The sequence below is a fragment of the Prorops nasuta genome, unplaced genomic scaffold (genome assembly GCF_024137725.1).
Source record: "Prorops nasuta isolate Cenicafe-Biocafe unplaced genomic scaffold, Cenicafe_Pnas_1.2 PNAS00003, whole genome shotgun sequence".
Taxonomy (NCBI): domain Eukaryota; kingdom Metazoa; phylum Arthropoda; class Insecta; order Hymenoptera; family Bethylidae; genus Prorops; species Prorops nasuta.
In genome coordinates this window covers 793,666-1,022,286 of record NW_027116800.1, presented here as the reverse complement: position 1 = coordinate 1,022,286, position 228,621 = coordinate 793,666, and the positions used below count along the sequence as shown (strand labels likewise).

General features: G+C 33.9%; 12 protein-coding genes and 1 long non-coding RNA gene across 30 annotated transcripts; 8 read left to right on the top strand and 5 right to left on the bottom strand.

Annotated features, from left to right (window-relative positions):
* Positions 1–2,982: 2,982 nt before the first annotated feature.
* Positions 2,983–7,511, top strand: LOC136785894 (FHF complex subunit HOOK interacting protein 2A-like). 4 transcript variants are annotated; one of them, XM_066747239.1, is made up of 6 exons: positions 2,983–3,568; positions 4,213–5,226; positions 5,402–5,852; positions 6,115–6,484; positions 6,600–7,100; positions 7,180–7,511. In XM_066747239.1, exons 1-6 carry the CDS (start codon positions 3,521–3,523, stop codon positions 7,277–7,279), a joined length of 2,484 nt encoding a protein of 827 aa, XP_066603336.1. In that variant the 5' UTR covers positions 2,983–3,520; the 3' UTR covers positions 7,280–7,511. The 4 variants fall into 4 exon arrangements, with proteins under 4 accessions (XP_066603336.1, XP_066603337.1, XP_066603339.1 ...); XM_066747240.1 differs by having other exon boundaries at positions 2,986–3,252; XM_066747242.1 differs by lacking the exon at positions 2,983–3,568 and adding an exon at positions 3,628–3,757.
* A 688-nt stretch (positions 7,512–8,199) lies between these two features.
* On the top strand, positions 8,200–9,985 carry LOC136785774 (DALR anticodon-binding domain-containing protein 3). Its single transcript, XM_066747029.1, has 5 exons — positions 8,200–8,489; positions 8,576–9,206; positions 9,277–9,410; positions 9,490–9,657; positions 9,734–9,985. Exons 1-5 carry the CDS (start codon positions 8,202–8,204, stop codon positions 9,851–9,853), a joined length of 1,341 nt encoding a protein of 446 aa, XP_066603126.1. The 5' UTR covers positions 8,200–8,201; the 3' UTR covers positions 9,854–9,985.
* A 567-nt stretch (positions 9,986–10,552) lies between these two features.
* LOC136772107 (max dimerization protein 1-like) lies at positions 10,553–94,464 on the top strand. 7 transcript variants are annotated; one of them, XM_066724809.1, is made up of 9 exons: positions 10,553–10,915; positions 12,346–12,683; positions 13,940–14,930; positions 25,322–25,415; positions 25,594–25,623; positions 76,870–76,984; positions 79,197–79,542; positions 86,911–87,047; positions 87,274–94,464. In XM_066724809.1, exons 3-8 carry the CDS (start codon positions 14,876–14,878, stop codon positions 87,045–87,047), a joined length of 777 nt encoding a protein of 258 aa, XP_066580906.1. In that variant the 5' UTR covers positions 10,553–10,915; positions 12,346–12,683; positions 13,940–14,875; the 3' UTR covers positions 87,274–94,464. The 7 variants fall into 7 exon arrangements, with proteins under 7 accessions (XP_066580906.1, XP_066580911.1, XP_066580910.1 ...); XM_066724814.1 differs by lacking the exon at positions 12,346–12,683 and having other exon boundaries at positions 10,553–10,979; positions 13,940–14,315; positions 14,410–14,930; XM_066724813.1 differs by lacking the exon at positions 12,346–12,683 and having other exon boundaries at positions 10,553–10,802.
* Positions 94,465–94,963: 499 nt separating this feature from the next.
* Positions 94,964–102,585, top strand: Nmnat (nicotinamide mononucleotide adenylyltransferase). Of its 2 annotated transcripts, XM_066724807.1 has the most exons (7): positions 94,964–95,143; positions 95,397–95,803; positions 95,873–95,974; positions 96,048–96,214; positions 96,753–97,065; positions 97,273–99,717; positions 102,428–102,585. In XM_066724807.1, exons 1-7 carry the CDS (start codon positions 95,068–95,070, stop codon positions 102,455–102,457), a joined length of 3,540 nt encoding a protein of 1,179 aa, XP_066580904.1. In that variant the 5' UTR covers positions 94,964–95,067; the 3' UTR covers positions 102,458–102,585. The 2 variants fall into 2 exon arrangements, with proteins under 2 accessions (XP_066580904.1, XP_066580903.1); XM_066724806.1 differs by lacking the exon at positions 102,428–102,585 and having other exon boundaries at positions 97,273–102,390.
* Positions 102,586–105,309: 2,724 nt separating this feature from the next.
* On the bottom strand, positions 105,310–121,938 carry LOC136785685 (ABC transporter G family member 20-like). The gene is made up of 15 exons (XM_066746891.1): positions 121,474–121,938; positions 112,058–112,184; positions 109,613–109,857; positions 108,835–109,012; positions 108,600–108,693; positions 108,039–108,248; positions 107,788–107,921; positions 107,437–107,668; positions 107,162–107,339; positions 106,964–107,079; positions 106,828–106,898; positions 106,653–106,741; positions 105,913–106,089; positions 105,754–105,840; positions 105,310–105,524 (listed from the first exon to the last, which is right to left on the bottom strand). Exons 2-15 carry the CDS (start codon positions 112,165–112,167, stop codon positions 105,310–105,312), a joined length of 2,136 nt encoding a protein of 711 aa, XP_066602988.1. The 5' UTR covers positions 112,168–112,184; positions 121,474–121,938.
* Positions 114,944–116,310, top strand: RpS2 (ribosomal protein S2). The gene is made up of 3 exons (XM_066746079.1): positions 114,944–115,021; positions 115,347–115,689; positions 115,782–116,310. Exons 2-3 carry the CDS (start codon positions 115,348–115,350, stop codon positions 116,274–116,276), a joined length of 837 nt encoding a protein of 278 aa, XP_066602176.1. The 5' UTR covers positions 114,944–115,021; position 115,347; the 3' UTR covers positions 116,277–116,310.
* A 12,013-nt stretch (positions 121,939–133,951) lies between the features above and the next one.
* Positions 133,952–147,937, top strand: osy (oskyddad). The gene is made up of 11 exons (XM_066747686.1): positions 133,952–134,651; positions 141,606–141,822; positions 143,995–144,265; positions 144,387–144,809; positions 145,027–145,116; positions 145,189–145,687; positions 145,935–146,050; positions 146,116–146,186; positions 146,261–146,349; positions 146,441–146,617; positions 146,924–147,937. Exons 2-11 carry the CDS (start codon positions 141,608–141,610, stop codon positions 147,223–147,225), a joined length of 2,253 nt encoding a protein of 750 aa, XP_066603783.1. The 5' UTR covers positions 133,952–134,651; positions 141,606–141,607; the 3' UTR covers positions 147,226–147,937.
* A 201-nt stretch (positions 147,938–148,138) lies between these two features.
* On the bottom strand, positions 148,139–174,062 carry LOC136786156 (uncharacterized). Of its 5 annotated transcripts, XM_066747692.1 has the most exons (7): positions 161,904–161,919; positions 161,778–161,838; positions 161,291–161,457; positions 160,172–160,398; positions 159,574–159,648; positions 156,689–156,929; positions 148,139–154,008 (listed from the first exon to the last, which is right to left on the bottom strand). In XM_066747692.1, the coding sequence occupies exons 3-7, from the start codon at positions 161,448–161,450 to the stop codon at positions 153,893–153,895; spliced, it is 819 nt and encodes a 272-aa protein (XP_066603789.1). In that variant the 5' UTR covers positions 161,451–161,457; positions 161,778–161,838; positions 161,904–161,919; the 3' UTR covers positions 148,139–153,892. The 5 variants fall into 5 exon arrangements, with proteins under 5 accessions (XP_066603789.1, XP_066603788.1, XP_066603786.1 ...); XM_066747691.1 differs by lacking the exons at positions 161,778–161,838; positions 161,904–161,919 and adding an exon at positions 173,927–174,062; XM_066747689.1 differs by lacking the exons at positions 161,778–161,838; positions 161,904–161,919 and adding an exon at positions 168,202–168,443.
* A 2,952-nt stretch (positions 174,063–177,014) lies between these two features.
* Positions 177,015–199,013, bottom strand: LOC136786152 (PWWP domain-containing protein 2B-like). The gene is made up of 6 exons (XM_066747685.1): positions 198,624–199,013; positions 179,362–180,023; positions 178,487–179,177; positions 177,813–178,371; positions 177,426–177,560; positions 177,015–177,161 (listed from the first exon to the last, which is right to left on the bottom strand). The coding sequence occupies exons 1-6, from the start codon at positions 198,776–198,778 to the stop codon at positions 177,015–177,017; spliced, it is 2,349 nt and encodes a 782-aa protein (XP_066603782.1). The 5' UTR covers positions 198,779–199,013.
* A 2,434-nt stretch (positions 199,014–201,447) lies between these two features.
* Positions 201,448–208,447, top strand: Sfxn2 (sideroflexin 2). 4 transcript variants are annotated; one of them, XM_066724864.1, is made up of 11 exons: positions 201,461–201,570; positions 201,645–202,291; positions 202,690–202,736; positions 202,859–203,042; positions 204,680–204,850; positions 205,270–205,468; positions 207,110–207,235; positions 207,303–207,369; positions 207,448–207,547; positions 207,611–207,658; positions 207,743–208,447. In XM_066724864.1, the coding sequence occupies exons 4-11, from the start codon at positions 202,888–202,890 to the stop codon at positions 207,855–207,857; spliced, it is 981 nt and encodes a 326-aa protein (XP_066580961.1). In that variant the 5' UTR covers positions 201,461–201,570; positions 201,645–202,291; positions 202,690–202,736; positions 202,859–202,887; the 3' UTR covers positions 207,858–208,447. The 4 variants fall into 4 exon arrangements, with proteins under 4 accessions (XP_066580962.1, XP_066580963.1, XP_066580961.1 ...); XM_066724866.1 differs by lacking the exon at positions 201,645–202,291 and having other exon boundaries at positions 201,457–201,601; XM_066724867.1 differs by lacking the exon at positions 202,690–202,736.
* A 745-nt stretch (positions 208,448–209,192) lies between these two features.
* On the bottom strand, positions 209,193–209,888 carry LOC136772133 (uncharacterized). Its single transcript, XR_010822416.1, has 3 exons — positions 209,648–209,888; positions 209,472–209,578; positions 209,193–209,399 (listed from the first exon to the last, which is right to left on the bottom strand). It is a non-coding gene; the product is annotated as an uncharacterized lncRNA (long non-coding RNA).
* Ing3 (Inhibitor of growth family, member 3) lies at positions 209,472–212,258 on the top strand. The gene is made up of 6 exons (XM_066724863.1): positions 209,472–209,666; positions 210,110–210,181; positions 210,282–210,638; positions 210,716–211,133; positions 211,246–211,441; positions 211,519–212,258. Exons 1-6 carry the CDS (start codon positions 209,639–209,641, stop codon positions 211,633–211,635), a joined length of 1,188 nt encoding a protein of 395 aa, XP_066580960.1. The 5' UTR covers positions 209,472–209,638; the 3' UTR covers positions 211,636–212,258.
* Positions 212,259–212,280: 22 nt separating this feature from the next.
* On the bottom strand, positions 212,281–214,338 carry Tfb4 (transcription factor B4). The gene is made up of 6 exons (XM_066724868.1): positions 213,786–214,338; positions 213,207–213,703; positions 213,013–213,135; positions 212,682–212,817; positions 212,571–212,607; positions 212,281–212,497 (listed from the first exon to the last, which is right to left on the bottom strand). Exons 1-6 carry the CDS (start codon positions 213,790–213,792, stop codon positions 212,437–212,439), a joined length of 861 nt encoding a protein of 286 aa, XP_066580965.1. The 5' UTR covers positions 213,793–214,338; the 3' UTR covers positions 212,281–212,436.
* Between the last annotated feature and the right edge of the window lie 14,283 nt (positions 214,339–228,621).

Here is a 228,621-nt window from a genome sequence, read left to right as displayed (position 1 = left end):
TTAATTAAAATAGTCAGATTATTGTGAAACTTGTTAAATGTCGACAGAAAATATGGTAGCAGGTTATTTAGAGAACCAAGATGTTGGAGAAAAAGAAAAAAATTAAGTAGGCATTCGAGTATAAATCAATCGTCGATCGATTAGCTTTGGCGGGAGAAATAACAATGATTAGTGATAAATTCTTAGGGATTGTTTCACGTCGATGTGCTAATAGCAAAATCACGGCTTTCGAGGGGAAGTCCTTGCAATTAGCAAAGGCCGAAATTGAAGAAGAATGAACTGTGCCATGGACAAGGTGAATAAGTGTGTAAAAAGACAAAGTTCAAATTCCTTTGGAAGTTTCGCTTCGCAAAGCGTGGTTCGATTTGCCACCAACTTTCTCTTTCATTTCCAGCGAGGCTCTACCAGAGGTGGAGCGAGTGACTGAGTGAAATAAGTTTAGATTACTAAAAACAGATTTTCTACTCACTTCGTGACTATTTAACGTTCCCTTATCGCGCGTACCTGATAAGAATGATACAGCAGCGATAAGTAGTTGAATTACGAATCGCAATTATAACATACTTCCTTCGTAAAAGTTTGTAAGCGATTTCATTCGGCTTTTTAGCGATAGTTTTCATTACCTCGTCACATTTGGCTATCGCGCTATGCTGAGACGTTTAAGGAACCTCAAATCGGTGAGTCCTTTTTTACCGTTATTGAAACGAAACGATGTATGAAAATATAGAATTGCAAACTAAAAGTAATCAGTGTTTGATATCAAGATCCATCAGTGAACGATTAGATAGAAGAGATGTGAATTATGAAGCATTCGTGCGGTGAAGAAATGTGAAAATTGTGTTTGTTCCTTGTGAAGAAATCAATGGCATTAGTGAAAAAGAGACTAAATCGTGATAGATTTTAATAAAGTATTTGATTGAACTTTGTAAATTGTCAAGGCCGATGAATGTACAAAATCTGATTTATCAATTATGATGATTGAGTAACACACACAAATATATACCGGTCGTTTTACTGCGTCGAAGAGTAACGATCTATTATTGTGCGAGTCACGAAATTGTTGAACGTTGAAAAATTTTATTCTACGTATTGTATTTATATTTGCTTTGTCCATTAAAATTATTGTTTTGCCATATTGTGTTTAACAATAAGATTCCCAATACAAAACACATACCCTTAAAGAGGCAAAGACAAAAATAGAAAAGCTATTGCACGTACTTACACAGCTGTTGCTATGAAAATATTATCATTGACAAATAGCATTCACTATTTAAAGAAGAAATAAGCAACTAGAATCTTTACACGTCGTTCTCGATGCCACGACTTTTTTACAATTACCGTATAATAAATGTTGTTAACATGTACATGTTGAAATTGAGATAAAAAATAAATTATCTAAAAGCTGCAGCTTTTGCTTTTATTTCTGTTGCTTTTTGAAATTCTAATCAATTTGGTCTCATTTGAAAAGATAGAAAAATGAAAATATTTATTACATTCAAATGTAATTTTTGCTTATACTGTCCAAATTCCGCAATACTCAATTTTATAATCTTATATAATTGTAAATATTTAAAACTGTATTTTGGAAACCTTTAAAATATTGCAATAATTCATTTGAGAGATTTATTGATAATATTTTCAATATCTTTAAGGTATGAAAGTTAATTCACAAACTCTAGAATCACTTTTCCAATTCCAATAGCCAATTTTTTATAAGATTTACATAATTTCCTATAAATTTAATTGTAATGGCAGGTTTGTCAATTTGATTACCAATTATTTTTTGCAATTCCTGTTCAACGTAATACTTTAACTTTGTTTTAAAGGCCCCATATCTCCTTCTATTTTATAAACCTTTGTAAATATTTTATATCCTCTAAAATCTGTATATAAATAAACTGGAATAATATGATTTCTATTACATTTAATGAAATATTAGTAATCGGTTGAAAAAGCAACAAACTAAAAAACTGAATAATCATATAATCATATTACAATAACTGAACAATAAATACTAAAAATTGTAGTACCTGTAGGTTGTATCTATCTTGCTGACAAATTTAACTTATATACTTATGTCCGAGGTATAGTTTTTGGTCCCAATGTTCGTCCAACATATTTTAATTCACTTGGAATATTTTAGATTCCACATTCAGGATATTCAAGCATGAATATTCTGGTAAAGTTTTGAATTCAGCACTTCTCTTCAAGACCTGGAAAAAGTAGGCATGATTAAACCAATTGAAACAGCAATTGTACCTTATTGGAGAGTATTTGATTAACATTAAATAAACATATTTGTAATGGTCGGACAAAGACAAGAAATTTTTGAGTTCTTTTCGATACTAGGTTTTAATTCATAAGATGGTAGGAAGAAAAAAGAGAGTAAGAAAAGTATGTGCAAATAAAAGAGATTTGAAAAGTAGAAGGGAAATTCAAAAATAAAAGGTATTAAAAAACTAGAGAACAAAAAATAAGGAAGTAAAAATTAAGAGTTTTCAAGTAAAGTGTTTGTAGGCGACACATGTAGCAAGCCTTTTAACATTACTTCCTGAAAGAAAGTGAAAAATATATAAACAGATATAAGTAGATAGAGATAAATAGTACAGGAAAAAAGAGACAAAAACAGAGAGTGAGAGAGAGTGAGAGAGAGAGAGAGAGAAGGGAAAATAGAGGAAGATTAAAAGAGAATGTAAAGCAGAAGGGATTATTCAATTGATTTAAAGGTAGGAAGAATGAAAGTAATAATCTAAAAGATTACTGCTTGAAAGGTTTTCGCCGGAGCTACATATGCCAGTTTTACCATTTTGAATTGAACGAGGGAATTCTCCCCTCCCTATTAACACTACTCACTACGGTCACTACTACTTTGAAGTTTGGCTTGGAGGAGCCGAGAGGAGGGAGCCGTGTGGCGTGTGCTGTTTAGTGTCGCCCTCTAGAACCTTGATACTCGGCATTCATCGTTCACTCATGTCCAAACTCCAAACCAAAGTCATTTATTTATTAGCTGGCTCGAAGCGCTCGAGGCTGGTCGAATTGGTGCTCTGTCAGTGTTACTGTTACGTTGTGGAAATCAGAAAACAAGTTGTTTTTAAATAAAGTATGAAGGATTATGCATCAACACGCAAGCGCGAAAGGAGGATCGATTGTCGATTCTGAGCAAAAAGGAAATTCATTGTGAAGAATTGTGCAAAAGAGGGAGATAAAATGATAAACGGCATACAAGTCGCTCTTAAAAATGCCATTGACGTGGTGAGTGAGAAGCTCGATTATGCGTACTGCCTTAGCTAGGCTACCGAGTGTCGATGCTCATTGTCTCACCTCCATAACATAAAACAGTTTATGTTCTTCCGGCTCACCTAGCCGTTATCAAGGCCAAACCTTCACACGCGTCATGGATTATTACGTCGCCGCAATTCTCAACATCTCTTTATATTTTTCTCATCGCACGTGATAGCCACTGATCTTTTTTCGTCGACTTTTTATTATTTACTCTTTCACTTTTTTTCATTATAACGCCATGCGCAGAATCAATAAAGGCTTTTTTCTGAAACGTCTCCGTGTTGTCGTAAGCACCTTTTCTTGCTTTCGTTTGACGATGTTTTTCCGCCTGTAGCGCTCCCAGTTAAATAATCACTTATTAGACTACGGAAGAGAGCACTAATAATTAACCTCGTACTTCCTTATCTGTAACACTTTTTTAATATTATTGTTTACCACACCTACAGTACTACCAGTAGTTGCAATAAACTTTCAAGTAATTTTATAACTAACATTCATACCCTTAAACTGCAAGTGCATATCCATAAAGGGAAAACGGTCAAATCATAATAATATGCGAGCTTGCATAGTTTCCGTCAATCATGTTCACGATAACGTTCATAACTAATTAGCCCAGGCAGTCGTTGAATTTTGATAAGGAGTATTGTTTATCAGCAAATGTCTTGCTGATAATAGTAGTGTATATTTTTATTACGTTTGGCAGTGGTTCTGCTAAATGCGCAAGGAAATGCTAAAAATAATTAGTAAAGTAAATAACAATAGCGAAACTGTATTTCCTTTATGAAAATTGCTGCATCAAAAAAGTAGATAATTAATAAAGTCGCTTTTTCGTGTTAAACTTTGAAAAAGTAGGAAAAAATAATTAATACTAACGTAAAAAATGTTAGGATTATGCAAGATTCATTAAAGGATTGATATTAATTTTCGCAGATAGCACCGCCGGCTACACCGCTGCAGGACTTCACATATCATTGGAAGCAGTTGATGAACTTTTATGCCAATCACTTAACGGATTGTAAAGTTCCAATTTATACAACGGGTATACCAAGGCATTTGGATAAATTGTTGGAGATTTTATTACAAGAGGAGAAAGATGAAGCAGAGCCAGGTCCCTGTTTAGAATATTTGCTTCAACACAAACTGCTCGACCTCCTTACGACCTTGGCGAGTGCTGAAACTCCTCCAGGAATGCGAACAATTTGCCTGTCTTTCCTGAGAAAATTCCTCGGCAGATCGAAGCATCCTCTGCTTCATCATGTGTCCGTATACTATCCAGTTCAAAAACTAATTTGCCTGTGTAACGGAAATCAGGCGTCGCCTCACGAAACCGAAGAGGTGCAATTTCTGTTAACCATTTGTTATTTGGTATGCAAGTACCCCTATGTAATCAGTATCATCAACGAGAGCCCGACGAATCATGGTACAACTAGTCAAGCAAAAGTTGATAAAAGCACAGAAGTACCTCAAGTGGAAAGGGTAACTTATGATACGACCAGACAGAGGACTAAGTCAAATCCTCTGTTCGAACCTTTGGACGCACAAGCGGTGACCTTGATTAGTCCTTTAAGTAATCTTAGGCCAAAAAGTGCAAAACTGGAGCATAGGCTCCCAAATAAGGTTGATGATAAATCGTCGAATAGCCCATCGACTTCTTCTCAATCATCTAGTCCGTCTACGAATAAACCGTCCGACCAAACGACGGGGGAGTCGCAACACAAAATAGATATGGAGGAAATGAAACTTTCGGAAAATCCTACTTCTATGCAAGAAATGGACACGCATTTGAGAAATTTAAAGGAGCTACATTTGAACGAGAACACTCCTGTAATTAGTAGAAAGAGTAGCGTTAGTGAAAATCCAGAGCAAAGTCTTTTAAGGTCGTCCCCAGAGCCAGAATCAAAATGCTTGCTGTTAGACGCATTAATTAGTTATTTTAATAGTGCTGTAAGTTTATTTTACTTTGAATGATACCAAGAAAGAATTAAGGTGATTCCTTGTAGAAAGAATTTAGTTTGTTCTGTTGATTTGATAAATGTTGTCTCATTAGGATCTTCAAATTAATTTTAATAGTGGTTTTATGTATTATTTTAGTTAAGCTAAAATAAGGTTTTTTTTTAAGGATAATACAATAAGAGTCCGAGCTTGCGAAGGAGTAATGGCACTAACATCCACAGAGGATCCGTCGTTTGCACAAACGATTGCTAATAGTAAGATGGCCACGATTATTTCTGAACGACTGGAATATTTATTTAATGTTATTCCCGCTCATGTGGACCCTATCGAGATCGACGGAATTGATGTAACGTGGGGTTTGGACTCGCCTCTCTGGACAAATGAAAGCAAATTCCCCGGTTGCAGACAAGTAGCCGCATTTTTTATGTGGTTCGATTTTTGCAATCAGCTGATAAGAGAAGCTCACCTGGACATTGCGGAAGCGATATCTAAAAGCATACGAGTCAACTTTCTGGAGAAAATCGTTACACCAGCTTTGTCGGATCACCACGTTGTATTGATTACTGCACTGACAACTAAATGCTTAAAAGAAATTACATCCACCACGTTGTGTAACGGTATATATAATATCCGATGTAATAGACATAACAGATTTGCATCTGCTGATAATTAATTTATCGTAATTTTTCTTTTTTGTAATCTTTTCATATATCTAAAATTAAAAATCAAGTGAAATAACGAATCTTACAACAATTGCAAATCTTTTTCTGCACAGGTGAAGAAAACTGTGAGATAATCTGTTAAGGAAACGTTTTAAAGAATACATCATACGTGGATATTTTCGTTAAAGATTTATTAATCGACTATATTATGTTGCAGAGGTCAGCTACTGGCTTGTAGGCCAGCACAGGGATCCGGATTTGCCTAATGTATGGAGCTCTCCAGTTTTGCATAAGTTAATAGAAAATTGTTATACCGACTCCGATGATCTGACAGTGGAAACATTAAAGCTGTTCGAAGAAATGATTGAAAAAAGAAACGAGCATATATTATATTGCCTAGTCTTAATGTATTTGTCTAGTCGTGGATATTATGACAATACTGCTGCAGATAGCGCTATTGCTTCATGGAGTGACGAAGAAGATGAAAGGGAAAAAGAAAGGGAAAAGAAAAATTATTTCGATTTGTCTTACGAGCAAAGTCATAGTAGAACACTCGCGCCTAGCAATATTCACAGGATTGTAAACTGGTAATTTTATTATTTCTATATTATTATCTAACTTAACTGAATAAGATACAGTATTTGATAGATCATCATATCACAGTCATATGAACAGGAAGAAAAAATAATTCTTTCTTTCTAGTTTCCTGTCTCTTGTGCCACGGAGTTTACAAACTGATTTAGATATAAATAATTACGAAAGCTACATGGCCGATTGGGAGAGACAATATACAGTTGTTTTAGCAGACTGTTCATTGATGGCGTGGCCCCTCGAGGCGGTATCAGTTGATGACTCTGCCAGTTCCGACTCTAGACCAGAAGCAGATCATTGTGCTACTCGATTTTATATAGGACCCTTCCTGACTATGTTACTGGATAAATTAAGCAATATTCCTAAACAAAAATATGACATTAATCTTCAATTAACAGTTGTACTATCGAGGCTGGCGCTTTTGCCACATCCATACTTACACGAATATATGCTTAACCCTCTACTACCTCTCGCACCTGGTACAAAAAGTTTATTTATCTGTTTACAAAGGGTTGTTAAACAACTGGTGAATGAAGTATCAAAAATTGAGGGATATAAACCGCTTTTAAAAGAGACCAGAGAACGATTACTAGATGACACTCCCAATACTGAGTAAGCTGATTTTTTGTTTTCAAAATAATTACATTATATTTGTTTATTTATTGGATTAATATTGATTTTTTATTTCTAGAGAAAAACAGAACATTTTACTAGAAAGTGTCATTATTACAGAAGAGTTCTGCAAAGGACTAGCAGCAATAGCTTATGTTAAATATCATCATTCTATGTGATAGTCATTAGATAAATATCAATTTACGTAATTTATAGATATATTAACATTATTTACTTATCTGTATATAAAGACAAGTAAACAAACCATTTTAATTAATGGGTTTGGATGGATTTTTGATGGCTTTATAAGAAAATACCATTGTGAAATGTCAAATAAACGTATTCCATAAAAGTTTACAGCAAGTTTCTTGTAAAGTATATTATAACCGATTAAAGAAAATTTTAACCAAATGCTTCCAATTCTTTCTTTGAACATTTATTTAAGAACAATATAACTTACCACTGATATTTAAAGTAATAATTTAAAACTCAGTGATATACACATTAATGCGCATTAAATCAAATGTTTTCCCCGCATGGAACTAACAAGAATTTATATTTTGATCTAACATGTTGGTTGAATTTAGGAAAGATGCTATTTTCACTATCAACGCTACTGCGCGTAGAAAATTGCCTCGTATTAATGCGCACTCCATGAACGCGTCTCTTATATTTAAAAAACGACATGGTTTGAAAAAAATAAAGGAAAGATAATTACAATAATAATATAAGAAGTATAAATAAAATTAATTATTTTTCTTATTTTGAATATTAATAAGTCTTAATATTATAAAAAGGGAAAATACATTCTTTTCTCCCTTTACAATCATGAATCGCAATGTTTTTTTGTCAATTTGAAAACCTAATAAAATCAATGGAATTGATCGTCACTGCCTCTCATATATTCTTTTAGATTATAAAATCATGTTACAATTTTGCTCAAATATCGTATTTTCTAGTATTTTTAAACCTATTTTTGAAGATAGTTTTGGTAGTTTTCTGTGATCTGTGTACCGACCAATCACGAATCGCAATGTTACCGATTGAAGGTAAACATTGACTTCTTGCTATTTTGTGTAAACAAAAGAAATATTATTTTCAATGGAAAATCATAATTTTTGTACCATAAACACACTTATCAGTGACATAGTTTTATTTTTAACGGGAACTAAAAATAATTGTTCATCTATAATTAAGGTAAACGAAGAGAAATTATATTTCAAAGGGGAGCTGTATTTTCTATCTAATATTAAAGCTTGGAAAAGTTTCTTTAAAAACACTGCTTGCTGTAACAAAAATTGCGGAAATATCCTACAGCATTTTTGGAATAGGAAAAATAAGGGAGATGCAACAGTATCTAATTTAACCGATCAGCAAATTATAGAAGAGGTAAAATTAAAATGAATAATAGGAGAAATATTAATTGTCAGTTAAACCTAACCTAAACTTATTTGTCAAATAATTATTTATTATAGGCTCTAAAACTATTACTTTCTACAAGCAAAGAATGGACAATCAGTTTAGAAAGTTATGCATTGCAAAAAGAAAAGATATGCTTGTTCTTAAACAGAAATTATATTATTCCTATCACTATCAAAAAGGTAGTAGGACAGCCTATTTTTGGAAATGTAATATCACATAAAGGATCTTATAACTTGAAAGTGCAGTTGGATGAACATTCTGAACTTACTAATGCCAGATTAAATCTTGTGCAAAAAGTAACATCCAAAATATTAGCAACGCAAGGTTATCAGGTATTAGATAATGATGATGGTACTTACAAAATTATTTTCACTACCAAGTCTCAAGGAGCAACTGAAAATCATTGTAAAAAATGTGTTTGCGGAGTGGTGAAAAATTCAGATTCTAATTTAAAAGATACAAGCGTCACATGGAAAGCCTATGTAAAAACTAAAACTAATCAGTTGTTAGAACTAAACGATTTTAAAATTAATATTTTTAATAACAAATTGGATGGTATTAACTCATTTATATTTAATATTGCAAAAGCTGTTGCTACATTTGAATTATTGACTGTAAAACCTTGCAAACCGATAATTTGTGGGGTGAATTCTGATTCGGATAAAGCCACTACAAATACAAAAGGTAATTTCATTTATTTTAATAAGATATTTAATACCGATAACTTGTTTAATAATGATAAGTTGCCTTTTAGGTGCAACTTTTATATTATACAATTTAGCAAGGATAACAGCAATTTTAGAAAAATATCGTGAGAAAGAGGCAAATGATGAAGTATCTGCTTTACCAGATATAAATGAAATTGATTTTGCTCAACTTGACGAAGAGGTAAAATGAATTATTATGAATAATTTAACTTTATTTTCAATAACTGTATTTTATAATAGAAGTCTTTAATATATTGCAGGATGAGTGGAATTTAATATTTAATTATGTAATGCGATATCACGATATTATAGAAGATTGTATTGTACATGAACCAAACTTTGAAACTAATCCACAGATCATTTGTCTTTTCTTATTACGGATGTGTCAAAAATTTAGTATTTATTATCGCCATACGAGAATTTTAACGGTAGAGTACTTAACGTTATTAAAAGTGTTTAAAAATATTTGTAGATGCTAAATTTTATTCTAATGTTTATGCACAGGAAGGTGGTGTTCATTTGCTTCCAAAAATGTTTGCAAGAATTTACATGCTGCAAGCATTACAAATTATTCTGAGAAATGGCCTTGCAATTTTAGGAATTGATCCCGTTTCTCGAATGTGAAACACTAACGATTATTAATTAAACTAATGTATCGTATATACAGTTAAAACAATAAACGATCTTGCAGTCAATTAAACTCAAAAAAATATAAATATCAAGCATATGTGTTGATACGGTTTTGTGCATCTCGTATTTGGCAAGAAATGCTACGTATTTTTTATTTGAGAGATGTATTCCTTTGTTAAAAAAGTTAGGATACCTGTAATGTTGTTTGTTTACTTTAGTGATTGCAACTAAGGTATACCTATCCCTGACAAGGTAAGTTGAGAGTGAGGAGGTCAGAAATGGAGGGGTTTTTACTAGTTTCTGCCTTCAAACATGAATTCATAGTTTAACGCATAGAAAGATTGAATTAACGAAAGTAGTCAGAAGCTAGAAAAGGGTAAAAATAAAGTGTATCAGGAAATAGATATCTTGTCTAAAAGATGGTCTGTTTATTAAAACGTCGGGAGATTTGCAGGAATTGTATTGAATAGAAGGGAGAAAAGCAAAGCGGAGGAGAACCGAAGCGGCAGCACCGCCAGCTGTTTGTTTTGTTTTCGGGCATGAGATTCACGTGACACCGGTGATGCTGGTGGCGGCCGCGCGGTCGCGTCCTATCGAGAGTTCTGATTGGTCAAAGCGGTGCACTCGCGCAACGATCCGCCAATAGGACTGGGTGTATCAGGCGACGCCTGCTGCTTCTACGGTGCAGAGACATTTGACATCGATAAATGCGTGAGAGTGCTCGCCAAGTACGGAGCTATTAGGCTGTCGTTTCCTCGTCGTCGGCTCATCGTCGTCGTCGGTGTTGTCGTCAACGTCGTCGTCGTCGTCGTTGCCGTCGTCGTCATTGCTCGGTCGGTTAGTAACAACCGAAACATCTTAAATTCTCATTGGAAAAAAGCCTTGTTGACCGTGAAAACCGCTGAGAGCTGCTGATTGCAGTGGTTGTGTGCTGTTTATGCTGGTGCTGATGGTGGTAGTAGTCTGTTATAGTAGTAGCTTTAGTAGTAGTAGTTGTAGTAGTATCAGTGGTAGTGATGGTGGCAGTGTAGTCGTGTCAGGCAGTTTCGATCCACGGTAAACTCTCCGTCTCTGAATCGTCAAAACATCGCACTCTTGCGTTGCCGCTGCACTAATACAAGTACAGAAATCTCGTCGACATATTTAGCAAAGACGTGTGAGCAAACGCGTATTAATCTGGAAAAGATGTTTAACCTTTAAAAAACGCTACTGTTGATAATCCTCGTTTTAATGCTAGCTTGCCTCAAGCCGTGTATCCCCTCCTCCCTTCATTGCTATCTTTCTCTCTCTCTCTCTCTCTCTCTCTCTCTCGTGATTTTACACGTGCCTAGAGTAGATAGGTGAATAGAAAAATCCGGAGACCAAGCGAATGTATTCTGGATGACGTATCAACGAACGTTCGCTATTTTAATTGTGCAAAACGAAAAAAGAAAAGAAGAGATAGAGAGAAGTGGGGTGAGGGGGTGATGACTAATACGTAGAAGTGTATCTTTGTGCACGAGGCTTACATGCGTTACACCCTCATACATATACACACACGGACTTATTCGCACGGATCGCGCTTGTGCTACAGCGTACATACGTGACTGCAAATGTGGCACACGTTCGCACACATACATGCGTAAGAGAGCGTTTGTGCACTCTCACATTCGCAATGCTTAACGTCCCCTCTACCGTCGCCTACACAGCGAACCACGCATCATACATACAACAGCTCGGACACGTTTATCCCCCCTCCCCTTCTCTTTCTCTGTCTACTATACATATAACTTTATCTTTGGTACTGTTGCTCGTGAAAATTGCGCATCTCCGTTTTTGGCTTTAAAATGAAGTTGATGCAACGGTGAGATTTAATGATATTTATATATTGTAGACGTGTTAAAGGAGAAAGAAAGAAAGTGAGAGAGATGATAGGGAGAGGTCTCTTCTCTCTCTCCTTAATCAGGACTTGGGGCGCACTGTTTTTTTCGCAGGTTTACCTGTGTGCGTGGGTGTATTCGGACGGTTTGCGCCGTAAATACTGAGTGGTGGGGGCTGAGAAGGGAGGGAATCGCGGAGTCCGGGCTGACTGGCTGGCGGACGGGCGGGCGGGTGAGCAAGCAGGGCAGGCGTGAGCGGAACGAAACGAAAGAAGCAGCACAGCACACTCGTCACGAAGACAAAGCAAGCCCAGTGCAACTGCATGCACGACCGCGATCACGCGCCAATTGAACACTTTTCTACTATCTTTTCTTACTTTTTTCCTTTTATTCCTCTCTACTGATTATTATTTTTTCTTTTGTATATCTATTATTATTATTATCCTTACAATCGTTCGTACGTGGAAAAAAGCGGGAAAAAGAGTATATTTATTCCGGTAAAGTAGCTCGATGACTTCGTTTCGCGTTCTCGTGCTTTTTTCAAGTGTTAAAAAAGTGCATATAAGCTTACCGGATGTCTTAATAATCCACGCTCTTGGTCAGTTTACAATCACCATTTTTTCTTAGATTTCAGTATTTTTGTTACACACAAGTGCCCCGTGTACTGGCACTACCTAATGTTATAATTTCAATCTACCTCGACCTTCTCGCGTTAGTGGAAATTTCGGGAAGCAGTGATAATCTGTTTTTGCTTTTCAATGAGAAAAGCATGTGATAGATCGTACACAAGGATATCGAGGTAGCATTGATAGTGTAGTTACGGTTACGAAGCTGTTTGGAAATGAGCGAACAAGTATTATCGACTGTATAAAGAAAAGCCAGTGAGTAAGAAGAAGGCTGTGTGGCAAAGCGAGGTGAAGCAAAGCAAGACGAGGCAAGGCGAGTCAAGTCAAGTCAAAGCGGAGGTTCGTTACATCGCACTTTACGTCGGTAATTCGCACGTATCCCTCCGTTCCCGCTTGGTAACATGATTTTATCGTGCGCTCTCTGTGCGTTATGTAAAGAATTGCGCTATCTTCTTTCAGTCTGGCGAAAAAATAGCTTTTTGCGAATCGGAACGTGCCTGTTTTGTACCAGGAGAAAGAGACTATGCGCGCGCGTGTGTTTGTCATGTGTGTGTGTGTGCTTACGTGTACGCGTCTTGGAAAGAGAGAGGGAAGCGGGGGGGGGGAGGAGAGGGGAGAGGGGAGAACTCGAACGCACGCCTGTGTGTTGACAGCACTGACCATACGCACACTCCTTGGTTATAAATAGCAAGCAAAATATATATCTATGCGATTGCGATTATATTCTGACAGCTTAGCGCTTTAGCTAGTTGACTCGCGCGAGCAGCGGCGCCGACGCCGGTGGCCATTTGCTAAATTTCTCTTGCGTTCAAGGTCGTCCCTGCCACTGGACTCTGAATTGCTGCGAATTGGTAACAACACTCGGCATTCTATACTTACACAAACGCACACAATCACGCACGCGTTCCCGTACGCACGCTCACGTGCCTCTTCCCAACCTATGCTGCACTCCATGTACGCCGAGCATTCCCCTTCTCAAATATTTAACCGCTCAAATGCATCAATTGCCCGTGTTACGTGTTGAAAAAATTGCAAGAAAAGTCACGTACGCTACTGGCAATTTTGCAGATGGCATTTGCAAACTTGTGCAATTCTTTCAGAGTTCCTCAAAGCTTTGTTTGAGACAGAAGGTTTAACCGTTGAAAACAGTTAGCTGACGAAGTTACGTGCATTTCTTCGAAATCAATGCTTCGGGCTCGTTTATGAGTTTACTTCTGTTACGCGACACAGCCGTCAACACCAAAAAGTCAACAGATTAAGCTTGGACAATTGTATAGGAAGGTTTGACGACGCGAGCAGCCCTGTTTAGGTACACTATGTATTATAGCATATAGATATAGGTATAGGTATAAGAGGCACAGGAAGGAAGGAAATTGGGCTGGCAGAAGGCAGTACACGAGCAGGGTAGCCAGTGAAACGAAAAACAGTTGGTCGCGCGGGCGAGGCTTTCGTTTACTCACGCACACACGTGCAAGTCACGAGTGGGAAGCGGATTCGTTTATATCTAGTCCCCAAACGGTTTCCCAACCTCCTTCTCACTTTATTCCAGCGACATTTGATTTTCGTTATCACCCTGTATTTTTTTCTTTTTCCAGTGAATGTAGCGGGCTTCGCGAAAACCTAGGGAGACGAGAAGCGAACGCTGGAAGAAGGATACAAGCTGGGTTCATGGACTAGGAGAGGGAGGGAAAGAGCGAAGGGAACGTTGGAAAAAACGACGGACGTCGTGAAACACTGGCTTACAAAAGAGAAAGAGGTGGGAAAAGAAGTGGGATAGGGAACGAGGCGAGAAAAAGAAATATAAAAGAAGAAAGGGTCAAGGAACTCGGCGAGTGAGAGAGAGAGAGGGAGAAAGGAGCGCCAGCTGGAACAAAGAAGAAAGGGTGATACGGATCTGTTGCAACTGACGACGAGCGACGGAAAAACGTGCGAGGGAAAAACACTGTTGCTCTAACCTAATCCAATCTCTAAGTAAGCCGAGTTAACTCTTTTTGGCGGTCAACCTGTGCGGCGCATGCGCAGAGTGTGTTATATTCCCAGTGATAAATGTGTTGATTTTCAATAGGAGAATACAAGTGGTGGTGCGCCTATGCCGGTGAGAAGAAAAAGGGGAGTGTCCAGTGGCGAGGAAGCGGGCGTAAAAGTGTGAAAAAGGTGCTCTCCGGGGAGAAGTGACCGATAGTAACGCCACGCCACGGCACGCCACGCCACGCGACGCAACAACAACAACGCGACAGAGAATCGTCTAACTCGAGAGAGAGAGGCGTTTTTGAGCAGTGGAAAAGAAGTAGAGAGAGAGAGAGGGAGAGGGAGAAGAGAGCAGTAGAGTTGAAGTCTCCGAACGTATATACGGTGGTATATTCGTGTCCGTGTGCGTGTTTACGAAGATTTGTCACAGTGTGTGCTGCACAAGTGTCATCGGTCTGTCGCGCGAGTGTATCGGTCGATCGTTCGGTCGCTCGCTCGGTCGGTGGGTGAGTGGGGGGAGACCTCTGTGAAACGAAAACAGCGTTTCGTCAAATCGGAGAAATATGAGCATTGCTGCCCTACTACAGGCCGCCGAGTATATTGAACGAAGAGAACGAGGTGAGCGCTCTTCTAAATTGGTGCTTTTCCAGTTAGCCTAAAAATTGACACATTTATACATGTTTGGCGTGATACATATTGCAACTTTTCTGCCACGTCGTGTTAATTTTAAACCTAACTCAACTTTTACGCTTGTAATCATTTACCCTGCTTGTATATTTTTTTTCCACTTTCTGCTTCCCGTATACTTTGTTTCTCCTACTCGTAGTCTGGCATACTATTCTTACTATACTACATTTTCCTAACTTTTCTGAGATTTTCCATCATTCTTACTTTTGTTTCTTCAAAAACTGCAATAACAGATTATTTTTCTGTGAAACTGATGAAGGAAAGTTATAGGAACAGAACAAATTATTATAAACTGAGTCATTTTTTAACATAACAGTGAAAATAACTTCTGCATTTTTTAATGTACAATAAAATGTGTTTAATAAAAATTCAGTTGGTATATAAGACAGTTTTGTTTATTTCATCTAAAATTGTTATTTGTAAAGTACATTTTGAAAATTTCTCGAATACAAGAATAAAATTTGTTTTCTCCAGTTCCAAATACAATTTTAGTGAATAATAGAAAGTATTTGGTAATATATTTTTTTTCTTCTAAATAAAAACTCCAGCTCCTTATATTGGAAAAATTTATTATTCAGAGTTCAGAGTCGGTTTGAGAGCCGAAAAATTGTCCAATTGCCTCTTCATTGTATATAATCCAGCATAAACCACTTTTGGCACCATCAGAACGTAATGATGATGGTGAAATTGATCCCTTTTAGAGAAAAAATTAAATTAACCTTTATTTGACCTTGAATAAGCGTGTCATGAACAAATAGCCGTAGAACGTTAGATTGAAGCTATTAAAAAGTGAATACTTTATAAAACATACTGAATTATATCATATCTACTAAAAAATTTCTTTTAACCAATTATTAAATGACCGTTCAAGGCAAAATGAATGAAACCACATTGTGTCTCCTTTGAAATCGAACGATTTTTGTGTCACATGTTTTGTCGCATATTCACAAATGAAGCAGATATATATTTAATTGTAAGTTATGTAAGAAATTAACGAAAAATAAACGGAGGTTTTAACGAACCAAAAGCATACTTCCCGATGAAAGGTTAGAGATACGCTGGTGGTGTAAGTCACTTTTTCATAAACATGACTATTAGATGCATATCAATTCTATAGATAAGTCAATCTTCACGCAACTACAAACAGGTAGTAGTAGTGGAAGTTATAGTGTTATTTAATAAATTAACTTTGTATGTATCCAGGTAAGATAATATTAAATATATCGATTGATAATATAGATAGTTAACTAATTCTTTCAAAAAATTAAATCAACATCCAAGATGATTTGAGAATATTTAAAATTTTAAGTCAATTATAACTTTGAATATATATACCAAATAATATAAAAAATCTAGAAAATCTATTAAGGTAAATTCTTTCCATTGAAAGATATTCATCGCATTAATTTATTTACCAAATAACTTTATAGTGATTATCACATATAATGATTTTAATTATTAATTGTTAGTCGCAGTTGCGAAATATTATTATAAAATAGCACGAGGTGCTTGTGAAACGTGAGAAAAGTCTGTTATTGTCTCAAAAAGAAACGTCAATATTACTCTTATCTCTGCGTCATACAGAATCATGGAGAGGTTCAATGATTTCAACGTTATGCTTTATGTACTGTGTATATTTAGCTTCACATTGATATAGCAGCTGCATATTCTCGAACAAGCTAAAAATTAAATTAAGAGAGCTCTTGAGAGAGATATCTCTAAGATAGTTTAGCTTGAAGGATACTTACACATATAGTAGGTACCTTTGTTTTTGTAATTCAATAAAAAATATTACAGATGAAAAGAAAATCTAAGATGTGTGAATTTACTACAGAAATTCCATCAGAAAACCCAATAAAGCTTTATCGAGCAAAAATTTAAACAATTCCTTCCCCATCAAACATTGTGCCTCATTTTCAAACGACGATATAATTTTATTATTTGAAAAATTAATATAATCACGCTATATTTCCTTTTTATAATATTTTAAAGAAGAAAAAAGATGAAAAAGTTTTCCAACAAGAGCGTAGATGACGATTTTGTTGAACGGCCTTCATTGGTTTAGGCCTCTGACGCAATTCCACAGCCCTCCCCCAGCTCTCTCGTTTTTTCTTTTAGACGCGTTGTGTTGCGTCGAACACCTTCCTGGCGCGATTGCATTGCACGCGTTCAAGTAAACAACTCGCAAAAATACAGATCAGGAGATTATAACCTTGCCAGAAAAGTTTTGCTCTGCACGTAAAATGTTTCTTGCTCTAAATCAGCCGATGACGAACGATCTTAACCGAAAAATTAATTTATACCAGTGCAAAGAAGCAAAAGCAATATTGTGTCTCGACAGTTTTTCCAAAGTTGTTTATTTATCGATAAAATCTTGAACGGAGCTTTGCGTCGTTTGAGAAAACAATAGTACCATTTGTATCGCTGCTACACTGTAATTAATTACATTCCAAATGTCTTACGTTATAAATTTATTGCAGAATTGAACAAACTTTGTCGAGGTAATAAAACGCTTTGAAATAAAAGTTGCTTGAAAATTCACCATTGGCTCCCCCTAGTGAGGCATTTGCAAGCATAAGCTATTTATTCGAATGCTCGCGAGTGATTTCATTAATTATTGCTCGAGTTTGAGAAGCTTTGATGTAGAAGCTTTCAGTGACACGACAAGAAAGTTGACGAAATACTCTCAATATTTGGTTAGTATGAAAAAAGTGGGAATTCGATATTTCAAACTTTTGAATTTTCTTTTGCGAGGAGGTTTCACTGGGTGGGGGGGGCATATCTGTAAAGGTCGGATCAGATACTCATGCTCATTTGTAATTGTCGCAGAGTCGATATGCTCCTTCATTCTTATTTTCTTTCCTTATTTATATTCTAGTTATTAATAAACTTTTCTTTTCATTTACCAACTTACGTTGCTTTTCATTTTATTTCATCAAAAGCTTGCAAATTATTAATTGACTCTAAACCAAGTGTATTATTGTGAAAAGATTCATTAGTAACAGTGAAGGATTCAAATGAATCAGTGCGTGCTTAAAATGGTGTACATAAAATAGAAATTACTGAAACTGAAGCGAAAATGGGGTGGGGTGGGGTGGGGGGGGGGGTGGTGTTTTTTTTTTGTTTGAACAAAAACTCCCTTTGTGTATTACAGAGGGTGGATACAAGAGTTTTGGAAACAGTCCAGTATCTCGGAAACTAAACACTTTAGAAATTTGGAAAAGTAGGTTTGAAATTTTAAAAACTCTGTACGTTATTCTATAATTGAATAATTAATAATGGAATATTCCAGAGCAAAACAATTAAAACTTGGTTGAAATTCAATATAATATTACTACCTGCAATTTTTTAGCTCTGATATTCTCGTAAACAAATCTTTTGACAATTTCATTTGAATTTATGGCTATAATGGTTTTATTCGCAGACTGAGCAATAAAATGTATTTTTTTTTTTTATTGTTTCAACTATTTTTTAGACATGATCGTTTCCTGACTTTTATCTCCACTCTATACTAGATCGTATAAAACTTGACATAATATAGAGTGAAAATAATTTGAGAGTTGTTGACATTATTATCACGTGATCAGTAAGGATTATCATCATAGTTTTTAAGTCATAGTAATCCAAAAGAGAAAAAGTATCAAGTTTGTCGTAGTTTTAAGACGTTAGGTGTAAGGTAAACGTTGGGTAAGTTTTTTCTCCTCTATTTGGTAGGACTTCTGATAAAAAAGGACCTGCGGCAATGCGATGCAACGATCTCATTTTATAACTCTGCTTATAATTCTACACGTCTACCTTTTCCGTCGTCCTTTTTAATAGATTGTCTTCTCTATTCTATTTATCTTACCATCGCTCGTCTTTTGCCTCACCCTATCCTTTTACATCCTTTTAAATCTCCACCCACCTCTCTCTCTTATTTTTCTTTTTCCCTCTCCCTCCAAACATTTGCATATTCTGTTTTTCATCACTAATCATTTATTCGAATTACGTTAAATTAAGCCAAGCATTTTCCCAGTTTCGCCTTAAAACATTCTCTCTGGCTCGACGATGTATTCAAAATTTCATCCAATTAAAATTGCCAGCCTTATATCCACTCGAAAATAATTAAATACTTTATTATACAACATATTATCATATACATATAAAACACCTTGATATTCATCATCACGTAAACATTAATTCAGAAATTAAATATTCTAAAAAATGGTCACAAATCGATAAATGAAGTGGGGCAATGCTCCTTGATTTTTATTTGTTTACAACGTACTATGTTTTACATATATAGGAAGGAAAAGGTTGTAATGCTTGTTGTTACATCGATCACAGTGGCATCTCGAAATAAGAATCGTGTATCGCAAGAGACGAAAACGTATTGTGCCATGTTTAAGAAGAACAACGTGGATAAAACGTGAATAAAAGCTGGATAAAACGTAGATGAAATGCAGGTGCCCATATGGAACGTTCAAAAAGTTATCTCTGCCTCAATTTATGAGCTTTTATATCCATCAGCTGTGCTACAGCAGCTAAGTGGTCCTAAATGTCTCGTTTAATTTGTTGAGTGTTTCCCCTTATCATTCGGATAACAATAAAGTAATACACTCGTATATTATACCGTTAAAGAAACTGTATTTTTTGTTGTGCAGCCGAAAATGAAAAATCGCACGAACGAATTCCATAGTAATTGCGTAACATTCGAACGATAAGACTCCAATGCTGCTAATATTATCGCGTCCATCGGATCTCATTTCGAGGCGCAAAAAAAAAAAAAGAAGAAAAAAAAAACAAAACTTTGGTTCCCTCCTTATTGCGCGGGCTCAGTCGCGCGTTTCCAGAACACAGTAGCGTTTATTTCATTCGGTAGGAACGATGCATCTCGCGTTACTACTACAATAGCGAATAAATGCTGTTTTAATTGGTACACTTGGATCACCTCGAAACCGTATTATTTGATCACGTGCGTTTTTAATATCCTTTAGCTGTTTATGTCGCCTAAGAATTTAAGTCTTTAATACTTTTTATCATTGCCATTTTACAATTCATTATCTACATTGCATATAAGACTTTTAAGACCAATAAAAACTGCAGTATTAAACAATTTCAAAGAGCTTTTATTAGAAACTATAAACACGTTATGTGCTTGTATTGGAAATGAGAAACGAAACCCACCTCTCGGCTGTTCATAAATAATTTTTGAATAATTTAGCATGTAATAATAAGAAAGTATTAATTTAAATTTGAAGCTAGAGTATTTAGGAAATTAGAATCGCTTTATAAACTTTGAATCAAAATGGCCCAGTTTTACTGTAAGGGTTAAACTTTCGACAACTTATTGAACAGAACTTTCCTAATACAGTATAAGCGAAACGTATTTTACAAGGGTTACCCTTAATACTTGACGTTTTCTCTGCAGAATACATTCTATTGTTGAAATTCTCCGAGCATATTGTAGGGAGTACGAAATTATAATATTCTATATATATGTATATCAACTATAAGAAGATTTACGTGTAAACGAAGTGTACGGTGGTGTGTGCTAATATAGAATTATTTTTCTAATTCGTTAAAACTAGTGTAAATGGATTGTATATTGATAGTTTAGCAAGTTTGCAAGTAGTAATTATAGATTATTATCTGGAAACTGTAATATAATAATATATATCGTTTATTATTAATTGCAATTATTATTAACACAGCTGATTCTTTAATAACAGCGAGGCAAAAATCACAATTAAAACCAATTATATCGATAAACCGATGTTATCGTTTGTTTCGTACTTATCTTTTACCGAGTCTTTTACAGTCAGTGATAAAAAGTATTATTGTATAAAACCTGTTGTTTTTTGTTTTATTTCATCTTTATTGACAAAAGTGTGTGTATTGTACGAAATAGGAAGAATAATCGCTTGGCTTGACCTTGTTCTTCGAAATCCAGTAATCATATTTTGGTGCTTTTCTTAGTGATAATGAAATCTAGCTGTGGGGCATATCGAGCAAATTGCTCTGATATCGCTTCAACCTTAATTAGGTCGTCCAGGGAATATCTTCTGTAGATTCACCTTTTCTCCCCAAGCGCAGAAAACGACCTCGAAAAACTCAATTTCCCCCCAGACACGTTCCTATATACACAAAATCATTATTGGCCACGTAAGATTCCTCGACAATTTTTGTTCCTGCTTTTGCTATTTCTGTACTGCTGCTAATCAAATCAGTTTCTGCAAAAATTACATTTTTCGCTACAACTTTTTAATAGGAATAACGAGACCCTGTCTCTATTTCTTCATTTCCTCGAGAAAATCTTTCTCTTCCGGCCAGTTCCAGTTCTCCAATATATGGTGCTTAAATATTTATGCTCCCAATTTTGTTCATCTACGTGTTTCACTCTAATGCTAATCAATTTTTTCTTATTAGCGATACGTTAATCCTCCCATTATATATATTAGGGTGGTCGTTAAAAAAAAAATTTTTTTGACGGATCCCCAAAAACCACTAGTATTTGATGAGAAACTACGGTGGTTGAAACCTGTGGCCTGACAAATGATGGAAACACGTGCCTCAATGCGATCAAATATAATTTTCGAAGAATTTTATAGTTTTTCGCTGATAACTCATTAAATATTCGATTCTATGAAAAGAAGCATATAACCTTTTCTCTGCAGAATTAAATTCTACATAATAAAGGTTCTATACATTTTTCTTCTAGAATGCATACTAATCGAGATATTCCTGAAAAATCGATCCTCTTTTTCGTTTATATACACATTACATTGACATATATGCTCATATGAGTAGTTATTCTTATTTCGCTGTAGTTACACATTTTATTTCTCTTAATTTAATAAAATATGTTAATTGTACGGTAAACTAAAAATAATTATTCATATAAACAATAAATACAATGTGTATAAACGAAAAAGAGGATCGATTTTTCAGGAATATCTCGATTAGTACGCATTCTAGAAGAAAAATGTATAGAATCTTTATTATGTAGAATTTAATTCTTTAGAGAAACGGTTATATGCATCTTTTCATAGAATCGAATATTTAATGAGTTATCAGCGAAAAACTATAAAATTCTTCGAAAATTATATTTGATCGCATTGAGGCACGTGTTTCCATTATTTGTCAGGCCACAGGTTTCAACCACCGTAGTTTCTCATCAAATACTAGTGGTTTTTGGGGATCCGTCAAAAAAATTTTTTTTAACGACCACCTTAATATATATATATATATATATACACACGCACCCAAGCCAAAGAGGAGTGATGAAACGAAGCCTCCGGCGATATGAAATTCTCCTACTCTTCCTTCTTTCCTATCTGTTTTTTACTCTTCTTTATCATTTAAGAAAGTGACTACTGTATACCTAAGACCGAGCTCAGAATCTACATTTTTTATTTGCTTAGTGTGGTAAGATTAAATTATTTCTTTTGCATTATTCTTTTTATATTTGCATATTAATGTGTTCAGTGGTGAGAGGACAGATGAATATTAAAAGAAGGATTCATTGAATTCAACAATTTTCAATTCTTAATAACTTTTTAATTAAGAATTATACAGAAAATAATTGTACAGGATTTTTAGTGCTAATAAGCTCAAAACAAATTGAATTAAATGTTTGCTTTGTCACCAGTTAACTGAACACGTTTCATAGAGTTCATTATATACTTTGAACGTCCAACACAGTAACTTACAGAAACGTTTATATCTGTAACTATATTAAAAGTACGAATGTTTTGCTGAAGATTTTTTTCAATGTAAATAGAAAAGTTTCGAGATGGACCTATGCAAAAACTTGATACCTGTTATAATTACGGAGATAAACGTTTTCTTGCGACTATTTGGGCTTTGGTGTTTTAATAATCAAACTATTATGTATTTTAACCGCTCTCTCAAACAATATCCTTTACTAATAGACATTTTAATAAAAGCGATACAATATTCAATTTTTCTTTAAAAACTCCCAATAATTCGAATTGATAATTAAAATTAATTTAATTATAAAAGTCTATGAAACAACCACTTTAAACAATATTAGAGAGTTTTTTAAACGTGTTTAAGGAACTTTTAGAAGAATCTGTGGACGTACTTACAAAAAAAAAAAAAAAAAAAAAAAAACTGAGCAAATGCCTCTATTTTTAGTAATCTGTTCTCCCATGACTCGCCCACTTTGCAGAAAAGTAAACTTTCTTGTTGTATTCCCCTCTTCATATCTTTCGCTTTTCTCTCTCGTTTTTCTCCTTCCACTTTTCTTTCCTATCGATCGATCTTACCATGTGAACTCGAAGAAACCTCGATGCACATGACACCATTTTCTTGTAAAAAATGCTTCATATGCAGAAATCTTGTAAACATTTACATTTCATACATTTATTCCTCTATGTACATCATCCATCTCTCCACTGTACGAACAACTTTTATATTTTTAATGTCACTTTCCCATTTAAGTAGCTTGCAATTTTTATCTAATTTTCAGTTGCTTAATATTGAAACTTAAAATTACCTGTTTACAGACATTTTCATGTATACGCGGTATATACTGTTTAATATAAGTATATGTATATATATATATATGAAGTAGCGCAAGGTTATTCGTAACTTGATGCCCGCAGGGTTAAGACTTTCATATCACGTGGAGGAATAACGCGTGAAATAATTATATTTTCAAGAAATTATTATGTTTACCTCTTTTAATCCATTAAAAGGGATACAGTAGGATGCTGGGCATTTTCTTCTTTCTAGAATTTTCCAAGAAAACTATTTTAGCGTCGTTTGTGTGTTTCTCTTCCGAAAAAACTTTTTATAGATTTAGAAATGTCCAGTTTTACAATATAAAGGCGAGTATTGACTAGAGAATTTTTGTGCTCACGCGCACAGTATATCTCGTAGAGAAATCCTTTGATGTGTACCGGCATCGAGCGGATCGTTTTCAAAGCGTGCGTGCAAGTTTGTTCTACTCGGAATATCCAAAGTTTTTAACCATAATTATATGTTATTTGCAAATCTATCATAAGCATCGTTTTAAGCTTTCAATAATCTGTTTTAAGTATACTGAGCGCAGAAATCAATTACTGGCTTGTTTTTCTACAAAGATGGGACTGATATCACGAAGAAACCTTGATTTTTAGTCCAATATATATCACGTTTTCGTTATTTGTGCATATTTTTCATGTTTGCATGGAAAACGTCACTTGAACATAAAATATTGCTTTTTTTTTACTATTCCCTGCCAAATGCGAAAGTTCAAAAGCCTCTGCTTTTTCCTGTATATTTTTTCACCTCTTCATGTCCGTTCGTATTTCATTCCCTGATTCTTTATAAACAGTTTTTCCGCGATTTTTTTTTAGTAACATTTGTCTGGCATACTTTTGGGAGAATTTTGTACGATCGTGGAATATGCTCTTGAAAAGGGACTTTTTTCTTTTCTCGACTGTTGCTTTTTTCCTAGGAAAATAAACACAGAAGCTTTAATTGTTATCGAATAATTAACACTGACAGGGTGAAATTAAGTTAAAGCTCGAAGCGCCACTGGTGCTACCGTCTAATGCTATCTGACGTCACTGAGTTGGAAAGTGCTAAAAAAATAATTACTCAAGTCGAAAATTGAAAGAGAGAAATTTTTTCTTAGTCCAACTTGAGGATTATTTCGAATCAAGGACGCGTGCGTTTTTTGCAGCACTCTCTATAAAGAGCTGGGGTTTAAATAAATCATCAGATAGGATTTATTATTCATTTTTATAAATCTGGGTTTGTCCAAGAATAATATCACTTGGTTAATGGTTTCCTTGAAATGACTTTAGGAGCGAATTTGTGAAAAGTTTTCGAAAGGATATTAAGTAAGTTTTTACGAGGATATGAAAAGAAAGAATTTTAGTCTGAATAGACGTAAAAGTATGTGATACCAGTGTTCTGTTGATCTCTTCCGTTCTAGCTGTGTCGTATCTTACAATCTTATCATAAATATTTAATATCTTCACTGAACGTAGCACGCTTTATCAAATTGATTATACATTCAAGAAAAGCTTGCGCGTCGCATAACACATCCTTTTATGGAAATGTGCGAAAAATTTTTCATTCCCTCTTTCCTCCCCCTCGTGCCAAAACAGAACTGGATAACTGCAGCATGCCTTATTTCCTTATATCTCACTTTTCTCATCTCCTATAAACACGATTTAAATCATACTCTATTTCCTTCCATTCTTTGAAAAAAAAAAAAGAAAAAAAAAACACTAGTTGGAGTTAATATACTCTCTTTTTCATTTTTAACGGTTAAGGCTTTTTCTTGTTTAACACTTTGCTAATGTACTTACGTATTTACCACACAGAAGCTGAACATGGATACGCTTCGACTATGCCCATACCCGATGATTTGCGGACAACTTCGAAAAGGCCAAAGACAAAAAAATCCCAGAGCAGCAGGTGAGAAAACATATTAAACATTTTTGTAATATCAGTATAAAAAGTTGCATTTACTATTACATTTTGTATATAGTGTTTATTCTATTGCATCTTTTTAAATCATTTTTAATATTTACAAAATACTACTTATTATTGAATTATATTTAATAGATCATGTTTTTTTTTTTTTTTTTTTCAGGACCACTCACAACGAGCTAGAGAAGAATAGGTGAATACAAACCTTATTTATTTTAGATGAATTTTGAATGAAAATGTAGATTACGCGTGAATTCGTCTTGAGCTTTAGGTTCCCTGTATAATGACTCGAGAGGATGGTGGTATTTTCAATATATGATATGTAGGTGTTGGTTTGATTGAAATAATGTGTGTGCGATCCCTGTGAATGTACACAAGAATATAGTCGCTAATCTAGTTATAATCTCAAATGGAAATATTTAATCTCAACGATCAAATGAAATAGTAAATTAATATAATGCTTTGAAAAGTTCATTAGATAAGCTACAAGAATATGTCGAATAAAAAATATATTGCTCCATTTAAAAATACTCATGGTGACCTTCGCATATGTGATATGTGCATACATAAGGTTAAAGGTTTAGGTCTGGTAGAGAAATTGGTTTTAGCCCTGTAGCTTTTTTTAGATAGACTGCTTTCAAAATCCATAAATTTTTTTACGCGGGTAGGTAGAAAAATTAAAATGAAACATCCTGTATATAAAATAATGAAGATTCTATTTATTTTGTTGAAGAAAGTTGATAGGAGCGAAATCATGTAAAAAGTGCAACTGGTCAATGGTCTACTCAGAAAAGTACAGCACTTTGATTATTAAACTTATCACTTGGAACAAAATTAATATGAAATTTTCGTACATCTCTTTATTTCAATAAATAATACATAGAATCAATTTCGAATTTAAATTGTTTCATTAATTAAATGTAGTACATTAGAGAAAAATTGGTCCCTTAAGTAAGATGTAAACGATTTCTTTGTTGAAGAAAAATATGGACGTTTATATATTATATTTTTTGTATGATTAGTACAATGTATAGAAGCATCTGTGTTTGGTTGTCGTACGGTTTTGACGGGCTTCTGGTGTTTCATGCGAGCATTTCTAAAAAACATAGGGCCTATGAAAGAATAAAAGAGGCCCATATGAGCGGGCAGTATCGATTTTTTTCGCACTCGTGCGACTCGACAGAAAATGTAGGGAGATTATTAACGCCCTAAATAAAGTTGGTCCTTATACCTTAGAAAAAGCCGTTCAGAATATTTTTAAATTTATTTTGAATTGGTTAAAAGTATTTCGTGAAATATTAAAAGAAACTTCATTTTCAACAAACGACGTTAAATTTGAGGTTTGCATTATTACTTTTTTACTGAAAATGATATATTTTCTTGGGAAAAATGTGGAAAATTTGGAAAAATATTTAACATCTAGGGAAGAATAGTTTTTGCATTTAACAGAGTATAGTGTACCGTGGCAAACACGCAGAAATATGCTATAAAATAAAAATTCAGCAACGACATTGCTCCCTTCTTTGCTATATTCTCCTCCCCCTATCTTTTACATTCACCCTGTCCGAATGAGCAAGAGTGGTGAGATCCTCCCGTATTACGTAACACAAATGAAACCATCAGATTCACGTCACACAACAGTTTGGCTTCATTTTTTCTTTCTCGACTGTAAATTACAACAAAAAAATAATTTCCATTCAAACATCGTTGAATGCGATTTTTGACAAAACAAATAAACGTCGAAATAAGATCGATTGGTTGGTAAACAGTTTAAGATGAAAAGACGAGAAAAGAAAAATCCTCAATTTTCTTATTAGGATCACTCTGCCACAAACTTTGGAGTATTTCTATCAAAGATAAGCTTATTAAATTATAATTATCAGTGGATATAGGAGAATTCCTAAAATAATTGTTTCCCTCTAAAACTTGTTATTCTTCCTGCAATTTATTCGATGCATCATAATGTTATTGATGCAAATAAACATGAAAAAAGTCTAAAGTTTCCTCCCTCGACGTATATCAAGCTATACGTAGAATTAACCGGAGGCTATGAAGTTGCTAACTAATTTTTATTTGCGAGCCGAAAGGTAAATTATCCGATAAGGAAAATATTGGTTTTTTAATGAGTTTGTCTCGTTAAAGTTTAAGCTTAAATATATATATATATATATATATATATATATATATCGAAGCGAGGTAATGCGGCTAATGGCGAGAAAACTAGTAAATCTGTTTTTGTATAATTTTGAACGAGTTTATTAGGGGGAGAAATGACGGGAATATTGTTTCCCGTCAGGCTAGCCAGGTTGCTTGCTCGCTTTCGAGGAATGTATTTCTTGTATAAGGATATCACACGCGATATTATGATTATTCTTGACGAGTGGATATTGCACCTGTGAGCGCAACAGCATACAGTACAATCACGACACTTGGCTTATGTTTATTTATGACGAACGGGGTTGCAAAGTGGTAATTTATGTCGGCAGAATTTCGCGTTGTTCGATCGCTATTATGGAATATCGTAGAAATTGGAGGCGAGCTGCACATTCGTTATTGGCTGCGCTAATCGCAATGTCACTCTTGCCCCGATGTTCACATGGCATTACGACTCCACTGCGCGCTCCGATACTCCATTTTTTCAGCCCAATAATTTATCCCTCTCTATATACAATTCGATCGATCGCTTTTCTTTTCTCTTCTCCACTTGCACCGGGTCTTAATTCGCGAAGGACGTTTAGTTGCATCGATCAAAGGCTCTTCTCATCGCGCCTTCTTCCACCAACGTCGCGCCATTATTTCGCATCGTACACGTTACATGAAACTTTCATTTTTACTCGGCTTTGGTACATGCACTACCGTCTGTCGCCAGTATTATCATTATTGCCATTGTTATTAGCATTTATGGCGTTGCCATCGGTTTAATCGGTTATAAAGTGGAAATGATCGTGAATGACATTTTTTATAGCTGCTTAAGGGATCGTTTTCTCTCGACGAATGATTTAGAGTGCTGCTATGTGTCGAGGACAATGGAAAAGTGGACCGTGCAAGAGAGGCATGTGTGACAATTGTACACAGATGCTGATGCAGATGCGTGTGGCTCGAAAGACATCTGGCCCCAAACGGCCCTAATATTTTCTTACCTCCTCGACTGTAAAATTCATGGCTACCTAAATTTATTGAAAATTCTCTAAACTATATAACGCACGCACGCACGCACGCACGCACGCACGCACACTACACGAAGAAGGTTGTTGCTTGCATCGGGTCGAGTGGACGGATGTTTTACCAAAAGCTCTCTTTCGACCGTACACAGTGTTTGTTTAGCTCGCGGAGTAGAAAAATCCTAGAGTCGGAGACTAAGTGCGGCTTAACAAACTAACTCTTTGTTCATAGAATAAAAGACTTGTTATGTTACAGTGTAGGGCTCGATATATGCAATTTGATATGTAGTATATACCGACCAACGCTGGGGACCAAGCTTATCTTTGATAGTGCATTATTGAAACACGGTGCTTTCTGTCACGAACCATGTGCTGCTTATTTTTACTTGTAGCGATTGCTCTCTCCGTGCGACTAATTCCAGACATTTATGTGTGTGCAGTCAAGACGGGACAAAAAGTCACTCGGTTTTGGTTTAGACTAACTCTAACAAGTATATACGCACACGTTATCCAAGTACGTATAAATCTATTCTTTTTCTAAATTACGAGCAATAAGCTTAAAACTCCTGCTTTAACATTAAACTGCAATTACTAAAACAGTGCAAAACACACATTCAAGCTCTTTAATATTTATGACAAAATTGTGATATAAATAGTAAACTGGTTAGAATCAACGTGTGATTAATATTCATAAAATTGCTTTTATTTTTCGATTCAATACACTACTATGGTAGATTGGAGATTGAATCGTTGCGGGTGACAATTTTTAGTTGTACGACGTGTCAAGAGAAAAGTAAAAATAGCTACTTTTTTTTTTATATTTAGCAATACTAGCAACTGTTATAGGTTACGCATAGTTTAAAGCTACCCAGTGCTGATTCATAGCACGTCGGCCTGAGAGTTTACGTTTTTCTCCCTTATCTGTAAATATTTTATTCGTTCATCTATCTGAAATTATTCAGTTACTATTGTGTCAAGGTTTCGATCGAAAGAATCGCTGAACTCGGTATAGGTGTACCCTTGAACATATTTTCTTCGCATAGAGACTGTTTTGTAAATAAGGAATTGTACGTCTCGGGATTACTCGTGTTTACGAAATTTTACTACGAAATGTCTTTGAGAGAGCTATGATAATATTGATGATTGTCACACACACACACACACGGTTAAGTTTAATTTTTAACAATTATATTTCCATAGAAACATATACGTATAAGAATGCAGTACCTGCGCAGCGAGCAAACGCAGAGTCGAAACTTGAATGATTAGTGATTTTTATAGTACCATTACCATGATGTATTCTATACGTTCAAGGTCTTATGAGCTTGGGGAAAATGTAGAATAAATGCAGACTGATACAATATTCACGAATTCGCTCGTGTTTATTAGGTTGAAACGTAAGTTTATCGGACACCTTGTAAGCTGGAAAAATAGCTTTTTTTTTCAAAGCGATCCAAAAATGTGCCAGCAAAACGATGAGCATAAAATTTACACATTTATATCACGTTTACGCAAGAAATGCTTCAAGACATTCTTTGTACGGCTATTTTGTACTACTTTCTCATTCCAAAAACAGGCATTATGTACTTAAATAATATATACATATCCAGCATCCAGGCTTCATAAGTTATTCGCGTGTTCACGCTGCAAGTATTTATGATGTAATTATTTAGTCGTTAGTTGACGCAACTGACCTGTCGTTTAAATTTGATCACAAAGCTCTTTTCGCACCTATATTGTTGGTGCTCAACAATACAATTAGTTATTGCAACTGTATTTGTCTTTCCCCAAGAATATTAGTAAAATTTTAACACAGCGAAGAGTCGAATGTTAATGATCGATGGATTCATATATAAATGGCTGTTAAAATTTAGCGCGCAACCATTTAATTTGGCAGAGATGAATTTAAGACCGAACTACAATTTAACACTACAGTGAACGATTGTTGGCGTAATAGGAACTGCCTATCGTGTAACGCACGGGATAACTCATTAATGATAAAGCCTTATTTGTAAACAAATATATTCAATACACTCGCGCTGCTTTAATGAAGCAGTAGATTGTCATATTAGCGTCCTGACATTAGATATCCTTATCGACTACTGCCCAGTTTTTTCGCGCGAGTGCGTCTGTGTCTATCGCCAATTGATATTTAGTCATCACGGATCAAACGGGGATTAGCTTTATCGGACTGACAATTTCCTCTGTCATGCTGCATCGATCTTTAACGAAATCACATTGCTACACGTATACCGCAGCTTATAACGAGGACAGAAACTTGCCACTCGTCTGTGTTTTCACAACAGACCGCAGTGCCATTGAAATTGCTTCATCATTTCTTCATGGATAGCTTCGATGATCCGGAGTCGAAAATATTTCTATAATTTATCTCTCATAACGTTGGCACATATGATTTAATTATACATTTATCCAAGCACAAACGAAAGAAATTTTATCGGAGTAGTGTTCTTTCGGAGGAAATTCTTGTTCGATTTGTGAAATGCATCGTTATCAATTGGCCATGTTTGCAATATAGACAGCAGTACCGCTGAAATTGCTGCATCGTTTCTTCATGGATACCTTCGATGATCCGGGGCCGAAAACATTTTTCTACAAATCATTTTATAAAGTTGAGATATATGTTAATTATAAATTTATCCAAGTGCAGGCCTGAAGCATGAAAAACGAAACAAGTTCTATCGGAGTACTGTCCTTTCGGAGAAAATTCTTGCCCCATTTGAAATGCATTGAATTTTTAAGCGGCTTCCTTTGTACTGCTTCTCCGAGATAGCCAGCTTCCGGCTGGCCACAACCACAGGAATCCCATAATTTTGAATGGAGGCTTGATACGCTACCTGTTTGCCCACAGGATATCACAATAATTGACAAGCCCAACCACTTTTAGACGATAAATCATCGTTTCAAACATTTTCTTTCAGCCCCATCTCCTCTCTTCTATCTCTTGACTTAAAAGTCATTGGACATTAAAATAATACCAAGTCTTGCACATTTGTTTATTTAATTTTCCTTATAAGTAATCGACGACCATTGGGCTTGAAGATATTCGGAAAGTTCCTCGATACTCGATTGTAGTTTTTTACAAATTCTGCCGGATTTCAATTCTCTATGCGATAAAGATGGATAATTGAAGCGCGAATAAGGCAGATTTTGAATAATTCAAGCGAAATACGGAAAGGCTAGAGGGAATTACTCTGATATAAATGGAATGACAAAAATGCTGCAGTAACTCTTATGGCGATAAAAGAATAGGTGAACAATTGAATTTTAAAATGCTGGATCACAAAGGGAAAGATGAGGAGGAGGAGGGGAGACAGCGGGATTCGGAGTGCAGAGAACTTTCCCCATTTCGGTACGTTTTGCAGCCGTCAACCGAGCTAACCTGCGCCACGAATTAATCTATAAAGCAATATGCATATACAGAGAACAGTGAAAAATTCACGCTTTTTCTTCAAAGGCAACAACACTCTCCACTAGAGTGTCCTTCCTCATGTTTTCGTCGTCGAAGGCTTCAACGTTGTTTATTATTGTAGTTGAAGAAAGAGAGTACCGAGTATTGCTCTTGTGCGTGCACACACTGCACAGCTATGGCTAATTGCCTCTGTCCAAATATCGATCATTAATCAGAATTTTTAAGATTCTTTCAAGGTACTCCAAAATTTTCTCAATGTGTTTCTCTTCCCCCTTTCTGCGCTTATCCACATTGTTTTACAGCTCTTTCATGTAAATTTTCTGATACTGCTGCAAACGAATAATAGCTTTTGAGTTTATCGACTGAGACCTTTGCTCTCCAACAGTACACTGTGCATCTACTTTTCTCTCGATACGATCCACTTCCCAAACAACCACCAATCGAGTGTTTAATTAGTTCTGCGCCAGATTCTCTTTGCTCTTCTGTCATTTGTATCATTGTGCAGCTGCACATTCGGATTTCATAATAAGATTAATTTAAAAACGGACAAAAATATTTAATAATTACTTGAATTATTCTACATTACATATATGGATGCTTTAATATACTGTTTACTACGAATTATTTGTTTGGATAATAGACACTTTATTACTTTCCTAAGTAAGCTCTATATATTTATATGAGTAATGAGAAATGAGTTGTACAAATTTATTCAAGAAATTTAGAGGGTGTGTGTGCGTGTGAGAGGGAGATGATCTTATAATAGGAGAAAGAGCATCGAAGAAGCAGGATGAATACAAGAATGACGAATGTAGAGGAGAAAAGAAGGGAAGATGGGTGCGGGCAAGAGACGATAGAGGGTACTTGCTCTGTCGAATCGTCCTTGACCCTGCGCGGGAACCTCCGTCCTATCTCTCGTATTTTTCGGAATAAGGATACATTCAACATTGCTCTTCGTATTACTCTTCCACATCGTAACTCTTCTTCCATCTTATTATTTCCCTATAAACAGATTTCTGAGCTCTTCTTTTTCCTCTCCTAAACATTTTCTTCATATTTCAACTTTTACTACATTATCCTGAGAATATATATACCAACAAATTTAACGTAATAACGCAACAATATGAATAATCAAATAAGTACTTTTCTATAAATATTATTTGCATAATTAACATGTATCTTTTTACATTGAATAATATAAAATTGCATCTATCGCAGAAATTGTTCAAGGTTTAATATAGCCTATTTATTTTTACCAACTAATATATTTGTTAACATATATGAGAATAATGAATTTCAAATGTTAGTTTTAAGATTTCTTGCACGTTTTTCGTGCAGCTGGGGTGGGCAAATGGAAAGTTTTATTAGAAAGAAAGAAGAAAAAAAAAAGAAAAAATCTCGGCGTTTGTGCCACGACAGAAATCTCGAGTAATTACCTTGTAATGTTACACAAAACAGGAGGTTTTGAAGAAATTAAAAGGTGTTTGTGTGGCGGGTGGTTCGCTGGCACATTTTGCAGTACTGGAAGCATTCCAGGAACCCTGTAGGATTCAGCAACCTGTAGATGCAAATGACCGAGAGAGAGAGAGAACACTAACACACTCCTAACAATAGTCGGCGAATGCGTTTTTACGTGGCATTTATAGCTCGTTCGATTCACTTGCGTAATTAGTTCGATGAAGAGTCGGCCAGGATGTTTTTAAGATCCGCCTTTTTTTATTTTTCTTACGCTCCTTTCTTTCGTACAATGTCGCTTAACGTACTATTTCATTACTTTTTCCCACAAGTAGCCATTTCTCATCGCACTCACCCGTCGAATTCTACATTTTATTCTATTCTCTCGTTATTATTCGTACAATTTTCAATACGGACGTGTATATAAGCACGCGATAAAAGAGAATGTACCCGTTTTCCTTCGCACTCAAATAAAAACGAAACAAGGACATAACAATGCTGATTTGCTGTTTTGCTTCGTAAACCGTAATGAAAAAAACATATATATATATTACGATTCGTAATACCACGTTTCTGCACTGCTCACAATTACACAAAAATGTTATTAACATTTACACATTTTGTCGCCATTTTATTTATCCATTAATCGATACGCTGCAACACTTTGCGAAGCCAGCCTTTTTAACGGTTTCTCCGCAGCCTCGTTTCAAATCGATTTATTACATTTTTTAATCCAACTGTGTTTTATTTCTAGTCATTGACTCGATGAAACGATTAATACCCCAGGGTTTTTAAACGCGACAATACCGAATATTTTAAATAGTGCGGGAGATGATAGGTTTGTCAGTTATTATCTTCATCGATCGTTGATTAGGACGCTTACCGAGCGTCCATATGAACAATGCTATTGTTGCTACATTGAAATATCTCGGGAATGAATATTCGAGCACGGCGCGAGGATTTTTAAAAAGGTTTTGCTCAGTGGATTAATAAGGCAGATTTGGCGTTACATTTATCAAGTTGAGAAACAAAGCATATCTTGAAGCAATCCGTAGGACCCTTCTGCAGCTGAGCGTTGCCACTTTGAAGCTCGCTCACCTTGAGCACTCTAAGGCTGGGTCCCAGTGGTTCTCAATCATCCTGGGTCAACGAGTAACTTCAGTGCACTGCACTGCTACCCACACGCAAAACACTCCACATCCCCCCCCCCCACCCTCTTCTCTCTTCTTCCCATTCCTTCTGCAATAGCTCCAGCTTATATTCTCCGCGTACAACTCTCGCCTTTACTTTGAATCACAACTCTGTTACGATTAATTATCCACGGCCTCTATTATTCCATTAAACATTTTTTTATCACATTTCACAACCATTCATCTTCCTCATGATTTCCATAAATCACCGAGCTTGGAAAAACCTGTTCCTCCAAACGATTTAGATCTCTCGACACATTGTGCAGCCTAATGTAGTTTGAATTAATCGTAATAGTTACATCGATACGGTAGTGTCGTGATATTTACGATATTATATATATATATATATATATATATATATATATATATATATATATACGCATACAATTTACGTGAAATATAACTCTAGCAATCCTTGATTGTAATTTAATCCAGTTGATCCATTCAAAATAATGCTAAAGGAAAATCATAGAAGCGTGGAAAAAATATTTTCTCTAAGTAAATTGGAAGCTTCGCAGGACGAGACAAAGGATGACAAAATTAATAAGGCAGCAGGTATTAATATCAGGTGTAATTCATAGTTTAATAAATTGGACGAGGAACAAAAGTGATAATAATGAAGAGGAGGCAGATAAGAGAGAGAGAGAGAGAGGGGGGTGGGGGGGGGGGGGGGGGGAGGGTCGAAAGAGGCAGGCAAGGAGCTCACAGACCAGCTATCGGTTTTCGGTTGGTCTGAAAACGATACCAAGTAGTAGCTAGCGCAGAAACAGAGAGAGCCCACTCCTCGCTCTTTCCTCTTTTCTCGCGATTCCTTCTCATTCCTCCTCTTTCGTATACCTTCTCCCTTCCTCCTTATTTTTCTCCGCCCTCCCGGCTTACCCATTAGCTTTCTTTAGTTTTCTTTTTGCGCGTGCCGAACTTTTAAAGCTGCCACCAGAAGCTCTCTGTGGATACTCGTCGAGTGATTTTCATCCTGTTTGAGCCGAGAATTTTTCAACGACATGAATAACAAATAACTTCTCCTTCTTACTCCAAACTTTGCGCGCCACTTCCTTTTACTCTTCTTTAAATGATCAAAGTTTGCCAAGATAAATAAAATTATTGCTTTATCGTATGAAATACATATATATATATATATATATATATATTTAGATTAATGTAAAGAAATGTTACAATTGTAAAAATTAAAGCATTTTCTTTTTATAAGAAAAAGCAATTAATCAGATGAAAACTTTTGTTGGACAATTTACAAGTGCTTGGATAAAGTGGTGTTATGTCAAGCGAGAATTAAGAAGGGTTCGCGCGTGGGAGGAAAGGAATTTTGTTTGAAAACACAAATTTTTCGCGTTTTAGAAAGCGCAGTTGGGCGTCTCGTCGATTTTAGTGGCGACGGTAATGGTATCGGCATCGGCATCGGCATCGGCACGTGGCACGTGGCACTTTGCCATTTGTGCTACATTGCACCGAATTTAATTTTAAATACCTGAGAGAGCGGCGGGTGTTGAAACGGGACGCGGCGGGTGCGCGCCCAACGGTCTACTGCAGCTTACTACCGCTCGAAACTCTATCGAATTTTGAATTTCGTCTGCTTTACTTTCTTTTTCTTCCCCCCTCTATACTTCCACCCATCCATCTCTCCGCTTCACCACGAGCGACCCCTCTCCACCCCCTGTCGAATACTTGCTCGTTATTCGATATCTTCCCCGGAATTTCATATCGCATTTGATTTAACATTTTAACGCACGGCACGTGTATCGCAGCGGACCGGTAGCCTTGGCAATAGAGTCGTAATGGCAATTAGAAAAAAAAAATACTAATCATCGGAATAGCGCGCGGTTCGTCGATAAAACTCGTCGTTGCTTTCGTCCCCCCCCCCCGCAGTAGTGTTTAAAGAGCAGCGTGCGCTTGTCCAGGATGTGGCGGCGTGGCGCGGCAATGGTGACTATCTGCTCGATTGATTTAAAAAGAAGTACATACGTGCATGGACGGGGTAAGAGTGCGATGACGAAGGGGTGCATCATCGGCTATATGCGCGGGGATCGCCGCGGACAAGCACACGCATGTAAATTAGAAAACGTCGACAGGCAAGTAGAATGGAAATGAAGCAGCGATACACGCGCCTCTATTGTTGCTGACTGGGTTAGCCGTAATTTTCGCCGAGCCCAAGTTATATCGACAGTTAGGACGCTGATTGGGAAACCGGTGCGGCGTACGGTCGCGCGCGCGCGCGCGCGCGCTCTGGGATGCAAGGGACAAGTTCCGCCTGGAGTGGGGGACCTGTGGCTGTTGAACGGGGCCAGGGGTATACGTGAAATAGGAAGATAACAACGTCACGTTAATTATGCGTTAACAGACTTCGATTAGAGACCGCATCCCCCCTCCCCTCCCACTAACCAACACACTTCAATCCGTTCCCTTCGAGTTTCCACCTGTATGTACCTTCCACGCCAGCGCCTTACCCCCCACTCTTACGACTGCATCTTTCGCGCGTTTTTCCAGACTTTCCCGTTTCCTCGTTGCTCGACGCTTCGCTTCTTCTCTCTTTCTCAACAATTCACTCTTAGCCGCGTAAAATTACTCCTCGATATATTCTTTTTCTCTCAATGTCACATGGAACGTTTTGCCATGCAATGATCAATGATATTCCCCGTATTATGCACCTTTTCGTTCGTCGGTAGATTTATTTACTTTTCCATTGCGCGCTCTTCGTATGTAATTTCTGCTCGTTTAATAATATTTCAACGCTTTTGTTAGTTTTGTTAATTTTTTTGGTATTCGATTGGAGTACGAACGAGAGACGTGGATTATCAAGCGGCGGGAGCAATGATGCGTCGATGAATATTTTATTTCGTGTTATATTTTCATGTTCGATAGAAAATATTTGCGTATAGTCTGAGTAATATAGTAGTACGGTTCGAAACGTTATTTATTACGTGCTTGAACGATATAGCTGCTGATGGCCATAAATACATAAAAATAATAAAACTCGTGGGATAAACATTTGCAAGATTACTATCGTTATGGATTGAAATGGGATTATTGTGGGTGTTTGGAGTTTTTTCGTGAAAATGGTAAATATCGAGGAGGAGGAGTCGGCTGGTCGAAGGAAAGGGAAAAGCGAGCGGGACACGTCGATTTGTAAGAAAAACGTTGGTGGTTTTGAAAGAACGTCAAGAGCGGATTATCGTTGGGTGATTAATGCTCCAAAGACCATGTCCCTTTTCCTGCATTTCTTCTCACTCCTCCTCAAAAGTCTCACTTGGGTTTTTAGGCGAATGAATACTTGGCTTTGAGAGTAAGGCAAGGCACCCCCGATTAATTTTAATTGTCGGCAAATCTCTGACTAACAGATGGGGAGAAATGGAGAGGCTGCGAGCGAAGAGAGGGGGGGAGAGAGAGAGAGAGAGAGAGAGAGAGAGAGAGAATTGATAAATGAAGGAAAGAACCTCGAGAATAAGAATAAGGATTGATGAATCTTCCAAAGAGGGATTAATATCCCATTCGAATTTCAACGACACCACCCCCACTTCCTGCTCCAGTAACGATAGTTTATCACCCTATTTTCTTCTCCCAGCTCGCATCTTTCTATTATATCGCACGCCTTTTTTATATCCAATAGCCAATAACACGTTGAATAAATTCTCTTACGAAAATGTACTTTATTACAAGTTTATTTATTTTGCTGATATAACAACAGATTGTCGATCATTTTTATTTTACATGAAATTCTTAACACATTGCGATCGGGAAACGAGATGTCTCGCTTTTAAAAACATTACGTACGTCGTTCGTGCACTTTGCTGGTAATTTTTAAGCATTTATTTTAGTTCTATTTTTTACCATAATGGATATGGATGATAATATTGAAAGTGAAATGTAAAAATCGCCCGATGGCAATGTGTTAAGACGAGAATTTGAAGGTACATATTCGGAACGTTTCACTCGCAACTATATGCTTTTCCTCCGCGCAGCAATATGAATTTTAAAAGTATAGAAATTTCTCGGAATTTATGTTAGTTCTGCACTGATACTGTCTTTAACAAGCAACCTCTGTATATCGTTTTTAACAATTCGTGAAAAGTGCAAAAATTAAACAACAGTCTTTAATAGTTTTCTATATAATTAGTAGGAATATGGATGAAAATATTAATTGTCCTAAAATATTAAAAAAAAAAGCAGTGGCACAGTTTTTCTCACGTATCTTCTCTCTCGTTATCCTATTAGTACGCGAAGCGCATATAAATCATGCATCGCGTTGAATGTTTGTTAAAGAGAGTTAAAGAGGTGTCAATTTGTTGGGAAAGAATCCGTAATTTTGTGCCGATTAATGCAGAGTCCGATTGAAAGGACACAATAATTTCAGGTTCCGTTGGTGGCGCGTATTCAAGGTTGTAGGTCGCGCCAAGCGAACGTTTGTGCCGCTTCCGGTGGAACTTCCGGCCCAATTCCGGACTACCTCGATCCCGCTCGCTTCCATTTCCATCCGGAAACTCCAAGCGATGAAGGGAAATCGAACGTTCTCTAGACTCGCGTTCAGTTCGTTATCCTCCCCTCTGCAACCGCCTAATTCCCCCACTGCTCTACCCATTCGTCCTTTACAATTTATTTCGCTAAAAATAATCAACCAAGCGAGAACGAAATGTACCATAAACTCTAACGAGATTTCCCAATTGATCGTAAGCAGTGAATCACTTTTTCATCAACTTGTAGAAATTATATGACCTCTGAAATGGACTAATTTTCAGCTATTGCTCGGTCCACTCGTCCTTCTTCGCAATTTCTTTCGCTAAAATAATCAAGCAAACGTCGAGGAAACATACCATAAAGTTTAAAAAAATTTGCCGAATTGATAGCAAGCAATATGACTGAGTTTTTCATAAACTCGCGTAGAAACTGAAACTCGAATCAAGCGTTAATCTTGAACAAGAAACCATATTATATAATTTCATTCTTATTAATAGATACGCTTCATAGAAATGCTTTCTATTATCTAACAGTCATTCATTGTCATTCTGACAAAGCGTACGTGCTGGAAATGAGAAACTGCCGATGATGTCATTTCGAGAAATTCGCCTGACTCGAGATAGGAAAAAGGATATTTCACGTGTAATTCTATTTCTTTAGAATTTTTATCACTGCGGTTATGTTACAAATCCCACGCTTTAATTGTTCGAGCTATTAACAGGTCAGAGATTAGGAATCGTACAGTATCGTATTATTATTAGTAAAACTTTAAATTTTTCTTCAACTCTATATTGGCCTATATATATATATAAAATCCTATTATACTTGGAATTATATTAAACAATTTTTAAGTATACATAACTATTTACACAACAAGTTCTCTCGAGCGACGACTAAGAATATAATTGGTATAAACAATAGAATGGAGTTTTTTTATGGATCCCACTATAGAGTTAAAACTATAATTAATAACACCAACGGTTTACAAAATATAAAATTTACTGATAAGTTTAGTTGCTTGAAGAGTATATAGAAAACTCAAGATAAGGCGTGTTTTCAGTTTTTTCTTAAAGCGTAAGCTTCTTTTTAGATAAGCGTTCCGTCCGGGTGGACGAAAAAACGTGTAGGTTTTTAAACGAAGCAGCTGGGGGGAGATGAAAAAAGATTCTTTTGTTTAAGCTTGAAATTTGTCGTTGCATCAAGACGCGTATTATTATAAAAACGCACGAGAGAAAGAGCTTAACTCTGTTATCGCAATGTTGTCGTTAATTCCAGCTTGTGCTTATCATTCCCAAGTTGGAGTGTAATCTATATTCAAAACATTTGGCGCATTCGATACAGAAATACTGACTCCGTCTATATCGCTATACAAATACAATGTAACGGTCATCCGCCCGATGCATTTTAATGCAATGAAATGCGTAATAAACTTGGTCTTAAACGCGTGTTAATCCATACCTATATACATATATATATATATATATATTTATCTCTTATAAAGAGGATAAAAAAAATGCGCCTTACCCTCTTCACCAATATTCATCACTTACTTAACGATTTTACGACTATAGCTTACTTAATTAACGGAGATGGTTCATTTACATGGGGAATTTGGAGCGAAAGAAAGGAAGCAATCGTTGCAGACCGGTATTTTTTGCAATATCAAAGTAGCAAAAAGCAGCTGGGTCGTTTGGCATTTTAGAAACGGAACGGTGCAAGGCGAAAATGTTGAAAAGGTTGAAAAAGTGCAGCTTATCTCGGGGATGCTTTGGTGAGAAAACTTGGTGTTGCGTCTACTGGAATTAGATATCGGAAGGAGGAAAGAGAGGCTGCAGTGGAGAGAGTCGCGCAAGGCTAAGGGGATTCGACCCAACTTCTTCTCACTTTTATTTTTTTCTCCTGGCATATTATTTCATCCCCACCCACCCCTCTTTTTTCCCCCTTTTCTTCCTGCTTGGTCGCCGGTGTTCCAGCTAAGGGGTGTGTTGATAAGCGTGCACGAGCGATAGATGCAAGGATAAAATCAGATGGTTTGGAAATGGAGAAGCAATAACGTCGAAGAATGAAATCTTATCTGCCGGTGAATCGATCGGTCTTAACGAGTAGAATAGGTCACGTATCACGACGCGAGAATTCAGCTGACACGACGATTGTTGGAATTGCTTGCCTGCCTGCCCGTCCCTCCGTCCGTCCGTCCGTTTCTTTGCCTTATACCTCCATCCTCGCCTTACTTTGCCTCTTCTTTCTTATTCCCTATTACTTATTTGCTAGTTTTCTTGCTGGCTTACTCGTGGCCTCTTAGGCTATACCTATACCGTCGAAATCTTATCAACCACGTTATATGCTCTTCGGGGCCCTTCATTTTAACCATTCGGTTCTTCGCTTGTCTCGCTCATTAACCTTTCAAATACCATACATTTTCTAATCAGATGTAATATCTTTCTTTTTTCTTTTTTTTTATCTAACGTCAACAATTTTAGATTGCGAAATACCGAGTGCTCGTGTGTGTACTATACCATTCGTCAAATCTCTATTTTATCTGTTGATGTTTTCCAAGGTATTGTTTATATATACTTAGCTCATCTAATTGATTTTTATTGTATTTTTTTTTTCTAGATAATGCTGAAAACTTTTATTTTAGGAATTTGTGGATATTAGGGTATTTCTTTATTAATTATAATTTATACGGATTTGAGAACTAGAGTTAACCTATTGAAATACGCTAAAGGAAAGAATCAAAGTTGTTGCAAGAATTCTCTTGTGCATTATATTGTAATGGGTAGAAGCGCTTGAAGAATAACTGAATTTTCTACGACCGATATTTGAAAGATACTTTTCCCATTGAAAACTTTGACTGGCGAAGAAACTTTTCTTTTGGATATTTCCCATCGCTAGTCCGATTCGACGAACGAACGACGACTAAATTATTAGCGAGGAGGGGCGATTTTCAGTGTTAACAGCTTAACGGTTGGAGGGAGCAAGAGGTGGTTGATCGAAAGAAATGAGGAAACTTGAATCTCTGCATGGTGGTTTGTTTTCGTGAAAGCACAAAGTACGCTGGTTTTGTATATTTGCCGGGATTCCGGGATTCCTGCTTCTACTGCTGTCTGCTTTCTGGCAACATATGCGACTATCACACGTGCATTGGCCGTTTGCCATTTTATTCTTATCCTCGCTCATATACGATTATGGGTTTAAGTTTTTTCCTGATCGAGGGAGAGAGAGAGAGAGAGAGAGAGAGAGAGAGAGAGAGAGGCATATGCGATATATCATCCACTGTAAACAATTCTTTAAAACATTCCACGTGATATGCAACAAATTAATATTCTCCTTTAAATTTTCCCATAGTTTTTCCAAGAGCAATTACCCTGATTAATAATTATTGCATTAGTTGGATTAATTTAAATTCTATTATATTTATCTGTTCTTCGACGTCTCGATGGAAAATAAGTCTTCGAAAAGGTTCAACGAAATCGAACAGTTTGAGTGTCAGGGTTAATCTATACGAAACCGCGAAATCTGCTCGGTTAGCAGGTTTGCAGAGGTTTTCGTGTCAGCGGTGCACGCGAAAATCGCACGTACATTGGCTACTTGCCACCCCGGTACTTGTATTTTCGCTTTCCGGCCCTTTTTACCTCTCGCTCCTTCAAAGTCTATCGTCTCTGAACATTCGCTCTGCAGCTACTTGGATATATATATATATATATAATTAGATGTATATCAGATTGACCAGTGAATCGCGTTTGCGAATTAAATCGCACGTGACTCGGCTCGGAATAGAGCGACGTCAACAAAATTTGCCACCGCGAACAATTTGCAGAATTAACTCGCTCTTAATTTTTACGATATAAAACGTTTTTCTGCTATAAACTCTCATTTATGAAAGTATACATGGTTCAGCGAGGACAGATGACCCGGAAAAATCTCGCTGCTTATCTTTCTTGAAATATCCCTTTAATTTAAACTGCAGCGTCATTGCCGCGCCATTTGCCATATCAGATGTCCAAACGAATGAATAATTCTTTCATTCTCCCTTATTATTTTCACCACCACCACCTCTCCCTACTCCATATCTCTCCTTTTGTTTTTTTTTTTACACTTTTCCTTTTATGCGCCACATTCAGTAGTTCGTAAGGCAGACATTTTTCATTAATCCATTTCGGACCGAGCACACGCTTTCTGTCTCGGCACATTCACTTTTTTTATTTTTTAATATAATTGGCACGAAAGAATAAATTTTACAATTATTATTTCCAAGAGGTATAGAATGTTCCTCTTTCGAATACTGTCTCATAAATTAAGTGAAATATGAGATAAAACTTATAGCTCGTTTTTGTTTATCAAAATTACTGGATTTTTTGTGATTTTTAATGAAAACCCTATATTTTATTCTCTTCTATATGTTTTGAAATTACTTTTTATTCATAGTAAAAAGTAGTGTAGATTTTGGTTTAGAAGAATCGTTGGAATTCAAAAAACTTTAAATAAACAATTTAATTGTTAAAAAGATGCTGCAAGGTCAATACTTTTCAGTCTTGATATTAAAATCTTAGTATATTAAATGTTTGGTTAAAATCTGATTGCACAAGTCTTCTATTGATTATATATATATATAAAATGTACATTACAGTCAAGAATTCAAAAATATCTGAGAAGAAATACACTCATTATTATCCAGTGTAGGTTACTCGGTGAAATGTTGCATTTTCATACATGTAAATATTACATCTAATTAGTGGCTATAAAGATAGTACTGTGACTAGTTGACAATTTCATAGAAAAAACAAAGTTGATATTGATTAATAAGCAAAAGTGTATATCAATAAACTATAAAATGATTTGAGTCTGTTATTGACCCCTGGTGTAGTAAAGTCTCCCTGACAACCCCTACGTTTAAAATAAACAAAAACCTGGAGATAGAATCGCGCAGCTATTTTATCTGAAATAGATTAAATTAAACTTTCATCTATCGATCATCGTTTAAAAATGGCCATTTTAAATGGTCTCTGTTTTTTCAGAAAAATCAGTGTAATAATAATCAATTCCTTAACATTGTTCTTTTAGTGCAAAATTCTTTCTATTCGCGAAACCCTTCATTTTCCAATGAGACGCGAGGTTTGATTGAAGTTTACTTGTGTCGCGGATGTAATCTCTGAATTGATTTGTCAGTACTCTCGAAGGAAACAGAAGCTTTTCACGTTGGATTTAAAAAAAATATCCATTACATCTTTCTCTTACAGCCTGTCTTTTTTACTTTCATTTACTCTTCTCCTCTCCTCTCTCCGCACTTGGCTTTTTTCTCCTCTTCCACGATTCCCTCCAACTTGTTTATCTTGACGCGCGCTAGCCAATGTCGATTTCACGCCATTTCCCTCCACTTGATGTTAGTCTTTTCGTATTCCCATCTCATCATGCGAACAACCGCCAACTGCGCCTCCAGCCGCCATTTTCTTCCCTCTTATTTCTTTATTTTTCCTTTATCTACTTGTATTTTTTAAGCTCCCAGCCTTCTAATTCTTCATGCCCCCTAACCCCTCATGTTTCTCTCTCACTCTTTATGCGTTCCATCTCTCTCTCCATACCATTCATCGGTGTTTCTTGCATTCCTACGAGTCCAGCTCTATATTATACCCAAAAATGTAGCTTGACGTAGAATTACTTTCGAAAGATGTTATATACTGCACCTTTGCAACGAATTTTTTTTATTTTCAAATCCATTAGTATCTTATCGAGTGTAGTCTTATCGAAATGATTAAAACGGTTAACCAGATCCATTATCGATATTGTTTATGACGCAATCCCCTAATATTCGTCGAATTTCAACTTTTTAACGGTCGTTCTTAATTGTTCTGGGATTGATATGTAAATGATTCTGAAATCAAATCTAAAACGAGACAAAAATTTGAAGCTTTTTGTTTCTTTGGAAAATTGTAATTAGGAACATTTCTTAGCAAAAATTCATACCGAACGTGACTGATTTTAGGCATTCTTGTAGATTGCACTCTTTCGATTAAAATGCGTCTTCTAATAGACTATATAACAATAGTTGAAATCACCTTTCATTTGTTTGCCATCGGCAAGTCTGAGTTAACGATAGATAATTTGGCGAAACCGTAGAATCTCCGCCGATCCACGATAGAGGAAGCCCCACGATATTAGCATTAATGTGTGTGTGCATTCTACAGCGCGTGTCAATGGATACGAGACCCCCATCCTAAATTAGTGTGCGCATTTTCACACATTTCCTATCGCTTTGTACCTGCCTGTTACGGTTAGCGTGTGTCTGGTAAAAGCAATAAATTCAATATTCCATACGTGTTGAGTGTAATAAAAAAAAAAAAAAAAAAAAAAAAAAGAATCCAAGCAAAAAACGAGGAGAAAATAAATCAAACACAAACAATTAAAGAATAAGTTTCAGTCTTTATTGTAGCATCGAGCAATTCGCCCGAGTCTCGTCTATCAATTGAATGCCCAGAATAGATAAAGAGCTTAAATAAGACGCCATTGATATTTTCGTAAACAAAACTATATTCATTGTGTGTTTACCGATGCGAGTGTGGCTCGGTTTTATATCGATACAATAACGTAATTATATATGAAAAGGAGTATCGGAGTTATGCCGTTATTTTGCTTTAAAGCGAAAGGGGAGGGGGTGTGTGTGTGTGTGTGTGTGTGGAATTGGGATCGGGGATCGAGGTGGGAGATGGGGGAAAAGAGTGTAAATTCTTAGCACAGAGCTAGTCAATAATTCGTAGGAAATTTAATGCCTCTGCGTAAAAGCGAAGAAATGTATAAGAGAACGTTGGTTTCCTTTCCAATAAAAACGAACATCAATTTCTTTTTCACGATCCTTCCACCTCCGGCCATCTCTTTCTCCACGTATATGCACACGTCACTTTATCTCACTTGGTCCATCCGCGCGCGCGCGAGGTTATGCTTTCTCTCCTGGATTAACGTAAATTCTCCTCTCTTGGGTGAGAAGATCTCGTCCTTCAGGAACGTTGACCCCCTCCCTCCCTATTATCTCTCGCTTTACATTACGCACCCTGCAAAAACAACTTACATCAAGCAGTTCCTCTCGCACAATGAAAATCTTCAGTTTATATTTTTAAGTCGGTGCATGCATGCACACAGAGGAATCTCTCAATGCTGTTGTTCGCTCGTGCATATGATTCGCCTACTGAATTTTTGAAATGGTTATTTTCCTTCTCCTCTCTGTCCACATAGCTATCTTTCTTCAGGTACTCGACAGCTCTCACGCAGCTCTCTTCAAGTTTAATTATTCTCTCGTACAGAAAGAAGGAAAATATTCGATTTGGATAAAATTGGATCCGGGTAATGGCCGAGCCATATTATTTGCCATCCCAATGTAATGGTAATTGCCTGTCCATTACCGGCTCCTGTTTTTCATCGGTACACAGTATTTCGATAAGCTCTCATTAATTCCAGTTTATTTTATAAAGCATGACACGGATAAATGAAATATTGATATTTCAGCAAGTTTAGCGTTCCGTTATTCCCATTATTGTATTACTGGACTGATAATATTGTCGAGGTGAGCAGCGGGCGCGCGCGTCGGGTGATTTACGCGATACGGCTTGGACCAAAATGGCTGCAAGTTTTTATGAAATTTTTTCATTGGCACTTGTTTCAAATCGAGTTTCCACACGAGACATATATGTACTTTTGCAGCGAAGGTAGCGTGCATTTTTCATTGCAATATACGCCGCCCCGCTGCGTATTCCCTGCAAAGTGCCTTGCGCTTTACTTTTTTACGCCTTTACGTAATTCACTATGAGTTGTCTCTCTCTCTCTCTCTCTCTCTCTCCTCTATCGCCGTGTCCCGTCCCTCGCGTTGGAGCCCCTTCGTTACCCTCCTCTCGCGCGTCTTCTCCTCCTTCTCCCAGAGTCCAGAAGCGCGTCTGCGTCTCCGTTTGCGTCTAGCCTTATACCTTTTCCTCCACGAGAACTCTTGGCGAAAAAACTCATTCTCTCCTTTAGCAGTTTCAACAAGCGTATATGTGCGCGCGCATTTCTCACGTTTTCCTCTCTCCTAATCCGCCGTTGCATTCGCTTATCAACTAGTTTTTTCTTCCGTATATCATTCCACTAAATAAGCTTGATGGAGGAAAATCGCGAGTACGGTGCGAGCAGATTGCGAGAAGAGAGAGGTAGGAAAGAGTCAGCGTTATTACGTACTGAAAAACATGTTGTGTTTTGCTTTAGTTCCGTCGGCAGCCAAATATTTACCAATGCTTCGTGGAAAATAAACAGCACGGCGGTTCCTGGATTTTTGTCATGATAGAAATTGTTAGTGGAGTCGGAAGGTAGCACCTGCGGACGCGCGAGCGATCATTCCGTTTTTCGATGCTTGATTTGTTTTCGTTCGCACAGCTCGACGACTCGCGCGCGCGCAACAACTTGGCAGAATTCAGTTGAGGGCTCCGTGTGTATATATATATAGGTAGAGTGGCGACAAGCGGTTCGTCGCACCTGTATTCGTCGACTCGCAACAACAACGGCCATTGCAATTTTGCCATGATAAAATCACGTATTTATTGGCAGACTCTCCATGACTTATTCAGCGCGAGGCTGCTAAGAAAAAAGTTGAGCCTCGTTCGCTCCGACTCGCCACACCAAAGCACACCACCACCACGCCATGCCACGACCGCGACGTGCCCTGTTATTTTCCGCCTTACTCAACGCTCACTGCAAACAATCGCCACTTGTTCTTTCCCAGCCGAGATTCACCTTAAAGCCAATTTCTTATCCAATGGGTTCGAGCGAATATATCCAATTTAAACGTATAAAAATTCTTTCGACCACTCCTCCACTATATATATATATATATATATATATTATCGTTCGAGCCAAACAATTTCGTTTTATTCGTATACAACGCTAGAAAATCAAAAGCCGAATAATCCTACGCAATTTGATGAATTTTCAAGGGACGGAATAACGAGAAATATTCCATTGCGTTAATATTAATTATTTCAGCATCAATGTTTCGCTTGTATATATCTATAGAGGGATTAGGGGGGGGGGGGGGGCTTTTAACGAAACAATCTAAAGTTTCTTGAAATAGTTTTGTTGTTTGCAAAGTATCCAAAGCAAATTGAATCTGCATACGAGATAGTTCCCTTTCATCGGGTGGGCTTTCCACTGCAATTTTCGTCGACGATTATTGAACGTGGAATTTCGTCTTTAGCATCTTTCGCGTGTCTGTATATATTCTCATCAACCGGAAGCTTGTTTGTGTGGCAATCACCTTATTTGAGAGAGCAGATATTCTACATCTCTCTCTCTCTCTCTCTCTCTCTCTCTCTCTCTCTTCCACAGAAACACAAACAAACACACGTATATAAAGAAAGAAATAAAAATCTCGCATCATTTTCCCGCTTTTCCTTGGTCGTTCCCCAGATATAACTGCCATATTTTCGAGGTTACCATAACCTAATTAAATCTGGTATGTATCTCGTAAATTGCATTTTCCAACGAAACAAGCGGAACGCAATTAATTTTCCGTAGAGAATAGAGTTGGCTGATCGCTGCTGCTGGTCGCGGAGCAGCGGAGGATCATAATATTTAGCGATCCGCTTGTTTTTATCAGTGGACGAGCTGTGCTTGCTGGCTTCGGGTCAAGATCTGGATATGGCAGAAAATATAATATATAGAGATCTTTCTTCGGGAGCATTGGCCATTTTTCTTGGAAGAGGTTAGCTGTATTTTTCTCGCTGCTCTTTCGTCGCTGAGCGATTTATCAGCGTGATAGCCACGCATCCTTTGCAGAGGACCCGCCGCCATTAGGAATTCATGTATTCCCTGCGATCCTCGTCGGAGATACGCGAGCAATACGTCCAGCTAGTAGGAGAAAAATATCAACCACCTCTCCACCATCGACGCTGCTCCTTCTATTCGAGAGAGCGCGCGCGCGCGCGAGAGCTGCTCTGAGGCAGGTCAGGGGGATCACGTCACTTCCGGGATTCCCTTCTCTCAGGTAGCCCCCCCCCCCCTCCCTTCCTACTATTTCTTACCCACCGATCTCCTCGCGTCTCTCTCTCTCTCTCTCTCTCTCTCTCTCTTATCGCGAATAGAACTCTCAGCAAAGCGGCGCGCTGCTGCTACACATCCCTTCCCCTTATCTTCCTCCTCTCACGTTTTTTACCTCCCAATTTTCCTCTCTCCGATCGCCAAACTCCCTTTTTACCATCACACCCCAGCTCAGTTTCGCGCTATCGGCTCAACATTGTCTCGTGCTCCTCTCTCGTCGCACTATATTCCCCCCCCCCCCCCCCCCTCCCCAGCTTGTTTACCACAGCTTTCTCCTTCTTCTTCTTCCTCTCCTATAGGTCGTTAAGTGGGACAGTGGTATTTCGATCGTTCGGAAACTCGATGGATCGATGGAGTTTTGCAGCGTTCAAGGTCCTCTCTTATTTTTATCGATGCTCAGCTCCTCGGCGAATCTCGTGTTAATTGTTCTTTTTCCTTGTGGGGGAAGATCTCGCGGAATAATGACGGATCCGTCACGCTTCCGAGGCCGGGATAATGGTGGATTTTTCAATCTTCGCGCGCGAGGATAATTTTCGTATATAGTTGGAAAAATAGAAGCAATCTGCGCGCGAGTAATCGAGAGCTGACGACACGGAGATAAATTTATTTTGCCGCGATATAATTGAAGCGCTACGCGAGTCTCCGCTCTGTCGAAACGAGTAAGTAAAGATATCGTAATAGCCGTTGATATATCTGACCCCGCTCGAGTGAAAATATTTCTTGGAAAATTGGGTCTGCGTGGTGTACGCCCCGCGCTCTTCTTCTTCTTCTTCTCGGGCTTCCACTCGTCGATAAATATAAACGAATCAATGTTGCAATAATGCTCTTTCTATGTGCCTTGTATTTTTTATGTTGCAAAGTAATTGCTCTCCGTAGGATTTTTCGTCGGTCCTGTTTTATCTCCTGCTCGGAGAGAAGTATTTGTATATATATATGTGCTCTCTCTCTCTCTCTCTCTCTCTCTCTCTCTCTCTCTCTCTGGAGATAGACGATGGCCGTGTCTGTGACGAAGGGCAAAAGTGCAGGCGATAGTCACGATCGCGAGTTGCACGAATGGAGTGCAGAGGTGCTTTGATCGTCACGAATTTAGCTGGAGGATAGAAACAATGGAGAGAGAGGTGGGGAGGGAGGACAGACTTCTCGCGACGGAAACGAGACACGAGAGCAGAAGCAACCAGCAATATATATATATATATATATATACATATATCTGGATTTTGAAATTCCACCCCGTGGAATCGAGTCGAGTTTACGTCTCGTGACGCTAACATTTTTTACTCGACTTTTTAACTATGGCAGGAGGATAGTATAAGACAGTACGCTACATAAGAGAATTGATTACCCAAGGAGGATCCTTTTGGACTCTCGGTGAGCCACTCTCGCTTCTGGCAAACGGAGAAATACCATCAGCAGAGGCTGGTGATAAGAAAGGGAGCGAGGATGCTCGTCGTGCGATCGTTTTTCTCATTTTTTCCTCCTCCAACTACCTATCCATCTCTCTTTCTCTCTTACCTCCCCCTCTCCCACCGCCCCTCTCGCTTTGTACCGTTCAACTCCATTTTCGTTTTACACGCAAGATTAATTTTACGACCGCAAATCTTCGCGGAACTCGTTGGAATCGCGTGCCACCCGATGAAAGGACAGGCTCTACGCGTGAAAAAAGCAGCAAAGGAAGAGAGCGAGAAACGCGCCCTTTTTCATTGGCCCCACATTTAAGCTCATCGATTTTTCCATTTCACTCTCGGTAAAAACCACCGGCAGCTTCTCGGCCTGCCTGCCTGCCACTCGCATAAGCAATCCTCCCGACGACACAACAACAACGCGTGCGCGCGAGCTTTTCTCCCCACCCCCTCTACCTCGATTATCCAATTTTTCATCCCGATAATCGCCGCTTCTTTATCGAAAATAATAATACCGATGCGGCTATATCGCTTATCTCGAGAGATATGCTTATTGAAAATAAATGGTAACTTAACGAGAGGCCAGAGACGTTGGCGAAATGTTAGCGAAGATGTCGCTCGATGCTATAATTTGATGAGCTTGATAAAAGGCTCATCGAGGAGAGTCTCGAAAGGAGAAATAGTGTGTGGTGGCTGGATGCAATATTGGGTATAGTGAAAGGAAGTTGGAGGGTTAGCTTGGAGGATTGAAGTAACGACAACGAGTAGTTTGGCCATTAAGGCTTCAGGTAGCTCGTCGCAGGAAACGCTAATTAAGGTTATTGCATCGTTTGCCAAGTGGAGCGTACAGGTGTCGCTCGTTTAAGTATAGAAACTCGTCCGAATGTATTCACGAAAGCGGCTCTTCGAATGTTCTAATTTTCCTTTCGTCTAGGAACACGTTCTTCTTCCACTTGCGAAAGCTCTCTCTCTCTCTCCCTCTCTCTCCCTGCCATCTCATCCAATAAATGTGCACGCTCAGCAAATCAACGCTGAATCTCGTTTCAATTCTCTCTCTCTCTCTCTCTGTATTCCGCACATGCGAACGCACGCGTATAAACAAACACACACAATCAAATTCATTCTTTTTATCCTAACACTTTTCGTGCCAACGCCATTCCCAACTAATCATATTGATTCCGGAACAATACTCTCTTATTGCGCACGAGAAATAAAATTAACCCGTCATGCGGTCTTCTTGGGTGTTCTTACGTCACGTTTCTTCCTCTCCTTCACATTCAACCGCTTTTTGTGTAGCTTACTTGTAATTAAATTAATGATAAAAATTAAGGAACACACATTGCTTTGTCACATAAAGAAAACGCGCGTATTCGGTGTCTTTGCAACGACCTAACACACGTTCTTGGTAAAATTCAATTTTAAAAAATGGCTAAAAGCGATCATGAAGGATCTGTTAAATCTGCTTTCCGTGAAAAAGCTTAAGCTACATTTAACAGAAAAATACCGAGTCTTGAACTAAATTTTTTAATAAATATACGCGTTTGCTGAATTTCCAGTTGAAATTTTGTTAATTTCAATCTTCGCGCGAGCCCATATAGTCCTGCTGTGTACCATGCAACGCAACACGAATCAACAGGGAGAAACTCTTCTAACGATGGCTGGTACACATATAGTAATGTTGTGTGTAAAATTGCAATAATATTGGAAAAAATCTGACAAAGAAGAGAAGAATGATGCGCGGGGGTTACATATATGCAACTCCCGTAATAAAAATGCAAATTCATATATAGAAGAAATTGATTGGTTTGGCAGCAAGAGGAGGTAGTGGAGAAAGGACACGTGATATCGGGGTCTGCATAACGGTCGGGCGTGCTCTAGCAAATAACTGTACCGCTTTAAGAGGTTAGTTGCGCTTACCTGTGGTGTCACGTGTGCTTCTATACGTACACGGATATTCCCTTTTCACCTCCGCACACGCGGTTCGACGTCACGCTAATTCACGTAGCAACAAGAATCGCGCGCTCTCGACTCTATTGGCTCCTCCTTGTTTTCTTCATTTCTCTTCGAGGAAGAAGAACAAACCCTATTACTCCACTGATATTCAAGCTCGACGAGCCTTGGGACGGTGGAAGAGAAACGTATAAAGAGCCACCTCGCAATATAGCAAGGCCAGGTCGTTGTGGAATACCAGCACGGGCCACCAAACAATCCGGCCTTTTAGCCCAGGACACGCACCATTCTTATACCCTTTTTTCTTGCCAACAGAACGGGAAACTCCCTTTTCTCCCTGAATAAAACAACTTTACCGAGTAATTCGGTGTGTCCCCGAGAAAGGTCAATAAACTTTGTATATTCGCCACGCAAACGTTAGTCTTCTCTTTTCTTTCATCCCCCCTCCCGTGTCCTGATTAAACGTGTCAGGATTTTCGTCCCGATATCAGCGATATAAGTCGATGCTTTTGGTCGATAAGCTCGAAGGGGTGATCGTGCTTATCGTGGGGAAGGTATTGCTTTCCGAAATTTGTCGGGTTTTCAAGCTTCGTTTAGTTTGATGAAGGTAAGGAGGAGGAGGAGGGGGGAGGGGAGGGGGGAGGAGAAAAAAGGATGGAGGTAATACGGGTGCAGACGTGCGATAGCTACTCGCGAGATATGAGCTGCGCGAGACCCTTCCAAAAATAACTATAGGAGGTTGGACCGCGCTCGGAGCTACACTGACGCTTAATAAAATTCAATGGAGTAACGGCGTCCCGAGAAATATTGCTTCTGAAAGGAAGCTCGTTCGGTGAGCCACGCTGAACATTCTTATCCCACTGTGTCCTATCGGGAATCGAAGCCTCGATCGCGACAAAAGGGATTCAGAAACATCTTCCCGAGCAATTTAACAAGGAGTAACAACAGAGAGTTACGTAGAAACGATTCTTGAAAAAAAAAAAAAAAAAAAAGAAAAGACTGCGTGATTTCTCTCCTCGATTTAAATCCCCGTGCAAAAGACTCGGATTGCGCAAATTTCATCATTGTCTTCCTCTTCTTCGCGTGTTAATTCTCATTTTCCACCACCTTGCGCGCCATATATTGCTCAACGTCGGAAATACCGCGGGACTTTATGGGCAAGGCCACTCCGATTCTCAACGCCTCATTTATATATATATATATATATATATATATACAGATGTCGATTCGAAACGATGGTAAAGAGTATACGCGGTCAACGATCAATTTAACGAGAATAATAACAAAGGCTCGGTCCGCGCTGCTGTTTACCGGTGAATTATTTGACCGACTTTGAGCACTGTTGTTGCCAGTTGCTGCGCGGTGTTCGTTAAAGCGAGAAGGATGTTTGATGGACGATGCTACACTCACGGCCGCCGGGTAGGCAATGCTAAGCGCAGAGATGCTATTTATCGTTAAATTGACACCCACTCGAACTCGAATTGTCCTGCTTGGATCTCGAGAGGGCTTGGGGGATTAATCATCTGTGGTGACCTTGGATTCGTTAAAACGCACTTGAAATTTCGCAAGGGGTCGTAAGGCTCTATGGGGGGGGGGGGGGGGGGGACTTGAAATCGCTTAAATTCGTTCTGGCTGATGCTCGGTGGAATGCAGCTATATACTAGCGGAGAGCAAAGAGAGCGCGGAGCACACGAACGACTCGAGCTGGAGAGAAGGTGAGGAGGTGGTGACTCGGTAAAAGAAGAAGAACGGAGAAGAAGAGGAGGAATAAAGCAGGATGCGCCAAACGTAGTCTAGACGAAATTGAATTTAAATATGAATGCAAGCGAGAGGCGCCTCGAACGTGGATGGATATTAAGTGCATGGGCCCCATGTGTCTACCTACGACACACTGTACTTACTGAAACATTGCCAAACAGAAATCATGTCAATATTCATCATCCGCTGCCGTATGAAATATCAAACGAGATATATGAATTATGAGTTAACTCAAAAACATGCTAATTAATGTTACGCGTATATTGCCCTCTTTGATTTTTTTTTTCTCTTTCTAATTCAACGTACGTTTGTTGTTGAAATATTGCCAGTTGGAAATAATATCGCGACTCTGCAAAAAATATTTGCTATCTTTTGCAGAGCTTTGGACTCTTTGTTGATTTATCGAGGAATATTTTCTTAGTATTTTTCGTGTAAGATAATATAGTTTCGTGGTAATTGGAGAGTGTTAGTCTCTGTGCGGTGGAAGGGAAAGAAAAGGAAATTTTTGTTAAGAGGAGAAAAATCTGTGCTCCTCCGCCGATTCTTTTACAGCATCGCACGACAGTCGGGATAGATGTACAACAAGACCAATTTCACATTGGAGCTTTCTGGAGCGAGCTAAAGCGTATCTTGTTCAGTGTGTTGGCTTTGTTTTTCATCATGCAGACCCGCCCGTACACACGGACTGCACTCTTGCACTCCACCACCGCCAACTGCAGCGCGCGTACAGGAAACGGCTGCACGATTATTCAGATAACATTTCTGCACGTGTATGTGTGTGTGTGTTCACTTTTCTCTTCCCCCGCTTCCCCTTTCCTCTCTGCCAGCCAAATTACCCAGTCACACAGCGCTTTCACAACTTTCCAGTCTAAAAAATCCAACCACCTTTGGGCCCAGCCACTTCGTCTTCTTTTTCAACATTTATATATATATATATATATATATATATATAGCTGGATGTATATTATTGCGTTAACACAGCCCTCTTACATTTATATTTACCAATGATTTACAGATAACACTTTAGTATTTAAACAAAAAAGTAATAGAATAGTATAGAAAATATATTGAGCCTAGAAAAATAGGCTGAAGACTTGTTTGATCGAACCTTACAAGGTTCTTTGTGAAATAAAGTGTTGGTTTTTGAGTATTATTAATTTTTATATGGCTTATAATATATTTTTTTTATTGGAAATATAGACAAAGTCGCGTTCAAAGTTTGTTCGCGGGGTTAAAAAGAATGCAAAAAGGGAATTGATAGGTTTAACAACTGATCGGATAAGTGCGATTTTAAGTAACCCCAAGTGCGGATGGAAATCTTTTCCGCGTACTCGTCGTAACATTAACATTCAATAGGGTACGCGATGTTGTAATGAAAAGCAAGCCTCGAATTCTTTCCTAGACTAATAAAATAATACAGTATTCATTATGTAATAGCGACGAATGCAATACTGCGCGTATATATATATATATATATATATATATATTGAGTTAATATTTTCGTCGATCCGACTCTTCACCATTGCTCCTTTATTCACTATTTAATCAAATTCCATGTTCTACATACGTAAAAATTTCTGCAGGGTTCAACGTACCTCGCGTTTAACCAAAGTTTAAATTAATATTCTCGTTGCACAATCTCAATTACATTTTAATTGTATGCTCTAAATTTATAATTTAATGTAGTAAAAACTGAGAGAACTCGTTTTATCAAAATGTTGATAATCTCAACAAATTGTTAATAAAATATAGAGAAATGTAATATACACGTTTAATAGGTTTACAGTAAAAACTTGACAAGTGGATATTAAAGAGATCTCTGCGCGTTTATTTTGAGTTATCTATTTTTCGAGTTACACGAATTGGCAAATTAAAAAGCAATCGGAGAGCACGATTGAGTTAAAATTACCGAGTTTTTTGCTTAACGAGTTTCGAGCTGTTGAGTTTTCACTGTATTTAAAAATGCAAGGAATATTAAGATGCTTTATTACTTTCTTAGCGAATTTTAAAAGATTCTTAGGGACTTTTAATTAATGATGTTAAATTGATCGTTTAATTCATGTGCATTGGTGAGAAAGGGGTGATGATGGGAAAGAGAGAAGGGGAAGAGGCTGGGTGGCGCAACGTTGTGCAGAAACGCCTGGTCGGGACGCTGCTAATCGATTTTCCACTAACGCTATACGTGCACCTTTGCAATGATTTATAAATTTCACAGCTTCCATCTTAGATATTCTTATTACTTTGAAGCCAGTTCACATAAAACCTTCCAGAATTTCACACGACCTGTACGTTAACCTTATATGTATAATATAATAATTTTATGATAAAATAACAATTTTACCGAGCAAGTACATTTATCTTTTTCTCTTGCAATGTACGGTTGGAAAATTTTCAAATATTTTATTAATTGGAGTAAAAACATTAATCGTTAGGTTTCTATATATTATTCCTAATATATATATAATTTTTTCATCACTTCCTACATCGAACATTTTTTTTCTTTATTCTCAGGGACTAAATAATTTCTGCGTCTAGATTTAAAGAGAATTCAATCTTTTTTATTCAGAAAATTGTGTATTAATTAGGCAGGAAATATTTTTTTGTGTAAATTTAGTAAATTTCAATTAGAGTTGTGGTACCACGAAACTGTCGTACGAGGTGTACCTAATTATAATCGTGTACCTCTTATTAAAGAGGGTTAGTCCTGAGGCCAGTACAACTTGGGTAGAAAGTTTCTTTGTTATTTTTAGGTTTAAGTGCTATTTGAGAGAGTAGTTTGAACAATTGTTCAAATACGAAGCTAATGACTGTTGCGATAGAAAATTAAGTAGTAATTTAATTGTTTCGACTTAAAATGATCATTTTGCGATTGCAACGAGAATTAAAGGATCGAAGGAGTCGTCGCTCTGGCGACGAGTTACCGATCGAGTTTTGTTTATCATTGTTGGAATAATATTGGAATTACTAGGGATTATTATTGAGAAGAACCGATTAGTCGGTGACACCGTTACTTTGCGAGCTCCGACAGCCGCGGCCTATTTTCTAGTAAAAGTTACAACGGGGAGCGTCGTCTCGCTCCTGGTCGGTACAATTGCTATTTTTCTACTTTCCGTCCAAACACTCACGTGCCTCCTCTCCTGATAACGCCCCGTTGTGTGATTATCGTGTAGTGTCATACCGGATCCAACGAAACGAATAACTAATGTTCTTTTCTCCAGACTCGGTAATACCATGTAATAAAAAATTGACATAAATTATACGTGTAGCAAGTTTTTCAGTTATGCATCCAAATACGAGTAGGTACTTTCTATCATCTTTACTTAAATGTGGGTAAAATTCTATTATACATTTTAAAATATAAGGCTCAATTCAATAATAGATTTATATATTCTTTAAAAATGCAGTCATTCCGTTACAATTCAACCGATTGGCTATTTGGTTGATTTATTTTTACAATTAGGTTACAAACTAAGGTAGATCAATTCGATCGATGTATTGGTCAGAAGATTTTGCTTTTTTTTCAGACAATTGTATTGCTTGAAAATTGTTTTATGGTAATTCTTGCTCATTTCTCGACGGTTTTAGAAATAGCAGATTTAATTAGAGTGAAAAAAGTCTACTCTGTTATATATGTTTTGTTCCCTCGCCGACTATCGACTGTCACTCCATAATTAGTAGGGCTATAGAGTTCTCGCTTAACGAGTTCTTAGGCCGCCACATTAGCATTGAATCCGATGTTTGTTAGTGGGACACAATGTCTACTTTGATGCAATACTTCTTACGAACGCCATTTGTGATTACTTAATGGAAAAGGATTAAAGCCCTGCTTCATATGCTTTTGCTGATTCACTAATTACCTTAAAGAAGCCTGTGACAGCTGTTGCGAATCAGAAATTAACCACTTGAATTTTCGATTAATGAAGCGAGCAATGAGTTTATTAGACTTTCATCTTATAAAAATTCAAACTACCGAAACTAATTTTGTATTTTCCTATCTTCGTGCGTTATCTCGATTGAAATACGTGAAAAATCCCGTAGAATTGACAGAAAGTATCGATAATTTTAATCGATACTTTCCGTATCTTCGATCGAAAGATGATATTATTCGTCTATAAACTGCATATACGTTCGGCTGATTACTCCGTTAAAAAACTTGAAGAGGCAAGATTAAAAAGTTCTCCTCACCAACTGACTATATATCTCTCGATTATTTGAAATTGACACTCCAAGTCCTTGAAACGATCAGCAGCAATAGTAAATGGAATATTAATGCAATTGGCTAAAGTTTGCGATATTGAGCAAACCTATATATATATATATATATAAATGCGTATACAAAAATAAAGGAGTGGGGGTAGGTAGGTTTAATCGGGCGTTTGACGTGCGTGTGCCTGCAGTGTGTAAGTAGAAGAGTTTAATTGAGCAAGGCAATAGAGAGAAAAGTAGGAGGGGGGGAGGGCGGAAATGGCTTAGCGCGATTATGTTGCAAGATCGTCGCTCCTTTTTTCTCCTGTCTGCTTTGAAACGGTGATGGGTGGAACGGTGATGTTTCGGCTTTAACCTTTAGTTCGCCAAGCGCGAATCTCACAGCTCGATTCACTTTCACCTGCGTGCAAGTTCGATGCACTCGGCATGCCACGCCATGCTACTCCATGCCACGTCACTCCACGCCACGCCGAATCACGTTTATTCGACTTGCAACGGTACGACGTACACGCTACAACCTCGAATCGCATCACTGCAACGCATAAAACCTTGCGTGGACTCACCCACAATGTTTGCTCCTTTGCTACAATGTGCAAATATCAGCTGCGCCTCGATTTATACATATAAAAATCTCTCCTAAAAAGACATGAAAGATTCCTTCGAAAATCTATAATAACGCTATTAAAACTACATTGTTGTAATTATCATAATTAATGAGCAATCCACATGTGTGTGTCGATTGTTATTTATTATTAATGACGTAAATTTTATCGTAGCTTCGTTGCTGGTGCGAGTAGAGTCTTTTTTTCTTTTTTATTGAGAATCGATTATATATCGCTTCTGTGTTCCCCGCATCGCTCTACACAATGTTGCTATATTTGTGTGCTTGGCTAGTCGCATTACAAAATAATCTAGTTAAAGCTATAGTGATTTTTTACCCAGCTGGAAGCGAATATGCATGACTGTTCCTTCAATTATCTTACCTACTTCCTTTGTTTACTGTTCCTGTCAATTAAATATTAACTGCAACAATACTAATGCGCCATTTAAATTGTTTTACTCCACTTAAAATAATTGCACGGAGTGCTTATGGTTTAAAGTGCTTTTCGATAAACTCGAAGATAAAAAATGAATCTTATTAAAGAATTTCTGGTATTCTTGGGTGTGCAAGAAATTTGTAGAATTATTATTGAGCAAAGCTGATATGACGAAGCAGCCAATCAGCGTTGAAATTGGCGCTTGTCGCAATCGCGAAAGGACATACATTGTTAATGTTGGCAAGTGTTGGTGAACTGTCGAAGGCCGCCATTGCTGCAACAAAGTTGCCATGGCGGAAAAGGCGGAACATCGGCTCTTCGATTCGAGGTATACTATATACGTGCAGCGGTGGTAAGAGTTGCGAGGACGAAAGGTGAAAAAGAAAGCAAGCAACGAAACCAAAGAAAAGCCAATCGATCTTTGGCGCGGAAACGCGAGCGAATAGGATAGGATTGTCTATTGCTCGAAGAGAAGAGCAAGTTTTTATTATGCAAGCCACGAGGAGAGGTTCCCTAATGGGTGAAGCCTCGTTTTATAGTCGCTCCAATCCAGCGTTCCCTCCAAGCCCGATTTGCTGCTGCACTCTCTGAACGTTACTGCACAGTCCCATCAGAGTTGCAACGACAGATGGCGCAGCGAATATTCCGCCAGCTGCCTCCGAGCATCGATTTTCTCCTAGATTATTTTTTCTCAAAACTCCTCTTACTCCACAATCATTCCGGTCAATCCAATTTTTCTCCCAACACCCACTTCCCCTCCCTCGAAAATCTTTATTAACACTCGACCATCGCCCACGCTGCATTTCCCTCCAAAGCCCAATCATCCTTCCAACCAACCTGCACGATGCATCGTCCTTTCGCGGACCATTTTTTTCTATGGCTGCCCCGCTATTCTGCTCACTTTCCAATTATGTATCGATTCTCTCCTCCACAAACGAAAAATCTCCAACATGATTAATGTAGCAAATTCATTCCTTTCTTACGTTTTTCTCCCAGTTTTACTGATTGCTACTTTAATCCTAACGAGATAAGACGTTCCGTTTTGTTGTTCTTTTGTGGTTATATCGGAGTCTTGGGAAATGTTGCTTTTTGGATTAGAGAAGAGATCGATGGAAGCGGAGAATGCACTTGGGCAAACAAGATGGAAGCAAGAGGAAGGATTCAAGTATGGAGCAGCATCGGGGGGGGGGGGGGGTTCGAGTGGTATAAGTGGAAGGTAGAAGGTGGAGGTTGGTAGGGTAGAGCGAGGGAAGAGAGAGAGAGAGAGAGAGAGAGGGGGGGGGGGGAGAGGGGTATAGTCACAGGAATAAGAAAGAGTAGAAAAAGCAGTCATCGCGCATTATTGGCCAGAGTTTTCGCATTGTGTGCCTGCGGGTGTCTCGCTTAATCACAATTAAGCCGAGCATACCGATCGATTGTCCTTGCTTTCCACGCTGCATTGTTGATTTTGTGCGCTGGATCTGTTGCTGCAACTATGCGTATACTCCCCTGCACATGTGTGCGTGCGTGCGTGCGTGCGACTCTATATATGCTTACTCATATATATTCCAAACATGCAGGCAGGCTGTAGGGTCCCCTAGGTTAGCGCACTCGATAAGGATCCCGAAGACAATAATTATAATCGCTATCTTTTCTTTCTCCTTTTAATCGCCTCTCACATTAATTATTTACGTTATCTATTTATCCAGCTATACTTGTTGGTCCACCCCACCATTGACAAACCAACGCTCCTTGCCAATTTAACTCGACTAGTACCGACGATCTCTTGCTATCTTCATCGATTAGAGAAACTCTCATTCCGATTCAATAACACACTTAATTAGGTTATCGTTTTCGATAAGGACATCTGTAAATGAGGAATGAGATGTAAGAATAATAACGATGGCTATCGACTACTTTTTTTTCTTTTCACCAAGTTTCTTAGTAGTCAGGATTATTGTTGAAAAGGGCTTAGGCTTTGCAGGTGTGCACAAGGAGAGATCGCAGTATCGCGATTTGCTGCAAATGTTGCTAACTAATAAAACGATGGATTGGATGTGGTGGTTGATAAAGCGGCTGCTTACTGGTCGGTCGATAACACACGCAACAGCGTTATCGGCTGCCTGGCCAGCCGACAACAGTTAAAAGTAGACGTGACTCCTTTTACAATATATATATATAGTATATTCGCGATCGATACGCACCCACCTCATGCATACTATTTTCTGTTATTTCTACACAAAAATACCTCTACTTTCCCTTCCAATTATCCTTGTAATATATCAAATCCAATTTACCTACCAATTGTCCATTTGAGGAATAACAATTTTCACACACGTTACGTATATATATATATATATATATATATATATATATATATATGTATTGCTGAGTAAATTTTGCTTTTGGATACCATTGTCCGAGTATTTTGTGTAATTTTTACAAACGACTTTTAATCTTAAAGATTCGGAGAGATTCGTTTGAATCGTTTCGCGTAGAAATAAAGAGAAATATTTCGTAGCGTCAGAGTTTAAACAAATAAAATGTTAACGGAGCGTATGATGCGAGACTTTGCGGTTAAAGGGACGGGGGAAAGAAATGCTTTGGAGCAAAAGCGTCCTTGGTAAGTGAAACGGACCTCGCTTCTCGCATTTCTGGTTGCCAAACGAATTTGGGGGTCCTTGTTTCGGGGTCCCGGAGTTTAATGAGGGCGCGTGCAATCTGGCGGTTTAATTAAGCGAAGCGCGCCGCGTTACACCCGCTTGTTCTATACTTCCACCCCCCCCCCCCCTCTCCCACTCCTTCACCGTTTTCCCTCTTTTCTCTCCCACTGTCCCCTGTCTTCCTTTGCACAAAAGTATTACGTTCGAATTAACCTTACACGATCAACTCTCGTTATATAGCTTGACCAATCTACTTTCGAATGCCAAACGTGCCAACAAAATCCAGTGCACTATTAGTCAAGCGTTATCTATTTTATTAGAATTTTTTGTTTAGGTGCACACAAGGACAACCATTTTCAGGGAAAAATATTTGCACTATGGAGGTTTGCTAAAGATATTTGTTTTTTGATAGAGACTAGAGAGAAAAGGGGGGGGGGGGTGAGAAAGGGGATGGGACGCGTTTGGATAATTGCTAGAGGGAAAATAAAAGGACGAAGGGGTGGAGGGGAGAAGACGATTGGTCCTGAAACAAATGCGCGAATGAGTTTTATCTCACGAAAAGGACGCGTGTCGGACTCTAGAGCATAGTGGTATCGGACTGAAAAATGACAGGAAAATATCAAGCGAGAATTTATTAGTCTACGCCAAGTCACGTCACGTTTTTAGCACGACACATTATGCCTACATCATAGTGTACCATATTATACCACATCGTGCCACGCATTTGCGTCGCGTGATAAAATCCATCCCACAAAAAACAAGCTTCGCCTATAAAAAAAAAGCGGCAAGTACATAAATCGTCTAGCATAAATAATATAGTAAAATAAAATGTTCCAATTAAAAATTAGTGAAATCCTAATGTTAGGAGAGTATATACTTTTATGATGGCAAAAGATAAAATTTCGAAAAAGAAATGTAACGAAACAAATTTACTTGCCGGGCCCATAATGTTCATATACCTAAGTCGCTATCTTTCAATGCAAGCTTATAGCTTCTTGTAATTTTAAAGTGTGGCTATTTAATGCCATTGTAAACAACAGGGCTCCGGCAAGTAACTTTTTTGCGTTACTATTCTTTTTTTCGAAATTTTATCTTTTGCCATCGCAAAAATATATACTTATCTAACATTTGGATTTTATTCATTTTTAATTGGAACATTTTATTTTGCTATTTTATTTAGGGTAGACGATGTATGTACTTGTCGCCTTTTTTTATAGGCTAAGTTTGTTTTTTGTGTGTATCTCATAATGTTGTTTAACCCTTAGCTGCCATTTTGGCGTAAATTTGACAGCTCAGCCGTCATCAAGTTTAAATTAAACACTTTTAAGCCGAAGAAATAGGGATCTTTTAAGTTTAAAACTTATGATGAATACGCAGTAAAATATCAAATTATTTATTGCTAACAATGTATCATTTTGAAGTTAAAAATAATTTTTTCTAGCGTTGACCACTAAGCGATTTTTCTTCTTACTAATATGCATTTCACGAATATTCCATTCTATTTTTGCCTCTTAATATTAAAATATAGAAGAGTTATGATTTTTTTACGTGAAAATGTTCAGTTTTTACTTTATTCCACTTTAACAATTCTTTTTAAACACTGCATAAACTTTTTGTGTGTATATGCCAACACTGTCCATTAAAAGAACCCATCACTATAATCAGACAATTTTGTTCAAGTTAATAAAGTCAATAACAGCTTAGCAATACCATTTTTATAGGATAGAGTCGGAAATGTGCCCTAGTGTGGCAGCAAAGGGTTCATTTCCGCGTTATGTAAATAACATGCAGTTAAATGTGAAAAAGTAATCCTTCCAAATACGCGAACGATTATTTTTAAAAATGCTGTAATTCACATTAATGCGAGGTCATGAAGCGCAGCTACGAAAACTGCAAAAAAATAAAAATCAGAATCGTGTTCATTCGAAGCAAAATCATTTTGATCGCTTGGTCTATGCGTATATCGAACATCTGTTTAGCCCAAAATATTTCTCTCTAAATTTTCCATACAGGCAACGACACATTTTTATCCGATAACATAATACTATGCAGAAAGCATCACAAAATATGAAGTTTTATCGAATTTTACAAAATGGCATAATATCAAATGGAGAATGGACGATCCATTTGTCGTACTTCATGATTTCTTTTGGCGATGCTCTAGGAAGGTTCGATCTCGCCCTGTTCATTGTTATTGGTTTATTAGCCAGGGCTCGGTGCTAGTCCAGGTAAGCTACTTGGTTGGCGAATTAAGTGCCTAAATAATCTTTAAGAATTTTTCACAAAGGAACGTATAGTAAATTACAACATAGATGAGGCTTAGTTCATTGCATGCAATGTATTTTTTTTTTTTTTTTCATCAGTTTATCTCTATACAGTCTTTCATACTTAATCTCACACTAAATATTCTTTCCTTTGACAAGCAAAAAAAAAAAGTTGAGTGTAATGTTAAAATAGTTTATAACGTTATAGAAAATATTTCGTGTCACTTGAACTACAATTGACAAGTTTAAATGTTGCATTGTGCAACATAATTGTATATATTAGAAACGTGTTAAGGTGCGGGTACACTGCGCGTGCGTGCGTGGAGCGTGCGAAGGAAGGAAACCGCGGCGGCACGAATCCATTCCATACGCCACGCGTGTATTTCACGCGTCGTGTACGACGGATCGGCATATACATATATGGCGTCCCCCTCGACGCACGCATTTAGGAGCCACGCTAGAGGACCCTCCACCACCAATAACTCACCAGGATGGAGTAACGCAAGTAAGCATACATTTTTGATTAAAAAAACTGTAAATTTTATTATTCAACATTGTTTTGATCGAAAATGTATTGCAGCTCGAGCTTTCGGCTTGAGTTACCGATGGTGAGGAGTACCCTACAATGCTGCTCCTCGATGCTTCGATGGACGCCATATATGTCACTCTTGTATAACCTCACCCCTTTAGACCATAGACACACACACACACACAATCAGTAATGTGTCAGAGCTAATTAAGCTCATATTTCAGATTCGTTCGGTTTATCGCTCAAGTTCAACATCAGATTTGAGTCAGAATTCAATCTGTGCATGACATTTACATTTAATTTCTATTGTCGTTCTTGCTTCGTTGAACGAAAGGAAACTAATTGTTAAAAGCACATATTCGTAAAAAATGTTTATATGCATGGAATTTTAAACACATGTATATATTTAAGGTACGGATATAAGCGACGAGTAAAATATACTCGGGGCACGAGCATTTTTGCGCTATATACAGATTTGAGGCGAGACGTTGGAGCGAGCGATACGTGGCTAAAAGTATGTCTGTAAATAATATTTAGTCATCCGATCATGCAAATTGGTGAAAAGTACAGATTTTAGCGTCGGTATCAAAATACGGATTTTGAAGATCGTGCAATGAGAATTAAATCATATCTGGCATTTTCGTATGTTTCATCAATTTTCCTTGTGAGATTAAAAAGAAAGAGACTAAGTATTGTTTAAAATATCGCGATTGTCAGTTTTATGACAGCAGAATCGTGTATAGTGATGTTGTATAGAGCAGAGTACTCTGACTTTTGTAGATTCTTTTGCAGAGAAATTTATCATTCAGGTGGTTTAGTTAAAGCAGGAGATCTGTCTATTTCTAATCTAAACAGTATAAGAATGGTGAAATTTGGGCTCATTGAACTTTTAAACAAAATTCGTGCCGTGCGCTCTGCACTCACACACGCTATATGCGAACCCGTTTACCCGCACTTATAAATTCCAAATTTATTAATCATTGTAAAACTTTTTTCGCGTTTATAGTGAGGGAAAGGGGGAGAATAAGGATGCTCAAGTACAGAAACATCAGTTTTTATTGATTTACATAGTCATAAACTGTGTGCAAATATTATTTATAATGTACACTCCGGGAAATTGATTCGGTTACCTTTTGGCTAACTTCACTCCTTAGATTCTCTACTAAACCTCCTATATACCTCGCTATAGCTCGAAGCCGACGATTCAAAATGATTCAAATTCCCACGTTGTATGTCGTTTATATTTGCGGAAATCTAATAATTTTGTAGAAAATGGAATAACAGTATAGATTTTTTTTTTAGATTTCAAGTCCACACACATATTTGTATTTAGATCTTGTATATATAATTTTTCTAGAGACTTTAAAGTTATTTCTGCCTGCATCCTGAGTTTAACCACTTCCAAAAAGCTTCTTTTATCATAAGATGCTTGCATAATCTGATAAATTTCCACGCATTTTTTCGCGTTAGCCGCTTTCGGGTTTAAAATGATTAAATCATTCATCAACTCATTGAGTATAGTCATATCCTTTTGCTATAATATAATGAAAAGAAAGAAAAGTAAATTAATTTTTTCAAGAATCGAAACATACCACTTGTACAAGATATGCGTCTGCCAAGGCTGCAAAGTAACGTGTACGTAAAAATTGATTTATCTCAACATTTATAAGAGATATCAACTTTTCGCTTACGAACCTTCAAAGTACAAATAGCAAGGAGATTAAAAAATATTTGAAGCAAAATATTGATATCTCTTATAGTCTTAGAAATAAATGCCTCTTGATGTTCACGCTCCAATGCATCTTAGCAGAAACTATATACACACACTATACTTATGTAACACGATTAAAACTTACAATGCTCCCAAAATTTTCGTCATCTTCCATTATTTTGTAATTCTCAATTGTTGCCCCTTTCAATGGACAGTTTTTTTCTTTCAAGTATTCACCTCCGTATATAAAATCCAAATAAACGTTTTCGGCCTTTGAGTCGCTATCGGAGCATTCTTTCCACTTGAGAAAAATGTGATGAGAGCCTTCTTCGTAGTAAGTGGCACATTCACAGCGGAATCCTAATCTTCTTCCAGTACTTTCCAACATTATACTGAATTCTAATTTTTCTATAAGGAATGTACCTACCAGACGTAACTTAGCTTCGGCATCTTCTAATTCTAGCATTGTAACACGCAATGCTTCTGCGATTTTTCTACAGTCAATGTAATTCCATTGGCTATCCTCTATGACGTTCTCACGCCAATAGTCTAATTTTTCCTGAGACACGGAAAATATTGGATGCTCGGGACACGTTTTATGTAAATTTATCATCGCTCTCTCTGCTAAGTCGTCGAATGCTTTTGTAGTTATTCTTTCGAATGCGTTATAATGTGCGTCTGACCATTCGAGCGCCAGGATACCAAATTTGGATAGGGTTTGCTTTTCTGCAGGTAGATCTAAGAGTTTCATCCATTTATTTGTCACATACGTTTCCCTCATGTGTTTAAAAATTTCAATATCTTCTGTCGTTCTGTTGACAAAAACATTACGTCTCCAATCATTTCTGAAATAAATTGGTTTTTTAGTCAGTCCACTAACTATCCCAGCCTAATTACCATAAACATGATGTGCTTCAGTATTTTATAGAAAAAACTTTTAAGCCATATAGGTTATTTCACGATAATATGCAAAGTTTGAAACAGCATGCATTGTCATAGAACATAATAGGTGAGAAAAAAACGTAATTTTTTAACATTTGGAATTATCAGATCGATGCATATTTTGCAAAATGCTCAGAATTTAGTTGCTGATCAAGTATGTATTAAATACAGCAAAGAAATATTCATTTTACAGTATACAGGGTTCTCAACGATTTTTCGCCAAGTAAAATATCTCCATACCAATGATATTAAAATAAAAAATGTTTCGAACTAAACTGGTAAGGTTTATACATATATATATAGTATTCTATTAATTGACGTTATCAATTTTTCCATGTTAGGTATGCTGCATACTACATAAATGTAACTTTAATTTTCGAAATGCAACCGTAGATTAATTTGATGCATATCTTATAATTTATCTCCAGTGATTTCTAAAACCATCTTTTATATTTTTATTCTCATCAGTAATTTTCGAGATATTTTACCACTCTAAGACTTTTTGAGATCCTTTTTGCATATGGTTCATTTATTGCTTTTTACTGTGATATATGTTAATCTTATAGTTTCTTCATAAATTTGCTCAACGAGTATATTTAACTGATATATTTAGAGCTAATTTAATGAAAAATCTCTCTTACCTTATAAAAGTATTTCCAAATTTTCTAAAGATAAACTCGGAGATTAAAGGCGACACACCGTTGTCAGTGTCAATTAAATTAGTTAATTCGTTGTAATAGTCGGAGCTAAAACCAATTTCAGGCACTATAATCGAAGACTTATATCTGTTTTTTGCACCATAAGAAACTAAATGTTTAAATTTCTTGATAGACGTTAAGCCGTCCTCCCACAACTTTTTCCACCAAACAATTGTACAATTGTTGTGCACGTAATACTGACGCTTATATATATTCCTTGCAGCATAAGAAGAAATTAAATATTCTAATTTCACGATAGACATTAAGCTGTCCTCGTACAACTTTTTCCAACAAACAATCGTATCTTCGCTATTAACGTAATTCTCGTAAGCTTCTCGCATCCAGGGCCATCTTTTAAAAAAAGTATTCAGATTATTCATATTGAGAAATATAGTCGAAGAAATTAAAAATGTTATTAAAACATTCTGCACCAGGTGTTTGTGAGTTTTAAACTAACAATTTTAGCATTTATTAAAAATTTACTTATTTAGTTCTATCTCGCGAACGAGTAACTATACTTATAAAATATTTTAAAACTTACCTCTGAAAGTACTTTCGTTTCCAAACATTTTGCCAGTTAATTAAGCAGTACAATTTCTTGCAAGTCATTGACAAACTTAATACATCAACAATCGAAATATCTTTATATTCTAATATTAAACCAATCACTTCACTGGGCAAGTCTGTTAAAGACACGTTCGTTGACATTTTTAACCATTCGCTTAAATCTTTATCCTTATTCCGTGGACTTGGAAGACACAACTCTGTTTGCGAGGGCGAAGAATAAAGTACAGACAGACCTCCAGCTAGCGTCGACGCAGCAGTGAAACCATTTTGGGGGTGCATGGTTTCAATAAATGGAATTTAAGCTTAGTCGAGTCCTGGCTAAAATCAATTGTCTTAGTTTATTGGCCTTCGATACAATGCTTGTAGCTCGGTCTTCGTCTTAAGCATTTCCAAAGTTAAAATTTGATCTCTGTTTGGTTTATTGAGAGCAACCTGGGTCTGAACGGACCCCAGCCCCCACCCTCCAACCCTCCGGCTCATATATAACTGTATATATATAGGTTTGCACGTGAAAGTGGAAGGGCATGCAGTTTAGGCCCGGACCAGCTTCGCTGACCACACGCGCCGCCGCGCGCCGCAGCAGCACGTTCGTTTTGCGCGTCCCCTCCCGAATCCCGATCCCCGTGCAAAAATACTTGCATCTCGCTCGCGTGAATCCACGCGCCGTATACCCGCTCCTTATTATAATACCGCAGCAGTGTGTTGGGGTTGTAACAATTTATCTCGCAAGCACTTGTGCTCGGTCCTTCCTTCGAGAAGTTAAAATTATGTGTGTAAGAACTTTTAACGAATCATAATAATTAACAATCAATCGGATGCAGTTTGTCTACGAGCTATCCGCGAGCCTCCTTTATATATAGCCTCCTCGCCGCGCCTTTTTTCTCCACTAGCTGCTTCGATTTGCACGGTGTCGCGTGCGTGAGTCTCGGTATATTCTTTTGCGCAGGGCTCGCAATAGTTATAACCATCGTCCTAAATATACTTCGCGTGGATTTCATGCGCGCCACCATTGAAAATATCCCTTGCAAAAATATTGGCCAATATTAGGGGTTTTAAGCCGCTCTGAAGATGTTTTGGAGAAACGTGTGCCATTGCAAACTGTTATACCTTTTAAATATATGTATATATAGCTTATACAAATGTTTAGGGACTTCCCCAGATATAGGTTTTAGGTGGACACGCTGCTTCGCAATGTGGATTTGTGGTTTATGATACCTTCGGAGCAGAACAATGAGCGAGCTGTTCGGCGCTCCGCCTAATAGGCTCTCATTTCGAACATATTTACAATATGATTATAAAACTTTAGGAAAACGTTCTTTCAATAGTACACTATCGAATTATGCAAAAACATCGATTTTTTGAAAGTGAGAAAATCTAGTCTAGCCCCTCGAAGATTACATGAAAAATTCAAAGTTTTCTTTTTTAATCATTTTCAAAAGACTGTCAATATATAATTAGTTGCGAGAAACAGATATAAAAATAATTCATTGATATTTCAAATTTCCAATTACCACATTACCAGTTGAACATTATTTTTGGTCAACAGTTTTTGTGTGTAGTCGTAAAATAACGTTTTGCGAAAAAATTGTGAATGAACTTACTAAAAACGTTTTTTTTACGTTACTACTGACCGAGACACTATTCTTTATGCGGACATAAGACTGTAACCATGTACAGAAAGAGCGTGTTTATATATTTTTCAAAACAGAAAATAAGGGATATTTGTGCCAAATGCTTCCGACGACCTTGGTAGATAAGGCGTAGTACCAGGCTAACCGCCAGGGACCTTTCCATCTTTATGTGGTGGAAGGTCAAAGCCTGTAAAGAGGAGTGCAGGGTTCTTGGCAGTAAGTTTATACCTACTCTCTTAGCATTATTAAGCGACTCGATAAAATTTCTTGCGCTTAAAAACGTTATTACAAATAATTTCAATAATAGCCTCTTCTCTTAAACATCTATAATAACGAGTCGTAGATAAATTATTAATCGATAATTATACAAATGGCTACTTTGTAACATTTGTCTCTATTATTTTGAACAATGACTTATTCGTGAAAAATTCCCATAATAGAAGCTATTTATAGTTACAATAGGAAATTTAAAAGACATTTTCGCAAAGACAAATTCTGTAGGATTGCTACCGTAAACAAAACGATGTGCGAACTCTATTAATTATTTTAAGACATGACAAATTAACACGATAGGTGTGACAAATATATCAATGATGTTACCAAGTAAGATACCACCAGTCACGCTAAACTTTTTCATTTTGAACGCGATGCTAAACCTACTACATTTTTTGCAACATGAGATATGTTTTAGCATATTTATTTATATTTGGGAATATAAAAAGTCATAAAAATGGGAAGACATGACTATATATTTGCTAATTTACAAGACAAATCACGAAATAAGAAATTCAGATATTTTGTATTATAAATAAAAGAAGATTAATCCACACCGCTATTTATCAATAATGCTCTTGACAAATCTTACAAATGCGCGGCTGGTCTACGGTTGATTAATGCTTATTATATGAATGAAAAGGACTAGCTCTCGTGGGCGATTTGAAAGTCAGCATATTGCAGCAATGCATGGTGTGAAAATTGATTAATGCTAATTTTTGTTATTAGCTACAGCGGCCGGAGGGAATTAATGAACTAGTGTCGTTTCGGTTGGTTTATTGCTACTCGAGCTGGTCTATGCACGACGTGGTGGCTTTCCGTATCCGGAGTGGCCTGCATTTCTCGAAAATCTAGGACTCTTGTCCGCTTGCTTGCCCAGTCCATCTCGTTGCCCCTCCTTGCCTAATTACTTTTCGAACGCTGTTAACTGCCAACATTTTCACAGTCCTTCACCTTCAAATCAAATTTCTTCCTTTTCAGAAACAAACGAATCTCCAAGCTCCTCAAATTATCGTCTCATTTGCCTGTCATTTTATACAGATGAGTAAATTGGAGAAAAGGGCAGAATATAAAATTTCCCCGTTTTATTTAGCGATTAAATTGCGCACACCAAAAACTAAGTAGAACAAATAAATTGGACTTGAGTAAATCCTGAATGGAATCTTTATTTTTCCATCATGTTGTATTTTTTGCACGAGAGAGAGAGAGAGAGAGAATATATAAATGCAAAAAGGTAGTGGAGTTACAATAAGTGAGGAGGGGGGGGGGGGGGGGGGGGGTTAGAGACCATCAGGATTACGGATAAACTGTAGTAGTATTAATATAAGCCAACTAATTCGACAAACAGTCGAGCAGTCAGTCAGCCAAGCGGTCGGGGCAGCGAGTGCATTGGCCGACCATGAGTTAGTTCGGTTTAACAGTCGGCTGTAAACAACCTCGTAATATTCTCCCTAACCATACCCCCACCCCTGAACATTTCCATCACCCCATCTTTACAATCACTTTTGTCGCGTCATCAGAAATTTTACTGATCGTTTTTCGCGTCCCAAACCTCCAATTATTTCCCCTTTATCTCCATAAACTCGTAAATCTTTCATTAAAACTAATTTGTACACCCGGCAAATCGTTAAATCCTCTTCTCCAACTATATATATATATATATATATATATATATACGTTAGCTTCTACAGCCAAGATACTTAATTTTAGAGTTTTCACATAACTCGCTAATCCTTTAATGTATTATACTAATGTACGAATGATATAACCAAAGCTTCTTTTACAAAGTTTGATTTAGCAAAAAGAGTATGATTGAAATATATTTGATGAAGAAGTATGTGATTCACATAGGAATAAATGGTTGATTATAGATGATTGTGTAGAAATGTCTAGAATCGCAGAGGGATAAATTAAGAAGGGAGCACTGGTTATTATCATCGATCTTACGTGGACAAAGAGGATACTTTGCTGCAATTGCAGTTTCATGCATTCAGTTGCAAACTGTCCAAGCGTTAAAGGTATAGTAAGCAAAGGCGAAAGCTTTCGGTGAAAGCTTTTAACGAGAGAAAGGGAGAGGGTGAAAGGAATGAATTCCTTATGCCCAAGGTGGAAGTTTCTGAGAGCACTGTAGGAAGGAAACATACTGTCCTCTCTGCTTGTAAAACACGTGCGCGCGCAGCCACGTACACATAAACAGCGCCGAGATTCAAAAGCGCCACTTTGAGACGCGCGCAAAGAGGCTTCTACGTTTCTATGACCACATCATTACGACTTAAATAGAACAGCGCGTCTATCCAATTCCCTCTAATTCTCTATTTTATACCCCTCTCGTCTCTTATACCCCCTCCCTCGCTCCCCGCGACTCCCCCTCTCAAATAAGACCAGACCCACCTACTAGCACCTCGCACTCGCTACTCTACACACTGTCATTAATTAAATTCATTAACCGATGTCCTGCATTTGCAACGCGTGCGAATAAGTCCTTCCAGGAGATATTCATTAACTAAAATCACATACATTACCAAGTTACGCATGCGTACAAAGCACCCTTAAATTTATGTAACATCGTACACACAACATAAATTAACCTCATAAAGGGCAATTGAGGTGAACTGATTTGTAAAATTGACCATCCAGATCGTACATTTTTCTCATTATATTAATTTTACCCGAGGACTAATGGTCAATGTTCAACGACTGAAACTCTGCACCGCGATGTGTGTGTGAATAATTTCAGGAACAATACGACATATTTTTCGTTATTCAATCATTGTTAAATTTTCCAAGAATTTTATTCTTTTTATTTTTAATGCTTCGATATTTTTGCTGTATTGTTCTCCATAATTTACGAGATACACGTTAATATTCGTTGATTTGGCACATTCGTTAACGCTTTCATTGAATTTCATCATTAAGCGAATAAACTGGACTCGTAGTTCATTTGACAAATGTTACAAAGCCGGATGAATTTGTTGTACATTGCTTTCCGCTGTGTCACTTACTATCGTATCGACATTTTTGTGGTTTAATCATCCTTGCGTGAAACTGCTCTTAAGCAAAATACACCCTATATAGCTTTTCACTATCAACCTCTAGCCATTATAATCGTTAATTGTGCTTTTAAGATCGTAGCAGGCTCATAAGTATAGGGATGGCTGGGATCAGGGGGGAAGTAGTGGAAAAATATAGCTTATAACTCTCGTCAATAGTCCCATGACGAAGTAAAATTATACACGTTCGGAGAGGCAACTAATTCATATTCTTATTCTCATCGTCCTTAAATCCTTAAACCTATTTTTCATGTACAACGGACAGAAAATGGACACAGCTTACGAAAACCCATTGAAAATTGCGAAGCAGTTGCAGTAAATTGAGAAAAATTAACGTTTAAAAATCAATTGGTCGGATAAAATCACTATCGTGTCAAACAAATCATGAAATTAATCAGAGCGTTGGATATCAGACGTTAATGAAAATTTGTTCAAAGCATTAATTCCACTTGAGCAAATATTTAATCAACGGATAGTGCAAATAACGAAATGCTGATAAAATGCGATCAATTAGTTGGGCGAATAGAGGCAAATTAGCAAAGCATTAACGAAATGATTGGCAAAATTTGTCGAGGTATTAAATTGGATAAACAGTAATTTAATGAAGTAATTAGCGATTGAAACGATTCGATAAGGAAGATACATACATATACCTATCGTCCGTTAATTTGATCCGATGAAAAATGCGGTTGTGACTTCACGTCTCTCTCTCTCTTTTAGGTTCTCCTCCCCTCTCCCCCCTCCCTCCCTACTAATCTGTACACTGACTGGGTCCTCTTGGCTAAGTGAGATACTGTGAGCGAGACCGACAAATTATTTACTAATTTCCTGGCGACATCGACACGCGTTGAGATTCCCGCTTTGAAGATTCCGTCGAGGCCGACTCCTGGGATGGTTAGAGAGAGAGAGAGAGAGGGGGGGGGGGAGGGGGGTAAAAGCATGGGAGCTCTCGTGGGGAATTTCGCGTCAAGTATTTATTCATCAGATCCTGGTACGCCGAACAGGCGAAACAGGAATTTCATAATGCCTGTGTCACATGGTGCTATTGATTGATCCAGCTTCCTCTCTGGCTCTATTATTTTTCCACTTTCAACCCCCTCCCCCTCTTCGCGTACCCCTTCTTTCCCTTTACATATTCAGTCCGGTGCAACAGTCGCACCGTAAGAATCCAGAAAAATATTCAAGCGAAAAAATATAATTTTTATCTCTTTATCCCAGCTCTCTAGACACGGTACCGTTAAATCACTCGTTCCACGCAAAAAATTACTTTGTCAAGTTAAAACCTTTATTCGAGCAATGGCGCAAATTTTGAAGAAACACATTGCTTAATGACGCATGAACTTCCAAGTCTATTATACCAAGCGCTAAACTGTTTCCAGAGAGACTAAGTATTTTTTTCTAGAAACAATTTTGCGAGAAAGAGGAAGAATTCTGGCGAAAAAGAATGGAAGGGGAATGAGAAGAAGTAGAGGAAAAAAGTAGAGAGAAGGGATTTAAAGTTGTGGTAATTTTCAGTAAAATGGAAAACCTAAAGGGTTTTGCGGGTCTTTGAGCAATCGTGCACAAAGCACCAGGAGATTTACACATCGCGCATGACTGTGTACGCATGCACGTACCAAGATAGTACTACGTGATTACATTAATACATATACAGAGACGTATGCTTTGTACGTCGTAAGTTGTGTGCTAATAGTCGACGAATGCGTTTACCCAAGGAGAAAGCGTCCATTCCGACCTCTGACTCGTAAAACACTTTAATTTAAATTAATCTTCCGCAACAATACTTAGCCTCACCTATAACTATAGCGAATCTCAAATTTGCTTTGTCTTCGGAGCTTACACTTTGACCCTCTTTGATCGCTTTTTTAAAATTCCGAATCGGCCCACTATTCGCTCCTTAATTCGGTGCAACGTTGTTCTTGAAAATTCCGCGAAGCAGACGGTGGATGTGCCTTTTTGTCTCGACTGTACCAAAAAGGAAAACCAGAGCAACATTGTTACGTATTTACTTAAATCAACTCCGAGACGGTGTTGTCGCGCTAAGGTGACGGCTCTCGTTTCAAGACATGTTTTTCGTTTTTGTTTTAGACTCCCATACAAACCGGTCCAGTTAAAATGCATAGCGAGTCTTAAAAGGAAACTTAAATTCGTATTGTGCAGCAAGAAAGCAAGCTTATACACCAATTGTTCTACAGTCCTACACTTGCTACCCTATAGCTTCTTATTATTCTCTTGATAAAACTGGCGGACATTCATTATAATTACGGAACAAAATTACCAAGTGCAAACTTATAAACCATATTATATTATCCATTATTAACACGTTTCCCTCTCCTAATTACGCCGAGCAAACCTATGCTGTAATTTTGTTTTTATTATACGAAAGACACACACACGTGGTACAAAGAGGATAAATTCTATACGTTTAAATTATAGTCTATTAATTGAAAGAATTTTTTGAAAAATAAAGCACTTGGCTGGGTTGAGAATAATTCTTTTTTTAGAAAATTTGTGAACCTTTAAGAGTCTCAAAGGTATGTGAGAGGGAGGAGGAGCTTCGTCAGGGAGGGGGTGAATAGAGACAAATAGTGGACAGCGAACATTTGGCATGACGATCAATGGCGAGTGGCCAATGAGACGATATTAAGCAAACTTATTGTTCGTCATAAAACAGGAAAAGACGCTCGGAGACGCTTCTCATCCGCTGGCCATGCAGCAATAAACTCCTTCGTGTGAAACTTATAATTAAACGGTCTTAATGGCCTCTTCACCAAAATCTTACTCCATTCTGTTGGATGAATTGCCTTCTCGGTGTTTTCTCCGCAGAAAATTTGTCGATTCAATCACTATTCTCTCGACTCGCGAAGGAAACTTTTATTTAAAAACTTTACATCTTCAACAAAAATCTGCTACTCGCTGAATTTACAAGTTTTACAGTAGTATACTTGACGGGATTCGGAAAATAAGTCGTAACGTTGCTGAATTTTTCGATTATTAATGCATGGCAATGTTTCTTTGTGTGTTGCAGGAGAGCCCATCTCAGGCATTGTTTGGAGAAGCTGAAAATTCTAGTACCATTGGGACCGGAAACATCGAGACACACCACGCTGGGCCTCCTGACCAAGGCCAAGCGTTTCATCAAGGTGCTTACCTAATTATTAAGATTTTTTACCTTATAATTACAATTTAGTCAAATCTTTTTGATTATAATATTATATAATTCAGCTCTGTATTTTAAAACAAGATTCGGGAAAAATGTAAGAAAATTCTGTGTTTCTGTGAAAATTATTGTTCAAGATTTTTAAAGATTCACAATCATTCTATAAAGCACACGATCGATTGTGCTTCGTACGAGATGCGTTAATTATTTTAACAAATAATTTTAAGACGGAAAAATAATTGTTATTTCAGAGGTATTCCTTAGGAAGTAGTATTGGGAAGAAAAGGAAAGTGAATCAAGTACACACGTACGAGTAAAGAGAGATTCTTGCGCGTGTCGAAAAGGAGGAAAAGTTATTCAGATTACGGTTAGAAAATAATTCATGTTTCCGACGTACGTCGTTAAATCCGCAAGGGTGCGCGATAAAGTCTGCAAAAATCCGTTGATGTATAGCGTTGAGTGAGCGGGTGGTGGGGGTAGTTTGAATATTTCATGCGGTTTGCACAAAGAAGACAAGGAGGATGATGAGGAATGGGTAAGGCAGAAGAGAATGAGAGAGTAGAGTACGAAGAGGGGTTGCTGGAAAAGCTTCGTAGCGGAGGATTTCAGTGAGAAAAGCGGGTCGTCGTAATTAGCGAGGAAGATGACGGAAAAGATGTCCGTCAACGAAGCTGAAAAGAATCGTGGTTGGTCGAGCAGTTTCCATCCGTTGCTAAGAGTAAAAAAGCGCGTTGCTAAACTTGAAAATGCTACAAGTGCAGGATAGAAACTACGAGTCCGGAACGGTTGGAATCGTTGATAACTGTTAGAGCCCTTGGTTATATGGTCTCCATAATTATTTATTACATTTTTCCCAAGTTCCAAATAGATCAATCTCCCCTCTGTAATTGTTGGTATAGAAAACTTAAGAGATGAAAGTATAGAGGAGAAAAAGGAAGAAAACGAAAGTAGAATTTAAATCTTGCAAAATGAAGCAAGGAGGAAGTCGCACTGATATATTACAACTGTTGCGAGAAATTCATTGGAATTTGCCGAGTGAAAATATTTGTCCCATGGTTTTCTCGAGTTTTCAGCGTGAAATCGATGCATGAATGATGCATTCGCGCAAAGATCATTTACTTAGTTGTGACGTACGTAGGCCATGAGCACCGGACAGGTGTGTATATACTGCAGGTAAAGATAGAGTAGAGCATAGGGCTCGGCAAAAATAAGTGCTTTTCCGTGTCACGTGAATTCTACATTTCCTAGCAAGTAGTTATAGACTGTAACAAGTCAGGCGAGACGCTTTACGCTTATCTCGGTTGTAAACTTACCGTCAAACCGAAGCTACAGAAGTTTTCAAGTATCGCGAAACTCTAATACATCCACGTCCTAAGCGGAAAACTCACTTGGAAATGTGCATCCACTTACAATTCTTATCTTCGAGCCGCCTGTTATATTTACCTCGCTGTTTCTCGGCTTTTTCATCGCTTAATACTCCTTCGTCCGGTGAATAAAGATAACGTCCTTTACACTGGGATCTGTTAACTCTGCGAGATTTCCATGCAAGTCCGAAATTCACTATGCGTTATACTGCATTTTACTTTCATTTCGTTCTTTAAACCGAGGGACTGCATGACTCGTTTCGGTTGAACAAAAAATCTCTCAAACGGTCCGTTTGCAAGATGAAAAAAATATCAAAGCTCTCTGTTAAACTTAATATTTTTCAACGAATATGCATATATATATATATATATATATATATATATATATACAAATTCTTACATTTACACTCTCCAAATCCGCAGTAATTGTTATCCTTATCACAGAGTTTTAACCTTTATTGCATGCCAGTTGATTCTTTAAACCGAGCGAATAGGAGAAATTACAAAAAATATGGAAGAACTCTTTTTACAAAAAGTAAAAAAAAAATCAAATCTCTCAGTCGAACTCGCTATTCTTCGAGGAAAATATGAAAATTCTTCCATTTGTACACTGTCTAACTCAGTACTAACTTTTATCCGTGTCACAGCTAGCTTTGACAAGTTTTTAATCGCACAAATAAATGGTTGAAGAGAAAAATGAGAGAAAAGTGTAAGAGCAGAAGTGGGAAAAGATGGAAGCACGCGTTAATTTATATGCGAAGAACGATGCGTTAGGTTGCGAATTGATGTTGCAAGGAGGAGCAGTGGGATAATCGAGTGTTTTGTTCGTAGAACTTGGAGGAGAGAGAGCGGAAACACGCGGTGCACAAGGAGCAACTGTCGCGGGAGCAACGTTTTTTGAGGCGACGGTTGGAGCAGCTGACGAGTCAGCAGCAGCAGGGTCTTCAACAAGGCCTTCTGCATGGACTTAGCTCGAGCGAGCCGACCTCTGGAGCAGCGGTGGCTGCGGCTGCGGCTGTGGCTGCGGCGGAGGCAGCGAGGCCGACGACGGCAGTAGCCACGACAGCCATGCTCAAACGACGAAGCGTCTCCGAATGCTCCCTCGGCACCGCATCCACCAGCAGCTCCAGGAATTCCGATCGTTCCGCTCTTGTTAGCCCCTCCATTTCCGAATCTGGTACGCCTCCCCCCTTAATCTACTCGCTTGCTTTCGAATTTCACCGAAACAACCATTTTCCATCTCGTATGGTAATAAGCGTATTATCCGTGCGCTCCGTATTCGCTCCGTATCTTTCGACACAAATATAATCGAGCGTGCAACAATGTGCAACTGCTTCTATATATATAAAGGATAAAAGTTTGAGTAAAAATGACGAAAGGTGCAGGTTAAGGGCAGCGTTGATGGTACATACGCGTGCGTTTGCATCAATGTGGATTCTACCTTGATTGTATTTGTTTCTGTTGAAACCCACGGAGCGAATAAGGTGGTTTTTTTCAGCGTAATGTAAAACTCGTCGCTTGATGTTCAGCTGCAAAATTATTTTAACGGGACACGATGAGGTCCCGATCGTTGGAAACAATGCGGTGGATGACCCTACTTGTCCACGAATCGACCCTCCCCCCGCGTCTACTCGCTTTGCTTGAAATTTCGCTAAAATGATAGTTGCGTAATGTGTGTACATCCGTCCACCGTGCAAGGTTTTGCAATGTACTCCGAACCTTGCTACTCGGTGTCCAGCTAAAAATTTCTTTTAACGAGGGATAAGTCCCCGATCGATGGAAGCAATATATGCTGGACGACTCTATACTTGTACGCAAATTAATACTCCAGTGTTATCGAAGAGATTGATGGAAGCATTTGGAAAATATTCGATAGTTTTTCACAACGCGTATCGATGAAAATCTTACTGACGTTACGAGTTTGATTTTGTAAATGCGCCAAGTAATTTTCAGTAGAAGGAGACAAAAGAGTGAAGACTGGGGAGGAAAATTCAATTTTTTTCTCCTCAATTGATACATTCGTGTCGTGGAAATTTCAAAGGATGCTAAATACAAGTTTCTCGTTGAAATTATTGAAGAGCCTTGTAGTTTCTTATCGCTTTCAGCGGCTGAACTTTACGAGAAAATAATGGAAACGCCTAGTAGTAGCGGTTGAGCTGTGCTGATACAGGTTGTGAAATATTGGATTTTTTCTATTAGCGTCTCGGATGTCATAAAGTTGTAAAAGGCGTTCGGCATAACATTCCTAGGGCTGTCATTAAGTTGTTTTCCTTGTTCTCTTCACGCTCGTCTTTCCATTAGTGCAACAAGGATAGAAGAGGGTAGTAAAAATAAAGTAAATAAAAGAAGGAATAAAAAGGGATGAAAAAGGAGAAACGAGTGAGATAAAGTGTAAAGAATGGGCTCGGTGTTGTTATGGCAGTGCAGTGAGCAAGAGGTGGGGGTGGGTGGCAGCTTCGTGTCGAGTCCTTCCGCAGAGTCGACTAGACTCCAGTCGATTCCGATGGTTTTAATCGCGTTAAGGTATCGCCGTTTCCCACTTGTCCAAAACGCAGACGGAAGCCCTGCGCATACATCGAAGCCAGGAAAAAATAGCTCGATGAGCAATGCTTTTATCGTTGATCGAGTTACCCCTTAGATATCACACCTCTTTTTTTATTTACTGGCACAACAACGCCTCGACAGTTTTGTACAGTTCCGTGACTTACACCCACCATATTTACTTCTTCAAGCCCTACAACTTCCTCCACAAGCCTAAAACCATATTAGATCCACGCTCGCGGCTCGATCACGATTATCATACCAGGGAACAATGCACGCCACATTTCTCCTCGTTGCGTAATATCCAACAAAACTGCGTATTTAATAATAAACCACAGTGAAAAATTGCCCTTTCACCGTGTAACAGTTTATTCATCGGTATTATAGCGTGTTTAAAACGCTTCGTTAGAGAAAACTCGCGCACAAAACTCCCGAGCATGCTTTAAACGACCATCAATGATAAATAGTAACAAAACGAATAGAAATAATGATATGTCCTAATGATGATCGATAACGTTGTAAATTGTGAGGATTAAAAAGAATGATATACACAGGGAATAAAAAAGGTATTGATTCATCTCAGTTAGGGTGATGAGTAAGCAATATTATTGTGGAGAATCGTGAAAAATTAACAGTTCGGATTGCATCGTTTTTGAGAGAATAATAGCTGCAATAGGCGGTTTTATATGCAGCATTTCTATAGGTGGTTACAGTGTAATGGAGAATTTACGTTGTTTTTCTGATAATACAATTGTAGTTTTACGGGGAAGCGAATGTAAGGAGTGTTTCATGCATCTCAATTGAATTGAAATCTTATCAAGGATATATCGAAGCAGAGTCTGAGAGATAAAGGTCTTGTCTCATTAAAGGAACGCGCAGGATGCTTCCCATAGGAGTAAAATTTTCAAGTGCCGGATTTATCGTCCTCTCGCGTGACCTTGCTTCCTTCTGGAACCACGCGAAACCAGTATCGATTCGCACGAGTGATTTGTCAGCAAACTATCACGCACCTTCGGTTCATTCCCATTCACCAAGCTTTATGCTTCCTCATCTCTGCTGTGTGCTCTACTCTTCTTCGACTATAATCCTTCCTCCTCCGAGAGAATTCTTCCCCAAGAACCATGATTCGCTCGATTCAACTTTACCATCGGACTTTGCTTTTAATATGGAACGAGCAAAAAACAGGCAATTGAATTATTATTCTCATTCGCCAAGTTTTTTTTACTTTCCACCGCTCCTCCGACTGAAATTCTTTCTTCGACAAAATGAGATTTGCCAAAAAACCAATATTAACTCGATTCAAATTCACCATCAGGCTTCGCTCCTCTTTAACGCTCTTGATATAAAACGAGGAAAGAACAAACAATTGAATTATTTACTTATTTTTTATTCCTTCGTGCATCTGGAATTTTTGATCGAGTAAATTTTCGACTCATGTTTTTATTCAATGTTATTCCCGAGGTGACTTTATAAATAAGCGTTGAAGCGGAATCGATGTCACCGCGAAAAAACTGTCAGTGATACAAAAATAGCAGGATCCAATCTGAAAATATGCTCGCCTCGGGCTGCCAGTGGAGAGTTTACAAATTTGACGAGAAACTTTCGCTTTGTTCTCTCTCTCTCTCTCTCTCTCCTCCCCATCCCACCTTTCTCCACTTCTCACACACTTTACTCCTTTTTTCTCTTCCTTTTTTCCTCGCCTAGAATCGCTTTTCCACCGATCTAACTGCGATCTACCTACGATGTTAGTTGGTCGATTCAATACGCATCACGTAGTACAAATAAACCTTGATGGAATTTCATTTGGAAGATTCCGATACACCTTGGAATCTTCATCAACAGTCGTGATAGCTTTTTCAACATCTCTCTCTCTCTACTTTCGCTATAATTACCCAACAATTTCATTTCCTATTTAAATTTACCTTCTTCCTCGAACCGAGAAACTTTTTTCAACTTAATAAGCGCGACCTCCTATTCCACAGTGTAAGTTTACAAACAAAGCCAAGTTGGTGAATGAATAAACAGAAGGAATTCTCTCTCTCTCTCTCTCTCTCTCTCTCTCTCTCTCTCTCTCCCCCCCCCCTTTCCTAGGAAATGTAATTTATTATTCGTAATATGATTTTTACACGTGAATGTTATATACACACGCTCCACACGTGCAGCAGATTTGTTTAATAAAAGAGAGCTTAAAATTAACTGCTCTAATTATTCCGTTAGGTAGTTTACCTTAGCGTGAAAAAAGTGAAGCTATAGCGTGCACGTTTTCTTTTATTTTCACAATTGCGATTCAAACCGTATGCGTAGCCATTGTCGATAGAATATTTGCATTTACGATAAACATACGCCTTTTTGTTCCCTCGTCTTAAACAATATGCCGCTGTTATTGTAAAAATTCAACAAAGACCTCATGGAACAGCGCTGAATCAAGATACACGAAGGAAACGGGTTTAAGTGATTCGATGAATCGAAAGTCGACGAAGCGTGACGTCATTGTTCTAGTTCTCTGTCATTGATGATAGCATCGGTGACCGCGGATGGTTTATTATGGTCGTTACCGCACATACTACATCGAGCTAATACAATCATCGCTGGATGTAATAATCCTTCCAAATAAGGAATGTCTCTCCCCACATATCAGAATTTTCATCACTCGCGATTCCAACACCGGGCTCCTTAAAAATTTTGCAATGAATAAATCTCTCAGGCTCGCGAGTAATCCCACCTCCCCCCCCCCCCTTTTCTTTACAAAAAATTAGAGTTTCAAACTACAAATAGTTGCACGGTTATTGCTATTAATTTTTTGTTGGCTACAGCTCGTTTATTCAATCTCTGTCCAAAACTAAATTTACGATTGACCTTTTCATTTATAATACATTATTTTTGCTGGTGGATGACTGCTGAAACCGATATCGATATGATACTTTCGATGAGTAAACGTAAAAACTGCTTACAGCCAGTGCGCAGTTTTGGCGTCACAAAACGTAATGGATTCGATGTTGACGTAGGTAACGGCATTTAATGGATTGTACCTAGCCTTGCTGTGAAAAAAAAAAAAAAAACACCAACACTTACTTTTCAGCCATTAAGTGAAAAGAGCGAAGCTGTGTGAGTTATGACTTTGCAAAGGGTGTCATTGTAGTTTCAATCCCCAGCTTTCCATATTTTTTATTTTCAAAGTGCATTGATTGTGGCTCTAGGCTTGACACAACACTAGCGATTTCTATCATTAAATTTATCTACTACATTTTTATCCTTCTCTGCAATTGATAGACTAATTATACGTGAACTTTGATTTCACACACGTACGCACACTCGCATCGACTGGTATCGTGCTTTATCCTGTTAGGTAATTTTAATGGTTCAATTAAGCTGAATAGAGTGGCTGCTGACAAAAGTTGCTTGAAAGATCCTTTCGCATTGTTTCGAGCTTAATGATCCGAGACAATGGAGTCTATTGGCTAAATTATTTAATCCCAAATACACGGGGTACTGGGTGAATACCGTAACAGGATAGATCTTTATACGGTTCGCGCAGTAACCAGATGAAAAATATCAGTTGATTTTTTGCTCTCGTCGTTTGACGCTCCATGGTGGTCTGCTGCTGGCGTGAAATACGATTTTGCAGGGGGACAAAAGCGAGGCTAATGTTATGCATTTTTTGCATCCCTTTCACCTGCGAGTACAATCGTGTCGTTTGGTGATTCCGAAGGCGCGTATATGTTTATTTATAATACTTAAATATGTGAATGGAAATGTACATAATGCTGCTGAGGGGCGTAGAGGGAGAGATAGGGGGGGGGGGGGTGCACGGAAGAGGGAAGACTGGTGGATCGAGGAAGGAGAAAGAGAGAGAGAGAGAGAGAGAGAGAGAGAGGAAAGAAGGGCCAGGATGGGATGAGGTGGAGGTGCAGACGGTGCTGATTTTAATGAACTCTTTCACAAGGCACTCGTGCTACCCTCTAGCCAGGGACTCTCGAGCCACGACAAATTCTCCTTTTTTTTTCTTTTTTTTTTTACCCTTTCTTCTTTCACCCCTTTTTCTATTATTTGCCGCTAAGCTGGCCCCGAATATCGCCAATTACGCTCTTCTGTCATTCCTTTCCTCTAACAGTCACGTATACTCTATATATGTATGCTGTGTACATGCTATATATCCGTATACCAAAAGACCCCTCTTATTCGACGTTCTTCAGAAGCGTCCATGGGATAAGCTGTACAGTCAGAATCCTCTCTATTCTCCTATTGAAAATTCTATTCCATCGACCATCGCCAATTAAAATTTTGTAGAAATAAATTCTGCTTGTGCACTCTCTATCACATTTCCATCCACTCTTGCACCTTGATTACTCTAGAAATTGGAGAATCGTGACGAAGGGCTTGCGCGAGTTTTTGGAAATATTCCAAGAGAATCAAATACTATGTATATAATGAGAATGCATATTTTATACGGCAGTTTTTCCAGCGTTAGCCTTTAGAGGGATGAACGAAGAGTTCTTTAGCTGCCATTGTTTTTCCTGGCGTCGCGTTTTTTCCCCTTTTTTTTATTAAGCCATGGCCGATAATCGAAGCTGCCCGCTCGGGTTGGGCCGTGGCTTGGGTGGACACCACGAGAGGTGGTGGGATGCAATCGATAATCGATATCGCACCTCGACCTTGAAAAGTGCTCGTAGCGCGTCCCGGATGAGAATCACTGCCACCTGGACAGGTTGCCGAGGGTTGAACTGGCTTGTGACGAGAATAGAGGCATGTTATTGATTACGAAAAAATAGCCCTGGGGAAGGGGTGTCTTTGTAGCCCTGTGTGTCGCCTCGCCCACACCCTCTTCCCTCGCAAACCCCTTTCTTGCTTCTTTTGCTGCTTTTCGCTGGCGCGATGACGTCACTCCTGCACACGCGTCTTTATTTTCCAACGTCGATAACCAAGCTTCCTGACTTATCGACCTTTCTGCCACCAAAAACCAACCCCCTCCCTCTACACCCTCGATCATCGATTAAAGTTATAGAAAATAAGCTTCCAATGACGCGTGAAACGTCTTGCAATTATTAATCATTTTACTGATTTTTCTCCTTATCCTCGATTATCGCTCTATGAATGGATTAAATATATTTTCTTTTTTATATATAAACATTTTTTTAAGGCAGACTTAACTTTCCCGAGCGAGAAATTAGGAAGTATCGAAGGTTTATTTGATTCATCCGTGCTACGTCTCGCTTGAAAACAACACAACCCTACTCTTTATTCTCGGACCGATTACGTCAGAGCTTGTTTACAATTATTTTCGTCGCGAGGCACGCCCACACGAACTCGCCATCGCTCCACGAAATTGCCCAAAGGTATCGCTCCTATTTTGCCAACATAAACATCTCTCCGAACGAAAACTCGTCGTGGGAATAGATCTGAATTTTTTGCTCGATTTATAAAACGTCGATCCATCACGGAATTTTCTCTCTCATCCTATGTATGTTAAGGATTAAATATGCATAGTTTCGTGTTCAGACGTGCTTACTGTTAGATTTATGGAACAAGCAAAACTCTGCTTTGTTCAGAACTTTGGTGCTTTATATAAAATTAGTATCTTAAATAATAGTTTTCATAAAATTACATTAGTTTTTTCTTACGCAATTAGTTGCATATATATATATATATATATATATATATATATATAATTTGATTATTCACATCACTCCCCCCTCTACCCCCCATGCCCTCGTTATTTTGCATTGTCGAGCGTCAGGAAAGACTGGTAATCGACTTGCACAAATTTAACGTTAATCCAATTAAACTTGACAAGGTTATAATAAACCTTCTTCGTTAAAGCGATAATATTTGCTAAAAATAATTTCTCAAGCCATATTTAACGTTTTAAAGCTGAATCGTTGGCCAAGCAATTTCCCAAAGGCTGAAAATAATGCTGATAAAATTCGCTGTGCGGAGGAAAATATTTCTAGTCGAGAAACACGTGGCGGGATAATACTTACTATTAACGACGTTTGTAATTTTGCAGATGAAGTGGACGTTATCGGCTACACGAGTAACCAATCCGATACTGACGACCACAGCAGTGTGCAAAGCAGCAGTGACAGTGGCGTAGCAATGTCCACCTCAAGGCTTACTCTCTCTGAAATGATGGACAATCTTTAGGTAAAATATTTCAGCACATTACCAAATTGTGATTTTAATTTCTCCCATACCGCAGCATCAATATCGCTCCAGTATTGTTAATTGCAATATTCGCAAGAGCATACAATATTTGTGAGAAAAATTTTGCATGCCATTGCACCGTCTCATTTGTATTTGCCCGAGACGGATGAACGCTTTTGGAGCGCGCACTAATGTACGTTTTTGTTTCTTTTCAATTACTTTGCAGACAAGAAAGTGATATGGCGGAGGCGGCGGAGAGCGTGGGGAGGATGCGGAACAGTAGAACTTGAGGAAGCAGAGAACAAAAGATGAAGAGGAGGAGGGTGATGGAAGGAGGAAATGGTGGTGAAGATGAAGAAGAAGAAGAAGAAGAGGAGAAACAAGGTTGTCATCACCATCGACTGTACGCGGATAAAATGCGATCTCGCATGTGCGTACGCGAGAAAATGGACAAGAATTTTCCGCGCACCAGTGCACATATGCAAGTGTGTGTATGTATATCGACCTATGAACGTATGTGCGTAACTTTTGCGGTACGCAGGGAGTAAGAATGAGCGAAACAATCATAGGGAATGCGAAAGACAGGGAAGGGGAGAGGGGAAAAAAAAAAACAAAAAATCATCATTGCGAACGTTATACGATAATTGCGCTTCGACGACCAAGGAAATACGAGGATTTTCTTTTCGTTCGAAGCTCGGAGAGACGATTAGACGATGCCCACCCTGAATTTTGAATGTTGCGCGTGTATGTATGCGTGTCTGTTTATGGTATGCTTGTGCGTTAATGCGTTATAAGAGAGAAGGGTGTTAGAGGGATGGAGAGACAATGGAACGAGCGAGTGATAACGGCAAAAGGACAACATTTTTAGCAAGACGGGCAAATTGACACACCGATTATTGCTTCAAATATTGCGAAAACTTTTGGTACAATGTTTTCCAAACACTAGATTGGCTGGTGGGAACATTGATTATTTTTTTTTTCTTGAATTTGCCCAAGCATAATTTTTTTACTTGAGAGGAATTGGATTACCGAAAAAGTTAAGATGATTATAAAACTGAAACGTCTGATTAGATTTGTGCAGTAGAGTCTCCTGAATTGTGCTAGCAATCCACAGGCAATTCTGTTCTTTTTTCCTCAAATTAAAAGTCAGCTATCTGTATAGGAGCTGCCGAAAAATCATAAAAATAAATGCAAAATCAATTGTTTTTTTTTTTTTTTATTTATTTATCTAGTATAAATGCTTCTATTTTCATTGTCACGATTTTGCTTAAGCTCAGTATTGATTTTATTCATTAGAATAATCAGTATCGTGCATCCTGTTGACTCTTATTGTAAACTGAACAGCCGTCTATTCTTATTACTGTTTCGAGTCTGTAGACTTTACGGTAGCAAACGCTCAGATACATTACTTTCAATCACTATTGCCATTTTATATTTCAACCTTTTTTTTCGGAAACATCAAACTCATTTTTAGCAGAATGAATCGTACAATTTCGTATGACAATGTAGTAGCTGTTTGGTCTACCGTTACTTTACTCCAATGAAAATTCATTGATATTTGAATTATTTTATTACACATGGCATTATAAAAAAATTTTTTTTTTTTAATATATTATTGTTACGACAATTCAAGTAACTTCCCATGTTTTCAATTATTTTTTAAAGTATTCAGTAGGATACAAACTTTTATACTTAGAATTGTTTAGGGCACAGATTAAAATGTGATGCTGTATCACGAGAAAATGTCCAATTTTGTAGGAAAAAAAAGAGCAAAATAGGAGGAGACTACTGTAGCAAGTGTTTGGATTAACACTGATCAGCTGCTTAATATATAAATAGATCCAATCTCTTTTATTATTTTCAAAACACAAAGAGCACTTTTGACGAGAGCTTTGTCTAAAGCAAAATAAAAAGCTACGATTTGAATTATTTTCTTTCGTTATTATACTTATTGCAAACTTACTGTTTCTGTTTAATTAAATTTTTTTATTCTAGTCATTGGGAACCTAAACTAGACAAAATTGATCGGCAAACTTACAATTAAAAGTTGTACGACATAATATAAAACAAAAGTCTACAAACCATTAACATTATAATAATGATGACTACATTGAATGTGAATCATTTTATCATGTTAATTGGCAATACTAAGTTGATACTGATTTTAGCGATACACAAGCTATTTTTGCTGCGAAATTATTACGCTGTATCACTGGGCTAAGCAGCGTAACTAAACACGATCTAGTAAATCCGGTTCAAGCACGCGTTTACACGTCATCTTACTCATGTAATTACAACTCAGCTATGGCTAATCCAACGTAAATTGCCGCGTGTATACTTACTTGCAATAACTTAAGCTGTTTGGATCTATTTAGAACAGCTATCAAGATAATTATCATTGTTTTCAGTTTAAATTATCAGGCAAACCAGAGGTCAAACGAATTATATCATTTTATGGTATAATTTCTACGATGTTTCTTCTGGAGTTATTTTGACAAAAGATTGTTGAGTTTACTTAGAGAAATATGCTTAAATGATTTCTCAATTTTAAAGCTCTGGAAGCCTCGCCACTCTCTTCAGTCTTTACTATGATTATTACTGTTATTAATATTAATTAATGTTTATATTCCATTGTCATAATCACTTCCGGAGGGCATTGAGAGTAGTGAAAATTTCAGCAAAAGTAGATAATCGCGCTCACCTATTTTCATTTTTCATTTTTTCAAGAGATTTTTTTCTAACAGAGCTGGTTAACAAAATTTAGTGGCGAAAATTTTTCTACACCTTTTTTCTGAACATTTCACATTAATTTTCTTTTCCTTTATAAATTTCGATGTGACAAGCGTATCATTCAGCTGCACATGAACCATAACACACAGACAATCTGTTGTTGCATCGAAAATCTTAGTTCTCTATTAATTTGCATTGTAAAAGACTGTTAAGACCAGAACAATGCAAACAAATAAGATTCGCGTGCACAAATCTTTATGCTTATGGAATGCAAGAATACAACTGAAATCAAAGAACCTTTTATGAAAATTAGATCATTCACATTACGAAAGAAGTTTTCAGATCTCTGTAAAGCTACGTTATTCTTGAAACTTTTGATGATTTTAAAGAAATAATACTTGTTTAGTAATTTGGAAAAACTTGATAGACTTCGTAAGAAAGAATATTTCTCTACGAGATTTTAATTTAAGCAGATGAAATTTATACAGAAATTTTTCCACTAATTGTAGTGCAGACAAAGAAATGCAGCAGATACGTTGCGCGCGTGCAGTTATATATAACAGTTTTAATCTAACCTTAAGTACTAAAAACAAAAAAATCGTAAAATATAATTCATCTAGTGTGGCGTTAAGTAGAGTGGCGTCATCTTCTCGTGGTTCTCATTAAAGAAGTACAAATTCTATAGGGTCCTCGCTCAGAACGAAACTCTCATCTCTGATTAATTAGGAAAGCTCGGATGTTTTATCGTACGAAAGAAAAAGGAAAACGTTTAAGAAATCATTTTCTTTCAGTTGGAACGCAGAAGCTTTAAGTTTCTGGATGGAATTAGAGATTGAATTTTGATGAAAGAACAAAAAGAGGAAATCGATATATATAGTATATATGAGAAAGTGAGAAAAGATGGTTCATTGAGACAAGATATGAATGACAGCCAAAGTGATGAAATTGATCATTGTCAAATCTCAGCGAGTAGCGACCTAGCCGGATGAAATATTTTCAACATGGCGCGCCGCAAATGTTAATATTAAAGTAATATTGATACTCCTGCTTCTCGTTGTTGTATCAACAATGAATCGTAATCTTTATTAAGCACAATCATATTGATTGTAACTCAAGCTTATCGCGGCAAAAAGATGAAAAAGAGTAAGAAACTTTAAGCAAATGTTGGGATTTGACACGAGAGTCGACGTGTTCTTTGGTCTTAAAATCTTCAATTCTGCGGTTTCATTTTTATTTCTTAGAGACGGAAGAGTATAGAATATTCATCTACAGCTTTGCCGTAGTTTTATTCTTATATTTTTGCATATTGACTTGTATTGCTACGCTTTCAAAGTTTCTCAACATGTATAGTATTGTATATATACGTAGTAAGGGATGATTGAGCTTATAGAGAGAAAGGGATAGGGAGAAAGTGACAGAGAGAGAGAGAGAGAGAGAGAGTAATTTTTGCTTTATCTTCAAATTTTATTCCGTATTGTAATTTATATTAGGTTCGTTACAGTACCGTAGGTTTGAGAAAATAACGAAATCTTTTTTATTTTATTTTTTCTACTTTCGTGTAAGACACGTTAAATTGTTCGACAGGTGCAATTTTTTCGTTTGACGGTTGACGAAAATACTGCATTGGCTGTCGTTCATAAATAATCAGTTTCCTGAAAGGGAGTACAAACTATGTACTTCTTTATGAGCATGTAAAGAGAAAAACAGAGATAGAGAGATAGGTAAGGGTGAGGGAGACCTAAATGAGTTTCCGAGCACGAAAATCTGAAAATAAAAACAACGTATATGAAAGAAAGAGAGAGAGAGAGAGAGAGAGAGAAAAGATTAGCGAAAAGAACAATCGTTGCAAATATACAGTTCATCCTAGATGTTTGTATCTGTTTTTGTACTTTTTTTATTTTTTATTTTTTTTTGTCTATTTTGCGAGTAACTTTGCTACGGCAATTCAGTCATACCATGTATGTCTTTCAATTTGGATTCATCGTACCTTATCTTAAACGGGATATAAAGATGTATGTATTCTATATATTAACGAGGGCTGGATTGGTCCGACGTATGCATTGTGCTAGCCGCAAGAAAATTGACATGACATATTACGTTAACAGCGCGATAGAAGGCAGTAGCAGTAAATTAATTGATAGGAATACGTCGAACTAATCTAACACTAGAAAATGTGATATTAAAATTAACAGGGGATGAATGTAGAAAAATACAAAAAAGAACGTGCAGAAGAAGAATTCAAAGAGATGGACTGAAGGATTTCCCATTACAATAAGGCGAACATTGCTATGGGAATCCAAAAAAAAAGAAAGAAGGAAAGAAAAGAAACGCGAAACGCAGCGATGAAAATTTTGAAAGGATTGGGAGATGGCAAGGTGGTACGAGCAAGCGTGTTAATTATTTGGATACAAAAAACAGCAGCAATATGAACCGATGCAGTATCGAAAAGCCGACAAAACGAACGATGAAAAAAAATAACAATGTATAACTCCAGCCGCTAGAGTATATATATTATAAAATGTAATTAAAGTCTAAGAAGTAAATACTTGATGATCGTTAACAGAAGGAAAAAGGTGAAGCTATAAGACGAAATATAAGTATAAAAATAATAATGAAAAAATGGGTGTTATTTTTAGATGTCTATTAGATTATCAGAACCAGAAACTATAAGGACAAAAAAATGCTTCATTATAAAAAGTAATAAAAAATAAGAAACCTACTACTATACTACTACTATTATTACTGCTGCTACTACTACTACTACTACTAGAACTACTACTACTATAACTACTACTATTACTACTATGCTATACTATTACCGTATTTGTAATAAGAATTTAAATGACATAGAATCTTAGTTGTGACGCAATTTGGCCGGGACACGAGAGAAATTCTCTCGCGCAGGGAGTTAGAAAAGAAAGAGAGAGAGAGAGAGAGAGAGAGAGAGAGAGAGAGAAGGGACGAGACAGGGAGCTTTTATGAAAAGTTTCTCCGTCTCCTCCGTAATAAACTGTACGTAAACACTCGAGCGAGCGATTTAATGAAAAGAAAATGAATCGAGGTAAGATTCCTTTTCAAATGTTTCAGGCTGATTTTCGCCGAGTGTCGTTAGTTTTTCATTTGCCTTCTGTTCCCCGTAGCTGTTTCGCGATTACGCGTCGTGCTCAGGGAAATCCCTCTCGAGACATTTTGCTGCTTTCATTGTTTAGATGCGTACACAGGAAAGAAAAGTACACATACACAAAATAAGAAAAAATAAATAAAAATGAAGTCTTGTGCGACCAGAGTCGGGAAGATGCGCGGGTCATATTCGGGGAGCTTCTTTGAGGATTCACCATTCCATCTTGTCGTTTTTGATTGAAAGATGGAGTGAGATCGATATATAAATGCACAGGAAGTGGGAAAGTGGGCATTGATAAAAGCAGCGAGTGATGTATGGTGGACACTCCTTCAGAGTAAAAGCGCGGTCCTTTTCTCTGTCGTTGTTAAATCATCGTCAAGCGCGGCTGGGTTGACTTTACAGGCAAATCCTCAAGGTGGGTCTTCCGGTATCAGTGAGGGAAAAGCGCGCGTGGCGCTCCAGGAGTCGATCCTGTCGCCGAAGAGCATTTAATCAACGCTGACACGAGTGTGATTGAATAGGAAATAGTCTTACGTGATTCGCCAATTAACGAGATAGATTCTCTTTTGTAGCGATGAGAAAAATCATAATAATACAAATGCGAGTATGTTCGTTACGATTTAATCTGATGGAATGCAGAAGAAAATGTGAGTGCGTGCGTGCGTGCGTGCGTGCGTGCGTGCGTACGTGTGGTGTGTGTGTGTGTGTGAGACAAAGAGAGAAAGAAAAGGTCGAAATAAAGCTATTACGAGATATTTAAGATACAGTGAGAACTTGTGGGAATGAATGTATCATCGCGCTTAAACATGTTAATAATGTAGAGAGTAGATGTACGTTTATGTATGAATAAGTGTTAATGCGCGCTCGTGTTTGTATGCGTGGGAGAGAGAGAGAGAAGTATTCAGAGATGGAGCGAGAGAAAATCTAGAGAATACATAATAACAAAAATTTGGGGTCACAAAATGTTGAATTCTTGGTAATTTAATATGTATAGTAAATTGGACGGATGCGGGTAAAAATGCGGGAGTTTTTGCAAAACGTATGCCATGATTAAAACGAGACAAAATTGATCAGAAGGAAAGGATTATTTGAATTATTACGAGTCTGAGAGAATTGCTGCTTGAGAGTATGTATGTATGAGAGAGAGAGAGAGAGAGAGAGAGAGAGAGTGAGAAAGGGAAGGTGGGGAGTATAAAAAGAGTTTGCTGGTAAACGATTTGCAAGATGCCCGTGGTAATTGTAATTCGGTAATCAATTAAATCGGCAAATCTTTTAATTATTCTATCTCCATTACCAGGTGGCTGTATGATTTATTCGAATATGATTCTTTATGATTATTACAATTATCATTACTACTATTAATTTGATTATTAATTATTCAAATGACAAAACAAATAACAAAATATACAAAAAAAGGAGAATAAAGAAAAAAAAACAAAACCACATATTATTAATGTAAATATTTAATTGTATTGCGGCGATTTTTGTTCTCTCAACAAATGATTTCCCCGATTCAGCGGAAGTAAAACAAATGGACAAAATAAAATTTGTGTATTATCAAATGAATCCAATGGTTTTCTCTTTCATTTCCTCCCCCTTACAATTTAGTTCTTTTTATTTATAATATATAATCAGTAATATTGGTTTGTATGTACGAGCTGTGTGTATAAGCTATATCACATAGACTCTAGCTCACAATATCAATCGGATGATTTCTGTACTTTGCCAAGTCTATCCTCTATAGAAGCTTTTTGGATTTGCTTGCATCAGATGGTGGACGAAAATATTAATTTTTATCTGCATGTTTGACTATAAGCAATATTAATATTTTTCTTAAGGTCTTTTCGAAAATACTCTTTGTTTAGATATAAAATTATACTGCGATATTGTATTTACGAGAAATTTAAAAAATGTGTTCCACCTAGCGCCAAAATTACGAACCAAAAAGACCTGTTAGCTGTCACGTCAGAGACCAGGCCAGAGCTGTCAAAGCGAGCAACAGAGAATATGAACATATGATTTGCTGTGCGCGCGCAACAAACCATGCTCTTCCCTCTCTTGTCTCTTCGCCTTTGGTCGTTTCACATGAACGCTGTAAGGTTATGCATGTGTGAGAAAACTTCGTAATTCAATTCTGCATTTTGCGTTCAATAACCAGTTGTTACAAAAATGGCACCAATGCGTGTTATTCTTATGTCCTGCGGCAGTTACAATCCACCGACTATCATGCACTTACGAATGTTTGGTAAGTAAAGTCGATTCGGTTTCACTTTTCAGCAATGATAACCTTTTGCCAAAGTAAAGGAACTCTAATTTATATTAATTCATTATTTTGTGATATATGACAAATGTGTTTTAATTAATAATTATGTAGTAGTAGACAATATGGAGTGTAGATTATGAACCTGATTGTTATCCTAAAGAATTATATGTGTATATAATTTTTTTAATATTGTTTTCTTCTCTAAAGGTAAAAATAAATTTTCTTCCACTTGTAGAACTTGCCAGGGATCATCTACATAAAATGGGAAGCTGTATTGTGGTCGGTGGTGTCATATCACCTACTCATGATGCGTATGGGAAACAAGATCTTGTGAATGCTGCACATAGGTGTGCGATGCTCAGATTAGCCTTACAAAATAGTGATTGGATTAGATTGAGCACCTGGGAAACAAGACAGAATGGCTGGACAAGAACCAAAGCCAGTTTGCAACATCATCAAAATCTATTAAACTCTGTTGTATATGATTCTAGTGAAATTAAAAGTCTTGAGATAGAAGATTTAGAATGGATACCAGAGAATGTAAAAAATAGTTGTGATCAACCACCTATTCAAATTAGATTATTATGTGGAGGTGATTTATTAGAAAGTTTTGGAACATATGGGCTATGGTTAGAGGAAGATGTAAGTAGTTGAGTGGTATTACTATTTGTTAAATTTATCCGTTTTAAATAAATCCTTTTATTAACACAGATCGATGCAATAGTTGGACAACATGGCTTAGTTGTTGTAACAAGACAAGGTTCTAATCCAAATAAATTTATTTATGAATCAGACATTCTTTATAAATATGTGGTAATTTTTATTAATTAATATGCTGATTATAGAGATATAGTAAGAATATTGAATTGCAAATTTTTTATTTCAGGACAATATAATTATTGTAACTGAATGGATCCCAAATGACATTAGCTCTACTAGAATAAGAAGAGCATTGAAGCGTGGTGAAAATATCAGATTTTTTGTACAAGACTCTGTCATCGATTATATTTACAGCAATGAAATTTATGACTCGAAAAAACCTATACAGACAATGTGAGTCTCATCATAATTTAAATATAAATAATTATAGAAAAATAGTAACTTTATAAAATTTTATAAAATGATCTCAGGGAAGTAATATATTTTTTAAGAATAATTTTTTTCTCATTGTTAATATATATTGACAAAGAGAATACTGCCATGCATAAGATATGTACAAGACTAGTGATATATTTTCAAGAGAACTGATAATTTTCTATAACAAAATATATAAATGATAAAGCATATGCTAACATTATGCATTGCAAGATAAATGTTAACAATAGTCTTGTATTTTTTGTTTGTTTGCAAGTCATTTTTTCCAGACTTTTAGAAATAGAACAATTTTATTGCCATGATCAATGAGTCATACAATTTATCAATAGTTTCTTTTAAAAATTTGATAAATAGCTTATGTGTTTTCTAAATAATACATCATTTAAATAGTTCATATTAAATATTTATTAAACATTAAAAGGCGTAATTTTTAATTACTGAATTTTATAAAAATCTATTTCTTGTTTTATGCTGCTTATACTATTGGATAATGAAGTAAGTTGGAACTTTCCCCACCTGATGCAAATAATTACTTGAGTTTAGCAACTAAGTATTCAAGAAAAAGTTTCATAACACCGTCACCTACCGATGTAACGATGGAATCTCCGAGTCCGATTGAAGTTTTGTCCATCGACGTACCTGATAGCGTTCTACGTAAAAATTTGCAAAACTCGAATAATGTGCCATTCACCGGTCTGATCAACGCTTTATCAGAAAATGGCAAGCAAGTGGTGCAAAGGTCTACATATCCAGGCCAGGCTAAACAGATTATCACCACGGAAAGTGGTGAGTCGCAGATTCTTCAAGAGGTAGGTCTCGCCGATAGCGAGCTTCAACTGGCTAGCTGCAGTCAAGATCCCGAATACAAATTTCAGATCTCAGCTGCTAGCTATTCGGTTGTTTCATTTCACATTGAAGGTGAACCAAGAAAGGAATATTCACAATTAAGCGTAGACTTAGTTGAAGAGAAAGATAGTGATAAGGATAATGCTCTTTACGAAGTTCTTTGTCCTCAGGATGATCCGCAAAAAGATCAAAAGTCTTCTGAGAGTTGTGTAAAGATTACGGAAATTTGTTCTCCGCACGTAGAGAATCGTAGGTCTTTAGAGAATGATAAAAATGATTATGATTCGTTTGAAATAAATACTGATAAGGAGGAATTGGACAGTAAGTATTCACATGAGACAGAGGGTCAGAAGAAACAATTAAAGAAGGAAGAAACGAAGAAAAAGGAGGCAAACGAAAAACCTTTGGAAAAAGTGTACACATCAGTTGGTGCTCAAGCTGAATTCGATATAGACGTAGACAAACTAAAAGAATATGAAAATACAGATTATTATTTGTTAAAGCGTGATAGCAACATTGAGATAGATGGTAAGTATTTGAAATCGACTGTGAATACTCGAAAAAGCCCTAAAAAGGTTAAAACTGAGAAAATTTATATTTATGATATGGCTAATCATCCTGAAGAATTCGTCAATCATTCAACGAATAACGAAAGTTATTGTAATAAAGCAAAAGTGAGTCAATTATGGGTTCAAGAGAGAATGCATCCAGTGAAACCTGCAAGAAGAGAATGTAGGAGTCAAGAATATTTGGGAAAAAGGGAAAAAAATTTTGTAATTCCGAAGAGCATTCCATTGAAAGGCAGTTTAGATTCTGCGATCAATGCGAGTGATCCTATAGCGATTCCGCGAAGAAAAAGTGCAGCTAATGACACTTTTTCCAAAAAGTCGAAGAGTTACGAATCCATAAAACGATACGAAGAAATTTTTGTCGATGATCTATCAAATGCTGAGAGCAAATTCACGACAGCGGACGACGTACAAACAGACGAATTTTGTTCTATTTGTTGTTTCGCGAATGAGATAAATTATCTTTCCAGGCAAAATCTTTCTAGAGATGGTAACCAAGACAATTTTTATACGCTTCGTTCTACATGTAGCTCTTTGGGTGATGAAGACTCAACCGAATGTGACATTTGTAATTCATGGACCTTGCAAGAACAAATGGAGGCCCAAAATCCAGCTGCAACATCCACTGATAATATTTGCGAGATTTGTGAAATTTGTGGAGAACCAAACACAATTTATGCTCCTGAGGATACCCAATCAGGCTTCAAGCCCGTAGAAGAGGAAAGCTCAGATTATTTGCCTGAGTACGAATTGGGATCAGCTGGCTTTGTGCCTATACAGGAAATAAAATCTGATTTTAAATCTGTGTCAGAATACGAGCCTGAGTTTATATCTGATTATAAAAAGGAACCAGCAACCTTTATGTCTAAAATAGATAATAAATCAGGTTTGATGAGTGCACACGAGAGAAGCTCAGACTTGATATCTGGCTATGAAAATCGAATGACAGATTTAGTGCCTGAAAAAGAAATCAAGTCTAGCTTCGTACCGGTACAGGAATCTAAATCAGATTTTACATCTAGTTATGAAGATAGAAAAAGAAGCCTTGATTCTGAAGAAGACATAAAGTCTAGTTTTGTGCCTGTAAAGGAGACAAAATCAGATTTTATGCCTATACAGGAAGTAAAACCAGACCTTATAATTGTAGATGAAAGGATATCAGACTTTATACCTATAAAAGAACTTAAATCTGGCACTGTAAAATTGCAGGAAACGAAAGAACGTTTTGCCCCTATACACGATTTGAAATGGAGTGTTAAAACTGATAATAAAATAAAATCTAGCGAATTATCGAAAAGCACAACTCAGTTAGGTCCCGTGCCTGAACGCAGAACAAGATCCAAATCATTTACACTTGAGAACGAAATGAAACTAGGTAGTTTTCTGTCTGAAAAGGAAAGGAAGCTTAGTATTTTTGTGCCAAAGCATGAAAGTCATTCAGATTCTTTTATACCTAAAAAGAAAGGAAAAGAAGAATGGATTAAGACAAATTCTCCTAAAATTTTTGAGATCATGTCCGCAGATCCAATTCTAGATCCTGCAGCTGAAGATAGATTCGAGATTGGTAACGTTGGCGCAAGATCCCCCGAGGAAAAATTTCATCATGACGTTAGCGAAAGATTTCAAAAAGAATTCCTGAAAGCGATTTATCCTCGTTCGGCTCCTAGGGAACGCTCTCGGAGTAAACATTCTCAATCAAAATATCGCGATGAGGATGCTTCCATGGCCGGTAATCGTAGAGTTTCTAGGAAGGGATCACTCGTTAGGAAGAGAAGTGACGAACCTGTAGCTCACGAAAAACGAAGATACTCATCAGCTGACAATTTACAATCACCAAATGTTTTATTTAAATGTAACGAAAAATATTTTAAATCGAAGGCAGCGAAAGCTGCTTCAGCGGATAATTTAAGAGCTTCCAGAAACTCCAAGAAAAGTAAATCACTGCAAAGAGCCTCGAAAAGTGTTTCCTATCTGGACAATTGTGATTCATTAATCGAAGATGATTCCAAGGATACCGATAATCAGGAAGCCAGAGATAACGAAACTGTAAAGATGATTCTTACAAAGCACGGTATTAAAATTATTAGCGAGAAAGAAACCGCGTTATAAGACTTAAATTTAAATTATTTATTACTTTGATGAAGATGCTAGCAGAGCGGATAAAACTGTTAAGATAATAAGGCTTCGTGATAATCAATTAGATAGAAATGCTTAAATTATTCAAAAATATTTCTCTATGAATTAATACAAAATTGAAAGATCTCGTATTAATAGAATGATAATTTAAAAAGACATTAACGAACAATAATTTGAAAACGTGAAAGTAAGGTAATGAAAGTGTCCCCGACAACGAAAAGAGTTTTAGAAAATTATTAATGATTTAATATAGAATCACCAGCAGCTGTTCCCAATCTTTCCTCTTCCAGATGTAACCAAAGCTTCCAAAACTTGATAAATTTTTAAATTTAAAGTTCTTTAATCCGTATATTGTACTTGGTAGCATTGTTGAAAGATATTGGAGAATCGATGAGCCTCGAGTATCTAAAGTGCACAACGTATATTAAATAAATACAACAACAAAATATAATATACACAAAAATATAGATATAAATATAAAAAGAGTTGGAAAAATTAAAATTAAGTATAAAGAATAATATACCCACGTGCAGAATTTGTTAATTTTGCAATCTGTTGTCAATTGCGAGTCGACTGTAGATTAATTTGTGTAATACGAAGGTTTAAGTAATTAATTGATCAAAAAGAGCAGACGTATTAAAAGTAACGACTGTAGTAAATCAATTAACACGATAAGCAATTATTTCGGAATGAAAATTTGAAACAATATATCTGTAATAATTGCATTATGAAACAAACTTAAAAATTGAAAAATGAATCTCAATTTATGTACTTTTAATGAATATCGCATTAATTAACTAATAAGCTAAAACTATATAGAGAACTAAGAAATTATTGGTGATGTAGTATGAATATTACAAGAGTTAATTATTGTGAAAGTTCTTCTGAACTGCATGTGCTGTGAGATTATGGATTTTAGAGTTTAATAATGAACTTTTAGGAAGAAAACTGTTACTATATAGAAAGAGGAATGTGTATTTTAAAGAAAAAAATATTCAAAGGGAATTGCAACGGAATTAAAACAGCTTTTCCAAAAGTAAAGACAATCTACGAATGCATCAATAGAACGAAATTGATTTTCCATAGGAATCGATTATTAACATTAGATTAAAAGCTAAGCTTAAATAATCTTGCAAATTTGTGGATAGAAAATATGTAACGTGTAGATTAGAAGTTGAGTTACTTGCAAGTAAAATTAAAAAATTTATATATAAAATACATACACATATATATATATATATATAAACAATGACGGTATTGCGCGTAGTAAAATGTAAAATGTGCCAACCGTAGTCAGTTTTCTTTTTTAACTTTTTTAAACTGATTATTTGACTGAACCCTCTAAAACTTATTTAATAATTGACTGCCTTGAAAGAAATGATGCATTATTGTTTATGCGCCACTTGTTTATAATTGTGCCTAAATATTACCATAAAATGCTCACTACGTTTTTAATATGTTATTTATTTAGTATGACAAGAGGACTTATACATCAATATTAATGAGAATAATCAGTTTTTATTGTAGCTTTAGAATACAACTGAACTGTAAATGATATATGACGAAGTGAAAAACGAGACGTGCAAAGATGCAAAGATTAATCTGTATAAAATTAATTGTGTATTTTAGGCGTGGTGGACTTTCCAGAAGCTCGTTATTTATATAAGTATTTTTAGTGCATGTCTTCCAGGAATTCTGGGATGTTACAGTATCCTTTCATTGCTTCGTGTTTCTCTACAATACTCTTTCATAGTGCTCTATTTCTTCATCTATTTCTCTATCCATTTTACCATTCTAAAAGTTAATTCTCGCATGATTGCAACAATGATTGTGTGCTCAATGTGTAGAATGGCTTCTTAGAGTTTTTCAATGATTATTTCTTGAAAAATGCAGCTGAAATCAATAAAACAAAACGATCCTCTATGACATCTGTAAAGAAATACTATATTTATATTTTTTAAGAAAGTTTCTTTTATTCTGCATTGTTGAAGAACATTTTGTAATACTAAAAATTCTACTTTTTTCGTGTAAATCATTACATTTTCTATTTTGGAAAACATTTTGCGATTTTCTTACGCGTACAAGACTACTATTTTTTATAATCTTCTGACTGAATTGTTGGTTAATTTTTTATTTAGCAACACACACTATCGGTGTTAGAATAGGAAAAGAATTTTCTATGACCTAACTAATAATTTTTATTTACTCTTATAAATTACTGCTGTGAATTTTCTTAGTTTATTATTGTAATTTATTCTTCATTTGCCTCTGCTACGCAGTCGTTTATGCAGAAAGTTTGAAATAATAAATTATAAGCTTTTCTTCAATTATTTCTTAACTAATATTTAATATACTATTTATGATTAACCTTTTTGCCATATATAGTAGTTCGTTTAGTTAACTATTAGCTACAAATAGGTAGTAAAAATATAATTAATTTTGTATTATAAATTTGGATAGTTTGTTTTTGCAGAAAAGCTTGTAATTTCACTTACATTTTTAATAACAGGGGGAATATAGAGAAAAAACATTTTTGAGAGGAGCCCCACAGGTATCGAATGCGTAGTAGTGGCTGATAGAATGTTCGGTTCTGATAAAGCATGTGATGTGTATTTTCCAGGATACAGCAAAACCTGCATGCCTTCTGTAAGACCGATAGTTGACTGTCCTATCGCTGCTCACTCCATGCCAATCCGATGTCGCCTTCCTGCTAAAAATACTAAATACGCTACTAACGACCTAAAAAGCTGTCGGGCGAATTATAATAAGGGCGGTAGTTGCGTTATTATTGGCAATCTTGACGTTGGCCACGACCACAACTTTAATTTCGACGTCGACGACGACGATGATTACTACATCACCAAAGACAACGACCTACACGTTTGCGTTACATTAGAGAACGTTGATCTACGCAAAAACACTACAATCAGCTTAATCGCGCATGATAATTAATTTTTAATTAATTCGTTCATTCATTCTTACTTATTCTTTTCCCTTGTTATCTCTTTTTTGTTAATATTATTTATTTAGATTTCTTGATTCGTTCCCTGTTAGTTAGTCTCTTCCTCTTCAATTATGTACACTTGTACATGGGAAAGTGGAGAAAAGTAAGATATTCAGGGCTTCCCTAAAAGAGGCTATTATTCTTAATTGAACGAAATGATAGTGTTATTTTTTCTACTAATCTGTTAAATATAAAATTAGCGAATCTTATATGCGAAGTATACTATATATACTTATAAAATAAATGTGGAATTGAATCGTAAGTCAGAATAGGCTTATTACTGAAATATTCCAAAAAGATATATTCTTAATTCTTATATTTTATTTTTACTGATAATTATTAGTTTTGTCTAACAATAGACAAAAGTGAACTTTTATATATTAATTATTTTCTTATACTATAATATTAGTATATTTAGTATGTTAACATTGCATAATAATTTAATTATAAAAAAGTGATTGCAAAGATATATCTGATATTTTTATTAAGTTCTACTTGTAAATAATTCTTGAGGAAGAATCGAGATTTTCATTTTAATCGTGCCAATCATACTATGGAATATCTTCATTTCAAAAATTGTTATTATAGATTTTGTTAATTTAATTTAAACACTAAGTCACCTGCATTTGTTTGCAATTCCATACAGCAAATTTGGGGAAAATTGTATATTTATATTTTTTGTAAAGTACATTCCTATTTTTGCGTCTATGCTATTTTCATTCTCTAACAAGCAGTATTTATATTGTTTAAATGATTTTTTTACACATCGACGATGGGCAAAATAAATTGTCTATGAATTTGATTTTCCCATCGTCAATGTGAAATATAATCGACATGCATGTTGATTTTTTAATATTTGTAATGTTTTAATAAATCTATTTGAGGGACAGCTCTTAAAAGAAGTGGTAGCATGCTATTTCTAGTCTGCTGTATGATTTTAAAAGTCTAGCCTTAAATTTAATTGGTGACTATGTTATTGCTTAAAAAGAATTAATTCAGCGGTCGCAAAGCGTGATAGAAATATTTATTTTGTATACAAAAAAGTAAGCATTGAATTAAATATTTTAATAAATTTACTAATAAAGAAAATTGGATATCAAATACTTACGTAACATTGCAAATAATTAACTGCATCTTTGCATTATAAGAAAAACAAATATGAAATATTCCAATAAATTGACAAAAGTAGAAGAAAAGCCTTTTTTTACTGCTAAATCCTACTAAATTTAAATTGTCAAGGTAAGTGTTACCATATTTCTTCATCTTAACTAAATCAATATGAGAGTGTGTTCAACTCTTTAATCCCTTTAATAAAGACTTTTCTCCAAAATTGAATATTTAGGCAAGGTTATTATACAAAACAGAATAATTTTTGCAAAAATAACCACAAGCTCAAAACTGTTATTTGATTGCTTTGGATGATAACCTAGATTAATAATAAACAAATTTGTGTTTATTTTAAGCAAGTATTTTTTATTTCCAACTGAAACAAGCCGTATATTGTTAAATTTGTTAATTAAAATAAAAGACGATGTAAAAACTTCAAAGCAATCTACTTTGTAAATCATAAACTTATTAGATATATGATTAATTGTAGAAATTTAAATGATATTATTCTTTACATTTAGGGTAACAGTTACCGTCGTACATTTTCTATAAGCATAATATGATTAAAAGCAAAAAGATAAAGAAAAACATATAAAATGCGCTGTAATTTAATATAATAAAGGAATTAAATACGTTATGAAATTTGTAAGAAAAATTGCTATAATTCATAAATAATTTATTTACAGTTAATTATAATAAAATGAAGAAATAAATATTTTAAATAGTAGCTGCGGTAATGTCAGAACATACCTGTGCCTTATGCTATGAATTTAAAAAATGTTATCGATGATTTCACTCAATACATTTAAGACTCTAGTTGTATGGGCAACACTTAACGATTAATCTTTAAAAAGATCCCATACAGCTGTGACAATTTTGCTTATATAATGTTATAGTCATTCTCTTCATTTATATTTTTGTTGACAAATATACATTTACACTCGTAGTTATTAAAAAAGTTACAAAATAAAATCCAATTATTTCTAGTAATAGCTACTAGCATCCTAACCGAGTATACTATGAAAAGAGAGAGATGATAATTAAATTGAAATATACATAAAAAGTTTATTTTATAGTTCGTCAAATTTTGCTATTGATTGTTTTTAATAGCTTACCTATAGTTAAAGTGATAACTAACTATACATACAAATTATTAAATTATTATTTAAGAATATCTCATCACATTTACAAATATAAGCTAATTCGCATAAATCATTTAAGTAAAAAACTATAGTAGACTGGCATCGAATAAAAATCTACATATATATATATATTTCTTTACATTTAATATAATAGGATTTTGCAATCTAATTTCCTTTATATAATATACGTATAGTATATTTTACATTTTACAATTTCAGCTGTTTAATGGTCATAATGATTAATTATCGTCACGCAGATTTTGTTTTGAGACCAACGATGCAGAGAATGATGAAACTTGCGGTCCAACCTGAGACTGTTAGGAAACCATTGTAAACATCTGCTTCCATAAAACTGTATCCTTTATCCAGGACACTGCGTACAGCTATTGCTGGGACCGTTGTAGGCATCGATAAACTGACCCACATAAGACACTTCGGAATTCCTTCAATGGGCCATATACAACCTGTAACGAAACACTTATCATATCTTCGCGCTCTCACTCTCTTTCTTTGTCTCTCTATTTGATCACACATCCATGCATTATTAGAAATATTAGACTTTATAAGGCTAATAGTCCAACTAAATATTACTTAATACTGCAGTCTAATTTTTTTAAATCTTTGCCAATATTACATCACCTCTTATTAGATTTTTCAAGCAATATAATTAAAAAAAAATTAACGATTTATTACCACATAGAAGAATAACAGGATAAAAACTCCCTGTTGTTATATAATTTGCCATTGTGTGAGAGGAACAGAATACTGATATTAAAAAGCCTGAAAATAAGGGTTTTTAGTTATATTTCTCATAAATAAGATTAGAATATTTTTTAAAATAAGAGTAATTACCATAACACATGCCACAGACACCCATTAAAAACATTAGAGCAATAACTAGAAAAATAGATCCTTTACAATGCAAATCAAATTGCAAAAAGCTCATTGTTAAAGTGACAGTGCACTGAATAACAATTATAGTTAATTGTGTTAAAAAATGGGCCATTAATATTTGTGTCGTAGAAACACCTAAAACAGTATCATTTAATATAATCAGACTGATATCATAAATATACTAGTTTACAAATTTTAATTTTTCTCTGTCTTAGAAACTTTTGACAATAAATCGAATACAGCTCTTTGGCCCTCGAGAAGTTTTTTAGCACTTGAGCAATTTGAGATTTCCAAGATTGATAGTTATATCGGGGAATATATAATTATTAAATATAAAAAACACAATAATGAATTATTTTATGCTAAGACTTCTTGGGGCACGTTTAAAATTCTAATTAAGTTTATGTAACATTCGCGATTTTTACATCTTGGATGAGGTAGGCAATAGCATAGAAGCTTTAAAATTTATTTACTCCATTCTATTATTATTATTTTTTTTTATTCTTAGGCGATAATTGAAAATTCTGATTCGATGAAAATTTAGTATGTTCATATTTATAATCATCTAACAAAAATTCATATGAACCAACTTTTCATTTGTTTTGATAAAAACTTTGTAAACTAGTATTATTAATGAAAATTATATGCTTTTTTTTATTTCCGTTATTATAGCATGTGTGTGTTACATTTTTATTTACCCTGAACTAAACTTCTGTCCCAAACACCTTCATGTCGATCTGTGATTATAATAGTGGAAGAAACTGATGTGGCAAGGAAAAATAACAATCTGTAATTCGAAAAATAATTATTGTTAAAGAAATTTTAAATTAATACTATATACACAAATGTTTTTTTCTTAAAAATTAAGCTTACGTTAAAAGAAACGCTGGTGCCATAAAATCTGAGTATAATTGGTTTTTAGAACCAAAAATTGGATCCTCTATCTGAAAAGAAAGCTCTCAATTCACAATAATAATATTATAATTATTGATTAATCATAACTACTTACTTTCAACGGCAGACCTGCAAGTTTTTTTGCTAAACGACATTCTCTTACAATTTTTTCGTATATATCGAAGAAACGATCGTACATTTTTCTTTTAATATGCAAACCAATTTGCCTATCTAAAAAAATATTTCTTCTATTAAATTTCATTCACATGGAAATTATTAATCACAATATTGCAATGCTTCTCATAACACGCACTTGCCATATCCAACCAGACTTGAATTTCGCTTTCAAGTTGTTCTTGCGGAGTCTCCGCTTTTATTTCATCTTGCCTCTTCCTAAAAGCTTTCGAAAAATTTCCCCCAAAATGCATGACGCCCACTATTTGTCCATGTTTCACTGCATCCTGTGCTTCCTCAAGAGTCGTATAAAAATTCTATAATAATTTTTATTTCGTTATCTCTTAAAAATTAACTCAAATATTTAAAATGAATTATAAGTTATTTGAAGTGAAAATTTGTTTGCCGAGATACCTTATAAGCTATAGAGTCATTGTATTCGTTTAAAAATCTACAGCTGAGATCGACGAAATTACAAGTATGGTATACGGGATTATAGATCACTTGGCCCAAATTTAATCCATTGTCACAATTGCCAGCTTCACGGTTAACAATGCCTATTGTCAAATCTTTTGGGTCACCACCGATGCCTTTGAAAAATACTGATACTTGGATCATTGGAAATATCAGGGCGAACAAAATGCCTCTATAAAAGAATTAATATTTTATCAAAAATTACCAAACAGACAGAATCGTTATTTATCGATCGAGAAAGTTTGCCAAATAAATATAAAAGAGAAAAAGAGATTATTTCAATTGTATTACCCTGGATGACGTAAAAATTGAAGAGCATTTTTGGTTAACAAGGCTTTAAATTTTCGACGATTACTACGGCTAAATGGATTATCACTCCTATAATTTTTGGTACAGCGTGAGTTCCATAGTTGTTCCTGCCTCGCCTGAAATAATTAAAAATAGTTTTTATGGCAGAATTTTAAACTTAACATTTATTATAATTTAATAAAAATATATTCTGTTTTTCTATGTTTTAATTACAAAACATTAACAAAGCATACCTTAGCGATAATAGCATGTCTATTCTCCTGTGGATTAATAGTCTGTGCTCCAAAATCCTCGATTGCTGGAAAGTAACTGGACCTTCTACCTTCTGCCTGTCGTTTACTCAATATTAAGAAAGCTTCTTCCAGAGTCTCGCATTGAAAACGGTCAAGCAACTGATTCGGCGAAGCTTCTGCCAAAAGTTTGCCACATCGCATCAAACCAATCTACAATTATTATTACTATGTTAAAACATAAGTATAAAATTGTTACTTAAATGAAACACTGCATAAAGTCGTATCTGTAAGTGACCATGTCTTCGTTAATGAGTGACCTTATTTGTTATGCATTTAAATTTTTTATATTAATTTTATAACAAATTTATTCTTTTTATATTTAAAATATTTATTGCCATGAAAATAAATGGAACTGTGCAAACATAGATTTACAACTTTCTGATGGAAATTACAAAGAAAACACGACCGATTCTCGCTGGACGATAAATTTTTTGGGTTAATTAACATTTTCATTCTTGCAAGCTCTTTTAACATAAAAAGTTGAAATTAAGATAAACTAACTTTGTCAGCATCTTTGGTTTCCTCGATATAATGAGTAGTGATTACAACAGTTGTACCCTCGTTCTCTGTAATGTTTACCAGGTATTGCCAAATGCTGTAAACAGGTACAAAAAGACAAACCATTATTATTTCAGTAAAGAATTTGCAACGATCGATTTATGCTGAAATATACTACAGAAATTGTTTATCGAAGTCTCTATGATTTATATATTAAAAAAATCAAAGGTATACTTGCTTGTCCCTTAAAACAGGATCCAAACCAACTGTAGGCTCGTCTAGGATTAATAATTCAGGCCTGTGTAATAAAGCAGCAGCAAAGGACACTCTTCGCTGCTGTCCACCGCTCAAATTTTTCACAAATCGATTTTTATCAGGTAACTGCAGTAAATCCTTCAAAAATGCATGCCTCTCCTCTGAAAATCATGTCATTATTTTATTACTTAAACCACTTAATGCCATTGCACACAACGCGGGCTCGGCAAGTAACTTTTTTGTTTGCTATTTTATTTGATCGAAATTTCAACTTTTGCCATGGTAAAAATATATACTTGCTTAACATTAAGATTTCAATAATTTTTTTAACTGAAATATTTTATTTCACTAATATTATTTATGCTAGACAATTTATGTACTTGACACCTTTTTTTCAGGGCAAGCTTGTTTTTTATGGAATATATATATATTTATATAAAAATCGAACGATCGAACAAATGAAATTTGTTTAATATATTGATAGTCATAACGAGGATTTTAGATCGTTGCTCCGAAAATCTATTTTGACTTAATTATATTATATTTAATCGAGACAAGAACTTATAGATTATTATAATTAATATTTGGCATAAGTTGCATTGAAAAGTAATTATAATAAATTTTTAAGTTTGCAAAGAAACTGTGAATTAATCTTTCGTTTAAATCAAACATATTTTTACATGATAAAAAAGGTATTATTGAATAATTTTTTATACGGAATAATGAAGAATGTATGTACATAGTGAGAGTAATGGATTTACCAATTTCGTCATCTTCAAGACCATTGATTCGTCCGAAATAGTAAAGAGCACCGAGAACTGTGAATTCGCCTACGAGAGATATTTCTTGAGGCATGTAACCAACTCTGGCACCAGGTATTCCTGATCCTTTTGTTCCAGGTTTGCCACCGAGGACGCGAAGCTCTCCAGTATCTAATCTTCTTATACCAACCACACATGATAACAAAGTAGTTTTGCCGCAGCCACTCGCCCCGAGTAAGCCATATCTAGAAAAACCCATCAGCATCATTTTACATTTCTTCCCAGTTTTTAAAATGAAGTTGAAAAAATCCAAGAACACTAATATTAATTTAATTGATATACAAGTGCTAATTGTTTTATGTTACTATATTTTTTGGGTATAGTTTTTATGAATCTATACTTATACATATACATTAACGTAGTTATATAGGAAGAACTGACAGGTGAATTAAAAATAGTGGTTACAAAGAAATTACATATTTCAGAGTGTGGAAATAACACTAATAGCAAAACAAACATCATGTGTATAATTATAATAATACATTTATAAAAAATATATCAACACATGAACGCGCGCGCGTTTGGTTTGCCTACGAACGAGATAAAACCGTCATATCAATCTGATCTCTCATCAGTCTGTTCACACCAGTGCAAGTATACTTTCGGAATCATGTGTTTGAACAAAAACAAAAAAAAATGTCTTCTAGTTGTAACTCAATTTACATTTATCTATGAAAAAGTTTCGTCGGTTACAACTCCACCTAATCCTTATAATGAGGTAGAATTATTTACGGAATATCCTACGAAATTATTTCATTCCAACGTTAATACCACTATTCGACGATTTCCATTAAAGTCTACGCCTATAAATTTCGAGAAAAATAAGAGTGAAACAAGGGGAAGTAGAGCGTCTGATGAAAGACCTCAGTATGATTTGAGATTTTTGGTGAATTACGACAAGATTCAAAAAAAAAGAATTGATAAATTTGGAACCCATTTTTATAGGCCATTGTCTGGAGCCTCTAGAAAAAATTTAATGAATGAGCATCAATCGAAAAGACCAAAAAGTGTTTTACAATCATTTGTTAATTTACCACAAATAGTTCAAAGGAACGATTCTCTTCCATCAAAAGTTTTAAGTTTTGGCAAAAATGGCTTGAACTTCTTGATCAGTCCTTTAAAAATTTTAAAGGGCAATACTCCTTTCGAATTTTCAATGTCATCTTTTATAAAGAATAATGAGAATAATTCTGTTGCGAATCAAGAAACTCTTTTTCTGAGCCTAAATCCTAATTTTGTTCCAGATAAGGATTCGAATGGTGAGAAGGATGATAAGGTGTCAGGCTCCGATCACATAAGAGGCTTGAGCTTTTTGTTCGGCCCTTTCATAAGTTCGAAGGACAAAACTCCTTATGAATCATCGGCCACTCCAAAGTATAATAATAACATTTCTGCTACCAATTCAACTCCTAATTTTTTTCAAAACAAAATTTTAAATGATAAAAAGGATCAGGATTCTTCAGGTTCAAATGGGAAATTACCTGTCCGTACAGACACGAACCTTTTGAAAGAAATAATTCTAAGGCTTAAGATTCCGTCAATCGTCAATCCAAAATCTAAGACTGTTTCCGGCTTTCAACCAATTAAAAATTCATATCACGTAACTATCAATGACAATTCTCACGATTTGGAAAACACTTCAAGTTTAACGAAATTTTATTCACCTAACGTCAGTTCTACTTCTTATTCAGTCACCAATAAAACTTTGAAAAGCTTTAAAATTCTACAGAATAATCTATCTAAATCCAATAAGACCAAATCACCTAATAATCCAAGTAAATCAATGTATAATTAATTTTGTCATTAGTGACAGGAAAATATTATCTAAAATTCCATAAAATGATTTTAATATAAATAATACGATAGACTATTAAATATAACTATAAAAATTTGATTTTACAGGATCTAAACAAATTCTATTGAACAGAATTCCAGACAAATTAAAGGAGTTTTTGAACAACGATATAATTTTGAATAAAAAAATTGTGGATTTTTATATTTCACAAAACAGTTATTTCGATAGAGCAGTATTTTATTTAGCAAATGCGATAAGAAAAACCATGACATATTTGACGGAATTATATATCCGTCAGCATACCAAGAGTATCATCTATTTAATAACGAGTAGAAATTTGAAACAAGAATAAGATAATGAAATGTTAACAAATGAGATTATAGAGGTGCAATGACGAAAGCTTTAGTTCTCTTAAGTGTACAGACTAATAAAACTAGAAAAATGGATCAAGATGAATAGAAAATGCTAAAATCTCATCAACATTTTCATTAAATTTCAGTTTGAAAATAAAAGTGGTACTTAAAGCTTTGCTTTTCAACTTTTTAATATTTGTTTAATGTATTATGTAATTTGATGCTATTTGTACTTACATGGATCCTTTTGATACTGTTAAATTTAATCCATCCAGCACCATATTATTGTCGTAACGTTTCCTAGCATTTTTCACTATAATAGCTTCCTCCTCTTTCATTTTTATCATCTTGGGCCTTTTAAGTTCTGTAAATATTGATAATAAATTCTATTAAAGCCCATATCACTGATATATGTTCAATATTCATATATTATAAAGTTAAATAATTGTAGTTAATAAATTTAAATACAAATGACAGAAAAATTAATAATAGCTATAATTTAACAGAAATAATTTGAAGTATTTAAAGATTCACAGTTAATAAACAGTATAATTTAGTTAAATATACTGTGCTTAGATATGCTTTACGTATATTACAGTATTAGAAAATCGAAAATAAAAAAATATATACGAAATTATCTGATATTATGGCTGAATTAAACAATAGTAATAAACTTTAATTAAATCTGGAACAATTTTATTTATTGTTTATATATACTGGGTTGAATCTGTCACTTAACACTTCTCAGAGCATTGAGGCAAGAAGGCATTTATCCCTCTGAGGTTAGAGCTATACACTTACTTTTTTGTACATTCCATAGAAAGTTTCTTATTTAGCGTATACGGAAAATTTTCTGCAGGGTCTGCAAAGACCATGTGTGTGAATCTAGTCTAAATATAAGAGATTTTAAATTTTCGCATAGGTCTTTTTCTACGAAATTCCTGGCCATTGGCATTCAAATATTTCTCGTGAAAAAAGTAATGTCTCTTATATTCACAGAGATATAAAGGTTTCCACGTCTGTACTCAATTCATCGTTGAAACCAATTTTTAATGCATTAATGATTAATACAGAGAATAATTTAACCAACCTGCTACAATCGTCGTATAACAACTGTCGTTGAGCTTAGTTTCACTCATAATAGTTTTCATGGTTAATTTATTACTTTATCGATCAAATAACACGATCACTCAAACACTTGTAAAATTAGACTTCATTCACACATCGTTTTTCTCTTTTATTTTAATTAGAAACTGAAGTCTGTGCAAGTTTTTACAATATTTTCTCCAATTTAAATCAGCTGCTACAATGTCGAAGAGGCGGCAAGAAATTGCCAATTATTCAATATAAAATATTAATTATAGATTCAAAGTTAATCTTTTGTCCGTTAAATGGCGAAACTTTCCACCAATTTAATCGAAACTACAGTAGAAAGGAATATCAACCACTACAAGTGAACAAGTCGTTTTTTGTGTGCTATATTACAGTTTTTTCAAACTTATTCATTAAAACGAGAGTTAAGGTGGATACAAAAATATCTTTCTAATTTCTCAACAACGATTAAATATAAATATAAAAGAATAAATAATCTCAATACTTAAATAACAAATTTAAAAATTAACCAATAGTGTCAATTAAACATTCATTCTTGCTTTGTTTTTTCCTTAACTTGTAAGAGAGTATTGAATGAATAATTTATAGAACCAAGTTAGTAAAGCTGTACACTCTGACACACACTGAATTTATGAGTTTTGTATGAAACAAAACACACACATCGAAGAGATAATGTGGTAAGGAATAGCAATTGGATGGAAAAGATGGGAGATAGGAAATGGGAAATAGGAAAAATGGCAAATATTTGTAAAGGACGAGTTTGGAAGGTGTGTGGAGTTAGTTGGGTAGTCAGAAGAAAACTGAGAGGATCGAGAGTGGACCGGTGGACGCGAAGGAAGACGAAGAGGGCGAAGAAGAAGAAGAAGAAGAAGAAGATGAAGAACCTAGCTTGACTGGTGCAGGGTACTTGGAAAATAGGCCAAGGTCGACCTTACGGTAGTTCCACTCACCTAATTGAACTCCGCCAAGTTTGATCAGGAAATACTAACAGGTACAAATTCCACCTGGGATAGGTCAATGACCTACTCACACAATCTCGCGCTCTTTTTAATATTCATACATTACGGTACATACTTCGCTACGTTTCAATATATATTTTTATTCATAAACATTAGTCGTTCAATGAAAATAAAAATATATCTACTCTCTCTCTCTCTCAACATTATATATTTCGTTTAATTTTCTACAGGGGAATTCAGACCTGAGACTTCTCTTATTAATAATAAATTATTTGATATATTGTTAATTTTTTATTAAGAATAAAGGGAAATTCTTATATTTTACATATAAGTACGAAGGAAGACCCGTTACAAATTGTAAGCGGCATGTTTGTGCGTGTGCAACTGTCTATTTGTAACTGGGATATCGTATCGTGAAGAAGTCAAACTGGTGTTAGTACGTGGGCGTTGCGCGGATATTCTACCGTTACGAAGGATGTAAGGTTTTGCTTGGCAATGGTCTTGCTCGTTCCTTTACTCACGACGCATTGTCGCTTAATCAACATCAAGCACGTGGCCAAAGCCCAAAACAATCTAACTCGAAAATCTATTGACCATATTAACATTTTTCTAAATCCATCTTTATCGTGATTAGTGATACGTAAATGAAGATACATTCACAATGTCTGTGAAAATTATTTTATTTTATATTTATCTAAATTAATACAGAACTTTTATTTTCATTCTTTTTTTCATACTGCGCTTAAAAAACAATAGAATAAAACTACCTTTCCTCCGAATTTATTCATTCTTTTATTGAAAACGTGTAGCATATATATTGAAATTTCTTGTTAATTCATTTTCCTTCTTTTAATTGTTTGAAAATTATTTTTCATATGTCTAGGAAAACGTTATGGTAAATTGAAGTAACTATGTTTTCATGATTTTTTAAAGTTAAACATTCAAAGGTTTTTTTTTAATAAGTAGAGATAAAAGAAGCAAATTCAAAAAGTACCGCCTAAAATATCGAACGATATGCGACGTAAGCGCCAAAACCGGAAGCGTCATAAAGCTAACGGCCTTCCTTTCCAATTCTATCAGTTCTTTCTGGTTCTTTCTTACGTGTCAACTCTTACTAGGAAGAATTGAAGTAAGTAAACTACTGGATTAACGCATTATTTTGAATAAAAATGTGAATTAAAGTAGTGAGAAGTGCTTTAATAATAAATTTGAATGATAAAAATTTGTTAAATATATGTTCTTTAATCGGAATTTTGTTGTGCTCCACGTGCATTTTCTAGGTTATGTCACAATAAGAACACTCCTTGTAAATTTACGATCTAATATGTTTCAAGTTAAATAATATTTTAATTTTGTTTTTAAAGTCGAAAAACTATAATAATCGGTTGAAGCTGCTAATTAAAAGCAGCTTTTTAGAAATTATCAATATAAAAGTATTTGTTTCTTTTTGTTAGAATGGCGGACGCTGCTCCAGCCGCACGTGGAGGTTTTCGAGGAGGTTTTGGATCCCGCGGTGGTGATCGTGGATCCAGAGGTCGAGGTGGTAGAGGAAGAGGCCGAGGTAGAGGCCGTGGTCGTGGAAAAGATGATGCCAAGGAATGGATTCCTGTAACCAAGCTAGGCCGTCTCGTACGTGACGAAAAGATCCAAACATTGGAAGACATTTATAGATTTTCCTTGCCCATCAAAGAATTTGAAATAATTGACAAATTCCTTGGCAGTGAATTAAAGGATGAGGTGCTAAAGATCATGCCTGTCCAAAAACAGACGAGGGCTGGTCAACGTACAAGGTTTAAGGTAAGTGATCAAGCTCAATTAGTTTATAATAATTTTGTATAGATAGCTGTATGTTGGGGAATGGCTATAAACTGTTGTTCAATCATTCTCAGGCTTTTGTGGCTATTGGTGACAGTAATGGCCATATTGGCCTTGGTGTGAAATGCTCCAAGGAGGTGGCTACTGCTATTCGTGGTGCTATTATATTAGCAAAGCTCTCTGTTGTACCAGTACGTCGTGGTTACTGGGGTAATAAGATCGGAAAGCCCCACACAGTGCCATGCAAAGTAACTGGCAAGTGTGGATCAGTCCAAGTGCGTTTAATCCCTGCACCAAGGGGTACTGGCATTGTCTCTGCACCAGTTCCCAAGAAACTTTTGCAAATGGCTGGTATCGAGGACTGCTATACATCAGCCAGAGGATCTACTTGTACCCTTGGTAATTTTGCCAAGGCTACATATGCTGCTATTGCCAAAACTTATGCTTATCTGACACCAGACCTTTGGAAAGACGTAGATCTACAAAAGCCACCATACCAAGAATTTGCTGATTATTTGGCAAAGAACCATAAACTTGTAGGACCACAAAAACCTGCGGAGTCCACTTAAATAAACCTAGCCTCTGCGCTTGTAAGAATTTAAAGGTTTATTATTTATTTACTTCTTGCCTCTCCTAAAGATTATCCAATACCTTAAATTCCATAACCCATAAATATACAATGAAGAGTGAAGCTGTACCTTTATTATTTTAAATTAATGTAATATTTTATGAACAAAGTTACTACAAATTATACATTAGATATTTGATAGTTTGTTAAAATTAAGATGAATATCAAATTGAACATATCTTTGGAGCGTGTTTAGATGATATTCTGAGCTAAAATAATTTTATTATTGCAAAACTACTGATTTTATAAGATTGACAAATGCTTGGATTTTGTTCTTTAAATGCAGTTATTGTTTATAGATTTATTTAATGCTTTAGTAAATATTTATACCATATGTACAACTTTGCTGATCATTGGGTTTTATACATAGATCTTATAAAAGTTATTTTTTAATGAATTAGTAAAAGTAATTATATATAAAAAAAGGTGGAATCCATGAATTTAACTTAAAGTATAATTACAAATAATTTTTCAAATTCATTTAGGGCATGAACAAAGTTTTATTTCTATTGAGTGCAAAATCTAATATATTTGCTCGTAAATTAAAATATTTAAAATCTTCAAATGAATTGTGTAACGGTTGCTCAAAATTTATTCACCGTTTGCAGTTAATTTCTTTTTAATCGTGCTCTACGAAAGAAAGATCCTTGCAAAATTTATAACGTTAGTGCTCGGCGGTATAGACATGTCATTATCTACTTTTATATGTACTTGCCGTCGAGACACTACCGTGTTTCTTGATAGATCTACATGAATTAACTTTTAAAACTTATAGAGAAAGCAATATTTCTACCTGGATGATAACAAAAGAAGAAATATTGCAAATAACGTGAAAAGGAGCAAACTTCCGAATAATAAAAGGCAAGGATGAAATAGACGAAGAGAGGCCAGCTCGCTTTCGAAAAAGCGAAATGAGATAAGAATACAGGTAGCATGAGATATAGTATGTGCAAGCAAGTGTTCTTGTATTTCCTGGATAACAAAGCGCACCGCTTTAAATCTTCGCCAACTTTGCTTGACTCGTTTGAGTCGTTGACCCAAAAGGAGCACGCACTTTTTTGTCATGCCCATTTCGAAAGTCACACTCTTTATTTTCTACGAATGTAATAACTAGGTAGCCAGTGGTAAAATTCAAATTTTACGAAAGTTCAGCTCTTGCAAATTAATCCGAGGCACGTAGAGGGAGAAATTATTATTATACTTTAGTAAAAGAGCTCTCTTTCTTCTCTCGTTGTATGAGATATTGTAAAAAATTACGAAAGTCACAAACTCTCTTCAACGTTCTTCTGAGTGAGTTATGTCAACGGTCCAAATTTCAGATATAAAAAAGCACAAGTTAAGAAATTACGTAAAGAAACGACAATACCTAGTGAATCGGGATCTTTCACAATTTCGTGCAAATTTTTACAACATTTCTTAAGTTAAGATTCATTTCTACAAAATTATAAAAACAGTAACGATTTTAATTGAATTGACTTATATGAAAAATCTCTCTTAGCTGTAGTTTATTTCTATAATTATCTGTTATTTTGAAGTAATTTTGTAATTACTCTATTTACATGTTAGGAAAAAAATTAAATTATAATGGAACTAAAATGTCATTCTTTTCAATTATATCAATCTATTTATGATAATTGAAACTGTAAGATATGCAACATGTAAGCGAAATTTTAAACAGAAAAATTTGTTTGGAAATAGTATTACAGAAGAAACCACTTTACACTTAAATAACGTCTGTATCAGTCGAAATATATCTCATATTATGTTATAACTGTACTGTATAACTTATGTAAATATTTTAGATGTAACTTGTTTTGTGTTACATACATGAAATATATATTTATAAAAACTTCTTTTTCGTCTTTAAACCGCAGCGAAGTAAAGGGGGTATATGCAAATCAAGCCACATATACAGTTCTGTCTTTGTTTTCTGAAGAAACAAAATCTCATATACAATTATTTTCATACAATTAATAGGATGGTCATGGTGCAATAATTAGTATACTCTAAATGCTCTTTAAAAGGAACTGTTCTTTCACGTTATACAGTCATTTTGCGAAATAAACCTAAAATTGTAGTATAATTTCAATAAAAACTGATAAAACTTTATTTACATGTTTCGTCCTAAAGAATCTTTAAATGGCTTTAAGTAGACATTAAAATAATTGGATTGTAAAGCTAATTTATTATTAATAAATTGATTTCTGTAAACAAAGGAAGGTTAATCATGCAAATGATAAATGATTTGATGTAAGAACATTGACCTTTGCTAAAAAATTATAAAATCTAGCTCCAGAAGCTTATTATTATCTAAACCTTTAAAATTATAACTCTAGGTAATATCGGTTCTACAATAATTGCAACAATGTTCTAAGCAAAAACAAAAGGAGATTTTCCCACTTAGATTTGTATTGGGGGAGTAAACTCTAACATGGGTTTTAGTTATATGCAACAAGAAGCAAAAATTTTCAATTTGCGTTTCAAAGCAATAAAGCGATATGCTTTTTAACTTTACTACCACAAAAAATAAGGGCTTAAGTAAATAATAACTTAAAGTAAATAGTTCGTCGATTTTATATGAAATTAAGGCTGTACGAACCAAAATTATAAGATGGAAAATAAATTAATAATCAAATGTTTTGTAAAATAGAACGCAGTCACTAGAATAATAATATGTATATTTTTACTGCAAAATAATTCTTAAAATTTCAACATTATATTTGATTATATAACTCATGCCAGCAATTCTTCTCGTTTATGCAGGTAGCAAGAATTAATTAGAGCAATGCAAAAATGTAATTTAATCTTTCATTTATTTACATTACAAATTGATTTAAATATCAGTGATACTTGAATTTTAATTGTCGATTCTTCAGAGGCAAGACAGAATAATTTGAACTATTAGAATCAGTATAAATACGTATTTCCAATATTAAGCAAAGTGTTATTTGCATAAAGTCTTTTCGCTTTTATATACTCGTTGCTGAATATAACCGATTTTCCTTTCAGGACAGTACCCCGAGTGTAAACTCTAGAATGAGGTAGTGTAGTTTGAGCATTTTAATGAGAAGTGGCACGAGGCTCTTATTTTTACCCATTTCTCTCATTCCGTCTCTCTTTCATTTTCTTACTTGTTCTTAACACAACCGTTCAAATTAAACATATTACCACGTGATTCAATGACTTCATTTCGACAGTGCACGACCAATTTTTTGCTGACAATCTTCTTTTTTGTTGTGTCGTCAAATTAAAACCCAATTGTTAAAGTTGCTGAATTTGTAAATATTTTTGCATATCCTTGTATTCCCTTGACTTAAAGCGTTTACTTTTGAAACTAATTATAATTTATCGGACAAGTATGAATTTTATAAAAAAGAGTCAAAAAATAAATCATTATCAGAATAACTTTATTTCTATAAAGATATAGATAAATTTGGAGAAAAACACAATGACAGGAAAACTAAAATATCAATATCAGTTGTTGATAAATTTGTTTAATATAGAGGTCAAGTGGTCTACACGAGGGTTATACCATCGAGAGAATTTTGCCCCAATTTTTTACTTGATGGAATTATTAAAATTTTCAAATGTAATCACTATAAATGAAACCAAAAAGAAAAAAGCTCGATGATACAATACAACTTTTATGATTGAATAATACTCTATTCTGACTGTGTATTACAAACACGAAAAATTGGTTGGGTATAACTACACGGACACAGATCCTAGTATATAGTATATATCAAAATTTATTTTTATGTCCGTTTAAAGACAATAAAATATTTTGGGTTAAATTATAATTATTTCAAATGTGCAAACGTAAAAAGCTGATATTCGAAAAATCTTGGCTTAATTTGTTTGCTCTTTAATGTTTAAATAATAATTTTAATGAGTTCAATTTTTTGACCAAATAGTTTGAAGGGAAATGAATCGGGGTTGAACTTTGGGTTTATTTCCCCGTTATGTTTACTTTCTACAAACATCTATTTTCATGATTCTTTACTGTAGCAAAGAAGCTAGCATGATTCGCAGCACATTCCGTTTGTTCCACATCCGGTATTATATACTCGTGTACCAAGACTTACGCGTCGCGTTCTACTTGCCAAACTTACCAGCGTAGCACAAAATAGTTTTTGTACACTGGTATAATCATTTAACGAATTGTTCAAAATAAATCAGTATTATCAAAATTTAATCTACTGCATTTCTCAATTTAAATTTCCTCTGTCTTAAAGTCGTAATTGTTTACTGTTTTATTTTCTCCCCCCAATAGTAAAAAATACTATAAACTATTACAAACACAGTATATGAATATAACTAGTTTTTCTATAATCAACATTTCTTAGTAAAATATTTATTGTTAATAAATTTCATCAATATATATAAAAATTTATAAAGAAATTTTGTTGTAACAAATGCAGAATTTATATTATCGTTAATATCCGATTATAATTATTCTTTATAGTGCAGGTGACTGCTCATTGAGAAAAGTTTGTCAATGAATGTGAAATTTCAATGGATTTGAGTTTGTAGAGTTGTTCGATACTGATTGAAATGTGAATTATATAGTAACTGTCGTTATAAGTTGGTTATTGTTAAGGAAGAAAATGAGCACGAACCAGTTATCCTAATTAGATTAAGATTTACATTTATCGCACGTTTAAGACGCGTAAATCGAAGCAATGACTATTAAACTTTGTTTTGTTTTGGTTGCACATAACGATAGACTTTCGTTTCGTCGTGTCAAAAATCAAAACAGAAGTTACTCCTAAATTAACTCAACAATCGATTTAGTTTCCATCAAGCATTCGATGTGACAGTTGAGACTTTTCAATTGACGGATAATATAGTGAAAACAATACATTTTACTCTTAATTTTCGTTCCATCCAAAATGACATTTTGTGCTGCAACTGGAAACTTGAAAAAATTTGACAAGAATCGAGAAAATTTGTTTCGTGGTAAGCTGTTTATAAATTCACCACAGTTTTTCATCATAAAGTATTTACATTTGTAAAATTTTGAAAAAATATTTGTCCTTCATATCTAAATATTTTAAAGATTATTTAACATACATTAACAATTTTTAAACTTGTGAATACAATTTAAAATTGTTAATGAAAATAACCCAACAACTTACATCTTTAGTGTTTAGAAGTCTTCGTGTTTTTGAAAAGTATATATCAATGGTGTTCTATCTGTAATCGTGATCAGCTGATTCAATCAACAGTACTTCACAATGATAAACTTTACACATTCGTACAAAAAGAATAGTCACATTTATTGCAGATGATGCACTAGTATTATTGCACTTTTGTTAAATTTTAATAGTCAATTCTGATAATCAGTTTACACTTGACCCGCTTACAGTCTTGTTGTACTGGATTACCTTTAAATTAAAAGTCCTTCTCGATTAAATATGAAAAATTAATAATAATAATTAGCATAAGATGTTAATGTAATTTCATTGTGACTTTTGGAAGCTTTAAAACATGTTTAGGTAAAGATCTCAGGCAATGGATGCATTTCGTGCGCGACTGTCGGTCTGTGTTATATTTGCGATGTTTTAAAGGGTCAGTTGAACCTCTCGAATGAACTGCGTTTGCCGGCAGTGCCGTTCTTCGACTAATCGAGAACTATGTCGTGTGTCCTGGAAAATCCGATCTACCGCTGCTCAAGTTCGCTTCACGATCTTGACTTTCAAATTCCAGATGGCGAACATGATCGTAACAAATCTGGATCATGTCGGTAAAACAGAAAAACCTACCTGTGGCGCGCGCATCTATCGTTCTTGTCGGTAAAGTAGAAAGTGATCTATGGAGTGTGTGCGCGTGAGCATTTAAGACAGTATATTTTTCATTTGTTAATAATTTTAACAGTTTTTAATAGTCTATTGTATTTTGCATTGCACGTGGATAGTTACTGTTGATTTTAGCCATAATTTTAAATTACATAATCGGCCAATCATCATTATGTAAAAATATTTTAATAAAACAACAAATACACTTCTTTGCCAATGCTCTTGAATGTTACCAATAAAATTAGATCTTTCTGTTATATCAAAATTATTATTATTGTTAATATTCAATGGCTCAAACTTCTTGATAAAACAGTTTTTAAAAACAATTATGATTGGTGGAGACATCTACTCTGAAACACATCATCTCTTATTACGATGCGTAACTAATGAAATCATTTTAACAGATAGAACGTAATATAAAACGAACCTTAATTATTTATACACCATATACTACTGCTAAGCAGAAAAGAAATCTTTTTAATTGATATGTTAATGAGGATAGAACTATATATAATTATACAAGAGTTTTTTTCTTGTTATTCAACATTCATGTAGCTTCTTATTATAAGTTACACAGCGAAATTTTTAAACCCATCACCAAGAGCGATTTGCATTAACACGATGCAGTTGACGTGTTACACTCTCAAAGCATTTTTTAAATTTTTATCGTAAAGCTAATTTATTTAAATTTCATTTTTGTTCGAATTAGAATTTTAAAGTGTACACGGCTGCTGGTGCCCGAACTTTAGTTGGTGAATACAAAGAGGCCTTTATCGAATAACTTGAAATAACAGAGGCGCTGGAAAGTAAAAGTTGGTACGTGGAAGGGGATCTGTTGAGCGCGGGGTTAAGACTTCCCGTGAAAACAATGATCCCAATTGAATTCTCTGGATTCCAACTGGCCCTGTTAGCCAGGAGAAAAATATAAAATGATCCTCTTTTTCCAATGTCCAGTTATGCAATCATATTGCATTCAAATTTAGAAAGCTGTTCGACCCATCTGATCTCCCATCAGTCTTATCGTCAGACTCATCATTAATATTATTTCAAAACTATGGAGTTTTCTATAAAAATATATCAATTCAAGTATAATTCATATACCGTTTTTCCTATGTAACATTATTACTACTACTCTCATAATTTCTCAGCTGATAGTATTGCGCAATAATACCGTACTAAAAGATAATATTATTTCATTTCTCAATGTCTTATTACACAGTTCAATATTGGGCAATAATATTTTTTAGTTAAAGTTAACAATTGACTTAAACAATATACGATTATATTTATACAATTTTATATTACGATATTATTCAGAGACTATCACTAGTATTGAAATGAGGTACAAAGCGAGGTTTGTTCATTTTATTAACGTACACTTTTACAATCAAAAGTTTACAATGTTTTTGTATGTGCACATATGTATGAATTATAATTTTTCAGACAAGTGCAAGCTGAGATGCTATATTTTTACACTTTTCATTTACATATTTGCTTACACTCTTGGGCAAGTGTGGAAAGCAGACAAGAATTGTAGAAAATGGTCATCTAAACTTAAATTTGATTGGAAAAGTTTTTAAATTTATACGTAACAAGCATATTATCAAATTTAAGTTTTCATCATTTTCCATAATAACTGGAATTTACAGACAATTTTCAGCATTTTCTCTTCTGTTGATTGTAACCCGAGTTAAAATTTGTTTAACTGGTTACATTTTATTACTGTATACGTAACTGTTATTTTTTAGCGGATCCTAACTGTTTAGTATTCTTCCCTCAATCAATATTTACAACACTTTGCGGTGCACATACGAGGTTAAAGAAAGATAAAAACTTGAATGTTTAGGAATTAAGAAAATAAAACTTAAAAGTATGCCAACTTATCAGATTTAATTATTATTTATATTTCCAATGTAGGTAAGAGATGTGTTTCATATATGAAAACGAAAAGAGTTTATTGGAAATATTGTTCACGTTTAGCAAACAAAAAAACAGTTTTCAACACTGGCAGAATTAATTAATGTAATCATCGGCTTAGTTTTGCAAGAGGAAAGAAATCGCCAAGGAATGATGGAATTTAAATAATAAATATTCGTAAACTGTCCTCTAACAAGAAAACTATATATGTCAGTAATAATATATTTTAATAATTTTGTATCGAGAAAGAGAAGCATGCGTTTGCTTATTTGTAAAAATAATAATAAATCAAAGAAAAGAACTATTAGATTTTTTGATTAAAACACTTAATCCTTCTGTTTAAATTTATCCAAGGAATGGCATAATTCTGAATTGGCTTACTGAAAGTACAGAGTTAATAACGGTGCTTGCAGTAAGCTTTAATGATTTGTAGAGCAACATATCTAATATAGCAGCAGTAAAAACAAAAGATGAGAGAAGATGCAAAATAAAAAAAAAAATATCAAGAAAGAAAACTGAGACGAAAAATTGTTAAACAATGGAGAAGAAAGAAGAAAAACAATAATGCGATAGACAAAATATAAGTATAAATATAAAGACGAAAGCAGAAAAAGAGGTAGATAAGAACATCAAAGGACAAAAGTGAATAAGCGATTTTAAGAAAACAATGCTTTCAGATGAATTCCCTGAATTCCATAGACTGGTGCGAATTGGTGGCACCAGGTTTCAGAGATATGAGAACTGGTTTAGCAGCGCACTGGCTGACCTTGTCACTGATTCGCAAGCGTGTCAATGTCGCCGTTAATGAGACTCGACTTGCACTTTATAACGTAGTCCTACGCGTATTACGCGAGATCCGACCAGATCTCATCAGGAATATCACTGAACTATCTACCTCCCTGTACTATACGTATATATTTTCTGTTTGCATGTTCCATCCACGTTTCTTCCACCTGATACGCGACAACCTCTTTCCGCTTTCCCCAATCTCAGTAATCAAGCACGTTTTAAATGATGCATATCTTTGACAACTATTAATATTAATTATGCTCCATGATCCATTGAACATTTCTTTCAATTTATGCCACAACAACAGAATAGCAAATTTTATCTTTACGCGCTGCCTCATCTTCGATGATAATAACTTTAAGACGATAAACCTTGTTTTCCATTATACTGCATATCACATTATTATCATACGCTTTGCTTATTAATAATTTACATTAACTTTTTTCTTCGACTTTATACGACGTATCGTGCATAATACAACTAGCAAATCATGTCAGAGAAGGCATTTTTAAGATTTAATGGCAAATATCGTCTACGGAATGGTAAAGAAATAATAAAGACACAAATCGGATATATAAACAAGTCTAATGGTTATATTCCCCCCCCCCCCCACACACACACACACTAATTAAAATTGAGCATTTTACGGTATCTTTGTTCCTTGCAAATATCAAATCATACTAGGGAAAACATTAATAAGATGAAATGGTACATTTTAGATCCAAACAGTTTTTGTATAATTATTATTCTAACACGATGTACAAAAAGCGAGCGAGAGGGAGAGAAAGGGCAAAAACATAGCCGGGAGGGCTTTTATCTTAGCGACGTAAAGATTGAAATAGGTGAAAGTGTGATTTTTCTACGGAGATTTGGCTGTTCCGTAACTGCTCTTTTTGACACACGCTTATTTAAATACACACACATAAGTACTGCTATGTTCCTCGACTAAACATGAAATAAGGCTAATAAAGCAAGATGATAAGGTCTACGCTTTTTTAAATTACTTTTGAGTGAATCATAATTGTATTTTAAATGTTTACGTTATTCTCTTGTGGGAGATTGATTAAAAGTTATCCAATGAACCAGAGAAGGACTTCAAAATGTGTTCATGTAAGCGTTTTAATCTGGGCAATATTTTTTTTTTTTAAACACAAGAAAGCTATCGGTAAACTGAAAAACGTTCGCAGGAAGATTGTTTACTTTACACGCTAATTGGCGTATTCGAAAAATCCATTTGATTCTGCGAGTAGCAAGGTCCACATTTATAAATATTCAAGAATTGATATGAGACGTTTCACGCTTTATGTTTTACGATTATTTGTATTGTTTAACGCTTTTACGTCACATATCGGCTTTTGTTACACAGAATTCTAGAAAATTTCCCGAATCATTAACCTTTAAATCTTCAAGTTTAACAATAGTTGAAATCAATACTTCAAAGGCCCCTCTGAATATTTTTGAGATAGGCTATTTAACAAGTATAGATTTCATCGAGCAATAGTCGAGGTCATTAGAGAATAGGAATCCAATCCGGTTTTTGTCAGACGCCTCGGCGAAATTGACGTCAGAGATTCAGCACAAGCATCTTTTCTCTCAATCTTTCTCTTTCTTTCGCTTATCCTCTTTCGTCTTTCCCATCTTTCTCCCCCCTTCCCTTTATTTCTCCATCTCAGAAACTGCAACTGGTCAACGAAAGGAATCAGAAATCTTACTGGATTGACCAGAGATTTTTTTTGCAATTCCTACGTCATCCTGGGGAAACACGCAGTGCTCCTGATTGGACACCCTTGTGCATGACGCACACATTATACGCCATATGTGCAAGTACCGGTTTAGTTCTCGTTTCATTGCCTGAATTTCATATACCGTAAACACAAAACTTATGAATGATTTTTTCATGCCTTACACTAAACTTCGCTTGGAAATTTCCATGGACCAAAAATGTATAAGGGGAAACTCTCTCTCTCTCTCTCTCTCTCTCTCTCTCTCTCTGCCTCTTGGTATATAAAGATGACTCACCTATGTTTTGATCTGTCCCCTGCTCTTGCATAATTTTCACAATTGAATTATTGCAATGGGACCAATTCACCATTGAAATATTGAATTTACTCATTTTTAAAACTTATACACTATTACAACTAATGAAATAATTGTAAATAATAAATTGTAGTAATCAAGATTTGATAGAGACTATATAAAAAAGTCATAGTGTACGAAAGGATAAATAAAACCGATTTGTGTATGTTAAGTTAGCAAAAAAGAAATTGATAAAAAATTAATGTTCATTATTTGAATATCAAAATTAATTTAATTCAAGTGAGAATTAATTTTATTTTTCTAAAGAAGCTTGAACACGTGGTTCACACGTGTCATGAAATAAATTAAATAAATAAATAAACTGAGAAGCGCTTGTGGCATTAAAAAACGATGACCTTGTCAGTAAGAAATCGCGAAATGACGAGTAATGGAATAATGAGTAGTTATGGAACTCGATTAATTCGCTAAAGATGTAATTAAAGATTAATTATACAAAAGACTAGAATTATAGTTAGTTTTAGATTACGCGTTAAAAAGCTTCTAGTGATCTTTGCTATAATTTGACACATTTTAGACTTAAAATTTTTTGATAATCGTAAATAACAATTTACAATGATAATAAAATAAAATAAAAGTTGAAGATATCGATAGTATCTTTGAAATATAAATAAAAAATAAGTTACTGTTAACATTATAAAGGTTATTGTTTTTATATAAAATATTACCACTAATGAGTACGAGTATTGATGTAAATTGAAATGAACAGAAATGAATGAAAAATTACAAATTTTTTAAATTCATGTTTTTAACGCCGTGTTTGATAAATAATTTTTTCTAAAGTACATTTCTCGGACCTAGAAAAAGTTATCATGTGTGGACCACGGAAACACCCTTTATAAGCAAGGACAATTTTTTCAATGAAAAAATAGCATATGTATATAATTATACTGTGAACAGCTCAGGATTGAGGGAGCAACAAAAGTTCGACTCTGTTTAATTTTTTTTAAACGTTGAATTCTTTGAACGCGACGTGCAAGAAATGGTCGATGACGGAGTATAGACCTTTTTTACTTACTTGTTAATTGCGTAAAGCAATCATTTTATTTATTCATCCGAATGCTATTTTGCTTATTTCATTTAACTTTATATCAGCTTATTTTTATGGTAGAAACAAGCAAATTTTTTACGATTAATCGCAAAATTATAATATAGTCGATCGCATAAATAAACCGTATAATAATAATAATAACTTTATTTTAAAAACATATTTCTCATTAATTTGATTAAACAAATTATCTTGCTTGTATGGACCATTATCATATCACTATTTCTTTATAAATTTATAAACAATTCATCAAACAAAATTACTACTTATAAGGTTTAATTGATGACAAGGAAACAATGACAGTATCTTAAAATGTTATATTAGCTGTAGATACTAATCAACAAAAAAAAATAACGATAGTTGATAATTGCATAAATAATCAATCTTCCTTGAGCCATTAGCATGTACATTTTTTCTAATCCAGTCACACGATGTCCTCGTAACTTTTATTTTAGAGTAGTCTCGTAATAGAGTAAATAACATGATTATATACATATATATATATTAGGGTGGTCGTTAAAAAAAAAAAATTTGACGGATCCCCAAAAACCACTATTATTTGATGAGAAACTTCAATGGTTGAAACCTGGGCCTGATAAATGATGGAAACACGTGCCTCAATGCGATCAAATATAATTTTCGAAGAATTTTACAGTTTTTCGCTGATAACTCATTAAATATTCGATTCTATGAAAAGATGCATATAACCTTTTCTCTGAAGAATTAAATTCTACATAATAAAGGTTCTATACATTTTTCTTCTAGAATGCATACTAATCGAGATATTCCTGAAAAATCGATCCTCTTTTTCGTTTATACACATTATATTGACATATATGCTCATATGAGTAGTTATTCTTATTTCGCTGTAGTTACACATTTTATTTCTCTTAATTTAATATGTTAATTGTACCGTAAACTAAAAATAATTATTCATATAAACATATCAATATAATGTGTATAAACGAAAAAGAGGATCGATTTTTCAGGAATATCTCGATTAGTATGCATTCTAGAAGAAAAATGTATAGAACCTTTTTATGTAGAATTTAATTCTTCAGAGAAAAGGTTATATGCATCTTTTCATAGAATCGAATATTTAATGAGTTATCTGCGAAAAACTGTAAAATTCTTCGAAAATTATATTTGATCGCAATGAGGCACGTGTTTCTATCATTGGGGTCAGGCCACAGGTTTCAACCACTGTAATTTCCCATCAAATACTAGTGGTTTTTAAGGGTCGGCCAAAAAAATTTTTTTTAATGACCACCCTAATATATATATATATATATATATATATATAATGAAAATTATGTTGCAAAAAATGATAATGATCCATCTGGCTAATAGTAACTATATCAATAATAATAACAAGAGCAGAGTAACATTTGGCTGAATCATACTTATACGAATATAATGATAAAGAAAATCTTTTAAGAAAAATGACCATCAAAGCAAACGTTTCCGTGTTTTTCTCGAGGTAGACAATTTGCAGAAGGCGTATGCTGATTTTTTCGCATAGATGCACCTAGAAGTAAAGGTCAATATGCATTGCAGTAGGCTGCATAAGTGCTCCGCGATGATCTTGTGTCGTCCGTCAAGGAGATCCTCTTTTTAGTGCGATATCGCCATTGTAAAGTCTCGCCTCTTCATTAACTGAAACATTCTTTTATTATTATTAATATAATATTATTTGACATATCCTCTTCAATCAAGTATCTATATACTTCGTTCTTATTTAAAGAAAATAAAAATCTGATAAATAATTAATCGCAATAAGAATGAAAACATTCTATTATAGAAATGAAAATACTTACTTTTCAAGAGTCTGTTATATTAGAGAATAATTCAAATGAAACAAAAATGTTTGTTAATATTTATAAGTGCATTGAACAATAATGATATTTGATCGAAAGCTATAGACACGCGGACGATCAATTTTTTCATAAACGTTGTGGATATTCAAAAACCTCTGCAAATCTTTTATGATCTTTCGTTTCCTTTTTCAAGGAGATCTTCTCTTTAGTCCAATAATAACGCTATACAGTTGCAGTTTTCCTAGATATATTTTTTATAATAACAAATCAACAATCTCAATAATATAAATTCTACCTAAAAATTACATTTATCCCTTTCCTTCCGTAACATCCTATTTCATTACAGTCATCAATTATTTCCCTATTCATGCACACACACACACACACGTATTTAAAGTAATGTAAGCTTCCATCTGCTGACTAAACGAACTGTTTTTTATTCAGTTAATGATTGTTATTAACATTTTTTTTTTCTTTACTTATATTCTTATTATGTTTTACCATTGTTAATATTATTATTGGCATAAAAGAAAAGTTAAAGTAATTGAATTTGAAATAAACAAAGCGAAGAGAGAGTACAACGAAATGTGAAAATAGGTAAAATTACGTATAGCCATTACCGATTAAAATATTGCAAAACGTTTTACGCCTCGTAAGCGTGGAGTTTAGCGAAAAACTGGTTACTCGAAAAGAAATTTAAAGGAGCGGAATGCGAGTGAAAAGTTTCTGGAATTTTTAAACGAATTAACAAGATCAAGAAATCTCAGAAGTTAGAAAGTAAGACGATGATCGTATATTGTTTAATTAAACATGAAATCTGACGTGAAAAATTGCAGCCGACTCGTGCGAGTGTAATGATAGAAGGGGCAAGAGCTAGTTGTGTCGTCACTCGTGGAAAATGTGAGATTGCACGAAACAAATGGAAAATGCTAAATGAAGTCTCATTTTATGCGAATTATTCAGAATTTATACAGAGCTCTCGCAAAATTGTTACAACGAATTGTCGCAAATAAATGAAATATATTTGCAAAATTATAAAAAATCAGAATTTTCTTGGGATGTGTTTATCAAATATTTGAAATAATTTTAATAAAATGAATAATGATCTTAAATTCTTGCGCACGCTTCATAAATATAACTTTTATGTATCCTAAGTGAAACGAAAGATTTAATAACAACAGCACATAATTTGCTCTGATTGCAATAAAATAATAAAATCGTTTTTGTTTCTGTTAGATATTTTTTAGTTTAGTCACAGAGGAATCAACAAATTTCTAAAATGTTAATAGGTATTTACTCTCATGAACTTTGTCAAAACGCATTAGTATGATAAAAGATATGATAAAATTGAATAAATATTTAAAGCAGACGCATGATATTATCACAAAAGTTGATATTTTTAAAAAACTTGAATTAATTTAAGGATTTTAATAATACTTGTGCTGAGACTGTTAAGGATAGTTTTATTTGCTATAATATTTAATTGAAATAAAGAGGTGTCCAAATATTAAAGTTAGCTACTGTAAAATGTAGCAATTTACAGAAACCTGGAGATATCGTGAGAAAGTCATTAAAAAATGTATAAGAGCCTCTATGATGGTAGAAGGTGTAGGATACAGGGGCCAGTTTCAGGAGTATATTGAAGAAGGGTGGGAGAAAAAGGGGAGGGATAAGAAGATCTTCAAGGCTGTTTGTTACACATCGGTGAATTTGGTGAGTGAAAACAATGCTGGCTAAAGGATTTCATACGTTCACAAATTCAGTGGGTTTTCTTTCACTCTCCTTACGTTGCAAATTCGCGATGGAAATTCGTGTGACGTAAAGCTTCGTGCTCTGTCCCAATTAGTCACTCTTAAAAGTACTTAAACCTCGTATGATCGAACCTCCGCAATATGCATTTCATATATTGCGTTCATAATATGTGTGTTCTTATAAATTTAAATTGAATAAATATAACTGGCTGAAATCATAACATAATTGAATTAATAGTAGAATTTATATTACAGTCTGATTATAAGATTATAAATATCTATATAGACTGTGTGCGTGTGTATATTATTTTATATTTTATATCTATTAGCATTCGTGAGGTTAAATCATATTAGGATTTCAGTTCAGCTCGCTGGAATTTTCAAAACTTAAATACGAACGATAGATTCTGAAAAATATAAGAGAAATATAAAATTATGCGAAAAGATGTTTTTGACTATTTGATTATTGTCTCTGCAAGTTTTGTCCTTTGTAAGAAGCTGCAGGTTTTTTGCGAGTCCTTGAAAAACAAACGACACGAGAGGCAAGAGCCTCTATGATTCCAGTTTGTGGAATTTTGCCAGTCATTTTACAGAGGGGGCGAAGGTTAATGACCATTTAAATGTATCCTTGCTCCAAGTTTTCGTGCTCGCAATAAATCCAGTCTTGCCTTTCTCAGTTGGTACAAGAGAACCCTGTGCAACCAGTAATATCATTGTTATTCTTCATTTCAACTGAGAATCTTACGAGGCTCTACCTTTTCCAAACACGGGGACAAAGAGCTAACGTTTATATTGCATCAAACCTCTTCCCTTTCCTCCTTATATTTTTTAAAACACACATTTGACGCATTCACTTTCCTAGTAGAAACAATGTGGTAAAAAAATTGAGACTAAATATTCTTTGTTATAATTTAAATGTATTTTTATCAAAAATACTAAATGATAGCAATTCTGGTGCATGTCTCAAATTTTCCATAAAAATAAAACTAGTTTTCTTTTAAAGTATTTTCGTATATTTACAATAAAACTCCAGTACACTGATAAACATTTAATCAAAATTGTTATCTTTTGCCCATTGATTTTTAAACTCTGCTTATCCTTATTCAGAAATGGCATGATACTGAATAGTTTACGAAAAAAACTAAACTATTATTAATTTTAAACACGAAAATTTTAAAGGAATAACAGCAAAGTTATCATTTTATTTGATAAAACTGATAATTTTACTAAAAACGTGCTCGATACTTTTGGCAGTAGATTTTATGTAAATTTACATATGTTCAAACCAAACGTCTATAATTGATAATCTGAGGTTTTGTCGGATCATGGTAAATCACTTTTTATCATACGGAAGAGAAAAGGAAATCTACAAAGTCAAATGTTCAGGATTAATATTTGCCATTTTTGTATGAAAAAGATAGGAGTCTTCGTGATACTTAAAAAGGATTATGAAACTCCTCAGAAATATCCACTCATTCATCCGCAATTAGTCTCCGTTAAATTGTATTCAATAAATTCGGAAAAAACTGGGTACAAAGGCTGAAAAGTTGACTTCTTAATAGTAGTTAATATTTCAACTTGATAACGCCGAGGCTCGTTGAAAAATTCTAAGTAGATTCCAGTTGTAGAAGAATTGATTCTCAAAGGTGAGACACTTAAGACAATATATACAATTTACTCTTATTAGCTGTAAGTAAGCGATACGAAGCTAATGAAAAACCTGCAACCAAATATTTATTATCGATTTTTACCATCTCACAGCTACCTATATAGTTTAATATTGCGAATATCCGATCAGTCAGGAAAGCTAATTATTTTTCAAAAAGGTTTGAAGAAAATTCATCGGCTCGCAACATTGTCCAATAATTGCAAAGAAAACACGATTCCTAGGAGAGAAAAATCCACATTGGAAACACGTGTCAAATTGATTTCGCGCACGTTTTAGAAACGTTTCTGACACTTACATCGGAAGGATCTATCGTACAAAAGAATGGTATCGGTCCTAACCTCACAACTAACGTCTCATGCAACTATAAATGATATATCTTTAAACATTTCTGCGTTTAGCATGAGACATCAAACATCGAAAAGTGGAAAAATGAAGAATTTTAAGCGCTTGTTCGTCGTGTTTATTTTTTGTACAAGCTGACAGCGTAAAAAGTGAGAAAATTACAGTTGAAGAGAAGAAGCGCAGTGAGAAAGAGCGAGAAGAAAGTAAAAGGACATTGAGTTTTGAATGAAAGCGCGTGGCCAATGGGAAGGAAAATCCAGTTTAAGTTTGATTGGATGGTGGTGGGTGCAGGAGGTGCTGGCTGCTTGGTGCGGATTACACAAGAGAACGAGTTGAGGAAAGTAAAGTGGTGGAAAAAGCGCACGAGAATGAGAAGCCGGTGGCGAGTGGGACGCCACAGAGTCCACAGAGAACCAACGAACGAGCTGTCGAAGGAACGAACGAGCCAACCAACAGTCGAACCAGTTCTCAGGTGGCAGTCAGAGGTTGCACAGAGGAGAGAAAAGTTGTCGAGGACCAGGAGAGACGCTCGCCGAGGCACTCGACAATTTGCTTCTCTATACAAACACGATCGACATACTCCTACATCCTATATATATATATACATATATAACGTATACTAAACGTGTCCTGCACAGCTAATAGAACTACGTATGTGTGTGTGTATGTTCTCCTTCCATCTCTCGCACCTTCTCCCCTCCACACCTTTCTTCCACCTTTATCCATATCTACCTCAAACTTCATCAGGAGTGAAATTTCTGTCAATTTTGTTCATTGGGCAAAATCAGCATTTTCCTTAATCTTTCAGAAAGATTGTCAAGTTTTTCTGTGTCTTACATTGTGAGTGATCTTTTGTGCTGTTTTGTTATGGGGCTCCTGCTGGTAGCAGTGAGAAACAGTGCTTGGGGAAGGTTGGTTTGAATCGATTGATATTATTTCTCCCCTGTTTTTATCAGTGACACTGTGATATATTTATATTGTCTGGAGTGCTTGCTCTGTTGCTGTTTCTTCATCAACGACACAGTTTTCACTCTCTTCTTACTTTGCTCTTTCTCCAGGAAGACAGTAGTGCTGGACCACCTGCTGAACGGGTTAGTTCTTATTGTTACTTATCTAACTAGGATAGAGTGCGTTGAAAGGCCTAAGTTGTTAATTTTTACGTAAGGTCATTCTCTCCTAAGTAGGATGCATACCGTTCTATTCGGGCATGTTGCAAATCTGAAATAATTAGAACCGTGCTAGATTTTTTAAGAAATAAGGTAGTATAAAATAATTTAGTAATATTTTGATGTAACGTAATATTTTAATATAGAATTCGTGTCCTATTAACTGTTGAAGCAAGTTTACTAGTGTTTTAATGGTCTAATTTAACTATGGAAATAATAAGAGGATTTATTTCATTTTAAGGAAACAAATTTATAAACAGGTTTTGCGGTATTTTTACAAAAATGAATCAGTGGACTTTGGAAGTTTCTCAATTAAAAGGACTGCTTATAAATTAAAAATAAATCAAAATATCTGTCTGACTATAAGTAGATAATTTTAGCTCTCTTTTCTCAAGGATCGATGAATTGAGATTTGTATTAAAAACCTGATGGCGGCAACTGAAACTAAATACAAACAAAAATTTTCACTTGAAAGCAAATAATTGAAATAAAATTCCACCAATATATGTATTCTGCAATAGCTATTTTAAACGATGATTGCAATTTTGATCGTTTTTACAGTATTTTTAGTGTTTATATTAATATTAAAATTATTTTTTAATTGTACATTAAACATTGAGATTTAGATTCACCATCTCAAAATAATTGTTTCAGTTTAAAATATAAATAGTTTTGACATTAAGTTTGCATTAACAATTTTCTTTCTTTTGGGATAGACATAGTCCTGATTGTGTGGCTGGTATGTTATATTAGAAACATATGACCTTTCATTGAAAATAAGATATAAGATTTCGTTTTTTTTTTATGATAACTTGACAGAAATAATAATGCGTCCAGTCGAGATCATTGAAATCTTTAACTTTTGGTCTTTAAACCCGTAAAACTACAAGGACATGGAAAAAATAAGTGGTTCCTGGAAAGATCAAGTCTACAGCCGATGACACATTAGAAAATCCATAATATGCACATAATCATTAAGTCTTGTTTGAAAAACTTATAAGGATTCCATGAATCTAGATTGATTTTAATTATTAATATTCAATGGTTATAAATTTTACACCGATGGTAAACGAAAGAAGTTGACTGAACGAAAGAATTAAAAAAATAGATTCAGCAAATATTAGAAAGACGAGATAGTGTTTTCAATGACATTTAAAAAAAGTAATTGAAGAATTTATATTGATTAAATTTAACAGCAAAAAAACAACATAATTTGTTTCAGGCGTAATAGTAAGAAAATGATATATGTATATACTAAATTAATAAATTCGAAGATGTTTGTAGGATAGGTTCGAGCTTGGAAAACAATGGAAATTATGTGACCGATTAGCTACAATGACAATGTATTTTGTTGCATGTATAACATAACGATATAAGCAAATGCTAAATCATAAGTTGATAGCTTAAAAAATCGATATGATTGATGTGAGTTAAATTGAGTTTAGAAAACTATGGAAATAATGCGAGCGATTAGCAAGAATGACAGCGTAGTTTGATTGTATGTAATAATAAGTGAATTAAATTAATAAATTGAGCGTTTGCAATAATTAATAGGATCCGTGTTAGTTAAGATGTATTTGGTGTACGAGGGAGATTATTTGAACACGATATGTATAATAGAAAAATATATATTATTCTTAACAGACGAGTATGAAAAATTTTGTTAAAGCGATAAATAAATAATACATTACCAAATTGAAAAATCAGTAATTGTAATTCAATTTTAACGCAGGTTTGTCAAATGTCGATAGAAGTTATTCAAACAATATCTAACAAACATACAAATTAATTCTTGATAAAGACAAATAAAGAAATGTTTGAAGCACTTTAAACTATAAATTAATAATAAATTAACAAGTTGCAAACATCGGTGGTATATAATAATAACGCAGGTTTGGAAAAGGATGGAAATGATGTGAGCGGTGTTTAGCAAGAATGACAACGTATTCGAATCCGTTGAAAGGTGAAAGCGCTAACGCACTCTGGCCGACAGTCATGAATCAGATTTTCGCTCTTAGTCGGTTAAATGGGAGGAAATAACGCAACTGAGTTTTCGCGCTTATGGACAATTCAGCGATTTTCTCATACGTCATCGTTTCAGAAGGCTTCCTGGAATCCACTCGCGCCAATGAAAACGGAAATGGAAATTAAAATCATATATGGTGACAAATGAATCGAACGCTGGACATCGATTCGATTTTCCAGTTATCTCGATGGTCTAATGCAAGGATGACGATTTTTTGCTCCATCAAGACGAGTCCGCTTGTCTTTTTGCTTAGCCGGGAATATCGGCCAACGCTTATTGCCAATTACGTGTGCGTTATAGCTCGCAATCCCGATTGATGTAATCGCCACGCGTGTATATTACAAACTTTCCACTCTAGCTGAGACCGAACGAGCGAGATTTGTTTTTGAGAATAAAATAATTATGCAAGCTAGTGAGGCCATATTCGCGATGATGCCAGAAGTCTCCTTTATTTTAGAAAGAAACTTATCGACTTATTATCTTATAGTTAAAAGTAACAAATGATCATTTATATCAAATCGAATTTTCTTTATTGAAATAATTAAAAAACTGTAAAATAAAAAATATACATTCGTCAGGCGAGATTTAGCTTGCTCCCACGAAAATGACATTGAAGACAAAATTTAGAACGTTTTGAGAACTGCGAAAATTTTGTTTGTTTTTGAAAAATAGCGATTGAGTCATTTTTCCATCACTTTCTTCACAAAAAAATTAACAATTATGTAAATTATGGCAAATTACATCGTTGCTTGCGGTTTAATTTGATTTGAAAAAGAAAATAATTGTTTGTATTGCTTTATGGCAATATAAAAGAGCTAGTACCTTTAAAATTGCATCCAACCGCTTTTCTCTTTACGTAGAAAAGTTAGGTCTGCTGTTTAGGAAACGGGGATTAATTGTTCCTTGAGGTTATGCACGATCGCTTTCCTCTTTACATAAAGAAGATGTCGTCGCTAAATTGAAAACTAATTGAGCAGAATTGAGCGAATTTGAGTTTAAGCGTGGAAGTTTTTAAATATTCCTCAAGATGGGGGATGGGGGATGGGGGATGGGGGGGCGTCTCATTCCATTTACTGTCTCGCTTTAACTAAAAGGAAAGGAACCGCGCCGAACGAATGAACGGACAGGATTTATTTTTGAGAATACGTTATATAATTATGTAAATAAGCGAGGTCAACGCGTAGTTTCGTTCAAGGGACCAGATGAGTATAATGAAGGAGTGGGGAGAAGAGCGATCGCCAGATTATATTATAAGTAATATCTGAAAGATGTTGCGCTTCAAGGCAGCAAAGGTCTCTAATCACTTTCATTTTCTTTCGATACTCTCACGCAAACGTAAAGCAACGTTTCTTCTCAATGGACTTGCTCTGCTGCTTGCTACCGTCTGTTCGCTACAATGCAATAAATTTATTCATTTAAATTAATACACACTATTGTGCAGTGTATGTATATATATTTCTGTAACAATTTTCTCCACTCCTTTTTTGTCTTCTTCACTATCGATAAAAATACAAGAATTCGTCCTTCATTATACGTCTTCTATTCATGCAAAAATATTACTCTACAATACATCATATAATATTCAGGATGCCTGGTTGACTATCAAAGAGGGAAATTTCGATAGGGATAGGTATTTTAAGAAACAAAATTTTTTAAATTAACCAATCTGATCCTGTAACTTATTATTTTAAGCGTTTGTAAGTCAGTATACTCAGGAAATTTAAATTGCTAATTACTCTTAAACTATATGCAGGATTAAGAAATAATCAGAGTATTTTTTTAAGCATCCCTCCCTCATCTAAATTACACTATCTGACTGTAAGAAAATTATGTAATCTGTATATCTGTGCTTCTTATACTTTTCTTTCAATGACATGAGTAGGGAAGGAAATTTGAATATTTAGCCTTAAAATCTCAGATAACTTTCACTGGTTTGTTGACAAATATTTCCAAAATATGACAAAAACAGTAATATCTATCTTTTATCGATAATATTTTGTAAAAATTATACAATTAATAGTTAAGTTTTCATTCGAGAAACCTGTAGAGGCCTTCTGACAAAAAACATCAATACGAAGCAATTGTTTATTATTAAAATTATTGGACCGATCATTCAGTTGCATAAGACGCACCGATTATCGTAAATTGAATTGCGCAAGGAATTGTTTACAATTTGGAGGATAATTTAGGTCGGGTACTCGGGTAACCAAGAAAACATTTTGTCTGTTCGACTTTAGTAATCACGCTGGTCTCAACTGCTTTTATACACGTTTGCACGTGAAACACAGTTCATAAAGAATTTAACCTTCTTTTATTTGCTGAGATAATATGTTTTTTCTGTTCTTTGCTTAACGTACAGTCGAATCGTCAAAAATATATTAAAAAATCAACCTATGAAATTCTTATAATTAAATCCTTCCATTATAATTATCTAATGATTCTTCTGTGGTTTCTTTCATTTCTTTTGTATCGAAATTTTTCTCTGAACGAGTGAAATTCCTGTAGAATACACAAAAAACCATTAGTGGAATAATATGAAAATATGTCAAATTTAGTAAAATCAATATTTGTATAGGGTACTTAAATCTTCATCTGCTTATTCTACTAAAATTTTTTAATTGTCATCAATGAAAATAATGTTAAAAAAAGGTACTATTTACTATAGTTATATTTTTATGTTAAAATGTATTATTTGTGCAACTCTGGAACCAAATAAATCATAATTTAGAATATTTTACAGGCAAGATATGCTGAAGGTATTTTTGAAATTTTCGAATATATCAATCGATGAAGTACTTATGTAATCACGATTTTCGAAATGGAAAGATAAAAAGGCAGCAATTCCTCTAAGGGATTTAGGACTTGTGAAACGTTTGGTCAGATCCGACTTGCTTAGAATTCACCGGGACTAATAAACTATTCGTTTCTCATGGATGAGTAAGATTTCACTCTCTAAGCCTTTAAACTGTCGGATCTCGTCCGTCTATTGACACAACTCTTACCGAAAATACTAAAAAAATTATCGCTTCCTCAAACTTACAAGAGAAAAAGTAATATAAACAATATTAAATCTTAGAAAAAATTAAAACCATTAAACATTCGCCACAAAAAATTTAAAGGCTTTATTATTTACAACAAATCGATTTAGCGGTTGCCAGTTACTCCATTAATGGTTAATGCAAGATACCTTTGTTTTCACTGCAATGTTGAGCTGCTAGTTGAAATAAGAAAAGTATTCTCATTCTAACTTATTGCAGCAGTGCACCTAATATGAAACTAACTACAATCAAAAACTTCAATCTATTTAATGAATTTTTCTTATTTGCTTCAATATTGTACTTTTTTTTTACTATAATTATTTTTTCTTTCCTCTTTTCTCTCTATCAATATTTTATTCTCCAAAGCTTATTAGGTTTCTAAGAAATAATTGGAGTAGGGATAAAATCACATTCTTAAAATGTTTATGTATACGTGAGATTTGTTATTGCTCTTCATAGCTTTATTGTATAATATAGAGAAAGCGAGGGGGTATTGTCAAAAGTTTTTGAAAGTATATGTAGAATGTGGCGTGACAAATGAGATGAGTATTGGGAGGCGATTGTGCGATGCGGACGGCCGAAAGCCGACACTACTCCGGTGAGATAGGTGAGAGTCTGCGGCAACGTAACGCTTCTTACGTCACCAATGGCAAATTATGAGATACTGAGCAGCTGGTATCGGATCGACCAGCATGCGTGTCCTTAATTGCGTTCATCGGGATTTTTACAATAATAATAATATCAATAACAAAGCTTTTTCGTGTATTAATTCAGTAATAGTCTAAGTTTTAATCGAATCAATATATTTTATTTTGAAAGGGTAAAGTTTAGGATAAAAATTAGTTCTAAAAATGATTTATCAGCTATTGCGTCATGCTATGCAACAACGGGCCGGATTTGAAAGATCGAATCATTAAACAGGCAGCATTTGGCAATCACTGTATTAATGGTTTCATTATAAGAGTATTACCCCGTATAATGCAAAGTCTACGTGCCACTGAGATCAGCCATGGTTCCCTTTTATATTGCATTCAATTATACTTTTACCTTTCTCTCCCCTCCCCATTTCTATTCTCTGACTCTCGTTCAACATTTTTAAAATGATCTTTTATCTTGGAAGCAACATCTCCTTCGATATTCACTACATTTTTATGTTTTGCAAATGAGTTTTATATTTTATAAATCTGTCTATTTCAATTAGTTAAATAAAGCTTAAAATCTTATACGCGTAGCTATATGTGTAATATTATAGTTCATTGGTTTTTGCAGTAAACGTGAATTTTTTGATAGGAAGCATGAACATGCTTATTATTATTATTGTTATTGTAATTTTATAAGATATTCTATAATATAATATTATTATTACCACATCGAAGAATAATGAAACGCGAAATGACCGAATTACAGGGAACGAATTGGATTAGAAAAGAGGATGGATATTATATAAATTAGGTCTTGTGCAATGTTTTCGCTGAGAAAAATATGTATTTCGTAATATAAGAGAGTCATGAGGTTTTCTTCCGTTTTGCAGAAGAATATGGAAATTCTTCGTGTGGGAATGTCTGGATAAAAAAGGGAAAAAATTCTAATGTGGATAAATTAAAAAATCAGGTTTTACTTTTTGGGGGATATTTTGATGCACGAAAAATTAATTTTAATTTATCGCGCTTATCCACCGGAGCGGAAATGCACTCAAAAGGTTGAGCAGTTTCTTCTCGTAATTTATTAGACCTGTGAAAAAATGAGATAATAAAAAAATATTTTTGATTAATTAGTTTAAATGTATGATGATTAATGAAATAATTTGTTGCACAGGAATGGAAAGTTCAGCCAGTCCACCAGTAGCCACAGTGGCTACGGCTTCCTTGGAGCTGAAGACGAGGAGGGCCCAATTTCAAACGCAAAATTCAACTTTAGACACCAGGAGAAGGCAGGCAGTATGCGTTAGGCGAGCATTTAAAAAATATGGCCCAAAGAGCAATCCTAATGTAATATTGGATGGCCTTAACATGACTGTGCCCAAGGGCACCATGTAAGTAGCACATATTCTATTAACATCTTTTTTCCATTTGTTTTAGTCTAAACATGTGTATTTCGTCAATCTTATAATTATATCTTCATATTTTTAACTTACAAATGGAACGTTATTAAATTAAATAATTTTTTTCATAAAATCTCGTTAAATATTATCTATAAAATTATAATTTCATTATTAAGTGACTGTGTGTTCTTGAGATAGTATAATTATTACAAGCTACACGCATAACTCTGAACACACACGTGTCGATAAGGTCTTGTCACACAAGTTATTATATTCTTTTAAATGTATTATTTTTTTTTCAGTCTTATTACAAATTCCACTGCATTTTATGCTTACTTACTGCAAAGAATGTGATATTTTTAATTATACATGTGTGCTGTGCTTCGAAACACCAGAATAAATCATTACGTTACAATATTATCTTAACAAATAAACAAAATTGAATAATAATTATACTGAGTTATTACCTAATTGTTAATTGGCAGAAAAGTGGAAATTTCATTAGCGACACACACACACACAATTTTTGAGTTCTTTTTATAGTTTAGCAGCGTTTGTAATTCATGATAGAGGGAGAGTTTAACACTAAAAATACTGTTAAATTTGTTATATAAATGTATTTACATTTAAAATTTTCAGTTGACCCCTCAATAGTAGTTTCAATGTTAATTAATTAAAATTATTATTGATTATATACATATATTATATAATATACCACTTTTCAGCTTATAAAGTTTTTATGAAAATTGGTTTTTAGCTCCACCTCAGGTTGTTTGTATATTAATTTAAAAATTCAATTGGAATTTCTAAAATATATCATTTATCGATAATGATTCTCTAAATAATTGCAAGAATGATTCTTGTTGCTTTTTCCGAATTCCTTGAAATACTTATCTCGATAGTGACAAGAGGAAACATTGAATCTGTAAATTGAATTCTGAGTAAGCGAGCAAGTAAGGTATATATATATATATATATATATGTATACAAGCAACAAGTACCAAGCAGTCAGATTAATTATACCGATGATTTGTCATGCTAATTTTGCATTCGAGCCAAGCCTGTGACCTTAGAGTTCAGCCTCTTCTTGCTTAGCAATTGTATATGCGGGCAAAAAACTGCCAGCAGCCCTTGAACTTTGTAAATCAAAAAATATAATACGATGAGTTTGTCCACACATTACCTATCCGCCCGGAACATCAATTATATTTTTTATCTCCTTCAATTTAAAGTTACGAACATTGTAAAAAAGTCCTAACCAACTTGACTATTAAAGCCTCAGTGTCTCCAGCATGCATCTCATGTAGAAGAAAGAACTAGAGACAACTTTTTTAACTGGATCTTAATTTCTCTGGAATGTCAATTAATCATTACTTTTTTTTGTTTTCTCTTGCAACAATATTTTTAAATATCTCTAGCTTGGATTCACATAAGCATTTATTTCACATTCAATATATATATATATATATATATTGATTTCTCACATAAAACCAGTGATTTTACAAATTCCGCAAATCCTATATCCTTCAATTATTATACTTTCTCTTCCTTCCCAATACGAAGACGCGCTGTCACCAAACTAATCGTTACATTTCTGGTACAAGGACTGAATTCATAAAAGGTAAAAAGGAACAAGAAAGAGCAAAAAAAACTTGTCATTCTGTCAATAACACAAGCGAGTAGTTTCGCTTTGGCTATTTAGCGTCAGGGATTATTGATATCACAATAAATAAGATTCTTTCAGGTCTGACGTGAATAATTCATTAAGAGTACAAAAATACATTTAAATATACCGAGATACCTTTTTCTTCGTAATTAGATTCTATTATTGTATATAGTTGTGTATGTTAGACAGCGTGTAATCCAGTTTTCAACTTAACAAATGGCATTTATTCAAAGCCTCCTTTGAACATAACACGATCCATTAAGAAGTTCGTCTGCTTCTTTTTATTTTCAATTCCATTTCAATATTCTCAACTCTTTCTAATGACTTTACGTCGCACCAAGGTTATAGATAATGTCTAATTTGTTGTTATTATTTTAGATTTAGACACAGACTATGGTATTAATTCGACTTAATTAATTTATAAAGTTTTTTATTAATAATTACCTATTGTATTTCTTATTGCATTATTTTAATTTTGAATGATTTTGTTCGTTTAGTTACGGACTGTTGGGTGCCAGTGGCTGTGGAAAAACTACCCTGCTGTCTTGCATCGTTGGTCGCAGACGTCTAAATTCAGGAGAAATATGGGTTTTAGGAGGCAGACCTGGTTCGAAAGGTTCCGGAGTGCCTGGACCAAGGGTTGGTTATATGCCGCAAGAAATTGCTCTTTATGGGGAGTTCTCCATCAGGGAGACCTTCATTTATTTTGGCTGGTGTGCTGGGATGTCGACCGAGAAAGTCGACGAAAAACTGGAATTTCTTCTCAAGGTGATCCCATTTTTAACTCTATAGCATCATAGAAGATCTCAATGTCTTAAGACAAATAGTAGTTATAAATTTTACTGAGAAACATTTCACATTATTTTTAACTCATGACTGTTGGTTTCAGTTTCTTCAATTGCCATCGGAGAATCGTTTTGTGAAGAATTTATCGGGGGGTCAGCAGAGGCGAGTTTCTTTCGCTGCAGCATTGCTAGCTGATCCAGAATTGCTGATTTTGGACGAGCCAACTGTTGGAGTCGATCCTGTGCTACGTCAGAGCATTTGGGACCATTTGGTCCACATCACAAAAGGTGGCCAAAAGACCATCATCATAACAACACATTACATCGAAGAAACGAGGCAAGCAGGAATCATTGGGCTCATGAGAGGTGGAAAATTCCTCGCTGAAGAATCCCCTAGGAGACTCATGGATATGCATCGGTTGGATACTCTCGAGGACGTTTTCCTAAAACTCAGTAAACGACAGAATATGGGCCTTAGAAGGCGGAGCAGTATATTGAGTAGTGTTACTGGTGTACCTCCCGAAGCTGTAATTAAATTTTTTTGCTCTTCAACGATACCTCTTAGATTGGCTCATTGTAAAATGTCACTTATCCTTTTAAATGTCTTACCGAAAACTCCATTTGTACTCTTAATTTGAAGTAGATTGTTCAACAATACACAACATTCATTTTCTTAATATTATTAATTCATTCTTATTACTTATTTAAAAACTTTTGCACAATCTACAATGGTCGTTATTTCAGGACGTTGACGATGAAATGAGCGGAGAGTTCGGGGACAATGTTAGTATATCTAGTCGTAGAAGGAGTATAGCTGTTAACGACGATGGAAATGTGAGTGTTTATCGTCTCATCATAATTTTTCAGTGGACAAACTGATACTTATTTTCCTAAAATATGTCTCAGGTACCCGATTTACCACCGGAAGAGAAGGGATCGAACAACTTTAAAATGTTGGATCCACAGCACATGAAGGCTCTGATCTGGAAGAATTTCCTGTGGATGTGGCGAAACGTGGGAATAATGGCATTCATAATTGGACTACCGGTTGTACAGATCATACTCTTCTGTTTGTCCATCGGGAAGGATCCAGTGGACTTGAAATTAGCCATCGTCAATAATGAATTGAATAACAGCATGACCCCTTGCATCCCAACTACCGGGTGTGACTTTACGATGTTGAGCTGTCGATTCCTGCATCATCTGCAGAAACGAAAAGTGATTTATTTGCCTTGCGACGATATCGATGATGCGACTGAAGCTGTTCAGAGAGGCTGGGCATGGGCATCCATACAATTCCCGTCAAATTACTCGGAAAGTCTTATGGCCAGAATCGAACAGGGCAAAGATGTCGATGAATGGAGCGTCATGTATGCTGATATGAACGTAGCTATGGATATGTCAAGTAGGTTTTAATTTTTTTTTTTTTGTACATATATTTTTGATGTAATGCTTCTACATATTGTTGAGAGATATTAAAAATCGTTGTATATTTAACAACTATAGTACTAAGATTGCTGTAACAATTTCTTAATTAAATGTTCCATGATACATTTTTTTTCTCAGAAATATTGTAAAATGAATAAAAACAAATAATTGAACAAAGCCTAGTAATAATTAATAAAGAGTAAAATTGACATTTTTATTTGCAGATCAGCAAATAGGACAACTGTTACAAAGAGATCTTTTATATTCATATCAAGATTTTGCTAGAGACGTAACCGTGTCCTGCAACTACAGCGAGAAATTAACTAACATACCACTGGATGTAAGTTTTTCAATTGGGATCAGTTAATGAGGAATCATTTTTAATTGAAAAAAAATGGGTTTTAGTTCAGGACACCAATTTATGGACCAAAAGAGCCTAATTTCACAGACTTTGCTGCACCGGGTATTATTTTAACGTAAGTTTGAGAAAAGTAACACATAACATGCTATCTTTACCATTGTTGTCATTTTGTCGTTGTGTGAATTTTAGAATCATTTTCTTCCTATCTGTCGCTTTAACCTCAGGAGCCATGTTGTTAGAGAGAAATGAGGGTTTGTTAGAGAGGAGTTTAGTATCAGGTATGTAAGCTTTTGTGTTATTAAATAAGTGAAACAGATTAAATTATATTATAAAATATAATGTATATTATTAATGTTTTTTATCGCACAGGCGTAACTGGACCAGAAATTCTTTTCGGTCAAGTAGTGACCCAATTTGTAGTGATGACTGGGCAAACTGTGATGGTTTTAATCTTTGCATTTGCTGTATTTAAAATCACCTGTGAGGGAGATCTTGCCTGGGTAACGGTGCTCATTATCCTGACGGGATTATGTGGAATGTGTTTTGGTAAGTACTTCCTAAAATTGCTTGGTTAAAAGGAATGTGATTGAAAACAAACTATTTATTTTATAATAATTTCCAAGTTTATAAGAAAATTTCATAAAATATTAAAGTGATATTTATTTAATTTAATTATGCGACTAAAAAATGTTATAAATTAAATAAAATGAAATGTTTGTATGTTTTATACAATTAAGTGTAAAACACATAAGTGGAGAAATTAGGAAGCAAGTATAAGAAACATGCAAATGAATATACATGAAACATTTAATATAAATAAGTGTTGTAATAACTAATGAAATTTTATTATAGGGTTTGTAATCGCCTGTTTCTGCGAAAATGAGAGAAGTGCCACATATGTAGCAATGGGTTCATTCTTACCAATAGTGATGCTGTGTGGAATAATTTGGCCAGTAGAGGGAATGCATCCTATATTGAGATATATCAGTTTCGTACTACCACTAACGAAGAGCACAGAATCTATTCGTGCTATGCTCGCCAGAGGTTGGGCAATTTCAAATCCTACTGTCTACGAAGGCTTCATTGCAACTTTCATCTGGATTAGCATTTTCCTGACACTTGCCATTCTTTTGCTCAAATTTAAGAAAGGCTAATCCATCTTGAACTGAATATAGTTTTTTGTGATCTTTATAACGTATGTCTTTCTTCTCGTTAATTCCCTGCTGAAGAAACCCCCAAACTTTACTGGAATCAAAGTTTCGTAAGAACTGGATTAAACCTTCAAGATATGCAATGAGACTTATATAATTATGCTCACTAAGGATTTTTCTTGGAGTTGTGTAATACTGTTTTTATAAAGAATATATCAAAATCTATTTTATTTAAAAGAGCGTGAATTAACTATCTTGATAGTGTTTGTTGAAATGTAGGAAGAGCTAAGATTTCCGTCGATTATTAGAAATTCCGAAACACAAGAATTGTCTTTCTATTTATTTTCTATGTGAGTGCGGGGACATAGGCTTTTAACGCTATAAAGCATTGTAAACAATTAGATTTTAACGTTTGGAAGTCTGCTCAAATATCACGCGCTCCATGTTATTAGTTTTAATCGTTGATAATCATTATGTTTATTAATCAACATGAATTCTAAATGAGTGTAACGCGCGGATGAAGAATATAAGATTACCATTGTACATAAATCCTCGTATTAGCAGCTAACGATTGTTTATAGTATTATTTTGTAGATTTTATAATATGACATTAGAATGGCATTGTGTTAAATTATTTTTTTCCGCGCATTTTGCGTCTACTGGAATGATACTATGGAACTTGTTTTCTTTGGTAATAAAAAGTTTTTCAATTAAATTACAAGTTTGTTATTGTATATCTCTTATATACACATATTTTTTATTAATTAACTTATTTGTGGTATTATATGGTTTTATTTATTATCTGCATTATTGAAGTTTGTATAAATAAAGACTGAAAGAGAATATGTTTATATTTGTTCGTTAAAAAAAGTTATAAATGTAGTAGATTATGAAGGTACAAAGGTAACGTACAGGATTTTAAGTTTACAGTAACACAAATATATTTCATTTTTATTGAAAAACAAGATATACATCTAAAAGAGCGCAACCCGCGTTCATGAAAACATAAGTTAATGTATTTCCTTCATCCTGCTTTATGGACAATCAGCTATAATTAGGTATGCTGAGATTGTAGAATTTGTATTGAAAATTATTACATGTAAATAAAGTCAAGTAACAGAAAGAAGTTGCTAATATCGTAGCAATAGTAATACCAATTATCGAAATTTTTTCGTACCATAATGCAACATGTACAGGCAAGCAATTGGTATAGGCCATCGAATGGTGACAAAGTAATACTATCTTCACCTACTACTATCAAAACTGTTCATTTTTCACCAAGAAAAAAGCTTTTCCTTTATCAATAACAAATAAAAACCATATTTTCATGATTTAAAAAATTAAAAATTCCCTTCATTATTAAAAAAAATCAACACGTTTTACAATATATCAGATAGTATTCATATTGATATATATTTTTAAAGAATTTATTAACGCTAATATTTCAATAAAACAATTACTATCCAAAAAAATTTTTAAAATCAAAAATCTTTGCAGTTAGAATATCGATATGAAGCTTACTATCCACAAAAATAGCTGAAAAATGATTACAGAAAAGTAAAGAATATAAAACTTAAAGCTTTTTTCTGAGATATAAAATTGATGATTAGAACTTCATTATTATTGTATTATTTAAAATACTGCTAGGGGTTTTCATTCTGCTTTTTCAAAGTTTACACACTCGTGACTAGATATTATATACTTTCTTCTATTTTACATCTCCATTTTATTTGTTCTATTTTATTCTAATCATACTCTTTGTCCGTCAAAATTGAAATACCACGCATCTTGAATATTTTCAATAATGTCTTCTAATTTCACGTATAATAATTATTATACTTGCGTGTAACTTTTATAGTAAATTTGTAGTTGTGTGTGTGTGTTAAATTTAATGCCTAAAAGTATTTATAATTGTATAATAGCATAGGTGTATACTTTTAATAGTATATTAGTTATGTATTTACGATACAATGAAAAATATCTTATTGTTATTTCGTCGATCAATTCAATTGAACTTTAATTAATCACAAGCTTAGTGTTCACTTTGCTCAACCACTATGACCCTTTGAATGCTTGTATAGACTCTGTTAAGGTTATACAGAAACAAGGGTTAATCCGATACTATTCATTTGCCACAAACGTTTTTTGGCATTATTTTTCTTCAAATTTTCATTATTTCTATAATTACTTCTTCAGGAATGTATTCAGTAAACGAGTCAATGGTCAACTGGCAATTATTGACTCGATGAAGAATCGTGTTTACAATGAAACGACCAATTAAAGTTCCTACCTATATATACAATATATTGGTAGGAGTGAAAATACTTCAGCTAATTAATATAGTACATATGTGTAACGTTAAACACACTCGTTGGTTTCAATAAATTCTTTCCAACGAATAAATCGACTGATGATCGATGACAGATAAAATATACAAAAGTATTACACGTTAAATCGAAGTAGTTTACAGATGAGATCTTTGAGATAGCGAAGATTAAGTCTATAATAAATGTTTTTACAAAAATTCATTTACGTATAATTATATTATAAAGATGGATATTTTATAATGATCTATACAATTGAAAATTGAATTGTATAATTGAAGTAAGAAAATCGTTGCACCTGTGTATAAAGTTTCGGTGAGAAAATATATTTTCTTAGTTTTATTCGCAAAATCAAAATTGTGCAATTAATTGATAGTTTTTCATGCGAGTGTTTTCTTTCTATTTAAGAAGGAAGAAATCTCTCGCAAAACAAATTGCTGCAAATCAATTGTTGTTGTGGTCAATTGATTATGTATAATTTTACTATAATTTATATATATTACTGTATAATGAACTATTAATTGTATAATTGAAGCAAAAAAATCGTTGCGTCAGATCCAAATGAATTAGTGGTAAAATACATATATTTCTAGAGTTTTATTCACAAAAGTAAATTTGAAATTCATTGATGGTAATTCGTGCGCGAGTTGTGTTTCTGTTTCAGAAGAATAAAGAATATTGCAAAGCAAATTTTTGCAAATCAATTATTGCTGTGCGTTTAAAATTGACTTATGAGAGTTTGATTAACTTTAAGCTATTTTCTCATAATTACGCGTACACACTACTTTCATCTTTCACCGAGCAAATACTTAATTTTTTCACCAATAAAAAGATGCAGTATTTATTCAAATTCTGATTAGGAGAAAAATGATATACAGGAGTTAATGCGAGATTTCAATCAAATCTCAAGACTGCAAACATCTTTTCCTTTTTCTGTATATTTATTACTTAGTTCCAGCAATGTTGCTTTACTAAACTCTTTAAGATTTATATACTCTATTTTTGTAAACAGTTTTTAATTACTTTAATATTTAAATGGTATTCAGAAACATCTTTATTTTTATAATAGAATAATATAATTAGAAAAATTATCAATAGAAACTTCAAAAAAAATATCTGCAATTTAAAATAATTATTTTAAGAAAATGCAGCTTCGTACAATATATAATCATCACTTTGAGATTGTATTAAGATCCTGTCTTTCATTTTGTTCAATAATCCTTAATTATACTCGTAATAATAATCATAATAATTATCAAATATATCGAGCCTTCTCTTGACTTTCTAGGCAAATGTTCAACCCTGAATACGATCATCGCATTAAAGCTTTTCTAAATTCTTATCAAGCAGTAAATCAGTCAGCCTACTTCAGCTAGAATAATAATGGATAAAAAATCATCTGACTCGCGATAACTATCTCTTAACAAACATTTATCTTTGCAGTAATAATATTAATATTAATAATTGTAATAATGAGAATCATATTGAAAATAATTTATATAATGTTGATACTAACCATTTTTAATATAAGCACAGTGAATTGCATTAATTAAGGCAAGTATCAAACATATATATAATATAAGATATATTAGAATAGAGCTATATAGTATTTATAATACATATTAACATTTCTCATCATTAACAAACTAATCAACACAAAATAATGCAAATTATTATCTCAATTATAAATATTATACAATGTAGTACAGTTCCTTGAAGAAAGGCTAAACAAATTATAAATTGCAAACTATAATGTCCTATTTAATAATTTGCTCTCGATAACGCCGATTCATGCTTTATTTATTAATTTTGAATAAGTTTGACAAAGTTGTGGCCAGAATCACACATGTCACACTTAATATTAAAGCATTTTTCGAAACGTAATATTGTTTCTTACACTGTTCTTATTTCAATCATAGAAACTAGAAATGCTCAAAACTTATCACTGAATCCGATTAGGATTACTCAAAATGCAATAGATTTGATTCGAATATTTCTAATAAATTCATAGTTGTTATACATTGAATAGATAAGGCTTGGTACAAGTATCTGTGTTATCCTTTTGAAATATAATACCCTAGCTCTCCATCATCGTTTTTATTTTAACAATTGTTCATTCGGGCAATCACACTTGAGAGTAAAACAGCAACATCTTTGAATTAGTAACATTTGCCTAGAATAATGTGCAGCATTATCAGAAAACGAAATGAGCTTCTGTATTTCGATTGAAAGCTCTTTCTACTAAAATTTGTCCATTAAAAACACTTTGTTACTTATTTCATTCAAAAGCTGTTTCAATAAAAAGCTTTCATACGTATTACATTACTATATATTATAAGTATAATTATTTTGTTGAGTGACTTTTCCAGTATAGAAAACCAAAAATATTATTGTTCACTTTTTCCTGTCTTCACCGAAAAGTACAGTAGATTTTTTGATTGTCCAATATTAAAAACAGCTTTTAAATGTAATCAGCAATTCATTTTAACAGTTAATTACTCTTTCTCGAATAAACGTACTTATATCACGAAGAAGCTCAGTTCTGAAATTCCGCCAAATTCCAGTTTAACAATAATTTTTTTCTCGCCTTCTTGAAAAATTTTTGGTTCGTCTTTTATTATTTTCGTTTCACATTAATTTTAGTACAAATTGACAGACATACTATATATTATAGTATACTATGTACGTGCACGCACATTTTTGTAATACAAGCAAATTGATTTCTAAAAATCTTGCCCTTAGGATTACAGATCGGAGGTTTATCAAGTGAGAGAAATACTGTCGCACGATCGACCGATTAGATAGGCTCACCTCACGATCGTCATACTTCAGTCGCGCAAGTCAAAACTTTTTAAAGTCCACTTTTTGATTCAACACCGTACATTCGTAATAAATTTCCTCAATAGTAAGTTGAAAAAAAAAGTCAAGTAACAAAACTTTATTCTACATAAAGGAATAATTAATATAATTAAGGGTTAAATAATTTATCAGACTTTCAGCTTTAATGCTGCCTAATTTAAAGAGGCAAATACAATAATATATAAGAATTTAACCAAACCTTAAAAAACAATGTTTTCTCCACATTTTATTTTCAAGAGTAAACAAATTTCGTAAACGAATCACATTTTTAACGTACAGGATGAGCCACAAAGAGAAATAATCTAACAAATAATTTGTATAGTTTATTGCAAATGTTTAATAGTAAATTGTCAGCTTTTTGGCAACGATCGCTTTTTACCTTACCAAACACAGATCTCTCGTATGAAACTTTTCTTTTTACACAATTATAAAATATTCTTATATCTTAGCTATCAAATTGGTATTAACTATAAGTCTGTAACTAATATGATATACAAATGATCCATTATTTGTTGTACCAATCCAACAATTAGTTTTATCGAAAAATAGCTAATACTACAATTTATGGCTATATATTAATGATAAATAATCCATTGTCAATTTTTTTAGTAGCGTAGAAATTTCCTAGCTCATCTCACACAATAAAAATTTGTTAAGTTAACAATAAATGCGTTTCACGCATTTTGCAAAAATGAAGTTTATCAAGAGATTTGTATCGTTACAATGTAATATGTATCGTTAACTTGAAAAAAGTAGTTTCTCTCTATTTTTATTTATATGTTTCACCAAGTGCGTAGGATTCAAACTGCCAACAATGAGAGAAACAACAAGATTGAGAGAAAGGGAAAGGATTCGTCTTGCTATCAGAAAAATGTGAGCAAACCAATTTTTCAATTTCTTGTAGTCCTCCTTGAAAATACTGTTGACTCAGCATAATAGTGGAGTAGAGAGAACAAAATAATCCTAATGATTCTCCCTCCATCTCTGTCTCTCCCCCCTCTCTATACTTTAGGTTACATCGAGTTTTTAAAAGTTTATCGAAACTCTAAAAATAAGAGACAGAGAGAAATCGAGAAAGGAGAGTAGTGTCGATTAATGTCACTATTAGAAAAAGGAGAGCACAAATAGTTTAAAAATTTTGATAATCCTTCGTGTAGTCCCTGATAACACTGCATAGTCGTGGAGTAGAGTGAAGGTGAAGGAAAAAGTGACGAGAGACTTTTTCATCGATTGGAACAAAATTCGTAACTGCTCGACTCTCATAAAAACCCAGCAAATGCGTACCCATCCTCTCGTAGCTTCCAGCTTCATTTCGACGAATCCTTGGTGGTTTCGTCTTTCAAAGAAGGGGTGGGACAACCCCCCCCCCCTCCCCCCTTCTTTGCTTTTAGTCTCGCGCGTGAGCAAGTTCCGTGCGTTCAAGAGGGGCACTCATTGAAATGCTTGGAAAATTTTATCCCTCTGGACCGATGACGTCATCTCTCATTTTATTCACTGGACATCAACTGCACGCTGTCATCCGCCGATCTGTGAAGACGTCTAACTTCCGAAAGCGAACGAATCGGCGTTGGATGCAGCAATGAAAATGTGTGCGAGTGTCGATCTGAAAAAAGCATAAGTAATTTTATTTACTCTTATATTTTACTATTCAATCGTACGATGTATACAAAACAAATTACACAAGCATGAGAGTTGTTGTATAATGTTATATCCCACAATTGGTAAATTCCACCAATCGATTCGCTTGACCCAATTTCACACAAATTTAAACTCTCTTTTGACCCATATCTGTATCATGCTCTTCAACATTTTTGTAACATTTCACTATTCATCTAAAATTATTCACTCTATCTTTTCACGAAATTTTTATTTCAATTTATAACCACTTATATTTTTAAATCTCCACTAAATTGCATTTTTTTTTCTAATCAAAATTCACCCTTTTAATGCGTCATTGCGATGTAGTAGATAGATATTTATTGAAAAATATTTATTAAAATAGTCTATCGAGGTTTTAACTTTTCCAATAGGAAATTCTACTCGATCTTTGTTTCGGACTAGCTTCCAAGTAGATTTTCTTCATAAGCGAGTCTAACAATTTACTTTCAACATTCTGTAATTTCAGCTTTAAAATCGGCTCGCTATAAATGCACTGTATAAGATATCGATTGCAGTAGAACTAGAAAATATACGGTCTATTTTTCGATAAGTATAGCATTCTAAGGGCGGAAAAGATGAAGAGAAGGGAAGAGGAGAGTGGGATAAAAACTGGAAAGATGGAAAGCAATATTATCAGCTAGCTTTCTGCCTTTCGTTTAATGGAGAGGGGGTAATAATAGAGGAGGGAGGTGGTGGTACTAAAGAAAAAATGAAAGAGAGAGCTACTTATGAAAGTCACGCCCTCAGAATACGATTTGTGCTGGCCTATTAATTTATACGAGTTAAAAATAAGGAAATCGATGGTGACCCACAGTATTTGCCACTACATATCTGCAATGACAAGGTCAACGATACATGAGTACCCACGTCTGCTGGAATTGGGAGCTTGGTAAAAAATTGGTTCTCCAGAAATTGTGGTTGGAAACAGCTGAAATGGCCCTTGACCCTGGGTGTCGTTATTATTATACTGTATAGAGAACAGATACAGAGAAAAGTGCTGGCGTACTAACTATTCTTGACTTTGAGACTTAGAAAAAAAATAATTAATGAGTCTCTCTCCATTTTCTCATTTATTACCAATCTTTGTTCAAAATAGTAAAGTAAATGATATATTTATAGGAAGATGAATTTAATTAAATTAAGGGTACAGTAGCTAGTATTTATATATATAATTGTAAGTATAACTTAATTATAAAGACGAGGGGCATATTTCGAGAGTTTCCAGCTTTTATTTATTGTGCTTATTTCATTGCTATTTGGTTTTCTATACTTAAAACGTATTTCAACGAAAAAATATTGTTAAAAGAAAACAAAAATTGATTTGTTGTTTACTGTTAATCTTTGTCATTTTGTTAAGGCTGTTATCTTTTTTGAAACGTATAATTCAATAAAAAGATTTACGTAAGCCTATACGTGTTTAATAGAGAAATGATAAAAAATATCTTTTATTAAAATACAGCAATAAGAATAAAACTAAAAATAAAGGAAATTTAATATTTTTCTATAAACTAGATTTGTTTATACAAAAGAGTGGTATAATTAATGAATCAAAAATTAAAGAAGAGTATTAAAAAGGAAATTACCCTCAGGCTTTTTAAGCCGATTTACCCTCCCATTGTCTCTTTTTTACACTTCAGAAAGCCTTTGCACGAGGCTTGCTATTGTGTTATAATATGTATATAGATCCGATAAGTTGACCTTTGACCCTATATAGGGTTCCATGAACCAGAGTTTTTCAACCCTATTAAAAAATTCAGTATTTCTTGTAAATTGCTATTATTGAGTCATTGTTATACTATCTATTTTAAACCATTAAATTAATTAGTTATATACAAATCCTAAGTTGACAAAACTACGAAGATTCCACAAACTTTAGGTCAGTTTCTATTTTAATTGGCTAGTGCATTGTTTTATCAAAACTTGGTCTATTGTTGCCATTTACACGTTATGTTTTTACAAAAAGCAATTCTTACTACTTTGTACCTGACTATAGCTCTTAGTAAAAGAGCTATGTATATAAAAATTGTTGTAGCCGTGGCTACTGCTGCAGTATTAGAGTCAAGGATGTATGGCTGGTGTTATTTAAATAAAAAATACATATAGTTAAAACGTGTGGAAACTCAAGAGTATCAGCAATTTCTATATTTACAATGTAACAACTTGAAAAATTGTTTAACTTTTCTTACAGTTTTCGAGAACATTATACCTTCCTTGCGTACTTGTATAGATTTTATCGCAATTTTCTTAAATCATTATAGTATACACAAAGCAAGAATTCACCTTCATTAAAATTACAAAGAAAAAAAAGTAAATTATAGGGAAGTATTTATATTTTCAGTTATTTAAAATTGAGTAGTAGAAGTAACAAAACTAAATGCCAACAATGATAAATATCGAAAAGTCAGCATTTAAATAAGATATTTAGAAGGAAATATTTGCTTGCAACTGCACAAATTTTATTCTTTTTTTATATGCAAGAAATTTGGCACTTTAATCAAATATAGTTTATGACACATAGATCTTTTTTATAATTAAATCTTATTTTTTGATAAATAGGCACCTTGCATTTTTGTTATTTGAACTACTCAGTTATTTTTTCATTTTATGAAAGTAGAAGTACTGACCTCTAATGTCCGAGGACGGTTCGCTCCTAGATAATTCATGCTCGCCTGACCTATGGGGTGGGGTTTTAGAGGGGCTTCTGAAGTGCACCGGTGGTTCTATTTTGTTTATAAAATTCTGATTGGTTTGCTGTTGGTGAGGAAAGTGAAAAGCTGGTGTGTGAGGCCACGAAGCCGGCGGTGGGCTGCGAACAAGGTGCTCGTGTACCTGGGCAAGGGTAAGGGGGTCAGTGTCACCAAGTTCCTGCAACAAAAAGAATTAGCATTCAAACTTGCCGCCAACCATTTTGCGTTCTGCCATATATTCCACGATTTTATTATCAAGTGACACAAATTTTTCCTCGCTACCATATTTATATTAAAAAAAAAAAATTTCAGTATCACTACAATTACAAATATAATATTACGAAATAACTATCTTTTCAATTATATGATCTGAGTCAGTCGTTTCACGAATTCGTTATTAACTGTTATATGTCATACACGTTTGAACAGGAATCATATAAACATTTATAAATTGTTTTAGATTTTATGTAAAAGTATTTGTAATTATCAATAATTCTGCATATTGCCAGCTAAAAAATCAATATAAATGAGTAATTAACTAATTGTTGAATTAAACAAGCTTAATCAATTTCTTTTGTGAGAGCTGCCATTTCCAGTGATACTCGCAATTGATTTTCAATTAATGCTATATTCCAGTATACATATATAGGCTTTTCATTGCTGTAGAGCCTACAAATGTTGAAGATGATGTAGGTTTTATCGCGCCATTCTAGTGATAATTAAAAGAGAATTGCGAGACGAGAAGGTATACCATATAATATTTGTAAGTCGTATGCAGTACAAAAGGTAATAATTCAGAGAAGCACGTTAGGAAAGATACACGCGAGCCGATTAAGGAGAACCGACGGAAGTTTTAGCTATTGAACCAGAGTACATAAATTCATGCATAAACATGGATGGAAAGATACGCTGCAAAATTTGATGCATAGATTTGAATGGATAAACATATTAAAAATAGTGATGCAGATTTATGGAGCTTAATATGTATGTACATATGTGTGTGCTATATGTATACATATACTTGCCTGTAATTAGTACGAATGAATAAATATATATATATATATGACCAAATTTACATAGGTTTTAGTAAATAGAGATATGTTAAGCATATATATATATATATCTAAATCAAGAACCATATTATAGTTTATTAAATTCACTTGATTAAAGATTGCAAAAGAAATTCTACGTAAGTTTATAGGTTTACTGATTACGGATGACAAGCAGATTAAGCGATGAGTGAGTGTTTTAAAGAGAAGTTTCTCATCGTTGTTTTTCTCAGTTTTAGGTAATACTGGAATAAATGCATTTACACGTATTGGACGCGTGACTCACCTCGCGTCACTATATTTTCATAGTGGGCGGAGTTCCACCCACTGAAACTACCAACGGCATGCAACCTTTATTACTGGACACGAATACGGTACAGTTATACACCACTGGAAAGGGAAGTGACAAACTTTATTGATGCAATAATTTTTATTGCTATTATTGTATATTTTGACACTTCGCTTGCCAGGTACAAACGCGTGTACCACTGATAAATTTAAAATTTTAATAATTTAAAATATACCTTGATAATCTTACAGTTTTAAACTAATTATATTTTCTGAGACTCCACAGAAACTACTGAATAAGATATTGTAGTCTTTCTTGGTGTGACCTGTATATATATATATATATATATATTAGGGTGGTCATTAAAAACAACAATTTTGGCGGATCCTTAAAAAACACTAGTATTTGATGAGAAACTAGAGTGGTTGAAACCTGTGGCCTGACAAATGATGGAAACACGTGCCTCAATGCGATCAAATATAATTTTCGAAGAATTTTACAGTTTTTCGCTGATAACTCATTAAATATTCGATTCTATGAAAAGATGCATATAACCTTTTCTCTGAAGAATTAAATTCTACATAATAAAGGTTCTATACATTTTTCTTCTAGAATGCATACTAATCGAGATATTCCTGAAAAATCGATCCTCTTTTTCGTTTATACACATTATATTATTGACATATATGCTCATATGAGTAGTTATTCTTATTTCGCTGTAGTTACACATTTTATTTCTCTTAATTTAATAGAATATGTTAATTGTACGGTAAACTAAAAATAATTATTCATATAAACATATCAATATAATGTGTATAAACGAAAAAGAGGATCGATTTTTCAGCAATATCTCGATTATTATGCATTCTAGACGAAAAATGTATAGAACCTTTATTATGTAGAATTTAATTCTTCAGAGAAAAGGTTATATGCATCTTTTCATAGAATCGAATATTTAATGAGTTATCAGCGAAAAACTATAAAATTCTTCGAAAATTATATTTGATCGCAATGAGGCACGTGTTTCTATCATTGGGGTCAGGCCACAGGTTTCAACCACTGTAGTTTCTCATCAAATACTAGTGTTTTTTAAGGATCCGCAAAAAAATTTTTTTTTAATGACCACCCTAATATATATATATATATATAGGTTGCAAGGGACAAACGTTTTGTCAATTGAAAATAAAAACAAAAGAACAATATAGATGAAATTCATGGTTAATATATTTTAAAATTAGTCAGGGAAACCTCTGAATTTTTGGTAATTTATCACAAGCGACTGCTAAGATCCACAACGCCCTATCAGAAAGCTTAAATTAACGTTTTATTTTTCTAATTATCTTTTAAACGAACATCCGTGCTGCAGAATGTCATAGGATTTTTTCATTCGATTTGGTTTTTGCTATCCATGGTGTTTATATTGTAAATTATTGAAGAAGCATCCTGTATAATGCTATATATACAAATGAACCTTCTGTACTTGCCTGTGACATGAGAATCGCGTCGTCTGACTCGGACTCCTCGATCGATTCAACGAGGCTCTCGCGACTGGCTAGCACCTGCAAAATTATACACAATTTATGACGATAATACCATAGCATGATCATTACACTAATTACACTATTCGTTCGATAACAATTACTTAAGTTTCTACTATACAAATTCAAACATCAACTTCTCCTTCTTCTCTACTCTTTTACGTGATTGAACCTAATTAAATGTTGAGCTTGGCAATTAAAGTTAATTTTTAATCTTTGATTTTTATTAATATCTGTATTTGTTTATCAATTATTCAAATCCAATTTATTCCAAAATTAAGCTCAGAGCTTTTTAAGAACAATGTTGGAAACTAACGAGCGAAGTTTAAATCTGAAGATTTTGCAGGAATTATTTTTCTCTTTTTAATAACTGTGGATATCTTTCATTAATTAATGCGCCTTTTTGCAGATTTATCTGTTATATATTTTCTTTCGATGGAAATGTGATAAAATGAGAAAAACATAAAAAGACACAAATATTTAATAGAAAAAAAAAACGCTATAGGAGAGGAGAGAATAAAAGAATAATGAGAATATAAATAACCTGAAGAAAAGGATTGTCCTGACGACTTAATCTGAGAGCTTCCATGTCCTGGTCGATGTTCCGGGTTCTCCCAGGTGTCAGGGTTAATATGGAGTGCGACGGGGAGGGTGAAGGTTGACAGGCAACAACTACGTCGACCGCCGTAACGCTCAGAGTCGAAGGAATTCGGGCAACCGAACTTTCGTTATCTCCGTTAGAATTTGCTCGACAAGAATTTGTTATTACAGCTGTAACAAAATTAACTTTATTGTTTCCCATTTCATAAAATTTCATTCTCCATCATATTAACACTCTATCATTTTTATTTATTATATTGTAGTAGTAAATGCATATGCTAATTAATAAACTATAAAAACCGCGGTACATAATCGTGATGTAGCTGTCATGTATTTATTAGTTTATAACAAAAAATATTAACAATTCCTAATCCTTTGTTTATAATTATATCCTTACTGTAAATAAGATTCTATAGAGTCGAGATAAGCCTATTTATAAAGAATCTTATCATTTGATTGAACTGTACATAAAAAAATTGCATGAAATTACCTTGTCATAATTATTTAAATAATAGAAAATTTAATCGTGTACAGATGAATACCTTATTATAATATGTAAAAAAAGAATACTAAATTTATTAACTTGAGATTCTTCCAAAAATAACTTTAGGAAAGCCCCTTAGGTTGATTAAGCCTTGCAACATTTTTCGTTGCATTATTATTCATATATATATGTAAAAGTGGAGGAGTAATTAGGCTACTCTGCGCCAATTTTGCCAGGAGCATATTACCTTCTCTTTCCCTTATTCCTCCTTGTCAAGCGAAAATTAATTTACCTATCCGCCCATACTATTTATTTTATGATCGCCTTACAATAGATTGATCCCTATGACTAATTTGATTTTAAATTCTTTTACTTTAACAAAATATATAAAAAGACAAACTTGAACAATAAAATAAAGTTTATCATTCATTTATTTATTAAGAATATATTAATATAATTTTTTACTTTGTTGATTTAAATCACTCTTACAGTGAAATTAAAGTATTGTCTTAGATGAACTAGAGAAAGTTTCTTGTTTTATTAAAAATATTTTAAAATATTCATTAAGATAATACTAACCGGATGTTTCAACTCTCGGTGGGGGTTCCATTTCGCCGTTCTCGTTGATCTTCATGCCCAATGACAGTTTTTTAGGCTTAAAAAAGCTCGCAAGGAAAGCTGCACCTTTGCGCTTTACGCGATCGTACCTCTGCGCGCTCTCCGTCGAGACGTGTATCATAATTCGTCTGAAAAAAACATTAAGAACCTTATTATAAAAGTAGAAGCTTGCTTAGAATTTCTCAAATCTTATAATTTATGCCAAAGAAATAACATTGTTCCATTTTTGTCAATATCCATGAATTCTTGTTTAACGTGTAAATTTATATTTGTAATAATACACGTTGAAAAAGTGTAAATTTTATATTTTCAATTTAATTTCATTACACAAGACATTAATTTCTTCAATTTAAAAAAATATATTATATCTTCTATTGTTGTTATTACACAATACTTTTCACTTGAAACAAATATTAAATATTTCACATGTAACAGTTTTTACACCTACCTAAATTAAGGTACTAAAAATGTGAATGTAGCTTAGAATAGCGACAAACTGAGCTTAAAACCTAAACCAATTTAATTTAGAAGGAGATATCATTAAAAAGACAAAAGATACAAAGATTGTGTATACCTCTCTACTTTTCTCTCTAATTATACCCGGTATTTATAATTCCGAGATTCTATACTTAAATCGTACGGTCTGATTAAAATTTTCCTGAATAAATCATCTAACAATAAGTTCTCTCACTATTACATAATTTTTTCTTCAAAAATATTTACCAATAAAATTCTAATAAATTAAGTAGTCAAAATTTAGATTGACTTTTATTTAAAAAATAAACATGTTACAAATGTACTACCTTATCATACACATGGAAACGAAGAAGCTATACTAATGTTTCACTCCCTTGTATATGACAAAAACTAGCACTTGAAAAAAATTTAGGTACAATTAAAGTGTATATAGTAGAGAAGAACTTTTGTTATAAAAATAAAAATAGAATTGGATCGTTGCAAGAAATAAAGAATGGAAAGAAATCGGAAAGTGTGGTCGAGAACAAAATGGGTGTAGAGAAATTCGGTTTCTAATGAAACCTCGGTTAGATTAATATCGCGCCGATACACCACGTATACAGACACATGCACACAGAGTCCTATATAGCATGCGCACAAGAGTCAAGGTCAGTGGGAGCTATAACATTCGAAAGGGATGACGGATAAAGAGTGGTGGGAATAAGGAAGAGAGAGGGGAGAAGTGGAGGGTGAGAGTGAAAAGGAATTCGCGAAATTATCCAAGTGATATAAAAAAAGGGGGGGGGGGTGATGGAAGAAGGGAAATGTGCGAGAAAAGTGAGAAAAAAAATGAGGCAGGACCTCTTGAGGGCCTTCTTAACTTTCCACGGTAGGTCCATAGCGTTGGATTTGCTAGTGCCCGGCGACGACTGCAGTTGCAAAACACGACTCGCCGTCGTCTATGTCGGGGATTGCCGCCCCGCCGCCACCTCCACCACCGCCATTGGGGTATTAGGGGGGGTGCGCGGAAAACCCTGCACATTTGGACTTTGCGCAGCTGCAAGATTCCCGCCGGACGCCCAAAAGCGCAAATCTCTTCCTCTATTTCATTTCTCTTTACGTTCACCTGACTATCCTCGATATAAACCTCTCCATCCCCCTCCCCTCCCCTTCCTCTACCACTACTTATCGCAATTGTTCTCAGCTACCACACCAACGTTCGTTCATCAACCAACAATTTATTAGCTGTAACACACAGATCCACTCCATTCAATAATCGTGTTACAATTATTCCTGATCGAACTGCGTTGCTCCTTTTTTCACTTGCCTTTGAATACAAGGTGTTATTAAAGATTTAATTGTCGTTAGTGAAGCTTGCTGAAAAAAATTAAATTAAAATTCTTCTCGATGGACGTAAAAAATATAAAGCTCGGTTCCTATTTCAAACAAGTTGTCCAATTTTAAAATCTCTTTATCTCTCTCTCTCTCTCTCTCTCTCTCTCTCTCTTATTTTGCTGAATTTTGTTTGAATCTTCTCACACACAATTTCTCCACCCTTTTCTCACCCCATTCTTCCCTACCACTCATAAATCATTTTTACGTTACATACTAAGGTTTACTCGTTAACGACTCGTTTAACTGTTGTAATAAAAAGATCTTCGCTATATATATGATAATGGTAAAATAATTCTCTAAATTTATTACGTTTGTTGGCTCGCAGTCTTAAATTAATCAATGCTTGTATCTACTGTTTTTATATCGGTGTTGTATATTTTACGTATTTATTTTCCTTTATTTTGCCTCGCATCTGCAAACCCCTGACTCATCCCACACCTCTGCATCTCCCTTTCTTGCCCTTTTGTCTCCCTACCATTTACAAGTGTTTTCATGTTATATTAACGAATCACCTAATTGATGCGAGTATTCCCATTTGTCAATTACGGTTTAATAATCTTTCTATTTTTTATACAAGTTTTGATTTAATTTTCATTCAATGACTACTTCCCTATTTAATTATAACAGCAGTACCTTTTACATGTATAACTTGAATTTAATGTTTACAGAATAAAACATTGTAATTATTTTCTATACATTCTGCATATCATTGCCAATGAACAATAAAGATATAGGTAGCAATGAAAAATATCCTGCTTAATTGGAAAGCAAAAAAGATTAATTTCATGATCATAATATTAATTATTGATTAAATCATTTAAATTTTGTATATGTCGTAAGTACTTTTAATTTATTAAGTTTAATTTATAAAAGGCTTTCTTAACTTGAATCATAAAATGATGCGATTAATGATTTACACGTATATATCATATTGTTAAAGAGAATTTTAATGTTTTAGCTTACGGATCTCTTCTGCTTTGATATCATATCTTTCTTTTATAATTTATAGAATTTACAGTTGACAACTGTTTACCGGATTTCTTATTTCGTATTATTAATCAATGAGAATCTGAAATCTATAATATTTCGCATATAGTAGTAAATCGGGTTTTGAAAAATATTTTCAAGTTTTCTATCGTATATTTTCGACAGTTTGGATGAGCAAAAAAATAAACTGCTCAAACATACATTATGCAAAATTCAAAGCTCCTACGCGCTGTTTATATCATACCCCACTTTCACATGCCCACGAGACCAAGATCCTTCGTTTTACATTTATTTTTTGTTAGAGAATAAAGTCTGGCTTTTCTATTTTATAACTTCTTTAAGATTTCTAGGGAACATAGAGCAGTCATGTGTCTCTTAATATTTTACGAAATCAATCCTGAGAGTTGTAGAGCTCCCTTCCAACCCCCTATTATCTGCTTTTTCGTGCACGTTTTAAATTGTCATTAACCAATTTAAAATCTAAGCTTTTTTACAGTTTGGAAATCCTAATAACACATATTCATTATTACTTGGATGTATTTAAAAAGGATCGAAGCTGAAACAGTGTAAATGTAATGTCTCGACTGGGATGAAAAATAACTAAAAGCATTATAATTTCGTAATAAATTTGTGCTAATAAACTAGCTAACAAGATATAACAGAAATTCAATTAAATAAAAAGTCCTTATTCTTTGATACTATATTTTAAAGATCTAAATAACTACCAAACTCATATTGTAGGTTCGTTCCTTTTCGTATAATTTCGTCCTTTTTGAAATGGTTCAATTTCGATTTTAATCATTTTTTATATTAAATTCTAAAATTAAAGTATAAAATTGTTTAATAATAAGTTTAATGGATATAGATCTGTATTATATTTTATATTATACTGCGTGATTGTTTATTTTTATTAATATTAGGGTGGCTTACATTAAAACCTCAGAAGGATACCTAGTCTCTTAGAATATTTTGCTATAATTTTAATTCAGGTCACGCGTATTCATCGCTCTATGGAAATGGAGACTCTTTAATTGCAAAAGGAAGAAAAAAATGTCGCTAGGAGAGTAAAACGACCAGATTTCTGCCCCACATTTTCTGCTTTTATCTCTGCCTTGTTGTCGAGGCAAAAAATTCACCTTCTTGCTAGACGAGTGCATTAATGAGAAATTTTCTGCTTCAAGAAACTCTGCTGGAAATAGCAGAAAACCTGACAAGAGACAATCAAGTCATTGTAAACGAATAGTAAATAGGTGTTGGAAAATTTTCGTTTAAAATTTTACATGCCATTTCTTTGTTAATAAATTTAACACAAAATCCTAGTTAAACATTATACTTTATTAATATAGAATAATTCATGTTCGTGTAATATGTTAAAATATGAGTATTCATAAAAATTAATTGAAAGCATTTTTCAAATTGTTCTCCCCCACCCCCTGAAAATACCTTATTATTGATTCGCATTAATTCTTATGTCGCATAGGTTATATAAATTTTAAGGTAAAATGAAGTTTACCAATATATTCACAGTTTTTACTTTTTAAAAATATATCTTTTATCAAGAAAATGAAGAAACTTATATTTTTTAATTGAATATTAAAGTTGAAATATTTAATCTTTAAAATGATTAGTTGATCTTAAAAGTTAAAGGTCAAAACGTATTTTCGTAAAGAATATTTAAACGCTTACTATGAGTTCCTTTTAATAAATCAATCAATCGTTTCGACAGGATATTAAATCACTATTAGAATGATCCAATCAACTAAGTGATTCTTATCAGGGCTACTATATTGTGATTTGAATTTACGTGATTGGCTAACGCTTCATTGATCAAAGTTTGATTTAGTTTATGCACGTATGTAACGTGTGTACATTAAATATTAGCTAATCAATCAGGATCAATTTACATAATTCACATTATAATACCACAGTAAATACTAAAAGTTTAACCGTTATGTATAAAAGCAATAAAATGTTTTGGCTGTATTTCAAAGTCTAATCATAATAAGAGATGTACAAAAATAAATAATAAACATTTTCCGAAAATATCCCAATTGTTGGATTATTTTTCGAGATAATTGTGGAAGAAAGTGAATTTATTATTCACATTTTTCTCCGAAATGCAAAAAAAGGAGCTTACTACTTTTTCGACAAAAATGCACAATTTGTATTAATACCCTTATAGGGGCTTAGAGCAACTTTATTCAAACGAACAGCTTTTTCAAAGTTCTTCAGCATTTAGCAGCTACCTGCACTTTTTCCGAAACTCTATAACTTTCAGTGAATAATATTTTCTACTTATTCTCATAGTAGAAAGCCGGAAATAACTGAAAGGTTTGTAAAAAAAGTACTGTTGGTGACATACGAAAAAATTCATATACTCAGATCTAGAATTATACCAAAAAGTTGATCAATAAAGTGGTTGAATAAATTTTTCATTTGCAGACATTAAAGAATGAAAACCCAATCAAATTTGCAAATTACTCTTGTATAGGAACAAAATGCAAATGAACCTTTACGTTTTACAATAAATTAATATTATACATAATAGATAATCAATTTTCTGCATAATCAAAAATATAATTACTAATTGTGTTAATATTGTTCAACGATTAATAATAAGTTTGAAATGAGTAATTTGCTGGGCAATAATGGTGGTATTGTTGCATTTATTGTTTTTTAACTTGGTATTGTTTCGCTAGACAAGATCTTGACAGGTAGCACAAGTAAAATACACTATAGTAAAGTTCAACGGAGACTCATGTGTATTCTCAATCGATCCTGCTTTTCTGCCTTCCCTATATGTACACGTTAACACATACATATACGCACTACGTGTGAAAACTGATCTCATTGTGCTTTTTCTCGTCTTTTTCACTCGGTCAGTCGGGATCACCCACCACAACTAATACACAATAGTCCACTCATACAAAATCATATATTCGTCCACATATTTATATATTTATATTAAATATTACGAGTGTACAATTTCACGCTTTTAACGAATAATAAAGCACGCATGCTATACAATTACACAGACACATTGAACAATGCATGTCAAACCGACAGGGACAAAAATCTCATTTGCAATTATTCCCTTTGTCTCTACAAAACGTTTATCAGCAAAATAAAGCTTTACTGTAATTGACAACCACACACAACACGATTATTATTCCGTTTTTCTTTAATAAATGTGTGTGTGTGTGTGTGTGTGTGCGTATATTAAAATAAAATTATTTTCATCTATTATTTTTGTTTATTTATTGTTTAAATTTGAAATTTATTTATATGATATGTAATTAGATCAATTTTTTAACAAAAGTAAACAAAAAATTACAGAGTAGTTAATATACTTTTTCATGATGATTTCATTCTGTAAAATAACTTTTATTAGCAGTTAAAAAGTAAACTCAAACAATTTTTAAATTTGACATCATTTTCAATGGACAGAAGAGCTTTTATATTTATTGATAATAAATCAGGATTCCTACAAGTATAGGAAAACAGTAAAAAGAATTCCGAAGAATTCAAGTTATTAGGATAAGGGGTGAGATAATTGAAAATTTAGTCACGAAATTCTTCACACACATTGATACTTCTCCATCCTTTTAATAAACCAGTACTTTCGCGTCGACTGAAAGGCCGATACGTACCACTAGTATAATTTCCTTTTCAAGTACCTTAACACCTGTTAATATAATAGAAAATAATTAAAGGGAATAAATAAAAATACCATTCAATTCAACCGAAACACGTATAGAATTATGAAAAGTATTGGGCCTTGTTTATAAAAAAAAAAAAAAAAAAAAAGAAAATTTGCATTAATTTGAAAAAAAAAATAGAAACCATTAAGGACTCTCTTATTTGCAGCTAAACACAAGCCTTATCACGCCGGTATAGATTCTAACCACAAAAGTGAAGCGTGATATAGCTGTGATAAATGGGAAAAGCAGTATGATATTTCTACAGAAAAAAACAGCTGACGTGATTTGGTTATAAGGAGATGGATTTAGGATTGAAATTAATGTAGGACTTACTTGAATTTTCACGAGTCCAGAGTATAGCCACCATACTCGGGCGGGATGAGGGAGGAAACACGTTTTTTTTTTCTCACGTTCGATAAGTATAGATAAAGTACTGTTTTCTTTCGTGTAACTTGCTGGATATCGCGATTTTTCCAAGAGCAGATATCGAGGGTTCTCTGGAGAGGGGTGGACCAACCGAGTTAAGACCTGTCCTGCCCTACAAACTCTGCTATGTCCCGTCGTCCCGGCCCCTGTCCTTATCACTACGAGACGGATACACAGATACAGTATACACAGATCTTTTTCCGTCGTCGTGAAACACGCCGAGATGGGAACGGCGCCGACTCGATTCGAGACTCGAGCACCTCGATCGATACTCCACACTCGAACCCGGCGCTCCTCCTCTAAACATTACATTTTCAAAATTTCACCCAATTCTTGCCCATTTTCACTAGCCCACCCGCACAACAATTTTATCATTAATCCTTTTTTCACTCACATTTAAAATTTCTATATATAGAATGCAATTTTCTTCAAGTCGAACTCCATTTTTTACACATCTTAGACATTATATTTTTAAATTTTCACTCTATTCTCTATTCTTCCTCCTCTTACCCCTTTCCTATTCATGCAGCAAGTTTACCGTCCTTTACTTACAAACTCGAGGAAAGTCGTACTTATATAGTTTCTCTACTTTATCCTTTTTTCACTCACGTTAACAACTTCTTCTAGAAAATAATTTTCTTTGCGTTGTACTCGGTGTTTCACCTTAAACATTATATTTTTCTAATTTCACTTGATTCTTCCTCCAGTTTTCTTTTCTATTCGTAGAAGAATTTTACCCTGCTCCTTTATTTACAAACTCAAAAAAAATTAAAATGACATTTTTCACTTTCAGCGCTCACAATATTAATAATGATATTTTTCACAACTTCTTGTGAACATTTTCTCTAAATGAAACCAGATGTTCCAACCTTAAATATAATATTTTCAAAATTTTACCTAATTCTTCCTTTTTTCTTCTCCCGCGCAATACGTTCACTCAACACTTTTACCATCCTTTACTTAGAAACTCAAGGACTACCATGTAGACTTTTTCCACTTAATCCTTTCCTCATTCTCGCGCTCTTAATAATCGTGTTTCTTATAACTTCACTTTCCCAAAATGTAGTTTTCATCGAGTCATAATTGGTTTTTCACTTCTGTTACAATGATAACCTAATATTTTTTCATACAATTTTACTCCAAAATTTTATTTTCATCCTTAAATTCTCCGTTGTGCAAGACGCACACACAATTGACCTTTCTTTACTTAATACAATTTGTATATTTTTCTAAAATCCTTTCTTACTGATTGTTCGCCTAATTTAATTTCTCTGTTATTCAATTTTGCAAATTTTACATATTCGCTTAAAGAATGACCTGTCCGTTTTTGATCTTATAAATAAATGTTTCACCTTTTCGTTAATTTAATCTTTTCTTCATGGTTTCTAGCAAAATTCAAGAGTATGTCTATATTTATTTGTAAAATTGAAGGTAAAGTAGTGAGTTGTGATTTTATTGAAAAGTAAAGTGATTCAGGGTGAGAAATTGGTTTCACGGGTGAGAGTGATCGTGTCAATAAGATAACGGATTATTTATACGTAAACGAAATAAAATATTTAACAAAAAATAATACCATGATTTAGGTACAATTATCCGCTGATTAAATTTTATAGGTCATTGTATTTAAATTTATTTCATAATAGGTGCAAGTGATCCATTTAACCCCGCGGATGACGATATTAATTTTTTTGTATATGCTTTTATAACCAACGATTAATTAATGAAAATTATACTACTTCCTAAACGCCCACGCTTTTCACACTTGGGATCTGAATATTGCATATTTAACATTTGAGGGATCCTTCTGGCATTTACCCACACAAACACCCTATATCTCTTCCTGACACCACTATCTTCTTAGGTGTGAGAAAACGCAATGTACCGGTACAAATTTATTACTTCCCTTTATTTTTTCAATGTTATAAGAATATAAATTCTTCGTTACTTTATCTCGTCACTTGACCTTATAAAATCTATAGCTGTATTTTCTTGAATTATCCACCAAAAACTGCATTATTCTACGTGAAACATGTTTTATGTAGAATTTACAATATGAAGCATAAAAAAAGAATACTTTATGGATTAGTTTATTAAAGAACGTAATTAAATTTTATGACTAATTCATTTGCATATATTTTATCATTTTTATAGCAAATTATTTATCATCTTTATTTTACTTTTAACAAATTTCTTATTATACGTCAGAAGTTCTTATCTTACAGATGACTTGACCTCAAAGAAATAATTAGATCGAATTTAGATAAAGTGACTTTTAAACTTTAAAAATTTTTTTTAATAAGGGATTAACTCTAAAAATGTTATTTCCTTAAAGTCCCTTCATATTTCTAAGTTTTTGAGCTAGTACGAATTACTCTCAAATTTGTTATATATATATATATATATATACATATATACATACTGGTTCTTCAACACGTTGCGTTAAACGTGACTATTTTCTCAGCACGGGATAGCCAACGTGATGAACTTTTCTCGTGGAAATGAAAATAAAATGTGAAATAACATAAACGGTTTAAATCATAAAAAGGGCGATTACCTTGTAAATAAAAAAATTATTTAAAGGGATAATTTGATGGAACATTTGTAAAATTTTCGCTTGGGAGAATTATTTATATTATAATAATTAATTTTTTCAGTTTTATATGTCACTCATTAATGAGTACGTTTAATTTACCATTGTTATTTCTTCTTTCTGTGTGTGTGTGTGTGTCTGTCTTTCCCTTCCCTATTTATTTAATTAACCTCTCAATAGTTCTATTGGCCTTCTTTGATGTCTCTCATATACACATTTATACAATCGTACACAGCCATGAATTGGCGAAAATGCAGAAAATTAGATTTCAACCATACAAAATTATACTGTATGATATTTCGTACCGCAACATGTAAATAAATTACGTTCATATACGCACGTGGTAGGAAATAAAATTGCAGCCCTCGAGTGGTAACTGACAAGCGCGCTAAATTAAACCACCATTCGCAGTAGAAATCATTTTGTCTCTTTTCTCCTCCAAACGTTCACGTGTAATTCACGCATTATTACCTCCCGATAAAAAATCAGTTTTTCTCAGTAAAGGTTTTATGTCGTTTCATCTTAATACTGGAGAAAATCAGCTTATTTAATTTTTTATTCTTCTGTTAAACTATCTTAAAATATCTACATTGTTTAAAAGAAAATTGAAATATTTTCTAAAAACAATATAAACCGTGGATATCTAAAATAAAAGGTAATGATTTATTTGAAATTTTTTGGTAATTATTAATTTCAAAATAAACATCGATTAAATACAGCAAAAATTTTTGTTTTATTTAAACTACAATTGAACAAATAATTACACCATTTTACTAAATTTTTAGACAATTAATTTTTTCAATTTTTAACACATTTAAACAACGTTTCTGACGATATGTTTGCATTAATATTAAAAAATAAAATGAAAAGATTCTATTCTTATATTACAAATAATATAACTTCAATATCAGCTAGGGCCAGTCATTTGGATAAATCTTCCGTTGTCTGCAAGTATTAAAAAACTAACAAAAGGAAATGCTGAATCGGTAGAAAATTTGAAGAACGCAGGATGTAAAAGCTCTAAATAGGTGTAAGAAATGTTAGCAAAAATATTGAAAGATTTAATTCTTTATCGACAAAAAAATAAATAGCCTACAAATCTCTGGATATGCATCGTACAGCTAAACTGGTTTAAATAGTCATTCACTCGATGTATTCACGTACACATGTATTATAATAATACATCACAGTATAGATAATAGAAAAAAATATCGCAACGATTCGCAAGGTTTCAGTGCTTAGTTTAGTGTACATTTTATACATATTACATATAATATATGGTATATATATATATCAATATTAACTCGTTACGACGAAAGTTTATCGAGATTTTTCTTCGTGGATTGCGAGACTAAAGTACGCCTATATAGTATGAAAATATCTCTTCGACTTACTTGGCAGAAATTATAATAATAATCATAATAAACATTACGCCAGGTCAAAAGCGCGATGTACAATTTGTCATAGGAACGGTACTTGTTAAGTCGAGCTATCCTTACTATGCTATAAAAAGCAGGGAAAAGTCTCTCTTCCCGCAAATGATGATTACCTTCGGTTGATCGAGAATACCGACATTCAACGTCAATTACAGCTTTTCATCTTTCCAACTACTCTATAGTTATATGAATATCAAATTAAACCTTTCTCCAGGATGAATCCCGCATTTGTACAATACAAAATTCTCCTACAATTCAAATTTCTGCACGTTTTTTTTTTCTCCAGTATAGTATATCTGTACAGCTATGCGTAGGCAAAGGTATGGATGCTATAATCATGTATGAAATGTCTAGCCTTTCTGCAAATTGATTATCATCATATTCATTTTCATACAGTTCCAGAACCACCTTTCTTATAACGCAATCTTTATAATATATTGTTTGTCATAAGAAAAGTGACAATATGGATATAATTAACTTCCAGCTTTTATTAATTAATGTGATAAATTATAATACTGCTATAGTGTACTACTTTGTTTTAATGGTTTATTTCTCTTGTCACTTTTCTCACAGATGCACAACAGTATAGTTCAGGTGAACAATGAGAAGCCTTACGTTCCTGAATCTACCTTGAGTCTATTGAAAAATACATTATTTTTCAAATTGTAAATATAATTTATGCGATTATACCTAACGTAGAAGGAAAAGAGAAATGTTCAGTATGGACATTGTAGACGGATAACAAGGAGTTTAGTTAATCGTTATCAATAACACGCATATGTTACATTATAACACGCAAGTAATAACTGAACACCGTAAGGTTTAGGCAGTTCAGAAAAACAAGACTCTTTAAACAAAATCGTTAATTAACATACTAATCGCTCATTAATAAGACTACCGATATGTTAGTTAAGAGAAATTTTACAAGTCTGTAAAAATCCAACGATATCAAAACATTTTGTAAATTATGCATAAAAAGAAATTCGTTTGTAATGTATGTGTATGTATGTGTGTGTGTGTGTGTAATAATAATATAATATAAAACATTTGAAAAAATCACAGTTACTTAAAAACACTTAATCTGGCGCATCATCATCTCTTTCTCGCCATCTCTTTTTCTCACTCTACTACGTCAATAACATTCATTTTACATAAAAACATCTTATAGAAATATAATCGTGCTTGATTCAGAGGAGATTTGTTCCAATAATATAATAATGACAAATATTTATTGCAGATTGCGCGAAAAATTAAAAAAAGTCCCCCTAACGAAGCCCACATTTTCTTATATAACTTCCAGTAAGAATACCATTTATAAAAAATCAGCTTTGATTAATAGTAAGTGAAAAAAAGTCGTTCAATAAAATTTGTTATCGAGTGTGCAGCTTTAAAGATGATTATTTTATTTAGGTCATTACTTGGCATATCACTTAAAAATAGTGAGCTCCCTTTGTGTTCTTAATTCTCGCATAGAAATAATTTATTTTTATAGCAGAATTTAATCTCTGAGAGATAAAAACAGCTATATTTCAATTTAATGTTTAGGTCGAGCAATAGCTTCAACGAATTAAAAATAAATTTCGTTGTTTCTAAAAATTACAATTACCTTCATTAAAGATGGAATGCCTTGCGCTATCAATGTTCTCTTAATTATATCCCTGGCAACAGATTTTTGAGAGAAGTAGTGAAATTCCAAAATATGCATTGTGCAAGAAATATATTTGCACGTGGTTAATTCACAACAAACACTAAAGTCCGTCCATTTTAGATAATGTTAGATTCAAGAGCGTGCGGACAATGCGACGAACAAACGAATGATCAGACCATTTGCTGTATTCCTTTATACACAGAAACGTTCGAAATGATTGTGAGAAAATCTACACGTTCAGACTCAATGCGTCATATCTGCAATGGTGCAACTAAATTGTCGACACCGGTTCAACTGCGTTCTGATAATGGAGCGATTACGCACAAGATTATGGCCCGTATTTAATGATCGATAGTACAATGATAAAGAATCGCAATAAAGGAAGAGTGTCACAAGATAGAAAAGCGATTAAATTCACCAGTAGAATGCCTTGAAGTATCATTCATTTAACATTTTCATGTTTACCAATTTCTCTTTTCAACTTACGTCCAAATTATAAAAATTGAATATTATATAAATAAATAAAAATAGATCACGTGCAAAAACATGTCGTGGGCGTTAGTAGATAATACTAAGAATCTGAATAAAAAATAAATATTTGCACTATTGCCACACTTGACAAAGGCATAGAATTTAAAAATTAATAAATTCTGCATTATTTTAACAATTTTGTTTTCGGTATTTTAATCAAAATAGAATTTAGATTTAAATGCTTGTTACCAAAAACATTTAAATAAAAAAAAATTATTAACAAGATAAATGCAAGTTTGTAACTCATTTCAAATAAACACTCTTTGAACATAATGACTTCTATAATCAGTTAACGACACTTTTAGGGAGAATTTTAACCCGCCGTGTAGATCCATCTTGGTGTACAGAGTTTTATCCATTGGTTCTATTTCTATAATATTTTATAAACCAGTAAAATATATATCTCTTTCGTTTTATAGCTCATTAAACAAGAGATAAATATATTTTTCTCCTATTTAATGAACTAAAAGAAAAGTAATAGATATTTTACTAGCTTATAAAATATTATAGTAATAATACTAACGGGTATCTGCACACCCAGATTGGCCCCTCACGGACTAATAGAAAGATATTATAATAGATAATAACAAAAAGAGAAAATGTTGAGAAAATGTTATACGAATATCACTCCAACATCACAATATGTAGGTACATTTGGTAGTTTGAATCCGCAATAAATAAATTACTATTATTAAGAGCCAGTCGTAATTAATTATGGAGTTTTCTTGAAATCACAAATATCTGGCAGTGTTTGCACCAAAAACATGAATAATTTAGTTTCTTTGAACGAAAGGCTACATCTCTCTGAAAGCAACCTAAGGAAAAAAATATAAAAATACAACGAGGATTCATTCTCTTGTTAAAACTCAGCAGACTACACTATCTTTCAAAAACTATTATCTATTATTATTATACATATATATTAAGTAAAAGGAATTTGTATCGAATTCTAAAATAAGTTTAATAATTTATCCAATCAAAACCCTACTTTGAAAATCGTAACAAACGTTTGCTTTATTGTCTTAAATATGTTTTTAATGATTCGGAGAAATTGGTTTCAAAAGGTTTGCTATTCTCATTTGTACGAATTATCGAAACAAATTGTACTTGGAGAAAAACGATACACCACCGTCAGCACTTTAATTAAAGCACAGATAAATCAATGGAGCGTTTAAGTTTATAAGTACAAAGAAACGCTACATTTCAATGCTGTGCTGTTAGTTTATCCATTGCCATATACCGTCTATTGCGAATTTTATAATCGAAAATAAGTACTATATGATATATCGGCACTTCTTTCAACAATATAAACGGTATTTCTCTAGATATATTTGTTCTGTATTCGTGTTAATGATCAGATTATGGAACGTCGTAACGCATTATAAACACTGATAATTCACTGCTGACATTAGTCGGGCGTGAGAATTGATCAATAAATTTATACACCCACCAAATGTAAAATCATTTACGTAACTGCCTTTTATTTTAAAAAGTTAAAGCATAACTAATCAAATTGATTTCTAATTTTTGCTGTATCAGAATGATAATGTCGTCTATCATAAAAAGGTAAAGTCAATGTAATAAGAATAAACATTTTACAGCTATCGATTAACCAAAACTACTCCAATCTAATCCAAAACAGCAAATAAACGAGATTAATGTAAGACATACATTATGATTATTTTGCAACGTATGCAAGGAACCCAACAAAACCATAAAGTTTAAATTGTAAAACTTAAACATTCTGCTAATATTACAATAAACAGCAAAAGTAACGTGCCTTAATTCGCAAATCTGTAATATTTAAGATATAATTTGACTGTGCATTGGCATACATAGATTTTGATACCGTAAAATTGACGACAGAGCTATGTTTTAGCCAATAGGGTCTCTTTCTTTCTACACTTGAAAGCAAAATCGATGCAAGTCAGTTTACACCATATATATGGACTGCTTTCTAGTTAGGCTTAAATTCGACACGGTACGACACAAATGTTACAGCATATGCTATGCAAAATATACATTTGTATTTTACTCTATCGAGTCTTAGCCTAACTCGAAAGCAATAATAATCAATATTACTTTTGCGCCTTTCGTAAAACCTGTTTATCGTTTACGTGTTTAAAATGCTCCCAACGATTATTCTTGCTATTGAAGATTCAAAGAAAATAACGTCCAAAAGAACGTTGGCAGTGAATTTCAATAGAGCCCTGACTGTATGTTTCACTAGCGTTAAAGTTTTATGTACAAAACGCTTACGCTATATTACAATTTTTATTCTCCGTAATATTGCGAAATCAAAGATTTTACATGCAAAATTTTATTTGAAAAGAAAATTGAAAAAATATATTTTTCATAAAAAGAGAACAAAAAAACTATAAAGTTTTGCTTCAAGCATTTCTCTGATCCAAATTGATGTACGGTGTAAAATCTTAATTGGCTGCACAATATTACGTGGTTGACGGAGAAGCGACAGTAAAAGGAATGGTGTTCGGAGAAGATCAGCTCCGGTTTTCTAGGAGAGAACGTTCACCTCCCGGGGAGAGCCGCAGACGCTCAACACACTCTCAGCAGTGTTAGGTGCAATTTGACTCCGAGCTTCACTCTGCGCTTGCCGTATGGCTTCCTTATACGGTCCACGTTTTTTCTTGTTATATCGCGTCTAAAAATAACATACAATATTTCATTATTCATTGAGGAATTATCAGTTGCAAGTAGCAGAATCGTTCAAATTAACATCCTGTCATTAAAGTGTCAATATGAGATGTGTTTAATATTTGCCAAACTAATAACTATTTCAATTTAAGCCCGCACAATATCCTATTCAGGATGAAATCATAACTGTATACAAATTATTTGCTATATCAACAGTTTTTACATTGTAACAGTACTAAACAAACCTCGTAAATGGCAGGGAATAATTTACCTTAAAAGTTTCTAGGAATGGACTTAATTGGTCGCAAGACATGAGGGAGCTAGTCGAGGATCCATACCAAGCCACATGTGCCTGGGGCCCTGACGAAGTTCCATCCTCTTTACACGACACAGTGATACTTAGAACCTAAAAAACAATGATTGATGCATTTCTAAAATAATCACAACACGAAGTTAGGAGCATCCGATCACACAGAATAAAATTATAAGTACAATTTTAAATTTCACCATCTATTATATCTGTTCAGACTAATATACAACAACCTGTCTTGTACAATTAATTACAAATGTCTCGCGTTTCATTAAACATTAAATTCACGTATTTCTATTTAAGAATTCATTGATGAATTCTAACTTTCGGTTGATTAGATCAATGTACCTTTCCAGGCCACCAAGGGAACCCGTGTATCTTTCCCCAGACGACATCTCCAACGTCCATCCGCCTGCCATTAGCCGTCAGGCAATGAGCAACCGGTGTCGCGGCAAGCCGCATGACTAGAGGGTGGGATTCAGCTGGAAAATCCGGTGCAGTTTCCCCAGTATCCGCTTCCGGTTCGGGCTCAATTTCGCTCAGCTCGTCGCTGCTTGGTCTTGGACTCTTGCAGCCCGAAGAGACGTTGCTCACAGGATAATCGCATCTAGCGTAAGCATTAGTGTTCAATCTCTTCAACGAGATGGACAGCTTCTGTTTCAGGCACTGTTCCTTTATGGCCGTGTACGACTCGCTGCCAGGCAAAACATTCCAGTTTTGCTGCTGTTGCTCCTCCTTTTCTTGTCGAGGTTGTTGCAACTGCTGAGACTGTTTCTGCTCTAAACCCTCCACATCCAAACAAGCTTGTTGACTCTTATGCTTCCTGTCCTCTTTATGTTTCTTTTTGTGCTTCACCTTGTGCTTGCGACGATGATACGAAGCTAAAGTATCACACGTAGAATTATACCTACAAAAATACATAGTTTGAACATTTCACCTATTACAATTTCCATAATTTTATAATCCTTTTTACTCAAAAGTTGTTTCTAACAAATTAGCTTAACTAATTAAACGAGATTTACCTTGGGGAACCATTGCAGGGGGATCTAGCTGGAGAAACTCCACCCATCATTTTCCTTCTAGCTTCCTTCTTAGCTTTTTTAAGTGCTCTTTTGGCAGCTTTGGCACTGGCATCCTTGACACCTTGCTTCTGAGGATCAATCTGCTCCTGTCCATCCTCGTCTCCATCTTTTTGATAATCGTAACCATTATCATCTTCCACGTTCTTCGGTAGATCCAACGGATCCTTCGCGAAGTCCCTCTCCTCTTCCACTCGGGATTCTTCATTTTCCTCGTATTTTGGGTTCTGTATCTTGGAGGGAATTTTTAGCACAGTACCTTCGCCCTGAGCACCGAAACAGATTTTTATAACCGGTGTAGTTTTTGCGGTTCTAGTTTGCTCCACGAACACAGATTCGTCCCATAAATCCTCCATGGAACCTACGGACCTCTTCTTCCTTGGTATCCGAACTGTCCTCGACTTGATCGTAGAGTCTGCTGCTGCCAAAGTCTTCTTCTCATCCTCCTCAGGAACTTTCGCACTCTCCACAGAGGAGCTGCTCAACCTTCTGGGCGTGGCACAATAAGCCATCGATGGATTACTATTTTCACAATCCGTCGAACTCGAACGTGCTTCACCAGTTCCTTCAGCAACATTTCTCGACGAATCCGCCAACTGACCGTTCCAATATTCCCCCTCAAGGCTTTCTGTTCCTACAAAATACAACCACCATCAGTACAACATTCTACATACCAATTTAATTTTTAATCCCTTAATTGCAAAATGAGACTTAAAAATTAATACTAAATTAAGCATTTCTTCTCAAAGGTGAGCATTATCATGAACTGTATATTTTATTATTGTTTAGAACAAGTGGGTAGAAAATAAACAATTTACCATTATCCTGTATGGCACTGCTGATTCCATTAGGTAGTCTGGAGAGTTTTTGTGTAAGAGGCGAGGAGTTTAATTTTGAATCCGATATGGCAGGTGGGGGTACTGCAGAGGATATTGACAAAGAAGAGGAGAAAGAGGATGAAGAGGTGGATGAGCAGGAAGAGGATGAGCAAGAGGACGATGAAGAAGAAGAGGAGGAAGACGAGGAAGATGACGTTAGGAATGTGGATGCCAGCAACGAACTGGAGGATTTTGTCCTTTGGGATACTGCAGGACTCTCATCCTGAACGCTATCTTCGTGTAACAGTCTTTGATGTTTGTGCTGACCACATCTTCTTTCACTCTTCCTTGTCGTCACGTGACTCCTCGTCTGCTGGGGCTCCTCGTGCTTTCGTTTTCTGCCAACGTCGACATTCTCGCTATTCTCGTTGCAAATGGAACGACATTTGCTGCAGAGAACCTGCCTGGGACGCAGTCGCACCGTCGGCCTGGCATTCTTGTATCTGGCTGGAGGATTGATATTCCTACGAAGATCGATCTTTGTCGTTGCTGGACCAGACTTCTTCTCCTGGAAATAGGTGAATCGTGTTGCTATGGATGCCAGCTTGTCCCCATCCGGACCTTGAGTTGCTTCCGGCGATTGTATGCCACAAGGAAGACCTCTGCAACAGAAAATTTCTTCGTTCAATCTTTTTTAACCAATTAGATATATCATCAATAATTAGCTTTATAAATAAAGCTTAGTTTCAAAAGATTTTTTATTTTAGAACCATTTACCAGCGAATAATAGATATTCTAATTGAAAAATGTCATTTGAATATAATTAATTACATTCTATTGATGAATCAGATTAAACAGCTGACTACAGTCGCAGAATTCCATACTAATGCCACTAATTTATCTGCTAATAAAGCTATTCTGGGATTACTTAGGCAAGATTAGTAATTATCTTAAATTTTCTGCAAGCCCCCTTGAGCGCTTGTCAGATTAGGGAATAACGCTTATAGCTTTAATTCAGAACTATAAATTGCAAGAAGGATTATCAGTTTATTCCACCTGCTAAAACGTGATAGAACGTTGCACAATTGTTGTTTAAACATTGGAACGAGTCGTTTCTTTATTTTAAGCAATAAATATTGGTGAGATAAATATAGAATCATGTAAATTAGCTTTAATGTGTGAAATTATTTGTATGTTAAGTCGTTTGTTTGTTAATTTTATGATTTATTCCATTTTAATTGTGAAAATAAGAATTATAGCTATTTTTGGCTCGTAAAATATATGAAGTCTAGTATTAATTATATTTTTAATATGTTAAGTACAGTCGATTTACTGGTTACGTTATATCGCGTGACACTGAACGTCACTTAACGCAAGCTCCAAGAATATTCTTGCATAAAAAGAAGCAAACACTTGACGAAGGAGTCACATGAAAAGCCCAAGTATGACAGATATAAACGTTTTCTCAGGGCGAAACGCCACTTTAATCAAACCTTTTAAAACTTATAAGAGGACTTTTAACGTTCAGCGAAACGCCTCGGCTGCATTAATCACAATAAAAATTACCAATATTAATTCTCTATTTATTAAGGTTTAGAACTTTTTATGTATTTAAGAATTGTTTTAATTTTGTTATTCTACAATTAGCTATGCGTTTAATAACCCAGGATAATAAATGTTAGTGTTAATTATATTATTATAGAATAAAATGTACGTTAGAATATTAGGCAAGCAAACATTTACATTTTGCAGTTATAAAACTTATCGTTCATTTAAAGATATATTAAACAGGATAATAATTGACATTACAATTTAATGTGGAGATATTTTAAAGCTGATAGCAGTGAAAGGCTGTTTACCAGCTTTACGTAAGAGACTATATATGCTTATAAGTTTTATAAATTTATATTTATGGTTATATTTTTTAATCTTTGAGGAGGAATACTGATAAAACAGATCGTAAATATTGTATACTTTCAGACTTAGCTAAAATTTAAAGCTTAATACTTGTATGTTGAATTCAAAGGGCTAACTACATAAAATATATAGCATAATATAAGTAAGTTTCTACATGTATAGGGTGGTGAAACGTACACCAAATAGACGCATTGGTATTCGAATTCTTGAATGGTCCAAGTAGATAAGAAAAATATCATCACTAGAATTATTTAAACGTGCATAAAACTTTGATTGACAATAAAAAAATTATTAGAAAATATAGTTTAGTAAACATTCAGTTTACCCTTAAATTTTCAATAACTTATATTTTAAATTTTTAAATAATGAGATCACAATTTATCACAAAACATTTTGGACCATATAACTTTGTCAGCTGGCATTTAAGAAGGTTAATTACCTATTACTCTTGCAAAAACTAAAATAGTTAAAACGACTTAAGTGTGAGTAGAGCTTCAATTTCTGCATTTAACACGTAACACCAAAATTTGATTAGTTTTAATTATACCATTTTCGACAAGTTTCTACTATAAAACTGCTAAAAGCACATTTTTACACTGAGTTAAACTATTCAGAATTTGTTCTTCAAAATAGTAATAATAAATTAAAAGTAAGCCAAACTAGGTAGTAACATATCATTTACATTAAATATTTTAAAATTAACAAATTGCATGTGGTACGCAATTAAACAAGTCGCAATCATGTTAATACGAATAAATATAAGGTTTTATACGATTTTATTGCGTGTTGGATTGTTGTTGAATTTTAAATAAATGATGAAACTCCATAAATTTAACTATTTTAACAACAACAAAATTTAAAGCCATTTCAATATATCTTGAAGCAAAGGTTTATAAGCTTTGACTTTGATCAAAATGTTAAAATGTTGTTAAAATGATGTTAATGGGGATTTGCAGAAAGTTTGGTAGAGATATAGGAGTTGTTGTTTGGTGGTTTTGGGGAAACTTGGTCATGGAGTTTAGTAAAAGATAAATACATTGACATTGGAACTGGTGCGCGAACAACAAGGAGTAGCAGGATGGTATTGATTCGAGAGGGCCGTATAGTGTACAGCAGTCCAGCAGTATATCCATTAATATTTGTCCTGTATAGCAAGTAACGTGGCTCTTCGTTTACCTCCGAATTTTGACTTTCTCCACAAAACAAATCCACTGTGCAAGCAAGATTCAGAAAGCTAAGAGTTTTATACATTCTTCAACATCTGATCATATATTTGGTAAAAAAAAATTGTATATAGATATTTTATCCCTTTTATATTAAAATTATGTATACTTCGGTATTTAATTATAGATTTAGTTCTGCTCCGATTTCACTCGAGGCAAAATTCCTCATGGTTCGAATAAATTATTTGCAAGAAATTCCATACAGAAAACAACCTGGCTCTATCGGCTTATCCACGTTTCACACACACTAATAACGTAGTTGGTGGAGTATAAAGAGAATTTTCAAAGGGTTTATTTGAAGACTAATGAAGAAATCATTATAATGCAAGATTTCTCATTGCTCAAATGGAGTATTTTCGCTAAATCCCACACAGACTCTTCGGTTTATCCTGAAGTTTTTCACTTTATATCACAAACAGAATCCAAAAAGACATGCGAGCTTTACACATGCTAATATCATAATTGCTGGATTATAAAGCACACTTCAAAGGGGTTATTACAAAACTAATGAAAACATCCTAATAATGCAAGCTAATGATGCAAGATTTCTCATCGGGCTCGATAAGAATAGTTCCAACAATTCCTATACCAGAAAACAATTTAGCTTTTTGTTTATCCTGAAATTTCGGCTTTCTACTCTTAACAGAAGCCAAAGTGGCATATAAGAGCTGTACATTGTTTAATACAGAGATTAATGCATTATAAACGAGCCTGCTTTCACGAGGCTTCTTACAAGCTAATAAAAAAATCATTATAACACAAGATTCCTCGTTGTTCGGATAGAATATTCAGAGCACAGATAAACAGGCTGTGACCCCTTCGACAGTCGCTATACGAGAGAGCTTCCCAATAGTGCCATTTTTCGATACTTTCTCATACACAGGCATTACAGCACATGTCACGTGAATTATGGATTAGTGGCAGAAAATGCCAGCGGAAATCTCCCATGGAAACCTCTGTATTTCTCTCGGGAGTTTTGTCGCCACAAAACTCTTTATTATTTTGCTGAATATTCATTAATTATGGATTGGTTAATTAACAGGCTTCGAATAGTTGGAACGGCACTTGGACATATCTCGATGCAAGACCCTTCAGATTCCCAGCCTTCTGAACCCCCCGCTATTCCCAGTCGTATTATTAACCTAGCAGCCATTACGTCATCGCTATAAAAGGCCAAAACAAATTCTGCACAATGTCATCTCGATAGCAGCAAAGGAGATAATAATGGAGAGAGATATTGCCAATTATATTTTATTCATTAACGGGACCTCGATGACTGGATGTTCTTGGAAGGCTAACAGTATAGGGGTAGTGATACTCATGCATATTTCAGTATTCATGCACATCCTAGACTTTTGGCTTTCACATAGGCATTGATAAATCTTAAATTGCTGATGTCCCAGTGATTCATTCGAATGAAAACTTTTCATTAAAATTTAACAATTCACCCATATAGCCTTAAAAAGCCTTATTCTGCCCTCGATAATCCAATTGCTTGTAAATACCTCACACGTTTAATACCTCACATTTAATCACTGCATAGTTGTCAAAGCAAGTTTGGCTTTTGAACATTGAAAATTTAATTATTTTAAAATTATTGTTATTGGAAAAGTTAATCGTGCTTTGTCAATAATTGTTGGATACTGCTTAGGTATATTGTCAAAGGGTTAGAAGGGTTCAACGGGCACGGTAGCAAGACGAGGTAAATAATAATTTATTATACTAGTCTACACATTTTTTTATCAAGTTAGATAAAAAGTTGTTTTTTATGTGCCTGTTTTGCTGAAAGCAAATATAGGCATAACACATTTTCATCGCGTCAGAATGTCGAATTAGTGAATAAAAAGAGAAAATAAAGGTAATGCAGGTAGGTATCTTTTACAGCCACCATATGATGTTATTGCCTGCTTTAACAATGATGTAATGTGTGTGACCACGGATGTAATAATAGTTATTTATGCAATAAGTGTACAAAGTGATTTTTCGCATGAGTATAAAATTTTGGCACGCTAACCACGACGAGTGTTGTTTTTCCTACGAATAAAAAAATGTTATTTTACGCATGAGTTGCATACAACTAATTTATTAATTTCTTAAAAATGTTAGTAAATCATAAAATTAATAAAAATTATTACAATATTTTCTTTTATTTTGTCATATTTTATTCAAAATAGAGTTTTTTCAACCACGTATAATAATTATTTTATATCAAAAGAGCATATACAGAAGTATATAAAATGTATCATGAATATTATCTCAGTAAAGTCCAACCTAGGCGAAAAATGCGTGGAACAATATTATCTAAAGTTTCTGAGTCGACATAAAATTAAAATATGTAAACCAGCGTTATTGAATCAGTTATATTTTGTATACAAGTTTTCGAGTAGATAATTTCAGTAAAATCTTTAATAATCCCCAAATAGAAAATCTAACAAAATTAGTAAGTTTCTTGTGTGAAATCTAATAAAAAGCCAATTAATTTTGATGTATTTTTACAATTATAAAGCTTTGTTATTAAAAAATCTCTATAATTATTTTCTCAGATTTAATCAATACACCTATTAAAGACAAATTAAAGTAAATTTTGCTTAGAGTGTGAATGTAGATAGAAGGATTGAACACAGATTTCATATTTCCCATAATTTTCATGTTGGAACAAGCGAAGATTAAAACTTTCTTCTTGTTAGAGAGGTATCTTTTATAAGTACTCATTTATATGCAAATATTTATGCATCCGTCAGCGCCTCCCCAAATCTGAGGACCCGACTGAGGAACGGGAAAACAGGAGAAGAGAGAGAGAGAGAGAGAGACGAACGGATGAATAGAGGGATAGGAAAGCAGGGGTTGCAGTAATTCACAATGGGACGGGGGTTGTTGCACGAGAAATCTCATAACCCCCCCCCCCCCCCTCCCCCTTCCCTCTCCTTGTCTGCAAAAGCTGAGCTCACATCTTCCTGGCTGCCACTCGTTTTCCAAGCGCACGCAACCTTCCTGCACGCTTACGGCATACCTGGATATAGAAACCAACAGCTAGCAGTTAAAAATCAACCAGCAATCAGAAATTACCAACTAGCAGCCGGCAATCGTAAAAGCAATTAGCAGTGAAAAGGTAGCAGACGGAAATTGAAGGTAAAAGATCAAAATAGAAAAAAATCATCAACTAAAAACTGGAAGAAGTCGTATGAAACATACAAAAAATTAGGACAAAATTTTGTAGTTTTAACATTGAGAGATAAATAATTAATAATCAAATTTAGGGAATGATAAAGAGAACCATGAAGCAATACTTTCAATGAGCGAAAAGAGAGGAAATCAGCGAACAAAATCCATGAAATATAAGAGAAAATTCATGTCAATTTGCAGCGAACACAATTGGAGATAAACCATCAATAATGGGATTTGAGGAATGGTAAGGAAAATCTATGAGAAGCAGTATTTGTAATTCTAGTAGAGAGACTGGAGTCTGTATGTGTGTGTGTCGAGAGCCAACGGGCAAATCCCTTCGTAACAAAAGGACTGTCGTCGAAGCCTCTCGGAAACTTGTAACGTTTGCCAGCAAGAATGCGTCTGGCACCGAGACTGCAGCTAGAAAGAGAAACTTGAGTGCCGATGACCTCGTTAGAGCACCAATGAAAAATCAGTCAAAATAACAAAAGGTTTGCTCACATTTCATTGTTCCCTTCGTCGCACGAAGTCTGTGCGACCAAGTTTCTAACTTAAAATCTGTTATTATACCAATTTACCAAGAAAAAACTCCATTGTACATCGTTCAATTATTATTAATTTAGCGATAAAAAATCTACGGGTTCTTACACCGTAAAGCTACTGCTGTTGCCCATTTAGTTCAGTTTCATCATATAGGGGTAGTTTGTTTTTGTGTATGATAATACATTGGTAGTTGTAAAATAGTTTGAGGATGTAATAAATAACGTTCAATGACTGTGTTATTATTATTTGTTATTGATAAAACGGGGTAAAAGTATAGAAATTATGAAATCATTCTGAGCGTTTTGCTAGGAAATTTCTTATCAAGTATTTGACAAGATTAAGAATTGCTTAAAAGCAAAATGATTCTTTTTCAGTAATGATTAATATAGATTAAACAGATTAATATTGATAGCTGTGGCACAAAGTGCACAGATGTTACTAAATATTATGTCGTAGAAAGCAAATTAAATGCAATGTACTAGATTTCTCATTTTAGCGTACCTGCAAACTACTTTTTTGTTTTTCAATATGTAACAAAATGTTTTTAATTAATATTTTTTTATTCCCCTATACAGGGAAGAATAATAAGGTATCATAGATTTTAATATTGAACAATCACTGAATAATACTATATCATATTTTTGCGTCTAGTTTTTTCAGCAGCTTCCCAACAAATTATTATATTATTTGAATACCATTTAATATAAGCATTCAATTACCAGATATATGAATTTGAAATAAAATGAATTATGACGAATTTGCGAATGTATACACAGCAGTTGAACACGTCACTTTAGAAAATGCTCACCTAAGTGTGATTTTAAAATCATACAAAGTACAATACTATAGTATTTTGTAAGTACTTTAAACACATCGCAAGAATATGTATTACAAACGATTACGGATATATTACAAATACTCGAGGTGACCTTAAAATATATTCTTTTAATAATTATCCAATATTTACTAAGGAGGAATATCAATGAAAATAACAATTTTGAGAAATATAAAATTTAAAATGCTCTTGCCATTGACGATGAACCTTAATTTATTTTAATTGATAATAATCTGCCTCGACATGCGTCATATTCGATTCAATCTGTTGTTTTATGAATCTCACAAATAAATGCAGTCATTTAATTTCAATAACGATATTGCTTTCAATACAGCTGATGAAACAAACAAATTTTGGAATGTATTAGATTCTATTCTAAAAAATCAAGCGAACTTATTTGCCTACTAAATGCAATATAGGAAATTAAAATTTTTAATATTTTCAATAAACAACATTTGGAAATATACATTACATATTTTTGTATTTTAAGCATGAATAATGTTGATACTCTATATGCATGTGTAAAAAAGTGTAGCATCAAATGCAGTGACAGAACATTCCACGTGTGAGTAGTCGTGTTTTTATTACGAAAATAAAACAGGGATCTTACAGTTGCCAGTGACACAAAGTATACGCCCATAACAGACTTGTTTTTGTAAGACCGCACTTATTATTTTCTCCCCACCTAGTATTTTACCTCAATGTGTTCTCCAGTACTCTCTCTCTCTCTCTCTCTCTGTATAACATGAAAAAACCAGACGCACTTATTATTGTCCTCAAAAATAATCGTTAAACTTGACAAATTTCCACTCATTAAAAGTTTCAAACATTTGAGCGTCTTTTTATGCAATCCAGATATGGAAAAATTACTTTTTATACTTCTAATGTCAAAATACCCTGCATTCAGCAGAAAGTATAATGTCTAAAAAAGCACATATTCCTTATAGCCCTCATATTAAACAGATAATAGTAGTTTAACCAAGTTACTACTATTATATTCCTTTAGGAAAATGTAATTTGAACATATGTACAAGATGTATTTTTACTGTGTTCATTACGGTAATAATAATGTGTTAAAATAAAAGAGAATTTGAGTTTGAAAAATGAATATATTAAAATTATTCAAACACTACTCTTCGGGTTTTATATATCGATGGCAAAAAATAAGAAGTGAAAAAATTATTGTCCGTGAAAATCGCCTAAACTTTCTTTGTCCAAAACTTTTCTAGCAGAAAGTTTACAAATAGGGGCATTATAGTCTCTGAAGTTTTTATGCAGTTTGCCAAACGTGCAACAAGAAATCATACATGAATACAGTATGTGCAAAGGAAAAATAACGAGCGTCTACTATGTAGATATAAATAATCTATAAACTTTATCAATTTTCATGTATCATGTTTAGACTTCTCCTTAGCAAAAACTTTACTATTGAAAAGTTTTGAGAAAGGTCCTTTGATATGTACAAAGGATTTATAGTATGTACCAAAGTGAAATGAATGTATTCCTGTACCAAAAACTGAAACAGCTGTGATACCCTGGAAAGTATGTAAATATATTGAGGAAAATTTTTGTTAAAGAAGGAAATTTTTTTCTATTCAAAATTTCTATGTGAAAAATCAGAGTGTTAACTAAATAATATCAACCTTAATTCTGAAACTAAGTTTAATTAAAGATAAATGAACAAATATAATATATAAATACATATATTTTGTTCAATATAATACTGTTGCTCGCAAAGAAACTTGTACAATTTTAGCGAACACGTAAAATAATTCATAAAAACAGAACCTTTGGTCGGGTACGATCGATTGGTCGAATTTCACCCTCGTTAGGCTAGCAGCACACTGATATAGCAAGGGCCAGAATTAGATTTAACTGACATTTGTAAGATATGAATTAAACGAAGAAATACAGATAAAATATTCTTATGACAGAAGAAAATTTGCGCATGTTTAACTGAAAGTGGAGCGACAAAAGTTTAGAATTCAATTTTTTCTCGTTTCCAGAACTTTTTAAATAATGCCTAGATATAAAAAAATCTGTTAGACCCGATAATTACTCGTTTCTTCTGTTACTAAATTTAATGAAGCAGTGGGAATATAACTTGGAAATCGTTAGAAATCTATAAATGAAGGATGATAAGAAAAACTGATCAAAGTCACAATTTTCTACTTTAGCGTAATATTCGTTTAAAAGTTTTTAGTCGTTTATCACCCATTTAAAATAGATAAGGAAACTCATTTCTTTCTAGGTAATATATTGTATAAATAAGAAATATATTTTATCAATACACACACAATTTAAATCGTATCTCTTTTTACAAATCAGTTTTGAAGAAACCTTTTATTCTTATTTTCCATAAAAACAGAAATAATTTATGTTTTATTAATAAAATAAACGTATTGCTATAAAATTTCTTAGAAATAAAAATGAGCTTCCTTGTTTATTGTAAATCCATAATACATGACTGAAAACTATTAATTAAAAGATATACGCAAACGTGAAAGTTTTGAGTTTTATTATATTTTATTCCTGTCATCCCCTTCATATGTAGTATATCGACGAAGCAGAGACGAAACTAATCTATAGAAATCTGACGAAGCTTGAATTTTCGAATTGGGAAAAGTTCTTGGAACAAGTAATGGGTTGGCTTTCGATGCTTGCTGGGCTTAATCAACAGACCTGGTAGACTTTTGCGTCATTAAAAAGATGCAGAGGGTACAGCTAGGGTAGATTAAAAATTGGAAACCTATATCAACGTTAGAATCACGAAGGTGAAAAAGTCTGGAAAAAGTTCTTAGCACAAACGATTAATTGGTTTTTGCCCTGATGGAAATTAAAATAAATAACACGGGAGCTAAATAAAAGACAGAGCTTTAAATATCAATTTAGGAAACTTTTGGATATCTAGAATAATTTGTTGAAATATCTATAATATATTCAACATTATATTCATAGTACAGTAATAATAAAATGTAAATAAATTAAAACTCCAGTTTGCCTTTTTTTTTATTCTGACGAACTTAATAAAATAATTTTCAATGTTTTTGCATTGAGTATATATATTAGAGCAATAGATCGAGGCTGGAAATTTATAACGAAGATTAAAAAGCACAAAAGCTAAGGTTCGACGAAACTTGAATTTTCGAGGCGACGCCCATCCGAGTGAAGGCAGATCCAGCGTTGCCATGCATTCTTCTTCCTCAGCCACCCTTTATACATAAAGGGTGACCCATAAGTTATCATCCCGACCTGCGTATCCCATCCATCATTAGACTTGCGCATGAAAACTCATTTACCAATTTTATACCCATCGATTTATATTTTAATACTACAAACCAATTATTTTTGTAAACAAAAAGTAATTCTGCTCAATTATTTTCATTACTCTATTCATCATATTATATTATTTATTCAGGAGAGCATAATTTATAAGATTTCTATCTCAAAATAATTACTGAAAAATTTATTACCTGTTCGTTTGTAGATAATTATTTCTAATTTATCAACAAATATTGAAATTACAACATTCAGTACAAGCTTAAAGATTTAATGGTAAAAGAGTCAAACTAACATTTAACAAATCACACACACACACACACAGATTAAAAATTATAAGTATTAAATCAAATTATATTTTTCAAGAGATGGATTTTAAGAAAGATATGCCGAATTCGTATAAGGTAAAGATTAATTTAAATTATATTAGTTTCTTTCGTGATTCTAGATCTTCCTTATGTAATAGTTATTATATATTACAATTAAAATGCCTAAAAAAAATAATAATGGTAGAGAGAAAATATAGCAAGGAAAATTCAAAGAGCCTATAATTACGAAACACCCTGTATACTATTGTCGGGGAAGAGTAAGAGTGTATATGTTTATGTGTACGCGCACGTGTACATGTCATCGTTAAACGCCACATATTGCTTTTCCCAAACGATTTCCCGGTGACGACGACGTAGACGACAACGACGCCGATTTGGCAGGAGTCATTAGACTAGGCATCGATCACGCCAGAAATACCGAAGCCTCGCGATTTACATGGTCACTCCGCTTCTGACCAGAATCCGGAATGCTTCCCTCCACTCATGGTTACGTCATAATTTTAGTATTCGATTAGGCTACGAGATTCTTACGACTTCCCAAGAAAGGCCTCTCTACGTTCTAATATCCATCAGACTACCTTCCACTTTTCTCCTCCAACATATAAATGCCATTTACACATATTTTTAATCAATTATTCGAAAATTTATACAAACTTCCTATAAAAAATATAAAGTATCAAGCGAGTGACTACGAGCAATACCAGGCAGCAAAAAAAATATGTTACATTAATAAGTCGTGTTATAAAGATTAACTTTCCTTAGGAGACATTACTGACTTGTCTCATTAATTATTGATTTATACATGACAAAAATTTCATTATATACAATTATATAAAGTATTCTAGAAAAGATAACGTTAATAGATGTGACTTTCTCTGTACATAAATATGATTTTTAATGAATTAAAGATTATTGTTTTCTTTTTATAAAAAAGCTCAAAATTATGAAGGCTGATTTGTTTAGTTTATTTTAAACCTGGGCAAATAGTTTGATCGAATCAATACACTATCCTTTTAGTACTTCTATTATAGCGTAGAGCTCGAATATGCTCAGGGATATTCAGGAGAGACATTATGTTTCTTCTGCTCGGACAAACAGAATGTAAAAATACACGATTTACATAAACATTTAAAATGTAAGTAGCTTTATCATTTAAATATTATATCAATTTAATACTTTTTAACACAATACCTATAATTATATAGTATTTTATAAATAATAAAAATCTGCTTTATGTCTATTTAAATTGGTTGATAGAAATTGTCTATTTATAAAGATTTCCTTATAAACTCATATACTGTTTATAAATTAAAAGAACTCAAAATACACTAACAAATGCTTTGTATTAGCATTCTCTGCTGATAAATTTTATATAAAATAGCTCATAGAATTTTTATCCAGTAAACTGTAGTTTATTCAAAGTCAGACAGGAATGTTATGATAATTTATTACTATAATAAAGCACTACTGTTTGTAAAACATGCTTGGTGCAAACGTAATGGAATGGAAGTAAGTAAAATTTGGTGTTAAGAGTACTATATTGATAGCTTGTATGATTTTACATCAAGAAAAAATATGCTCAATTACAACTAGGATTAATAATAGTTAATCTTCCTTTTAAACTAAAATTAATGAGAACAAAAATATTGCTTCATTTGTTCTACATGAGTGTGTTGAAATATAACAATAAAATCAGCTCACACGTGAATACGTGGAGTTTGTAATGTATGACGTGGATCATAAGCAGACGTCAGGCGAGTAGTCGCCACGTCATTTTCCTTTTTTGTACTCTCGAAAATGAAGTAATTTTATCACAAACTTATCAAGCTATGCTACGCAAACTACGATAAGCTGACTGAGACAAATCATAAATATTTTACCAGATTTTACAGAAAATTTACTAATTTAAAAATTGTGAAAGAACGGTAAAATTAAGCATTTAAAATATAAGTACAATGTGTAATTTAGTGTATTTCTGAATATCTCAAATTCAAAAGGTAATCGTCAATTTGTTATATATAACTTTGAGAGATGTATTAATTTTATAATAAATGCATGTTAATTGAATGTGAGGAGAATAAAAAGAAAAGTATAATAAGGGATAACAAAATTTCACATACACATATATATATATATATATATATATGTATTACTAGACCAAGTACAAAATTGGCCATTAAAATGTTCTCAACCAATCTTCAAACTACTGCCAAAGTCAAAATAATCAAAGAATTTTTAACCGTGTAATAAATTATATTTTTTTATTACTATTATTATTAGTATCATTGCGATGTTGGAAAACCTATGTAACACTATTATTTAATACTAACCAGTCATTTGTATACGATTCTTTCAAACTTACAACATTATATTTTCGTTTTTCTTCAGCCCTACAGTCTAATTTAAAAACACATTCGTATTTATCTGGTTATATCATCAACAATTTGGTACAAATGTTTTCCAGGAATATTTATTGATTTAAAAAACAAGCTGTCTAATAATTCAATACGTGTGAGTTCACAAGAATATTGTGATATAACACGTATAAATTGTACACTTTATTAATCTCATTCGAACAATATATATATATATATATATATATATAGAAAAAGAAAACAGGAATCTAAGTAACAAGTAAAATTACTTCATTTTCGATTTATTGGGAGGAATAATTGAAATCATGATTACCTTAAAGATATTTTAATACCAGGAAGACCAACAGAGCTTGTTGTGTTTGATAGTTTTATTGCGTGATTTAACAAATAACGCGTGGAGATAGCAAAATCCCAAATTCAACTCTCGATGGGAGTGTTGAAGGCTCGAGTAGAAGAACGATCAACGACCTATCGAGCGGCATATATCGATCTATCTATGTCGATGCTTTTAAGTCTGCCTGAAACTATACGTGTACTGTATTAAACGTTTATGACTGTGGCTTCTCAAAGAGACTCCTCAATAATGGATAATCTTGACTTTAAACCCGACATTTTTTAAACTCGAGCAAGAAAAACGTTTAGTTGACGCATAACGCCTGAACAATTTAAGAATATATTTCTTGTACATTTTTCACGACGAAAATTTAATCGGTGAATAAATCGTACAATAATTAATCATTAATATTATTGTAGTAATTTGATAAAAGACCTTGTCTTTAAAATCGTTAAAAATAATAGTTATTTCAGATAAAGCGACTTCACAAAGAAACCTCTAATTAAGAAATAAACTTAAATCTGAAAGTGGCTTTTAAAAGCCTTAAAAAAGGCCTCACCAGGACGGTCCGTTTCATATTGGGACACTACTGAGGGGATTATATGCAATTGTTTATTTCATTATGAAATAAGAATGCTAAGTCATTTTCTTAACCAAGTATTTGTTAAGAAGTACACAATTTCCTATGTAGTGGTAGAAATAGATACTTTATAAGTCGCCGCAACGTTGCCACATTGTGCATACGAAGCACACGACGCTTCTCTTTATTCATGTTCTCAAAGAATATCTTTATTATTTGGTCGTTACTTAGTAATTATCCTTTCAGAAATATGTACAGGAAGTAAAATTTTGTAACCTTAAAATTATTAGAGAATGATTTAACTTGCTGTTCGCATCTTATATCTTTCCAATATAATTTGTTCAGCTGGACAAGTTTTATTCTATTAATTTAAAGATAAAATATCGATTTTATATAACAATTGTTATAGATAATTCCTTCATTAGTTAAAATTTAATGAAGTTATCTTAATACCCCGATAAGGTATCTTCCTCCTTAACATCTAAAGTTCTTCAAAACTCTGTTCATTCTATACTTCTAGTGTTTACAGTACATTTTACATTCAAATTAATAATTAATATTATTTTAGTAGTTTAAAAACTTTCCACAAGTACAGTATACAGGGTCTTTTGATCATTAAGAATTGTAACTTCTTGATGCATCATCAATATTTAAGATTAGAGGTATGTCGAATGCAAATACTTGGCCTGTAATGTACTTTGCTTAAAGTTTTTTCTCCATTAAGAGTCATTGGAGATTAGCAAGCTATAGTCGTTTTTTGAAGTTGTACGGCAAGCTACTATATTTCTTTCTTGTCCGAAGAAGTTTCTTTAATGGACGCATTCCGTTAACAAACAATCAATTAGAAAGGATTTAGTAGTTGTGCAACGAAGTAATTCATGTCCATGAATAATTGGATAAATTGTAAGAGAATGAAATCAACTAACTTTAATTCTTCATTCTAAATAAATCTATACGTAGTTGAATTATTTATAATAAAATGGAATGAAAAACGTGGTCTGATAAGTACTATAACTACTATGTACACTTTGTATGTTGATTGTTTAAATCATTATATTTCAGTGTCCATCTTGTGTAAAAATAACATTGCTGAATTAACATTTTCTTCCACCTATTTTTTCACATCTTGGAGGATTTCTTTGAAGAACATATTTAGCTTGCACACTATCTGGATCTAATTGTGTTTAATAATGCATTTTCTGCTTTGATCTACGCCTCCTAATTAGGCTATTTTTTATTTAACTTAATAAGTTTCAAGATTTCGATTAAGGAGATTTACATTAATTACCAATATTCTATAACACAAGAAAACAGGTTGCATTAATGCAACGATGTTTAAGTATCAGTGGTATAAATACAATGCGAATTTACGTAACCATGCATAAAAATGTGAGCTTTTTTCTAATATCATCCTCAGATTTCACGCAGATGAGACAGTAATAGTACTAAACCCACAAACAGAAAAACTATAAGAATGTTATATGCTAAAATGAGAATATTTATCCTTCTAAAACTGAATAAGGTATACAATATTTTTTTTTAATTTTGAGACACTATTATGAGCTTAGTTTCTATAAATCAGTCTTGTGAATTTTTAAAAATATTTGATTTTATTTGTAATAATTAATTTTTTTGATGAATAATGCTGAAATTAATTCCTTCAGTTGTTAAAATATTAAACCATTGTTCTTAAAGCACTGAAGTAAAATATGAAATAGAAATGACGCATTTTTTAAACCCCTTGAGACATTATATAATGCCAGATTTGTATAGGCCCGAGAGACAAGAATGATTTGATCACGTATAATATGATGTAATCGAAAAAAGTATTGCAAAAGTGCGAGTTATTTGTTGCATTGTTTATGTCAGTCAGCTAGGGATAGTTTCAATCGGTTGGAACAAACTTAACGCTTGGTAGAACACGTTACTGATGCTGCTGTCGCTGAATACCCGCTATTTTCAAGCAATGCTTTCTGACTCGTCGACAAAAATTATTCACGGCTCTAATATTTTATATCAATTTCATTGTACTGCCTCTCAGCCATCTTTATATTCTCTCAAAAGTTGCCTAATGTAATATAAACTTAAAATTGAATTTTCTAAACGCTCTGAGCTTTTCCGAGTCGAGCTTATAGTTTCATAGTAACTTGATAATACTCGACATTTTGCTCACGGAAGTCATCTGAGCAAAGTTTCACTTCAATATCAGCGTGCAGACTGTAGCTTAACAGCAACTTTCCTTTTATTATCCGCATTATTTCAATCAAAATGTAGCCATTCATTTGCACTTTGCCCAATACATTGACACAAGGTCCCAATTAAAATTGACGGTATAATGTAATTGATATACAAACTATTCACTCTCTAACGGAATGTTTTTAACGAGACGGATGACTACTATACTTATTGTATGAATCAGATACCAAATTCTATGGATCATTTCGAGCCAAATATTCTAGCTTCGAACAGGGTGAGGCAAAATTTCCCCAGACCGCTAAAATATCTCCAAAAGTAACTGTTTAAGAGGAAAATGTTTCGTACAAAAGTTCCAAGTCTTAGAAAAACCTACTTACTAACCTTACTAGTTCGACCTTGGGAAACGTCACAAAGACCTCGTAAGGATCACCTTGAGTTTTTTAAATGGAAACCTATATTTTTTATTTCAAATTCTTGTAGCTGCATGCTCCCAAAGGCTTTTTTAAACACTTTATAAATTTATTATTTAATCCCAGCGTTAACGAAATCTACGGCTTAAGTCGTCCATAGGTGTGGGTTTAGTTGAAGGAGTGTACGTGACCGCGCTATGCAAATACACCCACATTTGAACTCACATTTATAATTTCTTATGCAAGTTTTTACAATTTCTTAAAATAAGTAAAAGTGCGGACTCTCTGCAGTGAGATAAATACAGAATAGTACTATCGTAGTAAAGAAAAGGGTAAATGTTCTTATTAGATGTAACTATAGATGTTAATTGTTGCTGTTTTTCTTATAATAAAAAAGAAATTTATGCACCCTGGTCATATTTATCTTATATTCGTATTAATTTCGATAAAATTAATACAAATTCAATTAAAACATTAAGAATTTAGAATTATTCATAGATTAAAGAGAATTTATCATATTTTTATCAAAGGTTTAACGTTTGATAAATTTACAAGGCTAATTAAGGGATAATCATGGAATGAAGCAATGCACGCTGGGACGCTAATGTGAAAACAACGAATTTACTGCTGCTGCGAGCAGACTGAAGGAGGCTTAGGAATTTAGAAAAGCTTATGCCATTCGCGTATAAAAGAAGGTAGATTGTAGAACAGTTTTATAAAATATATGCTACACCCTGTGTATAATGCAAGCTGCCAGTTTCGAAACAAAACTCTCGACGCTTGCGGAACAAAAGAAGTTTCATGCTCTGACCCATAAAGTTGCTGCGCGTGGTGTTTCTAATTAGCCAATTGGTAAAGTCGATCTATCAAGAACTAGAATCAAATTAAAGTTGAATTCTGTAACAAAATAAGTAAAAACTTGGATGCATCTCATCAATGCTGTCTCATAACTAAACATTGCGTATATTGCGACACGTTCAGCGAGAAAGCTATATAGACAGTTTCTTAGATTGCTGCTGTATTAGCGTTTATTAGTGATGTACCATAAAATATAACGCAACAATATTATCATCTTTCAAAGCGTTCACCGAATGTTCCTATCCATTTTTTCAACTCGGGACAGGAGTAGTAAAACTCTACTAATCTTGCGGGTATATTTATGCTAGGATGTTGTATGATGTGATAATTGATAAGCAAAGTTTTCAACATCTGCAACCAGCAGGAACGAAGCTCATATTCAAGGATTTTTGAAAATAGTCATTGAGCAACTCGTGCTCCAAAAAGAATTTTCATAAAAACTTCAAGGCGAGCGTTACAAGTAGTTCGGCAACGATAAGAGAAAAGGAAATGAGTCCGACGGACTGTAAGCTTAGTTGACGATTGCCGTCGGCAAGCGTTTTACAAATACCATCCCTCAAGCATTACATCCAATTACTTAATTTCCACATAAAACTTCACTCACATCAGAATAAAACATTCACCAAAATTATCACTTTTCACAGACATTCACAAAGGGTTTTTGAAGATTTACACTTCGCACAAACACACATGTTAAAAATGACGAACGTTTAACACACTTATCACTACGGTTGACGAATCCAGGAAATTGACACAAGAGATAACAATCTAAAAAGTGAGTGCAACAAAGAAAAAATAATCATCTTTTGGTCTCAGTCCGAGACTGAGCATTCCAAAAACTGAAATAAAATGAATTCGTCGATAATGAAAAATAGGTACAATGTGTTTGAAAATACAGAAGTAAAAAATATAACAAAAATTGTAAAAGAAGATTTTTAAGGGAAAGACATTGAAGAAAGAAGAGTATAGAGTAGAAGGGTAGGTGAAACAAAGGAAGCTCGGAAAAGGAAAACAGACAAGAATTGGGGGTTTCCGGTCGAATGTAAGTAAGAAAATGCGAAAGGGTGGGCTGATAGATGAAGACGAGGACGAGGGTTAAAGGTGAATTAATAAGAGAGGTGAGAAAAGAAAAAGAAGAAGCGAAAAAAGGAAAGATTGTGGCAAAGAGCAAATGAGAGGAGAGCACGAGGCATCGTTTTCTTGACGTTGAGAGCTTACCTTTTGGTGGCGTCGAGGAGGGCGCCCTGGAAGCACTTGGCACCTTGAACGAAGGACACGACGACGATATCCGGCAAAGCGGAATCGACGGTCACGAGGATCTTGTCGCCCCTGGCAAGCGTGAGCGCGGACGGGGCCACCGTGTCCGCCGCCATCTTGCCTCGTTAGAATTATTGCTCCTCGCCGTGTCGAGGCCCGTCTCTCTGGTCTCTCACTCTCGCAATATCTCTTTCTCTCTCTCTCTCTCCCTACCTATACGTCTATCTCTTTTTCTCTAGCGCTGTGCTTCCCTCTCTCCCTAGTGCTCTCTCTCTCTCTCTCTCTCTCTCTCTCTCTCTCTCTACGTACGCTCAGTCTTTAAATGTCTCTAAATGTGTTAGTATGCGTGTGTATGGGTGCGGGAGTACGAGTGTCCCCCCTGCGTGTCCGGCGACGACTCTCTCCAGGTCGTTTTATTCTCCTCCGCGTGAACGGAGAAAACCAGGACGTCGGCGACGATGACGAAGAACAACGGAGACCATTTCTTCCAACTTATTATTCTTTAGGAAATTTCGATGTCTGTTAAGAGCGGCCTGAACTCGAGCGGTGCGAGCGCTGCAACGGCCGCATCCCGATCTCCCCCACCGTACCCGATGGAGGATGGGGATGCAACAATATCGTTCCGGTAGTCTTCCTCGTTATTTTCCTCCGGTGACGAACGCGCTTCTTCAACCTCGTGGCGCAGCGAGAAAACGTGGAACGGGCGACGAACAGCATTCGCACCGCTCAGCTCGCTTAAGCTAGCTCGACCCAACTCGCCACTCGATCCTCGAGCCTCGACTTCCTTGAGAAGAGAGTCGGCTGCCTGCACGGCCTGCCTGCACCGCCTGCACGCCACCCGTAGCTGCTGCCCTGCCTACTCATCGACGGTTCCTGCACAGCTGGCCGACCAGGCCCAATGCGCATGCGCCACTCTGTGTACCCCTCACTACCAAACTCTACTCAGGACCGTATCTACCTCTCTCATTTATACCTCAAAATCTCGGGGCTGTATCTTATTTTTTCTTTTCTTTACTTTACCTACAATTTTTTTCATTTCAATTTACAAAATTTACCCCTATTTTTTCTTCCAGTTCACCCATCATGGATATGATAGCTCAACTCCTAACGATTATTCTAAAGTTAAATAATTCTAAACGATTTATCTTTGCCTATCTTATTGTTAGTTTTCTTTATTTATTAAATCTTATATGGTTTTTAACTATATTCCTCTTATCTTATGATAGATCCTTATGTTGAAACAAATGTACATTTGTAAATCTAGAATTGTTGGAAGGGATTATTGCTACTTATACATTTTTTATTAATTTGACTAGTTTTATTACACTGATCTTTATTTGTAGTTTCTAGTAATTTAGGATCTCTTTTTTTTTAAATATATTAATTTGGCATGTATTGATTTATGGAAGAGAAACCTTTGGTCATTTTTGATTATTTATTTGCAATGATGAGCTTAAATTGCTCAACATTTTCAGGATCTTTTCACATGAACGTATATTTTTTAAAGGTATATTTTTTGGTATTAAGTGCGATGACTCGTCAATACGGGACAGAACTTTAATTAATTGTAATTGAACAATGCTGGGAGTTTGGATGATTTTGAGAATATGACCCACATTATAACAATCGATCATGAAATGACACGTGGTATTGTAGCTTTATTTTAGCGTATATTTATTGCTCAACCGACGTTTAAATAATACGGTCCTGTGCCCTCATGTATAAACCGATGGAATGTAATTTGTTCTATTTATCTTATATGAAAGAAGCCAAAGAATAATAAGTATAGGGTCATTGCTTATGACACACGTCTATTATAAATAGAGAAAAATCTCTTTGCTTCCGTTGATCAATTATTTTCCTCTCCCTTACCTAGCCATGCGTACTTTTCTTCTAATGACTTCCCAGAGATTCTCGAATCAAACTCATCTTACTAGTCAAGAGTTCACTTGTGCATGATATAGTACTTTATCTATTCCAGTATTCACCCCTCGGTAACACCTCGATGTATCCCTTTTTCTCCGCTCAAACGAGGGTGAATATTGAAAACTTCAACCTTCTATCTTTCTAACAATTAATATAACTTTCTCCAACAGCTATCTATATTTAATATTATTAATAAAAATTTTTAATCTAGAAAATCTAAAATTCATTTTCAGACAAAAGTTATTGAGAATAAAAATTGAGGTGTAGAGGTATTCAGAATATTATCAGCATTTTCGGTCAGATAATTTTTATCAGTTTCCTATATGCAACCAGATACTTTCTGTCCCTCATTCTCGAACATCTATATATAATCGTATTTCTAACTGGAATTTACAATGTCATATTTCTATTTTTCAATAATTTAAAAATAATACAATTTATTCTTAAGTGTAACATACAACAATGTATACTTCATTCAATTATTGCTATTATTTAATTTATAATATACCAGATTAAATATATAATGTTTGTAACAAAGTGTATTATTCGATTTGAAATAAAAGAGAAAGATGCTTAGAGAAATCACGAAAAGTGAGAATGAAGAAAGCACATGACGCTCTCGAATACTTATTATAGACCGTGTTCCGTTATTGACTGTGAGTACTAGTAATCTATAGTTTGCGTGACATAAACTATAGATTTTTAGTACTCACAGTCAATAACGGAACACGGCCATAACATGCAATTGCAATGAAAATCAAAATAAAGGTATAAATGCATACAGTTATAGATGAGCATAGAGATATAGGTGTATTACGAGAACACGAATACAGGGTGGGGGTGAAGTATTCAGGAGCGTATAAGAATTTTACCAGGTGCCGAAACTGTTAGTCACATTTAGCTTGTGTGTGTAGTTGATACGTTCTTAAAAGTTGTGCCAGCATTTAAGCTTTTAAATCGACAGAGCTCGGCAAACTAATAAGTAATACTTTCGAAGAAACCGCTAGCTTCAGGTAAGAGATAATTTTACATTGTCTGACATGGCCACATTTTTAGTGACATCATTGCATAACACCGGGAGGCTTGTGACAAGACCAACGAGGACTTGCCGAGCTTGCTTTGTTGGAAAAGAAAGAAAGTAACAACAACCTTTCGTGGAAGTTGATTTTTCTGAATGAACGTTGTCTAAGTATGTCGCTAGAATTTTCTTGACAAACGAGATAGTTTCGCTGGATATCAATGGAACCATAAAATCGAAGCTTTCGAAGTAATCGATGTAAATAACTGACGATATATATTGAGAACGATGTTGTGTTTATAGAATAGTGAAGTATTAAGAATGAAAACATAGGGCAAGGGGAATGTCTAAAATTACTCCTGTGTATTGGAAGCAAAGTTTTAGGTTAGGATGAAGCAGAACCGTGGGGAAGACTTGGAATTTTATTGATCAGGGCTTCGGTGGCGTGTGCTACATTCCTGGATAATCGCATATACTCAAAGTAGCAATATCGAAATCGAATATTTGATGCGTTTAAAAGTTCGGATATGCGCTACTAGAGCGGAATAATCTTATCTCCCAATAAATACGTCTTCGCTAATAGCTATTATAAATATCTCGATAATCGTTCTCTCGTTACCTTGCGTCTTTAAACTTCTATCTGTTCCTGCGTTATTTTGTGCTCGTGTCATTATTGTTATTGCAGGTGAGATTATTCTTTTAAAAATTATCTATAATAATCGCTCTACAGCATGTTCTTCGTTGTGATATTAATGCTTTTTATATCTCATTCTATTTTTAAATTCAATTTAACTGATAGAATACTATTCTGATGTTTTATATATCTATTACATTTTATTTTTTAATATACAGTTTTCGAATTTTTAGAATTAAACCATTATTAAATTTTTCAATAAGGAGTATAGTTGCATTTGTAATGTAAAGATTATATCATGATGCTTTATTCAGAAATTGATAATTATGTAATTTCAGTTTATTTTTAATTTAATTTTTTGTATTAAAAATTTTAATTTAGAAACTAAAGTTTTATTAAGAAACTCAGTGATTTAATGCGAATTTTGATATATATTAATTTTTTTTTAGTTCACGACGGTTTAATGATGACAAATTATTTGATAATGTAGTTATACGTACGTATATAATCGTGGTATTTATTTTGATTGATAAAACATTCCAACGGTTCGCGCGGAGTGGTTTTATCAACTTTTTTGCACGGCAGAAATTGAAGAAATATTTTTTTTTCTGTTTTCAGAGAAGTCGAGGAAAACCTCGATTGGGAACATGAAGGAAGAAAGGCTGGATTTAAATAAACCATTTTGGGATTTAAGTACTTTTACAGGAAGATGGAAATATTTTGCCTGGGTTACCGACTTTAGAACGGTTGTAGTAACCGATGATCAACTTTACAAAGCGAAGAAGCTAGTCGAGGATTACAAGTGAACAAACTTTTTCTATCATAACAATAGCAAATAATAAAATATACTGAACAATAACAAAGTTTGAATATTTAAATTAATATTTTCTAATAACTATTTTATAGATTAAAATTTTGTAAAATTGAATTGCTAGTTTTATTGCACAAGTAGTGACCGAAAATTTGAAAAAGTCTTTAGTTATTATTTGCAATTAAAAATTATTTTGTAATATTTTTATTTTTATAGCAACGAACAGTAATCTTATTTTGTCGACGCTTGAGAAAAATCTAAGCGTTTCATTAAATTTTTCGTCGATTCAAAGCGGAAATCTTTACATCGCGAATTGCATAAGGAGTTATCAAAATGCACTTTGGATGATCTGCATGGCTAAGCGTATAATAGAATTTAAAACGAAATATTCATTCGATTTGAAATAGACGTTCTTCATCTTAAAGCTGGCAAAACAGGTCACGCATGAGAATCTCCTTTTTGACTTTCACTGCCACCTTATTGGCTACATGCATATTACGTGGAATATACAATTAAAATCTGAGAGATTCTCGACTCTAAATTTTGTTCTGTAAATATGAATGCTTTTATTTATTTGCCATTATTGGCATTTAAGTCATGTTGGAAAATTAGTTTATAATTAGAAAATAATATCTTATTTAGTGGCTGTCCCCGTAAATAATTTTTCAATTAATTTTCTTGCATTAGAGGTCAATTCGATATTTCATTGTTTATCGATAAAAGCGAGTTAATCGTTCTTTTCCTTCGAGATCAACATGTTTTTCATGGCTTCTCTCCTACAGTATATTGTCATTGGGATTACAAGCTGTATTTGCAGGACTTCGCCAACTGATAAAGCGCATCCATGAACACCATGGATCTCTCTCCCCTTTCTTCTTCATCCTTCGATACACATCTATTTGTGTTTTGTCTTTTAATTCACTGGCGTTATATGTATTTTTTTAAAGAATTTGTCAATATACAGTCATTCTTATAAAATTGGTATTTTAACATAAAAATATTTTTTTAACTCGTAATTTTGATATAATTTTTATAAGAATTTGTACAGTCTCGTAAAAACTATTTTTATCTGCTGGCAGGCTCGATTGTGACTGAGTGAAACGTCTGAAAAAAATATCCTAAGAAAAAGTATGACTATGGTCCCAGCATAGATTAGCATAATTAAAATTGGTTAATTTTTTTCTCACTCCTTAAAGAAAAATAAAGCGTTATTTGTGTCGAGAAATCATTCTGAAAGTCCACCATTTCATGGATTTTTGCTCAAACAATATTACTGTAATTTACATTGGGACTGTAATCATGTTTTTTCTATGGATATTTTTGTCAGACGCTTCAGTTAGCAAAAACTGAGCGTGCCAGCATATTCAAATGGTTCTCATGAGATTGCAAGCAGCTCCTGTTAAAAATTATTAAAAGTTGGTATACAAATTTTTCTTCCATTTAAAAAATTAAAATACATGTCATAAAAATATAGATTCAATTCTTTTTTAATTATCAACCTTATTGAAATTTTCGAACATGAATTATTGGATGCCCTTGAAATTGAAGAAAACTTATGAAATGCCTGAATTAAGTTGAATATATATAAATGTGAAGAATTGGAATTATTTTTCTTATTTATCTTACAGGCTTGGAAAAGAGCCAGTTGGTACAAGCAACGAAGAAGTCATTTATGCCAAGAAATTGTACGAATCTGCCTTCCACCCGGACACAGGTGACTTGCAGAATGTTTTTGGTAGAATGTCCTTCCAAGTACCTGGTGGTATGGCCATCACGGGTGCTATGCTTCAGTGGTATAGGTGATGCAAACACATATTAATTAAACGTAGCTATGAAAAAAGGAGCCAATGCACAATGGAATCTCTGACACTTGGCAGAATTATTGTTTAGTTCCTTTTGTATAACTACATCTAATTCTTCAAATTCTCTTTATCATAATTAAATCAATTAATATTATATCGATCTATTTCAACATTTTACTCTTCTTCATTTTATATATTAAACATTTTACTTTGATTTTCGTTCTCATGGTTCATTTTTCTTCGACCCTATAACGAAAACTTCTATTTCTTCATTTTATTTAGCCTTTTCATTACCTCATCCTTCTGCACTAAAACTTTTTTATAGTTTTATTTTTGTTATGTCATCAAAAAGTATAACTTTTAGTCTCGCTATTGCACATAATTAATTGGTTTCTCATGGAAAATATTATTTGCAGAACTACCACTGCATTGGTTTTTTGGCAATGGGTGAATCAGTCATTTAACGCCTTGGTTAATTACACAAATAGGAATGCCAATAGTCCTATGTCTATATCGCAGTTAACATTTGCTTACTGCAGCGCAACATCTGCTGCAATGATCACAGCAATAGGATGCAAATCCTTTTGGGAGAAAAGAGCCAACCCTTTAATGGCTGTAACTATTTATTTTATATATTCTATAATTGTCTCCAATAACATTCCATAAGAAACTATTTCTACACTGAGAAAAAAATATAGTGTTATCAAACGAAACGTAGTTGGCTCAACTATGCTGTGAGGTTAAATACGGCGAATGAAATATAGGTTTTGCTTCAACCACCAGATATAGTTGAGAGGTTTCGTTGTCTCAACTACGCGAATAAATTAATATAATAGATTTCATATTCATAGGTATGTTTTAAAAGTGTCGTAACATGGTTAAAGTAATTTCCTATTACTTCATAAATAATTAATTCAAATACTAGGAAGATTATTAATTTAATTAAAAATGAGCTTCTTATGATATAAATGAAATGTAGGATATAAAAATAATTACTTTGAAAGAATAGATAAAAATGTTTAATCGCAGCAATGAAATATAACTTTGAACCAAATAAATTTATAATGTATAAATTTTTGTCACACACACACACAGCAAAAAACATACGTAATATTAGTAACTTTGTATGAAATTCTCTCTCTCTCTCTCTCTCTATCTTTTATACTTTATATTATTTTAAATTTGTATAGATTCTCACATACACGTGTAGATTAACATAATTGTCATTGGTATGAAAGGTCCTATAATATCACAGTAGCATATATATATATATATATATATATATTTTTATTTGATTTATAAGTGTATATATATAGTTACAACTTACCTTCTAACTGAACTATATAATTTTTTCTTGAGAAAAAACCACAACCTCTGACGGGATTCGAACCTAGGATCCTGTGATTACTAGTCCAGCATTTAACCCACTCGGCTATTTGCTCCTTAATAAAGTGTAGGCTTAGAATTGAAGTTTTAAGGGTCCCACGTAAAAACTGACAGATTTCGAAATACAACACCGCCTTTTATCAAAATAAAATATGTTAAAATATGAAAAAATACCAGAGTTTTGGCACAAGTTAAGGTGAAAAATCTTTTTTTGTTCCGAAGATATAAGCGGTCAAATTTTGCATTTTTGCTATTTTTGGTGAAAACATAAAATCTTTAAAAATTTATATCTCCTAAACAAATTAAGATAGAAGACTCTGGCTTGAATTAAAATACTTTAAAAGAATCATGTTTTATTAGAGAGATACAAGCAAAATAATTTACGTATGAATCAAAGTAGCTAACACTGTTTATTAAAATGATTGAAAGCCTTCCTTTCAAAAAATTCGACTATTTTCATTTAAATAAGTTTTGTTTCCATTAAAAGAAAGCATGTTTCAATAAAGCTTCATTAATAATATTAATTTAATTACCTAAGAAATTTTGTTTTAATGGATAAATTATTGTAAAAATGATTCTTTATATTTCATCGAATCCTATATGAGGTTGGTTGAACTATGCGTATATTCTTCTTTAGATACATTTTTGTTTTATACAAATATGTATTATTCCCACACTACTAAATATTTAGTTTAAACAATTATACGAAACACTTGACGTAATTTAATGCATGTTATTTAATCAATACTGCAAGTTATTATTTTAATTCTAATTACTTTGGTGTAACTGCATATAACTCAACCTCATGGCATCGTTGACCAAATTTTTTTTTTCTCAGTGTATATGTAAAATAATAAACTTCTTTTATAGAGATACGTACCTTTTGCTGCGGTTGCTAATGCTAATTGCGTTAATATTCCGTTAATGAGACAAACCGAAATACTTTATGGCGTTGAACTTACCGACGATAATGGAAACAAAGTAGCTAAGTCTAAGGTATGTTACTTTAAATCCCACTTAAACTATATATATGAGTATTAATATATATTGTTGACCCTTTTAGTTAGCCGCAGTGAAAGGTATCACTCAAGTGGTCATTTCGAGAATTGTAATGTGTGCACCTGGAATGTGTATGTAAAATTTTGAAGCTATACTGATTTAATTGTTTTTTAACAAAATGTTATTTTATCTTAATTTATTAATTGTAGTAATATTACCGCCAATAATGCAAAGATTAGAAAAAATTCCTGTAATGATGCGGTTTCAAGCACTTCATGGACCCTTGCAGATTCTTCTTTGCGGTGTCTCGTACGTATTTTGTTTAAAGATAGTCTAAACACAAATTTTTTCACGTAAAAATTACTGTTTCAGATTAACAGTTATGGTACCAACGGCATGTGCGATATTTCCTCAAAGAAGGTAAATCTGATTAAATTGATGTGTATTTTTTAAAAAATCTTTATACAATGGGTTATTTCATACAATTTCAATGTTATTTTATAGCTGGATTAAAAGTAGCACGTTACAACGTTTTGAGCCCGAGAACTACGAAGAACTTCAACAAAATTACAAGGGCAAAGAATTACCTGCATATCTTTACTTTAACAAAGGACTCTAAATTATTAAATACTCGTCAAGATTTGATGAAGCACTTTTTCGTTTTCTACAAAGCAGTTGTATAACTAATGGCCTAACTCATAAGATTCTTAGTAACAGATAAGTGACACAATATCTGCTGGTCCAGAAATTTAAATGGTTAAAACCATTCTTTCTGTAATTCGAAAATGAATAACGCTTATTTATTGTTTGGGTTTTTCTAATCACATGCATTTAACATCGTTAATTGTTAACTAGACAATAATTATTAGCCTTATTTGTATTTCAATGACTAAGATGAATTGTGTGTCGGTAGAAAATGGGGTAATTTTCGCATCGGTACTATTATATCTATGTTAGTATCCATAGCAGATATCTCTTATTTATGGTCGATAAATTAGTAATAAATACTACGTCGCAAGGCCACTTGGAATGAAAAAAGATAACGTAATTTAATCGTGTTATATCAGAACATATACTTAAGTCAATCGTTATGGAGTTGTAATATTATTGACAATACTGATTAGCATCTTTAAAAATTAAGATGCTGAACTAGACAAAGTTGCCATACATTTTAGTAATGATCAAATAAATGTTCTGAGAAAAACTTAATATAGATATGTTCAAATTATTTTCTGTATTTTATCCTTGTAAAATTAACAAATCACTGTAGCATACAATTTATTTAATTTATCTAATTATCATGTTTCATATCCCTTTATTAAATAGCAAAAGTTTTTTGAATAAATTAGGACAATACAGTCTCTATATTTAGAATAAGAATAAGCAAATTATTGTGATTTATAGTTGATTTATAGTTGAATGTTATTCCTAATTAAATTGTGCTTCGCTCTTAAAAAAGCAAAGACCTCTGGATAAGTTGAAAAATACGGTCTATATATTAGGACGCGAAAGAGTTGGTTGCTGTGGAATGTATCCAATGCGTTCTTGGATTTCGGATGTTGAAACTTTTGCAGCCCAGGGAGGATTGAATCCTGTTTGTCTGTCTGATTCCTTTTTAGCCTCGTGCTCCTTCTTGATGGTCTCATATTCTTGCAAATCGTCTAAACGCAAATCAAGTCTCGTTGGACTTCGGCGAATCATTTCTTAGCTGAAAATTTAACAATGTAAATAATATTACTTCCAAGTAAAATCTTTTCAAACTTTCTAACGAAAGAAAAATTCAATTATACATAAACGAATCTAAGAATCTTGTCTTGTGATATTAAATTAATTGTAATAAATACTTTTGATAAATTATAATGAATTTATCTAATCAAATAATTACTAAAACTGAAAGCGAATAAAACTATTAGAATAAAATCAGGAATATTCCTCCGAATACCTACATCAATTCCGAAGCGTTTTTTAAAATTCCGTGAATTTAATACACGAGGGTAAGAAAATTTTAAAATTGGCGGGACAGAACGCGCGTGAACTTCAAGCTATACTTCCATTTTTGTGTAATATGGCGGTCATGGCGGCTAATACTAGAATGCAGAGCTAAGCAGTAATAATTCTGAAATTATGTCCACCGATGAAAATGCAGATTTGATCTAAATGTCTATAAAGAAAAGGGGACGATTTGTATGATAATCTCGTTAAAAAAGATGGAAAGATTAGCGTTATTTATTACTTTAGCATGAGAGTCAGGAAACAACGAGGGTTTTGATCGCCGTAAACACGCTTCTCATCGAGTGCTCCGAAATCCGTGATTTTCGTTACGGTGGCGAACACTCCCTTCTAGTAAATTGTAAATAATTATTAATCGGATATCAGGCAACGAAACTCTGGCACAAAAGGATGCTTTACTTAGAGGATTATGTCGAAAGTACGTAAAACGTGGCGTGCTCTGCTTACCCAGCTTCTCCACAAAATTACTAACCCTTCCGAATACACTTCCTCGTGTCAGAATTCTAACTCTGTTTTTAAAAGAAATCTATCCTAGATCTTCTGTTATTATATTTCAATGTCTCAGATTACACTATTTCTATATAGGATTAATTGAATATTGCAGCACATCCTTATTAATCTCACATGCATGCTCTTTTTAAATTTTAGGTTAAGTTTGCGTTTTTCGAACGGTTAATATGCGTGACTAGCTTAGAGTAGTTCATTTGGATTTAAACAATGTAAAATTTAAATTATACACTTTGTTGCAAATGCTTTTTATGCACGCTGAAAAGATTTTGAAGCTGCCGTCTAATTATAATGATTACTTTCAATTTTATTATATCACTTTTTGGTTATGTTGTCTCTACCCTGTGGTTTCAGTGATAGAACATCTACCACAAGAATTGAGGGACAGATTCACTGAAATGAGAGAAATGGATTTGGGGGTACAGAGTAAGTACTGCCAAAGCTAATAGAAATGTATATAAGATAGTAATGCTATATTTTCATTTAGGATACAAACTTATAACATTTTATTATTACCGTTTTACAGATTCCATGGATAGTCTAGAAAAGAAAGTTAAAACATTCTTCTCAAATGTTAAAAAAATGAAATCTAGTGAAAAAGAAACAGAGTATGAAGTCATTAGAAGAGAGTATTATAAGACTTTGGAGGATGCTGATGAAAAAGTAAATTTAGCTAATCAAATGTATGATTTAGTAGATAGGTATTTGCGAAGATTAGATCAGGAATTGCACAAATTTAAAATGGAGCTTGAGGCTGATAATAAGGGGATTACTGAAATTTTGGAGAAAAGGTCACTGGAATTAGATCAACCTTCTACAAATAGTAGTCAAAAAGAAAATCGTTATAGCTTCAAATCAAATAGATCAAGAGAAAAGATGCATTGTGAGTATTGACACTATTAATAGGTTTCTTGTGATAATATTGACTGTTGTTTTTACTGACAACTGGTTTGATTACAGCTCGATCTGAGAAAAGGAGAGATTCTAATGCATCTTCAACTTCCATAGAAAAGCGTTTAGCTGTAGAAAAAATTTCTTCAAGTCTTCCTGAACCTCAACCAACTTCAACAAATTCAGGATTAATAATTAACACTCCAAGTATACCGCCCACGTCAACTGCAATATCAAATTCAGTTGGTCCAGTAAGTTATAATCTTGGTCATATGGGAGCTGGAGGTAATGCAATAGCTGCTGCTGCATCCCAAGCCATTGCGGCAACCCAACAAATGGCAGTTGGTAGACGAACCGCTAGTTTAAAAGCAAGTTATGAAGCTATTAACCCTGGAGGTGTTCATGCTGCTGAATTTAGTAGAGAGATAACAGGGGCTGCTCAAACTGCAATAGCAGCGATACAAGAAACAACGAAAAAGCATAAAAAGTAAGAGATAATATTTTGTTTAATTTAATTTCAATTTTTATAAAACTTTTCCGTGAAATTTTTGTAATTCTTTGTTTTAATTTTATTAACATAAAATTGCTCATTTTTACAGAAAAGTAACAGCACCTATTGCAAGTACAAGTGTTATGCCTTCTACAGTTCATCAACCTGTCTCACCTCCAGTAGTTGCTAGTATGACAGTTATGGACTCAGACAATCAGGAATGGGCATATGATCCAAATGAACCAAGATACTGTGTGTGTAATCAAGTCTCCTATGGTGACATGGTGGCTTGCGATAATACAGACGTATGTGTAAACGTTTATATAATGGAGCAAATAATTAATTGTGTGATACTGTATTACTCACACGAATCTTTTTCTAGTGCCCTTTCGAGTGGTTCCACTATCCATGCGTGGGAATTACTTCGCCACCGAAAGGAAAATGGTACTGTCCTCAATGTACATCTTCTATGAAGAGGCGAGGCGGACGAAAAAATTAAATATACCACGTTCAGTGGTTTTAAAAGATACTACCTCTTAGCCACTAGTTAAGTTATGATTTTATCTGGTCTAAATCTTCTCTCTTGAAACTCGAGTTTTCTTTCGAGAAGTAGGAAATAAATGGCGAACGTTTTATTTGCCACCAACGTCTATTCTTTTTTTTTTTTATATGGTGTTTTATAGTCAATTTAGCAAAAGACGTGAGGTGATTCGAAGTGTTAATTTTTCCTGAAAGTTCAGTTATTCCAACTTCAATTGACACTTTTATTACGCATCTCTACTTTTTGCATCATCGCGTAAACTATTTTTAGCTACTTTCTACGTATTCCAATTTCGAAGTAATTGTATCCTCTTGACAGATAAATAGAAAAATAATGACTGATACTAGAAGCAGATTTTATTCTCCTTGAAAACATAAACATTCTAATTTGATGTGTGCAAAATTTATTAGAATATTTTCCCTATATGCACGAAGCCAAATTCTTTATCACATGGATAAATATGCGGCGTAAATAATTTTTTTTTCAAATGTGCTTTTTAAAAAATTATTATATTAAATTTTTGAGAACACTTCTTTTCATAAATGACAAATGTAGCGATTTCTTGTATAAATAAAATGATCGATAATGACTCCAACATTTTTTTAGTTTCTTTTTCAATTTTTATTCTAAATATGATGTTTTTGTGTAAAAAAAAGTTAATATTTTACAAAATTGTTCATACATTAAATCTATAGTAAATATATGATTACTTTTAAATAATATTTTAATGAAATTAATATGATTTAATGGACGCGAGATTTACAGTTTTTTTCTTTTTTTTATCTTCATAGGTATAGGGCCTGGTATTTTGAAAACAGTGCTGCAAATAAAATGACACTTAGTTTATAAAAAATGGTTGAATACTTGACTATTGAAAATAAAATTATACTTACTGACAAGTAGTACAAATTGGACTAAATTTACAAAAAACTGAAAAAATAGTAATTTTATCATTTAATAATTATAATATACTAATATTAAATAAAAAGTAAACTATTTCTTACTTGATAAGCATACTGAACAAACATAACCAATGTCAACAAGGTCCTGGTGACAAAAACATGCAGCACGATAGTCTACCTTTACAGGTGGAGGTAATATTAATTTGGAGCGCACACTTGGATCTGGCAGAAAAACCCACTGAAAATTAAGTAACATTTAATTTAATAAATTTACTAGTTTAAAAAATTTGATCATAATCAAAGACATAAAGCAGACCAGACTCATATATGATAACTCTTATTATGAATTATACTATGGGCTAGTAGATTATTTATATTTAATGATCTCTCTCTTGCTTGGAAATATAATAAAAAGTTTAATAAATAAACCTACCAATAAATACTGTAACAATCCTGCTAATTGAGGGATCTTTAGATAATTCCCACCAGTAATATCACATCCTTGTTCCAACAATGTTAATTCTTGATCTAAACTGCACACATCTAGTATGACACCCTGAGTAAATAGTATTTTTAAAAATTTAGAGTGTTCATAAAGTATAAAATAATTACTTACATATAACTTACCATTTTTTGAGCAGTAAAAAATATATTCATGTAATTCATGTATTGTGTTGCTGAGTCAGAGCTTGCAGATATCACTAGTATTCTTGGACATAGCTTTTCACCAGGAACTTTCTCATGTTCCAATCTTGATATATAACATAATGCCATTGACAAAGCACCTGATATTAAGCTTTCTACATTTAATGGTTTATCTATAGGTATTTCATTAATAACTTGTTGCAACTGCTGCCTAACTGTATGCTCCACAACTGTAAATTTTTCATATTGTCCATCGATTTGACGTATATCAGAAGAATTCTTCTGGGGATACAAAAATTTACAACCATGTCCATGACATGTCATAACAGCAAGTCGATTATTACATGATTGCATAAGATGAGCATTTGCAAAAACAATAGTTGAATCTAAGCATTGTGTTAATATTCTGGTTTCTTGCCTTACAATCCTTTGGGCTGGATTTACATCCAAAACAATGATTAAGAGATTTGTTTCAACTTCTAGACAAACATAACAGATAATAATTTAAAAAAATATATTACTTTTTGTTAACTTTTATACTCTAAAAAACAAATAACTTACCACACATATTTTTTACTAGGAAATGTAGTGTAAAGAATTTTTACAAAATGCAAACAAACATAACCAAACTGACATTCTCTCAAACGTTTCACCACCAGCTACCTTGCCAATGGAGCATAATAATAATAATCACTAATTTTCTAATTATTTATTAAAAACATCAGTGAATTTAAAGAAAAATGTCTCAACGTAAATATAAGTTTTTAATAAACATAATCCTATAATGAAAAAACTACAGCACTTTTCATAGAGATATCATTAAAGAACTTAAATAAAAACCGGAAGCAATCGCCATTCATTTAAATGGTCTGCTTCATTTGAATTGGCGCGGTTGATATAATAACTTAAGCAAGTTTGTACTTATCATTTACTTACGGAAGTTTAGCATTTTGAATTAATATTATTATACAAATTACTTTACTAACTGCAATTAAAATCTGTAAATATAATAGGAATGTATTTTTATTGATTTCAATTTATATACATATATGCCAACTTAACTATATAGTCTCAGAACGGCGGCCGCACTACTACTGCTAGTAGTATACTGCTTGCAGACTGCAGTGCTTGCTACGTTGCTACTGCAGAGCAGGGGTAGGACACTCAGCTACCCCCACCCTTTCTTATCTGTCCCTCAGAGCTCGAAGGCAATCTTTAGCCAACCTAAGAATTTAACTAATATTAAGGCTGATAATTGGCAGCACTTCATAGGTGGCGTGATAGTATATCTTTAAAATTGGTTACAGAGTAAAGTGCGTTTTGCTTACTATAGTTTGTTCGATTTATAGCAGATGGCGCAAGCATACAGATTTTGATGGCTCTAAATGTTTTAATCGTTCTACTGGACCGACAGCATACTGCCTGATTTGCTGATGTTTACATCAGATTAAGTTTACCTTAGAAATTTGAAAATTTGTGGAAGTGTACGAAATTGGCGGGAAATCTGTGTAACGACTACAGTTTGTTCCAGTTAAGTTATATTCTGTGAAGAAGTTATTTATTGCCATCACCAGTTTTCGTTCAGCAGCCAGGAGGAATATTAAAAATATTCAATTGATTGGTAAAAGAAGGTCAGAAATTTTATATTCTTTCTATTTAAATATTGGTTAAGTCAGAATTTTTATTCGAATGCAGTAACATTTATTTTTATCTTATATATTGTTCATACATTTGCACAAAGTAATGTATTATATTGGAGTCCAACTTTTACAGAATTTTTACTAATATATACCTGATATTTTTAAAAAGGCAATTAAATTGGTAAAAGTTTCATATTAGTATTTTCAACTTGTCAAATCTTTTTGGTGAAACATGCGTATTCTCCCAATGACATAATACAGTTGACAGAACTTGTGGTGCCAAAGGCATTCTTATTACGAAAGGACATTTCATACCCATTGCAATTACCCACATATAGTGAACTTGTGGAATAACTCAGAATTTTTATTCGAATGAAGTAACATTTATTTTTATCTTATACATTGTTCATACATTTGCACAAAGTAATGTATTATATTGGAGTCCAACTTTTACAGAATTTTTACTAATATATACCTGATATTTTTAAAAAGTAAATTAAATTGGTAAAAGTATCATATTAGTATTTTCAACTTGTCAAATCTTTTTGGTGAAACATGCGTATTCTCCCAATGACATAATATAGTGGCCAGAACTTGTGGTGCCAAAGGCATTCTTATTACGAAAGGACATTTCATACCCATTGCAATTACCCACATATAGTGAACTTGTGGAATAACTCAGAATTTTTATTCGAATGAAGTAACATTTATTTTTATCTTATACATTGTTCATACATTTGCACAAAGTAATGTATTATATTGGAGTCCAACTTTTACAGAATTTTTACTAATATATATCTGATATTTTTAAAAAGTAAATTAAATTGGTAAAAGTATCATATTAGCATTTTAAACTTGTCAAATCTTTTTGGTGAAACATGCGTATTCTCCCAATGACATAATATAGTGGCCAGAACTTGTGGTGCCAAAGGCATTCTTATTACGAAAGGATATTTCATACCCATTGCAATTACCCACATATAGTGAACTTGTGGAATAACTCAGAATTTTTATTCGAATGAAGTAACATTTATTTTTATCTTATACATTGTTCATACATTTGCACAAAGTAATGTATTATATTGGAGTCCAACTTTTACAGAATTTTTACTAATATATATCTGATATTTTTAAAAAGTAAATTAAATTGGTAAAAGTATCATATTAGCATTTTAAACTTGTCAAATCTTTTTGGTGAAACATGCGTATTCTCCCAATGACATAATATAGTGGCCAGAACTTGTGGTGCCAAAGGCATTCTTATTACGAAAGGATATTTCATACCCATTGCAATTACCCACATATAGTGAACTTGTGGAATAACTCAGAATTTTTATTCGAATGAAGTAACATTTATTTTTATCTTATACATTGTTCATACATTTGCACAAAGTAATGTATTATATTGGAGTCCAACTTTTACAGAATTTTTACTAATATATATCTGATATTTTTAAAAAGTAAATTAAATTGGTAAAAGTATCATATTAGCATTTTAAACTTGTCAAATCTTTTTGGTGAAACATGCGTATTCTCCCAATGACATAATATAGTGGCCAGAACTTGTGGTGCCAAAGGCATTCTTATTACGAAAGGATATTTCATACCCATTGCAATTACCCACATATAGTGAACTTGTGGAATAACTCAGAATTTTTATTCGAATGAAGTAACATTTATTTTTATCTTATACATTGTTCATACATTTGCACAAAGTAATGTATTATATTGGAGTCCAACTTTTACAGAATTTTTACTAATATATATCTGATATTTTTAAAAAGTAAATTAAATTGGTAAAAGTATCATATTAGCATTTTAAACTTGTCAAATCTTTTTGGTGAAACATGCGTATTCTCCCAATGACATAATATAGTGGCCAGAACTTGTGGTGCCAAAGGCATTCTTATTACGAAAGGATATTTCATACCCATTGCAATTACCCACATATAGTGAACTTGTGGAATAACTCAGAATTTTTATTCGAATGAAGTAACATTTATTTTTATCTTATACATTGTTCATACATTTGCACAAAGTAATGTATTATATTGGAGTCCAACTTTTACAGAATTTTTACTAATATATATCTGATATTTTTAAAAAGTAAATTAAATTGGTAAAAGTATCATATTAGCATTTTAAACTTGTCAAATCTTTTTGGTGAAACATGCGTATTCTCCCAATGACATAATATAGTGGCCAGAACTTGTGGTGCCAAAGGCATTCTTATTACGAAAGGATATTTCATACCCATTGCAATTACCCACATATAGTGAACTTGTGGAATAACTCAGAATTTTTATTCGAATGAAGTAACATTTATTTTTATCTTATACATTGTTCATACATTTGCACAAAGTAATGTATTATATTGGAGTCCAACTTTTACAGAATTTTTACTAATATATATCTGATATTTTTAAAAAGTAAATTAAATTGGTAAAAGTATCATATTAGCATTTTAAACTTGTCAAATCTTTTTGGTGAAACATGCGTATTCTCCCAATGACATAATATAGTGGCCAGAACTTGTGGTGCCAAAGGCATTCTTATTACGAAAGGATATTTCATACCCATTGCAATTACCCACATATAGTGAACTTGTGGAATAACTCAGAATTTTTATTCGAATGAAGTAACATTTATTTTTATCTTATACATTGTTCATACATTTGCACAAAGTAATGTATTATATTGGAGTCCAACTTTTACAGAATTTTTACTAATATATATCTGATATTTTTAAAAAGTAAATTAAATTGGTAAAAGTATCATATTAGCATTTTAAACTTGTCAAATCTTTTTGGTGAAACATGCGTATTCTCCCAATGACATAATATAGTGGCCAGAACTTGTGGTGCCAAAGGCATTCTTATTACGAAAGGATATTTCATACCCATTGCAATTACCCACATATAGTGAACTTGTGGAATAACTCAGAATTTTTATTCGAATGAAGTAACATTTATTTTTATCTTATACATTGTTCATACATTTGCACAAAGTAATGTATTATATTGGAGTCCAACTTTTACAGAATTTTTACTAATATATATCTGATATTTTTAAAAAGTAAATTAAATTGGTAAAAGTATCATATTAGCATTTTAAACTTGTCAAATCTTTTTGGTGAAACATGCGTATTCTCCCAATGACATAATATAGTGGCCAGAACTTGTGGTGCCAAAGGCATTCTTATTACGAAAGGACATTTCATACCCATTGCAATTACCCACATATAGTGAACTTGTGGAATAACTCAGAATTTTTATTCGAATGAAGTAACATTTATTTTTATCTTATACATTGTTCATACATTTGCACAAAGTAATGTATTATATTGGAGTCCAACTTTTACAGAATTTTTACTAATATATATCTGATATTTTTAAAAAGTAAATTAAATTGGTAAAAGTATCATATTAGCATTTTCAACTTGTCAAATCTTTTTGGTGAAACATGCGTATTCTCCCAATGACATAATACAGTTGACAGAACTTGTGGTGCCAAAGGCATTCTTATTACGAAAGGACATTTCATACCCATTGCAATTACCCACATATAGTGAACTTGTGGAATAACTCAGAATTTTTATTCGAATGCAGTAACATATTTTATCTTATACATTGTTCATATATTTACTGAAAGAGCTATTTTATATTCTGGACAAACTTGTAAAAATATTTTGGTAGTATAGTATAGCTGATATCCTTGTAGTGCAAATTAAGTTGGTAAAACTTTTCATTTTAACTGGTTAAACTTATCAGATTTATTTGGTTTATTTTGGTGATATATCCCATTAATAATACCTCTACAGCACACTTGACTAAAAGTTCTCTTATAATCTTATTTTAGTCATCCAATTGACTAAATTATGTTTAAAAGATATCTTTAAGTCATTTGGTCCTGTATGGGTATAGAGGGAACAGAACTTGTAGTATGAAATGAGTTTTTAGTATATGTTAGAAATAGTTTTTTTAAAACAAGTGTCCACAAAATTCTAATTACATCCTCGTTATTCGGTACTGGAATTAAAATTGCAAATTGCTTGTCATTTTCTCTGTTCACGTGTTTATCCGATTGAAAATTCATTACATATCTATCAGTAAAAACAAAAACCTTTGAAACTCATCATCCCTACAGGCTTTTGCTGAGAATAATATATTTATTATCAAGAGCCAATGAGACTATTAAAATTAATAAGATGCTATGATACATGAAATTTTCTGTGGATGGAATTGCTTCATTCATTTTATTATGAATCGCCTTAATATGTAATAAACATGCGTCATAAAGTGTTTACAAATTGGTTTTTATTAATTTTTTCAATACTATTAGGCTACACTTCTAGAATAATTTCAGAATTATTAAATACAGGATTTTTCAACTGAACAGGCTAACACAGGAAAGGATTCTTATCATTTATCAACCAATTACTTCAGAAATTTGGACAGCATGACTCGATCAGTGTGCTGTATTACATTATGCGGTCATAAGCAGGGAAAAGAGAATTGCACTTTCTTCCGTTTTCCACGTGATCTTCAAAGGTTAGGGGATTAATATATATATATATATATAGCATGACCTAAAATTATGTAGAAAAAATTATCCAGCTTTTCAAAGCGTATAATTCCTAATGGCGGATATTGGCGCACGATTCATTAATGATAGACAGAGAAATGCATAACTAACTTGTTCTTCCCTCTATCATTCCTACTTCCACACGCAATGAAATATTTTCAATTGCTATTCTAACAATTGATGGACTCAGAGTGAAAAGGAATTAGGGTACTCTTTTTTCTAGCCTTTTTTTGAATTTCAAACATATACACACAGTAGTAGGTTTATTTTTACCTTTGTTGAATATAACACAGTTAATATTTGAAGGTTTCTGTATGTACATGTGAATAAGAGAGAGGGAGGGAAAGAAAGAGAGAGAAATAATTGCACACTATCTTTCTCTTACTCTAATTTCACCGATTATTACATTGATAAAAACATGTTGCTTATTCCGCGAAGCTGTATTAGTGAAGAAGAAACGTAACGAGCCGCTTGTTCACTTCTTTATGTATCATCAATCAATGATACGCCTATTGATTTTCATCGCGACTCTTTCGCTTTCGGACACTAGATCACTTTATTTGACAGTCCCTGTGTACAGAGGGGAAGCCATAATATAGGTTTTTGTGAAAAAATCTGTTCAATGATTCCATCAATTGAAAACGTTATCTCTATGTTCACAGTTCTAAATGTGTCCCTTTAATGTGACTTTCTTTTTATTTTTTGCCATTAATTATTTGAATTATAGAAAGATCTAAATGTAGTTATTCCTTTTTTTTCCTTTTTAAATGGACATCGCTAGCCTATATCACACATTCCTGTACCATATCTCAAGACCTTTCGTAAACCCTTCTATTATTTTTTAATTGCATTCAGTAGTTTACTATATATTTCAAATTGAAATTGCATGCAGCTGTAGCTTTGAGCGACATAGCATGCCTGCTCGTTACGCATATACACTCTGGGAAATTGAATCGTTCCGAAATGTCAAACGAAATTAAATAGGCCTAAGTTAGCTGATGGACAAGATTTTTCCTCGTTGCATAGCTTACCTGCTATACCACCGAATCCCAAGCAATAAACAGAGGGCAATAAACCGACCGAAAATGACTAACCCTTATATACCTACACTCGAATGATCAATCAAAAATTCTAATTTTAATATTATTAATTAAACATTTTTAAAACTGTTATCAATACATTGCTTTTATTTTTAAGATGAGAATGAGCCTAAACACGAGGCTAATTGGACGATTATTTCTGTATTAGATTTATCTTGCAGTTCTCGAATTAATTAAATCTAATAAAACTTTTTTTTTGAGAAATTTAGATAGGACTTTAAAGTATTTACGCATATCTTTTAATTACATATATATTTAAATGAAATAAATGTTTATCCATTATTTAATAATATTTTTGTACATAATTTATATTTCGCCCTTTCTTGAAGGTTGAAAAATTCCTATTTTCATTGACATCGTATTAACTCCGATAATTGTTAGTCGATCCTTTCTGCTATTTTGTTTTATATATATTTTAATTTACTAAGTAACACAAATACAAAATAAAACAGAGTTTCATTAGAATTTAATAAAATATGAATTATATATATATATATATATAGGATACACCTAATACAGAAATAATCGTACGATTAGCCTCGTGTTTGGGCTCATTCTCATCTTAAAAATAAAAGCAATGTTTTGATACCAGTTTTAAGAATGTTTAATTAATAATATTAAAATTAGAATTTTTGATTGATCATTCGAGTGCAGGTATATAAGGGTTAGTCATTTTCGGTCGGTTTATTGCCCTCTGTTTATTGCTTGGGACTCAGTGGTGTAGCAGGTAAGCTGTGCAACGAGGAAAAATCTTGTCCACCAGCTAACTTAGGCCTATTTAATTTCGTTTGACATTTCGGAACGATTCAATTTCCCAGAGTGTACGTGCATATTATAGACCTATATACGTACAATTTTAAATTAATAGGTCACATAAAGTTCTGAAAGAAATTTGAAAAAATAATAATGCGGTTTTAATAATATTTAGAAATAAGAATACGCAATGAAATAGAAAAGTCTGTTCCTCCAGGGCTGAGAGAGATAGTGGTTAAAGCATGAAAAGAGACTAACTTCAAGCAGCACATGCAGAGTTCACAGAATAGAGTTAACTAAGATTTTAGTATATATAGTTTTTTTAGAAATTTTAATCAATGACACTATAATATTAGTCACTTTGTCAATATTTAATTGTTTTCTGCATGCAATATTAGTGTTTGTACTTTAAAAAAATTCATTATGATTACTAAATTTTTAAAAACAGATGCAAAAGATGGATACAAATTGTTGGCAATGAAGACCTAATTTGCTTACCCATCAGTTTCCTTTCAAGAAGCCGCTTTGTTTGCAGCTGTCACTTTAATGTTACTGATTATAAATGTACGCAAGCTGGAAAACGACTTGTGAGCACAGCATATCCGATTGTACACGGGGCACAATCTTTAAGTGACGAACAAGTAGCAGAGTTCATAACAATTAATTCAAATGTTGTTAATGAAGGTAACTAGATAATTTTGAAAACGTTAATAATGTAAACTCATTAGGGTAAACAAGAAGTATGATAGTCGCGAATGTAACATTAATATTCAATTGGTTTACTGACGTAATTAAATCTGCTGAATCATACAATTTTTTTATCGCTTTGTACATCAAATGTTAAATAAATTTATCGTAATAGCTCATTTCGGATGAACAGAAAATTAAATTGACTGTACAAACTTATGTCAAATAACTGAACGCGAACATTAATAATACAATTTTGTCCTGTCTTTGCCTTCTCTTAATCTTTACGTTATTTCTATTTAACTATTTCAAGTAAACAATTTCTTTGCGCATTCTTAAAGCTGCTGAGATACCACTTGTAAATACACCTGTAAATACTGACGAAGCTCCTTTGTGTGCAAGTCGAATTTTGCATAATGAACCTTCCACATCATTCATAAATTATAATTTGAATGACAATCACGAGCCGGTTATTACATATCCTGAGGTAATTAACAAATGGTTTTTTATATCACTGTGTACCTTTGCATCGGAGGTATACATGCATGCGTATTATATTTTTATTTATTCTCATACACATACAGCACTTACAAACTAATCGTTTTTAACGCTTCATTTTTCCAAGGGATGTAGTCTTTTAAAACAAAATACTGAAAACTACAAATTACTTTTTATAATAAAGAAAAATCAACATTACAAATTCTAAAGGTACAAATATTCTATAGACACGGCTGAAAGAGCCGTGGCTTTTCTCGACAATATAATTTGGAAAAACATACATTAAGCCATCTTAAAACCTAGCAATTATTAAAATTAAAATTTTAAATCGACGCTTATTATCTTTCTTTTACAATGCGTTGGTTTCAAAATAGTCCTAACGTCATTTTCTTCAGTATCAGCCAAAATTCCTGTCATAAAACACTCCGAATTGCTTAATCTATCTTTACTTTCTTGTTCGCTGTTTGTACACTCCATAAAAATCGCCCAAAGTCCAATCTGTATAGATTAACCGACCTGTTAGCTTATAACCATCCTGGTGACTTGCTATAAGCCCCTGCCAAACAAAGCCACTCGCCCGATTTCAGTTTGTCTATTGAAAAAAAATTTCGCGTAATTTTTATACAAATTTTCAAAATTTGTTCTCCAAATCCCCGATTAACCTGTCCTGATCACTTATATAATAGTAATTGTTTCCTTGTCAGCACACGACACTCGCTTCCGTCACTCTTACAATCTTTCCTTCTTGGCGCTTTCTAAATTAATCTCCACGTTAGCGCTCATAGTCGAATGATTCATAAATTATGGTGCCAAATTTCGACCTTAACGCGAGAGGCTTCTATAGTAACTGTCATGTGATACATAGTAAAGATATCATTTAGTCATGTGGATGCTGTATGGGTTTTCACTAATATGTAAATATGAACGCAGGCGTTAATTTTTAATCTTATATAATAAAAAGGAAGTGATACTTCATAATATAATCTCCATTTATTTCAATAATGCAAATGCGTCACATACTATTAATTTTAACTCGACCTTCTCGAGACATATACATTTATGAAATTATTAATAACCGTATTCTGCAGAAAGTTGAGAGTAATATGATTGAAAATACGAATACCAAGAGAAAGAGGCGACCTTCAAGTATGTGAATTATATTTCGCTTTATTTGTTTGGTATTATTTAAGAAGAATTCTGCTGTTATTAATAATAATTACTTTCAATTTATATAGATTCAACTGAACGATTGACAATAAAAAAGGTGGCACAAGACGCGGGCATTTCGTTAGATACGCCACCCTCTCCGAAAACTAAAATACTGCTAACGAAATTACGAAATTCGTATAATGATTTTTGTGTAATGCAACAAAAGTATTTTGACAAAATGAAGGAATGCGAAGAATTGAAAAAGAAATTGCAAGACCAACCTTCCTATGGTAATATAAATTCTAAAGCTCTTCGAGAAATAGTGTCAATGAACATTCATAACCAAAATCGAAACATTCATGGACGTCGTTACGGAGAAGGCGAGAAAATGCTAGCTGTTGATATTCAGCGTCGTAGTAATAAGTGCTACACATTTTTAGGTAATACCATGATATTGCCCGATAGAAAGACCATTTCTCGAACAATTAAACGTTTTCCTATAAAACCAGGTAAAAATGATATTTTATACAATGCTATTAAAGAGAATGTAGCTAGGCTAAGTAGTTTAGATAAAGTTTTTGTACTTACAATGGACGAGACATGCTTGAAAAGAAGGTTGATTTACACAGAGGGGATGGCCTCCGTATCCGGCTTTATTAGTGGTAAAAGTGATTTGGTGGATCATGTTCTCGTATTTATGATTCAAAGTATAAATACCCCAAGGAAACAGCCTCTGTCGTATTATTATTCAAAATCGGCTATGAGTGGCGCAGAGCTGGAAACTTTATTGTTAATTACCATAAAAGATTTAATAGATATGGGCTTAACCATTGTTGCTGTTGTATCCGATCAAGGAGGTCCGAACAGAAAGGCCTTAGCTAACCTTGCGCGGAAGACAAACGTTCATCAATCAGGGAATTTCTTTACAATCCCAAATTACGACCATAAAATATATATAATTGCAGATGTTCCACACATTATTAAAACTTTTGTCACATCTTTAAGGGGGAGATATGAAAAATGGTTGAAAGAGCACCCTTCTTCTACTCAGGGTATTAACATTAAATCTCAATATCCTGGCAATACGATACACTGGGGTGGGAAGATTGGGTATTGGTCTGATGTTGTAAAGTTATTTTATACATATTGTCAGGGTAATATGACGAAATTAACAGAAGACCATTTATTTCCTTCCTCAAGGAGTAAGATGAAGGTAAATAAATCTGCTCAGATAGTCAGCAAGTCAATAGCAGAAAGTTTAAGAGAAATGTGGAGTAACGATCCTGAAAACAATTTCACGGCAAAAATTACAGCAGAAATATTTGACGAGATAGACGAAATGTTTGACTCTATTCTTGGTAGTAGTAGTAATGATAAAAAATCTAATTCGACCAGAGCTCCAATTTCTGCGACGTCCGATCATATTCGTAAATGGACAAGCTATAGATTAAAAGCAGAAACTTTAAAATTTTATCATTATGACGGAAGTGCTGTAAATACGCCAACACCTAAAGTCTTGCTAAGCAATTTATTCGTTTTTCATGATTTATGGATAGATTTGCAAAGATTGGGTTTTCAGGAATTGAACCTTCGTTACTTAAATCAAGATCCTTTAGAAAATTTGTTTGGTCTTTTGAAAAGCGAGCAAGGCGACAATAACCATCTTACCGTTGCCCATTTTGAATTTGCGTGGCGAACCGTTTTACTCACAAGATATTCAAATTTAAGAATCGATGGAACTAATTGCGAAGTAGATGGCATGGATCAATTAGTAGGCTGCGATGACTTGTTAGGCAAGCGAGATTTTTTCAATGACCAGTTTGCACAGGATATTCCTGCTGCTGGCGTTGAACATGAAATCCAGGTAGATTATCCGCAATTACATATCGATGAAGATGATTTAGATGATTCTTTGCGAGATATTCTTGGTTTAGATACATCGCAAGAAATAGAAAAGTAAATATAAACTTGTTTTATCAATTTATACAAATTTGTTGAATGTTTAATTACAACAATGTAGTACATTGAATCACAGTATATGCTATAGACACAAGAATTGAAGAATACAATAACTTTCTACATTATTAAGAATTTTTCAGAATTCTGTCATCTACATGATGCTCGAGTTTTTCTAAAAGGATTTAGAGACTATACACGGTGTTACAGCAATGATGCTTAATATTTCAAAGACACATTCTTCAGGCCAAACTGGGACTAAAAGTCCAGTACTCTAATATTCTTAGTAAATAATCAGTATATTGGTTCTGAATATTCTTTTATTCTCTTATTTAGGATTTAGCTCAGATGCTCTTCCGTCATCCTCAAGAATGTGTCTTTAAAATATTATACATCATTGAAGTTACACCATGTTTTAAACCAAAATTTTGAAACCAATACTTTCGAATGTATACAAAATTGTATTTCTTCATTTCTTTAAATACCACAATATTGTTTTTACGAAGTATACTCTGGGAAATGTAATCGGTCATAATATAATTTAAAGGTCCCTAATTAGCTATTACATATCACTTTTCCATGTCTCGTTATGTTATGTAGCAGTTGTAGCATGGAGTCCCGTGGTATAATCCAATGGCAATGAACCGATCGAAATTGTAGCACCCTTATAAACCAGTCATCCAATGCCCAATCAAAAATTTTAATTTTTATAATATTAATTAAACATTTGTAAAAGTAATATCAATAGATTAAGCGTAATTTTAAGGTGAAAATATGCCCAATCACGAGGATAACCGGACGATTATTTATATATTAGTGGTACCTTACAGTTTACATTTTATTATATTATAATGAAGAAGGCTCTGAATTTTCTGCACATTTCAGCTTGGTTTCCGAGAGCGTTGTTAAAATATCTCTGTCACTCTTGTACCCGTGACGCATTGTAAGGCGACCGCGAGACAATTGACCGAAATCCAGGTACGGTTAAAGAAAAAGTTAGAGTGGTGGGCAACGACAAGTTTCTAATGTTTGAATTTGTTTGTTTTGCATAATGTACTATATTTAAAACAACAAATTATAAAAAAATTCAAAAGGGTTACACCTGACCTAGAAGGCTCTATTACTGGTGCTTCTTTTTAGACTGTTTACCCAATATAGACTTACTCCGCTTAAAATTATGTAAATGTAGAGAATAAACGTTGTGACACGCTAACTGCTCATGACGTCTATTAAAGTCGTAGAAAATTTTTAATTATAATTTCCATTAATCGAAGCTTATACATACTTGGAAGTAATGATATATAAGTAATTAATAGTAAAAACATAATTTACTTTTATCGGATACTAAGCCAATTTATATTACAATCAAAAGTTCTCAATGTTGCAGTTATAAAAAACAATACACATATCATCCATGAATGTTTATTAATTAAACCTCAGATAAAGTAGCATCCAAAATTTCCTGTAGAAAGATTTACCATTATAAATAAGTAATGCTCGAAGAGAATGAAGAAATTAATAAATTATATTCCTTTTGGTCCTATTCCTGCGGAACAACTTTTTTCTCTCTATGAAAACTATTCATAACAATTAGTTGAAGCTGAAATATTTGCACGTCAATGTATTTTTAGTATTATGTGAATTAGATAAGAAAGTTTGGTACAGACCTTCGCTATGTACGTGCTCTTTTAAAACATTTACAATTAAGAATGTAATGTTATAAATCGTTAACGCGGTTATATCTATTGCTCCTCTTATCAATATTACTATTTTCATTCTCAATGAGCTTCTCAGCAAACTGTATTTCCACAACAATTTGAAGCATGATCATTTGTTTGTCCGTTAAAAGGAAGGCTTATCCTCATTATTTATTGTCTAAAAATTTCTAGCAGTGTCGATGATCCAACAGTTAATATCACATATGACGAAGGCCCCAGTAGCAGAAGGTTTGAGAACAATGTTCTACCACTTACTGTATACGACTATCAACTATTACACGATATTAAAGCACAAATTATGAGGTACTTTCAAAAGAAAGCATGTCCTGCTTGTAAGGCTTGTTTATTACGTGGCAATAAGTTGAATGATATTATAGAAGCTGGAATAATTATAATAAACCGAAGAATTTCATTACATGACATATTTGTCTATTTGCGTTTGAAAACATTCATTCTTGAAGAATTTTCTTTTGACGAATGGTTCATCTGTAAGAACCATGAAATATTATTGAAAGAACAATTATTACATAAATTATGTGTAATTTTGATACAAAAGGAATGTAATAAACGTAATAGAAAATTAAAACATGACGAAGAAGCGTCAGCAGCTTCTAGAAAAGTATGCCAACAGATGGGTAAAGCGAAAAATTAATGTTTTGAAAAACTTGTCTCGCCCTTGATTTTACAAACACATGAACTGTGGGATTATTATTGTACATAAATGACTTGGATTAGTATTTAACTGTCTTTTCCGAGAAAAACATTAATTAATTGCAATGGTTTGCAAGACTGTCTTCTTCTATTCTTTTAGTCCATTATGGTACTTTATTTTTGAATCGAAAACCAATGTTATCAGAAGATACTGCAATATACTAATAATATTAGACGCTCCGAATTGCTTTTATGCTTTTCTCAATTTCTTCTTTCGACGTTTTGCAAAAAAGGTAATAAATTTAAATATATATATATATATATATATATATATATATATGTCGAAGAACAGACCCTACCCCGATTCACTATTTTTACATCCGAACCATTCTGCTAAGTTTCGAACCGTTCGCATGCCAGAACGATAGTAACTGTAAGTCAACCCTTCTGTCTACAGTTCATTTATGTTTCGTATTTCTCCTTTGTTAACATCCTATTTCTTTATGAATTGTCAAGCCTAGGCCTCATTGCTTTATTCAAAATTCCGCTGTTCCTTTGAAACGTTTATCTATCTTTAAAGTCATTCCGACACATTAATAAACCTTTTATTTGTTTTCAATCTATCTTAATAGAAATTTCTTTAAATACTCAGTTCACATTT

What these genes read in the sequence shown, in the direction of transcription:
- RpS2 (XM_066746079.1), top strand. Translation starts at nt 115,348, where the DNA reads ATGGCGGACGCTGCTCCAGCCGCACGTGGAGGTTTTCGAGGAGGTTTT. An exon ending in GTCAACGTACAAGGTTTAAG is followed by an intron (nt 115,690 to 115,781) that starts GTAAGTGATCAA and finishes AATCATTCTCAG; the next exon opens with GCTTTTGTGGCTATTGGTGA.
- LOC136785685 (XM_066746891.1), bottom strand. Translation starts at nt 112,167, where the DNA reads ATGATAAAAATGAAAGAGGAGGAAGCTATTATAGTGAAAAATGCTAGG. An exon ending in CAATTTTTACGTCATCCAGG is followed by an intron (nt 107,669 to 107,787) that starts GTAATACAATTG and finishes ATTCTTTTATAG; the next exon opens with AGGCATTTTGTTCGCCCTGA. An exon ending in AGTCTGGTTGGATATGGCAA is followed by an intron (nt 107,080 to 107,161) that starts GTGCGTGTTATG and finishes ATATTTTTTTAG; the next exon opens with ATAGGCAAATTGGTTTGCAT.
- LOC136785774 (XM_066747029.1), top strand. Translation starts at nt 8,202, where the DNA reads ATGGAAAATCATAATTTTTGTACCATAAACACACTTATCAGTGACATA. An exon ending in ATCAGCAAATTATAGAAGAG is followed by an intron (nt 8,490 to 8,575) that starts GTAAAATTAAAA and finishes TATTTATTATAG; the next exon opens with GCTCTAAAACTATTACTTTC. An exon ending in GCCATACGAGAATTTTAACG is followed by an intron (nt 9,658 to 9,733) that starts GTAGAGTACTTA and finishes GTTTATGCACAG; the next exon opens with GAAGGTGGTGTTCATTTGCT.
- Sfxn2 (XM_066724865.1), top strand. Translation starts at nt 202,888, where the DNA reads ATGAAGGAAGAAAGGCTGGATTTAAATAAACCATTTTGGGATTTAAGT. An exon ending in GAGCCAACCCTTTAATGGCT is followed by an intron (nt 205,469 to 207,109) that starts GTAACTATTTAT and finishes CTTCTTTTATAG; the next exon opens with AGATACGTACCTTTTGCTGC. An exon ending in ATTCTTCTTTGCGGTGTCTC is followed by an intron (nt 207,548 to 207,610) that starts GTACGTATTTTG and finishes TTACTGTTTCAG; the next exon opens with ATTAACAGTTATGGTACCAA.
- LOC136786152 (XM_066747685.1), bottom strand. Translation starts at nt 198,778, where the DNA reads ATGGCGGCGGACACGGTGGCCCCGTCCGCGCTCACGCTTGCCAGGGGC. An exon ending in CCCTGCAATGGTTCCCCAAG is followed by an intron (nt 178,372 to 178,486) that starts GTAAATCTCGTT and finishes GTATTTTTGTAG; the next exon opens with GTATAATTCTACGTGTGATA. An exon ending in TCCCTTGGTGGCCTGGAAAG is followed by an intron (nt 177,561 to 177,812) that starts GTACATTGATCT and finishes ATTGTTTTTTAG; the next exon opens with GTTCTAAGTATCACTGTGTC.
- Nmnat (XM_066724806.1), top strand. Translation starts at nt 95,068, where the DNA reads ATGGCACCAATGCGTGTTATTCTTATGTCCTGCGGCAGTTACAATCCA. An exon ending in ACATTCTTTATAAATATGTG is followed by an intron (nt 95,975 to 96,047) that starts GTAATTTTTATT and finishes TTTTTATTTCAG; the next exon opens with GACAATATAATTATTGTAAC. An exon ending in AAAAAACCTATACAGACAAT is followed by an intron (nt 96,215 to 96,752) that starts GTGAGTCTCATC and finishes TGGATAATGAAG; the next exon opens with TAAGTTGGAACTTTCCCCAC.
- LOC136772107 (XM_066724813.1), top strand. Translation starts at nt 14,876, where the DNA reads ATGAGCATTGCTGCCCTACTACAGGCCGCCGAGTATATTGAACGAAGA. An exon ending in AAAAAATCCCAGAGCAGCAG is followed by an intron (nt 25,416 to 25,593) that starts GTGAGAAAACAT and finishes TTTTTTTTTCAG; the next exon opens with GACCACTCACAACGAGCTAG. An exon ending in CCCCTCCATTTCCGAATCTG is followed by an intron (nt 79,543 to 86,910) that starts GTACGCCTCCCC and finishes GTAATTTTGCAG; the next exon opens with ATGAAGTGGACGTTATCGGC.
- Ing3 (XM_066724863.1), top strand. Translation starts at nt 209,639, where the DNA reads ATGCTTTACTTAGAGGATTATGTCGAAA. An exon ending in ATCAAGAGAAAAGATGCATT is followed by an intron (nt 210,639 to 210,715) that starts GTGAGTATTGAC and finishes GTTTGATTACAG; the next exon opens with CTCGATCTGAGAAAAGGAGA. An exon ending in TGGCTTGCGATAATACAGAC is followed by an intron (nt 211,442 to 211,518) that starts GTATGTGTAAAC and finishes ATCTTTTTCTAG; the next exon opens with TGCCCTTTCGAGTGGTTCCA.
- osy (XM_066747686.1), top strand. Translation starts at nt 141,608, where the DNA reads ATGGAAAGTTCAGCCAGTCCACCAGTAGCCACAGTGGCTACGGCTTCC. An exon ending in AGAGAGGAGTTTAGTATCAG is followed by an intron (nt 146,350 to 146,440) that starts GTATGTAAGCTT and finishes TTTATCGCACAG; the next exon opens with GCGTAACTGGACCAGAAATT. An exon ending in ATTATGTGGAATGTGTTTTG is followed by an intron (nt 146,618 to 146,923) that starts GTAAGTACTTCC and finishes ATTTTATTATAG; the next exon opens with GGTTTGTAATCGCCTGTTTC.
- LOC136786156 (XM_066747687.1), bottom strand. Translation starts at nt 162,684, where the DNA reads ATGGACCTACCGTGGAAAGTTAAGAAGGCCCTCAAGAG. An exon ending in ACCGAGAGTTGAAACATCCG is followed by an intron (nt 160,399 to 161,290) that starts GTTAGTATTATC and finishes ATTTTGTTACAG; the next exon opens with CTGTAATAACAAATTCTTGT. An exon ending in ACCGTCCTCGGACATTAGAG is followed by an intron (nt 154,009 to 156,688) that starts GTCAGTACTTCT and finishes TGCTTTTTTCAG; the next exon opens with ATCGACACTCGCACACATTT.
- Tfb4 (XM_066724868.1), bottom strand. An exon ending in TTTTTACTGCTCAAAAAATG is followed by an intron (nt 213,136 to 213,206) that starts GTAAGTTATATG and finishes CTATTTACTCAG; the next exon opens with GGTGTCATACTAGATGTGTG. An exon ending in GATTGTTACAGTATTTATTG is followed by an intron (nt 212,818 to 213,012) that starts GTAGGTTTATTT and finishes CTTAATTTTCAG; the next exon opens with TGGGTTTTTCTGCCAGATCC.
- LOC136785894 (XM_066747239.1), top strand. Translation starts at nt 3,521, where the DNA reads ATGCGCAGAATCAATAAAGGCTTTTTTCTGAAACGTCTCCGTGTTGTC. An exon ending in ATCCACCACGTTGTGTAACG is followed by an intron (nt 5,853 to 6,114) that starts GTATATATAATA and finishes ATTATGTTGCAG; the next exon opens with AGGTCAGCTACTGGCTTGTA. An exon ending in GATGACACTCCCAATACTGA is followed by an intron (nt 7,101 to 7,179) that starts GTAAGCTGATTT and finishes TTTTATTTCTAG; the next exon opens with AGAAAAACAGAACATTTTAC.